The 288,358-nt window shown below is 39.3% G+C and overlaps 6 protein-coding genes across 38 annotated transcripts in view; 4 read left to right on the top strand and 2 right to left on the bottom strand.

Annotated features, from left to right (window-relative positions):
• The window catches only part of hipk2 (homeodomain interacting protein kinase 2), a 62,189-nt gene extending 58,641 nt beyond the window's left edge, over positions 1-3,548 (top strand). For all 5 annotated transcript variants that reach the window (XM_049722278.2, XM_049722277.2, XM_049722276.2 and 2 more), the window contains exon 15: positions 1-3,548. This exon is cut by the window's left edge and continues 1,412 nt beyond it. The gene's annotated coding sequence lies outside the window, so the exon portion shown is untranslated.
• A 1,329-nt stretch (positions 3,549-4,877) lies between these two features.
• Positions 4,878-28,382, top strand: si:ch211-1e14.1 (UPF0606 protein KIAA1549). Of its 4 annotated transcripts, none has more exons than XM_049723154.1 (24): positions 4,878-5,086; positions 5,850-5,975; positions 12,187-14,148; positions 14,326-14,414; positions 15,020-15,179; positions 15,262-15,392; positions 16,159-16,345; positions 16,475-16,534; positions 16,647-16,792; positions 17,824-18,001; positions 18,883-19,067; positions 19,584-19,712; positions 19,892-20,149; positions 20,630-20,853; positions 21,606-21,715; positions 22,525-22,539; positions 22,822-23,027; positions 23,119-23,342; positions 23,460-23,604; positions 23,712-24,038; positions 24,487-24,539; positions 25,002-25,150; positions 26,034-26,200; positions 26,468-28,382. In XM_049723154.1, the coding sequence occupies exons 2-24, from the start codon at positions 5,879-5,881 to the stop codon at positions 26,648-26,650; spliced, it is 5,385 nt and encodes a 1,794-aa protein (XP_049579111.1). In that variant the 5' UTR covers positions 4,878-5,086; positions 5,850-5,878; the 3' UTR covers positions 26,651-28,382. The 4 variants fall into 4 exon arrangements, with proteins under 4 accessions (XP_049579111.1, XP_049579108.1, XP_049579110.1 ...); XM_049723151.1 differs by having other exon boundaries at positions 5,718-5,975; XM_049723153.1 differs by lacking the exon at positions 22,525-22,539 and having other exon boundaries at positions 5,718-5,975.
• Positions 28,383-29,151: 769 nt separating this feature from the next.
• Positions 29,152-88,973, top strand: mical3a (microtubule associated monooxygenase, calponin and LIM domain containing 3a). 24 transcript variants are annotated; one of them, XM_049724453.2, is made up of 50 exons: positions 29,152-29,273; positions 35,702-36,008; positions 45,789-46,199; positions 46,634-46,841; positions 46,964-47,080; positions 47,177-47,278; positions 47,823-47,978; positions 48,276-48,376; positions 49,836-50,093; positions 50,168-50,283; positions 50,617-50,743; positions 51,143-51,236; positions 51,353-51,382; positions 52,362-52,509; positions 53,746-53,942; positions 54,074-54,192; positions 54,273-54,335; positions 54,685-54,861; positions 55,476-55,571; positions 55,806-55,889; positions 57,066-57,176; positions 57,512-57,574; positions 57,716-57,829; positions 58,008-58,112; positions 58,286-58,399; positions 58,813-58,905; positions 60,352-60,459; positions 60,782-60,968; positions 61,405-61,505; positions 61,634-61,727; positions 63,706-63,901; positions 64,569-64,795; positions 65,023-65,112; positions 65,633-65,785; positions 66,217-66,279; positions 68,024-68,098; positions 68,191-68,304; positions 68,401-68,483; positions 68,577-70,581; positions 70,676-70,770; positions 71,044-71,217; positions 72,965-73,015; positions 74,071-74,178; positions 75,251-75,344; positions 76,504-76,554; positions 77,596-77,646; positions 81,721-81,819; positions 84,250-84,349; positions 85,219-85,292; positions 85,725-88,973. In XM_049724453.2, the coding sequence occupies exons 3-50, from the start codon at positions 45,921-45,923 to the stop codon at positions 85,907-85,909; spliced, it is 7,650 nt and encodes a 2,549-aa protein (XP_049580410.1). In that variant the 5' UTR covers positions 29,152-29,273; positions 35,702-36,008; positions 45,789-45,920; the 3' UTR covers positions 85,910-88,973. The 24 variants fall into 24 exon arrangements, with proteins under 24 accessions (XP_049580410.1, XP_049580412.1, XP_049580409.1 ...); XM_049724455.2 differs by lacking the exons at positions 29,152-29,273; positions 35,702-36,008 and adding exons at positions 38,321-38,693; positions 41,402-41,546; XM_049724452.2 differs by lacking the exons at positions 29,152-29,273; positions 35,702-36,008 and adding an exon at positions 38,321-38,693.
• Positions 88,974-97,519: 8,546 nt separating this feature from the next.
• Positions 97,520-110,880, top strand: ttc38 (tetratricopeptide repeat domain 38). Its single transcript, XM_049724406.2, has 14 exons — positions 97,520-97,652; positions 99,099-99,176; positions 99,313-99,394; positions 101,100-101,271; positions 102,269-102,442; positions 103,819-103,894; positions 104,813-104,932; positions 105,064-105,123; positions 105,361-105,399; positions 105,987-106,068; positions 106,915-107,080; positions 109,653-109,812; positions 110,211-110,284; positions 110,567-110,880. The coding sequence occupies exons 1-14, from the start codon at positions 97,623-97,625 to the stop codon at positions 110,649-110,651; spliced, it is 1,398 nt and encodes a 465-aa protein (XP_049580363.1). The 5' UTR covers positions 97,520-97,622; the 3' UTR covers positions 110,652-110,880.
• A 402-nt stretch (positions 110,881-111,282) lies between these two features.
• On the bottom strand, positions 111,283-126,440 carry tspan33b (tetraspanin 33b). 2 transcript variants are annotated; one of them, XM_049724413.2, is made up of 8 exons: positions 125,796-126,440; positions 121,626-121,683; positions 121,132-121,259; positions 120,903-120,977; positions 117,249-117,344; positions 115,685-115,813; positions 112,538-112,699; positions 111,283-111,428 (listed from the first exon to the last, which is right to left on the bottom strand). In XM_049724413.2, exons 1-8 carry the CDS (start codon positions 125,889-125,891, stop codon positions 111,360-111,362), a joined length of 813 nt encoding a protein of 270 aa, XP_049580370.1. In that variant the 5' UTR covers positions 125,892-126,440; the 3' UTR covers positions 111,283-111,359. The 2 variants fall into 2 exon arrangements, with proteins under 2 accessions (XP_049580370.1, XP_049580369.1); XM_049724412.2 differs by lacking the exon at positions 111,283-111,428 and adding an exon at positions 111,890-112,315 and having other exon boundaries at positions 125,796-126,151.
• Positions 126,441-131,779: 5,339 nt separating this feature from the next.
• tspan9a (tetraspanin 9a) lies at positions 131,780-270,325 on the bottom strand. 2 transcript variants are annotated; one of them, XM_049724411.2, is made up of 9 exons: positions 270,110-270,325; positions 252,674-252,732; positions 192,463-192,542; positions 148,166-148,357; positions 145,992-146,066; positions 136,855-136,956; positions 136,477-136,608; positions 135,198-135,281; positions 131,780-132,801 (listed from the first exon to the last, which is right to left on the bottom strand). In XM_049724411.2, exons 3-9 carry the CDS (start codon positions 192,523-192,525, stop codon positions 132,730-132,732), a joined length of 720 nt encoding a protein of 239 aa, XP_049580368.1. In that variant the 5' UTR covers positions 192,526-192,542; positions 252,674-252,732; positions 270,110-270,325; the 3' UTR covers positions 131,780-132,729. The 2 variants fall into 2 exon arrangements, with proteins under 2 accessions (XP_049580368.1, XP_049580367.1); XM_049724410.2 differs by lacking the exons at positions 252,674-252,732; positions 270,110-270,325 and having other exon boundaries at positions 192,463-193,467.
• Positions 270,326-288,358: the final 18,033 nt, after the last annotated feature.

Raw genomic sequence — 288,358 nt, 5'->3', positions numbered from 1 at the left:
AGTCCACCTCCTTTAGGTTTTGTTCCCTCGTAGTGCCTTACAGATACAACAACACGATTTACTCCACTTGGAAAGTCACGCAAGTTGTGTTGTCCTGCTTTGATAGGCTTGTGATGGGACACATTAAGCCTCTTCCAGGTGTACGCTTTGCTCCCACTGCTTCTGTGTGGTCCTTAAAGACAGCGTACTTCAGATGAGGGTGATTCATGTCATTTCATTGGTTTGATGGAGCTGAGCTCTTTTCTCATGTGTGCATGAGATAACTTGCCAGGGGTATTTACCAAAGTTATTAATATTCATGATAGTTCTTCTAGTGTCGTTCTGAATTCAAATGCAAATAACGTATGTGGTGTAGCTGTAATAGCATGTTCTCAAAATAATTTAGTTGATTGTTTATAATCAAACATCACTGAAAAGTAGTTAATTGGAATAGAAAAAATAAACACTGATAGATTTATTGTATTTGCTACTCGCCTGGCCAAATTTGCGTTGAAATAATTTTATTTTCTGTCGAATGAGTATCTATTAGAATGACACAAGACAGTGGCAAAGGGAAAAAACACATCCATCATTCTAAATATTCTCTATTTGTACATTTTGAGTTGTTCCGAAATATTCTGAGCAAACACAACTTTTGCATCATTTCATACGATCTTGGCATATCTACAATATAATAATTCTAATCAACTATCAATTTCAAATGATTAAATATGGTTTGTGTTCTTGTTTTTCCCTGGTTCTATTTTTTTAATTTATTTATTACGAATTGGGGGGCTTGACAGAAAGTGATTGTGCCATGGTTGTGGGACGGAATTATGCAGGCGGAGAGATACAGAGGTCTCACCTGCAGCCAAGAGATGAAGTATGGAAGGGTACTGCATAGACACAAGTGAAGGGTTGGGGTGGGGCGGGGGTCGTTGGTTTTTAAGCACTGGTTTGTTTAGATAGAGAGTGAAGGAAACTCTATCTTTGGAATTGTACAATGGTAACAAGTTGGCACTGAGCAGGTTGATAGTAACACTGAGGCCGATTGGTTGGCAGGAGCCTGTACCTGATTGGCCATTTTTAACGCGACATGAACCCTTTTATTGCTGTCAGTGACATTATCCGACGGGATCTTACTGTAGGATATTGTGACTAGAAGGGTTGCATACACCTGGAAGGGCAAAGTTGAAACAAGTTCAGCGCAAAGCAGGTACACCACCTAGCCGATTGGGATAAACGCATTGAGAATCAACAAACAGGGCTGTCGCTTGTATTTGCTGCTTAATTTAACTTAAATTTCTTATTGCTGACGATACATACAGTCCACAGTGTCCGCATGAGAACACGTGCTGGTTTAGTGAAAGCTTTCCCTTCTTTATCCTACACACCATAGTACTTGCATTTGATGTGATTCTTTTATTATTATTTAACAATATTTGAACTTTTTTACATGGCTGTACATGTGTTTGTTTTGGTTAGAGATTGTTGCAATAATTCTTGTGGATGTTTCATCTGAGTGTGTGTTTCAATTCTGTCTCGCTCATTTCTACTATATTTACTATTCAGTGGAGGCGAGAAAAATTATGTCAATCATCAAATGGGACTTCATATGGGACGTTTATAATTTGAGGACCACTCTTTGGGTCAAAGGTAAACCATTGTTTCAAGAAAATTTCGTCCTCGTACTTTCTTCCTCAACACTCTCCTCAGACCCCACTTGTTCCAGCATGCAAACTACGTTGCTGGTTAACCATTTGTTAAGAATATATTACGCTATTCTCTTTTGGTTCCTTTTATAGCATCTGCCATCCTAAAGGCCATGAGCACACATACAAAAGGGAGATCCATTGAAATTGTTATCAAACAGACTACTGAAACATTCCACTGCTTGCGGGGATTTGCTATTTGGTATGCTCGACTGCTGTCCCCACCCCTGCCCACCTCTTCTCCGTTGAGTTCTCTGTTAAAATGTTCTGCGTCTCCCACCAAAGAGGTCACCTTGGCAACATGCATGCACAGCCACCGTAAGACACTCTCAGTCTTGCAATAATGCTGATTTCATGTTGAAATGCTTTCAAGTGCTTTTCTGGACATTTCTACAGCACCCCCTCTAAACAGCCATTTTACAGAACATAATCTGAATTTTAGATTTTTGTTTTTCCCTCCCCTTATGTCTCCCAAATATATAAATTAAGTTAATAATTTGACCTACAAATTTGATTGCCATTTATGCGATGTTTTTTGCAAACTAAGTTATGCAGTTCAACGGGGTGAATCAATTTAAAAACAAAGTGACCAACAATACCTTTAAAAGCATGAATACATGCACAATATGTACGTATGTGTCACATTTGACATCCGAAATAGCTTTGGATATTTATATGTCAATTTTGCAATAATTATACACCCAGTCTTCAGAAAAAGCGCATTTGTGAAATATGTACAATATCACTATCCTTGTGATTAGAGGTTCTATATTTTCTCAAGTTCTATAGCCAGCTAAGACATTGTGGAAGATAACTGTGTATGACGCTGTTTGTTGTCCATCATTTTGTTTCACATAACCAATGTTTTGTGTAGTATTATATAAGAAGGTGGGGATGACAAATGTGAGAGCATCGACGTAGGACGAGTGACCTTATGATTACCAAAATGTGCTTAAGTAGTGTGCAAATTATGTTAAATTTAGCATAGTCCTGTTTGGTTAGTACTGCCAAACTCCAAAGTTTTTAAGTGTCATTTAAATTTGAGAAACTTCTGTAAGGCAGTATTTCACTATTTTTTAAAACTTGGCTTACCTCCATTTAATTTGTCAAAATGTTCACGTATAAATGTTTGGTGAAACACTGAGAAACATTCCAATGGGGATGGCATTATATGTCACACAATTAACATGATCATTTAAATTGGAAAAGTTGCGAATACTGCAATTTTAAGTGCTTTAGTGTCTAATATGTTTTCATTTTTCTTCAGACCCTTATTTGTTTTAGATTGAATCTTGTGTGGGTTAGTTATAATCTGTAATCCAGAATTTAAAATTCATGATTCTAATCTACATTTTAAAACCATGTTGACCCCCCCAAAAAAAAAAAAAAAAAAAAAGGCAATGATAGTTGTCATGTTTAAAAAGTCACCAAAGTGAAATTTTAAGTGAAACTAAATACTTATATACAAATGGAAGACAAATTAGGGTGCTGTTATGAGACAAAAATGATGACCAACCCCAAGAGCAGTACACGCAATTCAAACTACTTGAGAAACCCATTTTTGTCCAAGAATTGAAATTATTCAGTTTGAAAGTTCATGTGTGTTGCAGTATTTCCTTGTACACTTCTCTTTTTATTGTTTTTTGAATTGTTTATTGGAATATGCTGTCTCATTATTTTTTATTGTCATGATTATTATTATTTGTTGATGTAGTGCTCTGTGTATGCCATGCTCTCTAGCGTGTTCTAATTAAGTATGTGATTAGGATGGATACTTTACTGGCTTTAGAGAGTGTTTAAATGAATATAATGACAATGAGAAGGATTAATTAAAACACCCTAACCAGTTGCTACTAAGCGCTTGTGTTACTATTATGACATTGTGTGCTTCTGTTAATCATTTTCGTTGTAGAAAAATGGAGTGGATTTTTATTAGGCTATGGGAAACTAATTGTATTGGTCCAATAGAAGACTAGTTATTTGAAATGTCCTCTTTACTAACAGTAGGGTAGGGGGGAGGGGGGGGGGGGGGGGGGCACGCAATCTGGTAAACTATGTTATAGCTTGTTATTCACTGTTACTTTTGATCATTTTTTCGGTCTCCGAGGTGAATCGAGTTATTAATGACAATTTGTATGCTCACATATGCATATTGTATATGTGGAGAAATGTAATCACACTTTGTCTTGGATTTACAATAAACTGTTAAGTCACATGAGTTTCTTGCGCGTGCTTTTTATATGTTCCTGGAGTAGATGTTGCTCGTGCTTTCTATATGTTCCAGGGTTTGATAGCTGGCAGATGACCTTGAGCACAGGTAGAATTCCTGTTGCTTTGGTTCTTCCTGTATGATTTCAAAGCATATCACTAAATAAAAATATCACAAAAAGTATTAATTAAAAATGGTGATCTTGTTTTATTCACAATTTCATTTAATCCGTGTAAAATCTCGGATTGTTTGAATAACCATAAAGCTAATGAGAACACAAGAGGCCATGACTTATTCGATTGTATGAATGGCGACAGGTGGACAGGTTTATTGTACCTTTTGACCGCTAATGGAAAAGCATATATAGGTACTTGTGTTTAATTATTATTGGCTCTTTGCTTCTTGTCTATGTGGATTTATACTAATGGTATATATTTGTTTATATATTTATTATTTAATGTGATCACTTTTCATGGTTCATTATCATACTATCATTATTATCTTTAACATTATCTTTACCATGAGCGATAAATAGAGATGTAAGGGGTGGCATTGAAGTCTTGGTCGTTGTGGTGCACTCCCTTGACGCTACCACTAGGTGGATACGTGCACCAATAGGAGACACATGCATACGTCAGACCACTGGTTCGTAATTGATTTTTATTTGAGTTATTATTTATAGACATGGTGACGTCATGTCGCTGATTTGTAAATCTGCGTGTCCCCTTCATAGCTGCATTTCTAGCCTAAGTTTGGTCGACTGTGCCACTAATACAAAAAGTTGTACTTGACTCATGGTTTCAGGCAAGCATTTTGCGCATCATAGCTGTGGACAATGTTGCCGTGGGAGCCGTAGACGCTTGTCGAAAATGACCAACCTCGATTGAAAAAATATTTGACGAACGCGTAGCTCAGCCAATCAAAGCAAGCATTGATGGTCCTATAGACGAATCAGATCAATCAGAAGGCGGGGCCAACACAATCCTTGTCCGAGACTCGAGACGATAACTGCAATCACTAAAGTGTCAAAATGATGCTGGCTGCCAACATGTTTGCTTTTTTACATAATTAACTTTGACATAGGCAGGTTAGCACGCTAATGTTCCCATGGCTACTTTCTGGTTCCTGCATTTGAATATTTCCTAACCCAGACAAAGGATTTCATTGAGCTTTCACCGTGTTTTTGGTAAGTCTGCATGTGCCGCAGCTATGAGCTGCCTAATTAGGGGGGGATCGTTTTTTCTTTGATTTTAAAGAAGGCTTTTGGCTATTGTGGTAACAATAACGATTTTTGCACATTACCGGGTATTTAGTTGTATTGAATGCTGCTAGCCGCTTGCGTCTGCATAGCTTGCGAGTGACGAGAGGGGATGTAGGGCAGAAGATAGAGACGGCTGTCACTGCATGTGTGCAATGGGAGAGACCGATATGGGAGCAAGCAATGTCGCACTTTTGTCATTTTAAGCCTAGCAAAATCAAACTACTGAATTATGTATGCATTTATTTCAACATTAGGTCATTATGAGTGGGCGTAGTGACATCTCAACCTTAAGTCCATAGTGTGTCAACAGGACTTGCTATAGAAAACTATTGGGCACGTGGTGTACTATGTCATGTACACTAAGTTAAACTCAAGAGGTTCAATGCATGCCCTTTAGTAGGTTACATGCGTTGGCAAACTGGCAAATACTGTTTTACAAAGAAAATCTCAATGAAACCCATTGCTCCCAACGCAGTAGCCATTGTTATGAACTTTAAATATGTAGGCAGTGGTCAAACAGAGTTGACCTTTCAATTTTCATATTGTTTGTTTCCAGCAATTCACACACGTTTTGCCAGAGGAAGACTCCTACCTAAAAAAAAAAATCCCACGAGGCCCGTCCCTTTGGATGAAACTTCTCTATACCTGGCTGAAATGCCTTGACCTTAACGCCAACATATAATGGCAGGACTAGTCTCCGTTGTGGGTTTGGTGGTGATGGTCAAGACCTCCATGGACACCCACGCCCCTGGAACAGTGATCCTTGGGATGACCCTGTTGATAAACATGATAGCAGCGGACTCACCTGTTGCAGGTAAGGGAACATCTGTCTCTGGGTTGCATAATGTCACTAAATACTTCTGAAAGGGTGCCCTAGAGCAATGCAATAGTTTCTAACGTCACTTCAAGAAGCACCCCACTTTCACTTAAACATCTCTTCTTGCAAGACTGCATGTGTGTGATCTGCTTCACTATGTTGTGTGCAACACAAAAGATACAGCAGAGTGAGATTAGATTGCAGTGAGTATTCATAATTTAAAAAAATAACTTTTATCTTAGTGGCAATGATCATGACCTTGTAAAAGCAAGAATATCATCTCCTTTCCTCAACATGACACAAAACTCCAATATTTAAATAATTAGAATCATGATGTATGCTTAAATTAGCAACATGTAAAAAAACAAAAGAAAAACATATTTTTGTCTTAACCCGGATGTAAAGTTATTTTGTTTCCATTATTTAGTAAAAGGGTGCACTCTGGGGGTGTTTTCCCCCACTAACTCCCATCCCCGAACACATTGCCTAGTTAAAAGGACCATCCAAAGTTAGTCATAAACCCATTATATTATGTGCTAATAGGATTATTGTGACTGGTTGGCTGTCAGGAAGTGGAGAATTAGTTAATCCAAAACATGTTTATGGAATAACACATTGGTTTGTAGCATTATTTGTTAATCAGAATTTGCACAAAGAGTGGGACCTCACTCTTTTCTGGGATGCTGGCTGGCCTTTGGTTTGGTATACTTTCAAAACAAAATTTCACAGTGAAAAATAATGTACACTGATTAGTTGTCAGGGTCCATAATGTCATCCTTTAGTAACTAAAAAAATCAATGTTTTATGTGAGACATGGGGGGGTTTCTAAAAAACGTATGCACTGAAACACGTGGTAATGCTGTTACTGTGACATAAATCAATGAAGGTCTGTTGACTAAACTTTAGATTACAGTAGTATTATTTATGTATTTTTAAATATGTTGGAACTATTTCTTTTGGGTTTCTGATCTAATTTTGATGTTGTAAGACAAATGTGAAAAAATGTGAATTAATACTTTTCTTGGTATGTACAGAACTTGCTCAAGAGTTTATATTGAATATATGTGTACAGTTTATCGTAAGGTAAAAAAAACCTGCCAATTTCATGTATGTACGAAAGTATTATTCATGCTTTCGGTCCTGAACTTTCATTATTCTGTTTTATTTTGTTTTGGCTCTGAGTGGTCATATACTGAATAATTTCTATATCGTCTTTGAAATCTGTGTAAGATATTTTTGCAGTTAGCGTATTATTTCATAATGACTTTTCTGTTCTTGATTATTGACTTCTGTTTTTGCTCTTATAGCAAAGCATTTGATACATGCTTTTAGTTTCACCAAGATGAAGGCCAATTTTTTCATAGAACATTTTCTCACAGAGAAAAAACACAACCGCATTACTATGGTTTGGACTGGCATCACACAATTTAGAATCAAACAGTGACATTTTAAGAACGCTTTGTTTGAGCTGTACATTATTGTATCATGACAACAGGCAGAACACAATGCATCACAACCAAAATATATTCCACTAAACATCATCCAATTGGTAATTATATAGTATAGAGTGAAAGTTGGTAAAAAAACAACAATGAAAGTACGCTCTCACAGCGTTCTTGGGCAAGACACTGTGAACACTAATTTGCTCCTTATAGATGCCATTAACCTCTTCTTCCAATAGGATACAAATTCTGTATTTTGTGATTCTGTTCGGTGTTTACAATTTGTATCTACTACTGCTGCCTATTGAGGAGGTTTCTTCCCGTTTCCATACAAGTTCACTGTTTAGTTTGTAGGTCAAGCAGGATATGGTGACTTATTTTTAATTGCTCTTCCAGATGGTAAATGGACTGCACTTATACAGAGCTTTTATCTACACCACATGGTGCCCAAAGCGCTTTCCAGTGCCTCATATTCACCAATTCACACACACACACATTCATACACCAGTGGGAGACTGCTGCCATGCAAGGTGCTGCCAGGGAGCAAATTGGGGTTCAGTGTCTTGCTCAAGGACATGTCGACATGGTCACCAGGGTTGATCGACCCCACAGTCTTCAAGTTGAGAAGCTAAAACTCTACCACTGAGCCACGCCGCCCCCTATTTGATCTGCCATGACACAACACTTTCCTTATGTGTGTCACTTGTAATTTTGGGCTTTTGCTTGGACAACATGGCACTTTTCCATTACTTTACAATTCAACTAAAAGACCAGGTTTATTTTAGAACAGTGACTGGCAAGTTCACCCCACAGAGCTGTAGGCCAGGGAAGACTAAGTTGAAATTGGATATGTATGCGATGACAACATGGTCATTCATTATTCATTACAGCAGGGGGCCAATGTCCGATCAATGGCTAGAACCCATCCAAAGCTAAATTCTGGGTGCTCCAGCATTCACAAGGCCACAAAGAAGCAGTGACTAGCAGTCTTTTCCTGACTCGTCATCTCCACAAATTGGTATTTGACTCTGATCATAGCAATGAAGGCTGGGACGGACGGGTCTATAACATCAGCTGCTCTTGATAATCATATTATTATCATTAATAAATAAAAATGTACATTGAATTGTCATGTTGCTTGTGTATGCTGTGTGGAGGCACCCTGGAACTTTATGAATGAATCATGGTGCTTAACCTTTCTTTTCATCTCAGTGGACATGTGCAATGCTGAAGGCATCTTTGAGGATGTACGTCCTGCTCTGAGTTCATCTCAACATGTGCTTTGATGAACTACAACTTATTATTATTAGTCATACAGTATGTTTATCAAAATAGATCGTTCAACCGAACGGTTATTGATTGCAAATCTCAAAAAGTCTGCAGATTTGTGATTATTGTCTGACAAGGTGATTCATATTGACAGTTTCATCTAAAGGGACTCCATAACCTTAGCCAGTGAACAGCACCAGCCGCAGAGTGAATGACAATTGAAGCAGTGTCGAAGGATGCTGCGTGACTGAAATCTTTTGGGCTGCTCATGTTACATGCCTGTATTTCTGGGAGAATCCCGACTCACAAGCTAAGTGGATAGTGGATACCACCAATTTTGCGTGCGGGGGCTTATCACAAAGCAATCGCAAGGGCACGTCACTCCCTTGTCGACTCTCTCCTGTTTGATCTCACATGACAGAACATGGGTTCCACAAAGCAGAGGCTTCAGAAGTCTTAAAAGCGTTGTAGTGTTCATAACAATTTATCTTTAACTCTAACAGTTTCCACCCACATTTCAAACGCATTGATTGTTAGGTTAATTAAAGACTATATTGTCCGTAGGTGTGAACCACTTCTTCCCTGAAGTCAACTGGGGTAGACTCGCTAATGAGGAGAAGATGGATCGATGGATGGATATTTTAATCATACCTTTTGGGGCTCTGACAGCAATAATATGAGCCAAGCATGTCTGACTTTCATTTTTGTATGACAAAAAAAGAACTGGAAAACCTCTCATGGGTTTGTGCTAAAGCAAAAATATCTCTTCTTTCACATTTGTTTCAACCCAATCCCACATTTAAGTTTAGTGTTTATCAACTACAAAACAATGTTGATTTTTATGCTCGTGCTTATGTGAAAACAGAATCTAATGAAACTATGCTGTTAAAAATATTAATGTTATTATTGTTTGAAAAATGTGTGAACGCTCTGCTTTTGCTGGCATGCTTCTTTCTGGCAACGATTTTGGCCACCCATTTTGTCATTTAAGGTCGTTGGAGACAATACAAAAATTTGTTGTCCTTATCACAGTGGCAAAGTATTTCTCTCTGATACTGATGAAGTTTATTCTTTTTCTATACTGGCACTGTCTATCCCTGGAGGACTGAGGGAAGACAGGCAAAACGAGTGGAATATGTTCTATGATTCAATCCTAGGCATCACCAGTACTGCCCAAGCATTATCAGGTTAGCTTTTAGGGTTGGGCTTCCATGAGAGACAAGCAGACCTTTTGTAATATTGATTCGTGGAAATCACTGCTGTATTTCAAATCAATTTTAACAAGACCCCTCAGAGAGCTACATGGGTAGAGCAAGAAAGTAACTACTTAATAATTTTTTAGCCCACTTCTATGTAGACCTCTACCAAGAATTAAGTGTTAATGGATGGATGGATGGATGGATGGATGGATGGACGGACGGACGGACGGACGGACGGACGGACGGACGGACGGACGGACGGATGAGATTGTTGAATTGTTGCTTAGAAAGAGCCTATATACAAAGTAGGAAAAACAGGTCTGAAAGACACATGAAGGATTGTGACCAGATGAACGGAAATGGAATCTCATTACCCTGTGATTTCTCAAACCATGAATAAATTAAATTTCATGGCATCAATTCTTTAGTGTTGTCAAACTAATGAGATGTCCCACATTTTTAGACATGTGCTTCATTATGGGGTCTATGGGAGTGAACAGCAGGTCACAGTTTCAGGCTTCCTGTGTGAGCGCCTGGAAAGCACATAAGCAAATTTAAAATCATAATTAAAGGGAACTAAATTATCATAGTCATCAGTACAATCACAGTATTGTTGAAATACTGACTGATATCCAAAAAATATAAACAAAAAAGGAATAAGAGACAGCACAATTTACACTCAGAGCCATGAAATACAATGTTGATATCCCAAAAATTATATCCCAAAAATATAAACAAAAAACAAAACAAGAGACAGCACAAATTACGTTCAGAGCCATGAAATACAATGTTAGTAATAGAGTAATTATAACATGAAATGGCAAAACTAAGCTTTTAAAATGTTACCATGGTTTATCGGTACAAATTGCTTCAACCTTTTGTTAGATACAACAATGTGCACAAGGTTTTTTAATATTAAAATATTGGTAAAAACACTCAACGTTAGGACTTAAACCTTTAATTTACAACATTTTATTTACAAATCTAAATGATGACAATTATTTCCCCTTTGCTTATTCAAGTGATGATGCATTTAACAAAATGGAACATCACTGTGTCCTTTTTCTTTGACTACCAGACTACCAAAACATGGTGCATCTTTCTGGTGCCAAGCCATTTCCTACATATCTAACTGCCCTCAGATTTTGCATTCTTTCAACAAACAGGATAACCCAAATGATGCACTGCCTTTGATCATGTGTTTGGTCACACTTGGTCCCAAACTAAACATGAATAATATGTCTTCAACGATGTACATATACCACATTCCATTAACTGATTTTTACTTCAAGAAAGAAAAAGGAATAAAGCAATGATAGAATTAAGGGATGTGACAAACCTGAAAGCTTACTGTCAGAATTTGATGGTTGTGTAAAATATACTTGTCGGTGTCCATCTGCACAGGTCTTGGTGGTTTGTTTTACTGACATTATGAAGTCCAACAATGCATGACCAGCCGTGTGTAACACACTCATGTTTCAGAATACCAGCTGGCAGATCTGGCCTTTAAGAACTTTGTCAGGTTTTAACTCTGTGGCCCAATGCATAACTGCTGTCTGTCACATCGAGCTAAGCCTGAATATCATTTCCAAATAGCTGTCAATTAGATTTCTCCTGATTACTGTAATTATTGATAATTACAAGTTAGGCTATATATCAGTTATAGCGATAAAACAAAACAAAACTTTCACGTATAGCATCTTTACACTATGTATAGTCATGATTGTTGTTATTATTATTATTCAAATACTGATACTTTATAGCCTTTCCATTTGAACTGTCACAGGTATTGCAAAAGTCTTACTGTGCCACTCAAATGACATTTCCAGGTCACGTGCCATAGTGTGACCTCAAACAATGACCTATTTCTCAAGCATACATGCAAGCTGCACATTCTATCCCTAAAGTTGTCACTGGAGAAAACTGATGATTACCTGTTTGTTATTTACGAGCGACCAAGTACAATTATGTGTACGTTTTTACACCTTTGGACCACCAACACGCTGGTGGTGGAACAAGTGGCCAACATAAGGACAGTGACTGGTCAAAAACACACAGAGAACACTGCAACATCATAGCAATATCACTGATTGGTCTTGTTTTTTTATTGGTTATTTTTTTACTAAAGAGGAATATTCATATTTTTGTATTTCTGTGCCGAGTTCAATTTTATTTCTGTTCAAAACTTTGTTTCAGCTACAGTTGTTTTCATTGTTAACCTCTGCCCGTTGTTCTTAACTCTGAGTAAGGCTAGCTTCGTAGCCAATGTTAAATTTAATCCTCCTTGCTTCTTCGTAGATGAGTCTCTATCAGTTTCTACACACCACGGCAACGGATTTCTTGGAGATGTTTCGAGTCCAACAAGGCCATCGCTATCACCCTCGCCACCCTTTCTTACTCCAGTCATAGGGAAGGAAAACTCTCCTGGCACTCAACAACTAGTTTCTCAACCCCAACATGAATCCTTCACTCTAAGTGATTTCAATGCAAAAGAATTACAGCCTCTTTATACTCCATCATTGCATCCATCTCAACTTGTTTTGGGATCCTTTTCACAATTAGAGGAATCTAAAGTTTCAAGAGACTGGAAGGTGGCCTGGATAAATTCTGCCAAACAAACTCTTTTGCAAACTCCTTCAGTATCTCTGATGCAAACTCAGTTAATTTCTTCAAGGCCTCCCGCTTTTGAAAAGTCAACAGTAACACAGCGTAGTTTTAGAAAAGAAGAAATCAGTGATCCAAAAAAACCACATACAGCAACGACCTCACTACCTGGTGAACAAAGTGGCACACTAGATTTTAGGAACACTTCATCAGATGAATATTATATTCTAGATCATGTCTTAAGACACCCTACAAAGGGTCCAACAATAAAGCATGAAAACTATCCACGTACAAGTGGTTCCCCAATCCCAGAGAATAAACCAGAGAACATTCGTCCCAAACCATATGAGATTTCATCCCCAAGTGACCATCTGCTTTTCATGGACTCTCAACTTATTTCCCCATCATCTGAGCCAACAGAAGAAGTTCCACCAGATGACTTCTACCCCACCAATAGCATGGACTTCGACTGGGGGAGTGGAGATTATTTGGAGACGATAGCATTCAATCCTGAAGAAGCGGACTACTCTCTGGCCACCAAGGTTCTCGATACGTACGATCAAGAGGACAATAGAGAACATTACAACACAGCCTTTCCGTCCAGGGTGGGCACATCCCTTTCGTCCTTGCATCATCTTCATATCTTGCCGTCTTCAAGCCCAATGACAATGTATTCAACCCACTTACTTCGAACATCAATGGATGCCTCTTATCCTTCTCCATTTCACTTCACTGTAGCTCACACACAAGAGGTTACTGCCACAATTAGCAGTGAGACATTAGAAGCATCAGATGGCATAGATTGGCCAGATACTTACAGTATTCAACCGACCGATGTGCTATTACCTGACATGAACAGCTTAGAGTATTACACCACACAGCTGACTAAGGAGAAGTCTGCTTCCAAGAGTAAAGCTGAACAAAGAGGGAACATCACTGTGCTGCCCATCAGTCCTTCAGACATCACGCCCAGCAGCAGCATTACCACTGATGTAAAATTAATTGAGGATGACTCCTATAGTGGTTTGTCAGAATTTGAACCTCATGGTGAGACAACTGTCACAAGAACAGAGATTTTCAATAGCTCAAAGCTTGATGGCCCCTCCTCCCTCTGGGCAACGCACATGTCAACTGCAGATTGGTCTGCAGGTACTCATACAGTTGGCCTGCACAGCTCTGTTGTTATACTACCCAGTTCTACAGAATTGTTGCCAGATGATGTAATGTCCTCCTTTTCTCTCACTGATGTCCAGTGGTTCGTCACAGAGGTCTTCCCACTAAGTACTACCCTACACCCTACTTCAGTCTTCACTGCAACAATAGCGTTTTCCTCTGGACCTGCTGAGCATCCTTTAACTGAAAAAGCATTCAACATCACCTCAGTTTCATCCAATGAGTCCTTAACCTCTCCTGTGATGTTGGGTGATCAGGGAGTGACTAAAGATGAATTTGACAATCCAGCCACGATGACCTTGATCCCAACCAACAGTGAAGCTAGTACCTTCTCACCCATAGCCGCATCTCCAAATGCCAACACAAGTTCTCATCAAACTGACAACGTTACCCCTGTCATGGGTAATGAGTGGCAGATTACAACTCAGACATCCAGACAGTACCTCTGCAATATTGAGAAGCCCGAGTATTTAATCACAATAGGTAAGTCATTTTGTTCTCCTATAAGTTGCACTTGATCTGTCCTGGTGTGCAATTAAGGACCTTTGAGGATATTTCCAAATTGATTTTTGATGGCTATACTGTAGGTAAATCACCATGCAAGATCTGAAACAATATATATAGTATTTATATATCATTTGACTTTGTTTTACTGTAAAGGTTTGCCATCTGGGACCAAAGTTGAAGAGGCCAAATTTCAAGTCGAAGAGATTCTGAAGCGGGAATTCAACAAATCGTTTGAGTTACAGGTACCTTATTATCATCAGTGGAGTTAGAAATGTTCTTTATTGATTTTGTACTGTAAATACAGTGATACCTTTATCTCAAATCATCATTCCATATTCCGGTGAATGGAAACTGTTCTCTCACCCCTCCAAGTTGCAATAATTTGTTATTTTTCGCAGACGTTAAAGATTCTATACCTGTGAGACTGGTCTATACGTGTGTTGCTCCACGTTAGCTTCAAAATATTCGTTGTCTAAAGAGATAACTACCGAAATGCTACTTTTTTTTTAGTCTGTCTATGATGATTAACGTTGTTTGTGAACATTAACGTTGCGAAACTTTTGTCAGGTAGTGTTTGTACTTTGGTTTAACACTTGTTTCTGTAGTGAATTGTTCATTATCTGCTGCGTCTTTTGTCGTTAGCTTCCACCATTGTGTTTGTAACTCGAATTTTTACTCGTGACTTAAGGAAAAAAAAAGTCTGAGCAACAACTCGTGTCACAAAAAAACTAACCCTCCTAAGTCAAAATACAAATGTATTGTTATATATTTTTACTCACATTGCTTGCGTGTTGTACTGATGAGCAAATGTAACAAAACAGAAAACTTTATTGCTTTGTATTTCAAGGTTATAGAGCCACCACCAAAGTTTGTATTTCGGGTCATGTCCGATCCAGTTGTGTACACAGCCATATCTGTCATCAACGCCTTACAAAGGTCAGGACGCCACTTCCTGTATGTGTCGCCTCACTGGATGACACAAGACAATAAATATCAAGTACACACAGGTGAATTTGCTTTCTAAGAATTCAACATAATATTTTGCTATCATACTCTGCTTAAATTCCTTTATCCTCTCCCAATGTGCAGTGCTTCAGTTTGTTCCAGGTCACATTGATGTACGACTTTGCGACTTCAGTGAGCGCATTGAGCAAGGTTTGACCATGGCCTTTGCAGAAGTGTGTCAGCGCTCCAAGGCGTCAACCAATTTCACAGTGCATGTAAGTGGAGCAAAATGGTGAGAACAAGAAATACAACCTTGCACTTTGATTTAAAAAAATAATAATAATACTAGTAGTAAAAATCAAAGAAACAACACTCGTGTGGGTTTCCCTTCCTATTTGCAAGCAAAATCTGTGTTGTTCAAATCATAATCAATCAATCTTTTAAAAGAGAAGAGAATGATTGCTGAAATTATTTCTGATTGTTGCAGCACGTATACAGAGTGACAGCCTGTTAAAAATCTACTCATAATCATTTTTTCTCAGCATAGTCTCACAAAAACCCATTTTTTGTCAAATCATCTTCTGGGTGCCTGAGGATCTGAACCTCAACATTCAGAGATTCTAATTCAGAAAATTCTGTCGTTTTCTATTCCTGTCTAGTACATAGCAAATATTTGTGAATTACCTATTGTTAGCTAGACCCCAAACATACTCTGTTTCTTCATGCTCTAGTTGTTGAGGATTATAGGAGATTTTTGTTAATAAAGGGTTTATTTGGTTAAGTACAGAGTTGGTTTGTGTAGAATCTTATGTAACCCAATGTTGTGGCTGCTTTAGGATTGTTTAGGAATTTGTTGCAGAACAGATTTGTTTCATGAATAACTAACCAAGAATGCCCTCGGCCAAACTGCCCAATTATATGCCCTACTTTTGGTTAACTAAAGGTTAACGCTTTCAGAGATTGACAATATTTTCTATGAAGTAAAGTATACAGTACATGTAGACCTTATAAAATGAACATGATTGTCAAATTGTGCTACAGATAATGAATATTACCATGGCTGTTCCTAAAAATCTGGAACTGGGGAGGTACCCAGTAGACATCACCTTCACTGTGCAGAGCCCCCAGGGTTATCTAATGGGATCAGAGGTCAGCATTGCTCTAATGAAGCTCACCAAGGTGGAATTCAGCTATTACATGAGCTTCCCTGTCTTGCAGATCGCAGAGCGTAAGTCTTACAGAGATTATTATTATAATAGCATTATTCACTGAATGGTATAGAACTCGGTTATATGACCTGTCTTTCGTTGATGGCTGGAACAATGTTATGATTTTTTTTTTCTCCCAACATCAAAAGCCTTTCATTATCCAAAGTTAAACATGAGCCAGTCCCTTCGCTCCTCCTGGGTGAGAACAGGTAAGATGCTTTCAGTTAGTAATTGTAATCTGCCATGCAGTAAATCATGTTGGGCAACTTTGGTTTGAAATGTAAATTCTGCATAGCTTCATTCTGCTTTTCTTCATTATAGTTCTCTTGGGAGTGCCGGACAGTGAAGTGGGCCAGAGGACCTTTCAAGCCAACATCGAGCGTAGGGTGGCCATGCTACTTGGGGAAGCCATGGGACTAGTCAGACGTGTCAAGAGAGCCACCGACGTTGGCAATAGCAGCGTTCAGGTGTATATACTGTCTTTTTAAATTTTAAAACTTTTATTTTGTCGGTGACCCTTATGTGTCAGAGTGAATACTATCTAAAATGTATTTTTAGTGTTGATTAGTTTCTTAATTTGGCAGACAAAAAGAATCTGTGATGATCTTCAGAACATTATGATGCTACTGAGTTGGCTAGAATGACCCCTTGAGCATTTGTCTGTTTGCAAATTGATGACTTAACATTAAAGATTTCATCCTTGTGCCATTTCCCTAATGCAAGTCCTAACTACCTTGCGACCAAGTGAGTACTGAGGGTTCCTTATTTGAGCTTTTTAGTGTTCATGTCAGCACTGAAAGCCTCACTGCTTTACTAATCAGGCTGGAGCTTTTGTGGGGCTGCCCTGCACCTGCTCATCAGCCTCACATGGAGCGAGATGGGGCCTTGTCCCCATGGCAACAGCATCCCATTCAGCCCCCATTCAGAGACCACAACTGCACAAAGTGTAGTTGCTTTTCTTCCCTGTGACCCTCCTTGATGCTTCCTGCGAGCTGCAAAAATCAGATAAATTATTCATTGTTTCTCTTTCACTGTGCTTGCGTTTTGCGTTTGGCACAATGAAGAGATTTTAGAGGGCAGACAGAGATTGGTGTTTGGTAAAATATTGACCCATCAGAGGAATGAGACATGAATAACAGAAATGTCTTAAACTGGAATGTTGCCAGAGTGATGACTATGAGTAGTAACCTAACTGTGCCAGACCTTTCTAGCTTGCTGTGTCACAAAATCAGAACGCACTTTGGGAGCAGTCGTTAAATGACAGCTCAAAAGTGTTCATGGATGCGCCGTGCTGGCCATTTCATGTTAGCGAGGGTGTGCCCTTGAAGGCATTCAGATTCTCAGCCTGTGTGTGGATGTCATCGTATTTCATTCATAAATATGACAACAGTAGGAATTATTGTAGAAACCAATTCATTGAGCCCGTTATTCCATTATTTAGTGGTTATCATTCTAGGTCGAGGGTCGCACGTTAGCTGATTTTTGTGTCAATTCATAGGTTGTGAGCATGAACCGGCCTGTAGGTGCGGACCATCCCTTGGAAGTTGTGTATTTTGTGGAGCGCCCCGATGGCCAGAGGGTTCCTGCTGTTGAAATGGCCAACATTCTCAACAGCTTGGATGTCCAAAAAGCGGCCATCATCTTGGGGTATCGTGTTGAGGGCATTTTGGCACAACGTGAGTATCTTCATTGTGGCAATTTATTGATAGGGTATCTTGTTTGAAGCCAAAGTGTTTATTCACTTGAATCCAATTATCGAATATCTTATTTATCATTGTTTTATAACAACAAACACACATGGACCAAAATGTTGGTACTTTACCATTAAAGAACCACCCCCCTCCATATGGTAATTAAAATAACTTAAAATCAGCTAGATTGGAATCTGCCAAATGCATGCAGTATTAAGAGACTGAGACTGAAAAAGAACACTATACCCACTGTGAAACATAGAAGAGGCTCTGTTATGTTCTGGGGCTGCTTTGCTACATCTGACACGGTTTCAAATCTGTGGGTACAGTGAACTCTTGATGCTAGAGTGAAAAAAAGCTGTCTCTCAACAACAAGTTAAAGAACAAAACACACAGCTAAAAATACCCAAGAATGGATCTGAACAAAACACAGGATTATTCTGAAGTGGCTTTCTGAGCCCTGAGCTAAATCCTATTGACAAAAATATGGGTCAACAGGTGCCGAAGTTCCACTGAAAGATAAAGAAAATGTTTCAATGCAGTCATATCAGTGATCATTGTGCATTTTACACAAAAACTTGCAGGACTCTTCTAGTTCCATGTGATCCTTCTTGTGAGTTAATTACATTCCCTTGCATGCAATGTACCAGCAGTGTGACGCTAAAGAAGGGACAACGGGCTAAGAGTCCCTCTGCTCTCAGGCTGGCTGTTTTTACTTAATTAACACCCCCAAGGGATAAAGCAAGTTTATTTCAAGGAAGAAATGTTAAAATTACAGCTAAGAGTCAAGAACCAACTCTTAACAACAAATTACATCTCCTTGTGTGTGGCCTAACTGAGTGTAACTTCTGTCTGTTACACTTCAGCTGTGGAGAAGATGCCGTCGTCACCTTCTGACACTGAGAACCCCAACATGTGGATTATCATCGGAGTGGTGATTCCTCTCTTGCTGGTCATGATCATCATTGCCATCCTCTACTGGAAATTGTGTCGGATAGACAAGCTGGAGTTCCAACCAGATGCCATGGCATCCATCCAGCAGAGACAGAAGGTAGATCATGTGTTGCTATGCCACTCAGTGATGGTGTGAATGCAAATGATACTGCTTGTCTGTCTCTATACGAGCACCTGATGGACACAACTTTTGGCCTGAGGTCAGTTTCGATAGTCTCCATCTTCCTGCAAGCCAGTATAGTAAAAGTTGTATAGATAATTACTATCGGACAAAGCTATTTTTTTCTTCCAAGAAAAACATGGCATATAACATAGTAACAGCGCCACAGACAGCAATATTCTTTCTGAGCTCCTCATTCCTCAGGCAAGTCCCGACTCCCGACATCATTAAATAGTACTTAAATGTATTTTTGGGATCCCTGTCTTACCAGGCAATGTTTGATTTGTCTTTGTCTGGTTTCGATCTTCTTCTACCAGTAAATGCTCTGCTTTGAAGCCCACAAACCCATACTGATGTTGATAGTTAAATGTACAAAAGAAACCAATTTAACTTCACAATCTCTCACTTAATACCACTCACCCCTCTGCTCCCTCATAAACTTCCGTTCACCAGGCACTACCTCAACATGAGAGGGCTATTGATTTTAGTAAAGACGAAGAGGAGTGGACATATGAGGAGGAAGAAGCGGAGTATGAAGATGAAGAGAATGAGGAGGAGGAAATCACTGTTAAAAACAGAAAGGTATCGAATAGTAGGTGCAGAGTAGTGTTTGGTAGTTTGTCAAATGACTGTGTGCTTCCTGTCCTGACTGTTGTTGTTGCTACATTTATATTAAGGCAACTACTGTTCCTTTACTATTAAAAAGACTGCGTAGCTACACATGGGAAGAATCTGTCCTGTCAACCGTTGCTTTTGCTCAGGGAACACTCACTCTAAAGAGCAAAGACATTACAAGCAGTGAGGAGGAGGAGGAAGAAGAGGAGGAGGATGAGGAAGACGATGAAGGAGTTTATGATGAGGAGGAGGAAGACGAAGAAACGAAGAAGTCTGAAACAAAACCATTCAAAGCAGAAGCAACGAATGGAGTAAAATACAAGGCAGTACAAAAGAGAAGTGAGAAGATACAGAACGAAGAGAGAATGACAGTCGCCTCCAAAGAGAGGCGGGGCAAGCAGGAGGTACAGGATGTAGTCTAGTAGCCAGACAGATCGATGTGTTTGTAGCTTCACTGGACATTAGGACCATGCTTTGCTGTCTGTAAACTGTGTGTCATGTCAGTATAGCAGTCGTCTGTGGGGTTTTTTTCTGTAGGGGTGTATGTTATCATTTTGTAGAAGTGGTAGATTTATAGATGAGTTTGTTGTTGGTGTGGCTAAAACTTTTAATTTATGAAGGAAATATTACCAGATTAATAGCCCACTGAGTATTTTTTGCTTCAGTGTGGGCTACACAAAGTGGCTCTATGTTTCCTTTGTGTGCATTTGGGATCATTCTTTCAACAAAGTGTCACACATTTTTTTAAGGCAGCCCTGCCAAGGCAGAAACTTGTAACCTTGCTGCTGTAGACTTTCAGCCTTTGGTAGCACTCCCTATTATGTCTTCTTAACCAACCCAAAGTTGTATTGCATTGTATTGTATTGTAAATGTCTCTGTTTCAGTTACAGGCCCCCAGTGTGAAAGGCTTTGACTTTGCTAAGCTGCATCTTGGCCAGCACAACAAAGATGATGTTATGGTGGTCCAGGAATCTGTCCCAGCAGGGCCTCTGCCCATTTCAGATAAGGAAGGCCCTAGTCCTTCCCAGAATGGGGATGTCCCTACCCCCATATCCAAAAACTCTGCTTCCTCAACCAGAGCGTCCCGCAGCTTTCGAAGACGAGAGAGGTCAGTGATCCTGGCAGTGCAGGGGGGTGGGTCGGGGAACCGAAGCAAGAAAAGAATAACATGATATAAACAGCATTAACCTTCTCTCCATTGTTTTAATGTTCCACTGTTAGTGGTTGAATGAAGCCAAAGAAATACACGCAATGTTTAGATCAACTTTCAAAGTACTTTCTTAGTGTATAAATTGGATGTTTTCTGTTATAGGTAGCTAAAGAAAAAAAGTAGGCCTACTCGCTGGATAATCAGCAACATTATATGCCATAGTAAGCCAATGTGATTACACCAATGTAGGGTTCAAGTTAAGGCCTTTGCGTTCTGTTAAAATCTTAACAGAAATTGGCTCTAATAATAATCATTATCATCTTCATAATGATCATAATCTTACCAGTGATACTGCTTGAAGTGTGTATGTTTTGTTCTTGTTGTTCATTTTTGAAACCTCAAGCAATAAAATTATTAAACTCAGTTTACTCAGCCAGCCAGACACAAAGCTTTGACAGATCAATAATTGACTTCCAAGACCATGAGGGCTTCCTTTTGGCCTGGTAGTCTGCCACAGATTTTGTTTTGTTGTTGTTGTTGTTGTTGTTGTCGACCTTGCCATCTGTTTGTATTATCTTACAAATGTCACTCCTTTGACCTTGAAAGAAAACTGATGTGTTTTTTTTTTTTTTTTTTAATGTAGCATATCCCAGCACGCAAGCCCATCCTCAGGCTTCAATTATTCATTTAAGTGTGTGTTTTGTGCTTAGGATCTCACCATCAGACGGTGATTCCGTGGTGAGTGACCGCTCCAGTGGGCGCGAGTCAACTGAGGAGAACCTGAGAGCCCAGGCCACACCCAGTGACAGCAAGCAGACACGTAAGGTCCCCATCAATGTTTTAAATGGCAAGTGGCCCTGGCAACACTCAAGCCTTTTCTCAACACAGCAAAAGAGGGGGAGAGGAATATAAACACTGAAAAGAACAGTGAGATGATTTAATTTTTTGTCTCCCAACAGTATTTTACTGGAAATGTATTATAAAATAGTACACTATACTGTGCTAAAAGGATTAAGTCTAGAAAAGCAAAAGAAGGAAAACAAAAAGAGGAAGTTATTTTGACAGCTTGTCGACAGATTGAAGGTTGCAGTGCCACTCTGAGACGTACTGGAGCCAGCCAGAAGCAGTCAGGCACACTGCAGCCTGTCTGACCTCACCCACACAGGACTGACCTCTGTTTTGTTTTGTTGTTGATTGTTCCACTGATAAATCTTTTCCTGTAGTTCGTTATGGTGTTGAGATACATGCACCCCAATGTGGAGGGACTATTTTTAAAGTATAAGAGGTTTCCGTCACTCGTACTAAATGAACCCATAACCACCTTAGGAAAAGCTGTTATCATTCACACTGTGTCCCTCTTTGTCATGCTGCTTTGTTTGCTTTGGATTTTAACACGTGGGTCCCTATTTTCATCGTTTAACGTAAAGTGCGGTTCACCTGCGTGCATGGGTAGAATTTTCTTTTGTTTGCTATTTTCATAAATGGGCGCAGGACGAAATGGGTGCTTGCGCTGTTATGGGACTGAACACAAGTGACTCGATTGAAGGCCCGAGTCCCCATCGGTTTATCAACTTGACTAAGGATTGATCTTTTCCAATAAACCTGTCTTTTCTTTCTATTGCGTTGCAGGCAAAAATAAAATTGGTAAGACTTTGTTTTCTTTTCGTCTGTCTCAGTGAATGTCCCTTTGTGTTGTTTGTTTCTGTTTTACCCTTGTGCTTATCTTGTTCCCACCATTCATCACTGTCAGCCCAACTGTCAGTCGCACAAAATAAATGTTGCTAGTCAAATTAAAAGGTCAAGTTTTTTTGTATTGACCCTAATTGTACTTTCCACCAGATATCCTAGTTTGACTCAACATGGTCATTTAGACTTTTGAAGACCTATTCAAGACCTTTAAACTGTTCGTCATTTCTGCCTCAACAGGTCCTCCTCCTACAAATGGCCTCAATGAACAGACGTCATCTGCCTCCATATTTGAACATGTTGACCGAATGTCGCGGGCCACAGACGTAAGCCGAAGACTACCCAACAAAGTGCAGCTTATTGCTATGCAACCTATGACGCTCCCACCCCTCAACAGCCACACTGCCACTGGCAAATTGCCTGAGACCAACAAAATCAACAAGGAGGTTTGCCTTTCTCAGTCCTCATATTTATACTTGCATGTTGATAAACCCAAAAGTTCACATTTCCTTTCTACTTGATGTGTCTTCTCATCAGATCCAAGTAGCAATGAGGCAGAAATCAGAGATTGAGCATCATCGAAACAAGATCCGCCTGCGTGCCAAGAGGAAGGGTCACTATGATTTTCCTGCAATGGATGACGTAGACCTTGCGGACACCAAAGACCAGGATCACATTTACCATAAAACACAGATGCAGATGGATAAGATCCTGGATCAAAATGCACAGATTTCCTCCATCTTCAATGAACCGCAAAAAGGGTGGGTGTTGCCTTTTATTCTTAGTTGTAATGTGTGTACGTATGTACACTCATATACATAAACATACATACATAACCTAAATACACACAATTCGATGACCTTTTATTTCATTTCCAGTGCTCGAGGGAGGCGTTCTCCAAAACAGAGGATGAAGGAGCAGTCAAATGGAAGATTGACAGATGCAGACAAAGATCACCTCATCACTGAAGACACTGAAGCTGTTTATAGGAAATATCCTGGGGTGAACAACGTGGCTTATGTAGTAAGTTTTAATATCAGTGCCTGGTCATTAAAACCTTTTCTATGTATAGAATATCCCAACATTTTATTGAGCCTTAACGCCGTCCATTTTTCTTGTGTTCATTTCAGTCGGACCCTGACCAAGCCCCGGGGTTGACCCACAGAAGCCCATCCCCCACAGATGAAGTCTTTGTAGATCCCACTTCCTCACCTCCTGGACATGCACCTCCACCACCACCCTACATGCCTCCCCAGCCCTCCATTGAAGAGGCGCGTCAGCAGATGCATTCGCTGCTGGATGACGCCTTTGCCCTGGTGTCACCCACTTCCCAGGGCAGTTCGGCAGGGGTGACTCTTCCAGGGGTCAATGTCAATACTTCTGATTCCAGCCCTCCAGGCCGTGGCGTCCGACCTTGGGGCACCTCCCATCAACCCCTTGGCCCTTCTTACACTGGTGTAAGTAGCTTATTGTGATGGCAGAGACAAAAATACCACAATATGTCAATTTGTATCCTTTATGTTTTGTGATTTTAAAGCACATAAAGTTTATGTGCTTTAAAATCACAAAACAAGTCTTCCATTTATGTTCCCTTACATTTTTCACTTGAATTAATTTCCAGAATGACGCTTATACAGTAGTTTCAAACTAATCTTTGCAAACGAATCAGCCAAGTATAGATCTTCTGTTAGCCTCCTATATAAACCCGTAAGTTCCCTTTAAAACTAAGGTGCAACATTAATGTTCACTCCATATGCTTGATCTTGAGCTGGTTTTGTAGCAAAAATAAAAAGTAGCGCTGTTTGTAACTTGAGCTTTGGAAGAATTCATCCAAACTTAAAAATTGCTTATAGATACTTCATTTGTTATGTCTGTCATTACTGATCCATTCTCTGTTCCCCTCAGAAATTCAGCGACCTGAGTGTGTCTCCTCCTCTGGTTCAAGGCTTAATACCAAGGTTAGGAAATCATTCAATTGACGTCATTTATTGCGCCTTAGTGGATTTTCATTTTCAAATCCTGTTATTGATCACCGCTGAATAATATCTACTTTGCCTTGTTTCCTCCACCATCCACCACGTCAAATTTATGAATAATTTAAGGGGTCATTTTTATTTTATCGGTTTAATGGAACAGTCCGACGGTCTCTTAGCTATCCCCCGAAACACGAAGGCACTCTAGCATATGAACACACCACATATTCACATGCAATATGGTCTTTTCCTGGAAAGTAGAGCACTGGGCCACAGCCACTTGATATAAATAAGTGAACAAGTCGTCATGTACATTAGACAAAAGTGATGGACTTACCGTAACAAACTCTCCTGCATGTTCTCTTGCATGACTTGAGGTTTGGAGGCTTGATTTCTTTAAAGCGTTAAAAAAATAAAATAAAAAGTAACATTCTGCGTGTTCTCTAGGCAGGACCGTGGTCTGAGTTACCTATCCCCAGTAGAGGCAGCAGGGCCCGGGGAGCATCTCCAGCTCGACAGCCTTTACTCCAGCAGAGGCCTCTATGCCGACGAGCTGCCTACATCGGCTCGGCCGCGGCCAGTAGGAGGCACTACAGGTAAAGCTGGAAACAGTTCTCAAACGGCCCTCTTTCATTATATGTGTATTTTATATAAGAAGTCATAGTATTGTCACTGCTAGAATTGTCTACTGAACTAAAACAAGGTACACACATACAGATTGATTTTAAATGTCTGTTTTTGTTGTTTTTTCATAATGTGAGACCCCACAAATGACAGAGACTTGGCATCTTGGTATACTTAAAATGAACAACAAAGTACACCCCACACTACATTTGTCATCGTAGCAAGACGGATCTCTGTGAGGAAGCATAAGCAGGAAGCATCAAGACTGCCGTTAAATACAAAGAAGAAAATGTTCTCTTATTAGAAGAAGCTATGTTAACTGCTTATTATTTGTGAAAGCACAAAAAAAAACTTCCTTGCCACTGAATTTACAATACCCATTTTGTCAGTTATGACTTGGGAGACACATTATACGTTTAACACAACTAGTCTTGTAACAGTTGGCTATCGCGTCTCTGGTTTGTCAATTATATAGGGGGGAGGGCCATATATATATATATATATATAGGGTCGTGTCAACCTGAAAGACTTAGCTCCTCTTAAATTATTAAAGGCAGTGAAGTGAGGCTTCCACACTAATAGTATTATGCATTGACTGTACAGAGTCAATCTCACACTGACAGAGACAAACACACAATAAAGTTTGCAGCAAAATGAAATTGGTGACAGCAGACTGATGTCATATAAGAAATCCCTTGTGTGTGTGTGTGTGTGTGTGTGTGTGTGTGTGTGTGTGTGTGTGTGTGTGTGTGTGTGTGTGTGTGTGTGTGTGTGTGTGTGTGTGTGTGTGTGTGTGTGTGTGTGTGTGTGTGTGTGTGTGTGTGTGTGTGTGTGTGTGTGTGTGTGTGTGTGCAGGCGCCCAGCTTCATCATCTTACACAGGTTGGTCTGTCCAGCCGTATAAATGGCTATCCCGTCGGGTTCAGGGGTTATCCAGGATGGACAGATAGACAGAATGGAGGCATCAGCTGGAACAACTACCATGAGGACAGTTACTGCAGAGTACTACCAGATAACAGTGCAGTAAGTGCAACCACCTAAATACATTTCTACTCTTATGTATGTTCCATGGATGTATATTATAAAATGTCACTTTTTCACACTGACAGATGCTGGTTTAGTGCACTAAAAGAACATGAACACTATAAGAGTATTTTGTGAATAGTGAGCCACAAGTATGCAGTTTATTACCGTACAGTATATTCATTCTGTGACAAATTATCAGAGAACCGCTCCAGCTTCGCAAGTGACATTTCCTTTTCTGGCCTGACTTCCTTGTTTATCTCGCAGATGGCCAGAAGTGCCCTCAGAGAGCCGTCAGCTACCCCCGCTCACCTCGACGTTGGGGCAGGCTACCTTTCTGCCCCTCTCTCACTGGATGCGACCCCTCCCACGCAGTCTTCCGCCTCCTTAATCAAGGCCATCCGTGAGGAACTTTTACGCCTGTCGCAGAAACAGGGTTACCACAGCTGAGATAGCTCTGACCCCACATTCTAATGTGACCATGCTTCCTGTGGAAGCCCACCAAGAAGCAAAGCAGAGAGATAGTCCTGCGAGATGGCAATATCAAGGTGGCTAATTCATGCCTCTTGATGCTCTTTTGGATTTGGATTCGAAAATAGCCAGGAGTGTTTTGAGAATGAACTAACCTCAAGTACAGTATGTCACTATGGGACAGTGTTATTATAATATTATATAAAAACTATATGAGGTCCAGGATTCACATCCATGAGAGATTTAGATGTTCAGTGTTACCTTAACCTCCATCTAATCTGAGACATGCTTTGTCTTCACACTTCAGAGATGTTCATGTGGCTCCTTCATAGTAAGGTCGCAGTTGACAGCCAGCAAATCAGTCTTGATTCATAGGAGAAGACTAGACAGTATCAAGTCACTATGCTACCTATGTACTTCTTAGCCTATCTAGCGCAGTTAGTTAGAGCTGGTCCTTGGCCTTTTTGGACTATTGGCATTCAAGTCCTTCAAGTTTTGTACGTTGTAATAATTTTTTTTTTTTAGAAATGTTAAGCTTTGAAATGCCTTGAAATCATCCATTTTCAAATATAGATTACACGGAAGAAAATGTATGAACTTGGCAATCATCATAATGTATGTGCTAAGTGCTTGGCTGTGTTTTTCTGCACTGAATGCACTAGTTTCTTAGGCTGTGGTCTGGTGGTTTCATTTAAAAAAAAAGTTGATGAAGAATACACCAACTTGCAATGCATGTATTAAATCACCATCTCTGTTTTATGCAGTATTTGAAGGTTTTTTTAATGCCTTTTAAAGACAGGGTACTGTATTTATAATTCATGTCATGCTCATATGTATTTTTTTTTTAAAATCACCTTGCCTTGTGTTTTGTGCACCATGAACAATTTTGTACCACCCACTGCGTTATCAAAATTACCAGTATGCGGGATGTAAAGTTTTGTTGTTTTGTTTCAATGAAGTCAAACAGTTTATTGTGCAATCGGGGTTTCGAATTATTATTGTGTGTAATGTGGCAGATTACAACAAAACTTTGCTTTTTAGAGACTCATTTGTTGCTTTAACATGTAACAGGCCTTTGGCTTCACCATAACAGACGTTCCCCATCTGTGACAAGGAGAGGATTTAAAAAATACACAATACATTCACACTTACGCATCCTTGGGGAATTTAAAGTGTGCTGTACACATAAGTACTTTTAACATCTTAACTGATTTTTAAATGTGAGCGCCTACACGTAATCTCGTGTTCTGGCTTCATCTGCTGTCTTTTTTTGCAACAGCAAATTTTGCATGTATGTTTCAGCGACTGTTGCATCCATTCCTTTACCGTCTGCCTTGTAGTATATTTTGCCTGTGCGTGAATCTCCAAATGCAACAAAATAAAATAAAAAAGGACCATAAATTGTCTTTTTAAATAATCATCACCATATATAGCCGATACGTCCATTTTCTATACTGCTTATCCACGAGAAACAAAGATAGTTTGAGTCCGTTAAGTAACCTTTCAAAGAAAACATGACGTCACTTGCTGTAATTATCTCAAATGGCCACACTAGGGAAGCAGATCCAAAGAAGAGGGACTGCTCCTTTTCTCTCATGACGTAACACTAGTCAAGGTCACTATATTTCACTGCCTTTATCTATTTAATTTCTTACAGTGTATGCCGATTACATGTTGAAATGTACAAATAAAAAAAAACATGAAATATTGATTTGATAGTCTACTTTTGTGTGAGCTCATACTGTTCACATTTATCGAGTTGTATCTCATCCCATCAGACGCTTCTTCCCTGTAATCCCATCAGAGGATCTCTAAATCCATTGAGTGATGCAGATAAACGCTGCAAATCCCAGCCAACTCCACTCTGCAGGAGGACACGCTGTGAACATCTTGGCAAGCATTTTACAAAGACTTCAATCCTCTTCCCTGATTTCATGATGTACACTTCAAGTAGTGGAAATTAATCCTAATTATCTTTTTAGTCAGAATATGTCGAGTCATTTCTTTGTGACTTCCTGCCTGCCCTCCCTTATTCTAAACTATTTAACCCTGACCTGTCTCCTCTTGAGTCTGTGTCAAACTGGGCCCAGCTTCAAGGGAATTACAGTGGTGACAAAGCCTCCATACTATACGCTATAAATCATCTGTCTTGTGTTTTATCGTAAATATAATCACACCCAAGTATTACACTTGTCTTTTGATTTTAAGTCTTGAGTCTATGACATGCATGTGTGCTTATAGATTTGGATAAAGACTTATTTTGTGGTGGAAGGGTGTTAGAAACCGAGTAACCCCTGACCCCTTGTTTAATCCTGTCTGCGGTCTCCAGTCCTCTCTAGGTGGAGCACAAAAAAAACACCAAGGAGTTAATCTGGCTCATGATGCTCATTACCGCCTGGGTGGCCAGCCAACGAGAGGCGTGGAGGACCAGGACGGTAGTGGTTGTCCACTGAGGGAAGGAGGAGTCCAATAAGCACTTCCAGCCACTGACTGGAGCAGGAAACACTGGGAGGGAGGAAGGAATTTGCATGTTGTGAAGTGGTGCAGAGAGTTCAACAGCTCTTGCTTTGGTCAACAGAAGGGCAACTAAATATCAAGCATTGTAAGTAGAGATTCGTCATGCATGTGTCTGTCATCGGTTACTTATCTCGGGAGTTTATAAATGCTATGGAAGGATTCTGAAGCAGTATAAACATGAATGGGAGGTTCTTTTGACATGCTATGATCTTTTGTGTATTTTTGTCAACATTTCACATTCCTTTGTGTTTATATGTCCTGCCAAGAAACTAAAAGGCTTCAATTTTAAGGATTGTGCATGTCTTTGGACTGCTTGCTGATAGTTCCACTGGCCAACTTGTATTCTTTTCTATAATCTATCGTTGCTGCATTTAGCCTTGAGTTTTTGTGCTGATGAGTCAAATGAGCCACTGCAGCATCTTTGGCCACATTCAGCTGTATCCAGTCGTGGGCCGGCTGCCACTGGATGGTGTCACAGATTCCAGTTTTAGAACTGGAGAAGATGCTCTTCTGGGAAAGCACATCCTGACACTCCTTGTTCTTCCATCATCGGTTAGGCCAGCCAGAGGTTTTCTATGCACTGCACCAATAGAAAGCTTTTAGTACTATGTTCTCCAATAGGCTGTAAAAGGTTTGTTCGCATTGATCTGCATTAAAAACTGAGGCTCGTACCTGTACTTTGAAGGCCTTTCGTCAGTATGTGCGAGATTATTTGAATAGATTTTCATGGGCTGTCGTCACAGAGTGGTTCACTCGCTTTAACTTTGAGCAGGCAATATTGGTACAGTTGCTTCTCCATGACATGAGTCAGTGTAATTCTGCCATTGAGTGCTTGTCTTTTGCTATCTCTTATTCACCGTGGAAAGCACATTGTCATGATTCATGTCACCCAACAGTCACTCTCGTCTTGTGTGTTACACTCGCCATCCTCAAGGTCACGGTGCAAGTTATCTCCATCCCTCCACCCCTCCCCACGCTCTGTGTCAGGGGGCACAGTGTGAGATTGTACTGGGCTCTGCTGAGTAGGAGGCCAAGCTCATGTGATGTTGGAGTGAAAGAAGGGGAGGGGGGGATGAATAGCTGTCATTCACAACAGAGGGCCCGGTTGCTGGGCAGCTGCCCTCTGCTCTGACTTCACTCAATGTCTCCTGACTGTCAGCTGCTGGCAGCCTTCTTCTTGCTGGCCCCTTCCAGAGCCGGTCAACCTGTGCGACAGAAGGGGGATCATATAGATGACCCATGTACACAGATGGTTGTAGTTTATTTGGTGTCAAGTTCTTTTTCTGATGCACGCAGTTCGGATGGCCAAATAATCCTTGGTCAGCAGACTGGCTCCGCAGGGGGCTGTTTTGTCTGATTTGACGACAACATGATTTATCAGGTGGTATTGAGCTTATTTGGTACCTTGCTCAAGTAGCTACGCAAGGACACCTGACATGAAGCGAGTACCGATACCTAGAAATAAGGTCAGGTATTGTTGTCCTGGTACCAACACCAATTGGTACTCACCCATGCTTTGTTTTTAATTTTTAATACGCCATTATCTATTTCTGGAGCTTACCACACACTCCCTCTTTCCAATGGCAGCCAATTACTAGTTAGTACATCTTTGCCTTTTTGGATCTCATCTGTGATAACATTTTCACAATCTACACCTTGATTTTCTTGAACCACTTGAGCTATGGCCAGCCTGACTCTTTGATTGCGGGAATGTCCTTTGCTCTGTTATGTTTAAAGTCTTGGCTGGACATCGGGAATGTGGCAGCCATGTTTGTTTTCTTTTCTTCCTCAACAATTCGCTGATCACTACACTCTACATTTCAAAGTTGCATTGCATCAGTGATAGCAGCCTCCAGTAGACATTGTGGAGCCACGTTTCGGATGAAAACAAGCTGACGTCCACAGTCCACGGTCATCCGTTTAATCACACCCCACTTAAATCCTTACTCACCCATCTTGCTCCACACCCACAGTGGATGATAAATGCATGCTGACACTGATGATGGTGTCATTGCCTTGGTTAACATCCAGATACGTGCACTGCAACGTCTACTGGCAGCAAAATAATTATGGTTATTCTCAAGAAAATGGCATGTGTGCTGACAAGACTCACTATCACACAAACTGCACTAAAAGGACCTAAACAGCAACAATAGACACATTGCAGTCAGTTTCACCTTATTGATAATCAATAATAATAGATTAATTTTTAAAAAAAACACACGTGAAAGTGGGACTGAAATCAAGTTGAATGCAATAAATATACCAACTTTTACTTTTATTCCAATACTGATACTACGTGTGATTTAGCCTACTCCCCCCCCCCCCCCCCTAAAACACATGACATTAACTAAAAATTGTAATACTTGGAATGTGATTTGCCCATAACATATTATTAGGGATAACAAATTAATTTACTCAATCCATTTTTATGAAAGATGTGTAAAAGAGTAAACCTCAGAAGGCACCCTTGAATTTTGCTTGAATTTCAGAAAAGCCACATAAGCAAATATTGGTGTTTAGAAGAGCATATTATACATTCATTCATTCATTCATAGTTACAAAGCCTGGCACTAAGGTGTCCTCTCAACTATGGAAGCGATACCTGCACTTTTTTCATTGATTAATCAGGGTACAATCAGAAATTGAATCTGATGCCCCAAACTCTACTCTGAGAGTGCAAATGTTAATGTTTTTTTTTATATCTGTTCATTGTTTGAATAAGCCCACAACCTTGGTATCCTGCTTGCATAGCTTCCATCTGTCCTGCCTGACGCTCTGATGCGTCTCCAGTCACAGCGTCCTCCAACAAAGCTGAGAGTTTCTAAACGGTTGTCCACATCAGTTAACCAAACACATATTTTTGGAGAATGGGAGGAAACCAAAGTATTCCATGCAGAAATAGGGGAGAACATGAAAAGAAACATACCAGACATGACTCGCACCATACAAGGCCTCTTCACTTCACTTAGGTCATTCTTCCTTGCTAGAATAATTGAAATAACTTAACTCTGACGTGATTTTCACTTCTCTAAGTGAATGGCTACATTCTTGGTTGGTCTGTTTCTTATTCAACAGTGCGTGATGATTTAAATAGTTTTATAACAATGTGTTCTTTTGCTTCTAATCAAGATGAATTATTCTGTAAATCAAACACATGGTTTTCAGCAAAGAAGTATAAAATCTTTATCTTCATACTAAACATGTTTTACTCCCATTGTGCACATAATTTGTGCGCCTGGTTGATTCACATCTTGAGATAGAATTATGGAGGAATTATGGACCCAAATGAAAACAATCAACCAAGTAAGTCTAAATGGGCTGGTCCTTCTTTTGGAACAAGTGCAAAACGAAGATGAAGCAAAAGCAAAACACATTTGATCCTGGTGATGTTTGCTAAAGTGAGGTCTCTTCTATGTTGATGCCATGTGTAACACCGCACCATCAACTACAACTACAAAGTTTTGAATCAAATTTCAAATCCCACAATGTTAAAAGCGTTCCACTGTATTTCAAATCAGTGATGATTAGGAGGCCATTTAGTCAACACACTTAATTTTTATTAAATATTCAAAAAATAGGTCAAGTAGTTGTGACCTGAAGCCCTTTGAGATGTTTCTGTGATTAAGGGCTACATAAATAAACTTGACTTGACAAGAATCCATGTCATTTTACATTTTTCATAATTAATCCAGCTCACCGATTAAGTGTGAAGAATGACTTCAACACATTTTAAGGACATAAAGCAGACCAAGGCAAGACAAATTCAGACTTGTTCTCTCATGAAATAATTCATGTTTTCCTTCCATGCGATTTTGCTGCAACTTGGAAACTCAGTTAAAACATTCATGTTTGTTTCAATCGTGGGAATGTATGCAACTTGAGAGGACTTTATGTGTGTGTTGCTATTTCTTTTTTCCTTTTCACAAAAACTCAAGTTAGCGTATGATAAAATGTGCCATAAATACAAAGAGAGAGAGCAGCACATGTATGTGTGTGTTCAGGATGAGTTTTCGCCGTTCATTACAAGAGCTCTTTGTGCCAGCCAGAGATCACATGTCACAATATTTAAACAGCTGCACATGATAGTCGTGCATTTTGTCAGCACTGCCAAAAGAGGAGATCTATGCTTAATAGGATGCCGTGTGTAAGCATCTGAGGGACAGCTAAGTCTTTGAAAGAGAAGACGAGTGAACATACAAACAAAGCTTTGCTTAGTCTTCTTTGAAGGTGGAAATGATACACTGACGCTATTTTATATGTTCATACTAACTTAAATTATCTATCTTGGACAAAGCACTTAATATGATGTGAGGTGTGTGGCAAGTTAAGTGAAGAATTGCCTCAGGTTTTGCCTTAACTTGAAAGTGGCCAACAGAAGCTGATGATAAATTCTGATGACACCTTCAGTTCTTCCTTGTAGTACTGTATTTTCAAATTGGTGTCCAAGGCAGGTATCTATAAGTCAAGTTGAAGATGATATAAAAGGATAACATTGCCTTACGGCAATCAGGGGTTTCTAAATGCACATTAATTGACCAAAATTTAACATGGATATTCATTATACCAAAAATATTCATAACTCTCAGCAAATCTAATATTACCTCTTATCGTTGTCATTTCATTTTTAGGTTTGTAACGTCTGCACTAGGATTAAATCAGAGGTTATGACTGTGACCTGAGCATTTTTTTTTCTTCTTGGATAGGTTGCCCATTACTTGAAGGATCCAGACAGTGGAACTTTGGTGTGGCCGCACCCTGACCACTCTTACTGTTTCAGTCCTCACACACTCAGGGCCTGAGGTCTTCTAAACACATGCAGTTAAATTTAGCCAGCCAGGCTGCAGATGCAGAAATACCTCCACCAATGAGTAGATAGTCTCTGCTTCTATGTCCTTCCTCACGATCATGTCCTGTTTTGTACCAAATCTGATTTGTCTTTTTTAAAGAGTCTTCAAAATCCCCCTGGCCTATATGCCAATTAATCTGTATCATATATCATGATTCTGTAGTATGTATGTTTACATGTTTATAATGGTCACCGCATGAGATTGTTTACTGGATAAAGCATTTCTGTACCAGTGTGTAAAAGAAATGGATATATTTTTTAAACAGAAAGACACTGTGTTAATCTAAACACATTGTTCCTTTTCAGAACTGTAGATGAGACTAATGCGCATCTCCCAATCAAAATTAACTTTGTACAGGCAGACTTCCCATTCCCAATACTACTACACCTTACATCTCATCCTATAGTGCTAGATGTGTGCGTTCACGAGAATTGATACGACTTTCTGATTAGTTGATGATGTAGTAGAATAGTGAGATGTTTATGGTGCAGTAATGCAAACTGACGCCAGAGTTGCTGCTGTTGCTGTCCTGCACTGCTCTCTGACTCTCCTCTGCGGGACACTGGCCCATAAAAGCTAATGATGGTCAACCATGAACATGATGAGGTCACTTATCGGCACCACTCTACTCCATCATTTCTTAAAGCTTGTGGTGCCTGATGGAAGTAAAAAGCCTTTCGTGTCTGATATGAGCTTCAGTATGTCAAGTGTGGCATGAGCAGTAATGCTGAGTCGGGCTTGTGACTAGAGTGTAGTTTGACCTGTTTCATAACTGAGGCCTTACGGAATTAACTTGTGTGTGTAGGTGAAGGGCAGTTGTTAACATAATACTAATAGGTGATTTAGATGGTGAGCTTACAGTTTTCCAACTGATTGCAAGATTTGAATGTAGCCTTTCTTGACTCCACCCTCCTAAGTCTTTGACCAAAGCCATACCCCTTGTTCAGGATGTGTACTGTAAAAACGTGTAGAGCAAACATTGTTTACACATCAATGAATAATGAAAATTCCATCTGTCTGATCTTTGGATAAAAGTTTGTGGATTTTCAACCCAAAGTATCTTGATGAAAAGGGACTCAAATAAATGAACGGATGGACGGAACGATCACAATCATAACAAAACATACACATGTAAGCACAACCGAGCTATCCAAGACTGAAATGACTTAAGGTCTTTCTAAGATTCTTGACATGTATTTAATGGGAATGTGCCTGTGGGCAATAAAAATGTCTTTCCCTTAAATGACATGTAAAATGCCACACGCAAATAACTTTTATAGCAATGTGGAGAGACATTTTTGTTCACGCACACGCATTGCTGCCATTTTTTGATTGGCATTCCATGCAATCATCTGCTTTCTCTACCACAGTGCAGTTGCAGACCACTGCAAATAAACCGATCGCAATAATTATATTGTGGTTGGCCAGGTTAAAGAGCATCTTCGCGTGGATTTTTACAGCAGTCAGGTTATTTCTGTTTCTGGGTCATAGCAGCGTTGTGGGATTCATGAGTTAAGAGCAAAGAGCAACCCGTGCCACGTGAGATGAGCTATTAGACATGACTCAGAACAGTCAGCATGCCACAAAGTCAGTCAGTCAATTATCCCAGACCATCCAGCTCCACTTGAGTTTTCAAATGTGTCTATTGTGTCTGTTCTTTCAGGCAGACCAAGAAGGATCCCTCCCATATGTGAACTGGTGGGCGTGTGACATCACCATACCCCATCCTCTCCTTGCCTGATGCACTCTTTGCATGTGACCAATCAGCATATAGTGTTACCTAGTCACGTGTTTATCACCCCCCCCACCATTTGGTAACCATGACAACGAGCACTGGTTCAGGCAGCATCTTGCGGTAGGGAGAAGAGGAAGGAAGGAGGAAGAGATCTCCAGAGGAGGGTGAAAAGGAGGAAAACAGAAAGAGGATAAAATCCAACTTGGAAATATTCTTAGCGCTACTCCACAGAACAGTAAGTACTTGGTTTTACGTATTTGTCATTCTCATCTGTCGATATGGATGGATGAAGATGTGTATTTGGTTGTTACGTGTGTTCGGTAACGTGACCTGACAGATGCCGGTGAAGATTTCCGGAATGACATCACGTTGAGTCCTTTGTTGTGTGTTCAGTCAGCCTCACCTTGCCTAGACAAGCTTTTGTCCGCCCGCATGCCTCATTCACCCTCCCCAGATCATCAGATGACAAACGATGAGAGGCATGTACAGTTGTGTTTAGCAGGTTGTGTTTAGTGGGCTGGTTTTATAATGTGGCTCTCGTTGTGAAGTCCTGTTGTCCTCTAATTTAATGTCTTTCCGTTTTTGATGTTTAAGCTATTATCTTTCCTTTGATCAAACAACATGTACCTGTAATGTTTTTTCTACATTGTCTCTGACGTTGTAAAATTTGGCGTAAAGCCCTTTTTAAACTAAGATAAAGTAGTTGTGTTTCTCTCAGAGAGAAACATTTTATAGAAAACTTTATTTTGATTTATTTTGTTTTATGATTTTATGTGGCCAGCAGAACTGGCTCACAATCATGACCTCTGGTATTATATCTCAACTCAAACGTTTCAGTGTTAAGTTTGGATGTTTTATTTACACTACTAGTGTAGCTTTTGTCAGGGTACTCTACTTTCCTCCCACATTTAGGTTAAAAAGTGAAACAGAATTGACTGGAAGCATGGCAGGTGTGAAAGTGAGTGTGAATGGTTGGGCCTACTGCCTGAAGTCACCTGGAATAGGCCCCAGCAACCCTCGTGAGGATAAGCAGTTCAGATAATCAATGGATGGAAGTTATTATTATTATTATTATTATTATTATTATTATTATTATTATTATTATTATTATTATTATAAAGCACTTTGTTATGGTGAAAGCTGTTGTGAAAATGCTGTATAATTAAAGATGTATTATTATTATTATATTATTATTATTATTATTATTACTCAATCTATTTTCTAAAACACTTTCGTCTTCAGGGTTGTCAAAAGCTGGTGCCTATCAGCTGACTTTGGGCAAAAGGTACATAAAAATAAATCATGACTTACAACTGAAGAGGGATCACCTGGAAAAAAACAAAAACAGCACTGACGTTCCTTATTGCGGCGAACGGCTCTCTTTTAAGCTCTGTTTTTACACATCCAGAATCCCCCTGGAATTTGTTTAATCACCCACTAGATTCTAGAACACCTAAGTAGAGCATCAATATGAAAATGTTCCTGAAATAGCCCACTTGGAGTGTGAACATGGTCAAATTAAACAACTGCAATTGTACAATTAAGGAGCATTGGGCAATTTGTGAAAATAAATGTAAATAAAATACCAATATTAAACTACCCAACAATCTAGTTTGAGAGTGGATCTTCTCTGGCAATTATATTACATCATTACTGTAATTGGTGGATTGCCAGTCCACCCCGACCCACATCCTCCATGGTGTGATGCCCCTGAGTGAGGCCACTGACCTTTTCCTCTGAAGCAGTCAGCATGCTTATAAAGATAATCTTTATAGTGTTAATTGTCATCTGAATTTACTGGTTGGATTCTTGCGCTACTGATGTGTGCAATATTTTCTCAGTGATGCATTTCAGTTTGTGTGAAGCTGACTCAAGTTAGTTTTTTTTCCATCATCAGATTGCTATTTGAAAGTGATTGTTTGAAACTTGCAATTATCCCTGGTTGTAATCTGCAGTGTTTTTTTTTTTGTTTTTTTTTTACCTTGGCAACTGCAGCTCTCAACCATTACTGACTGCATCATTAGAAAAACATCACATAGCCTTTGGACTTTTGTCCAAGAATCCATGGGGGAATATAAACTTAAAGACACACATCTGAGAGACACAACTAAGAGATAAGAGACATAGACTTGATTTAAAATTCACTGTTTATCTGCACTGCCCCTAGGAGAGTCCTTACCCCACTTATTATTATTATTATTATTATTATTATTGTTATTATTATTATTATTATTAGTAGTAGTTGTTGTTATTGTTATTAATGTATTAGTATATTATTATCATCGTTTATTTGTGTTACATAATTTACAAGTAATCTGCTTCTAGGATTTCTCTATTTTTGGTCGATTTGTGATTACTACATACAATGTAATGATTTAACAGATTGGCTGGGAGCACGTTTTTTTTTTTTTTTTTTTTAATCGCCAGTTTTCTTTGGGCTGGGCTATTTCTTTAATATGTCACCCTGTTTTTGAGCAATGTTTGCGTCATGTTGCAATAGACCAATTGGATTAGACGGTGCTGTAAGGCGTTGGTTTGCTCCAGTGAAAGAAAGGGTTTTGGATTCTACCTTTAAAATTACAAGGAAAGAATGTGACATTCCTTTCATTTTGATCACTGTGCAACGTCAAATTTTCATCACAGCGAGGTCGAGTACTACTCAATAGGATGTTGACGTGTTGTTATTTATATCCTTAATCCGTCACCCCTCCTTGCTGTTGTGTTGGTTTGTACCGACTCGCCTATGTCTGTTTCAAGTTGCGCCTGGTCCTTTGCCCCTGTTTGGCTGCGTCTCCTGGCCTCCGCCAATCTTACCACTTACACCGTGGCATTTTGCGAGGAAATCTGGCCTAACAAGCAAACATGGCTTTTTTGCCACTACGCGCGATTGGATTATAAAAACTGCACACAAGCGTTGCAGGTAAGGGCGGCTGTTCCTTGGCACAGCCTGTCAGCGTGCGTTCACGACATTCTTCATGGTTCCTTCGGAACAGCAAAATGCACCACTTTACACGATTGCCAACGTCACCCTCTGATTTATTCATAAACCCTACAAACAACATAAGGACACCGGCCCGAGATAAAGTTAACTGCGGTTCAATGGTAGTCACAGAGGTGCACTAAACGTTGCCGCTTATTCTGTCGTTCGATTCGGTCGTTCTGAGACGGGACAGGCACAGCAGAGGCTGCTTGAGCTCATGTAACACATTGGGTGGCCGATGCGTTGTTATTCACGCTAGAACTGTATAATGACAAATGCTCCATTTGTGAAATATTTAATCGCCTCATTATTATTTAGTCAATGACGAGTCGTCGCATGAGTCATTGCTGATTGTTAGTCTTATTGTAGCTACTAGTACACCACTTTTGAATTACTTCCACGCGTAGACATGACTAAATTCATATTTCTGCATCAATAAACCTAAACGTGCAAAGGCATTTATTAAATGTTGTTACATCATGAGAGTATCTAATCTTGGGGTTGTACATTAATTAACACAATAACAAGCGTCATCATTTTTGCTACTTTATTTGTTATGGTATTTGATTCCCAAAACCCAGCCTACTCTCCTCTTGTGTTAGTAAAAGCGTATATTTGATTCAATTTGGTAAACATTGCTATTATAGATTGACATTTAATCTAGAATCCTCTTCAGTTAACTCTTTCTCTGATGCACAGCAACATTTGAGCTCCTTTTATAGTTGTTTGAACCACGTAGTTGTTGTACAACCGGACAGCACTTCCATGGATATGGATTTTGGTCTCGTCTTTTTTACACTACCATAAAAAACAGGAAAATGAAATGAAATTATATAAGGTACCTCAGGCTGATTATGTTTCATGATGACATAAATGTTGAGAAGTTCAAAAACCTGATTAGTAAGCTAAAAATTAGATGATTGATCTTGATTTCCACTCAAATGATCGAATCTGGATAATTGTAGTTATAATGATTTCCTTCAAAGACTTAATGGTCTGAATCAGCAAAAGATGTCTTTTGTGGTACTAATGAGTGCTGAACCTGAGAACTGACCTTTTTAATCATCAAGATTTTTTATGCCACAGTTTGACAGTATTTGAACCAATGACGAATAACAAATGAGGCCGTGTACTCTGCATTGTTACATTGTTTCTAGTTTGAATACGTTTTTAATATCCCCTAAAGGCCGTTTGTGGTTGCTCAGGAATCATAATCCACAGTACTGTAGTTTTAGATATGAAGCGTGTTGTCACAAGGAAGCTTGCCATCGGTTTTCTGAAGATGATCTGTGATTAGTTGTGACCTGAGACCTTGGCAACTGTGATGTGATTGACAGCAAGTGGCAAAATGTCTGCTCCCTTTGGTGGATAATAAAGGATGAATTTAGCTGCTTAGCTCATATTCTACAAACTCGATATTAATCAGAATGCCGTGTTTAGACTCGTGGAGGCACACACAACATATTATTGTAAAGAATATTTGGGGTTGACTTTCTCTTGAATGAAGCTAGATTGTCATTGTAAGTGACCCTTGTATATGCTGTACAGCTTTATTTGTTTCAGAAAGATAAATTCATCAACTTCAAAAGTGTATAATTGTGGCCAACGGAAATGTGCATGGTGCCTGCAAATGTGACATTGTGGAGCCTCCCAGACTATTGTTTATGACACAAGACGTGCTCTGTCATGGTGCTTCCTCTGAGTTATTGTCATATTTAGACCCACAGAACGCTCCTTGAAAATGCATGGGTGGAAAAAACATTTGCAGTGCTTGTGTTTGGTTCACCTTTTCACAGTGTAATCCAAAACTCAGAAGACCCTGATCACTATTTGTAGGCTTCATGTCACATCATGTCATTTTTCATGCCAAAACAAAAGCTACACAGTGTTCTGTGAAAATGACAAGACACGTGCTGCTACTGCATACTCAGCCGAAAAACACATTTTTAATCAGTACATTTATTAAAAAATGCAATAATAATATAATTGATAATAATAACAGCACTGCTAACGGTTTTTGTGGCGGTATCAACAGTTTTTAATTGATCTGTAGCTCTTGCTCTGGATTTACAGCACAGCCATTTCCCATGCATGCCGGTCAAAGGTAGAACATTAAGTTGAACACAATTCTCAGAGTAGACCAATGAGTGTTTACATTTTGCTAGTAAGCTGACCCTTGAACGCTGTAATAGAGCTCTCCAGTTTCACTTTTCCTACTGTGAGTGATGAATGACACTGATTGTCTGGAATTAAGCATGCACTGTTCAGAACGTTGCACTGTATGCACCATTTGGATATGTTATATTATTCCTTGTATAGCTTTAAGAGGCTCTTCTTACCTCTTGTTGCATTTCCAGATCATGCTCTCTTATTTACTGCCCAAAGTGAGTTTCTCTAAATCTGGGGTGTATATATCGGCTACGAAGGGATGACATAAACAATCAATGCAAGCATGTGTAGAATGCCCTTGTGGGATAATGATGCTCTTGGTAAGTTTATACCGCAAGGGTAAGCAGCACTTTATAAGTGCTAATTGAATGTGGAGGTCTTGGAGCAGCTGGTTACTTTGCACGACAGTCTTGCTGATGAAAACAAATCCTGTCAACAGTATTACTGATATTTATATACCTGCCTGTTGTGGTCTTCAGGTTTCACTGATCGTATTAAATATCTGGCCTGGTCCCCTGTTGGCTTAGAATGTAAGATTCTCCAGCCGCCATTTGGCTAAAGAATGTGGCTTGTGACCGAAGGACCGACCTCGTTGCATTTTCCAGGCCTGCATAGATGATGAAGGTATCTTTAACCTGAGTGGACCACCCTCTTTTTTGTATGTTTGGTGCAGACCCTTGCATAAAATTATGGATGCTGTAGCTTTGTTTTACCAATGTGCATTGTTAAACGTCCGAAAGCCCTGTCAAATTGTATTTTAGTTTTTTTTTTTTTTTTTTCTTTTAAATTGTTATGGCCTTTAACTGAAGGCAATTTACACTCAAAATATACACTTTTTTGTTATCAAGTGTAGCATTTCTCCAGCAGAGATAATAAAAATCATCTTTTGTATCTGACAGTCTACAAACGGATGTTGTCATTTGAGCAGCTTGCTTCGCCCACGCACCAGATTAGGGATAGCAATTGGTGATGTGATGGGATTATGGCATCTACCAAGCCATCATTTTTTTGTCCTTTCAAACAAGTTGATTGCATCAGACACATTCACATTTTCAGATATGTACAATGAATATAGTATATTCCCTTCATGTTTTAGAAATGTATCAACTTCATTCATATGTTGATTTAAATCTCCTGTATTGATAAAATGGGTTCTCAGATGATCTGTGACGTGAAACGATTTGGTCTAAATTGCGTTGGTAATCTCAAGCATGTGGCCATTGCAATACATATCTCAATACTAGTGGTGCGCTGACAGTTTAGCCACCAATGATTTTTGTGAAACAGTCTGTGATGGGCAAACGTACACAATGGAAAATATTGCACCTTGATGTGACTGGTGTCTTCGCATGCGCTCATCTGTGTTTACGTGATGCACTGACTTGGTCAACCGCTTTTATGTGGGCATATTCTTTTCAACAAACTGCACTTTTATTTTGTTTTAATCTCAAGATCTTAAAAATTGTAAAGAATGTTCTTGAAATGAAGTCGTCAGTGTGGAAAATTCACTATGTATCTTTGTCCATCTTCAATGAATTTTAAAGGAATAATCTAAACATTGATTCGTTGACTGTAAATGTAAATTCATCTCTAGAATCGACACTGTGTTGCTTGATTGGTAAGCTTTGAATTGTCATTTTATGAATTATATTTAATTTGTGCTAATTTCATTTGAATCTCTCCATATTCACTCTAACTTTGTAGCCTTTTTCATGTTGCTGCTACTTTTTATTTATTTATTTATTTTTTTTTTATTTTTTTTTTTTTTCCAAACACAGACTGAACAAGGATTTGTCTTTGTTGCATATAGTCTTACATTTCACATCCTAGTTCAGTGGTAAGATTGGAGTGTGCGGGTAACCGGATCCATGACATTGTGCCATAGCAGTGTTTGCAGTGAGCTAATGCAAATGAGCAACACAGCAATCCACATGCATGAAAGATAGGGAATAAGCAGTTTGTGCTATTGATAGTAGCAGGCCAGAGCGTCAGTGTTCCAGCATACTTGCTCCATTCCTTTTGTGGTTCAGTCATTTTGGGCTACATAGTTGCCATGCTTGCACTTAAAATTCGAATGAAGGCTGAATACAGCAATTTTCTTGATGGATGGATGGATGGATGGATGGACGGATGGACGGACGGACGGACGGACGGACGGACGGACGGACGGATACTTTATTGATCCCGGGGACGCAACAGGCTTCTAGAAAAGGCTGCCACTCACAACGGCACCACAAAGAAAACCAATAAGTGCAAAAGTTAAAAGTCATTAAAGCAAAGCAACAAAGATAATAACAAAGGAAAAAGTAACAGCAGGCCAGCTGGTGAGAGGCCTAAATATTGTAAATGATCCCGAGGTCCGCCACACAGCCGTCCTCAATACCTAGAAGAACACCCCAAAACACACAAAAGGCCTCCACAGGGTCCTCACAGGGAAGCTGCTGGAAACTGTTGTGACTTGTGATTAGAGATGATGTATTATATTTCATAATGTCCAGAATTATCACTTAACTGTATTGTTGTGATATTGCTGTGCATACTCTCCTAGCGTGTCAACAAATGCTGTTTTTGATTTGAAAAATAATCTAATGCAATTTAACAATTAAAAGGTGATAGGATCTATTTGGAAAATACAGTATAAATACATTTAATAAACTTGCGTACTGGTGCATCAAACCAAATTTTTTTTTGTAAACTGTTTGTTTTCTTGTCCTTAAACTATTTTCATTTATTGGAAAAGTAATTCCTGCAAAATTTTAGCAAAATGTGTTTAGGTTGGCCACAGGGCGTTTGAAATTTGTACCTGCACGGCTGCTGAATCTGTCAGGTTAAAAAATCCAAAGTTTTGATTGGTTTGTTCATTCCTTTTTGCTATAACTTTATTAACATATAAATAAATAATGGCAAGATTTGAGTAGATTTGAGATGAATTTGAAACTTTCCACAATTTTTTCAAGCAAATCTTACTATGTAAACATCACAGTAATAGCTCAACAATGACAATACATCCGCGGTATAAGATGTTTCTTTCCATTCCTTACTGCGTTGGAGTGATATTCATTCTTGTCGCAACATAAACTTCTTTTTGTGATTTGAGAACGTTGTGGGGTGCCATGTATCAGTGGGAGAGTGGTCGTCTTCCAACTAAGAGGTTATTTTTAAGAAGGGAAGAAGTGGAAACAATGAAATGTCCTCAGACGTGTAAGTCATTCTGAGATTGTGGAAGTGGAAAAGAATTCTGATAATGTCCAAAATGACAAAGCTGATAAATGGCTTGTTTGATTTAGTGGGTAGTGTTGTTTAGTAAAATGATTCAACAAAGTGTCGTTAGCTATAACGTCAGATGTTTATGTGACTAAACCCTTGGCATGGGGCGAAGGTGCTGTCTGTTTCGCTGCACTTTGCTTGCATGTACTGCTCATGCGGCCACACGGCGGAGACATTGTTACCCCAATAACACAAAACAACAGCAAGTATTTTTTCCAGGTTGTATGTGTAGCTTGATGAGTAACTGCATATTGCAATGATAGAAATGGGACATATCAATAAGAAAGTAGCCGTCATGGACTATTGATAGGCTGAAAAAAAAAGAGTTTTCTGCTCGAGTTTATTATTATATGACCTCTTGGTCACCATTTGTTCGTCAGACAAGAAAGAAGAAGCCTGTTTTTACCATGGTGACCTACGACAAGTGCTGAATAAATAAACCACTCCCAAACTCTACATTAGTAGTTCAACTATTACTTGAAATAACAACTGGGTGTAGCCTTGCACAAATTTCATGTCCTTAATTGTCTTCTACAAGGTGCCCTTTTGTTAAAGTACCCAGTGTTTAGAGGGAAAGTATTCTTTTTCCTCTTGCAATTCTACCGTTGGATGACTGGCGAAGGAAAAAAGTCACAATAGAACACTTCATCTCCAGGATGCCTGTGGAGCATAGGCCTGGCAGGACACAATGCCATTTAAGGATATGTGCCAATGCGCACAGTAAGCCCAGTCATCCCAGCTATTTTGAAACTGTGGTAGTGGGTAAACCATTTAGTAGTTCAACATTACTTTGTGTTTTTAGAGTGCCATCCCAAACCTTCATTGCGTTCAGGTATTCCTCATATTGATCTCACCTTTATTTGAATTTTTATACCTTAAGGATAATAGGTATTTTGTTAAATATATTTTTTTCTAGCCAGACTAACATGTAATTGTGCAACATGTGCAAGTGGTTTATTGACATTTTATTTTTAGACTAAAGCACCATGTAATCAGGAAAACAAGCCACATTTGTGTTTTCTATTATTTATTTTAATCATCATCTTGCAATTAAAAGTTTAGTATAATTTCAAAACCCTTGTGTGTGGTACGACCATTCCGAGCCAGAGAAGAACGTTTTTGCAAAGTCACGTCTGTATCAGGAGCTTGTTATGTAGCCCAAAATTAACATTGATTGTTTGTCTTGCCAGCTGATTTAGTTGTGAAGGTTCCTTGAGGTTTACACAAAGTAAAGTTCATCAATAATGTCTGATCAGAAATAAGTCTTCCCAGGAGATGTTATAATTGAAGATGGCTTATGTTCTTTAGTTGGTAGATGTACTAATGACCAGATGTCCCATTAACATTTTCCATACCGGGTTTTTTTTCCCACCCAGCTAAATAGAGCGCACAAATTCACCAAATCACACGCAACGCAGCAAGAATACAATGTTTTGTTCCTGTTTGTATTGGATTTACTAATGTTTAATTTATCTGGCTACTGGAAGGTTTACCAAGGCTGTTTCCTTGTTTTTCTTGACTCAAGCATGCGATTTAGGTTCATGCACTCCCACACATTGGAAATTTCATTCAGTTTATTTCTTTTTCTTTTCCTGACAGAATGAGAACGCCTGAGGCTGGGGGTTAGAACCTTCCACTGGAGAGAGAAACTAAAATCATACAGGGCTGAGGTTGGACCCAGAGACCCCTGTTGGGGTGTGAAGGGCCCTATCAGCCTTGTGTGTCTGGACCATGGGGGATGGAGGCATCAATGCAACTGGAAGAGAAGGAGTCAACCAGTCCCATGTCCTGTTTGATAAATTTGTCCAGGCAACCACATGCAAGGGAACACTCAAGGCCTTCCAGGACCTGTGCGATCTCCTGGAAGTCAAGCCCACAGAGTACAGAGTATTTTACCACAGACTCAAATCCAAGCTCAACTACTGGAAGGCCAAAGCACTTTGGGCCAAGTTAGACAAGAGGGCCAGCCAGAAAGAGTATAAGAAAGGCCGTGCCTGTACCAACTCAAAGGTACCGCTCATATTTTAATCATCACTGACTGACGTACTGGTGTTAACAAACCATTGAATGGCATTCTTTTTCAGCATCAGATTTGTCTAGATTTTTTTTTTTTAATTCATCACCTTTCTTATGACTAAAAAACAGCTAAACAATAATTAAGCAATATCACGCAAGTAGGATTGATGGTCATTGTTTTCCAGAGTAAAAGCAGATGTGTACAAATGTCTTCATTTGCTTAAACACAAAAGATAAATCAGTCTGCTTTCATGAAAGACGAGAGAAATGTATTACTTTTAAGAGCCTGAAATCAGAAAGTTTAGGCAATTGTTAGTTAAGAGAGGACTCTATAAGATTACTTGATTATCAAAATATGAGGCAATTAATTTGATAAACAATTTGCTGTCGATTAATGTATTAATTTTGATACTTCTATTTGACACTAGTGTCTCATCATTGGTGCCGGACCATGTGGCTTACGAACAGCCATCGAGCTCGCCTTCCTGGGTGCTAAAGTAGTCCTGTTGGAGAAGAGGGATGCCTTCTCCAGGAACAATGTGCTACACCTTTGGCCCTTTACCATTCAGGACCTCAGGGGCCTTGGGGCCAAGAAGTTCTATGGGAAATTCTGCGCCGGTGCAATTGATCATATCAGTAAGTTGCTTAGAGCACAATGTGACTGGCTGCTCAGGTTTTGAAGTATTTGATGAATTTGCCTTTCATTAATAATTTGTTGACACGTGTCCGTAGGAGTGATTATGTCATTGTTTTTGTAGGTATTCGTCAACTTCAGCTCATGCTGCTCAAAGTGGCTCTCCTCCTGGGCATCGAAATTCATGTCAACGCAGAGTTCAAAGGGCTTATTGAACCTCCTGAGGACCAGGAGAGTGAAAGTGGGTCAAACTTCATACAAATGAAAACTGCTTTGGATGAACAACTTTTCTCTAATCTTGTGTTTCTATGTGATTGCACATTGTGTATGTTCACAGGGATAGGCTGGCGGGCAGAGGTCCACCCCAGGACACACCCTGTCAACGAGTTGGAGTTTGATGTAATCATTGGTGCAGATGGAAGGAGAAACACGCTGCCAGGCAAGTTGTTGTATTCTTTTTCTTCAGCCTTGACCACAGGCATCTTAAACATGTTAGAAAACAAAAATAGCAACATTATTCTTGGTTGTTGCTCATGTTCAAACCTGTTGTGAACACCTCATCTTCATTTCCTACATCCTCTCAATTTGTACATTTTGTTGCTGCATACTGTAATTTGCTGACATCTGGCCATATCATGCTTTCTTCAGATTTGGTCAGTTTCATATTTTTTCACAAATGTCTTTATCAGTCAGTCCCCAAAGTTTGTCTGTTTTTTAAAGTTTTGAAAATCGCTTTGCCGTCATGAAATATCAATGACTCAAGAAACATGCCATTTTGTTGGTTTCCAAAATAGTAATGGTTTTGGAGGGACAACAATTCTGCCATTTTATAGTGCTAATTGAATAATCAAAATAGTATTTTTTTCTTGTTGTTGTTTGTGATTGATAATAAGTGTCTGATAATACGAAATAAGAAAAATTGTACAAATTATATAATAGAATGCTATTTCACCTCTAAGATTCTAATCTGCTTTGTCATCTAGGGTTTCGACGGAAGGAGTTCCGTGGCAAACTTGCAATCGCCATTACGGCAAATTTCATTAATAGGAACACGACAGCGGAGGCTAAGGTTGAAGAAATCAGCGGAGTGGCCTTCATCTTCAATCAGAAGTTTTTTCAAGACCTCAGAGAAGCGACAGGTGTGAACTGCAGAAAATTAGCAATTTTGCAGCGTAGAACACAATAACTTGATATTGATTGTCAGACCTTCAGCTCTCAGTCATCACCCTCCCTAATTTGTCAGTCCAATTATAAAGCTTTGATACCAGTTTTGTCTACATTTTTGCTGACATGGCGATGTTCCCGTAGCTCTGTTATGTGTTCTGTTTCGTATAATTGCCTTTATTGTCCTCCGCCGAAGGCATAGTAGTCTGCTGCTGCAATGGGGAAACACTTTGTGTTTGGTATCTAACACTCCTTTCAATTGGTTATTTTAGGTATTGATCTTGAAAACATTGTCTACTACAAGGATGACACGCACTACTTTGTGATGACTGCCAAAAAACAAAGCCTGCTGGAGAAAGGAGTCATTCTTCATGTGAGTGATCAAAAAGCTGTTTGCGTGTGTGTGCCTGTGTTTGTGTGTTTCTGATGGATAATTGCCGAATATCATTAATGGTCTAGTAGACATTAGCTTCACGCACGTCCAGGCTGACACCGATTTATTGTTTCAGTCCTCTCTGCTTTCCCTAATAGCCTAATGGTCTAAGCAAGCCAACGATGGCCAGGATTCAGACTTAGTCTTTGTTCCCCTTGTGATACAGATGTTTTCTTTCCTCTCCCTGAGTCACTTCCACAGGAAAGCACAAAAAGACTTCATCTGCCTTCCTATACAAACATTACTCAAGGTGTGTCACAGCTATGGTCTGGTGTTTTGGTCATAAACCACCTAAAAGGTGTGTTTGCCATTCTGCTTAAAATCTTTTTTGGGGTAAATACAAGCATGGCAGAGGTAACTGTAAAAATACACAACCACTTAAAAGCAGTGGAAGCATAACTCATTTTCTACAAAGTTAACTATCCTCTGCTTCACGGAAAGGAAGAAAAGGGAAGAGGGAAAATGTTGGCAGGAGAGAAGCGAGGCCACATAATTCCGTCAGACTATATCAACTGACAACCTCGGCTGCTCCCCCCTTCCATCAGTTCCAGCCTGGCATTCGACACCCTGAGAGCTCGAAGCCCAGAGAATGTACCCCTTACCGCCCGGAATGTGAACAGGTCACTCCCAAAGCATGCAGTGATTTGATGCTAGATGTTTGAGAGACTTGTGAAGAGCACTTCATCTAACACACAAACGCTCAAAATGCTGAGTTGCACAGTGATTTATGACAGCCACTGAATTTGTGTGTGTTTGAGAGGTGAGCTGTGATATTCAGGGGTCATTTCCAAATGCCCCATGCAATTTCTTACTCTTTTTCCCTTTTACCATGCAATGCACTTTCCACAATTTCCCCCCAATATTTTGTATGTCTGAATTCATGACCTTTGAAATTGTTCAGTCCACATTGAGATTGACACTCCCGGTAATCCTGACATAACTGGAACTGCAATGTTTTTGTGCAGTAAAGCATCTCAACATACTGATCATGTTACTACTTGCTGTGGTTTTCATTCCATGGTTGGCAGTAAAACCTGCAATATCCACAATATTATGTTGAATCATTGATAGAGACCATTGATACAGTTCAGTAACAACAATTGGTTACATTTTAATCGCTGGCATAGCTAAGTTACATTTGCCAGAACCTCAGCTGAATTCTTGTGTAAAGCATTGCATATCAAAGTATTACTCTGCAGATGATACAGTTTTACGAAATTGTATGTTATGGCATGTGGTAGCATGAGGCGGTATCTGCAGGCCATAGAAGGTGTACCACTAGGAAGTCCCATGTTGCTGTTTTTCAGTTTTTTTTTCTTATCACCCAGGAAGAAAATTCAGAGTTTCTGTTATTTTAAGAGTCATAATTGACTACTTCTTTTTTTCGTTACTCTCGTAGGACTATGCGGACACAGAGCTGCTGCTTTCCAGAGCAAATGTGGATCAGGTAGCCCTCTTGTCTTACGCCCGTGAGGCGGCCGATTTCTCAACCAACCACCAGCTTCCCACTCTGGATTTTGCCATCAACCACTACGGCCAACCCGATGTTGCCATGTTTGACTTTACCTGCATGTATGCATCGGAGAGTGCCGCCATGGTGCGCCAGCGCCATGGCCACAAACTACTGGTGGCGTTAGTAGGAGACAGCTTATTGGAGGTGAGTGCTCTTCACAATGTTGTATTTGCTGTTCTGTGGCCATATTTGGTAGCTAAATGCGCTGCTGTCTCCAGCCCTTTTGGCCAATGGGTACTGGCATTGCCCGAGGTTTCCTGGCAGCGATGGACTCTGGCTGGATGGTGAAGAGTTGGGCTCAGGGAAAACAGCCTTTAGAAGTGCTCTCTGAGAGGTGAGCGTGCAGCAACACCAAACTCAACTCACTCATGCTCTCACGTTCTCACATTCTTCTTTAAACACACCTCTTTAATCTTGAGTGGTTTAGTCCGACATGTGCCCATATGTGATTTGAACCCTCACTCACACCTTTCTTATTGATATTAGTATAAGTGGGTCTAAATGGAATGTGACTCTTCAGTAACTGTGCTGTGTGCGCGCTTATATAACAGGTTTATATGGAGTTAATATGGCCGCTTTTCAAAGTTAGGTCTTACTTGAAATGATCCATGTATTGGATTAGTAATCAAGTTGACCAGTTGTTTTGAAACGTCTGCTCTTTACTCAGGGAGAGTATTTATCGTCTACTGCCCCAGACCACGCCAGAAAATGTCAGCAAGAACTTCAGTCAATACAGCGTGGATCCCACTACACGTTACCCCAATATTAGCCTTAACTTCCTCAAACCTAGCCAGGTGAGTCTCTCAACAAACACATATCTTTACTTTATTGTTTACCAAAAAGACACTATCAACTTATAAAAACACAAGAGTCCACAAAATCTTACTTTACCACTTAGTTAAGACTCAAACTGAGATGTTTCGGATCACAATGTACAAGTCAAAATTTGTATTTTGTGCCTCAAACGAATTAAAACTGTGAATATGGCAAAATGCAGAGCTGCCAAATGTTACCCAAACCCCTAAAGGCTAACTTAGTATGCCCCTAACGCTTCATGATTGTTCTGAATATTATTATTATTTTTTTTTTTATCAAGTGTCGATAGTCAATTTGTTGTGCAATTCACCTTAGTTCTCACGGCTTCTCACTGACTTCCTAATCAATGCAACGTTTGTAAAATTATTCATTTGCAGGTAAGGCACCTCATAGACACAGGAGAGTCGGCAGAGATGCGCATAGAAAGAGAGAATGTGATCAACTCATCAACACCAAAGTTGGCCAGGAATGGTTTGTATTTTCTTCACCTTGTCTCTGCATACAAATACACAATTCAATTTCATAATTCATTAGTAAAGGATTCTTCTGCAAAGTAATTATGTAATGCTGGCCTATTTCCACTGTAGACAATTGTCTGCTTGACAAGCAGTTGCAAGGTAACACAAACCCAAATGCATGGTATTGCTTTTCGGGGATGAATAGTTTTAACAAATTTGTGGTTTTCTACTTTATGCTCAAAGACTAGCAATGTTGTAACTGCTGGAACATGAAAATACTTTTGCGCCATACTAACTAATCATTGACTCATTACAGTACATTCAACTTTCATTCATTCACACATTCAACAAGGATTTGAATTCTGCATCCTCTCCCAACCTTTTCATTTGCATCCCATGTCATCTCTATGGCTGTGAACATTTGACCCCTCACGGTTCATTACGTTTCCTGATGAACTGGTTTATACTGGTACTAACGTGGCTTATAAAGCTATGGATGATGAAGCCTTTACGAGTAATGAGTCTCTGCACAGCCTCAGCCTGACTGATAAGATTTTAGTCCAGCAGGAGATGCATTATATGGTCAAAATTATTTGGACACCTTGTGATGACACTATTGGCACTTTGAAAGAACATGCTGATAGTTTATACCACAAAAAGATGTATCATAGCTTCCACTTAGGGATGGCAGAAGAATGTATCACATTATAAGTATTTCATACCAGTCTATTTATAATTATTGATTTTAATCAAAATAAGACAAATACAGACTGGAAGAAAGCAATTATCCAGAGAAAATATGCCAATCAAAATATCATTTAAAAAAACTCATTTCAAGGAATGTACTATGTACACTGATGTTGTGTAATGTTGCGCAATGTTCACATTCATGCTCCCACAGCACTGCTGTAAATGATGATGTGAAGATGCTACCTGAATGCGTTAGTACAGTTACAAATGCACGTTATTTTTAAAAAAAAAAAGTGATGTAGGCCAAATCCTAATTGTTGTAGTACATGCATTAATCAAGAGGTGTGTCCAATTACATTTTCCATATAGTGTTTGTGCAGTGCTATGCAAAAATGGTTGTCATCCATGTCAAGGGATAATGCAATACTGTATTCGCCTGTCTTTTCAGAATCCATTGCTCGGTCCAGTAAACTTCTCAATTGGTGCCAGAGACAAACAGAAGGATACAAAAATGTTTGCGTCAAAGACCTCACCATGTCATGGAAGAGCGGCCTCGCCTTGTGTGCGCTCATCCACCGATACAGGCCAGATCTCATGTGAGTATCTGAATTGCGCAAATGCCCAAACCAAGTATAGCAACTTGGTACAGCGTGTTTTTTTACCACACTTCCAATTATGTATTCTGCCCAGTTTAGATTGGTTAAATCTTAGTTTTGTTTGGGGTGACCGGCCTGTTGTGTTTATTGCATAATTCTGTTTATTGTCTGGTTTGGACCTGGCCTTTTTTGTTATGCATCAGTAATGAGGTGACAGACACTACTCATAATGGACTTCTTGAGAGTGCATTCCTCCTTAATCGCATTCACACGCACATGCATGCATTTGCACATAGAGCTATGATGTTAGTTCAATGGTCTCTCGAGGCAGCATAGCAGTTAACAAAAGCTTTTAGTGTCGTCACAGCCGCTTTAGGGTTGGGAGTTTGAATGTTACATCTACACTGTGTAAAAGGATGTCAAATGAGGTTTGAGAGGCTGCATTCAGTGCTTGATTGAATGTACTCTTTCTAAATGGTAAAAAATGGAGAGAGCTGTGTGCCACGCAAAACATATGGATTGCATTATCCTCAGCAGAATCTGTATTTTGCATATTTTATTTACAAAAAGAGAGGCCAAGAACAGGAGAGCTTTGACTTGTACCCAAAATCCCAGTTCTGTTATTTTGGGTGCGTTTGGAAATATTCTCAGAATGCGCTGCTTCAGACTGACCTGCCAAGACTCAGCCTTGTTCAAATGTGCCATTTGGTTTTTCAGAAATCCCCAAACAAAGAAGTACCGGAACCCATTGCATTAGGCAGCTGGAAAGAGATCACAAATGAGTTGCTGATTGTTTTATAACATTAAACTGCATTCGTAAATTAATTGGAGGGGAGCACGCTCCTCCTCTCTGAAGACACACTCGCTCTCTGAGTGGTATAAGTGGGTGAGAGTGAATTTCCGAACGCTGCTGTCTTGTCTGCAGCAACTGATGACAAAGCCTCAGCTTCGAAATACTAGTATTTTTCTTTTTAGCTTAAAATTGTTTACCTTAACTAGAATCATACAATGCATTGTGGTCACGAATAGAATACAACTGTTTCGATAAGATTCATCATGTCTCCGTAAAGTCTATAAGGCAGTTCTTTTTGTTCAGGCAAGTAAAAAAATATTTGCTTGTACCTCAAATTATTGCTCACAAAAATTGCCCAAGCAGTGCCTAGTATCTTGACACTGTGTATTTCAGTCTTATCAACTTTGATCATTGTTGTTGTTTTCCCTTTTCACCACCCACAGTGACTTTGACACTCTGGATGAGCGAGACCAGGAAAAGAACAACCAGTTGGGTTTTGACGTGGCCGAGCGAGAGTTTGGCATCTCACCGTGCATGACTGGCAAGGAGATGTCGTCTGTGGTGGAGCCTGACAAACTTTCAATGGTCATGTACCTCAGTCAGTTCTATGAGATGTTTAAGGACACAGTGCCACCTGGAGGTGAGAATGAGATTGTACTAATATGTCAGCATTTAAAACGGAATCATCTATAATCCCACGTGTGTGTCTGTGTGTGTGTGTGTGTGTGTGCGCGCGTCTCAGCATTTTATCATCATTGTCTTATGTTTCAGATAAACAAAATCTGAGTCCAGAAGACAAGGCTGCTCTTATGGCAAGCACCAAATCGCCTATCTCCTTCTTTAGTAAACTTGGACAGAGCATAGCAATCTCAAGGAAACGTAACCCCAAGGTCAGAGTTGCAACCTAAGAATCTGAATATTAAATAGATGTTGTTGCAGCTGGAGTAATAGCATGATATTTCATCAACAGGACAAAAAGGAGAAGGAGGTTGACAGTTTGGGGAAGAGGAGAAAAACCAGCCAGTCTGAAGATGTGAGTTCTTATAAAGCATGTGGATGGATGGATGGATGGATGGATGGATGGATGGATGGATGGATGGATGGATGGATGGATGGATGGATGGATGGATGGAACATTAAAATTGCTCACACTCAATATTCATGCAAATCTTGTAAAAAGGGGAACGAGAAAATTTAAATGTGATATTTAATGGGCCTTGTGGTGAGTTTTTGGTTACTGTGAACTCCAGTGAATTTGGGATGAAAGGAAAATTCTGCAGATGCATGATTTTATTTTATTTTGGAGGGGTCTAAATAAAAAAGAATAACGATACTGTGTAGTTCATGGGAAAAACAAAACTAATGGTTAATTTATTTCCCAGGAGGAAGCATCTAAGGCTAGTCGGGCGGACAGACCGGCTGTTCCTGCACTCCTGTCAGAGAGGAAGACGGACTCTACTGCTGGAGGGAACAACAATAAAGTCAAGGTTATGGCTACCCAGCTGCTTGCCAAATTTGAGGAAAATGCTCCCCCGCAGGGTTTAGGACTGAAAAGACAGGTATGTACACTGCAGTTTGTATAGTTTTGGTTTTCATTCCCATGTCAAATATTTTGCTCAAACAGGGAGACTAGACGTTTGTCTCATGAGGAGGGTGTAGGCGCTTGCTTTAATGAGATGCGGTCCGGAACGGACATTGGTCAGGCAGACTATTGTTCCTGCTCCATGTAGGCGACCTCACCGTGCTGGACTCTTGCTTGAGCCTTGAGCTTTCGTGTGGACGAGTGTTATAGCTACACTGGGCAGCATTGTTGAAGCACAAAGAACGACTCTTAACCCTTCAGGCTCTTTTAGAATAATACATAATGTACAGTACGTCAGAAACTGCCTATTGTACAACATAGCTGCTGTCGCCAATGTCAGTTTATTGAAATTTTCCTTTAACTATTCCACTTGTCAATGTGTATAATGATGGTTATGGCTCTTTTAGCATGGTCCTGCCACAGCTGTTGTTTTCTTAGTTTTGAACACATAATGGATGTTCCATCCATCCATCACTTCTTTGTGTGTTTCTCTTCCCTGTTCACCTTCCATCATGATTTATTCCATGATGGCTTGCATGCCTTTTTACGCCATTGCCGACCACTATTCCTCATCTTTACACAACCACAAAGGGGGACTCTTTGCCCAATCTGGACTGTATCTTGCACCCATCACCACCAAAACCCCTCGAGCCACTCCGCCTAGCACCTGTACCAGCTTGGAGAAAGGTAAAAAAGTGACCTTCCCTTTCCCTGTAGAGATTCCCAGCGACTCATCAACTAACGATGTTCAGCATCATCAAATTAGATTTGAACTTGTGTGTGAGTCCCTAATTAACATTGCAAATCTCTGGTATTATTCACAGAACTACTAAACCAGGTGATATAGGATATTTGCCGTGTGGTGTTTAAAAAAAAATGTGTGAGCATTTTTCCCCCCTTGCTTCTCCTGTCCTGGTTCAGAGACGCACACAGCAGCAGGAGCAGCTGAGCATTCGCTACAAAGAAAAGATCAAGTGTCAGACGCTGCCCAACAGAGGGGAGCAGGTATGATTAGTGATGCTCCCCAAGTAGTACTCCATCATTCCAACCCTTTTTAAATCCCCAAAGGTCCAGTTTCACCATGTCCGAGATATGCTGGGGGGAGGGTATTAATATTTCATTTTTGCTCAAGATTATAAATGTGGTAAACTGATGTAATTTTCCCCTGTTTTCCACACAATAATCAAATGATATATTTTGGTTTAAACATTTTAATCATAACATATGCAACTAATGTACAGTACATGTTCAAATTATCTACCCATCCAATTAAAGTAAATCCAAATATTTTTTAGTGCAGTGAATGGATTTGCAAAACAAAGTAGGAATGTAGTTTGTATAGTTATGCACCGGGCAGTTTATATTTTGCAGCATCTTCCACAAACTAGACTACGGCAATGGAAAACTGATTATGCCATGCCGTTAAGAGCAACTATAAACGTTCCACCTAACTGCAGCACATTATTTATTGAATAAAATCACACTGGCGCCAAAATTCCATGCTGCCCTCGAAGCCCCATTTTCATTCCTTACTTCAAAAGATCCAATAACTAACATCTGTCAACATTTAATGCCAAGAATTTAGTTACCGTTAACGTAAAATGGCACAATAATGGAAAAGAGCAATATGTCTACAATATAGTATCCAGTGGAATCAAACTTTTTGGGGGGATTTTCATTTTTTCATATTGCTGCTGCTGTTAGTGTGTGTGCGTGTGCATGTTATGATTGTGCTGAAACTAATCAATAGCTTTGGTATCCAGCTCCCCACTGAAATAATTTGTTTGTGATGAGTTGTTAGGTGGTGTAATTCATTTTGAAATGGTATTGATGAGAAATAAGAATTTGATTTGGTCCACTAGACTAGTGATGCTCAATACCCCCTTTTTTTTCTCGGACCGATACTGTTTCAAGTATTCACTCTTGATTACTCAATACTGATGTTGAGTACTGATACCACTAGTACCTTACTCAATGTCAGACTGTATTATTTTTTAAAGTAAATTGTTGCTTTTGGTACTTGATTTAAGTGGCTGGTATCGGCATTCTTCATAAGTACCCGATACCTTGAAACAAAAACGCCTGTATCAGGCCTGTTAGCTAGCTGGTATCGGTATTCGCCCATCCCTAATCTAGACGTCATCACCTTGATGCTAAATCTGCTGTTCCTCGTCCCTCAAGGCCAGAAGTGTTGCTGACCAAGCAGCCAGCTCAGGCTCTCGGAGCTGCCCAAAGAAAACCATTCTCCTTTCTTCCTCCTACTCCACTTCTTCGCTCTCTCTCCACACCGAGGTGACACACATTCTGCTGCGTTTGTCCATTTGTACTTGCCTATCTCGGCCCATCTACTTTACCCTGACTCGCTTTCAACCTGTTGATGCCTGTTGTTAGTTTAAACATGACCTCTCTTCCTGTGTAATTCTAGAATAGTGCTCTCATACTTTCTTTCCCGTTATCATACATTATTTTTTTTATAACATTAGCGTTAATGTGTGGGGATTTGGCAGAACCATTCATAATCAAGCACAAGGGTGCCATACACCGAAATAACATGCACAGCTCTTTCTGTTAGACTATTTCTGCTTAATCCAAAATGTTCATCCAGCCAAATTATCTTTGCCTTCAAGCATTTGGGTGTCACTCCAGACGAAGAGGAGCTTGAATACTACGAGAGGCCCGTGAATTGCGGGGTAAAAGGACTGCTTGGATACTCACATTTTCATATTTTCTTTGAACTGTCATGGCACGAATATTATTTGCGTAGTATTGACTAAGCTACATGGCTACTTATATGCCATTGATGTCGAGTTTTAATGGCGTTTCCTGCATAGGAGTGGAAGCCTTTGCATCTAAATGATCCAGGACCTATCCATGTGCCTAGTATACAGGAGAGGGCTGACCGCCTTTTCTCCAAGTTTAAGGGAAAAAATGATAAGCCACCCAAGGTGAACACTTTGCATGGCTGTGCTGTGACTATCAAACGTGGTATTCAAATGTAGGATACCAATTATTCAAGTTGGGAATGCTCATAGATTGTGAAACATTTTTGATACTAATGTCTTACAGTCTAGTAGTTGCACATTCTAATCATCTCATTTCCCCTTTTGAACTTTATCTATGAAGCCCAAGAAAAAGCCGTCCCGTTTCTTTTTAGAGCAGTGGTACTTGACCCGAGGCATCACTGAGCACTCAAGCTCATCCCTCTCCTCTTCTGAAACTTGTAGAAAGGTTAGCTTTTTAGTGTAACCTCATTGAAACGAATATCAAACAATTATATGTATTCTAACACAATCAACATAGTTTTTGCTTTTGTCGCCATTTTCTATAATCACTCAAAATAATTTCAAATGTTCCTGATTTAAAACGTACATTTGGTTATTGGTTAATGTATTCTCCTGCAGAATCCAGCAAAGTCTTTGTGTTCAGCTGTCCCAATGCCCTTATATGTGCTTAGTATTCAGGAAAGGGCCGAGCAACTTGCTTCTCAGTTGGAGGGCAAGTCAACTGGACCCAAGGTGAAACGTCATTATTTACTACTTTGATAATTTTTTATTTTTCAGTTCTTGATGCGCATTGACACATTTTGTGGAATGGTTTCTGGGGGACAATTCCCGTCTTGCTCCTGACTAAATAGACATATCGTGTACCAGGAATGATCTCAAATTGGTTAGACGTGCATGTCATTATTGTTATTGTTGTCTTCTTCTTTTGAAATGTCAGTTTTTCTGTACTGCTGAGAACATAAATGCAGTCTCTTGGTGCTTAAATAATACTACATTATTGAGAAACAAATATTGTTCCAGTTGCAGAGCACGCTATACAAGCTAACAATCTGGGACCTAATCAGGTCCCAGATTAATCTTCACTACTAATTGACTACTTAAACAAAAATGTGTTCATTCTTCCCCCAATTGTCATGGAACCTAAGAAAAAACCCTCAGGTTTTTTCATGGAACAGTGGCACCTGGCCCGAACCCAAAGTGCCTCTGATTCTTCTCTTTCATCTGACACCTTGAGACAGGTAGCGTCTTTTTGGCTTTGAAAAATAAATGCAGTGTATTGACGCTAACACACACTATACCCCGTGTTCATCCAGGAAAGTCTCACTTCTTCAAGTGCTTGTGATATGTAATAACTAATTCATAACATTAGATTTTCACGTTTGCTTCGGTCTATAATTATCTAATATTGTGCAGTTCTGTTGCAGCCATTTTTGTATGCGAGTGTGCGTGTATGTGTGATTTTAACTGAAAAGGTAAAAATAATATTGCTTTAAACTCTGGAAAGTTTCATTTATCCCTTAAAAAATGCCTGGCAGCATCCCAACATGACAAGTGCCACAGACAAGAACATCCACACATTGTACTGATAACATCAATGGTTGAGAAGTGCCTTTTACTGCACGCAAGTCTTCGCCTGCATTTGGTGTGCATCTTCATCAGGGTTCAAAAGCCTCAGTATACTCGCTGTCCCTGGACTGAGATATCATCCCACGTGCAAAACTCTGGGATTTTCCTTCTGAAAGGAGGGGTTTTAGGAGCGAGCAGGTTCAGAGGGATTATTGATCATCCTCATCCTTAGCAGATAGAAAAAAGTTCACACACTATCATTCTCAAGAAGTTCTTCGGACAACTTTACTGAGTGAGCTGTCTCCCCTAGAGGGCTATAATGCCTTTCTTTAAGGACATGCTAACATTGATGAACTGGGAACCTCGTTCCTTTTGCTTGACTTCAAACTAGACCTGAACCTCGATTTTACACCCTTCGGTTTCATGCGACTTTCTGTCCGACCCAATTTTTTTCGTCGTTGCATTTCTTTCATAAAATGTGAACAGACTTTGATGTGTGTGAGAATTCACGGTGACAGACGGCAAAAGGACCCCTTGGGCTGCCTAACAACATTACCGATCTAAATTAATGTAGCAAACCCCTTCAGCTCCCTAAAAACATGCATTTCCAAAAAACAAGACTTTTTATTCAATGTGCTTTTGGGGTTAATGCATATTATTTTCTTACGATACTTAAAATGTTTTTTTCAGTTGAAGTCCTAGACCGAACCTTCTCTTCATCTTAATTTACTTTTTGATTGCTGGTAGTTTAGTCACTGTTAACTTGGGATGGATGATGGTGTCCGTTGGTGTCCGTTGGTGTCCGTTGGTGTCCGTTGGTTAAAGTCAAGTCTGAAACTAATTGTAACATAACTACAGATACCAGCCGTAAGTGGGATTCCACGTGAAAACATTTTGTGATTCATAATCTATTGCTCATCCCCATCCTTAGTGAATTTGTTTTAGTCCTAAATTGCAGCAGTGGCTTTACTTTGTTGGTGACATTTCCCCGAATTACACCATTGCTTGCATGTATCCATTTCTGTGTTCCTTCCTTCTCATCTGCATCCCCTTTTTATGTTGTCTTTTCATTTTCCTGCATCACTTTCTTCTGTTTCTCCCTGTAATACTTTTCATAGCACTATGTAAGGATGTACACAGGGGGAGTTAGCTCATTGGCTGAGCAGTTAGCCAATCAGCTTCAGTCGCAGGATGAGCCCAAACGATTACCTGAGAAAAGAGATTTGGTAAGCAATCAATGGCATGTGACCACATTGATCTGTCTAATGTGTAGTCGTGCTCAGTGGATTGATCTGTCTAATGTGTAGTCATGCTCGGGGGTTGCTGCAATAATAGGAGCGCATATTCAACAAGTATCAGCAGTTTGTGATAGTGCTGTGTTTGTAGCTCCTCTGGATAGTAATGCATAATGAGATTTCACTTTACGCTTTGTATCAGCACATTTCTGAAGCTGCTGCGTGTGTGAGTTTGGGCCTTGATGTTACATATGACCACCCGCTAGTGCTTTTACTTTGCCGGCTGCTGATGTGGTAAAATATCTTTCCACAGGGCTCCCTCAGAAAAGAATTCCCCGTCAATATCGGAGGCAGCGATGTTTGTTTTTTCTGCCGGAAACGAGTGTACGTGATGGAAAGGCTGAGCGCAGAAGGGAAATTCTTTCATCGCAGCTGCTTCAAGTGCGACTACTGTGGGACCACACTCCGACTGTCTTCCTATGCCTTCGATGTGGAGGACGGTAAGGCTAAAGCTATTCTCAATATGTTATTGAGCCCACCTGTGTGAGAAAGATTTTAGCCATGACCACTTGATGATATGAATAAAAAATGAAACATCAAGCGATAATTGCTTTCCACCCAAAGTATGATGCTTAAAGCAACCAGAGGAATACTTCCACTTGCCCTTCGCCATTTGCTCAAATTGTCTCAATCATGCCCATTTTGATAGACACGCTGATGGCTACAATCCTTAGAATGGAAATGAGGCATTTTCAAACGTCCCTCGGTACGAGGTGCAGAAATATAAACACATGGTGATTTGCTTTTTGTATCTGTCTTTTGTAAATATTAGCTCCTGAAGAAATGCAAAAAGCCTATCGGTTATGCTGTAGTATGCTGTAGTGTATGTTTTTATTTATTTATTTTTTAAATATTTCAGTTTATTTTTATCTACAGGTAAATTTTACTGCAAGCCACACTACTGTTATCGTCTGTCTGGCTCTGCTCAAAGAAAGAGACCTGCACCTTCTCCCACCCCAGCTCCAAGCACATCTAAGGTATATATGATTGATGGGAATTGTTGATAAAAAGTGAAGAAAAGTATAAATAGTCTCTTAAATAGTTGAATGGAAAGGTAAGGTCCATCAGCTTGGGGCTGCTACCAACCGTCTTTCAACCTTTGCAGGAGAACCAGGAGCCCACAACTCCTGCGACAATGGTAGATACCCCCGGAAGGGCGACGGCAGTGGCAGGACCCTCAGCCGATATCCGGCCCTCAGGTACCCGACTTTCCTGTATTGCTATGGCTGCTGTGCCGTGCCAAAAGGGCACGGCTGTGGGTTGCGGAGTCTCTCTGCGTTCCGTCTGCCGCGCGCTCTCTTCGACGTGCCACCAGGTGGCACACAACCCCCTTGACTCTCCCTTCCTGTGTAGCTACTGCATCTATCTCTTCTGCTGTTTCACCATCAATGCCCTGCTCAACATCCTTTAGCATGGCCCTCCCGCCCCTCTTTGATTTTTCTTCTCTCCTTGTTTATCTTCTCCTCCTCACTGACTTCTGTTGGACAATATAGTTTTACCTCTCGCACTTTCTCCTGTGATTGATTGTATTGACTCTCTATGCTTGCAGAGTGTTTGTGTAAATAGTGTAATTCATTGTCTCAGTGAATGATTTATTCCTTTAAGATGCATCATTTGTTATGTTAAAGCCTGTAGTCCTCTTTTAAATTTGCACTGGCAGCTGAAGCATCGCTAGCAGTGTTCTTTAAAAAGTGAATGATGCATCTTAAACTATGTAATTTTTCCCCTTGTCTTGGAAATTAAAGAGTTGAATAGAGTTTTCTTAAGTCAGCTTTTGAGGTAGAAATGTTAAATATATGTAAAAATAAATGAATTCACCTGCACCTTGGCAGTAAAGCTAACTCTTTTGGTATGCATGTTTCAGTGAAGAACCTCTTTCCAAATTTTGTTTTTGTGAATGTAACCACTAGTGGCCCGTGTCTGCTCACTTTGCCTCCTCCTCGTGTGCCGTGTTTCTTATAAAGCCTGCTTGTTGATGTTTCTCTGTGAAACAGTAACTCACTTTTGCTACAACCTACTAGACTAGTGGACTTACCACTCTGTGACCAAGTGTCTGCCTCTATCAGTGCTTTTGTGAGCTTTACCTTTACCCTTCCTTTCAGAGCATCTTAAAACTGCCAGCTGAGATTTACTTTATTTAGTGCCTGTGATTGGACCCTCTCTGCTGCCCACTTCTACTGTATCTCCAAGCTCTCTTTTTAAATATTACAGCAGTATTAGCATTGCAATAACGGTGCAAACATAGTTGTTTGATGTTCAATGCAGAATAGAGGCTTTAGACTCATCATAGGGACTTAAGTCGGGCCTGTAACAGTGCAAGTGTAGAGTTCAAGTTGACTGTAGGTTTAAATATGGTATATATATATAAATAAAATGAATATGCGTGGTGTCCCATTAACCAGGTAATATCTCATTCATGGTCACACAACAAACCTTCCATGGTTAGGGATATCTCTGACAACTTGGCATTAGCGGTTTCACTTTCAGCAGACAAATGTAAATAGTTCTGTGGAAATTTCTCGTGGTCTGTCAGGGATGGAGCTAGGAAGCAGTTTTAGGGTCTGGATTTGTTGCGGTGAAAAGATAAACTCAATTGAAGTTCACTAAGAAAATAAGAATGATGAACTACTTCCTTAACACAATCAGTATGACTCCCAAGTAAGAATAATAAAGTTTTAGTATTTGCTTCTCAGGTTGGGAAAAAGGCAAAGCACCTACCATGCACCATGATGTGCTATGCTGTATATGTTTGTTGATATTTGTTTTAAAAGTAAGAGCGAACTCAATAAATTCAGTGATAGATTTAAATATCGCTGTCTTCTTGTCACTTTGTCCTGTGTGCATATATATAAGTTTGTGGAGCAATGGTCGCAATGAATGTTAATAACTTTTCAGACAAACACGCACGCATGCTCACGCACACATGAGCACACACGCACTAAATTATTGAATTGTTCGGGTTAAAAAATATCTAAACACAAATTTCTGTTCTGTAAACCTCTTTGTTATGGTGACAGCTGTTTTAATAAGATGCAAATTTTCGCTTTTCACAAGCCGATCTGAGGGCTATCCTCTGCGTATAGGTGTGGTCAACTGTACTTAGTTGTCAGGCGTGCCCTTCTGAAACACTTATGTTTCACATGGGGTCTCTCTCCACATTCTTCTTCTCAAACTCAGTACCGGAAGCCAATGGCCTGCAGGAGCCAAGCCTCGCAAAGCGGCTTCGTGGAACACCCGAGCGAATTGAGCTGGAGAACTACCGACTGTCCTTGCAAAGGGAGGATGAGTTGGAGGAGGTGCCAGAGGAGACACTGGCAGAGCATAATCTCAGCAGTGTGCTGGATAAACCCACGGACATCGACCTGGGCTCCAGGTAACAGCTGGAATACAAATGTCCTTTTTTTCTTTTTTTTTTTTTTTTAAAGAAACATTCCGATATATGATGATGATAGCAATTATTTATTTATAGCATCTTTAAAAATACATGTGTACAAAGTTGCATGAAACAAAATGAGATTAAATTCCAAGTATATAAATATACAAACACAAACTCGCTGCCATGAGATCTATCAAACAAATGATTGAAGATCCTAGGTATGCAAAAAACAACAATTGGAAATCAGACCAAAAGGGTTGATGGAGGATGAAAAAAAAACTTAACATAATAATTCAAATATTAAATGGATAGTTAATAATTTTTACTTTTAGCACCACATATTTGAGATTGGCGCGACGCAGATGGGAGTTCTTGTTTTGGCAAGAAAACTAATGATATGTAATATAGAACTTGAAGACAAGTTGCAAGCGAATGGTTATGAGGTTTACACTAATTTGATGAATTTGATCTCAGTTACTTCAGCAAAATTGGATAAGCTATTGTTAAAAATAAATTGTGCCTTGATTAAGAGCATCCTTTCCCAAATGTCCTTACTACTTGCTGGATTGAAGGAAAGTGCTCACATAGACACATTTTCTTTATTAATCTGTGTTTGCAAGGAAACAACACTTGCCTGACTTTTGTTTCCTTTTTTTTTTTGCAGTAGCTCAGATTCAGACATGGATGATGATGATGAACAAGATGACCAGGAGGAGGAAGAGGTGGAAATTGAGTTGGTGGAGGAGCAGCAACTTCACAGCCCCTCAGACCTTGGAGGCGTCCCTTGGAAGGAGGCAGTACTGCTCCACGCCCAACTTAGAGGTGGTGATGTAGAGGATGAGGCTCTCGCTGAACAAGATGAGGAAGATGACGATGAAGAGTCAAGCGAAGGTATAGTTGTGACTGTGATTGTAATTTATTTTTCCCCATTGGTCTTTTAACATTTGTTTTGTCAAGTCCGGATCATGTTGAGCTGTACTTTTGTTTGAAGTCAGTTTCATGTGTAATGTCTCAACACCTCTTTTATCTGTCCTACTTTTTCCACCTTTTCCCTTCTGTTAAATTTTGTGTGAATTTTTTTGGGGTGGGCCTTTCCCATTGCCTCCGCCTGCTGGCAGAGGGGGATTACTGCCCCTGGGACAGGGAGCTCCAGTCAGGCCTTTGGCTGGAGTGCCTCACAGATGAAGATGATGTTTGTACTTTTAAAGGTAGCAGCAAAACTGCTTGTGGATTTATTTGCCGTTTCATATGAGTGTGCGAATGCCGGCTGGTTTGGTGTGCTTATTCAAGAATTGCGCCTCTTTGGTTTTTTTTTGGTTGCAATTTCACACATACACTGTAACTGTACAATTGCTATCTAATAAGTCATTCTCATTTGTGTGGCTTTTAAATACTAATCAAATAATGCCAGCCCCCTCCCCCCTTAATCGGCGCTGAAATTATAGGTTAACATTTTAACAGTTACAATTTCTTTTTAACCTTAATTTTTACTGTTTTGGCATTTTTGCCGTCTATTCTAGTGCATGCAGCTGTGCCTCCATTATTCTAGTTGTATCTTTATTCTAACTTCCTCTGTGCCTCTCTCTCTCTTCCTTGTCATTTTGTCCTGTCTTCCCATCCTCCCGTTCTCCCTTTTCTCTACCTTCCCCAACTCTATTGTTGTACTTGTTCTTCATTTGTCCGCCCCAAATTACATCCGTAAAACATACGCATGACACCCTCATTCAGCCAAGAACCTACAAATCCAACAAATCCTGCAGCCTTTGGATCCTCTTGCAATTCCGGATGTGGGGGGAACACACAAAGACTCTGAAACAGATGGAGGTGGCCAACTGGCCTCAGCCTCCCGGCCCGTTGAGCTCACACAGCGTTCCTTTCCAGGTAAAGCACCCAGAGGAGCCAAGTTTGGGGAAAGTTTTGCTGGGCCCACCCTAGACAAGTTGACCTCACTGGAATAAGGATTTAAGTATGTCTAATTATATCAGAGGAGGAGCCACCTTCCCCTGACTAACCTGATGCCATTTTTTCTTACATTTGTGTTACATTGCTTACATTGCTCCTGGAATGTCTAATCATGTGCTTTCTTTTAATTTTCCTTATACAGTCATTGTTGTTCGTCTGGGGTTAAAAAGTTCTTCAACCCCCATCCCAGTATACCACGTAACCCTCTAGTCAATGCTTTTGAATTTTTATTTTTGTAGTTCCACTTTGTCGTTTTATGTTCTGTTTTTTGTCCAATGTCTCCTGTTTCTTTACTGTTACTCCTTTGACACCCATCCCCTATTGAGCTGTATCTTCTGGTTTGAATGTAGCCCCTGCCCACACATCTGCCCGGCACGAAGCAGTGCGAGTCTGGTTGGATTCAATGTCTGGAGGTAGCACAGAATCACAAAGGATTATGACATCCTGTCTAAGACGCTGTCTATCTCTCGCTGTCTTTTGGCTGGCCTGTTGCAGCATGGACAAGCGACACACTCACAAGCATGTTGGAAGGCTGCCATTCTAAAGAGTTAATTTTCCTGTAGTCTCTATTCATGACTTGTGCTTTCGTCTTGTCTTCTCACCCTTTCAAACTCCTGAAATGTCTTTTTTCTCCACTTTTGTTGTCCTTTTAATTGAACACATTGCTGATACAGGTCGCTATCGATTCCTGCAAACTCTATTTCCTGCCCTAATGGGTGAATTATTTGGTTTTTCTTTTAGCTGTTTTGAACACTGCTTTAATTGGTCTATTTACAAAGTAGGCAGTGGTGTTAAACTAAGTGTAAGTTGCATACATTGACGGATACTTTTGGGTTCCAGTGTCCTTTACATGAAGAAGACTCACCTGCCATATAATACACCGCTGCTTATACTCTAACACAGGGATGGGCAACCTAAAAGATGGGGCGGGCTATTATTTTCCATCAGTACTTCTGAAGGTTCACACAGGGCCATGTGCTTCCTAGCCAGATATGACACAATTGCCATTTTAAATAAGGACAAAATGTGTGTGTATATACCATTTTTTTATGTACATAAGAGTAATTAAATAAATGCATTCATGTAAAAGATCCGCTTCTCAACTACAAAGATAAGCAAATGAATTGGAAAGAAAAATCCCTGCGCAATGGGCTCTCTTGTATTACAAATTCCTTTCAAAGATGGTACAAAACTGCTGAACAACAAACAAACTTAAAGTGCAGGAACGTATTCTGTACATTATATTACCATATGTTTTGCCTTCCTAAATTAATAGGCTGACTCACTCATCTGTCTAATAACAGTACAGTATAGGGCAGTAAAGTTCATCCCTTCTGCATTGCAAGTGTACTAACCATCCATCACAGCCTCTTGTCCAATTAAGCCACCATACATGTACCTAAATTTTGCGTGTAGCCATGCTTTTACAAGTCACAAATTTAGTACCTCATTGTGCTCTTCGAACAAACCATTATTGTGAGGAAAAGAACATTTGTAGTGGAAATCTTTCATGACTGATAGAGGCTCTAAGCAAACTAGGCAGATAGAGTTGCGTTTAATTTTGGTGACCATGTAAGCTATTTAATCTGAAAGACAGCATTTTCTTCTCTGATGCACAACCGTTTTTATGTTGGGGGCACTGGCGAGCAATGTCCGTTATTACTAATAGCTTTTAACTGCTTAGGTCTATAGTAAAGGCTAGCACCTTTTTTTATTTTCAAAAATTAATCGAGTGTGGTCCATGGGTCGCCAGTTGCTCATCCCTGCTCTAACTCATGCTATATTTTGGTTGCTTCTGTTTTATTATATATGGAAGATGCATGACTTTCTTTTAAGCTATGCTATAAGTCTGCTTTTTACTTTTTACTATCATTTAGTTTTATTTATTTTATATTGTATAATATATTTTCTTTTGAAACAAGTATTTCTTCTGGGCCATTTTATTATTACTTATTTTCAACAATATTCTTCATCTTGATTAAAGTTTTATCTTTTTTTATCCCCCTGGCTGGATCTTTTTCTAGTCAGCTGTGGTGTCTGACAAATTGAACAGCTTTAAAGATAGCAGATAGATAAAAGCAGTGTTTAATTTGTGTTGTCAAATATTCATGACTAAAACGTTTACGGGCTTATTCTGTATTATTTCTGCCACACCAGAACCTTGTGAGGATGACGATCTGGAAGCAGAAGCAGATAGCCCAGATATGGAACCTGGTACTGAAATAGACCAAGGTGAGTAGATGAACTCATCACCAAATTTCTATCAAAAGTTCTAAACCAGAAATAATTGAAGAACTACTTTATTAATGACATTTTAATTCTAGATGACATCCCCTCCGATGCTGAAGCTGAGGCACGTTTGCACCCGCCGTTGCACAGGGAAACTACTCCAGAGGAAGACAAAACATATGAAACTGTGGGATTGGCGGCAAATATTGGTACATGCCGTTCGTTAGTCATTCAATTAAGCTTATTACTTGGATGTATTTCTCATATGACAAACATACCAACATCTTTCCTATTAATATATTCAGGACAATCTAGCACTGAACCCATATTAAAGGGAGATGATGCCGTTCTATCACCAGTCTTACCTGCAATAGAGCCTGACAGACAGGTCAGACAATCCCAATCCACTTTTTTCAAAAGTGTGTAATATTTCTTGAACTATCTTTATTTATAGTTAATAGAAATATATTTTGACTCTCAGGTGCAGTCTCCAGACACCTGCTTTTTCCCAGAACAGCTACTTTTTGAGGAACCAAAAGTTGAAAAGATAACACCATCACCATCTTCCAGCAGCCCTTTGCCTGTTTTTAACCCTTCCCCCGTTGCCTCTCCAACTGGTGCCTCTGTGAAATCTCCCATCTCGCCTCTCACCAAGTTACCATCTAACTCCGGTGCCAGCTCTCCGGCTAATCCATCTGTGGCGCCTCTTGTCCAATCCCCCGTAAAGTCACGGGAAGCCTCTCCAATCCGTTCCCAGCCTGCTTCACTACCAGAAACATGCCCACCTAAGTCTCCGGTGTACCCTCACAGATCCATTTGCCCTCTCACCGGCAACCCACTCTCCCCAATATGTGCGCAACCTTTGCCCTGCCATGAACCTTCATCACCTCTGGCCTCTGAATCTCCAGTCAGAACACAGCCAATTTCAAACGTCACTTCAACACCATTGGCCAGAACTGACAGAGCCACACCAGATTCTGAGAATTCCTCAGCAGATGAATCTTTGTCTAAAAAGACTGATATTATTGAGGAATTTTGGTTAAAGAGTGCTGAGATCCGAAAAAGTCTTGGTCTTACTCCTTTAGACCGCAGTAGTAAAGTCTTGGAGAAGAGTGTTGTTTCGAGTCCAACACAAGACTCCACTCCTGCGGAGAAACAGGCTCTGGATGTGTTTGAGGACCAAAAGCCTGCGTTGCCTGGACGCACTGTAATTCGCAGACTCAACATCACTCTTGAAGGTCAAGTCATTACACCCATTGCCCCTGTGGAGGGTAAAAGTAATGTTACTGACACAAAAGAATTTAGCAGCAGCTCAGGTCTGGGCCTCAATGGTAGTTTGGCAACAAGCCAAACGGCAAACAGCGACGGCTATATTACCTCCGACTCTATCATGCTCACCCCGCCCTCCAGTCCACCCCCACCTGTGCCTATTAATCAATCCCCTGCGGTACTCAGGCAACAAAAACACCAAGTCCCTTGGAGAAACGGGACAGTAAAACCTCCATGCGAGCTTGCCAAAGAACCACCAGCCCTAAACACTCCTGTTCCTGCACAGAGGACCCAACTAAGTCCTGTATCTGCACCCAAACCTGCACCCAGGAAATTGGCCTCGCCATCAGTAGATCTTGCAGAAACATCCGCAGTTATCATGAGGGAGAAGAAGAAACCTCGGTCAGAGGAGCTGAGAAAGTCCTTTGTGGAGACGGTGGAAGAAATTCCGTTTGCTGACGATGTGGAGGAACATTTTGATGAGCGAACGCCTGAGACGAGCATGAATAAGTTTTATACTCCACCTACCAGCAAAGTCAAAGTAGACAGGCCTCCATTTCACCTGGCTCTTGCAATGGAAAATGGCAAACCCATTATTCCTGTCAGCCCGGTCTCTAAGACGCAGCGGTCCACTCAGTTCTCTCCAGAGGCCAAAGAAATAGCTGAGGAGAGGATAAGGGCAAGAGAAAAGTCCATTAAAAGTCAGGCTCTTAAAGAAGCAATGGCTAAGCAACTAAATAAAATGAAAGAGTCCAACATAGAAGAGGGGGCCTCCCCTAAAGTGGCCTGGAGTGTCACCCCGGAGCTGTCAGGGAAAAGTAACAAGTCTTCAGTATCTCCCACGACGTCCGCCGTAAAAGCTCTGGAATCGAAGAGAGTAGAGACTCTACCCGAGCGTCTCTTCAGCAGCAACAGGAGTCTGGACAGCTCCGTGGCATCCTCTGACAGCTCATCCACGAGTAAGAGCAAGAAACGAAGTTCTCTCTTCTCACCCCGCAAAAACAAAAAGGAGAAGAAGGCAAAGAATGACGCAAGCCGGCTTTCGGGCGCAGAAGAGACACCACCCAAACACAAGTCTTTGTGGAAGACTGTCTTCTCAGGGTACAAAAAGGACAAAAAGAAGAAAGATGACAAGTCGTGTCCCAGTACACCGTCGTCCGGCTCTACCAATCAGGATTCTGGGAAGAAGAGAGCATCCCCTGTTGTAAAGTCGGCAGGTAAAGATTGATGCGTTGAAGTTAAAAAAAAGAAAAAAAAAAGATTTGGGTGCCACTTGGTGCTTAACTCGCTTCTGCTTATTGTGCATGACAGATGGAAAGTCACGTAGAAACATGAGCTTTTCTGAGGATTCAGACCTGTCATGTGACGACGTTCTGGAGAGATCGTCCCAGAAGTCAAAGGCAGATGTGAGTCATTATGAATGTTGCATCTTTCACACCACTGTTCTGTAGTGGCAGAAATCAAATATTTACTGAAGTGATTTTTTTTTTTCATCAACACCTAAAATATTGAGATTGTGTGAATGCATCTGACTTTTATTACCTCATGAGAGTACTGAAGTACACAAAATAGCCTTAAAGCAAAATGTGCTTTCCAAGTGAATTTACATCAGTGATACAGTGAGGGCAATTTTTTTTCTTTTTAAAAACATTGTCTTTGTGAATAATTTTCATTTCTAGCGACACACGGACATCTTTGACCTAGTATCAGGCATGCACAAGGAGGCAATGAAGGAGGAGAGAATGGACAAGGAGATAAGGAGGGAGTTAAAAGAAAGAAAAAAGGGGAAAGAGAGGCTCAAAGAAAGAGACCGGGGGAAAGCGGTTGTTGACAAAAAGGAGAAAGACGATGAGGTATTTTGCAGGAGGTTCAGAAATGAATTTCAGGGAAATAACATGTTTAAAAATTCTGTGTATTTACATTATTTTATGAGCACAGTTTCTATTTCAAATCCTACTTAAATAAAAAAAAAAACATTGTGTATTTAGTACCACTCATTCATTTATGATCATAATTAGATGTGTATTAGATAAATTATTAAATTTGACCAATAAATAATTATTTAAATCCTCTTTTGAAACAGTATGGTTAAAAAAAACATTGTTAAATCTACAGATTGGGCTAATAAAACAGTTGACAACAAAAGAGTTTTGTGATTTCAATACATGTTAATGCCTGAAATTCAAATGTATTGTCTCCCCTGCATAGTGTGTGCTTCTGGTTGTCTAGATAGACCTGTATGGTTTTAGGGCTAGAGATACACACATACTAGGGCTGGGCAATGTATTGAAATTTAATCCTGATTTTGGCGTCTCATGATCATAAAGCATGCTTTAAAATGTTTAGTGACACCGCACTTGGAGTTTGTTGTAAAATTAAACACACAACCAAATGCATTACACATATTGTATATTTAAATGCTGCTAATAAAACTGAGGCTAGCAGTCGGGTAAAATCCTATTGACAGATTTATAAAAAAAAATTGTTCTGGTAAAGATGTTCAGTTATATAATTAATAGTTACAAAAACACTGTTAGAAGACAATATAACAATAGTCAAAGACATGTATTCTTCCTAATTCGCAAAAATGAGTTGTAATTATAACATCATAACGCACAATTTTGTTTTACTTTATTATATTTATTGAAGCGTGTGCTGCACTCATGCAGGGCACAGCATGAACAGACGTTAATTCATTTTTATTTATTGATATTATTATAATGATTTATTATTTTACTATTATGTTACTCATTTATTTTCTGTTTGTTGATCGTTCAATTTATATTTAAAATTGAATTTTCAAAGTTGAACAAATATTATGTTTTGAAATACAAAACTGAATAATCATGTTTCATAGTTGGGACTTCAATATCAAGTATTCCGTAATTGCCCAGCCCTAAGGCATACTGGAAAAAACAAACACTTTTGCTTATGTTGAACATCAGTCAGACTTTGATAGTGAGCTGCAAAACATGTCATACCTGGCCACTTGCCATCAAATCCCTAGCAGCTGTTTACTATCTTGTGTTTCTGTTTTTGTGTTTTAGTGTTTTAGATGAGCCTGTTCTCACAAGAATTCAATACGAGTTTGTGCGAACAGAAATGCTGAACTATTTTCCAACTAATTGTGGCTCATTTTTGGGTCGTTAAAAGAGGCTTAATTAAAATTATGAGCTGCATAATGTTATATATATGTATGTATGTATTTATATATACATACATATACACATACACACGCACACACGCACACACACACACACACACACACACTCACAAACACACACTTATACGAACACGCACACATACATCTCTACTATATATGAATTCATGTATTATTAATTTGTGTTTTTTCAGCATTGCAGCTTAAAATATTCAATCATAAGTGTTTTGAACTAATTAAATTTTTTAACTTATTGACATTTGTCACTGCACTCGGTTTGTTTTTGTTTGTTGGGAAATAGTCTGTGATTTGACCATTCCATTTAGTTTAAATATGACATTTTCCCCCGTATTTTTGAACCAGTTTAACATAACCATTAACCCATTTATTTAATCATGACATGTTTGATTACTCATATTTTTTGTTTTGTCCTCCCCAAGTCTGTTTATGTCCCTCATGCACTGGCGTTCAAGAGATCATATGCCTCAAAGGTAGTATCACATCCATTGCCATCAATAACACCCCCTATATACCTGATTGTGTGCGCATGTTCCAGTTTACTCTGTAAATGCTTTTGAGCATCTGGCCTAGAACTAACCGCCCTTTCTGGATGCATGTCAAGTGGGATCACAGCATCCACCCACTCACTCACGCACACACAGACACCGCTGTCCAAACATGACTTCTCAGCAGCACTTTCAGGCCATAAAGACATCCACTGATGTCAAAGGCTTCCCCTTTCTGACATTAACCTGCCTATCTGTCACTGCAACCTGGTGTTTACTCCAGTGTGGATGCTGGACAAACATTTTCTGTCAACACTATTCGCTCCCTCCTGCCTCATTCAAGCTTTAGCAACCTTCAAAGTCAGTTTGTTTCGGGGTCAACATCCCTATATCTTCAAAATGTATTGCCTATTGTAAAGAGAATTTCCTGGTTTGCAATAATGCTGTAAGAGCTCCAACAAGATGTATGATGCACGTATGTACAGCAATGATTTTTTTATATATATTTTTAAACAGTTGTACTAAGTTCATTTTGTTTTCACTTGTCAATCACTTCACTGGTTCTTTTATCTCAAACCAGATATTTTAGGTTGCATTACCTGACATGTTTCGGCTTGTACTTCCGCCTTCATCAGAGTGACTTCCGCCTTCATCAGAGTGACACTTTGATGAAGGCGGAAGTACAAGCCGAAACATGTCAGGTAATGGAACCTAAAATATCTTGTTTGAGATAAAAGAACCAGTGAAGTGTATATTTTTAAACGTAATACTTGTCCTGTGTCCTTGTTCCATGTGCCCTGTGCGTATTAACTTCAAAAGACACCTTAGTGCATACATTATATTACATAAGATTTAAAGGATATGAGAGATCATTCAATTTATTTTCCAAGCCAGCGCTCACAAGTGCTAGTTTGCGATGATCACCGTGTCGTGAATGGAATTAATTTTCCTGTTGTGAGTTCTTGAGAGCACTTTGCGGGATGCACATTTCTTTTGTTTTAACAAACGTCTAATGTAACGCTTTGTTGTGATTCCACTAGAAAACCTACACCGAAGAGGAGCTCAATGCCAAGTTGACACGTAGAGTCCAGAAAGCTGCTCGACGACAAGCTAAGCAGGAAGAACTCAAGAGATTACACCGGGCCCAGGTTAATAGCCTTATTAAGTTTTATTCCATTTTATTTATTCGTAAGAATGAAATATTTCCTACTCTTTGCGCCATTAAATCCATTTTTATGGCAGAAGCATCTATATTAATATTCTTTTTATAGCTACACTATACTATATAGTGGATTCATGTGGAACTGTGTATTTGCTGGTTTATATGTAACTGTTTTCAGAATTCAGCAAAGGGTCAAACTGAATCCAAATTGTTTATGGTGTGTATGTTAGTGAATTAAAAATTCTCTGTGTTATGCATAACATAAGTCTCTCTTGGTGAAGAAATTCACTTTGGTGGTTTGTGCAACCCATCTGCAATGCTCCTCCTAGGTCGCCGAGTCAGCACTAAACTACACTGACGAATTCTACTCTTGCAGCTCTTAGCAGTGTGCCAAAGGGCCCCTTGTTTTTCTCCAGCTACCACATGACACTGATTAAAGTTGCAGCAATGCAAAAGCATGGGAGAAACTTCCAAAGTAAAGGCTCTCGGTTCTCAAATTGTTGCGTTATGCATTTTCAAACAAATTTATACACTTATTTTAAACTTTGACTATACACATTTAGCTAAACTAGGTTCCATTATTTATATGTATGACAGGTGCAGTATTTAAGATTAATTTATTTCTCATGTTTGTTTGCTTCTTGCTAGTGAAGTTTTGACAGCAATAAATTGGTAAGGGATGGTGAAGCACTTTCCTGTATTTGCTAGTGGGTTTAACACAGTGACCAGTGTTCGCAGGTTCCCTTACATGCATCGCTATTTGAGAGAAAAGGTGATGACTGCACAAGCTGGAATATAAACGTTGTATTTGACATTTCATTATAGTTTTAAACTTTCCAAAAATAGTCTGCACTTGAAATGTGTAATTGTCGATTAATTATTAATCAGATAGATTGTGGTAACCTATAACTATGCTTGGTAAATTGCAAATGAAATGACAGAGGGAATCTTCATGATTGCATATTTGTTTGAACTTTTGAAGGTTTAATTAATTGAATGTTGGCACACTTTGTGGGCATTTTATCAAAAAAATGTCTTCTTTTTTTTTTAATATCTAGATAATCCAGAGACAACTAGAGCAGGTGGAGGAGAAGCAGAGGCAGCTAGAGGAGAGAGGCGTGGCTGTGGAAAAGGCATTGCGAGGAGAAGCAGGTACATAGCCATTCCCCTGCCCTTTCTTTCCTTATATTTTATTAAACTGCAGAAATCTTATTGCTTGAATACAAAATGTATCTTTATGGAATTGCTTGACATTCAAACACTGCAGTATTATAGCTTGTTTTTATTGCAACTGCTTAAAGGCTCCCCTTCACATAATTTGATGCTTATTTGCATCAGACTATTTCTCAACCTATAAAGGCAATAATAAACACAATATTAATGAATACTGTAATGTAAACTAGATTTGAAAAACGAGAGCTGTTTCTGTGAGATAATTCATATCTTGTTCAAACATTTCATTTTTCTGTGCAACAAAGGCAATTAAATGTTGCTTCTCCTAAGTAATAAACATTCTTGAAGGGGCCATTACAGATAGCAAGAACAACATCTTATTTGTGAATCAACTATACTGTTGATTATGTAGTACAGTTTCATGAACATGAAAGAACCGCATATTTACAAGTTACAGGTTATGGGAGTATGTTACGAAGGTCCCCTATTATGGGCTTGTCATGTATATTCCAACCTAATTAAATGGGATGGCCATTGCCGTAAAAGCTTATAAAAAATCTGATACATGCATGTACAATACTGTGCAAAAGTCTTGGGCCATGACAAGCATTTTCTTTTTCCATCATTTTCAAGGCAGTCAATTTGAAATTATAAACTGCAAAAACAAAACTGCTCCTACAAAACCTTATACTGTACGTGGACAGTGCATGGGAGAAGGATGAAAAGAAATTGGCATCAATCTGATCGTAGGTACACATACAGGAATATGTATACATGTTTACAAGTCCCCAGCATTGACGCAACTTGTCCACCTCCCAGAATCGTAATAGCTCCTTCGTCTGTTCATAGTCCTCCGTGAATTAGTAATGAATAGTGAAACGAGCAAACAAAACAATACTCTGCTCAACATATTTTCAGTTTCATTAACAGTTGACAGCTGGTGGAGGTATGTGCATGACATTCTTGACTTATACGGTAATTGTGGGATTACTAAAAATGCAATGTAACGGTCGACTAAAGTTTTTGCACAGAACAGAAGGCGTATTCATTTTTATCTTCAATTAACCAAGTGAATCTACATTCCGCCCAATCAATTATTTTCCTGTTGTAACATGTTTGCCACTCTACTTTCTTAAAGGAATGTACAAAGGTACTTATACATTACCCAAACAGCACAAAAGAAGATCAGGTATTAGATTCACCTCAGTTTCTCTTCATATGAATGACATGTGACACTGTTACTTAGGCTCCATCCGTGGTGACACACTGCCACAATTCTCCATCTTTCAACATTGTTATTTGTCTCTAACGTCCGCCACCTTTAGAAGAGTTGCATGCACTCAGGAGACTGTGTGTCCCAACAAAGATTTGTGTGCGTGCTTGTTTTTGGATGCATGTTGTCTCCACTGTCACCCAGTGAGAACCTTTTCCATTATTTTCATCTCTTCTGATTGTCAACGCTAGATGACAGATATTAAAGTCAGATTGGTTTACAGATCTATATTTCTACAAAGATCTGTTTAGTGAAGCTTAATGCTGCAACAAATATATCTGTTGCGTGACAATGTTTTATTGCTATGTCGGAGAAGTGTAGTAAGTTAGGTTTTCTTTTAAATACAAAATATAAACAGGTGTTTTTGGCCATCTGTTTATGAACTACATCACAGTTAGGCTGGAAGAGAAAAGAGCCTTCCTGACAGTATTCCCCCGAGTGAAATATCTCAAATGAATTTAGAGTCACAGGGAACAAAGATGTTTTTTTTTTCTCAATTGGTCTGTCCCAATACTTCTGTACTGTATCCTGTTGTACTCAAAGATCCCATTTGAAACCCAGATGCTCTCTTGGTGAGAAATAATCATGTGTGCAATCATTACATCATAAAATGCATCTTTTATACTTGGCCGGATAAAATAATCTAATTTGATTGGCTGACACAAAATAGTCCTAAAAGTCCAAATGAAGCCGACTGAGCAAGTTCTCAGCAATATAGCAAATCCATAAAGGTTTTGGATTATGTTGAAAACTGCCATGTGCTCATGTTCACAAGCTGTTTGTACTGGGCACTGTGATGAGTACAGAAGGATAAGTATTTGAGTGTCCCTGCAGGTTGACGTGTACCTGTGTGTTTTTGTGTGTGCATGATCATTCTAGTAGGATTGGTCATGTGCCCAGTGTGGGGCAGTGTGAAATACAGTAACTCATATGTCTAATATATCCCTGTCATTGTAGACTATTGGGGAGATTCTAATTACAGTGAAATCCTGGACTTACATCTGGGCGGTATGTATTTACAATCTGTCGTTTACGGACTAACCTAATGACTGACTGAATCTCTCCCCACCCTACCTTTTGTTTTCGTGGGAGCTTTGTACCCATCTACCTCCATTGAATGGCTGGCTGGCTGATTGGTCTTAGCATCATTATAAAGCCTCCTTCATTCCACTTGTCCGTATCCCCTGGCCTTCTCCACGCCAACAGTAGATCAGACTAAAAAGATCGATTCTGATTTCCATAAACTCATGAAGGATGGATTTTCTTTTGCATTCTGTAGTAATAATGCAGGTTACAATAACTGCTGTGCAGTGGTGCACAGCATAAAGCGCAGAGCTTTTAACTAATATTCTCCTCATGTCATGTGTCTAAATAAGATCCAGTGCAATTCTGCGCCACAGTGAACTACAGTCACAATAAAATACAGAAATTAACAGTATTTAACCCCCAAATTCTAAAACTACTGCTTGATGTACAGTATCAAAGAAACAAACAAAACTCCACTTCTTTGCACATACGGACCAGCACAATGACTGAGATGTGATACAATTTGGATATTGTGGTTATAACCGTCACTTTATAAAATTTTAATCAAGGAAATGACCACTATAAGCAACGTAATGATACATCGACGAATTACCTGTACATATCTACTCTAGAACAAATGATATAGTCCCAGATAATCCCAGGAGTTGTTATTGCTCATTATTTTCATGCTCTCTTTAAGAGTATTTTTTCCTCTTCATGCAAACAAGTCTCTTTGCTTGTGAAATTGTTCACAGCTAAACTTTAATACATACTTTAGTCTGATAAGTGCAAAGTAAAATATACAGAGTATAAAATAGACAGTAAATAAATAGCACATGGTTGTGATATCATTGTGTGCAGGCTTGAGGAAAAATACAGAGCGTAGCTTGCGTCCATTATAATCAAATGTGTTCTTTGTACCATTGACTGTGCCCCCACCCCCACTGTAAATAATCCCTCAGCCTTGTTAATAATATTCTCAATAATCCAATCTTGTCTAACCCGTCGTAGTCGTTGCTTCCCCAGTAGTCGTAATACATAGTATGTGCCAATGTGAAAGCAACCCCTCCACCTCTAAACTTTTCTTAAAGGGACACGAAAGTGAAGATGGTTCTTTTTTCACTAACTAGCCCAGTTTATGTATTTTTTATCTGGAACATATAAAAAATTGGCATTTTCTATTTTCACCCTATCATTTGGGAGAAGTTATGAAACGATTGCCTTTAAAAACGCCAACTTTTAATGAAGTATAGGGCCACACACCCCTCCCCTTCATGACTTGGTTGATGATGTCATGGAAGGATGTTGGGCGCTTCGTTTCGTGACGTAGTCAGGCTTGGATGTTGCGAAAAGTGGGTGTCTTAAGTCCACCGCCACACACACACATTATTTTTTTTAATACAGTGCTATAAAATAAGTGCCAATGTTGGGTTCGCTTTACTGTCCCTTTAAGTGTGATTAGTTGGTAGTTGCCTGGTTTTTGCTTGAATATGAAGCGAGATTTTGGCCCTTGAATCCGCTGTAACATTTTCATTTAGAAAGCCTCTGTGTGAATCTATGTCTGCAGCACCACAACTTTTAAGAGGCTCATGATTCCCTTTTTGCTTGGCCTTGTAGCTTGTTTTTACTCATGCCAGGAATTGCTTGGGGTTTGGACATAACGATAAACTCACTTAACAGAACGACTATCTTCTTAGACTCACTTTCCACAAACACATACATACACTTTCACAATCCAGTACAAAAGCTGTACCAAAAATGTTTTGCCTTTTACAAAGGTAGTAATGCTCAGTTTTGATTCTGCCTTTCAGATAGGCAGTCGCAGAATGTTTGTTGCTGTGTTGGTGGTTTTGGAGTTGTACATTGTTGCCAATGTACCCTCAAGGTCAAATTATCAGAAGATTCTCTCTGTATGATTTCTTAAATGTATTTTTAAAACCTCTTTGACAATTGAGTAAGTTTGATGTGTAACTCTGTATATTGGATTTTATTACTGTGCAGGCGTGCCTATTGTTGTGGCGATGGTTATGAGTGAATTTAATGACTGCTATAGTGTGAGTTACCAACTCATTAATTTTTACAAGTTAGAATGTGCAAGGGTGTTGTTGTTCCACGTGTGTTGTCTGCCTTGTTATTTGGAGAATTCCAGCTCATGATTCTATTTATCAATGTGCTTTTGTATTTTCTTGTCTTGACTCTGGCCTGTACTCTTGTACTTTTCTGGCTAGATTTGAATTAATAATTCAGCACCGAGCCTCATGTCTGTCTTGGTGCAGTTAAGAATTTTATTTTTTTTTTTTAGCCAACAGCCATAAAGTCTATGCTATTATGAACAAGATTAGTTCTGTTATGCAATGCAAATCATAGTGACATCAAATTTGCTTTATAAGGCAATGTATTGTTAATATTTACGGTTGTAATTTGTTAATGACTAAATCTTGAGCTCAGATTTCGGCCCGATCCCATTCCTTCCTCTTAACCCTAAAATTTTGTCTCGCAATTCTTTGGCGAGGCCAAAACAAAAGGTTAAAAAGAAAAGAGAAACGTAAATGGTTGTTATAGGCATTGTGCCTTAAAATAAGCTCAAGGAATCTCTTCTCCATAGCCCTCTTATGTCAACCTGCACCTCGGGAAAAGTAAAGCAAATCTATTTCAAGTAGTGTAGGAGTATAATCTTAGACACTTCATTTGTATTTTATATTAACCTTTGCTTGGAAGGACCACTCCGACACCAAAATTTAATTGGACTTCCCCAAGTCCCCAAGCAAGCATCAAATTAAGACCAGAGTACAAAATACATTCAATTAGTGAATCTTGCGGCATCCTTGGAGAAGAAGCAGTCGTAATCCACAATCAGTAAAAGCTTAAACAATACGGGTGGATCTGCATTATTGACTTTAAGGCTGGACGTATACCGCAGGTCCCAGTGCCCAACTCTGATCTGATGCCAATTTCTGTCTCTTAACATGTTCATTTAAAGTGATACTTATCCAATTTACACCTAAATCTCACTTTTACTCGCTTTGATCCTAATTGACTTTCTGGTTTGGTCATGGACCCCAATTTGTTTTCCGTCATAAAGACATTTTCAAGTCGTACTTTAAATTGATGATAGAAGGACCTTATGAAGCTAAATGACTAGCGCGTAAACCTTAGCACTAGTAATTTGATACATTTCTGTGACCTATATTTATAGCGGTTTGATAAGAAGACGGCTGTTTGATCTTTATGACTACTTTTTTACAGAGTTACGGATAGCTAGGATTGTTTTTGATTCGGAAATGGGGAGGTTTGCGGAAGCACCTCATCCACACAAGTCAAAGAGTGTGCCCGGACACAGTAGTAGAATAAGTGGCTGCTTTATTTTCTCTTCCATCCAATTCACATAGCATCAAAATGACTAATTCAGTCCACCTGATATTGTCATCTGCGTATTGCTTCTCTTTTAATAAAATGTCATTGACAGTTTATATCCGATCTGTGGGTCACAGTGGCATAAAAAATATCTGGTGAAGTGTCCTATTTTTATGGACATTTCAAAGAGGCCTGATTCCAATTTGAGGATATACTACTCCATTTTTTTTCTCTATACGCTGTCAAGACAGTGGAATTGTCACCTGAACCATGTGGTGTAAATTCAACCTATTAGTTTTTTTTTTTTTTTGTATTAAAGTGTACGTTTTTTTATTCCATGGTATCCTCAAATGAAGACTGTGATGGCCTCATGAAAGCATATATATAGCATTGTCAGAAAAGCTTTTTCTTCCAGGTTATTTTCCTATTTTTCCTCCCACTTAATTCATCCCTCATACCACAAAGGCGATCACTCCCACCTTCTCCTCCTAGGTGATTTGTCTTCTTACCATCTCATTGTTCCTGGCCTTCTTTGATTTTCTCTTCCGTGGTTTTCTCTTTCTCATCCCACCGTGTCGCCTCACCCTCCTACACCCCGTGTCCTCGACTGTTTCTTGCTGTAACATCTCTGCTTTTCTTCTTCTTCTCCATCATTTTCACCATCCCTTCTCTATTCTGCATCAATGTCCCTGTCTGTGTCAGTCCCTCGCTCCCTTTCCCCTTGTCTTGTGGAAGTTGAGCCCTTTGTGGGGATGCACCGTCGGAGAACTCTCCCCTTCTGCCTCTGCTGTTCCCCTGAAGGTAACGTAACCTCGCCGCCTCTGCTTGTCGGGTGTGGCAGGTTACCATGGTGACCACAGGGGTTCTCCAGAACTGGCTTGTATACTTGAACCCTCCCTCATCTTCTTGCTCTTTTCCACCTCTTTTTGTTATACCAGCTCAATACTGAGCTGGAAACCAGTCTGCTGTGGTTTTGTTTTGAACCAAGTGCATGTTTTGTTTGCAAATACAACAAGTTGTTTCTGAGTGACTCCCATTGAACATTTAGAGACAATTAAAGAATTCACGATAACTCCAGCTTGTAGCTACCCAAAACGTTTATGATTCAGGAGTGTGAACCTTGCATGGTGTGAACTTGCGTTATAAATATTAAAGTCCTGCACAAAGTAAGTTTTAAAAATTAATGAATCATCTGGTTTGTTCTTGTAGCTACCAACTGCCAATGGAGTTTTTTTCCCCTGGGTTTCAATTTCTGCAGTGTGTGAAGATGCAAGCGTTTGTTTTTGCGTGTGATCTGATTAACTTATGCTTTACGTTTATGTTTCATGAGGGCTCTCCTGTGTTTGGAACCTTGGGTTGAGGGCTGGTGGTGGTGGGGATGGTGGAAAGAAATTCATTGAGAACTCATAATGAGAAGGTCTTAAAAAAAAATTAAGCCTTTTGTCTTTAGTTATCCCTTCTTTAGCTACTGTCCCCACAACACACGCACACATTTTTCATTTAGTTGAAGTACTGTATACCTACATCGTATGCTGTATTTCAGTGTAACTTCTTGGATTGACTACCTGTTGTATAGCAGCAGTTACTTCTTGACATGCTGTGGAGAAAGTCTGAAGTTCAAAGTACACTTGACACGCGTCTTTCTCTCCAGACCTAATAGTGCACTGTGATTCAAGCCAGCAGAGACATCTTGCTTACATTTTTTGATTCATTTGAAACAAAAAAAGCAACACAATCGTTGTATTAATGGTGAGATGAGCATTTATATCAATGTGCCAAAAAAAAGTTCGATTTTTTTTTTTTTTTTTTCCATCTGTAAAAACCAGATGAAATAGCAATTTGAAAGCTAATTGGACATCTCTAAAGAATTTTTATATATTTGGCTTAAATATGAGCTTATGGTAAGAAAAGCAATGATGTATGATTTTTCACCAGTTGAGATTTTCCGTCCTCCCATTTAGCCCAGTTCAGATAAATGACATGACGGTGTAACCAGAAAATCACATTTGCATTGCATATCGTCAATCATAAGCCGCAGGTAGAAGTGGTTATTTAGTGCACAAGCCATTAAGTCAATTTTCTAATTATATTTTATTAATTGAATGATGCATGGTTAGATTATAAGTGTGAGCCAGACTTAGTTGAAATGCCTCAATACACTCACATAGAAGCAAACAACATCCTATGGAAATACAGCAAAAGCACAGAACTTAAAGAGACCAAATTTTTTACCTGTATTTTGAATTTAAGGACAAAACGTCCGTCTAGGCCTAACTGCCGAAACTGTATGTAAGGTACAGTCCACACATTTATTAGACTGCGTCGTAAGATTGAGAAAAGCCATCAAACATCATAAAATTCTTTTAAGAGTACCCTTTCACTTTCAGTAAGATTCAAGAATGTGATTATTTTGACACCAATGATCATTTCAAACTAAACGGTACCCAGATTTGAGCATAGTCACGCATGACATTCTGCTGTTAAAACAATGTTTTCTCTTCAGGGATGCATGACACTAACTGTAATGTGCCATCACAAGATTAAATATGCTAAATTGTAATTTTGGGGATTGATATCTACAGTCTAAATTTCCATACTGCTCACAAACCACATTGGAATATCTGGCTTTGATGTGTTGTCGTAATAGCTAGCTTCAATAGCGTCCCTTAAATTCTATGGAAAGGCCATTTATAGTTCAGAAATCTATTTTCCCATTAGACTGTTCTGTTTTGATTGGATTTGGATCTTTTTAATTTCTGCTGGTGCATCATTAGCTTGGCAAGGAAGGATTAATTAATTTATTTTTTCTCAGCTTTGGTCCAGTGTTTCTGCTACTACACCTACACACACATCCCACTTTCTACTCTATTAAACTAAGCGGTGACTGAATAATATTTACCCCAAAAGAACATCTACCTACAGTCTGATCTGTGTTAAGCAAATGGATCTTGACAATAGATGTTGAGGTCCAACTTTCACTGTGTTTGTATGTGTCTTTGAAAGTTGTTTGTATACACGCCTCCCTAAAGTCAGATCCTCCACACCATGTTTATGACTGGGAAGTATGGACATTGATGTCAAGTCCATCCTTCCACCTCACCATCCCTCAACAAGGACATCCCGCCTTGGCTGTGATTGCATTACCCCAGTGTCCCTCCATGAGTGTCCTTGTGTGTCCTATCTGATGTCTCTCTTCTCTCACAACCATACTCTGCCAACTCTTTTGTCCAGGCATGGGAAAGAAGGACGATCCCAAACTAATGCAAGAATGGTTCAAGCTGGTGCAGGAGAAGAATGCCCTAGTCCGCTATGAATCCGAACTCATGATATTGTAAGTGGTATACTCTCAATCGAATGATGTTAACGCAGATTACTGGATGTCAGTTGACAAGGGCAATGAAATGGTACCATCTTTTAATTGGGCTGTTAAAGTACAATTATTTTATCAAGCCATTCATTAGGGGCACTCAAGGAAGGCTGAAAGTCCATCCATCCATCCATCCATCCATCCATCCATCCATCCATCCATCCATCCATCCATCCATCCATCCATCCATCCATCCATCCATCCATCCATCCATCCATCCATCCATCCATCCATCCATCCATCCATCCATCCATCCATCCATCCATCCATCCATCCATCCATCCATCCATCCATCCATCCATCCATCCATCCATCCATCCATCCATCCATCCATCCATCCATCCATCCATCCATCCATCCATCCATCCATCCATCCATCCATCCATCCATCCATCCATCCATCCATCCATCCATCCATCCATCCATCCATCCATCCATCCATCCATCCATCCATCCATCCATCCATCCATCCATCCATCCATCCATCCATCCATCCATCCATCCATCCATCCATCCATCCATCCATCCATCCATCCATCCATCCTCAACACCGCTTATGCAGTTCAGGGTCGCTGGAGTCTACCCCAGCTGACATTGGGCGAAAGGCACAAGACACCATGAACTAGTCGCCAGCCAGTCACAGTGTATGTGTTGTGAGACGAACAACCAGCCACACCCACATGCACACCGCCACAAGCGGAAATTGATCCCGCACACGTCAAGCCTATATACGTATATGTATATATATATGTACGGCCTACACCATCAGCAACTTCGGCTGAAAGTTCAAAGCTGCCAAATTAATCAGGGTTCATTGTTTGTTTTCTTTTAAGTGCCAGAGAATTGGAGCTCGAGGACCGCCAGAGTCGATTGCAGCAGGAACTAAGGGAGCGAATGGCTGTGGAAGGTGAGTTTATGGCTGTTTGCCCAGTCCTGTAAATCCGAGTGGCCCTCTAATGCAATTATATTCACCTCTTTTTATGAAGTACCGCAAGGCTACAGTAAATTGTATGTTTTAGAATTCATTCATGCTATAATTACAAGCACGTAAGAAAACATTTTAAGCGCGAAAGCATGTTGCGGGTGCACAACAATTGTTTGTCTGCCAACCCCAAGAAGAAGTGGTTGCATGGATGTGGACACTTAACGAAAGTGTGGTATGTTCAAATAAATTATATGCATTTACGGCACTGCAGCAGAAGCTTGGATGTAACATTGCACATTACACTCCATCACAATGTGCTCAAAAACAGCGTACATTCATTCCAATGTATATTTTAGTAACATGTGCCAAAGAGGCCTATTCTAACAATTGTTCATTTACCTTGTTCTTTTTCAGACCACCTGAAAACTGAGAAGGAACTTGCACAGGAGAAGCAGATCTTAAATGAGATGCTCGATGTTGTGGAGCAGCGCGATGCCCTGGTGGCACTCCTGGAGGAGCAGAGGCTTCGAGAGAAAGAGGAAGACAAGGACCTGGAGGCTGTGATGCTCTCAAAAGGCTTCAACCTTAATTGGGTTTAACAAGAGTGAACTAATTGCGCCAACAGGTCTGAGGTTGAAATGACCTAGAGCGTCTCAGACTTCTTTGATCAATCAGCATAGCGCGGCGAACATAAAAAAAGGCAGTTCGTCGGAATCTGTCACACCTACAGCGATGAATGTGTACAGATTCCCAGCAAACATACACTCGCACACAGTAGCCTGCGGTGTTTACACAGCCTCAGCCCACAGGCAGTTCTAGTTAATCACTTTTCAGGTTTGGACTGTCAACGTGGGTAGAAAGACGGTACTTTAGCAATTCATCATTGCAGCCTTGAAATGCTGGCTCTTTTGGAGCATGTTCAAAGACTTGTTGGGTCGGCAATGATCTAAAGGGAATAATGCAGTCTGGTCCTGCTGATGTAAAGGAAACTTAAAGAAATGTGTTTTGTAAATAAGTTGTGTAGATGCAGTAACATTTTACAGCAGATCAAGATCCTCCGCCAAAAAGGAAGGCTTCTGAAATTGCCTTCATTGACTTCTTCCTAATGAACCACAAAGACAAAATAATGTTTCTTTCGTTTTAGCATAGTGTTTTGTGGGGCCATACTAAGAGTCCATCAAACACAGTATTTTAATGTATTTATGATATTTTATCAAACATCATCACTTTGCACTCGCACTGGTCACAATTATTGAGCGGCCGTATACATGTGCCCACCCGCACGCCGACACCAGGCAGGGGAGCTGGATTCGACTGCCGGGGCAACATGTTTCTTCTGCAGAAAGCCTCCAGTGACCGTGACAAACAATGAGAGACCCCCCCCATCAGCACATGACAAGCTAGGAAGGAATGTACTGGCAATTCTGGTAAACCGTGAGCCTAAGGGCAGTGTGCCTTTGAGGCACCAGGACTCCCCCTCAGCCCTTCACAAATAGACCCTAAGAAAACTTGGAGGGAGGGAAACAAATGGCTACAATTTCATGTTCCTGGCAAACAGGGCTGCAGTTGGAAAAGTAGCCTAATTAGTGAACACTGCATCCATAAGAAATACCTTTTATTTTGTCCCTGACTGCAAGGACACAGAATACACACGTAAGCCCATTTGATAAAAGAGTGTAATGGTTCACCATGCTCATATTGACCTTTTCCCTTGTGTCTGCTTTTTATTATCCCTGAAATTTGTTTCTGACCATTCAACCCAATCTGGAGAGGGAGTGGGCAGTCGGGACCGGAGGAAAACTCACAGTAGCAAGGGGGGTACATGCAAACTCTAAAGCCCCAAAGTTGGTTGTTTAATCAACAGGGCTCCATGGTGTTTGGCCCTGGTCCGCCACATCTGTAGAGGTTTATTGTAATTCTGAAGCTCCTCAGATGACTGATCTCTTTTATTTTTGTGATTTTTAATATTGAAGTCTGTATACCATGGGATAAAAATGTGGATGACGTTACAGGGTAGTAAGATATTACTATTTGCAACTGTTTTCCTTAGTTCACGTGATTATACATGGTTGTATGACATTTTATTGATTCAGTGGTCTTCTTGGTTTGCTTGCAAGCTCTTCCAAAAACGGAATTTCAATTTAATGAAATTTTATTTTAAAACAAAATATAGTGTGTCTTGACTTACAAATATTTTGACTCAGAATCGATTGTGTCTGCAAGTTGAGGACTTACCTGTATTTACATCTAGATGTGTTAAACAACTTAGGACAGGGCACCTTTTGTTTAAATCCACACACATTTTAAGTCGGTAAAAGTATTATTAAATTAACTAACAGTAAATAACACGATGGAATGCTGGGTAGCATGTCCATCTCACAGTTCAGAAGTGCAGCCTATGTGGAGTTTGCATGTACGTGGGTTTCCCTCTGGGTGCTCCGGTTTCCTCCCACATCCCAAAGACATGCATGGAATTGTAAATGTATCTTACTTGCAATAACTGCATCAAGTGGGCAACCCATTCATTTCACCAGACTGTTTTCTTCTCGAAATGCTTTTCCAAGCCTTTACTGCATCATCTTAATGTTATTGTTTGTTTCTTCAGGAGGGGAAATACATGCTCCATTGGGCTAAGTTTCTGGTGATTGATTTTTAGTTAGTCTAAGACCTTCAAATTCTCCCCTGATGAAGTACATTGTTGTGTTGGCATTGTGTCTTGCTTCATTATCTTATTGCATGATGAAGCTTCTCCCGATTAGATGAGTTTCTCTGTAAATTTACACAAAATGGTTTTGTAGACTTCACACATCACATATGTATGTATACAGTACACATATATACACAAACTCTAGTTATAGCACACTGCTTTTCTCTCGTAGTCCAAACTGAGACCGAATGATTATTAATAGTCCAGGGTCCAGTCAGCTGGGATAGGATCTAATTTCTCAGAGACTTTGAAAAAGCTATGAACTGTATACAAAATGAATGAAAGGATGATTTCAGGGAAGTTACGGCGTTTGTACATTCACTCATATGTCCCAAATAAAATATAAAGTGAAAACACGAGCGTTTCACGTGATCAACAGTGATGGGCCCACCTCTTGATAGGAAAATCACTATATCACACTGATAGCTAATGTTTACAAATATACATGTTTTTTTTTTTTTTTTTTGTCTCCTACGATGACAAATGAGGAGATTCAGCAAGTGGCAGTGTTCATACAGTACAACAGATGCCTTGTTCTGTTTTTATTCTATCCTTTCGCAAGGGTTAATGTTTCGGTGGACATTTTTTAAGGGTCTGTAAAACAAAATATTTAATTTGAGGTTCCGGAGCAATGCATATGCTGTGAATATTTTGCATCTAATTGAAAATTTGAAATATCCCTGACAGGTTTGGTCATTGTTTTACAGCACATAGAGGACACATTATATAGTATATGTGCAATGAGTTACACAAGCCTTTGCTGTGTAGATTGTGAGTGTGATGTGTGACATGATTGTACTGATATTTATTAATGTGTGAAAACTGTATTATATGTAAAGAATAATTTTTAAACTGTTCTGTTGGCGCACGACTTATGTAAATGCTTTGTGTAGCTGCTTATGGGTGTTGGATGTATGCTGCAAACAGCAATAAAACAATGCAGTTGTCTTTCTAAATTTTTTGAAATAGTCACTTAACTCTCGTGGTTTAGACTTTTCAGGAAAACATTCAGACAAATTGACTGGTTGACATTTTTGTGGGCATGTTGCCTTAAGTTTATGGCAGTGTGTTACGGCACACTTACCCTCTATGAACTAACTCGTTAAAAGTTCATACTGTAGGGACTTTTGACTACGTAGAATAAATTTGTCACAAAATATTATTTTATAAAGGTGTTCCGGGCATGTCCCACCGGTAGGAGACCCCGGGGACGACCCAGGACGCGCTGGAGAGACTATGTCTCTCAGCTGGCCTGGGAACGCCTTGGGATCCCCCGGGATGAGCTGGATGAAGTGGCTGGGGAGAGGGAAGTCTGGGAGTCCCTCCTGAAGCTGTTGCCCCCGCGACCCGACCCCGGATAAGCGGAAGAAGATGGATGGATGGATGGACAAAATATTATTATTGCAAAGTGAAATTAATGACAAATATTTTTTTTTAAAAATGCCAAACATTTTGCATGTAAAATTAAATACGTTTATTTACTAGGTTATTGCTTTGAATATCCAAATTTAAATTAAGAATGTCACCACTGGACAATATTATCTTTGCATAAGACAAGCACATAATCTCTAGCTAGGAGGTTTTTTTTTTTTCAGAGAATGGATAAATGGATAATAAACATTAAATCACAATATCTCTGACTATATTTATTATCCACAGTTTGTAAATTTTAGTTATGGATCTTATAATAGCATCGACAAAGGATTTTTGAGAAATATAGGTACGTTTAAGGCGGACCTTGTTACAGATTTTGTCAATTAATGAAGTGTACCTAATTTCGTGTCCCGTGGGTGGCTATTTTACGAATTGCACTTAGATTGAAAGGTCGCGTTTCCTACAAGTTTTCCGGTGCGTGTCATTTTAACTTGACTCAGGAAAGACTGTAGTGATGTGCATTCCGGTTCTTTTAAGTGAAGTGAATCTTTAGAATCAGTTCATTCAAAAGATTCGTACAAACAAATCGTTCAACAAATCGTCCCCCCCCCCTCCACATACACACTGATCCGTTTTTTTTTTGTTTTTTTTACTTCAATAACAAAACACAAGTAAACACAAGGTAATGTCGACAACGGCAACACACATACCTTTCTCTCTCTCTCTCTCTCTCTCTCTCTCTCTCTCTCTCTCTATATATATATATATATAGAGAGAGAGAGAATATATATATATATATATAGAGAGAGAGAGAGAGAGTCTGTGTGATTCCCTCGTTAAGTGCACCTGCGTGAAAAGTTTTAGCTACTGCAGCACGTGAAAGGAGCTAAAACTTTTCACGCAGGTGCGCTTAACGAGGGTCACTTGGAAAACATATTGGAACGTGGCCCCGAGGACTAGAGCTTGACACCTGTGACCTTTGACCATATTTCCCTAATAAAGTGGCCTGTTATTAGGTACACTTGAAAATGGCGGTGTACCTAATGGAGTGTCTGTGTGATTTCCTCGTTAAGTGCACCTGCTACTGCAGCACGTGAAAGGAGCTAAAACTTTTCATGCAGGTGCGCTTAACGAGGGTAACTTGGAAAACATATTGGAACGCGGCCCCTTGAGGACTGGAGGTCGACACCCCTGGTTTAAGTGAAAAGAGCCACACCCGCCCTCACCCCCACTTTCTGATTGGCTGTTTGATCTGTGACGTCACTCAGACACGCCATTAGGTACACCACCATTTTATACCTAGTGTACCTAATAACTTTATGCATTTTTTGTACGCGTCAAGAATGTGTATTTGACGACTTGCTCTTTATTTTGGGGGACACCAACACATATTACACAACGTAAAACACATATACATATTGTCATATAAAGCAGTTAACCAAATGTCAGATTTTTGTTTTCATGCCCAAGAGAATAAAACACCAGACAAGTTTCAACAGGTTTTAATGTTTATTAAAATAATAATAATAAAAGTACATTTCAAACCAGCAATCTAATGTGAAATTGCAGTAGATATAGTGGATGACAATATTTAGGCGTATATATGCATGTTATTTAAAAACTACTATAAGTGTTACACCAATATTATACAATAGTGTTTACCAGCTCAGTGGCCTTGTGTTAGAGTGTCCGCCCTGAGATTGGGAGGTTGGGGGTTCAAACCCCCAGCCGGGTCATACCAGTGACCATTATAAAAATGGTACCCATTTCTTCCCTGCTTGGCACTCAGTGTAAGGGGTTGAAATGGGGCTCTGCTGCTGCTCACGATCATTGGGACTTTAATTTATAAAATCAAGATTACCCAAAGAGAAGCATAATATCCTTTGGCATAACGGCGCAATAAAGTTAGCCGTTAGCTTGGCGAAAACGCGGATAAAAGAAGTGGTGTTTCAGTGAGTGCTTCTTTTTTTCCTTGGTAAATCGTAAATCGACATTCTGGCTTACATAGTCCACGCCAGGAGGGAGACGCAACACGCTCACTGACTGATCCGTTGATGTACGGGAAGGAAGGCAGTTGACGCATTGACTCGTTCGCGAACGGGAAAGTCAGGAAGTCAGGAAAGTCGTTTCCTCACGGATCCGTTCTAGCGATGAACTGGAAATGCGAATAACTCACTCACACATTCGTTCGTTGGTGTGCGGGAAATGCAATTCACCACTCGTTCGTGAACGGGAAGTGACGTAATTTTCTTCTTCGTTTTGTTTTACTGCGAGGTGGCACCAGCTTCAATAGGTTCAAGTCATATGAACTTTTTAGAACAGTGAACTGCGCGTGCGCCGCGGCCGCGGAGTTCTCGGACAAACACAAGAGCCGCACAGGTAGTGAACAGACCGGGATCATATGAGAGAGTTTTCTTCATATATTTCCCAAAGCCGTGGAAGAACCGAGAGAAATGCTTTCGCTGGGTAGAAGCTTGGAAACGGCAGGGAGTTACAAAACAATGTCACCAAAGACACATAAATACATATATATATATAATTGACAATTATTCTCAAAGCATCCCCTGATCTTAAGCTCCCAAGAGAACAAGGAAAAACTAAAAAAAAAACGTGGCGCAAAAAACGTTGGGGACCACTGATCTATACTATTCGCTTGTCAGCTACTCCATAAAACCATATATTTTCTATGCAATACAAGCGAGGCTTCCATAGTGTAGCGGTTAGTGCTCTGGGCTCTCACCCTAGCGACCCTGGTTCGAATCTCAGTGGGACCCAAAGTTTTTGTCATAGAAAATTTGCAACAATTTGCTGCCCCATATAACCATTAGAGCTAGGTTTAGAGCTACGGTTAGGTTAGAAGTAGGATTAGCGTTAGAGCAAGGTTGTTAGGGTTAGAGCTAAGGTTAGGGTTAGAGCTAGGGTTAGGGTTGTTAGAGCTAGGGTTAGGGTTACGGTTAGAGCTAGGATTAGAGCTAGGGTTTGGGTTAGTGCTAGGGTTAGGGTTAGCGCGAGGGCTAGGGTTAGAGCTAGGGTTAGAACTAGGGTTAGGGTTAGAGCTAAGGTTAGGGTTAGAGCTAGGGTTAGGGTTGTTAGAGCTAGGGTTAGGGTTAGAGCTAGGGTTAGAGCTAGGGTTAGGGTTGTTACAGCTAGGGTTAGGGTTAGAGCTAGGGCTAGGGTTAGAACTAGGGTTAGGGTTAGAGCTAAGGTTAGGGTTGGAGCTAGGGTTAGGGTTAGAGCTAGGGTTAGGGTTGTTAGAGCTAGGGTTAAGGTTAGGGTTAGAGCTAGGGTTACGGTTAGGGTTAGAGCTAGGGTTAGGGTTAGTGCTACAGCTAGAGCTAGGGTTAGGGTTAGAGCTAGGGTTAGGGTTAGAACTAGGGTTAGAGCTAGGGTTAGGGTTAGAGCTAGGGTTAGAACTAGGGTTAGGGTTAGAGCTAAGGTTGGGGTTAGACCTAGGACTAGGGTTGTTAGAGCTAGGGTTAGGGCTAGAGCTAGGGTTAGGGTTAGAGCTAGGGTTAGAGCTAGGGTTAGGGTTGTTAGAGCTAGGGTTAGGGTTGTTTAAGCTAGGGTTAGGGTTAGATAGGCCTAGGGTTAGAGCTAGGAATAGGGTTAGAGCTAGGGTTAGGTTAGAGCTAGGGTTAGGGCTACGATTAGGGTTAAAGTTAGAGCGAGGGTTAGGGTTAGAGCTAGGGTTAGGGTTAGAGCTAGGGTTAGGGTTAGAGTTAGAGTGAGGGTTAGGGTTAGAGCTGGGGTTAGGGTTAGAGCTAGGCTTAGGGTTAGAGTTAGAGCTAGGGTTAGGGTTAGAGCTAGGGTTAGGGTTAGAGCTAGGGTTAGGGTTAGAGTTAGAGCGAGGGTTAGGGTTAGAGCTAGGGTTAGGGTTAGAGCTAGGGTTAGGGTTGGAGCTAGGTGACGGTTAGGGTTAGAGCTGGGGTTAGGGTTAGAGCTAGGCTTAGGGTTAGGGTTAGAGTTAGAGCTAGGGTTAGGGTTAGAGCTAGGGTTAGGGTTTGAGTTAGTGCGAGGGTTAGGGTTAGAGCTAGGCTTAGGGTTAGGGTTAGAGCGAGGGTTAGGGCTAGGGTTAGGGTTAGAATTAGAGTGAGAGTTAGGATTAGAGCTAGGGTTAGGGTTAGAGCTAGGGTTAGGGTTAGAGCTCGTTGTTTTTTTTTTTTCAAAAAAACTACCATACACGGTAGTACCATTTTTTAAAATGGTAACGTTTTTTTTTTAAACTACCATGTATGGTAGTTTCTTTTTTTTTCAAAAATAAAGCGTTTTCATTTTTTTTTTCCAAAAAAAAAAGGGTTAGGGTTAGAGCTAGGGTTAGGGTTCGTTTTATTTTTATTTTATTTTTTTTAAAAAAATTACCATACATGGTAGTTTTAAAAAAAAAACTACCGTGTATGGTAGTTTTTTTTTGAAAAAAAAAAAAAAAAAAAACAACGAGCTCTAACCCTAACCCTGGCTCTAACGGTAGTTTTTTTTTTTTAAACTACCATGTATGGTAGTTTCTTTTTTTTTTTCAAAAATAAAGCGTTTTCAAAAAAAAAGCGTTACCACTTTTTTTTTAAAAAAAACTACCATACATGGTAGTTTTTTTTTTTTAAAAAAACGAACCCTAGCTCTAACCCTAACCCTAACCCCAGCTCTAAACCTAACCCTAGCTCTAACCCTAACCCCAGCTCTAACCCTAACACTAGCTCTAACCCTAGCTCAAACCCTAGCTCTAACCCTAACCCTAGCTCTAACCCTAACACTAGCTCTAACCCTAGCTCAAACCCTAGCTCTAACCCTAACCCTAGCTCAAACCCTAACCCTAGCTCTAACCCTAACCCTAGCTCAAACCCTAACCCTAGCTCTAACCCTAACCCAAGCTCTAACCCTAGCTCTAACCCTAACCCTAGCTCTAACTCTAACCCTAACCCTAGCTCTAACCCTAACCTTAGCTCTAACCCTAACCCTAGCTCTAACCCTAACCCTAGCTTTAACCCTAACCCTAGCTCTAACCCAAACCCTAGCTCTAACCCTAACCCTAGCTCTGACCCTAACCCTAGCTTTAACCCTAGCTCTAACCCTAACCCTAGCCCTAACCCTAGCTCTAACCCTAGCTCCAACCCTAACCCTACCCTAACCCTAGCTCTAACCCTAACCCTAGCTCTAGCTCTAACCCTAACTCTAACCCTAGCTCTAACCCTAAACCTAGCTCTAACCCTAACCTTAGCTCTAACCCTAACCTAAGCTCTAACCCTAGCTCTAACCCTAACCCAAGCTCTAACCCTAACCCTAGCTCTAACCCTAGCTCTAACCCCAACCCAAGCTCTAACCTTAACCCTAGCTCTAACCCTAACCCTAGCTCTAACCCCAACCCTAACCCTAGCTCTAACCCTAGCTCTAAGCCTACCCCTAACCCTAGCTCTAACCCTAGCCCTAACCCTAGCTCTAACCCTAGCCCTAGCTCTAACCCTAGCTTTAACCCTAGCCCTAGCTCTAACCCAAACCAAAGCTCTAACCCTAACTCTAGCTCTGACCCTAACTCTAGCTTTAACCCTAGCTCTAACCCTAACCCTAGCTCTAACCCTAGCTCCAACCCTAACCCTACCCTAACCCTAGCTCTAACCCTAGCTCTAGCTCTAACCCTAACTCTAACCCTAGCTCTAACCCTAACCCTAGCTCTAACCCTAACCTTAGCTCTAACCCTAACCTAAGCTCTAACAATAGCTCTAACCCTAACCCTAGCCCTAACCCTAGCTCTAACTCTAACCCTAACCCTAGCTCTAACCCTAACCCTCGCACTAACTCTAACCCTAGCTCTAACCATAACCCTAGTTCTAACCCTAGCCCTAGCTCTAACCCTAACCCTAGCTCTAACCCTAGCTCTAACCCTAGCTCTAACCCTAGCTCTAACCCTAGCCCTAAACCTAGCTCTAACCCTAGCCCTAGCTCTAACCCTAGCCCTAGCTCTAACCCAAACCCTAGCTCTAACCCTAGCTCTGACCCTAACCCTAGCACTAACCCTAGCCCTAGCTCTAACCCTAGCTCCAACCCTAACCCTACCTCTAACCCTAACCCTAGCTCTAACCCTAACCTTAGCTCTAACCCTAACCTAAGCTCTAACCCTAGCCCAAGCTCTAACCCTAACACTAGCTCTAACTAGCTCTAGCTCTAACTAGCTCTACAAAACGAACCCTGACTTCAAACCTAACCCTAGCGCGAAGGAAGTGTATCGTTATATAGTTACACTAGCAACTATGTTGCAAATTTTCTGTGATAATTTCTTTTTGGTCCCACTGAGATTCGAACCCGAGTCGCTGTGGTGAAAGCCCAGAGCACTAACCACTACCCTATGGAAGCCTTGCTCTTAGGCCATGGAACATGTATGGTTTTATGGAGCAGCTCACCAGAAGACTAGATCAGTGAAAATTTATTGGGTCCCACTGAGATTCGAACCCAGGTCGCTGGGGTGACCACTACCCTATGGAAGCCTTGCTCTCAGGCCGTGGAACATGTATGGTTTTATGGAGAAGCTCACAAGCGACTAGATCAGTGAAAAATTTTTTGGTCCCACTGATATTCGAACCCGGGTCGCTGGGGTGAAAGCCGAGAGCACTAACCACTACCCTATGGAAGCTTTGTTCTCAGTGCAGTGGAACATGTTTCGTTTTATGGAGCAGCTCACAAGCGACTAGCTGAAGACTCCACAGCAGATGTCAGCTATTGTAAACTGCAGGTCGAAATAGCCCACTGGTTAGTGACTCGGGCTCTTGCTCGGCAAGAGCTTGGTTCGATCCCAGGTGCAAGGAAAAGCTTTTGTTGTGCAATTAACCCTTTATTTATTTATTCTCTTTTTTATTTTTAACCTCGTGTAGTGTACATATTGTCATATAAAGCAGTTAACCAAATGTCTGATTTTTATGTTTTAATTGGCGAATATAAAAACAAGGAATAAGACGCCAGACAAGTTTTAACATAAATGTTCATTAAAAATAATAATATTAAAAGCAAAATTCAAACCAGCAAGCTAATGTGAAATTGCAGTAGATATATTGGATAACAATATTTAGGCGTATTTAGGTATACACGTTATTTAAAAACGACTATAAGTGTTATACTACGATACAAGTGTTTACCAGCTCAGTGGCCTGAGAGGAGAGTGTCCGCCCTGAGATTGGGAGGTGGTGGGTTCAAACCCCTGCCGAGTCATACCAGTGACTATAACAATGATACCCATTTCTTCCCTGCTTGGCACTCAGTGTAAGGGGTTGAAATGGGGCCCCCCTGCTGCTCACGATCATTGGGACTTTTGGCACTCAGTGAAGGGCATCGAAAGTAACAAGTAGACTGAGACTCAAACCGCAGCTGTTGTCTTGCCAGGTATAAAAGATGTGGAGCCTCGCAGACAGGGGGGAAGGGGCTGCCAACATCTTTGCTTTTGGGCCACTCGAATATTTGGAGAGACTTCACTCTGACATCGGTTGAATAAAATATTTTCCCAATCAGCCGTGTGTCACTGGAGTGTTCCTTCTCTGGGCCAGCCGTCGTCCACCAAGTGTTTTTTTGAAGACCAGCGAAGCAACAAAGACCATTCACCACAATAACAATATTTAGGCGTATACACGTTATTTAAAAAATACTATAAGTGTTATAAAATCAAGATTACCCAAAGAGAAGCATAATCTCCCCGTTGTTGTATAACGGTGCATCCCTTCATGCAATAAAGTTAGCCGTTAGCTTGGAGAAAACGTGCATAAAAGAAGTGGTGTTTCGGTGAGTGGTTCTTTCTTTCCTTGGCAAATCGTAAATCGACATTCTGGCTTACACAGTTCGCGCTGACTGATCCGTTGATGCAAGGGAATGAAGGCAGTTCACCCATTGACTCGTTCGCGAACGGGAAAGTCAGGATTCGTTCCCTCTCTGATCCGTTCTCACTCACAGACCTATCCGTTCAATTGGTCAACTGTTAATGTAATTCACGACTCGTTCGTGAACGGGAAGTTACGTCATTTTCTTCTTCGTTCTGTTTTACGGCGAGGTGGCACCAGCTTCAATGCGCATTACCGACACCTACTGGTTGAAGTTATATGAACGGAAAAAAGAACGAATCACTTTAGGAAGTGATTCGTTCACTCTCGTCCACTGAAAAGATCCGTCCATTTGAACGAATCGTTCACTCACGAGCCAACACTAGAAGACTGGAGTCAAAAGTTGCAACTTCTGCACATTATAAACAGTATAATCGCAACATGGATCCTTTGAGCTACAGGGACTGTGAGGTAGGTGTTGGAAAAGATGTAAATTTGGGAACGAGTTAGGAGAGGAACTTTTGTTGTTTTTGCACGGGTAGAACAAACGGGATGCGTGCAGCCAGGCGCGTGCCGTCATCTATTTACAAATGAAAATATCGAAAGCTCAAAAATAACAAACAGTAGATGCACGTTTTTCTTGCGACGGATCTGACAAATGTACATGACACCACCATTGGCAGACTCAGACAGATCCCTAAATGATATTTTCAGTGAGGTATTTTCCTGAGACGAACAAAGTTATATTCTTGGAAATGTTGAAAAACAAGAGTTGAGATTTAGGCGTGAACCTTTTTCAGTTTTAGTTTTTCATAACGTTTTTAATACTGATAATTTTTCAAAAGCTTGGTGAGATTGGAAAGGTTAGTAAACACTGAAACAAACAAACAAAAATCATAAACTTATTAAAGGAAAAAAAAAAAACCCAAAAGAGTTTACAAAAATATGCAAAAGGCTCGCCAAGAGCAGATGGTAGAAAGACAATGCGGTGTGGTTTTTATTTGGCGCTCAAACCTGTTCAAATACATTGTAATAAATATAGTACGGTTGCAGTTCTTGCAGTCAACTTTGAACTTTTTTTTTTTTTTTACAGTTTCATTGTTGTTGACACCGGGCGGCTCGGTGGTGCACTGGGTAGCACGTCCGCCTCACAGTTAGGAGGGTGCGGGTTCGATTCCACCTCCGGCCCTCCCTGTGCGGAGTTTGCATGTTCTCCCCGAGCCCGCGTGGGTTTTCTCCGGGCACTCCGGTTTCCTCCCACATCCCAAAAAACATGCTTGGTAGGCCGATTGATCACTCCAAATTGTCCCTAGGTGTGAGTGCGAGTGCGAATGGTTGTTTGTCTCTGTGTGCCCTGCGATTGGCTGGCAACCGGTTCAGGGTGTCCCCCGCCTACTGCCCGATGACGGCTGGGATAGGCTCCAGCACGCCCGCGACCCCCGTGGGGACTAAGCGGTTCAGAAAATGGATGGATGGATGTTGTTGACACAGCCTTCTATTCAAAATCCACATTTTCAAAACAGTTAACGTAGAGCCCTAAACAGTGCCACAACGGGAGTGAGTTCGATTCCCACATATGTGTGAATGTGTGTGATCAAAAAAAGAAAAAAAGTGTCACAATGGTCAAAATGACACATTTTGTTTGCAAAAGGCTCGAGCTGTGCCAAAACATTTCAAATATGAAACAAAAGCAGATTTTGCCTACAAACAACTCAACTTTGACACAAGCGTATGAGCACCTCCAATCAGTCATTACACAATGGGCAGCAAAATCCAGCATTTGTGTGAATCAGTTTACTATTAAATTAGATTAAGTGTTTGGCAGGGAAAATATGAGGACAAAAGGTATTGTCACTAAACTGTGTTTAAAGTTGCACTTCATTGACTGGAGCTGAACTGACGAGACAATTTCCTCAGGCTTGGAGAGCTGAGGGCCTTCCATTGTCCACAAGCAGTAATGAGGCGTGCAAACTTTATGATGCAATGCTCACTCAGGTAAATAAATGATTTACACACAGATAACATTGCACAATGACTGAAGTGAACTCATTTTCACAGCTACCCTATCCTCGATAGGCGAAGTGAGGAAATTGCAGAGTTTTTATTGTGTCTTATTTTGTTTTTCCTTTAGTATGTGACCTGGCGCAACATTGAAAGTATTGGAGGACTTGAGGGATGCATGACTAAAATCAAGGCGGCTGATCCGGATTTTGGTGACTACATATTTGATTAAGTTATTTAAACACACAATCTCCATCAGATATTTGCTGGGATGCTGGAAGAATTTCAGAAGGGAGAATAGTGCTCAATAGGAAAGTTTTTGCAGTTTTCAGGGAGGATTTTAACTGTAAGGGAAAATAAAGGATGAATGGATGGATGGATGGATGGATGGATGGATGGATGGATGGATGGATGGATGGATGGATTTTGTTAGCCAAATATTTTTTAATTACTGTCACACTATCAATAAAAAAACATCTTTACTATATCTGACTGTTTAGCTTTTTTTAGTAGCCTGCAGATACACATATATATATATATATTGTGTTATTAGAAACTACTTGAATGTAAAAAACATTGCTTCTTGAATTTGTTTTTCTAATTACGTTAGTTTGATGAGTGCTGTTATATATATATATATATATATATATATATATATATATATATATATATATATATATATATATATATATATATATATATATATATTGTGTTATTAGAAACTACTTGAATGTAAAAAACATTGCTTCTTGAATTTGTTTTTCTAATTACGTTGGTTTGATGAGTGCTGTACTGGAGAACCTGTCCTCAAAATTGGAACGTGTGTGTGTGTGTGTGTGTGTGTTTGTTTGTGTGTGTGTGTACTGGTTGAAGACAAAAGAAAACAGATATTCATCCACATACCGGCTGCTGCTACACATACAGGGCTATGTGTGGGTGTTATGGAGCATTGAAATGATCGACAAATTGACCTTGGAGATGACAGCCATTTTTCGATTCATAGACTGAGCATGGGGAGCAAAGGAATGAGGTGTTCCAGGCATTTTAGAGACCTTAGGTTATTGACATCAACAAGTGACCTTGATTGGGACTCATTGTTATAAGGACCCCGAGTTAAGTCAAGTTTATTTATATAGTCCAAGATTACAAGCAAGTCTAAAAGGGCTTCACATGTACAAAAATTGACAAATATTCTCAAACATCCCCTGATCTTAAACTCCCAGGAGGGCAAGGAAAAACTCAAAAAAACCCTACTGGGGGAAAAATGAGAACCCTTGAGAAGAGACCACAGATGGGAGGATCCCCCTTCCAGGATGACCAGGCTGCAATGGATGGAGAGAGGGCACATAGAACACATAATGTAAAAAAATCCAAAGAAAAAGTGGCTGTGAAATGCTTTGTGCCAAAGATCAGCTAGTCTAGCGTACGCAAATTGGCCAAGTTACTTGTATCGCTGGTGAACACCAATTAAACACTAGGCTATCTGAACAAACAGAATAGCAGCCGTTGATGGCGGATCCCCTGGTATTGCTCGCTATACGAACCAACCTGAGGTCATTCATTGTTTAAACTTACATGAGCTGAATGAGCATGCAGACTTGTAAAAGCTTGTTAGAACTACATAAATATTAAAATAGTGGTTGACCTCATTACAGTCTTGTTGAAATGTCTCTCTGCTTTTTCAGAGCAGTTTTCCATAATGAAAATTTGGGTTTTTGTTTTGTTCACAATATTGACGTTAATTCATCTCGTAACTGAATATTTCAAGAAAGCATGTTTGTGTGAAAGCTAAGAAGAACAACTTAACACAATACAGTAGCAGCAAAGCAAGAGTTTTGAGAGACCTAGTTTTAATAATAATGTGGCTTCAGCGTGCAGGGAGAAAGTCCAATAACGTGACTGATATAATCCTTGCAGTGATGGGCCATGTGGTGAGCACGGGTTTAGAACTGTTGGGAACAGCGACCTCTCCGCGCCTGAACCAACGACTGGCCAGCGCTGTGAAGAAAACCGTGGAACTGGCCAACAGTCAAAACCTCACCCCAAGAGAGAGGCTCCATGTCAAGGCCTTGGAGTTTTTCTCACATGGGTGAGTTTCAGTCTGGCAGTTCAGAGGAGCATAGCAAAAATGTATTGTGTATGTACGATCTGTGAATTGCTCAGTATTGCTTTATATTAAGGTTCACACAGGTACCCTTAAACATGATCGAATGGAATCGCTAAGGTTGAACCAAGTTCAATATCGGCACAGTACTGTCAAAAATGGGTTTATCATGTTTGCAAACCGGCAGAACAACAAATGACACACAGGAGTGCTTTACTGAAATGGCTTCTGCTGTGGTCTTTCACCTCAACAAGTTGCAATTATGCATGGGCTAAAACTGAAATCAATAAAGAATCAATCAGGAATAAATTAGTGTAATGCTAATGTGTCCCACAACATTTGTCCAGATCATTGAGATCACTTCTGCCCCAAATAAGAGATCAGGTTCACATTTGCGAGAGTGCTTGGCCCTCTTTACTGAATGAACGAGGCCATACAGCATTTTCCTCACTCCTGGTGGACATAGATGGGTAAAAATAGCCTTCACAACTCCTATTGTTCATTCATTTGCTTAAAGATGCCTAGATGTGTCAAATTTTATTATTATTATTTTTTTAAACTTAATAAAGGTGCTGACATGTCTGCATGAAATTGCTTGTAAAAAAAAAACCTCTGATATTTGTTATGTGACTCACAAATGGCTCTTCCCGGCAGATGTTAAAGTGATAAACCAATATTAAACTATCTTCAGCTTTTATCTAAAAGTGCTGCCTAAAGGTGGTAGAATTTTAGATGCATGCAGTTCCCAGTGTGCAGTCTAGCCTTTTGTACCCAGAATAACAAAGCCACTGTATTTGAAGTCGTGGGTACGGTTCTCATACAATACAATATATCGCAAGGCATGCTGGTTCATGTGAAAAGGCTTTGCTGATATTTACATTACTTAAAATTGCCATATTGGTGAAATAAATTGCATCTAATTTTTTGCAAATAAACAATTTGTAAAATAAAACGTTACTTATATGTCTCATGTTTCTTGTAGGAATTTCCCCAAAGCCAGTGACGTTTGGGAAGATATCCTGGTTGATCACCCCACAGACTTGCTTGCCCTCAAGTTTGCCCATGATAGCTATTTCTACACGGGAGCCCAAACCCAGATGAGGGATTCAGTTGCTCGAGTGCTGCCCCACTGGAAGCCTCATTTCCCCTTAGCCAGGTACGGTCGATTACATGCATTTTAAGATCCATTTACCCGTGTTGTCAAGACAAATAGCATAACCTATCAAGGAGATCTTTACAAAATGGTAAACTCTATAGGATTTGAACTCATCATTGGTTATGTTCATAGATGTTTATAAGGTTCCAAGGTTGCAACATTCTTTTAGAGAAATTTCACGGGTTATTTTCTCAATGCTCAAGGAGCAATAGCATTTATTTGGTGCAGATGGACTCTTTTGCTGCATTTTCAAAGATGGGTCAATACGGCTAAGGAAGGGTCGGATCGTTATGCACTCACGATAATATATATTATATATTTTCACAAACTCCAAAATTCTTCAGAAAACACTGATGAACATTTATTCTGTGTTCCCTACAGAGGATGGCGGAAATGTGGAAAAAAATTTGAATTTATACCCAAAATTCCCTGCCACCTGACTCCCTGAAAAAATATTTCAGGGGAAGCCTGTGCCGCCATGGCCACCCCTCTAGCTCCGCCAGTGTGTATAGATCAAAGCAAGAACCCTGATGATTTTGATTATTTTCAATACATGACAGGAAAGGTGGCTAAAGATGAGTTCAAATAATTCCTTAGACTTGTAGTCACAGATTGTCCTAAAACTTTCCTATTTGTATATATTAAAGCAATAACCCACCCATGAACACGAATCCAAGATGGCAGGCAAGGCCAGCTAAATTACCTAAAAAAATCTATTGAGTCCTTAAATTGTAATGATTTTACACCAAACTAAAACAAGAATCATGGTTATTTCTCCCTTCGGATCGTCCGTCTAAAACAGTCAATGTTAAATGTTGTTCATCAATGATGACTTTGTTAAACAAGACAAGTACTAGTTCATTCCTTTTTCTTGCTATTTCTAGACTCACCAAGTAGAAATGTAAAGTGAGTAGTTCATTCTTGGTCACAACAAGGCAAGTGTGTCTTGCAGCCTGGGGAAGTGTTACTCATGACCAGTGGCCACAACTTCAATTAAATGGGTTTTGTAAGAGAACATGAGAAACTTTTACCTTTTGAGGTAGGAACAGAAGTTTGACTGTTGAAGGGCAGAGAAAATGAGGTAGCGAAATTTGTATCCACTGCTTTTAACTCAGTGTGACACTGGCCTGTAGCTATTGTGTTTGAACATAATTTTGTTGTTTCTGGTGATGTCCGTCTCCATTATGAAAGCCGCTATAAGGACAGAGGGTTGCATGAACAACAAAAAGCCAATGCCTGTTTTTCCAGTAGTGTGGTAAAATTAGATTCAGGTATATGTACCTTCAACCCTTAATTACCACTGATGTCATTATTTACTGCACATACGTAATCAAATAATGTAATTATAAATTTAACTCAATAATATATGTTTTCAGCTATCTGAAAGGACTTTATTCTTTTGGTCTGCTGGAGACGCATTTCTATGACCAGGCCGAGAAAGTAGCGATGGAGGTGAGATGATCTTCATGTTTCTTGTGTGATTTAGCTCATTAGTGATGCAGACTCTGTCCGTGTGCAGCGTGTAACTTTGATTCACAATTAATTTATGGTTGATGTCCATTAATGAGCCACTCATATAGGCCTCTGGAGTCTCAATTGTCTCTTTTGAATAATGCATAGCAAGTTCAGGGAAACATAAAAAGTTGAGCACAGTCTGTTCCATGATGCTGATTAACAAAGCATAAAAATAAAAAATATCCATCTGAAATTATGAAAATCATCAAATTCCAGTGTCAAACCGTTTGGGCAATTTGAAGTGCTTTTGTAATTGTAATTCTTAATTTTCTTAAAGGTGTAAAACTAAGTTTACTACTGTTAATATAAAGGAATATATAAGACTGGGAATTGTCTTATACAGGGGCTGCCAACATAGTGCCCATGGGCACCAAGTCGCCCACAAGAACCACATGAGCACACAGGCCCGTTCTACAAATAGCTCACCAATGATGGGAAATTGTGATTCCCTAGGAATATTGTTTTCTATACCGGTTAATAATTTCAAAATGTAAATACTTGTCGATATTTCTAGAAACCAAGTGTCGCTTGATGATATTTATGTTTCCTACTTTGTTAAATCCATCCACCCATCCGTCCATTTTCTGTACCGCTTTGTCCCCACGGGGGTCGCGGGCATGCTAGTCCCTCTATATGTCTAGTCCTGGTTTTGTAATAAGGGTTGCAAAAAAGCTTTTGGAAAAAACACTACATGGTTTCATCTTGTGGGACTTTGATAATGAATTTTACATGGTTTTAATTTTTAACGTTTGACTGTACTTGTAAAGCGCAATACAGTAGATGGTGTCATCTATTCCTCATTAAGGCAAGACATCTGCATTTCTCAGCCTTTGTTCTTATTTTATTCATGTTAAGGGCCTTGCACTGGTTCCTGATGACGCGTGGTCCGTCCACTCTGTTGCCCATGTGTATGAGATGACAGCAGAGGTGGACAAAGGCCTGAAGTTCATGGAAGGCAGAGAGAAAGCCTGGCAGGTATAAACTTTGACTTCCAAGGCAACATGTTCCTTTGATGACTAATTTTCAAAGAAGCTGCTCTCATCAGAATCCACTGAATGAATGATCCTTTGGAAACATTCTCTTCTCTAAGTGTTGTGCCATTGCAGACGTCTGACATGCTGGCCACTCACAACTACTGGCACTGGGCCCTCTACTTCATTGAAAAGGTAAAGATTTAAAGATTACTGTATAATGAGTTTTCTCAGTCAAGCGCAAAGTTGGCTGCCAAATAGTTTCCGGAACTTGTATTTGTGATATGTTTTCTCCGGGGTAATTTGAACTCCACAGTTGATTATATTGCTAGATTAATTTGTGTTTGCATCTGTGCTATGCAATCTTACCAAGCAAGCATATCTCAAGTCTGATGTTATTTCAATTTGTCTTTGTCACCTCCCTCTCCACAGGGGCAATATGAGGCTGCACTGCAAATATTCGATTCTCAGGTTGGTTATTTCAATTCCATTCTTAAACGGATGTGCTGCCGAGAATGCATACTGATTGCAACATTGGATGATCATTTTGCCCCTCCAGTTCAGACAAGTTAGGTAACCAAGATATTAGAAACACCTCTCAGTGTGAAGCAGTGTAGTTCTCTAGTAATTCATAATTCTATTGCTGAGATAATACCTCTCTCGTAGTTTCAATCAATACTTTTTCATTCCTCTGGACGGCTTATAATTGGATACACTGCTTGTATGAAATATCATAAGATTGTGCGACCTAAGTTATGGCTAGAAATGACTGTAGCAGTTAGCGTCATCCCCCCAAGATGATTGGAAATTCAAACTATAGAAGATAAAAATGCTACGCTTTTTTAAATCCTGTCACTGAAAGTAACAAGAACATTTCATTATGTTCATGTTACAATCCGTTTGAAAAGAACAGCAGTTTTTATTGGCTGACATTGTGATACGAAAGACTCCTGCCTTTACGTTTTGCGTCTTTTATCGAATTGCGTATGCCATGGTCCACTTTTCATCTTTGAAAAAAAAAAAAAAGACAGGTAAAGATGTGTTCTTTTTTCTGAAAGATATTGAAACGTTGTAAAGCCAATGGATCCATGTTGGACATAGTAGATGGCAGCTCCCTGCTCAGCAGACTAGAGATGGAGGGTAAGCGACATGAGCTGCTCAATATTCAATATTCTTTTTCAAATACATACATTTTTAAGAAATCCGCAATTTTCTTTTCTCTTTGCAGTTTGCAGTCATAACATACGTACATTCTGTTAAGTTAATGTTTTAAGTAATATTTTAACACAGCTAGAAAGTGTAAAACCAACGTCATGTGATTAAAAAAACATGAAATGTGGATGCAAACACTAACATATTGTATACATATGAATATGTTTACATTTTTTGATTGACTATTATAAATCAATCTTGAACACATCCTAAATTAGCAAATATGGTTCCCTGCTTTATGTATTGTACATAGTACGTATGAGTGCTACATGGTCAAACTTGTGTAGTGATGCCTTGAGTTATGAGTAACATGACTTCTACATATTTCAAATACGAGCCTCCTCTGATTGATTGGGAGAAAGCCGGTTTAGCGGAAGTCACTTCCCACTTTTCCAGAATGCAGTCTAAGTATGAACTGGCCTCAACCCTGTCCCCAGGTGGCCATGGTGCACACACTACAATGTGCATTGAATTGACAAAAACATTTAAATTGTATTTACTGTAATTATGTTATTACTGTAAGCTATTTACAGATTGCTATTCTTCCCATTAAAAGAATGCCCGCAAAAAATTCACTTTATTTTTAAGGAGGGCGGTTGGAATATATTAATAGCATTTCCATTTCAAAGAGAAAAAAGGATTTGAGATACCATTGTTTTGAGTTACAAGGTTGGGCAAGGAACAAATGATACTTGTAACTCAAGGCATCACTGCATTTGTTTTCAAAGATCATACAACCGTAATGCATTGGTGATCAATATTTGCATACATTAGGTGTGTTTGTGAAGGAGCGCTACCAAGAGCTGCTCCAGGTAACGCTGCCTCACACTGATGACCACGTAACCCTTTTTAATGACCTCCACATCCTCATGGTGTCCCTGGGAGCGAGAGAGACTGCCGCTTCTCAGCGTCTGCTGGAAGGCCTCCAGGAATTGGCTAAGTAATTTCCACACCATTTCCTCTCTCTGCCGCTCACCTCGACACCATCATCCTTACATAAGAACCACCGAAGCCTTATGTAAAACTGAGATAGAAGCACTGTTGGACGTTTGCTGACAGAATTGAGAGCAGCAATTCGAGTCCAGCAATCGCTTCTCCTTTGGGGTTTTATGCTTATAATCTCTTTGGGCAGTCTGACCACAGGCAGTCATTTCACATTTTGTTCTGCACTAAAGCCACAAAAAGTTGGAATCTCCAACCACGTCTTGAAACTGTCATGTCGTTTACTGTTACATAAGTCGCAGGAGTTACTTCTGAGAGTTTTGAGTGGGTGGAAGCTCTTGAAAGATTGAAAGTCAATTTAGTCATCGAGTAAGATGTCAGGATATGATTTAAGCTTTGCCACTATTTAGTTATTTCACGTAGTTTTAAATGCTGCAATTTAACACAATTCATATTTGTCATGGTATGCTCCAAGTCAGATAATATGATTTATAAACATAATGCAAGAAAGAAAAGATGGAATCATCTTTGTGGAATCTTGTAACGTGAGTTGAATGCCAGTCTTTTATAACACTGAATAAAAAAATGACATGATTTGGCAATCATTCATTTTCCCAAAAAAGACATGGCTTTGCCTTTGTATAAATGCAATGACATCAAAATACTGTCCTTATGTGCAATAAACAGTACCGTAATTTTCGGACTATATGTCGCACCGGAGTATAAGTCGCACCAGCCATAAAATGCACAATAGAGTGAAAAAAAAACATATATAAGTCACACCGGAGTATAAGTCGCACTTTTGGGGCAAATTTATTTGTCAAAATCCAACACCAAGAACAGACATGAACCAGCAACAATAGGCTAAACGATACGGTATGCTAACGTGACATATACACAAACGAGGAGCTGAAAACGGGCCTGAGTAACATTCAGAGTTATTCAAATAAGTATTACATAAATAACACGTTTATCAAACACTGTTGTGTCACTCCAATTCATTAAATCCATCAATCGTCCTTTATGTAAACAATGCCGTGTATGCGCCACATATGCGCCGCTGACGTCGGACTCGTAAGTTGCATTTCTAATTATTCCACAGACCCATATAACGATATATAAAGGATATTTCAAATAACTATCACATAACAACAATATTATCAAACCATCTGTGTCACTCCTAATCATTAAATCCATCGATCAAATTCCTTGTCCTTTATGTCAACAACGCCGCGTGCGCGCCGCACAGATCTATTATACAACTATATTGTAGCGTTAACAAAGTACCAGGAAACACGTGGGTTTGGTAAACGGCTCTTTATTTAACAAATCAAGAGTTCAACGAGCCAACAACTACTGAACTGTAACGATAAAAACATATACAACTTGCTACACGAAATAAAATATATCAAATAACTGTAACATAAATACGTTTTTCAAACCTTGTGTCACTCCAAATCATTAAATCCTTCAAACGTGGGTCATCTTCGTCATCCCGTGATAGAATCCTTTGTCCTTATGTAAACAACCGCTGCGCTGCTGATGTCACTTGCAGGTCAAATGACAGTAATCCCTTGCTACATCGCGGTTCGTTTATCGCGGTTTCACTAGATCACGGATTTTCGAATTTTGAAAATTTGCGAAAAAATTCACATATAAGTCGCTCCTGAGTATAAGTCGACCCCCCGCCCAAACTATGAAAAGAACCGCGACTTATAGTCCGAAAATTACGGTAAATAACATTAAACAATGCTTCAAAGAAAACAATCAAACGTATATATATATATATATATATATATATATATATATATATATATATATATATATATATGTATATATATGTATATATATGTATATATATGTATATATATGTATATATATATATATATATATATACACGATAGTGAAATAAATTCCCTCCTATTGCTGATAACCACGTTGTTTTGTCAAACAAAATGAAAGATGCTTTTTTTCTTGTCATTCCATCAAAAGCTTAAGATTCTTTCATTGAAGGTGAACATGTTTGTCACATCACTTACATACATATTCTACCTGCCTGCTCACATCGAACAAAATTTAATCTAATGTAAATGTATTTTGCTGTCGGCATGAGTGAATGGCAGACGGCGCAATTATTATGCACTTTCACATCTACTGGTCAGACTCGTAGATGGCTCCATTCTCTTTTTGTGCTTTCCTCTACAGTACCTCTGTGGGCTATTAAATAGTTAACCGCAGCGCTGTCAGTGCTGCAACACATTGACTGTAAAATTCAAATGTCTCGCTTCAGGACTATTACTGACCTTTGGCATAGCAACGTGGTCGCTCATGAAAATGGGCTAGCAGATTATTTACCCAGCTGCCTGTGTTACACTGCTCAGCAGCATTTTAGAAGTTTTAGTGTTGGGCTTTTATCAAGTTAGGAATGTGCCAAATCTAACCTGAAGGCCTTCTGAGCAATAGTTGAGAAATTGATCTCTTGTAATACTTTAACTGGGTCTTGGAAAAAGTGTTAGGTTTTCAAGTTTTGTCTATGAACATTGTCTTTAGCAGTAATCTCCCTTTTTCAGGACACCAGGTGACAACTACCAACATAAAATGGCTACACCCATAGGGTTGCCGATGTGTCAAGCCTTGATGGAATATGACAAAGGAAACTACGATCGAACTGTGGAGTTACTTCATCCTTTGCGCTACAGTATAGTGTCGATAGGGGGCAGCGATGCACAGGTAAGAACACCAGAAACGACGACTTTGCGGGTATTTTCTTCAGAAACGTATTTGGCCTTGAGGCGTCACTGTCTTTGGTTAACATGATCTTGATCATGTTAAATTGTCCCTCCTGTGTAAAAATAAATCCCTGTTGCTATGAAATTCGCCAGAGGTAAAGAATTCCTGACTAAGAGCCGCAGCTTTTCAGCCCATCCATAAACTGCATGGGATAGTGTGAGAATGTTGAGCATGAATAATGAATGTCTGTGATGGATGTTGATGGACTTCATGCACTGTGCCCCAGAGGTGCGACAGTGTACATACAGTGTAACTCCAAACGGTAGAAAGCCAATATGTAATGTAGAAATACACTTGTTCTTTTGTTTACTAATGGCTTTGTCCGCTGCTGTTTGCAGAGAGATGTCTTCAATCAACTGCTTATTCATGCGGCATTGAAATCGAAGAATAAGCACTACCAGAGACTGAGCAGGTAATACATTGCGGGGAGTTCCACTTTCTTATTCTCGCACTGTGCCATGTTTTTTTCCCATGTGACTGCTGAGACATGTAGTAATAATATAAAAGCAAACCATGAACATGACACAGTGGTCTGGTCGCATTATGTTATCTGCTGACTTTCCATGTACATACTGATTAAGATTACGTAACAGATGTGATACACTGTCTTGATTGATTATGTTATCTTGTTTGCTTGTATTCTCTCTGAATTTGCGTTCATCTCTATGTATGATGTTGTTTTGAATTCTGACAGATGTCTTCTGGTGGAGCGTGATGCAGTGAGGCCAAACTCCCCTATGACTGATCGTCTGATGCAAAGAGCCATGGCCCTTCACTAGTAGACTGATTGCAAGTAGCACACAATACTGCGTAATCTGTGCTCCCATGTTTGATTTCAAGGCACCTTGGTCCTTCTGTTAAGGGGCAGACTTATTGGGAGCTAAGTCCTTTTATTCAGCGATCTGTGTCCTGACATTATTATCCAATGGCTGAAAAATATGCATTTTTTTGCAAATGAGTTCACCCGACAATGTAAAATATATTAAAGCATATCTGGGACAAGCGGTACAGATGATGGATGTATGTCAAAGTCTGCTTTATTGTCAATTTCTTCACATTTTTGATTATTGCTGGCACTGGGCAGAAGATTTGTACCTTCAAAATCATCACTTTTTGCTGACCCCCAAAACACCATTACATTTGCATGCATTATATTGGTCAATAGTTTGTCAAATATATGCATAAATGATAAATAGACGTCTTTGAACTGACCAGGAATACAGGTTTGTGAAAAATTAAATTTACCAAACTATGCCATGAGGTTCCAGCCTAGCATCAGCGATGTGTCTTTTTACATGTACATTAAATCACAATGAAATGGCTCACACTTAGACTATGTTCACTGTTCACACACATTAAGACAAAAAAGATACAGAAGGAACATGAGCAGTGAAAAACTCCTTGTGAGTGCATTTTGACTCACAGAGCACTGCAATTGCCTTTTTGCGTCCCTTGCATTCTTTTCCTCTGTCTTTGTTCGCTCGTGCTCACGACACGGAGGTAATCTCTTCTTGGATCTGAGAGATGAGGATCTGGGACAGCACAATTCCTGCAATCTAGAGGACAGCAGCAGCCGCTTTAGATGTCTCAACAGGTGCCTGTAAATGTGCTGCCTGTGCCAACCCTGTCAAGGTGCCTTGGAAGCTTTTCGCAATGCTCATTTGGCATGAGGATGAAATTGTTCAGAATTACTATAGTTGGATTTGGTTTGCTATAACAGCAGTCTCGATTACAGGATTATAACCCTCATAAAGCTGCCTCTACACCCCCCAACACACACACCCACTTTCAAATTGCAAGCTCGTTTGATAACCGTAAAAAGCTATACGGCCAAGACAATAACACCTCATGTGCACTACGGACTTGTTGGCACTTCACAAGCCTCCCACTTAATCATTAGGGACCCAATCAGACGAACACAGAAAGGATATTTATAACAAACTATTGCCATTCAATGATCGTTATGTCAGTCTGTTTTACATTAATTAGCCAAAGGATGTGCAGAGCTCAGGAGGTGTTGATGCAGACTTCAATGTATCTTTATTAAGATGAACATTGTTAAAGTCAGACGTTTTCCTGGGTTGCACATCAAACTTGAAAATTCCTAGCTTGTACGAATATACAAGGTGTGCAACGGATTAGTCGACGTTTGATAGTTGAAGTTGACGAATTGCTAATCACATGTTATTGGCGTGTTGTCTTCCAGTTAGCTCATTTACTGAGAACTTTCAACTCTTCCGTCTGCTGCCAAGTTGTAGATCAGAACCCTCTCAATTTTTTTGTCCAACATCAATTCAGCTCTTTCTATGTAGGCCCCTGTTGAGGCTCAAGGCAAATCTGCAGGGCTAGCAAGAGATTTTGAGTACAGAGAACTCATCTCTATCTTTAGAACCTTGATGAACATTTTGTATTTGTTTAAGTGGCCAGTGATTGTAATTGACCCCTGTCGAAGGACAAAAATAGTAACATTATAGTCATCGTCCTGAATATGAAGTTGTTACACTCATCTTTTGTGAACCGCATTTCAAACAACAACATGTAGTTTGGATCAAAAATCAAATAAAACTACATGAAGAAATAAAAAGGGGCTATTAAAATATTGAAGGCTTGAGGATAGGTAATTACGATGATAAGGGACTATTGACGTTTGTGTCCATGCTGTTACCTGAGGCAAGGCCAAACCCAGTGCAAGAGCTCCCACCAGAAACAAATGGGACTCCATCCATAACACGGCTCTGTCTGCACAGCCTACTGGGAAGATTGACTTGTTTGCCTCCAGCCGGTCCAAGGTTTGAACCCCAAAGCCACACATAGTGTTGATTACTGCCTGTGTGTCAGAAGACAAAGAAGTCATGTAACATGTGAACATTCATGTAAGACTGGTTCTCTGAAGGCAACAATCTCTGTGGGGGGTGGTGTGTCATCCTGCACTGACAAGGATGTTAACTGTTGAGACGGCTATGAGAGAGGTTTGTAGAAGCTTGTTTACTGCAGAGAATTGCGATCAAAAGAGAGAAAGAAAGAAAATGACAGCAGAGAAATGTTAAAAATCCAACAAAAGTCCACTTGATGTGACATGGAAGCTTCAAGAAGTTCCAGAAGCACCATTGCAGTTGCGCGCCCAGGACAGTAGGTTGCAGCACGGCTTCAATTCTTTAAGGGTTTGATTAATTGTCATGTAAAAAAAAAAAAAAAAGGTTACTGCTCTGTTTTCTTGGTAGTATGATATATAATCGATAGCAATGTGATGGATCTACTTTACCCTCTTTAGTTTTCTGTCTTCGTGAAGACAAAAAAGAAAGCTGCCAGGTATAGCGTGTAAGCACAGAATTTTGTCTACTGCTTGGAATATATATTGGTGAATGCAAATATGTGTAAACTATGCATGCATGTATTCATGAGTTTGCATTTACATATATATTATCTGTGTACCTAACTACGTGTTACTTTTACAACCTACATTTACATCACTCTCGTGCACAGGTTTGTGTTTGTACTGTGCTGACAAAATATTGAATACAAGAATAAAGGATTTTACGAAGCAGCCAAAACTGGACCTTTAAAGGCTAATACGAAAGCTGTGGCTTGCAGACCACTGCCAAGATTGAATTGATAAGAAAAATGGAAAGATAAATAAAGAAATAAGCAGCAGCTGCTAGTCCAGTGAGTAGCCTGACTCACACCAGTCAGCTGGGATAGGCTCCAGTACTTCCTAATGAGGACAAACAGTATAGAAAATGGATCGATGGGAGGAGGGGGCGGGGGGTGTCTATAGGGTAACAATAAAAACAAAAGGCAGGCGACTATGTCATGCTAAAAGCCTGCTAACTCCTGGTGCAACTTCAAATCATGTCATGAAACCACAACAGCCTTAATATTACAAATCCTACTGTGATGATGATGCAGGATAATGTGAGATAACAAGGTTGTATCATTTTTGTTTCTGGGCTGCGAGTCAAAATGTTGTAAAACAAAAAAAAAAAACATACAGCAGATATGATGACACCTCTCCTCACTGTTTCATGAATATCAGCTGTGTACTTATTGGACGACCCAGCTAAAGATCTGACAAACTAATAAATTGCTTCCTTCACACTTTCTTCGATGTATTGGATCAAATTAAAACATGCAGGCACATCTAAAGTTGTGTCCATCTGGAACTCATTTAGCCTAAAACTATTGAGACAAACTGAAACAATGAGTTAAAATACATGCATGGCTCAAAGTGGGGGGCTTTTTGCTTCCAAGAGTGACCACTTCAATACAGCCACTCTTACACCAGTTGAACATCAAATGTGTTATCACTCTGGAGGAATAGATTTAGTGGCATTGTCCGAAAGACAGCTGCGATGGGCTCCAGCATGCTTGTGACCTTCATGAAAATAGCAGTTTGGAAGATGAATAAATGAATGAATGTTTTTTTGTGTGTGTGGGGGGTGGGGAGTGGAGGTGGGGGTTTTAAAAGGGTTTTTTGAAAGTTAAATTTTGCAGTGATGACATAGTATTGCCTTAAATGACCATCTTCTTGTTTAATGAATACGAAAAAGGTCTGTCTTGTATTGCATCTCTTTAGATCAGTGTTTCGCAATCTTTATTGAACCCAGGCACATATTTTAGGCAATACACCACAAAAATGTCACAAGTAGTAAATGTACTGAAATAATCATGTCCTTGTGTCAATTTACTTACGCACTTGAATATATATATACTTAGTCTGAAATCTGGGTCTGTTTAGCTGAATATATTTACTATAACAGAGGGCCACACGGGATAGGAACTGACCCAGCCCGTGCATAGCAAAAATGTCCATTATAATTGCATTGGCTGGCCAACAAATACATTTGTTAGCAAGTTATTTCATCACACTACATTTGTTAATATTGTATAAAAAATAACATCCAAAGTGGGGACAGAGCAAAGTATTGATTTGCGAAATTATCTGAAGTTGACTTTTTGGATTTACAGAATTTGCCTACAACAACAAAAATGAAAATTTAAAATATCTGCTGTCTCTAGTGGGCAAATAGCTTAAAAAATAATTAGCTAGATCTAGAGGCAAAAGATATTATAGACATATTCAAATCTATTTATTTATTACCATGAAAAAATAGACAAAACCCAAAAATATACAGTTTAAAAAAATATTATAAAATCACACCCTAAATGATAGTTGTTTTTAGATGTAGAGGGGGCTGAGCAGATTTAGAAGCAATACAGAATATGCTTGACCGGTACGTTTATGACCTCTTTTTGATTTTTAAGTGATTTGCATTCCCCCAAAAATCAAACCAATCAGTTACAATGTTAAATGTAGAAGTTGTCGAAGTAATTTTGTTTATACTGGAATTCTAGCTTAGTATTGGTATTTTATTGAATCTCAACATGCATTCTCTATGACTATTGATCATGATTAGTACACACTTTCATAATCACATGCTGTTATGAATCCTTTGATAATCATGCTTGTGCACATTGGCAAGGAGTGTGGCTCCAGGATTGGTCAAAGATTCAAGGAGAGGGCTGAATTAGTGAAGTGAGGATACATTTTGAACTACCCCATTAAATGCATCTCACAGGTTTGCTGATGGTGGAATGAAACGCTCATGTTGTGCAGACTCATTATTATCCGAGAAAGACGAATCACCTTGAAACTCTATTAGCTGTTTCATTACTTTCGGGCAATCAGTCAGCCAATTATGAGTCTTGGAGGATGTCGTGTTTGTTTAGCAACTTTAATTTTCACTTCACCCTACGATGCTTAATTTGACTGCTGGGTATTCATTTATTGGGAAAAAAAAAAGAAAATACTCACCTCTCCAAGAACAGGAGTGCAGCAAGAAGATGGAACAGCACAGCGTTCTGAGCTTGGGTTTTCTTTGGTGCAGTTAAAGTACAAGTTCCATGACCAGTCCGTGTAGTTGTTCCATCCACAACACTGGAACTACATTTAGTATAAACACACGGGAATGTGTGTTTGGTCGATTATTTCTCACTTATAACATTGCCTGCTAGCTAATGAATTATATATGATTAAAAAGCCTGTTTATTTCCCTTATATATGATCCCCATTTGCAGGGGACATTGTTTGAGGGATGAGTAGCACAACTGAGTATATGCTTGCATCCAAGGAAAGTGTGCCAAATGTTCACGGACTACTGTTGCTCTTGACTCGTTTGGTGGTTGAATAATTGCAGTCCTATCTGTAACAAAGCAATTTGGCAACTTTACAGTTCAACAGCCGTAACATCCTGATACCTCCTTCCTAGAGCTGGTCACCAGTCTGCTCATAAACTGTTGCGGGTGTGATGGCATTGTACTTAGTTTTAACTACGTGGTTGTGTGAAAATAAACAGCTCATCCAAGCTGAACCCACAAGTTTTCATTCGGTGTTGAAGTCAGGAGTGTTGGCAAGAAAAATATCTTTGAGGATGGTGTTCTGTCCCAGACAGTGGAATGTCACTGACTACAGAATGTCATCTTTTGAAAATTGGCTTCGGTTATATAAGATAGGTTCATTTTTCAGGTTGTTCTATTGGTGTACGTTTAGCATTGCATCCTCCCCAGCCAGAAAATTGACTCATTGCTAGACATAACTCTAATGCTTCTTGACATGACAATGAGCTGTATGCATGTTATTTTTTTCCTGACACCTGTGCAACACATGAGTGAAAGAACGTCATGACCGTCCTTCTGGCAGACAAATGAGCTGAGAGTCGGGTTGAAATCTATTTGTTGTGGATTGTCTGGGCAGAGAGACCTAAGCATTGTGGTCTCGCAAATCCCTAGAAAAGCTGAAAGGGTAAAGACATTATCTCATGGAATCTCAAAAGAGTCAATCACAACCACATTAACACGATTGTCAAGATTTGGCACAATGCTGCTACAGACAGACTGATACTCAGTTGTGCTGTTTATCCCTCAAATCTATGTTTCTGACATGGGGCAATCCGTCCAACAATATTTGATACGTTGGTAGTATTGTTTGGGCCGTCGTAAATCGAGCTATGTTGACGATGATACTCATCTCGATGTAAATGTCATACAAAAATAAATTAGATTTACAAATCATTGTATTCTGTTTTTATTTGCAATTTATTTGATTGGGAATTGTAGTATGTTTTGAAATAGAAACTCTCTACCAGATAGAGACTGCTTTATGGAAAAACACTGCTCACTCGCGTGCCAATGTGAAGTTAGCCATTATGAGTTGAGGGAACCTCTTAAATCTTGCCTCACGGAGGAGATGACAGTAAACAAAAGTCCAAGAGCCTGTGCTCACAGGTTGGGGTTTCAGAACACTGATGTCAATAAAACTGGTATGATTATTGTGAAGTCATACACTAACTACTAAGCAGGGTCGGAGTAGAGCAGGGCACCTCTTTCTGAATGTAATCCATCACGTTCTGCAGATCCAGGTCATCCCTATAGTGCACAATACCTTTCTTCACGAACCTACCCAAGGTGTCGCGAGCCTTAAAAGAGGAAACAGGAGAGTTTATTTACGGGTGTGTTATTCGCAGCATCTTGTGAGATGCATATCTTCACAAGTCAACATGTGCGGCAGTATAACCAGAGCAGAGCAGCATTTAACAACAACTTTATTACCTGTGAGATCCATACTCCCAGTGCATATAAAATACAATATTTACAGACAGACAGACAGACAGACAGACAGACAGACAGACAGACAGACAGACAGACAGACAGACAGACAGACAGACAGACACTTACGCACTTATGCACGCACGCACACGTACACACACACACACACACACACACACACACACACACGCACACATATACATACGTACGTACATACATACATACATACATACATACATACATACATACAGGCTAAACAACCATTTTGGTGTGCTAATTTTCACCATTCTCCGCTTGAGTTAATGTAAGCAAGTCCCAAATGAATTATAAATGAAATGCCCTAATTTTATTGATTCATGAGCAGAACTGGCTCCATTTAGGAATTAAACCCTGCTGCTTAATTTGTTCCTCTTAAGACTACTTTGTTTTCCCCTTTTGAATGGGCCTTCAATCCAAGTTCTCCGCCTTTAAAAATGTCAAAACAAGGTGATACAGATTGAATTTAGATAATATATGATAATGAGAGCACTGTATGCTGATAAACTGCTGAGCTATAAAATTTCATTTGGCTTGAAAAGAACTTCTGTGGGTGTTATGCTGTGGGCTCCTGGAATTACTCTGATTAGATCCCGTGGAAAAGAAAGTTGTGCTGATAAACACAGCTAGCTCTATCAAAGTCTATTTTATCCCGAAATAATTTTGCCAAACACAAGGGCAGGAATGTTCTACGTTGATCTCCCTCCATCACACTTGCTGTGCGTGCTTGTGGACCTTGGGACCTAACATCATCTCCTCATGTCATTAGTTGCAATTTAAGTCTCCTTCAAGGGATCTGTTGAAATGGAACATTTGGATCTGCTTTGAAGATCCAGAGCATTTGAATCATTTAGCGATGCTGGGAGCGTTGTTAAACTGATGTGTTTAGAAGCAGGCAGTCTGAAGACTGACAGCGCATCGTGGAGGGTGGCAAGGTATAATATGGCACAGTTTATATTGTGAAGTTAGCGTTGGAATAACATTTAAAGCTTTCTTTACATGTGGATGCCAGCAGGTACATTTTTCTGTTCAGACAAAGAACTTAACTGGAAGAAAAAAGAAATGTAAAGAAGTTTATAGTGATCCTAGCAGTTGGTGTTTCCATCCTTTGAGACTTTCTTTATGCAGTCAGCTTGACGGTTTTCACACTGACACCCAGCACAGAGCTTCCCTCTACTTTTGTCTGTCACAGAAGACATTTTTCTAAATTGTAGTACATCTTTTTCCCGAATACTTTTTACCCCACCATTTCCCTACCATTTATGCCCTACAAGTGTTTTTCATACAAATGAGGTTGGTGGGAGATGACACATTCCAGCTTACCAAGAAATTTGTCTTTGCTGCTGGAGGAAAGTGCTCCCAGCAGTCCAGTTTTTCAGTTTACACGAGGACAGAGAGACTGGAGGCTCGCCTGTGATTATACCTTTCTTCCGCAGTACCTGACCAGTTTCAATTTGTACTAACGCTCATCAATAGACGAAACTGTTAAATAGGTAAACATCTTAAAATGTTTACTTGTCTTAACAAAATATTCTGCAGTATATAATTATGAAGACATGATGAGTCTCATCGAAATAAAATCATGAGTGTCTTTGACAAGCCTATGTCAGAGTTTTCTGGTCCTCTGGGTTTTTTGCTCAGCCAGCAATCAACTAAGCATCTGAATATACAAACACTACATCATCTGATCAGAGTCTGAAATAAATATTTGTGTTATTTGGGAAAAAAAAAAAAGCTTTTCAAATGCTACTGTTGTTGCCTGTTTAATGTGACTTCTGTGTCTAAAATTTGCTACAGATATACCCTATGTTGGGGCTGTAATTTACTCACTTAAAATTTTTAAATTCGATGGCATCAACTCAAACTCCAAGATAACTGCCCCACAAAATAAACTAATAATATGAATAAAAATGAATTAAGAAATAGCATTTATTTATGTTGGGGCTTTTTCAAGGCCAAAGGGAGCCGCGACAATGAGAGTGAAGAGCCGCAGATTGCAGACCCCTGCCTAATGTCCATTGTTGGACAAATGTATTAACATAAACATCCATTTTGGCAATGGTTCCTTGTACATAAAATGAAACGTTTAAACTTGATTTAGGTTCATAATAATGGCTTGTGTGTTTAAGTTGAGTACATACCTACACAATGAGTGTAGATGTATGAGAATTAATTGGGTGATTTTTTTATTTTTGCTTTTCCATCTGAACCTCACGTGCACATTTACTGGACACAGCATCATCAATAACTGTCATTGTTCAGTATAAATGGCATCCATAATAATTACAGCAGAATAATAGAAGCCTTCAATGAGGTTAATGTTCAGTTTTTATGGCGTCTGAGAGACTCCACTGTCATGTGTTTTTTGGTTAATACTGATGAATGTCTGTGTTTTGACAAAGGGATGAAAATATCACTGATACTATTATGACATTGTTTTATTTGATTTCAAACTAAGCAACCATGGATATACTACACAGGCTGATCTCATCAATTATATTTAATTGAAAACATGGGAGTTCAGAATTCAGTTTCAACATCTTCCCATGCTTCATGTTAGCAGCAAAAGAATCAAACGAGAATGACCCTTGGTAAGGTCATTTGTGCCCACTGAGACATTTTTATTTCGGTTTCACATTCCACCCACAATACAATGAAACTTTCCTACCATATATCACTGATGTTGTATTTTATTTGTATTTTTTCATGCATTCATTTGAATGGCATCTATTTTGCATGCTTTATAGTTGAGGAAGCTTAAGGTCAATCCCACAATGTAGTATTAATGGGCTAACAGCAAAGCCACAAGAAAATTTGCAGAATAGTTGCATGACACCGCACAATAATTTTTAATGCGAATCAGATTTATAAACTTTACATTCTGAGTATGTTATTGAAAAACACTGCTTACTGCCTGCAGTGTATCAAAGTGTTTTAGAATAGTCCATTGTTACAAAGCACGCTCATGGATTTATATGTTCGATTCACGGATAGTTTGGACAGCGAACATATATGCACCTGTCTCCAAAAATAGAGGACTTGTCTCTTTCATGTATAATGATGCATCATGAAGCAATGCAGTTCTACACTACTGTCAAACATGATTGTTTAGTAATTATGATGTCTCTCACAGTGTCAATCAAAACTGAGCGCAATTACCTGTGTAAAGGTTGGTTGACATCTATGCCTAGATATTTTATATGGGCTTTCAGGATTGTTTCCAAAGTTGTGTCTGGTGTGAACCCAGCACACTTACTGTAAAATAGCAATCTGCTGGTGAAGCTGCTGCTGTAGAATTAAATCATATACTCAATGATGAGGCCCAAGAGGGGCTTGCTCTATTGATTTTATGATGTAAAATGATTAAGCGAGTTGTCACAAAAGGCTCATACCTGGTCTGAGTAGAAGAAGCCCAGAATTGCTATGACCAGCTGGGTTAGGAAGACCAATGATAGACTCAAAGAGAACTGCAAGCACAAAAGACAAATGTGACTCATTTTTGCCAGACAGATTTGTCAATATAGATAAAATAAACGTCTTTTCAGATTGGATTGAACTTGTTGCTATATGGGAAAGCAGCTGTTGGGTCAATATTTGTGATATGTCTGTTATGAATGTTACGGTTTTGAGGAGGCGAAGGTTTTCTCTGAGGGCTCCAATACATCCACAGAAAGTGACGAAGAACATGACCACCCCCACTACAATTAGGATGACAGCTGGGTCGATCAGGAACGTGCCCCGCACAGTGTCTGGCAAAAAGACAGAAATGGGATAGGCTCTGCTTAGAGAGCAACCGTCTGTTATTTTCCACCCCATTCCCAATGCATTTCTGTCATATACAACATCCACACCCCTTCTAAAAGCCAGCTTAAGTCTTTGAGATAAGTTAAAACTGCGTGACTGGGAAAGCGATGACAAGGACACGGATGGCCATATGTGGATGTTTGGTAAATTGAACAATATCTTAATAGCCCATAAATCTGAATGCTTTTAACTGTGTCAATCAAGGCTATTCACTAAAGACAATCCTTTTGAGGTAAGCAACAATAACTCATCACATTGAGTACAAAAAAGTGAATAACAGCTGAATTAAAAAATAAAAAAAAATACTGTACCTGTGGCTTTCTGGACTTTAGCATATACACCAATTGCAACAATCAACAAGGAGAAAACCTGTGGGGGGAGAGGGGGGACATTTTTTTAATACATATACATATTGTAAAAATCAACAGGATGGCTGGACAAATATTTTTGAAAGTCATACAGGGAGAAATGAAAGAAAATATAGAGCAGCCACTGTCCATTCATCCAGAAGAACATTGGTGAGGTCAGAGGCCAAACCAATTCAAGCATGCTGTTATGCTGGAACAAAAAAAGTCCCATGAAACTTGAAGGGTATGACTGTCCATAATCTAATTACAATTATAGTATTACTTGATATGTAAAATGTAATTTACTTGTTTTGTTTTATGTATGTTACCCATTATTATGGAGACACTTGACAATAACATGTTCCTTCTCAGTACTGCTGGCATTCTTTGAAATCTATTTTTGTTAAGTTTGAACCAGGACAAATTTCACAGAAGCTCATGAAATGGTGATAGAAACTACTTTTTTCTGACATAGCCGCTCTCTTTGCCTCTGGCATTTTGCTGACCTTAGCTATTTGTCACCAGTGTGGTTTTGATCAAAATGTCTAGAACTGTTTTCTGACATTTGAAAGGATTTATTTCAGGTACCGTGAAGAAACAAAAATGCACAGAAGGATGGGATCACAATCGCTCTATTACATTTGCATGAAAAAAAAAGACTCTAAATGTGTTATTCATGTGACAAAACAAGAACGGTAATTTTCCAGCACATGTGCTTTTAAATGTATCATAGGAGATTTAGAATGAAATAGAAGAGGCTTTTATTCTTAGTAGATAATCGTAGCACATAAGGAAAATTGAAAGGTGGTCAAAAAGAAACACTTTTCTTTGCATATGTTTCAAAATGAATCTGCATTAAAGACATCTCAATATTTATAGTGCTCAATTAATTCAATTGTTTGTATCTAACAGCTTTTGGGATGCAAGTATGGCTGTTTTGGGGGGATTTTTTTTCCCCCTCCTATCACTATTGGGGGCTTTAATGAGCTCACTTAAATGCCAGTTGGTATGATTCACGTTTTAAAAGAATTAAAGTGTTCTGTGCTCCAGTACTTTCACCATCAATGTTGACAAATCTGAAGTTTGAATTACAAAATAAAATGTGTTTTTAGGATAAAAAGGGTAAGCTTCTCTCCATATGTGATTTAATTAGATTATGAAAGTGTACTATTCAATCACTACAAAAGGAACATTCTCTGCAAAGCTAGCTTTTTCTTCTTTTAAAATGTCACCTGACCTTGGTCAGAAAAAAAACACCTCTCATCTGACTTTGTTTTTTTTCTTTTTTTCTTCACCCCAATTTGAAATATTCCCATTGTCTGGAAACAGTTGGCAAATGTGTTTTTCATTCAGCTATAATGATCAACAATTGCAGGGATGAAAAGCAGGTACTTGAAAGCATGGCTGCAACCAGCTCCTGTTCGGATCTTGGCATTCACCCTAAAGCTAAAAGCCAAACACAAGAAAACCTTACACTTGAACGAAAAAAAACTAAGTGCAGAGAAGGAATTGCCAATGGCTGCCCACATTGTGGCCCAAAACAATGAAAGCTGCAAACTGAACGATGGGTGTGTTATCGTTGCTCAGGGGGCCATTTCCACTAAATTGCCCACCATTCAAAACATTAGAACAAAACATATATAATAAAGCTTTCTATAGAGTTTTTAAGATACATTTATCTCCTCTTCTTAACTGTGTGGGCAATCCATTGTGTTTAAGTGTAAAGAAAATTTCTTTTGTTTACATTTTGTAGCTACACCGACTTGTTTGATTTAAAGAAAGGCTTTTATTTAATCAATTTTACAACCCACATAAATGTTTCAAACGTGTGCCAGGAATTTCAAATGTTTGTATTTTGTACACTGTGGTGTTTTAAAGAATTTTCAAGTCTCTTCTCTTCTTGTTGCTTTAAGGATATTGTCGCTTGTGTAGGAGTGAGGCCACCGGCAGTCCCGTTTTCCACTCTTCCACAGCGTTTTTGAGTATTTATCACATGCATGCTGAATAGAAGCCTGCTTCGTTTTTCAGGCTTGTGAAAGAGATGAATCAGGTGGATTGCGCGGGGGAGGTAAAAGCCAGCCATACAGAGCCACGGGGAACATGAAGACAAAGGCCTGATGGATTAAAGCCACAGTGTTCACTTCCGAGCTCATGTCCCAAAAACAAAGTCAACAGCCAGGCCTTTTGCCTGCCAGTGTTGAAGTAAGTAATGTGAAGGGTGTGGTTATTTAGAAGGATTCACGTGCACCCTAGTTCTGCAAAATTTGACTGATCTTGAAGCGAAGCAAAGGAGCCGCGGGCAAAACGGAATTCATTTAAATTAACACCCAATTTAGTTGTGAATCAACACGTTTGTGTCATGGATCGGAATGGAGCAGGGCGAGCGAATGCAGCTTCGACCAGGGTTTATTGAAGGGAAAAGGTAGTTGGAAGAGAGGATAAGGGGAACAAACTAACAGAACCGGCAAACTGACATAACTTACCGGACCGACCGACAGACAGACTGGCTAACCGAAACAAAACTGACAAAGACAGGAACCAAAAGAAACAAGAAATACACCAAACCTGAAGACATCAAGTCAACAACTATCCAACAAGAAGTGACACGCAGACAGGACTTAAATAAGAGACAGGTAACGAGAGGTAGGTGACTGTGATTACATTGATTGTGAGGTAACACAGGAAGCGAGGGGAGACGCGAACAGAAACCATGGTAACAAATATAATAAAGCAACCGGGGACGAGTCGTGACAGTTTGCTGCGTCAGTGGCCTGCAGGAGAACTAAAAGAATAAAGGATGAAAAGAACAGAGTTTGGCTCAGCAATATTTGGAATTAAAAAAGAAAAGAGTTTGTTGTAAATGATACTTTGCCACCCCAGACAAAGGTGAAAATGGCTACTTGTGCCTGATTAGATGCAATTAAGTCAGTTTCTTGGCATCTTGACATCACTTCTTGCACGTGTGATATATGGTTTGTGATGATATTATGTGATAATGTTTTGAGGGTTGTGCTGCTTGATGTTTTCAGCCAGGCTTACTGTTACTCATTTGTTGGACTTTCTCAGCATCGGAAGGCTAATTTTGGTCAATGTAATCGCAGTTGGCATGTGCTTTTCAATGGGAAGGCATTTTGCACACAACCCTTATTCAAGCTCTTTCATTCAGTTCATTCTTTACTTTCAGAAGTTTGAGGGAATTTAATCTTTGGGATGTGGAGAGCCATGAAACTTGGGTATTTGTGTGTAGTTGTTGTTTTTCTGACATGAATACAAACTGGGGAGATAACAAGCTTGTCATCATTTCAACCAAATAGCGATGCTGGGTAATGTCTTTGAAGCCTTTGGTTTCTTTCACAGAAAGCCAAACAATCTGAGCTGTGATAATGAGGAATGCTCAGACAAAATCACTCAGAATATAGTTAGAAAAACATGCAACAATGTAAAGGTTCAGCTCAGGGACATGTTCTTTGTATTATTGTAACAGTGACTTGATTAAAAAAATGAAAATAAATCACTCAACATTTCCTACTGTGATCGATGACCAAACAAAAAATGAGAAAATGTTCCACCAGGGTAGGTGAGGCGCCCCTGCCAATTGCTACCGCAGACACAATCTAAATTATACGTCTTCATTTATTATTAAGAGAATTTGCTCCATAGATTTATTAATTTAATATTTTCTTTTGTCTTGAACTGCCTATTGTTTAAAGCCCTAGCTCACAGGTGTCAAACTCAAGGGCCGGGGGGCAGATTCTGACGGCCACATCATTTTATGTGGCCCGCAAAATTAAAATCATGAGTGTCAACTCAATGTTGCTTGTTAAAATACCAAAACTCTAAATTGTCTTTTATTTAAATAACAATGAGATATTGCAATTTTTTTATAATCTCAATTTCAAAATAAATTGGAAAATTCTGTTGTGCGTATGTGATAATATCTACACACATTCATTTCTATTTAAGTAAATAATGGCCCCACGAGGGAATCCATAACTCTGATGTGGCCCGCAACATAAAATAAATTTGACACCTTTGCCCTAGCTGATGATGTCAGGCATATGTGCTGTCATTTTACAAAACCTGCCTGTTCCTTTCTTTACTGACATGCCACAGTAGGCCTCCATCTTTACTCACCCAAAATAAGAAGCTGAAAAAGAAGAGAAAATATCGAATCCAGGGATTGATGAAAGAGAACGTCTCTGCTCGATCCAGATAATGTTTTCTGTCCATTGTTTATTTCCCCTCTTCCAGTCTGACACATAGAAGCACGACAACTTGCGCTCAAAAAGAGCAATCAGATCTGCTATGCAGATACTCGACCGCCATGCGAGTCTGTGAGGAGGGGGTTACAGTCTGGTTACAGATTGTCGAAAAAAAGGTGTGTGTGTGTGTGTGTGTGTTGTCAGTGGAAGGACCACGTCATACTAGTGTGGCCCAGAAACATCTATACAGACCTGAAGGTCAGAATAAACAAACAGATTTGTGAGTGCTTGCAGTGCGGAACCTTTTGTCCACAAATTCTAGTTTCCCGTTTGATGTTAAATCCTTTAGTATTATTGTTTTGGAAATTTTGGTCTAGAATAGAAAATATGTACCTTCAGCTGCAACATTGATGCAGTGTGTTGGGTTCTTATTTTCATTCTCTCTTGTTTTGCAATGCTGCTCAGCTAACAAGTATTCATCGAAGAGCAATGTCAGGACAAAGAATCTGCTTGCAGATTTGTATCCATCAAACCATCCTAACACTGAAAATAGCAAAGGACGTTCAAGTATGATTCCATTAATTGTATGTATACGACACATTTTTAGGACTGACTACAATGACGATGGTTGCCATTGTTCCCACATTTAGATGTGCTGAAATAGCAGTCCAGGAAGGATGGAAAAAGGAAGTAAAAACAGAGACTTTTGCTGCTGACTCTACAAGAAGTACAATAGAGCGTACCTCAACAAGATGTATATTTCATTTTTGCAAAAGAAAGGCATGGCATGCTCATTTTAAGGAGGTGGAGAAGATGAGAAGCAGAAAAGGGAATGGGTGCATCTTTTACCAATATTCCAATATTTATTAATACAACTACTTACGCTCTCTCTCTCTCTCTCTCTCTCTCTCTCTCTCTCTCTCTCTCTCTCTCTCTCTCTCTCTCTCTCTCTCTCTCTTTCTCCCTCTGCTGATTCCATGCTATAGAAACACCTCATTCATCATGTTTTTTTAAATTATATTCCCTAAGCTGCACTATGAACTCCTACTGTACTTTAATTAATGGTAATTACATTACAGGCTTCTCATGAAATCCGCTTTCCGCATTGGCTACACTACACAACTTAGAGTGATCATGTCTCAGTAAAAATAAGAATAAGTGGGATGCAATGAGGAATTTTTTTGGACACGCTGTCTTTTATTTAAAAAATAGTTGATTTTAAGAAGAAAGCCATGGTAAGTGCACCGCTTGTTCAGAGTGCTTTCTCATGTAGCAGAAAAAACAACTCCACATGACAAACACTGCTGGCAATCAGATAGTGCCATCCAACAGAACACAACATGAAACACACCATTTTTAGAGCACACATCTCAGATATTCATCTTAAGCACAGGCGGGTCGGGAAAATTAGGAGATCAAAGAAATAATATGTCAAATGTGGCAAAAACAAACACACAAAAAACGATAACTGAATTTATATTATCCACAGCAGACAAAAGCCAATTACTGCTTGTGCATTCTTGCTCCATTTCTGTGGCTTAGTGGATGTTTCCACAGATTCCTGTCATCTGTGAGAGGAATTATTTCCACGTCCAAGAAAAGATACATGATTCAAATGCAGTGAAATATGATGCTCAAGAACATAGCAACAAACACATTTACAGAAATGTACACGATTCCTATTCTTAAAAATAACTGTTATGCATGAAGAAATGAAGAAGTGGATTGTTTTGCATTTTAAAATGAAGAAACTCAGGCATCGTTACAAGATCGCTTTCATCATCTTCAAAGAAACAATGTGCAACCGGAAATGGACAATGTCAGAAATCATGTTTTTGCCATAACAACCTTTTGTCACCTTCTTGAGTGTTCTGTAATTTGTAAACCCTCACACTCTCAGTCTTAATGTGGTGATTGACACGCACTCATGCCAATGTCACGATTCAGTGTTGTGTGTAATAATTAATAATTATCATAATAATCATAGTTTGTAGCACCATAAGACCACAAGTAGTGTTAGAAATGAGAACGAAAGACATTCACCACTTCTGTTTACATTCTTTAATTCCTGATCTTATTACATACTGTTAAGAAAAAAAAATTCCGAGGCATTCGGATAGATTTTGGTATTTCCGAGGTAATTTCTAACATGGAAATTGTCAAAATATCAACTTTTGTTTTTTTCTTATTCCAATCTTCACACCCTAGAGTCTTTTGCCACTTTGTTGTACCCTTTACAGTTAAAAAATACCGACCCACAAATGAAAATTTGTATTTTCCAGATTAACTTTATATTTGTATGATTTTTTTATTTATGGCTTTCTACGTTAACTAGGAAATGCGGCCGTGCAATTAAACATGACTTTAGTGTGGATTGGCGATACAACAGCGATGAAATGCTTGTGTGCATATATGGTTTGAGTGAATTTTCCAGTATATTAGTAGAAATTTTATTTCTAAAATGGAAGCAAAAAAAAAAAGTACTGTGGCTTCCTCACATCCACTTCAGAGTTGGCAATCATCTTTACTAGTAGGGCTAATGTAAAAAGCTGATTTAATGAATGAATGAATTGTTCGTAACAGGGCTTCACGCGCTTAAAATGCAGAAATTGATCATTCCGTCTCATTCAAATTCAATTAAACCAGATCCTTATTAAGAAGGAGTAAGATGACAAGTGTGAACTACTGAAAACCCTTTTTGGCATTCAAGGAGTGCTTCATGACACATTTCCTCCGCTATCAACTCATACTTAATTGCCTTTAGTGCTTGTAGCTGTGTTAAGACGAAGCAACATTTTTATACCTTGTAGAGACTAGCAGAGTGTTTGCTGAGTCATTTAGCAAACTTAATGATGTCATGGTCTCACAGCGGATCTTCTTTGTTGTGTGTCTGTTTGTGTGTGTTGTCGGGGGGGGGGGGCGACAACAAGGTAAACACACTAAAGAAACAAATACTCAAACAGCAAAAGCCAGTGTACCAAAATAACAGTACTAAACATCTTTTGTTCATCCTCGTATTGACATCTACAAAGCCATGACGATATGAAGGGTTGAGACGTAGTTCATGCTGAGATGAGCATTTCTGATTTCCAGTATTTGAGAGTTTTTAGGTCATGTATCAAATGTGTGACACTCAGTGCCTTTTATTTTTGCTAGAAACAAGATCATTGAAGACTATCCATAGGTGTGAATGGGAGACTGGATGATAGTCTGCCCTTCAACCTGCTGGAGGTCAACCCAAGGTATATCTCACCACAAGTCAGCAAGATAGGCTCCAGCTCACCCACAAAGATGAGCCTGTATAGAAAATGGAAAGTTGGCATCACAGTAATATGAATTCAACATCTTGTGACTGCCTGAACTGTCACAGCTGTTTCCTCTCCAGGGTTTGGTCTTCCTGCTGTGTATAGTGTTCCTCATCTGCAAAGTGCAGCTGTAAATAAGGGATGCGCCGAGAGTTTGCGCAAGTGGAAGAGCTGTGCCCACTCTTGCCTGCACTGTACATCAGCAGCTGTCATGTTCCACCCCATGGACACGACCAGTCGCGTTGGAGCATATGGACCACCAAGTGAATGAGTGCCAACAGGGTCACTCCATGCAAGTGTAATTCTTTTGCTTCCTGTCATCTGGCCTTTCTCTTTGGGAAAAAAAAATCTGTACCTCAAAAACAAAGGTCATGTCCTGTACATAAGATGATTGGGGGAAAAAAAGGAAGGATGCATCTATACGTCTGATATGTTCCGTCTTAAGGTCAATTTCTAATATGAAAAAAACAATGCAATATTAAACTGTAAAAAGTTATACCAGCCGTCTTGTATCAGAGGTCCAAAGATGCACTTGGAATAACAATGCAGTTTTTTTTTTCTACCAGCACCAGGAAAGAAATGCTATGGCTTGGATGATATTTGAACATAATCCCCCTTGCTAAAATAAAAATAAATACAAAAAAAACAAGGAAACCAGCGTTAATTCGTCCAATAAAATGATTCTTGAATTCAAAATGTCGTAACCTTTGATCCAAGTAATAGCTCTCAATCCGATGAAATGGATTGATAGCAGTGCACCTGTACTGTACTAATTTATTCTACCAAATTATTCAAATAATGACAAAAAGCATGTGTGTGTGTGTGTACGTATGCGTGTGTGTGTGTGTGTTGGCGGGGAGGACCATCTGTACAAACTGTTCTTCATTAAATTTCAATTTATGAATGGTCCAATCGTACTATTCCGAATTATAACCGAATTATTCAACTAATATAAAACGTGATCCAATATTGTTCTGATAAGGGCCAAGTTTGTACATTTGTCATATAAAATACATTTGCATGTAATTCATTCCTAATTAGTTTCAAACGTGCATGTTCTTGAGAAAATGGGCTCTCAACGTGATTAAGGACATCATACAACAGGGAGTTCTGCTAAACTCGGTTGAAATGTGCGAGAGGTAACATTTCAACACTGAAAAATCAAATGTTCAACAGTAAAAATAATAGCGAGGTTTGTATTTGAAATCCAATAACATATTGGAACTGCAGAATGACACAAGCAAAGACAAATTTTGCTGATTGAGGTACAGTATATTGAGCTACTGAGTGTCAGTAGGAGTTGTACTTGGCTAAGAACAACTTAAGAAATTGGTAACAAAATATCATAGCAAAGGGGGATAAGTAAGATTAAGAACATCCATCTTAAGTAAACAAAAACACCCACAATTTTCTCTGCTGGCTATTCAAACCAATACAAATGGGAAACATAAACTCAGGAATTTGATCAGGGAGTCCTAAGAAAATCTTTAGATGCTGCTATAGCTAAACTCTCCATCTCTAAAGAGTAGAAATTATGCAGTATTTGTCATCTTGAGGGAAAAAAATGTAACTACCATTTATTATTTAAGATGTCTGCCCATGTTTGAACACATGCACAATAATAAATGCCAGCCCTCAAATTAGTGCCGTTTATATCTCCCCTGTAAATGAGTTACTGTAGGTTCACTGCAACCGGATCCTCAATGGGTGATTGCTTACTTGCTGTTTGACAATGGAAATGTGGGTGGGGTTCCATACCAAACTGAAATAAAGTGAGCTGTACTGATGGAATGATGTTTCATGTGCCTCCCACCTGCGGCCATTTCCCTTGAAGTCACCGCATCAGATATAGAGAACCAACCCAAGTATTTTCAGTGTTTAAGGTGGCAGATTGATTCTCAAGCTTCTTGGGTACATGCGATAAAGAGTCCCAAATAGATGTTTCCTTTAAGGCATGTTGCCATAGCTATATGTCTCAGCTTTGATCGACCTACCCGCCCCATCATCCAGTTCTCTGGTGGCCAGGAAGCACAAGGCACGGGAATAGGAGTGGTGACAAAAATACAGCGGCGTGACCTGAGTGGGAACATCATCTGGGATGCTATCTGAAAGTAGGGACTCATTTAGGTATGGGAGATGTGGGAGGATCTTCACTCTTTTGGTGGGTTCTTAAATTGTATTATGTGATGAAAATATGGCAGTGGCTGCTGGAATCATTTAGGGATTTTGACATTCACTCACACAACATTACAATGCTATACTACAGCTTGTTTCTGGAAGAAAAAAAAAATAAAGTTATAAGAGCACTGCAGTGTTTTTTTTTTTCTTCTCGTGGAGTTAAAATTTATTTTGCACCCCAATGCTCCTTTGTAATTCAAAGATAAAGGGGAAGAGTTTACCCCAAGACTCCAGAGACTGATGAGGGGAGGACAAATGTGTGACGGAGGATTATGAAAGAAGAAACCTTTCGCTGCTCCCAATAACACAATTTATGATATCAGAATAAATACTGTTTTTGCCTCTAGTGCCCATAATTCTGTGTTTTTACGCCCTTATTTTTCTAACCTTTGCCGTGTGGAACAATGTGATAAAACACAAGCATAGACCACAATTTAGTTTGTACTCTCAAAGGGGGAATTCCATCACCAGGGATCCTTTTCTTGACAGTCCTGGTGGAGCTTTAATAAACAACCATTTTACACAATTTATATTGTCTCTGTGGGAATTGTGTTGTGGCAGCACACAGTGTGTTTTTACCCAGGTGGATTTGTACCGTTATCCAAAGAATAAAGCGGAATTTATTTCAAAATAATTTCTCTCCCTTTAATAAATTCCTTCAATCCCATTCACTTTACCCAAAATGCTAGTCAAAGGGAAAATATATGACCCTTGGATCATAATAAACACCATCCTGACATGTCTATGCTGCTCACATCAAATGCAACACACACTACATTGTAGGTTACTTACATTCCAAAGGGGCATCACGCACATATCAAAGGTTTTGGGAAAAATAAATGAGCGATAGCGGCTTTGAAGGTAAGTCGGTGATGTAAAAAACTAGCATGCCGTTTTGGACTTTTTTTTCATATACAACGAAAATGGGGGATGATTTTTTTATAAGCCTAAAGACAAATACATACTCCACAAGAAATACATAGGTAGGGAGGAGTTCTATGTTCTTTTCTCCAATGAGTGGGAAGTGTTAGCAAAAGTCTTAAATGTCTTGGTGTCTGTGTGTGGTTCTCTCCAGCAAATTGTTATTCCAGGCAAACAAAGATTTTATTTTTTTTTTTTTTTAAAAGGGAGGAGTGACAACCAACAGGATTCTCTTCAATGCCAAATTATTTATCCCTTCTCTTCCAGTTGTGTTACTCTTTGGCAAAAATGAATGGCGAAAGGAGAGAGCCCAGAGCGGCGACACATGGAATCTGCACACAGAGTCTAGGAACAGAGTCAAAGGATGGTTGTAAAGTAGTGGCAGCAGTGGTGCGGGAGGAGGGGGGTACATTTAATCAGAGTTCCATCCCTTTAGGCATTGACAGGCCTCTTCTCCTGAGGCTAGGCATCGTACTTCTTCCCTGTTCTGTGGATGTGATGAAAGAGCGTCATGGAGAATGCCATGCCCAGAAGCTGTGGACAAAAAGAGAAGGACACAATATGTCAAAACAGGTTTGTGTGTGATATACCTGAGCACATAAGGGCCATTAGTTTGCTTTTTGATGTAAAACTCCCACTGTGAAACACCAGCACGTCTTCATTCACACGCCTGCTAAAATGAAAGGTAAAGATTCTGAGAGAAAATGGTGGGCACAAGCATTAAGTCACAAAAGTAAATGGAGATGCCTTAGTAGGCAGGGTAGAGTCTCTTTCAAGTTGCCATTACGTGTCCTATTTGTACATCAAAGACAGTCGCAAGGCTCATCCTAACACCTTTATCTACTAAAACAGCGAGCACATCTTAGTACACCTCACCGTGAAGTAAAACTGAATAATATTTCAACCGCTAAGGAAAATGACACCCTGTCGATGAAAGACCGCTGAATAAAGTGCATTTTTATATCGGTCATTTTACACCAAGTATATTTAGCTCCAGCAAGAGTACCTGATAGTACTAAAACTTTTTACTTGAGTAGAAGTACAGATACTGGTGTAAAAATTACTGATGTACCACCTAAAAAGTGCAGCAAAAAGAATAAAAATTTGTTGATAACCATTTTGATAACTTGGGCCAAAAGGAAAAACAAACGAAAATCTCGATTTACAATATGTTTCCTCTTCTTTGAACACACATTTGATCTTGTCACCAACAACATGATGCAACTCTCTTAAACAAATTGCTTGTGTTATCTTTAATGTTCTAGAGTTCAAATTCATTTTTCTTGCAGCTGTTTATTCTTTTCCCAAGATGCCAATCATTAAATCAACCAAATTTGGCTTTACTATTTACCTATACCTTTTCACATTGGGCCATTCGCTGTGGAGGTTACAAAAAAAGTCAAGTAAAGAGTGGACAAAAAGTACAAACATGTACAGATAACCTGAGAAATCCACTTCAGTACAGTAAGGAAATAGTTGTACTTTATTAATTTGCACCATTGTTTTGATCTCACGTGATAGGATTTATGACAGGAATGAAATGTAATACGTATATTTTGCATTACTCAATGTATTATTTTCTACATTAAACATAAAACCAGTTTTTGATAAAACAGATGGCTCCAATGTACAATATAGTACATTAAACCTGAACCTTGAGCCACCGTGACTAAATTTTTCTTCAGTGCCGTACTTGACAGCGGTTATTTAAAAAAAAAAAAAAAAGAAAAAGAAAAATAGAGAGATTATTTCTCTCTATTTTTCTGTATTTTTTTCTGTATTTACTCAAAGTTAAAGTCGTACCTGTCAGTTTCTCTCCCAAGGTAACATTTTGTTTGCACTTTTATACTGACAATTAGAGTTGTTGAGAAAAAGTTACCATACTTTGAAGAAAATACCACTGGGCTAAGTTGTTGTCAAAAGCGTTTGTCAGTAAACATCTAGCTGATAAGAAAGTCTCTTCATAGCTGACCAGTGCAGCTGTGATACAAACGATTTTGGCAGATTGAGTATGACAGGTACTTATCTATCAATGAAGCAGAACGCTGAAAACTGTAGAGATTTAGGAACCACCAAGGAAGAACTTCCAAGACTTATTGTTCTATTAAATGTGTATCATGAAATGTAGGAGACTTGTGATGTACTTTATAAAACTTTGCAAAGTGAACAACCTAGCACAGGCTGTGCTTTATTATTGAGTCTTTAGATCACTGACCATTCCTGGTATCGCAGTTACGTACTATCTAGAATGTTAAAAGTTTACTAATTCTTTCTCATTAGCTTTGGTGACCTATTGAAGTGCAAAACTTGCATTCTCTGAAAACAGGATCTCCGGGAAAGTCCAAGAGTATTTGAGTAATGACATTGTTTTATTAATTAATTTGAGGCTCTTAGCATCTTTATCAGTGGAGGCTGTTGTACGTAAGGAAAGGGAACCTTTTCAAAAACACAAAAGATAAAAGTTTTTACTTGAATGTCCTTTGCACAATTATACCGTAAGGACATCAGTCAAAGTTTACTGGTTGCAAAGTAAATTTCGACAAACTATTTGTTCAACCAACTCCAATTATCCAGTCTCCTGGTTGCATTTTTATCATATGTATATGTTTGTAGCGTTTTTAACATGCACACCAGAGCTTTTTTTAGTATCCACGTTGTTTGTTTTCTGATTGATTCTCACTGTCTGCTTGGAGCAAAGCCACTGTGCTTTGAGTCTCTCAGACAGGACCAGTGTGGAGAAAAAAAATAGAGGCTTCAGTGTTTTATAAGATATGGCTGCCCTGGACGCCCACTCAGGACAAACCCTATAACTCACCCGGCAGTACATGGAGGCGCAATGGATTGAAGGGCAATTGATGCAGACATGTCACAATGTAGGCAGACAAATACAGCACCCAAAAAGAAAAAAAACACATTAATACACCTCCTACCTGCACTACTAAGATGACCATGCCTATGGTTCCCAGCATGTGCTTGTTGTCATCAAGCCATTCCTCTACTTTCTCAAAGCAGCCCTATATGGAAGAACATAAAAGTGAAAAAATATCAACCAGGCACCCACAGTATATATTCCTGAAAGCTGTGTGAATTATACAAAGGATGAGAAAATACCGACCTCGTATGTGAGGTGTAAAACAAGTGAATTATGAATTTTATATTAAGACTTAGAGGTGAAAAACTGATGCAGGTATTAAACTTGCAACGTTCCTGAGATATAAAATGTGCATTCGGGTTCATTCGGAGGTCTACTAATATTGAGGGGATGTTGCTTTCAGCTGCAGAGTGGTTATCCCTTTCTGTGGCAGCAGTTGGACATGACAATGCAGTGTGGCCATTTTCTAGGGGCAGGATTTCAGGAATTTAGAGATGCGCCACCCCAGTGGGCCAGCTCAGTGTCTACTTATTCTCAGTTTGGCAAATGTGTAATTCCCTTCTTTGGACTGGACTACCCACATAACACAGCGATTAGTCTTGTAATAGGAGGAAATTGGGAAGAATACTTTTGCACAGCTTTAAACAAAATGGCTGTTGCCACATAATCGAAAAAATCTGTAAAGCAAAATAAATAAAAGTTAATAGCAGTTCTATTTCCACTGATTAGACACAGTAGGTTGTTAAAGAAAATAAGGACCAGATGGACTTCTGATTAGAGTTGTATGTACCGTATAAATCGGGCACGTCGAGAATCTATCCACAGGGGAGCTCAGCCCCGTATCAGAACATCAAGCATACATTGTATTGTAATAACAGCAATCTTTTTTGTTTGAATTTGTTTCAGAAAAGGAATAGTGGAATATACTGCCTGCTAAAAAAAAAATAAAAATACTCATATGGTGCACTGTAAGGTGAAGTTGTACATACAAAGAGTGTGAAAATGCATCAGAGGTGTTGAGTACAATTTCATTTTCTTGCTCGAACAATGTGAATAGTTTAGGCTGAACTTTTTTTCTTAAGATTATAAAAATCTGTAGTTTGGAGCATTGGACAAAAGCCCCCCACCCACCCCAGCCCCAAATACTGACTGATTTAAACTATTTATCTTATTGTTTTATTGCTCATACAATCAAAACATCACAAAATAATAAGAAAAAAAATGATTAAGTTCAGTGCAGTTTAAAGGTTCAAACAACTTAGGTTTCATATCATTATTCAAAACTCAATTAAGAAAGACATATGCCCCATACTTTAAATACATTAGCAAGTGCTTACCCGATTCCAGAACATGTTGGTGGAGTTACGCCCACAGTTCTGGTAATGCTCCTGGCAGCAGCGGTCTGGAACGACTTTCTCTTGCAGGGCCTCATGCCAGTCGGTGTAAGCTATAACGCCGCAGCACTTCCACTGTGGAGCCCACACAAAACATAATGCAAATGCAGTCAGACAGGCAGATGGTCAGGTTCTTGAAACTTAACTTTGAAGTGACTTCATTCTATTACACCGTAATGGAATGTACTCAGACAGACAGCCGTGAAATTCAATGTTGCATTAATACTAAGGCTAGACGCCATGAGACACATTATCAGAATTATCTTAGTAGTAGTTCTGCTAATGCATAGCGTATTTGATGAAACTGGGAGGGCCGCATACCTCTGCCTGAATGATGTTCCAGGCATTTCTCAGGCCAATGTTGTTTTCAGAGTTGTATAGAGCCAAGCCATCCTTCAGATCTTGTTTAGCATTTTCACTCACCTGCAGATGGGAGAGATATCAGCCATGGTTACAATGGCTTAGAATAGAACAGCATCCCTGTGGTGTGATCACTGAACAACAGCAGGGAAATACAGTGAGAAATTGAAACCTGGAGAGAGCTGTCAAAAAACATGAACCATTGTGCGAGTTGATCTCAGATAGTTCAAGCATGTTTAATACGATACCATCCAAAATCAGAAATGTTTTTGGTGTGTCATTGAGCAGAAATTGTTACAGGTTGAAAACAAATGTGATGAATTCATGTACTTGTGTCTGAATTTATAATGATTCAAAAGATCCTTTTGACAATCAACGAGAATAACAGTTGTGGAGGTTGGACTGAGTTGAGACAGTGGATATGAGTAATTATTTTCTCCGGCTAGTACTTTGATTATTCCGGATGATTCTGGAATAGTCGCAACAATAAAACAATAGGCCAATACCCCCCATTTCACATCAGGAAATTGTCAGAAAACACCATAGAAAAAATATTTCAAAAAATATAAATGACTGATTATGTAATATGAATAGCAGCAAGTGGCTGCACATTATTTTGGTTAATTTATTTCAGGCAAAAGATAAGCAATTACACAGCTTACTTCATATACTGCGATTGGTTAGCGACCAGTTCAGCGTGTACCTGCTGCTGGGATGGGCTCCAGCACGCCCGCCAAGCTTGTGAGTGCAAGCGGTTTGGAAGATAAATGTATGAATGAATGAATTATTTCAAATAATCACTTATCAATAGAATAAAATAAAGGAGTGTGAAGAAAAAAATCATAATGAATCCAACCCCTCTTTCGACCTCTACATTACTCAAACAAACAGACAGAAAAACAAACAAACTGTCCAAATGTGCTATGATTACGTAGAAAAACAGCAATTCCACCAACGGTTAAACCCGGGACACCAGACAACAAGGTAGAAAGGAAGAAATAGAAGGGAAATTCAAATCCACATATCAGAAATGGCAGTAGACAATGCAAAAAAAAAAAAAAAAGCCCACATATAAACAAATAAATAAACAAAATTATTTTACATGGAACCACTGACTGCCAAGGCACCGTGGCTGGAAATCACAAATCCAATAAAGCAGCAGGCCAATGTCGAAACAAATCAGTTTTGTACAGATATCTGTCAAATCACATCCCAATTATAACATAATGTGCTTACTCAGGAACGATCTACAGCATGTTATTATAAAACATCTGAAATCATTTAACCATTTGTTATCACTACTGGATAATTACAATTAATACATTCATCTATCTAGCTTTCTAAGTGACAAAATCAGGCTCAACTTTGTGTTATGACTTAAGAAGGGGAAGACTATGTGGCCCTCGCCCACATGCAGCTTTGATGTACCCTGAAGCGAAGTGTGTTAATCTGTTTCCATGTGATTGAACTTCAAAAATGTGCTCAGGGTTGTGTCATGTCTGTGAGAGATTAATATCTTATTGGATGTATAAATGAGAAGTCTGATATAGCTCTCCAGCAGTTTGGTTTGCCCATGGGGAGATTTCACTAACAGCCACAACAGATTGTGTGGCACTTCAGATATGTGGTAATTATTACAGAGAAAATAGGCGCGTAGTCCCCGAACCGCACAGGAAATGTTCTCAGGCACTGTTAATCACACCACAACAAAAATATATTTACAAGCTAAAGCATAATGCCTCAGCTCACCAACATCGGACCACTAATAAGGTCAGAAAATATTGACCTTGTCAACAACAATTTGATGACTAGTTTAATTTTAATCAACAGTTAGCAAAAATAGTGAGTGTTTTGACCAAAACCAGAGACGTGAGTTAGATCACGGAGCGCAAACAGTTTTGTCTAATCGTGGCCTGTTTTTGTTTTCACATATGAGTGCCAATGTTTTTCTTTACTAGAGTACGCATCTTTGATTTCCTAATCATTACAAGTGCCAAAGCCATGGTCAGAGGCTGAAGAAGCCAATCCAATGAATATAGTCACTAATGACATCTGGATTTAAAATAAGCATTAATCATTTTTCGTGTGCACAAAGTTTTTTTTACTAAAAACTGCACCCAATTCTGAACAGTAATATTTGCATTTGCTGGTGTGATGGGACGACACCCAGAAATATAACAGATGGAATATTAGAAGCCTCATGATGAATCTGAAAAGCTCTGACGGGAATCAATACTGCCACAGTCATAAAGTTGGCCGGATGTTATTTATTAACCAGATGTATTTGTTTGCAGCCACTTCCCACTGCCTGGTAACCACATGGTTGTGAGGCGTAACGTCATGCAACTGCAATTATTCTTCAAAGTTTGAATATCACTAAGTTTTATACCAATCTCAAACGGCCACACAGGGAGAGCCGGAGGTGGAATCGGACCTACATCCTCCTCACTGTGAGGCGGACGTGCTAACCAGTGCGTCACCAAGCCGCTACCTTGAACTCTAAAATTTTAAATAACATTAGACTCACTTCCGGTCATATTTTTTCGTATGGTTCTGTAACTTTGCTGACGCAGAGAAGCTCTTTGAATGCCTCCCCGGGCTGCAGGCTCCAACATCCTCTGCATCTGTCCATGTATGAGAAAATGAGATGAGGATTTTTATCTTCAATCGCTGCCTCTTTGTTTTTGTCTTCTGCTTTCAATCTCAGCTTTATGTGATACTGCTCGCTCATTACACACTCCTTGCAATCACTGGAGAGCAAGCTCCTTCTACTCTCCACCCCAACCCACGCACACAAAACACACACAAATGCACACAAACACGCACACACACGCATAAGTGTGCAGTCTTGGTCTCCGATGGCTCTATGTGCATCTTTCACTTTAAGTGTGAAAGACTTTTTTAGCACCACACCTGAGGGCCACCTTAAAGAAAATATACCACACAATCTCGATTCAAGGCTAATGAAAGACATACAAATGACTGCAGAGCAAATGTGAATTTAGTTGTGCAATGACCCATTTTTTTCCTCTTTTCAGGAATACAATATTGCTGCAGAAGCCTATTTTTAAATATAATTGACTGTTTTCACTCTTTGTTGCACCATTATGTTGCACAGTATGTAAAGCACTCTGTTAGAGCTGCAGTTGTGAAATGGTAAATATAAAGTTTTATTGAATTGTATTGCATTGCATTTTTTGACAAAAACTCAACTCTCTGAATTAAACTTCAATTTCAGAAGAGGCGATAAACCAATATCTGTTGCCTGACACGTGTTTTTCCTTGACACAAACACCAGCAGTTTTTCACTGCTCACACTGCTCTCTTTAGCCTTACATATTTCAATAGAGATTGTGCACTTGAACCACAGATAGAAGTCCCTGAATAAAAAAACACCTAATTTTAACCTATTAAATTGGATTTGTATGCGGCACTAACTGGCGTGATGTATACTCATAAAGCAATGTTGTTTTCAGGAGGAGTGACTTTCAAGCGTAAAACAAAATGTCATTGACAAGTTGTGCTGGCTTTCTCTTTTACACGAGAGCATCATTACAGCTCTGATAAGGCTGGTGCATCAACAAACACGTGTAAAGCTATAAAGGCATACTGTACTGCAAATTGGTAACCGATAAAAACATGGTCAGAAGCTTGTGGCCAAACCAAGAGCTTGCTCAACAATATGTCGCTAGTGTGTAAACCGGTACTATAAGTGGGCCGGTATGCAGCGCTACCAGCACTTCCAGCCTTTAGCGTACCGGGACGTTTTACGGTGTACCAAGACTTCACATTATTTTATTTTATTTTATTTCTTTCTTGCACAATGTGATACTAATACATTTCCTTTAGGCCCTTAAAATAAAAAGATATATATATTTTTTGCCTCCGGTAACAATTTAGTGTGTGCTGCAATTGGATGGCGACCAGTTCAGGGTGTACCCTGTCTAATGCTACTGGGAAAGGCTCCAGCACGCCCACAACCCTCGTGAGTAGAAGCATTTCGGAAGATGAATGAATGGATTAATTGTGAGCACACGCATGCACACACGCACGTACGCACGCACGCACGCACACGCACACACGCACACATACACACACACACACACACACACCAAAAAGAAATTATATTTTGATTACAATTGATTATACAAAGACTAAGACTAAGCTACTCAAGACCATAGAACTTAGAAGGCAGAAATAATTGTTTTAACGTGTCCAGTTATGGTAATAAGGAATAATGCTCAAATCATAATTGCAGAATTAAAATGAACAGCAATTGGTTTTGTTTTGCGTGGTACACTTTTTTTTCTGATCTAAATTACGAGTATTGTGCATTTGATTCTCTCTGAAGCTGCGGCACTAAGAAGGAATGTCTACTCACTGAAATTGCCAATCGCTGCTCTAGTTGAACAGTTCTCCATATTTAAAGTAGGGAGTGGAATTCGTGTGAGAATATTACTTTTAATCCTTTGCTTTGAGCAATTAAAATATTCAATTATGAAATCTCTCCAGCACACCCTCTATATGTGTGCAACGTGTGTGGTTCAGGAAACATATGACTGTTGTATTTCCACACACCCATGCCCTGCATTTGTACACATCACGGTTGCAGATACAGTACTAATTTCATGTGAAATTGGTTCCACTCACTGTGTACTGTCTAGAAGATTTGAGATAACTGTTTCAAAAGCCTAATAAATGATTTGGAGGGTATGAGCAACAAAGCCAAAGGTCCCCAACAACACATTATTAAAGGATATTGAATTCCCTTGGATGCGCTGTAAGGCTTGCCTGATTCGCCCAAGGCCAGAATGTTCAATAGTATGAGAGAAACACCCCTCCTTGCTCACTATTTGGTTTCAAATAATAAATCACGGCCAGGAATTGAACATGTATGCTGATAGCTTGCTGCTTGGTTGTGTGTTTGATGCAATAATCAGTCAGCAAACGCGGCACGATATTAGATTACCGTCTTAGCTGGATTCTCCCCCCCCCCTTTTTAATTACTTCCAAAAAATTCATGCTCAAAGTCCAGAAAATAAGATTTATAAATGGCAAACATTCCTTGCTTTGACAGTATGTGTTCAGTGTATATTCACCACACAATTTGTATGCCGTCTTTGAATTATCACAATTATCAAATTTTAAAATATATGTTGGCTGGTTTGCTAATTATTAAAAGAGATGACTAATTCAAACCTACTCAGTGATTTGCGTGAGACTTTGTGGCATTTGTGACAGGGACAATCCATTCAATATGTATGAATATATCATATATATCATATATCATCAATATATCACATTTATGGCATTATCCTGCCATAGCAGCGTTCTGGCTCCAAAAATATAGGTATTGCATATCTTCTGTTATGCTGTGATGCTGCTTTTTTGTAGCAATGAAAGATCTGCTCAATGTGAATTGCGATTGACTGGCAAGCATTCAAGTGTGTAGTCCATCTTACAGCCAAATGCACTGGGATGCACGCCATCTCACCCGTAACCCAATGAACAGAACGACTAGTGGGTGTCGCTTTTGCTGTTTGAGTTATGATAGAAGCATCTTCCCCACCCCAAATTCAAAAGCGGTACAATCTTATCTCATCCTTTGTGAACTAGGAAGTAGCCTGTACCACAAATCCTTTTATCCATGACTGAGGTCTGCGCTCTACTGAAAGCTCTAGCTTTCTGTATCAACTACAGACATTTTCCTTCTGTTACTCCACCAGTCTAATTTTTATTCATGTCTTCATTATCTAGCTTCCCTCTCTCCTGAGTCCAACTGTTGTCTCTTGCTACCTTCCCCCTCCTGCAATGTCGTTCTTTTTTTTCCTTCCGCCCTACATCCTGCTGCACACGCTCTGCTGCTCCCCTTGTCTTTTTGCCAGGTTGTGCTTTGACAATGTGAGCTAATAAACCTTTACCGCTGTTTGGGTTGGCATGTTGAGTTGACAGAGAAACAATGAGGTCACGGCGTTAAAGACGAATGGCAATAATCTGGTTTGTGGCCTGGCCATCTGCTATAGTCAGCTGCTTGCTAACTGCAGGGCCTGATTTAATTATAGTAGAGATTCTGTATGGAGTTTGATCAGCCAACTGAAGAACATTGGGCTTCAGAGGGAAATGACATACAGCAAAGTCACATACATAAGCCCCTCTTTCACTAATCAGCACAGTTTGGTAGGGCAATTTCTTTGTGTTTCCATTGTCAAAACATGCATTTAAGGATGTGAGGCATCCCTGCATTGGGGAGGAGGCAGTCTTTCTTATTTTCCTCATAGTATTTTATACTTTAAAAAGACTCATAGAGAAAGAGCACGCGTGTTACACATTCCTTATAGTCAAATGTGCACATTAGGGCACCATCGTTTTAGAAACACGAGAGATGTGATATGGCAATTGAATATAGCAATATCGATAACATTGCAATATTTAACATGTACCTTAAGAAATGCAATTTTTCATCGATTGAAAGAATTACTTTTTTATGTGGCAAAATAAGAAATATTGTCTGACATGTAACCGGTCCGTGGCACAAAAAGGTTGGGGACCGCTGGCTTAGAGCATTGCCACCATTTGAAACGTGTATACAAAAATCAGATGATAATAGGAGCAGTTGTTTTTGAATGAGGAAACCAAGAAGAACGAATTTTTTTTCACCTATAGGGCAGCAAGAAGTTGTAGTCCATTATAGTCCATTGACTAGCTGACATAGGACAATGGGAATGGAAAGGTCAAAACATTCAAGATTCCATTTGGTGTCTTCTTCATTTAATAGTTCCAAGCCAAAAACTAAATACTTGATGTTCATTCTCGGTTATTCACCTTGGTTTACAGGGTTTTGCTTTTCTGCTTATGGGCATTTTGGCTCTATGATGTTGCACTGTCTCCACCTAAAACTATTATTACTATTCCACACAAGCAAGATGACAGTTTACCATTGTAAATGCTACAGTCCAAATCTGAACAGTAATATTTGATGAACCACAGAGACGACTTTTTTTTCTGAGATTTTGAAGGGAATTGCATCGCTTTATCTCATTTTAAAAACTAAAAAAGCCACAATTATCAGTCAATAAAAATTTAAAAGTGGCCAGCTATCGTACATATTTCAGGCTTGTTAATAAATGCCTTGTGATCAGAAGATCAAGTAGCAGACGTGGATTAATGATTCCTCTGATCACAGCCTGGAGCGAAGGATGCCTGATACGGCATACCAGATTCCATTAGAGCAGTGAATGAATATCAACTGGCGGACCGCGACCCAAATCTGGCACACCCAACCGTCCAATCCGGCCCACAACTGCATTCCATAATTATGGAATCAAAGAGAAAATATTAAAGCAACTGAAAACAGCAAAAACTGACACTAAAGGTGAAAAATGCCTTCAGTTTTGTAATAAAATAGAAAAAAATGTAAAAACAATAAACATTAAACAATAATGTTAATCCAAAATTTTATTTTTATTTGAAGGTCTGGCCCCTAAGGTGACTGTCTAGTAAAATTCTGGCTCTGACAAATATAGTTGGTGACGGCTTCACGAGAGGGAACAAGGTCGCTGAGTGATCATTACTTTTGCATAAAGTGTAGTCTGAGTAATCCAATATCATCAAAGCTGCAGGACGACAGGCTAAAATAATAAGCAATTTCCTTAAATGTAAAGGATTTCCTTTCTAACGAAGTTTGAAGATCAATGAATAAAATACGGTGGTGATCGATATAATCGTGGCTGTGCATCATTTGGTGTAAAACAGTCTCCACACTGTGTGATTTTACTTAACGGAGGGAACATAAAACACTGTTAATGTTCACTGGAAGTGATGTAAATGAGACACTTATTCCTGAGCATAATAAGTCAGAATGTGAAAAATCTGAACTCTAGTTAAGTTTAACTCCTCAACATCACATGGAACAGGAATCAAAGTACAGCAAAGAGACTATTTGAGCTCCATAGAAGGAATCAAGCTGAGGTGACTCTACATCACAAAGTTCAGCCAGTAATATTAGTAAGATAAGGCAGCAGTCATATTTGCTCCTGGGGTGTGCGCTTGGAGGCCTGATCCAAATTTAAAGATGGATTGGCTGCTAAATGAATGGCTTTATCTGCTTGGAAGGCTAAATTTGAATAAACATCATTCAAAAGAGGAGGGCCTAAACTAAATAGTCAAACATTTACCCCATGAAAGTGTATCTAATTGGTATTCTAATGCACAATTATTTGTCCTGGTTAAAATACAAAATGCTTGACAGAATCCAGTAGAATATTGATGCAGCTTTGATAAGAAATTGTTCCATACTGGTGTCCTCCATGTGAGAGGAGACTGTCATGTCTGTGGCTATGGCTAGACAGCTGCACTGTACACTTATAATTTCAGTTATGTTAGACTTTATGTTATCAAGTTACGGACATAAATCATAGAAACCAGAGAGTTGATCTGTACACGGTTGAGAATATCTGATATTGCATTTTATATAGTTGAGACCCTGGTGAGAATATGCTCCTAAAATAACCTGCAACAATATACAATATAGTTTATGACAATATAGTTCATGTATTATTTCACTTTTATCATGCATAAATACAATAATTTGACTTTAGTGCTTATATTATATATAAGTATATGTAATATGTCTTGTCACTGTGGGATAGTAGGAAACGCAATTTTGATCTCTTTGTGTGTCTTGACATGTGAAGAAATTGACAATAAAGCTGACTTTGACTTTATTTGTGGAAAAATAAATGATGAAGGGTGGACTCCAGATTGCACAATGATGTCAGAAATGTCACAATCTTTAAATATTGTCACTCATTTCCCCCAAACACACACACGTGGACACCTAACTTGAACATGGGAGGTCATGGGAAAAGTACACCATTTGTAGGAAGCCAACTGGTGGGGATTAGTCTGCATTTTGAGGTCTAACCTTTGACACCAGACTACATTTTTTTTTTAGAATGGTAGGATGGACCTAGTCACGCATTTCTTTGCTTTCTCTGTTGAATGTCCTCTGGATGTTTGAGAAATGTCAGTTTTTGACTGACGAGGCCCAACAAAGGAAAATGAAACAAACTTCATTTTAGTAGTCAAATTAAACCTACCTTATCTGAATACACAAAGAAGAGGATGAGTAATATCAGCTCTGTCAAGAGAATTATCAGCAGGACGATGAAAAACTGTCAGAGAAAAGGGAGAAACAAAATTTAGAAGCCAATGAAAACAGATAAAAATGAAAAACCATGTTAGCTGACATACAAAAGGCCTGTTGAAAGTATCGCAATTATGTGTATCATGTGGAAAAACATCAACCATTCGACTTTACTAGTTTAACTGCCACATGGTGATTACATTTAGTAAAAATGAGAAAATGGGAAAGCAGCACATGTGAATTCTCGACTTCAGCAAACAGATTACAAAATATAGTAGCACACTTTTTATAACCTTTAAGCAGAAAAGACTTCAACTGAGGGATGAAAGAAGAGCTGGAAAGAAAGCCAGAGTGTGTGTGTGGGGGGGAGAAGAATCAAAGCGGCGGAGTGCTCATAATGATGGGAGTAAAAGGAAAATGGTTTTAATACCTAAGATTAATTTCCAACACAGGCTGGGCTCATGTACTATTCTTCTCTCCTTGCCTTCCCCTGAGCCAAATATTTACCAAGCACTTTCCATAGAATACATGTGAACCAAAATCCCAGACAAATGAAAGACAAAGATCACTTGTAGGGACGTTTGTGTTGAGGCCCAAAAGGAAAAGGTACAACATACGGTTGGATATAAAGTACAGGTAGTAATCATTGGTGTATCTTTAGTGGTGGTTCAACCAGATGGTTAACTAGTTGACGAGCCGACTCCACTACTCCTACTGCTAAAGGAAATAAACCAATTATCGGAATCATTGATGCTCTTGTCACAAACGTGTCTTTGGAATATGCAATGACACGTGAGGATGTCTTCTCAAGGTTTGCATCAACACAAATGTATTTTGTGAATAAACGTAAAGCCACATCTAAATGGTGAATGGGTCTTTGTGGGTTGAGTAGATTTTTGTATTCTCCTAAAATAACTACAACTTACCACAGCGTTCATTATTTTAAGAGATTGAAGAGTCCCCAAACCATCAATAATGGAGCTAGTAGACAATGTTTGGATGAACTAAATGCTGGCAACCCTAACATGATAAACATAATAATAATGTTTATGATAATGTTTTGAGATGATGATTGGTAATAAAATCGAATTTTGTTGGACAGCTTCTGGGAAGTCAATTTTCTATGTACATGGAAGTAATGGAGGTTATGATAACATCCGGCAGTTTAATGTTGTGTGCCATTTTTAAGTACGTGGCCTAAAGGTGTATGGCAATTATTTATGTATGTCCAATCAAAGCAGACTGTTTCAGCCTGTTTTTGCTTCTGCGGTTACATTAAGTAGATCTATCTCCCTGCGTGTCAAGACGAACCGGACTATATCTAGTTGTAGCTGAGCTAATGCTTAGGCTCTTTTGCTACCAAAATGGCCCCATTTTACAGCCAGCCAAATCCCAGGTCACACTGCACCTACCCCCTTGGTGACACCATGGGAAGGGAGACCCACATTAGTTTTTTTCGGCTGAGCCACGGCCACCAGGCGCTCGCAAGCCAGGCCCACCTGGCCTGGCTCTGGAGGGGCGTCCCGGTGTCCCACGTGAGTGAAATTGATGTCCAAAGTTTTTATTCATTATAAAGGGGCTTGGACTGATCCCTTACCAAGGACTCGGTTGCTATTAGGACCCTGCCTGGGGCATAAAGCCCCAGACAACTTAGCTTCTTGAATCACTGGGACTCACAAGCCCCTCTACCATGATAAGGTGATGGCTTAGGGAGGGGTTGTATTACAACACATTTGGTATACAGTAAATTACAGTATTTGTCATGTGATTCTCCTGTAGACATAACAATAATTTAGAGGAAAAAATCTCAATAAGAAATGATCAGTAACAGTATTGCTAATGAAATCGCAAGAAAAGGTATAGGGATCACAAGAAAAGGTACATAGGGATTAAAAAGTGTTTTATCTCCACTAAACAAACCCGGATTTCACACTAAGTAACTTTGTGAATAAATTAAGACATTATTTCAGCATGTAGCTCTACTTCTGTGATATTTCTGTTTGGTGGTGAGATAGTCAGTGAAAAATGTGAAACATGCTCCTTGGCTGAAATAAAAACTGTCCTACATGTGGTAACAAGAAACACCTATTCATAAGAAGTATAACATTTGCAATTAAAAAAACTCACACTCAGCAGCAGGCACTTGTTCTCTTTGATGGCACCCAGGCAACCAAGAAAGCCTGTTACCATGACAATAGCGCCAATGGCGATGACCATGTTGGCAGCTGACAGTGAGGGGAACGAGGGCGAGAAGGTGGCGAAACTGCCCTGAGACACAGAGAGCCAGATGCCCACGCCGAGCAGCCCGCAGCCACACAACTGTAAAACAAAAAGAGACAGGTGAGAAAGTAAACATCATTCCAGGGTCTCTTCAAGCTCTTCCATGACCTGTTCTTCTCAGACATTGACAGTGCATTTATCTACAGAGAATGGTCAGCTGTGAAAACAAATCGCTGCACAAACAACTCAATTTGTCTGACACTTTCAGCCATCCATCACTGAGCACTATTTTAAATTCAGGGGAGCTTACCATAATTACAGGCATGCTAAACCAATAAAAACTGCAAGAGATTAGGACTAAACATTGGCCGTAAACTATGCCAATTTAAATATTTGAGCTGATCGCATTAAAACCAAGAGCAAACAGACATGTCATTACAGTACCACCACCCTATGCTAAATAGCAGTTCAAAACATCCCTGAATAATATGCACCGTAATTTCTGGACTATAAGCCGCACTTGATTATAAGGCAAAATTTAGGGGAAAATTGCATTTTTTTCTTAAATAAGCCGCATCATAATAAATGCCGCATGTGCACGCGAGTTATTTACAAAAAAAGACGGTACACAGAAAGTTTTAATAACATAACTTAACATTTCTTTCCAAACACTGCCTGTGACGTGGCAATAATACCGCAGCAACAAGGAAGTAACACAGCACTAATAGGGCTGGATAAAAAAAAAAAAAACATACCGGTAAAAGTCACTGAGATGCGGCGGTAACAAAGCAGCAACACGGTAGCACAGCACTAACAGGGCTGGTTAAAAAAAAATATCAGTAAAAGTCACTGAGAGCCATCTTCATCTTCCTCCTGTGCACTGAAACCATCGAAGTCTTCCTCAGTGTCAGATTGGAATAGCGTCAGATATACTTTGCCATACACTTTCTCAGTCTCTCTTTCGTTGTCGCTTTTATGCATTTCTTCTAGCATTTTCCATGATGAGGGTCTGTTCACGCTAATTTTATTCATGCACAAAGCGCTAAGTTACATTAAATTAGTGAGCTACACATATAGCTACAGAGTGGACGTGACTGGGAAATAAATAAAGAAAACGGTGACGCAACAAGATATCAACAATCGCCCAGTGACCCCTAGTGACCGAAAGAAACCTCTACAATGCATGAGCAGCTGTAGTTCCTACGTTAAGAGCTAAATCGACTGCCTTTAACTTAAAAGCGGCATCATATGCATTTCTTTTGTCCCCCATAATGAGGGTTTGTGTATAAAAGCTTCGTTTCTTCAGTAATGTCCTTCTTGATCTCGTTCTGTCTCTTCTTTGTGTCAATTATACGGCACTATTTGCCTGGCGGATGGACATGCAATTAACACACCACTCTTCTTCCCAGTGACCGTGTCACATATCCCTCCGCCCAGCAAAGAGGTGCCCCACAAGAGCTTTCCACAGCCTTTTTACGAGCGTATAAGTGATCAAGTGATCACAAAAATTACAAAAAATCCATAGATACGCTGCACCGGATGACAAGCCGCAGGGTTCAAAACTTGAGCAAAAAGTAGCGGCTTATAGTCCGGAAATTACGGTAGTTGATTTGAAGTCCACCTAGGGCGAGCGCTTCAAGCAGTGCGTGTCAAGTCTGCTGTCGAAAGGATTTAAGAGCAGGCTTTTGATTGACAGAGTGGAGCGTCCCGTCCATTGCCCACCAATGAAGTGGCCCCATCCATCACAGAAAAGTAGGCACAAATGTACCCACCGCACTGTGAAATATGGCGCTGGAGAAAAGTGTTGGCATATTTTTGTCTGCACCAAATGGAATAAAATACCTAGGGCCATGTCAAAATGAATAAAACAAAAATCTCAAATGAGGTGAAATATGGGAAGGTGCCACGGTAAATCATCACGCAGCTACCTCTCCGTGATCCCTTTTCACGCCCACCTTCCATTTTCATCTTTGCAAAACAGCTCGAGCACCTTTTAGCACCTGTCAGCAATATAAAGGGAACCTGCTGTGCACTCAATCAAACACTTGCCAGATTTTATTTTTTAAATACGTCTGCGATGTCTTATAGTACATGCAAAAATCAAAGGCGTGGTATACAGTATACTATACTTATCTAATAATATCACAAAACTTAAAATATATGCATATTTTGGTTCAGTTCGATACAAAGAGTTCTGTAAAAAGTGAAAGAATAAACATATGAAGGATTCACACACAATTATTAATAAACATTATTATTTCTTGTCATTTATTTCACAAATCAAAAATCGTTCAACGTGTATCCATGCCAGATGCATATAGTGTTGGTAGAAAAAATAAATGTTCCTTCACTGGATGGCAAAAGGTACAATCTGCGTACCCACCAGAAGTGGGAGCAAGTCATATACATGCAAGTCAAGTCATAGCCTTCAAGCAAGCCCCAATTAAGTTACAGTAGGAAAAATAAAAACGCAAGTCCAGACATTACTCTGTTCAAGCAAGTGAAAAGTCTTACTCGGCACAACATATTGTATATTGAAATTGAATGATGGTCATTTTTTTTTTTTTTTTTTTTGCTGTTCAAGAAATAAAACTTGCACTAGATTCCTCACCTCAAATAAAAACCCACTCGATTGTAACAAATCCCTTTTTGGCTCTTTGTGCATCCTTAAAATCTGTTAAAATTCCATGAAGAGAGCAAATCCCTATGTTGTACCTGTAATAAACCCAATTACATCCAAAAGTCCTCAGGAAGTCCGATTATATAGACAATGAGGGTTTGAGGACACAAGGGATGAATAGGTCATTAAGGAGGCCAGAGAGATGGAGTGGATTTACAGCCTAGTGAGGGGAGCACAAGGAGCTTTAAGAGTCCAGGTGGGCAGGGATGCACTGCCATCACTTAATTGTATTTAATACCCAGTAAGGGGAGCTTGTCCAAGTGTGTCGCACTCTTAAGTGAGTGCGAAACTAGCCTGCCCCCACTCAATCTGTCCAGTCTTCCATTCTTTTGCCACTTGTACTACTCCGATTACTGACCACAGCACAATGTCAACAGACCTCTGTGCCAACACCATGAGGGATCTTTTCAGTATAAGCTCTGATCATGAAGGTTATCTGACCTTGGCATGGGTTCAAGAATCACCTTGAGCCATTCTTTTGAGCTCTTTATCTTCTTTCAGTTGTTGAACACTGTTGATATCCCATTTGCAGGGAAGGATTGATGACTCCTCTATATACTGTTAACTGCAGTAAACATGAATCAGCTATGCAGCTGTACACCTTGCATTGATGTCACATCAATCAAAACTTGTGAGCGAAACACAGGTTGATAGGGAGAAATTGGCCAGTTAACAAGGTTGTATGGAAAAAGGAATGCAATTACGTCGCAATGCATCATCTAGGTATGTCATTTGTATCAGTTTATGCAAGTAACCATGTTTTTTGTCTTTTTTAATCAGACACTAAGCATGGAGATAGAAGCGCTGTGTATGCAACTTTACAAAGTATAGGTATGTCCCTAAATAGTTGAGACCTGGAGTGTATTCCTGCTTTATGGAATGCACTTCCAAAAATGGAATGTTTTATTTATTTATTTTTGTTTGATTTTTTTATGTTTGCTATTTATGTATAACCCTTCTTTACAGTTATATTTTTTCAAGATCACTGCAAATCGAGTATTGTTGAGATGTTATCATCAAGCATTTTTCCAAAGCTTTCTTTTCTAAAGCATTATAATATCTTTGCTACGTAATGTGATTTTTAAATCTTCTACATCAAGAAAGCAACTTCAAGTTGACTGAGTTGTGTGACCTTTCCACAAGTGTTTGGCAGTATTTGGAATGCCAAAATGGAACATAATGTTTGAATGCCATTTGTGATGGAGCCACGGAGAGAGTGGATAATATAAGGTAAATGCAGGAAATGAGAGGGCATGCGCTGTCATTCTTTCCTTTTAGATAAATGGGGTCCTGTTATTTAGGGGGGTCTCTCTACAAACGAGGGGACTGCAGTAAACAGTGAGTGGCGACTGTGAAGTATACTGTATGGCCAATGGAGGAAAGAATATGGTTAAGGGAATCAATATTTAGGAAGAGAAAAGAGGACTAGAAAGGAAGGACGAAGGACAAGTGAGATGTGCAGGAGTGGAAGACAGATTGCCCTAAGAGAGAAGTAGGAAGAGGAAAATTGAGATTGACTCTTCATCCAAGTGGCCAACAGCGAGAATAATCAGTGCCTGCAGTGTCACAAGTTCTCCCACACAAACCTTACTTTTATCCACCCCATAAGGGGACGTTGTCTGCTGGACATATATGTCTATGAGCAACTTTGACCTTTTACCATCCTGGACAGTCACTTAGAGAGTACTGTGTCAAGTCGAAAGGAATGACAGCTTTTGTTTAATTATTGATGTCATCTAAGGCAGCCTCCACAAGAAGTTAACATAATTGGGAATGAGTTTTTTACGTCGTGGGTATGTGCATGTATGTGTCGCTACAGTTTATGGTCTGTTTTCAATAAATACAGACCAGGTAAGAGTGTGGAAAATGAAAATGACAGTTTTCCATAAAAAAAACAAAAAAAAAAAAAAACAACACTTGGTAATGGTCTTTTAGACAGCGTTTTTACCACGAGTAGTGTAAAAATTTAAACTGTGGAAAATGCTGCATGCATTACTGAGTAGAGGCCCCTCTTATCACTTGTGTTTTGTTTTCCGTCCGTCCGTCCGTCCGTCCATCCATCCATCCATCCATCCATCCATCCATCCATCCATCCATTCATCCATCCATCCATCCATCCATCCATCCACATATCCACACATCCATTCACATCAAGACTATTTTTTTAATAGTACCTTATATACAATTATTCAAAAATCTCTACCGTGAAGAATCTGATCTTAAACAAAATGGCTGATTTTATATAGTGATAAAGATTAATTGTTCTAGAGAATAAAACCCATTTTCAGATTGAACACACACATATCCACAGTTGAAATAATTGCAGCCTGCCCTACTAAAGGGTAATTAACAAAAGGCATCCCAGACCCATATCCAAGCAACTTTTACATTCAGTGAAATCATTATTTTTAAGTCTCTTAAAGCTCAGAAATCGAATATTGATCCTCGCCAAGCAGAAAATAAATACAACTTTGGATTCAATTTAAAGATTTCCCTGCCAGGCTCCCCTGGCTTGCCAGCATCCTGGTCATTCCTCTGTGAATAATATAAAGCCAATGTAAATTGTATAACCAGTAAATTATTCACAGGGTCCGCACTGGTGGCTTAGGAAAACAGTGCTTTCAAACTTGGAATAAACACTGCATGATTTCAAAGACAGGGTGTAAGATAAAAAAGCTATATCGGTCTAGTTAAAGTTTCATTCACCCTCTGGATTCCTGACAGAATCGCAAAACATGCTACTTTCTATGAAGATGTACACTCTGTGGACAATTAAGATTTTATGGGGTCAAGTGAATCATGTCTATATTCATCTCTAACTTCCACAAACACATTACGACAGACAAGGTCTCTGGACAAGGATTACGCTGATGCTTTCATAGTGAAATTTCCCAGCGTCCCACATGCTTAACCAAGAATCTTTATTGATGCCCTACTTTTGGTTATGGTTGATTTACTTAACTGGGCAGAACCTACATGACATTTTTAGAAGGTATTTGCTGATGAAGCTACTACTTCTATTGGAGGGCCTGCCTCCCTTTCTCTTTCTCCTTGGAAGAGTTGAAATTCCTGTCCATGGCAGTGTAACCAGAAATCAATCATAGCAGGAAGGTTTAGACGAGCAAGCTGTTCTCTACCTGTACTTAACTATCTCTGCTGTCTGGCGTGACACATGCACACTCTAACACCTGAAAGCATGAGACACAAAAAGAAACTATGGAAATGGCAGATTAAGCAAGATTGGTCACCAATACTCACCAATAGATCTTAGTTATCCCAATAAAGTCTTGTTGTTCTTCAATCAGAAGAACCCCCCCCCCCACACACACACACACGCGCGCGCACACACACACACACGCACACGCACGCGCACGCGCACGCACACGCACGCGCACGCGCACACGCACGCGCACGCGCACACACACACACACACACGCACGCACACGCACACGCGCACACACATGCACACGCACACGCATACACGCACACGCACGCACATATATATATATATATATATATATGAATAAACTTATTGCTGGTGTCTGCTCAGGTGCTATGACTTGTGTTAATGTAGGCTATACACATGTGTATGTGTATAAAGCCCAAAGTCTGGTTATGAATAAATAAATGCTGATTCTCGCAAGACATATCCCTAGCACAAGGTTATATGTGAATATTAATGCCACTTGCTGTATTGTAAAATGGCCAATTTTACGATGGCTCACAAGTCACACAGTAAAGAGTTCATGTGTAAAAAAATAAATAAAAATAAAGTACAACAATTAATGTGCAGGCAGTGCCCTTTTATGACTTTTTTCTCCACATAAACTCCCTCGTCTGTGGCGGCACACAGACATTTGGTTGGAATAAATATCTCACCCTGTCTGCTCGTGCAGCCAAGCTGGAAATTCTCAGAGGCAGGCAGACTCTTGGACAGTCTCCCATTGAGGTTGACTCGTCAAAGAGCTTAATGAGCATGCTGGCTTAGCAGAGGCGGAGTAAGGCCAGAAACTCAAGTATTGGACAGGTTAGACACTTAACCTGTTCCCAGCACTCTACCAGGACCTGAGGCACAGAAGGCTCAGGAAATGGGAAATCCCCGGTGGGCTACATGGCAGCTATTGTGAATTGTAAGTAAAGGGAAAGCTATCGTCTCAGCACCTTTTCCCTGTTTCTTTTTCATTGCTCTCAATATCAAAATAGGTTCAAGATTTAAAAAATCAGTGTAGAAGGCAGCAGCTAAATGGGCTCATAAAATATCTTCTTGCACCTCAGTCAGTGTGAGTTCTACACCCATATTTCCCAACAAAAACTGCCAAGAAGTGAAAAACTAACCTCAACTAGAAACATCTTCAATTCCTTTATAATTTACGATTCCAACCATGCACAGGGACTTGGTGGAATGAACTGAAGTGACATAGGTTGGAAGGTTGCCTGAAAAGTAAAACACTGTGTTACAAATGTATGAGTGTTTGAGGCTTAGAAAGAGGTGAAAAGCTGTCTTTGGATTTTTTTTTTTTTTTTTTTTGAATTGAGCAAAAGTAGTGCTGTTCTGTTTTTATTTACGCTGGCAGCCTTTGTGACCTTGTACGGTCAGACTGCAGTAGTTGGTTTCAGCTATGAGACAGACAGAGGTAATGAGAGGTAATACTGTGTAGTTCGTGCATGCACTTGTGTGCTATCCTTAACTTGGAATAAAACAGCATGGCCTTACTTCAGGGATGCTCAACGAACTGCACAGCCTGCCAAGACCTAACCCCTATGCTGCTAAAACAACCATCAAGATGATGAACATGAACATTTCTATTGGCTAATACATGTACTTGATTGAAAGCCCAAATATTACTGGGGTTAGGGTTGTGTGAGCTTAACTGAGTGCAAAGCAGACCAAGTCTGTTTCATATTTGTACTTTCATATGGGTTGCAAGGGAGTGGAACTAATTTCTATCAAATACAGAACAGAAGAATAGTGAACATCTTAGCATATGTTTATTCCTGGAGCTGTGACTGTGTGAATGAAAACAGTGCTGTTATGCAAGATGCTACATTATGCATCCCTGGAAGGACTGGAAGGAGATAAAGACAGAGAATATGCACATCCTCTTAAGTGAAAACCAGAGCATGAGGAAGATACCTCGCAAAGAGGATTTTCAGATTTAAAGACATATAATCAATAGTCTATCTGCATGGCATGCTAGTGGGAGAGTGACTATTTCTCTTCACTTAAAAGGCTTTTGGAATACATTTCTCTTCATACTATAAATTATTCACCACACTTTTAAAGACAAAGATAAAAAGAAGAGGTACGTTTGCAAATGGTATCGCGCATGTTATTTGGAAGTGATGAAGGAGCTTGATGGTGTCCTATTGAGTATTTCATTGTTGGCTGTATTTACTGCCCCTCACTTCACCTTTATCCTCATATTGATGCTTTTCCTAATTGAAGGGAACCTTCTTTCGTGCCATAGCCATGGTGGAGGTTTGCCATTTACCCTTTAATTCATTCCACAATGCATAATGCATCACATCCCCATTGAAAATAATGAGATGCTAAACAAAAAAAAAAAACAACCTTTAGCCTTTATTCTCATTGTTTTAATTTCACTGTCACAGATACAGAAAAACTGACCTCATTTGGGCCTGTGTGCCACAGTTGACTTCATTTTGGAGACAATGAACTTAGAGTGGGCGACAGTGTGGAAAATAATACAACTGAGATAGGTAGAGACATCAGTATTCATGAAGGCGCAGTGTGTCTGTGCCATGTGAATGTTGATGACACTATGTCTACGACTGCTCCCCATCCAAAGGGGAAGCAGAGGGAAGAGATTCTATTTCACCTTTGTCATGACAGCTTCGGCACTTAAAGCCAAAAAGCCTACTCATCCATCAATATGAAAATCTCCTCATGTACTATACGAGACTGAAAGGCAAAAACAGGAATTGATGCAATTTAGACTTGACACTTGTAAAATCAAAGAAAAAAATTGCTGATATACTACACTTGCATCTTAAAGATTTCTTTTTGTTCGTCTAAAGCGGGTCCGGGATACTCATATTTTTGCACAACTGAGAAGATGTTTGTCATAACAGCTTCTGAGCCAGCATACTGTACGCAAAGAGCATTTTGGTCCAACACAAAAATATTCAATAGAAATTTCAAAAGAAAATTCTGCGGATTCATTTTGCCTTGAAACATTTTAGGCAAGATGAAGACCGACAGTGGCACGGATGATTCAATTTTTACTAGTTTGACGTCTAAAGAAGTAAACAGTATGAAGTTAGTTCAGGGATGCAGCTCTTTCCTTAGCCTCTCAAAGCAGAGCAAGATCCCACATTATTGTTGCAAGCAGCCTCTCAAGTCTAAAAATTTTTCACATCTCTTTCAAACCACTGCTCTGACATGTCCAGAATTTGGACATTGTTGGCCCTTAAAAGTCCCTTATTTTTGCGACACAAATACACACTGACTCGAGACCTGATGAGACTGCCCTCTTAGGTTGTCTTGTGTTTGTTCAGGGATTGCTTTGTCTCTCCAATCTAGAGGTCACTGGCCCATACTGCATAAACAGCATTGCTGATTTTGCTTCATGATTTTGCACTTGGGATGAACCAGCATTAGTCTGAGAGTGTTTCTGGTTTTAAGGTGTATCGGTTTGTTTTGTTGACTTTTTGTCTCAACTGCCATTTCGCACGCAAGTTGACAGATGACGAGCGTTGCGAAGAGTAATCATGTAAACAAAATGGCAGTTCCTGTGACGTCACACATCCATCACTCCAGTCTACAAAACTGTATGAATCGATTTGTTAACAAGCTATGCCCAATCGAATGAGTGAACGAATTACGACTCGTTCATGCACCGTACTCCACGCTTTTAATGTGAGTTTGCCCCCATAAAAACAATTCTCAACCCAAGCTTTCGATACCAAACTAATGTCAAACACCACCAAGCCGTGCACATTAGTTTAAATAGTAAATCTGGCAGTCAGATTTTAATGTAATTTTGAAAAGCTTCCTTTGCCCTTCCCATAAATGGCTCATTGGCTGCGCCTTTACAGTTGACATGCTAATCAGCACAGGAGGAAATGGACTGTATAACTGCTCTCATTCTGGTCAGCCAACCTTTAAGTCCTCTTATCTCCTTATCTCATTGCACTGGACCGCATAAAGCGACAAATCACTAAATAATAGTAGCACATCAATCCCCATATTAATGTTGCAATACAATCCACCCATGTTATTCAGCGAGAACACCTCAGGGCATACGAAAGGGTGAGACAGAGAAAAGGAGAAGAATGAATACGTGAATGAGGCTTCTCTCAGGCCGAAGTGCTGCACTGAGGATGCTTCAACAAAGCACCTTAAATGAGCTCTGTTGGACATTGCACTCTCATCAATTCCACTACAGGCAAAGTGTGCTTACCCCGGTTTACAAAGGAATTACTTAGAAGAAACATATGAAAATACGCATGTTCAGAACGAACTGCATGAAACCGTAACTGACATGTCTGTCCTTGGTGTTAGAGTTTATCATATAAATTTCCCCCCAAAATGCGACTTATACTGCACTGCAATATATATGCCTTTACCTTCTTTATTATGCATTTTATGGCTGATGCGACTTGTACTCGGGAGCGATTTATAGTCCGGAAAATACGGTAATCTATATTAAGTAGCCTTAGTTAATTAAAACAAAAAAAACCTGTTTGTAGAATTTATGCCTTTGTTTTTTGGGGGTTGTGGGGCTAGAACGAATGACACTTCATTCAGGAAGGGAGGCAGCTTCAATAAAGCTCTTTCAGTGAGCTGTGCTTGACACTCCACTCACATAATCTCCACAAGAGGCAAAGTGTGCTTGGTTGGTAATAACATTGGTTTATTTAACGTAAAGCCTATGAGGCATCTATTGAAAAAAAACAAAACGAAACAAAAAAAAAAAAAAACAGCATTCAGTCGAGCTGTATAGAATAAAACAGTCCCTTCCAAATTTTATTGAGCAGAGGCTCTTATTTTACATGGCAACCTCAACAGGCAGCAGGAAACTTCCAGAACATTGCCACAATATTTCAAATCCGCAAAAAAAGAAACTTGCAATACAAAAATACCGTAGACATGTTATTATTTACAGCACTCAATTATTTTTAGGTATTTCAAAATATCTTTAAAACAATACAAACATATTTAATCAATAATATATTAAGACAGAGCAAAATCATTGAATAACAAAATTATAGAAACAATGCTCACTGATGACGACTCACAACAATGATGCGATACAGTAAATTTCCCGTTTCAATGCTGAAATAAAGGTATCTTCTTTCTAAAATAAAATAAATAACTTGTGTTGACGTTGAGTTGCTGGCAGGCTGTTTTTTTTGTATACCTGATTGGCTCCACCACTACCATGCTGTTTTGAATTGCAGTGCAGACCAATGTCAGGATGCCATTTCGCTAACATTATATTCCGTACAGAAAGGGAAAATGTGGCCATGAGCAGCAAGGCAAGCAGCACACTGTGTCAGTATAGACAGAACACAGCTGCCAATCAGCATGTGACAAAATCACTCTCTGATCGATTGAATCAGTTCATACATGTATTTTCTTTGATGTGCAGAATTAAAATTCAAAACAAACGGCAAAATAGAGGCAACCGGCGAATATATATATATATATATATATATATATAATTTCCGGACTATAAACCCCGACTTTTTTCCAAAATTTTGAACCCTGCGGCTTATAGTCAGGTGCGGCTTATACAAGATTTTTTTCGTGATTTTTGTGATGACTTGATCACTTTTATACACTCGTTAAAAGGCTGTGGACCACTGTTGTGTGGTATCTTGAAGAAAAAACAACAACAACAAAAATACTATTTTGAAACACTACTATGGCTGCTGCTTATTCTGGCTGCGTTGCTTGTGACTATTATGAGCTTTAGTAGGAATGCACGCTAGGTGACCTGCGTCAAAGGGCTCTATACCCTTTCTCTTACTCTGCCATGTGACTCAGAGATTACACAAAGCAGTGCACACTTCCGTGTTGCTGCAGTACTACTGCTGCGTCGCAGGCAATGTTTAGAAAGACATTTTAAATTATGTTATTAAAACTTTAAAAAGGCTTTCTGTGTACTGTCTTTCTTTGTAAAAAACTCATGTGCACGTGCGGTTTATAGTCCGGTGCGGCTTATGTAAGAAAAAAAACTAAAATATCCCAGAATTTTAGCTGGTGCGGCTTATAGTCCGGTGCGGCTTATAGTCCGGAAATTACGGTAATTAATAACACTTACAAAAACTTATGGTAACTAACGCAGAACCCGCGATGGAAAGAGTTTTTACTGTACAGTACTGAAAAATGGATGATCATGTTTAGTACTTAAAATGTACTTATGAGGCCTGTTTAATTTAATGTAAAACTGGTATATTGCAGGAAGTCATGACTTACTCTGTTGTGTAAATGGCAGCAATTTCTTTTTAATATTTCAAAACATTTTATTTTTCTTTGATTCACCATTTTGTCACCGTCTTTTTGCATATTGAGTGGTTATCAGCGAGCGTTGGAAAATAAATGCGCTCTCCCAATAGCTCTTGCATTAAAATGTTAAGAGAATGCATTACAGAGGGAAAGAGCAGGGACTATACCTTATTCATTCAGTCATAATATTCCTGTTCAGCACAGTGATAAGGGAACAGGTTTATCAAAGTAATGCAAGTAGACTAGACAACTGGCACAGGGGGGGCTTATTTCAGAGAATGTTTTGAATCACATTCCCATTCAGGATGAGAACATACAGCCATGCATTTTCACACTTTACAGCCCATCAAAAATGCTCTCCAGAATTTCTGTGCGACTATAGTCAATGAGTTTCTTTTAACAAAATAAAGTATCTAATTTTAACAGTAAAAAATAATGGTGTTGTATATTTCTGAAATGGCTGGCGATTTAGATATGACAAAGAAAAAAAAAAACTATATAGTATAAAAGATACGCATATTCAATGTGAAACATATTCCGAACATGCCTGTGCTGTTAAAAACATTGAACGGCAAGATCACAGATCATCAGCACAAACTGTGGAAGGATTACTGAAAAGATAAAGCTTAAAGCCATGTGTGTGTTGATGTCACATGCGTACAGTATTTGTACATATGACTATTTTAGTCTTAAGTTGCCATTTGATGAATGTAACATTGCAGTGGAGATTTGTAATCAGACACACGTTCAAAGACATCAGGAGTAAATTAATGTTGCTATTTGGTGTACTGTCATTTCTGTACACAAGCAACCACACTTGGCTGCTCATTTGGCTAAAAGCCAAGGAATGAATCCTTCAGACACACAAGTGAGTACCACATGAGGTCAAGAGTCCTCAAATATTAATTATGTTAAGCCTGCAATACTTAAACCGTTCTTTTTTTTCCAGTTATTTGATATGAGTACACACAGTGCCATCTTGCTCCAAATAACTTGCATGATGAGTGATTCACTTTAAAGCGAGACTATTTAGAATGGAGCCAGCCAAATGGAGATAGTGGCAAGTGGGACGACGGCATAACATCAAAGTAATCAAATGTGTAGCAAACTCCAATATAATCCTAATTTATTCAACCAATGGCCAAACAATTTACTTTCATTCATTAATACACACCCGCTTATTCTTTCCAATGACCTTTTTCTCCATACAAAATAAGTTTGGATGAGGGATAAAAAGGTCCTTGTTTACTCAGCCCTGAAATTTTGTAACGATCTGGTGGTTATGATGCAGCAGAAGTCTAACCTAGTGAGATAAAAAATCATTACAAATGCCCACAAGTGCAGCATCTTCATCAATTTACCAATTCCTGGTATTCCTATAATAAGTAGGTCTGAAGTTATAATAGAATTTTCCACAGCAATTTTAACATTACAAAAGATTCATCTCTGAATTCCTCCGAATCCAAACAAATCTTCAAAGGCTTTCTAACGTTTTCAACTTCTCTGTTTGTTTTTCTGACACAATATGCAGATTCTGAAAAATATCCACATCACAACTGTGAAACTTGGTCCAGCAAAGGCAGTTTATTAGCACAAAGATCAGGGGATGCTTTGAGAATAATTGTCAATTTTTGTCTATGTGAAGCCCTTTGAGACTGTTTGTGATTTAGGGCTGTACAAATAAACTTGACTTGACTTAATTCTGTGCGCATATTCAACTGTGCGTATATACACATCATTCCACAGTCAGGCATTTAGCAGTGCGATGCTGTCAGCGCCACCGACTGGTGAGACATAGACCATAATGTATTGAGTAAGTGAGCGACGATGAAATGTCATACCTCCACTCTCCTTTTTGTTATTCCCTTTAACACAGACAGCATCACAAGGTTCAATGTGCGAGAGACAACTTTTAGTATCAATGCTATTTACACTGAAGAGCAGCCAAGAAGCGGAAGGCGTACAAGGGCTTAAATTAACAGGCCTGGTGTGCAACATGCAAGGTAGAATGTTGGTTAACAGCAGAACTGGAGGATAGATCACACTGTAACCTGACCTCATGTAGAGTAGCAACCCAGATCACCATCAGGTTCATATTTAGTGTTTATTATTGATTCATGTGTGTGTGTGTGTGTGTATGTGTGCCTTGTATGTAAAACTCTCGCTTAGTCCTTCCTGCTTCCTAGAATAGTGTGATATTTTTGGCTATGAATCATGCCTTTGCTGTTGGTTTTGTTAACAGTGTCCTCGTGGGAATATTTTGACCCCTGGCTGCTAAGCATGCCTGTGGTCCAGGTCAAAGGCAGTGGGATAACTAAGGTCATTTCCCCAGAAGCAAACACACACAAAAAATTACACAAGTAATCTGAAAATTTCCATGTGACATTCGCAATGAGCTTCTTTCAAAAGGACAGTGAGTCATTTAAGTGCAAACTGGGATGATGAGAAGCCGCCGGTTGTCCCTACATGGTCGCTGACAGATAATGATCACATCATTTTTTTTTAAAGTCCCATCAGACTAACCGTTATGACTACTGAGAGTTGTGTTCCTGTGGTGGCGACGCAACGCAAATTAGAAAACTGCCGTACTAATTTCAGTCAAATCACGTATGTTGGAACATTTGCAAACCGATCATTTTCCGTAAATACCTAGAGGAAGGTTGGAAGGTAAACATTTTCAATGGGAGAGTGAGAAAAAGCGAGAGAGAACATTATGCCGCGTCGCCTAGTAAGTAGTAGAAGGAGAAAGAGAAGAAGATATGTCAGACCTAAAATAGCAGTGACGATTTAAGTGATGAGGGAAGCGCAGTGAAAATAATAATGACTGTGATGAACTGTAATTTAGTAATGACGGAAGCATGGTCAAATAAGATGGCGGCCTGATGGAATGACGATTACAGTTTTGTCAGGCTTGAAATAATGATGGATGGGGACGGATGACCCAGGCCGCTGACGAATTTTTGTAAGATTTTGTCAATTGCTCACCTCTGTGCTTTCCTATACACACAACAGGACCATTTGTTATGATTTGACCAAGCTTTTGATCCACTTCTTGCAGACATACTGTTGTGGTCGCTGTAAAGATTTTCTGAAATCACTTTGAAACGATGCTTCTTCTGTGTGGGTACATTTATAGTGGGAAAATCTCATCCATTCATTTGCTTTATTTACACAATATATTGCAAACCCAAATCATGTAGCAGAGTCAATAAAAGTAATTCTGACAGCTCATTGACTGACGTTACATGAATAAGCATGCAAGGGTGCTACCTACAAACTGAGTCAGTTAGACCCTGAATATTTCTCGCTCCAAAAAATGCAGTAAGGTCAGCTGAAGTCCAAGCCTGTGAGCTGACTGAGGTAGTTATATATAGAAGCTTGGCTACTGGCAAGTCAACGAGTGCAGGGTACCCGGTTGGGGCTCACTCACAAGGCCTGGTTGATTCAGTGCAAAATCTTTCATTCAAAATCAGACAGTGGGTAATGGAACATTTTCCATAAAACAAAAAAAAACATAACCATATTTCCCTTGTGGCCTCAGAAGATAAAGTGAATCAATCCAACATAAATGGAAGATCATGAGACAGTAATTGGATGTGCACAAGGAATGTTTCAAAAGCAGGGCGGCGGGGGACATGGTCAAAGGGGTTAAGCCATTTACCTCTTACATTGCATGCCTGTGGGATTCATGGAACATGGCTGGAATATTGCTGTAGTATTTTGGAAGATGTGAGTGAGGCTGTGCAGTGTATGTGAGCACAAAGTTTTAGGGCAAACTGCAGAGCGGCCATCTTTTCAATGTCACAGGCAAATGTGACTCAAAGATAAATTTGATCCACAGAAGCAGGCACATGCAAGAGCACAGTCCACACACACTTCACATGACACAGATATTTATCCTTAACTTAGGTTGAGGTTTAAAGGAGCTGTGTCATGCTATTTTAAGATTTCCATGGTTAATTACAGGCATATATGTGATGTAATGGCACAATGGAAATTCTAATTTCTCATGAAATATGAGTTAATTTTCTAACCTGGAAGTAACCAGCCTGGTTCACTAAAAGCCCTCTGCATGTTATATTGTTTTGAGTCAGACAATTTAATGGATTGCTGTCAAGAGAATACATTCATAGAATATTGTTTGAATGCACTCAAGTACCAAATGCATTTCTTCCTTCCAATTTGAATAAAAATGGGAATATTTGATTGATGACCTGTCTTAAAATATAAAACCAAAAAAGTGTGTAAAGTGTATTAATTGAACTTGATTCTAAGGCTCTAGACACACATTCACTGAAGGACACCTTTAAATTAGAATGAAAGCAAGCAATCAATACGGTAATATGAAGACATGCCTTTGCACATTACACGTCACGTAACCCATTAAGTGGACTGCACCCCGAGATTGCCCATATGTACTAGCATTTGTAAGTTGTCGGACTCAAACACTTTTTAATCAATCAAGTTTGTGTCTTGTTTTCTTCTTCTGTGGACTTGAAAGCAGCAGAGCAAGTGAAGTGAACGTGTACTTGTCTACTTGTCAGCCATGATTCATTATCTTAAAACAAATCTGCCATCCATTCTGCTCATGGTAACGTGTGAGTTGTTAATCCCTTTTAGCTGAGAACAAACACGAAAACTAAAGAAATAAAGACATTCTTGGCAGCAAGCCATTAAATTGAAGTTGACTTGGCAGAAGAGATTGAAAAGCCTTCTTGCCCTTTAATAACACTTATTAAGTGTAGCAAATTAAGACCATCTTCTTATGGGATCATAACAACTGTAATGCAAGTACATTTTTAGTATCATTTAAACGTAGTGCCACTACTTGTATGGACACTCATTGAGCCTCGCTGTATGTGTAAGTATAATGTTTTGATTAAAATGGCCATGTCTGAAGCAGGATCAGGTCACCCCAGCGGACCTACACTTTGGTCTCATTAACTAAATTATCAAAAAACAACAGCAAAACGTCATACTGCTTTATATGATGTATTTGCTAGTTGTATGCTTAAACTCACTCCTGTTACTTTCAGACCTGTTACTCAAATGAAGAGGTTCATTCATTTGTCTGTCTCTATGATGCATCCTAAATATAAATCAGAGCAACCTCAACTTGCTCATCTTGATGCGGGGGAGCAGAGATTGTAGTCTGATTCGCTCATGTATAACCAAGCCTCTCGCCCTCTCTCTCATGGAAAACCCTGACAGCTGGCGAAGGAAACTACCAACAACTTGCTCTGTGAGAGTGGAAACCTATAAATCAACCTCTACATTGAGAACTGAGCCACCAGGCTATGACAAACATCACTGCAGATAGTGCATCAATACGTGACAAGACCTCTCTTGGGGCAGGGTCTCATTTCACTTGTTTTCATTGTCTTCTGTTAGCATGCCAGGTATGTCTCACCTAAACACTCTCAATTTCTAGTAAACAAGCTAATTGGCCAAAATCAAAAGCTTGTGTATTTCGACACTGCCTGTTTTCTCTAACCTTTGCTACTTTTTCAACATCCAAAATGGCAACGTAAACGTCATTTTTTTCTTTTTTCCAAGAAACTTTCTCTCGTTGACTTTCAGACTTATGAGTCATCGATCACACACAACCCTGTGCAGACTATGCAATCATATTTCTGCTGCTTTTGGCTCTAATTTCCAATTAGACACTCTATAACTGTCTCTCGACAATTAAACCACAAGAGGGAATGAGGAAACGGCAGCTTTGACCTTATAATTCAAATAAAGTTCAATGGTTAAACCTCCCTTTGCCCAGCAGTCTCACCTTAGCTTCCTACTCACTCCTACACCACAGACTCACACTATCCAGAGGTATAAATGTCTTTATTTTACAGTGCCCTTCATTATTATTCCTCCTTGGAAAGTACAATCATGTCTCCTGTATCACCTCATGAGCTGCTGTTATCAAGATGAAGCTGGACCCTGAGTACTAAGTAAGGACATTACCAATGAACTTTTTCCATCTTAAAATCACAGCGGTCTTTAAATGGCTAAGTGAAAATCAAATTATTGTCTACATTACTCTAGCCACTGTTTTATTTACAATTACAAGGGGAATTCCAAGAAGAAAAAAAAAATCGGAATAGTGCACGCCAAACTTGGTTCATAAGTAATATTGAATGGTTGTTACATTACCATTAAATTAAATCAATATCAATATGCATTCAAGCAGATCCAGATGATTGATCAAATGTTGCCTTGTGAGACTTTTGGCTGCAAGGAAATCATTCACTGAGAAGTGTGTTTTCTGAGCAACAGTAGTCCATTATTGCTTAATTATCTTAGAAACTCATTTATGGAGCATGACTTTGATCACAATGAGGTGGTTTAATTGGCTCTGGCTATATATATATGTACATATATATATATATATATAAATACAAAAGACATTTCACATTCTTACCCTACTAAAGTCAATGACATTCATGAAAGAATGCAGGCCTCTTTTGGGGATGTTTTTGCCCACTACTGCAGTGACAGAAGCACTTTTTATTCAATTCTATTAAAATGAAAATTTCCTGAGGCACACTCTGTGTCTCTACTCTATGTTGGCCCGGCAAAGGTGAATTAATCTAAAGGCTCTTAGGGCAAATATACTGACATAGAGGCAGAATCTGAAGAGCACTCCAGTGATGTATCCAGCTCTTTTGAATATCAACGTTTCCCGTGTACACATTCTCATAGAACTTTGGGGGCAGAAAAAAAAAAAGCCATAAACGCATTACCATTGTAAAGGAGTCGAAAAATGTAGCGCTATACTGAATATTTACTTTTCTTTTCGGAAAAAAATGAAATCCTCTTTCATGAATGCATCATGAATGGTGCATCTGTATGGAGAAAACAGCACACAAGGTAAAAATGATTGGTAATAGTTAATCTCTGCGTTTGCCTCAATGCCATTGTGTAAAAGTGATAAAAGCAAAGGTCTTAGCTGATAAAGCTGCTATTTCCTGACAGCTTGGTTGGTAACGTAGAGCTAACTGTTTGGATTTTAAACAGGAAGTGTCAGAAAAATAACCACAAGGGTAATTGGCTTTTGGCGGCCGTATTTATAGCAACATCACTTTTTTAATGATTGCCGATGTCAAGTCTTACTATCGTTGAGAAGCAGAACTCATCAAATGTTAGATGGATGACCCACTTGGGATACGTGAGCTGTTTACGTAACTAATGATGTGTTGTCGCAATAGTAATTTTGTAAACAAAGTGACATCACTGACTGTGATTGTTGGTCTGCCAATCAACTGGGAAACACTAAAAGGTTAATTATATAATATTAAAAAGTATATATTATATGCCACACACATTAATAACTGTAAAATAGGGCTATCAAATGTATTCAGACCTTTTACTGACATACCTCAAAATAGAAAATCAGTTATGAGCAACATACTCTGTTTTTGTTACATTCATACTGTTTGTTGTTTTTTTGTTTTCTGTGACTTAAATATGGCAATTTATTTATTGTATTTCATTTTATTTGATTTTTTCCTCCTTTCTTGTTTTAAATAAGCTCGAAATAAAGACATAGCAAATCAAATCAAAACGCGAGGAAAATCATCTTTTGACTGCTTTGTTACTATTAAAGTGCACTTAGCTATTTATTTGTGAAAACCATAACTACAGTTTCATTCGCTACTCCATATACCAAGCTGTCTTGCCAGACAGAGCAACAGACCCATCAACTGATGAACAGAAATGGACGAAAGGGTGATGGTGTGAAAACATCCCATTAAGACAGCAGACACTGTAATAATCTTTAAGTAACAGGTTAATTTTGTGCCCCAGTGTCAAAGGTTTGTGATGATTTATCTCATCTGCATGCCAATATGCATGCAATTCCATTAATACTGCAGTCTTTTGAAGATAATTAATGTAATAATATATGCACATGATATTTTCATGGTCGCACAGATGGAGAGAGGTAGCCATTGGTCCTACCATCTTTCCATTGTACTTCTTGCTTTTGATTTTTTCTGTGGACATGCAGGCAAATGAGAGAAGATTCCACTTGATCTTTAAGAGGAAATAAGAGCTGTTGTGATTGACGACTTGTGTGAAGTCATCCATCATGCCTGGCATACAGTGGGCTGACACCGCCATATCCATCCCGTGTGGTCTGGAGCAGTCCAACTCTTGAGCTATATTTGTTAGCTGACATTAATGCCTTGCTCCTGCTTGACTCTCTAAGCCTCCCCCTCACTCATTTTTCATGACATTGCAAATCTATGCCTACCCTATTCTGTGCTGCAGTACAGCATTTGATAACATACCTTTAGCAGGTGAGGAATACAATGTCTCTTCAAATATAAAGTAAAAGAAATAACCTGCTACATGTGCGCATATAATATTTTGTGTTATGTAATACTACGGGAGGAGCACCCCTCAATATGATGTTGGGCAGAGCTGCAACCACCCCCAATTTTCATAAGAAATCCATTGTTAATTGGAAATTTTGTCTTGATATAATAAATTTCTCACGTTGAACTGAATCACAGAGACATGACATGATGTACAATGATTATATGTGCAAACTAAAAACACAGGGATGTTTGTTTCTTCTGTTTTCACGGAACTGCAGTGTCTTATCATTTTATAGGCAACTATGTTTTAAGTTTACTTGAATCGTATCAGCTGTGAAAAGGATGTTATAGCAGTAAATTGAAAACGCATTTCAAAGTAGGGAGTCGGGAATAATAAAAATATAAAAGCATGAACAGTAGAATGTGTTTTTTTTAATCTAAATACATTCAGGTTAGGAATGGTGAAAAAAAAACTAAAAATCAGTGTGCTGCTGGCACTACCATAAATGAATAAACATGGTAATATATGTATAACTGATTGTATGCATGATTGGACTTTACATGCAATCGTTAACCTAAAAGTCTTTGCTTGTTAAATGCCCTCTCTTTAGCTAGTGCAAGTTATTTTGGAAAAAAAAGATAATGATTCTGATGAATCTCATCAAGATGCCTCCTGGACGCCTCCCTGGGGAGGTGTTCCGGGCATGCCCCACCAGTAGGAGACCCTGTGGACGACCCAGGATGCGCTAGAGAGACTATGTCGCTCAGCTGGCCTGGGAACGCCTTGGGATCCCCCAGGACGAGCTGGACGAAGTGGCTGGGGAGAGGGAAGTCTGGGCGTCCTTCCTAAAGCTGCTGCCCCCGCGACCCCGGATAAGCGGAAGAAGATGGATGGCTGGATAGACTTGTTAGGGACTTGACATTTGGCAAATTACACCTCAAGTTTAATTTAAAAGTGACAGCTTTCCCTCATACTGCTTCTATCGATTTTCCCATATTAGCTGCAAATACGTGAAACATTGCCTTATTTAGAATAAAGGCAAAAGCTAAACTATTGCTGTCTGTGTAAACGTTGACTCTAACTCAAAATTCTTATTGCTTTCCTTGTATTTATTCAGTTAAATACTGGTTCAAATATGTTATGAGCACAAGATAAAAACAGCACAAGGAAACGAACACGGACAAACTAGCAGTTTCCGCCTTGAAATGCAATGGGGAGATAGAACATAATCTAATTCTCAGTGAAAATAATATTGGAATAGCTAGTCAAATAGGTTATCCTTTCATCTCAACTTATCGTTCTTGTCTTTTGGTTTGAATGTGGTACCACTTGATGTGTCCTGCGATTGGCTGGTGACCAGTCCAGGGTGTATCCCACCTCTTGCCCAAAGTCACTAAGATAGGGTCTAGCAGATCCGTGACCTGAGTGAGGATAAGCTGCATTGAAGATGGATGAATGGATGGATGAAACACACCATTGGGCTTTGTTATGACCTCTTTAATTTTCCTCTTGATTGAGCCAGCCTATTAGTGCTTTCCAACCTCAGAGAGACACACCAGGGACATGGAATTGCTGAGGAAAACACACAAACAATAGGGTCATGTGCTCGAGCCAGTCATGCCACAGGGGCTGACTTCAACTTAATTAATAGAATGCTGAAACTGGTCATGACTTGTATTTTTGGAGCCTCAGCAGAAAATAAACTTTGTGCTTATGAATTAAAGATGCAGTGCAATACCTCCGCCCCATAACTGAATGAGGGCTGACAATTTGAGAGACAGAAGAGAAATAAGACTGTACAAGGCTACTTTTATTGCTTGTTTTCTGCAGTTGTATGCCTATTATGATTTTCCAGGATAGGATTCAGAAACAATATCTGTGCAGCTAAACACTAAATAGGCAATGTGACATGAGTCACCTTATGTAACGTCCAAGCCTTCCCAATCCATGGTCCACCACCTCAATACTGGAAGCAAGACTCTCTTTCACAGTCATAAAATGATACCAAAACTTCATCTTTGGGTGCTTATTTCCCACCACAGATACAATTTTACTATCTCTTCATTCTGGGATGTAGGTGCCTAAAAAAACTAGAACAACTAAATGTGAGACAAAAGGCTTTTACAGGAACTTACAACCTTCCCAAATTCTTCAAAAACGTTGATCAAGATGGCCGGGTAGGATTGTGGAAACATAAAATTCAGGAAAAATTGGTTCATACCCAAAAATCAGTTATCTGGCATGGCACCTGGGGTAGGGGTGTCCAAAACATATTTCAGAGGGGGCCAGGTGTGTTGCAACAGGGAGACATAGAAAACATGCAGGAGAGCAGCCCTCGAGGACTGGAGTTGCCAACCTATGCTGTGGACGCTCACTAATCTCAAGTGTCCTGAAATATGCTGAAGTGAAATACACATACTCAAGCTTTGCCAGACACATTTATTCACCTCCAGGATTCTGTGAAACTTCAGAAAATGGCTTTTGACTATTTCGAGCCAGAGTTGCAGATTGTTGGTGTAAGCCTAGTGGGAGGCAGTCTTTTGCTGGAGTGAGATTCTCTGTAATTAAAAGCAAATCAAGTCTTTTGGGGCACAACAATGAGACTCAAGTTGTTTGACTAATGATGGAGGCCAAAAATGGAAACCCACTTGAAACCAAAGGTAGCCAGCTTTCAGAAGACACGTTTACAATTAAGACACACACGCATCCTTGACTCTGGTGATAGTAGTGCGTGATCAGACATAGGAATGCTGCAACTACATAAATTACAGGAAATAGAGTTGCACATGAAAGAAGCACAGACAGCATGTGTCAGCCTGTCATCTCTATTTTCTTCCATAATCACAACTGAACACTATAGTAAATTTGACTTTAATCAAATAAGAACATTACTTGGTTTCGTCTATATTGGTCCTGAAAACCGAAAGAAAACCTCCAACTGAGACTTTTCTGCATGGCTGCATCTCAAAAATAGCTTTTGCAGATACACCAAAAACATACACGGATGTGCGTCTTCCTTCACACAATTATTCTCTTAGTGAACTGTTTGAAGAGCTCAGTATAACACATCACTGCATTTCATTTCCAGACGCTGGCCTGAGAGAGGTGGTGCTTGGCTTTGCTTCTCCCTTGAAATATTGAGGCCAAAACACATTGCATGATGTATGTGGACGGAAAAGGCAATTGAAAGAATTATGTCTGCCTTCTTTTTTCCTTATGCAGTATGATTCCATAGTTACTACTCTACTGAAAAAAACAATACAAGATATTTTCCATCGCCGCCAAACTGGCATTCAAATGCATGCAATAATCTTAAAAGAATGTCCCAGGGTGAAGTGTGAAGTCTTAAGAATTCAAACGTGCTGCCAGGCTGGAGTTTTGTCCATTTGAATGGATGAATGACATCAGCCTGCTCGTGGAAAGAAAGCATCGTAAATCAGTAGTGTCAAGCCGCACATTTACTTTTCATGTAGATGCGACCTGCACTTACAGTATCCTCACTTCATCTCCATCTCCTTGCATGACCATCAATAAATAATGACACAGGCTCAGCCCCCGCTAAGTTATATTTCCATGCTGAATGATAACCCAATATGACCTCCTGCCAAAAAAAGCTCTGAGCTACTTTGTTTTTGAAACTGCAGTTGGCCTAGCATCTGATCTCATTACTTTGTTTAGCCACCTGAAAATGTTTGCATTTCAAAGGCAATCACGGATTCCAGAAAAGGATAGGTTATAAAACCTCCATGAGCTTTCAGACAAAGATGACTAAAGGCTATGTCTGAGAACATGGGCAACATGGGTGAACTGGTGAGATCAGAGGCTCCTCTATGAGAAGAATGATCGATATCCTCCCATCTTTGCTTTCTTTTTTTCTCAGAGCAAAGATAGAAACCACTATCCATACAGAATAAGAAATAGGAATGATACTGTTCCAAGCCAAGGTGGAAAGCAGTGGGTGGTGAAGATGGCCAGTTCAATTATTTCGCCGTCAGTGCACACTTTGTATTCTAGACAGACACCTGGCGACATAACATTCCAAGAGGGAATGTATTGTATTGGATTATTGCATTGGAAAATTGTCCTTCCTTCCTTCCTTCCTTCCTTCCTTCCTTCCTTCCTTCCTTCCTTCCTTCCTTCCTTCCTTCCTTCCTTCCTTCCTTCCTTCCTTCCTTCCTTCCTTCCTTCCTTCCTTCCTCATCCTTTCGAGGGTGAATTCCAGCCGACATTGCATGGAAAGCTGGGTACATCCGAGAAAGCTCTCATGCACGTCACATTTAGCGAGACAAACATTAAACCTCACCTTGATAGAAGCCCCGGATAGGTTGTTAGATAAATACCAGTTACTCATTTCCTGAGCTCTGCCAAGAGAGGATTCTGCCAGACATGCAATCTCCAAATTGCTCCAGGGAATTTGACACTTGGACATGTCTTCCTTGAGGCATGCTGTTTCTGCATATGTGAGTGAAGTGGACTCAATGTAAAATCGATGCAATGTATTTTCAAGAGAAAAAAATGCAAACAAAGTGGCTCCAAGGAGAAATAATAGAGGATTATATGTGTTTCAAGTTTCAAGATTATATTTTGTCACAAAAAGTTTTTATTTGTTAATTTTAGGAAGTTGACTGCACAGTGCTTTTAGAGAATGAACACACCCCTTTTAAAGTACCATCTTTTACCTGAAGTAAAATATTCAGACTACGGTCAATTATTTAAAAAAAAAAAATCCAAGAACATGACCCAGGTTATGTTATGTTCTTGGATTTTTCAAGTGGGGGTAGGTAGGAAAATGTCTTGGGTTGTGACGTAGATGCTATTGTTATTCCAAGGCATGCAGCTACAGAGACAGCTACACTATAGTGTTTTACGTCAATTAATTGCACCGATCTGAGTGTGTAAAAGCAAAGTGTGGAAAAAACATCAAGAACATCCATAAAGATGATGAAGACTACTGCTGGTTGGGTTACCAACAGACTTCCTGAAGTTGTCACATCTTGCAATAAATGGCTCCTGGTACCACATTGAACCAGTCTCAGGGAATTCAAGTTTATTGGTTCCCACAGGCTCCAAATGTCACATGAAAAAAATGAGGCATTTCGTGGAAACTCTTCTCTGGTGGCTAGACTGGCATGGAGATTTCTCATGATAAACTGCATGAGATCCTCACTCCATCTGTATGATAATCCATTCATAATGCATCCCACCAACATTAATTTTCTTACTTTTCCTTTCTGCAGTTTTTTTAGCCATGGTGTTGCAAAGTTTCACTGTCTGAGTATAACCACCATATGCCAAACAGCAAAGGCAGATGGCCACCCACGACAGGCCTGGTTTTGCTTCAATACATTAAATAAATCAATAAAAGAATCAACAACAACAAAAGCTATCTTGTGTGAAATTATGCATACATTTATGATACTAAACTTGTTAAGAGGCAGCACTTGGTCCAATTTCCAAGCCGGAGTACCGGGGAAAAACCAATGCAGACAAGCGGAGTACGTGCAAACTCTACAAAGAGAAAGTAAGAACCAAGATCTGAAAGCACAACCTCTTAAATGTGAGGCGAACATGCAAACAATTTCTACACAACACTCACAAGTGGCTCCAGTAAGCCAAAACGCATATCTAGATGCTCACGTGAAGATTAACCATCCTGAGTTCAAATAAGTTCTTTTATCAAAAGTATATTATAAAAATGTATTATCATAAGCAGTTCACAAACTATTAAGAGCCCACATTTTGCATCTAAGAAAATATTTTGTTCATATTCAAAATATAATTTTGCTTATGAACCTGGTTTAGAAGTGTGTGGTCCTATATACTTCCAGCATTACACATGTAGGGGTGCAGTCAAGAAGACACGGCAGAGTCAAGGGGTGCACAAACAGGGTTGCACCCCTGATGATTCCATGTGGAAGGAGTGAGGAGTGTGCCTTGTTCAGGGGCACCTCAACAGTAGTCAAGATGTAGCAGAGTAGCATCTCTCCAACACCCAGTTTAACCACAATTATCCATTCGCAAAGTATGCCCCAATGGAGGCTGTAATACTCGATGTATTCCTATGTCAAAGAAACGGCACTGATTTTGTAAATATTCCAAAAAGGCTGTAATACTCTATGTATTCCTATGTCAAAGAAACAGCACTGATTTTGTAAATGTTCCAAAAAGAATTTCAGGCACTTTGCGTTTGACACATTGACAACGCATATGGCGGTTCTCAAATTAATATGTTATTTTACAATTATGTCAAAAACAGTATGATGATGTTTGTCTCTTTTTATCCTGATTGTAATGCAGTCCAGATTCTCTGCACTCAGGAGACTTGAAGTGTTTACCCTATGTATTAGATGGATACGTTCAATTAGGTCATTAATAAGGCCATAATTTGCTAGATTTGTACATCGACGGAACAGTTGTTTCACCTCTCTCTCTCTCTCTCTCTCTCTCTCTCTCTCTCTCTCTCTCTCTCTCTCTCTCTCTCTCTCGCTCTCCTATTTACAGAAATATTCCTTCCGTCATAGATGCTTCACTCCAGTAGCTATCAGTTGAATTCATGTGGATCGGGGAAACCATCTGGCAACATTTCTCATCCCAAAGGATGACAAAAGACATTAAGATTAATACTTTGTCAAACAGAGCTTGCTGTATTCAACGAGCCTTGATTAAATGTGCTAAAAAAAAAAAACATGAAATATGAGACTGTAAGTCATATTGTAGCGAGACCAGCAGGTATTCAGGTAAATATTCATAAGAGACAAATTATAGTCCCAGATGATGATAATGGTGCTCGAATGAAATTCTGGAAAACACCCTGATTAGGATTCATTGTCTGATTTACATGAATATTTATATACAATCAAATAAGCAAGCCATTTAGTGATTAGATTCTGACCCTAATATTAACAATAAAAGCTGGAAAAAATTTGTTGCCTCAGAGGGTTTATCGATTATTTACATTCATTTGTATAAATTATCCATTCCTTAATTCACATCTCATGCGAGTTACTTGTTTTTGCGATTTAATTCATTCTTAAGGCTTTTTTTTTTTTTTTTTTGGCAGTGATTTAGCATCAGCTTAGATCAGGGCTTGGCAAATTTGGATATACAAAGAGCTATTTGAACCATTTCCTGCAAAAAACAAACAAAAAACAACGGGCCACAAAACATCTTGACATCTAAAGAGAGGATAACAATGAAGGGGTCATTTTTCTTATTACCGTAATGTATACCAAAAACATGTTTTGCATTCATGAAATTAGTTGACCGCTCCAGAGAACACATAATTTTATTCATACATATAAGCAAAATTCAGCCAAAAAAAAGACGCTTGGTCGACTTTTACTTTCAAATGGTTAATTAATATTGGAGTTATCTTTGTATTTCTGGGAAAAAAAAAAGAAAAAAAGAAAAATCCAACTTATATGATTTGGTGCACATCAAGCAGTGTTGTGTGTTATCTTGTCCTTTTCAAAATTGTAGCTACAAGTACTCAAAAAATGGAATGTAAAAGAGCATTTTGATCTGTTATAGACTCTTAATAGTCGTTTACTACATTCACAATGTATAGAGTGTATTCCTGATTGGTTTAATGTTATTCTCATTGAACAATAGGTATTTTATTTTAAAAATAAAGACATTTCTAAGTGACCCTAAACTTTTGGATGATCGTGTAAGAATAATAATCAATACAATCACAGGGGGAAGATTGTAATACTGAGGATGAGTTGATTGACAGACCAGTTAGGCACAGAATTCTGTATCAACTAAATATGTATTTTGAAGCAGTATTGTGTAGTTAAGAAAATAAGGTTCAATATATGCTACTCACTGCTAAGACTTTATTTTAAACTGCAGGCAGCAGTTAATTGAGAAACAAAACCCGGGGTAAACCAATCTCGCAGGTCCACAGATTCATAATGAAATTCTCCATGGAAAATTGTTTATTTATTATCTCCGCCCCTTCGTCACTCACTCGCTCACTCACTCTTCATTTGTAGTGAAAAGGGTCACGCTCAAGGTGCTATGATTGTGCAGAGATGTGAATAATATAAAATGATTTAGCATGGCACTCGCTTCTGATTCCTCTCGTTACTATTCAGGCACAGCCATGAAGCAGCACTTCATTCAAGTTTGAATGATTGACAAATAGTCTATTTAAAGTCACCGCTGGACACAGTGCTAAAACACAAGGAAATAAACCTAATATGCCTTATCTTAGTCAGGTTAGGAATGGACAGCAGAGTCTACAATCTATGGGTAACTGAAGGCACTAAGGTCTGAATTGTTCTTTGCCTTTATTGTAGGTGTTTTATTAGGGTGCAGTCTGAGAAGTGCTGTCATCCTGGACAACAGTATAGATTTCCTTGCAACCCCCAATGTCCTCCCCACCCAAGAATCTGCAACTCACTGTTTTGTTGCACTGTCTATATCAAACTAAAGTGAAAGTCAAGGCAAGAAGACTAATCTTTTGAAATTTGTAAAAAAAAAAAAAAAAACTGTCTCAGGAGGAGAATGGAGATGCTGAGTCAAGATGCTTCCCCTCTCTAATCAAAGAACATCCTTTGTACACTAGACACTTTCAACAAGTAGATTGTTTCTTCCTCTTTGCGCCTCGCTATCCTTGCTTTTGCATGTACATAACCATTCAGACTATCAGCTTGTTTACCTGGGAACGTCTCTAAATTACACACAAGTGCATTTCTGATATCCTCTTAAGAATACCACCTGACTGATCAAAAAATGCTTTTGTTTGCACACTGTAAATCTGAAGATGGCAAGGCAATCTTCCAGTCTGCTTGTCAAACTACAGCAACAAACTGATTTATTTGATTCTCGGCTCCCCACCTTCTTGACGTGCTTCTGGCACGTCCATCCATCCTGCATGTGCCGTTCTCTGATTGGCCTCCATCCTTGGAGGTTAAGACCGCATCAGGATGGATAATAGTGGTGTGACAACTATAGGGTGTCAGTCAGGCAATGACTCTGAAGAGTCTATCGTATTGTTAGCATGTTGCTGCAGGACACCTGCCAGCAGATAGTGGGCCTATCTCGTTTAGACAGGAACAAATGAGACAGAAGATAGAGCTCATCCACGCCATCATGACTTATCACTGTGGCCACAGGCCATTACCAACTGAAGCTTGAGAATGATACTAGCTTCTGTTGTCACGAGATTTGCATCTGATGAACATGTGTCAAAATGGCCCCACCTCCATTTAATGCTTTAAACTAGGCAAAGTCATTGGCCACATGACTAACAATAAAATTTTATAACAGACAAACCACAATTAAACATCACCATCTCCGCCGAAGACTTCAACCACAACACGCTGTTATAATCTGTTTCTTTCCTTTTGTGATTTACAACCAGAAAAGATGCATTAAGTGTAATAACTGATAATTAAAGAATATGTTCCACTTGAACTGTTTACGATGCCCCCTGTATGCACTGTACGGCCCACATGTGATGGAGTGTGACCTCCATAATGAGCTCTACAGAAGAGACACGCTCAGTAGGTACTATGTAAGTCATAGCTGCCATAACCTAAATCTAAATTGTGTAGGCATTGGTGTGCCAAATAAAATGACACAAGGACAGTATATAAAGAATACATCAATAGGTGACAGAGTCCAATATTGATCTCCTACGAGAAAATACGATGCTTTGCAGCGGTCATGCACATATTTGAGTGACCAAGTTCAATCATTCTCTCCCCTTGTGTATTTCGATACCTTTTTCCAATGTTTTAGTGTTTTTTTTTTTTTCAGTTGGATTCCTTTCTTTGCTGGAGTGCTTGCCAGCAGAATCCTAAAGGGAAGTGAAATAAATGAGTAATTCATTAAGTTTTTTAAGAGACAGTGCCTTCAAGACACAAAACATTCCATGCACCTTTTCAGTGTCAAGGCATAGTGTAGTACAAATTGTAATGGCAGCACAACAGTAAATCTGCCTTTGTTTATAGGCTATAAAATCTTATTTGGTGACCTGTACTCCTGAGAAAATCGATACAATATCATTTTTTATTAATAATGGTACATATCTAAGTATCAATATTTTAAGCACACCCCCAATGGATAGATGGACGGATGGCAAGATGAAAGCGGTGCACGAATCTATTTCTACTGTCACGTTAAAAGGAGGAGCATAAAACATGTAGACAACAACTTGGAGAATATAACCAGAATAATGGAAATTTTACGTAGTGTACTGCCGAAGGTATAGCACTTTCCAACAGGTGAAGTAAGAAGGACTAACACTTGATTTTATGCATGACAAATTGCTGTTACTGTGCCGCACTTACTAAAAAACAAAATTTGTTACATTAGCAGAATGGTAGTCATCTAACAGTCAGGTGGGCGGGCAGGTGTTTGACAGTGTTTGCGGCAGTGGCCAAGTAAAAGCCATTAACAAGGTGCTAATTTTCATGCAGGCAGCAACAAACAGCAACTGGGGGATCAGAAATGAATGCCAAAAGATTGCAATGAATATAAATGTGTTACATTTTTATGACCTTGGCAGACATCTCATGTAAATGAACCGGATATATTAAATGAGACTACAAAATTATAGGGGCCTCTGCTGGTCAAAACTCCAGGCTCAGTATGTGTGCCATACTGCCAGCATCATGAACTGCTATGGACAATCAAATATATTCATAAGTGTGATGCAATGAAGATCCCCACTGCTCCAGTCTCCATCTATCTTACCAGCATGCAAGCAAAGATGTCTGCGTGCATATTCATGCATTGACTTTGCCAGCATACATCTGCCACAAAAAAAAATACACATTTTTCAGCCACCACATGTTTACACGTAATACTAGATAGCAGTTCCTCAAGGATAATAAAGCATTTCTGATATAAAAAAGTGAAATGAGAAATGTGATTGCGCTTAGGAATACTCAACTTTGTTTTAAACTGAATCCGAATGATGACAAAAATGTCCACATGTAAACCTAAAAATGACAACCAAGACAATGCGGGGTCTTATCACTTCTTCTCATTTAAAACCATGACTGAATAGAAACGATGACTGTTTAATTGCCTCTTTGTCATGAGTCAAGTCTGTATGCAAAAATTGTGTCGACCACATCTTTATTTTGTACCAAAAATTAAATATTGAAATAAGATAAAGGCAGCCAGTGCCGGGTACATTTGTCATTCTGACGCACTCTGGTGAACAGACTAATCTGCCTGAGTTCAATTGGGTTGTCACGATGCCCATCTTTGTCATTAGGGTATTGCTCGATCATCAAAGTGGTTCAACCTTTTTTCTTTCAAACCTTTGTAATGGGATTCGGTACTATAACAGAGCTGCAACACACAAAATAACCAACAGTAGAGCACTGTGTTGTACAGGCATAATTCAAAACATGCTGATGGATTCTATTATTAATAAATAATGATGGTACTTTAGTTATTTTGTGATGGGTTAACAAGGCTTACTTGCTGTAGAAATTCTTGGAAAATGATCTCCAACCCAACTGCACACCAACTTTTCATTTTTAGTTAAAAACAGAGTAGCTAACATTACTGAAATGACACAGTAATGCCCCGGGGGTATTCCTATAATGGCTGCTACTCTACTGTGGAGCCGATTTCAAAACGCAACTAACAGCATGTTCAGAACGGTGGTTTGCACTGTAATGCAATATTTAATGTGTTATATCACTAAAATGTGGCCCTCTTACATATAGCTGATTAAATTACAAAAATAACTAAAACATGATATTTCATTTTAAGTCAAACACTTGATTGGCCATCACACCTTTATATTACTGCTTTTGAGCCCACAAGGCCAGTACAACATAATCACTTCTTCAAAGAAAGATTTATGGCAGCGATATTTTTCAAATCAGTGAAGGCAAGTGTTAATGGTAGCTGCACTTGGGGTTATCCATTAGCTCTGGACAGCCTCTGTGAGTCTTGTTGTTTCCATGCATTTTAAACCTTGTAAAGGACAAAAAAGCAAAGTGTAATGTTGCCAAGCTTAACCATATCAAGTGAAAGAGAGAGCGGGACTATGAGTGTGAGTCACCGCTCAGGAGCTGTCACCAAAGATCAGTGTGCTGTTCACCTCTCTTCCTCCTTAGGATATGTCCTTTTCCTCTTTCCCTCCCAACCTCCCTTCCTTATTCCTTTCCTCCATCCTTTCTACCCTCTGTGCTTTCATACTTCACTTCTTCCAACACAAGAAACAGAGAGCATGTGTTGTATGCCAGTCTGTCTTCTCAGAAAGTCTAGGGAGAAAAATCTGTCCATATCAATCTGTTCAAATTTTCTTGTGGACTGCACTCGAGCAACACTATGAAACCAGTGCATACATAAGACGTAGGACTTGTTAGGACATCTAAAACATCCAGAATCGATGGCATGAATGAAAAAGAGTGTTAAGGGGCTAACCTGCAATATGTTGGCAGGCGCTGCAACTTTTCTTGTACAAAGCACAGATAGGAGTGGCCTTGCCACAGTGTACTGTACTGATAAGTGCATTCATAGGCAAAAAGGTCCATGTTAATATTTACTGTTGTGCTCTCGATGGATGAGAGTGTTCAATGAGGCTAATAATGTGTATCCTGCAAGATAAATGTGAAAAACACAGAGCACATCTCAGACTGCCTTTTGGCATACTACTACAGTCTGAATTCAGCCATTTAGTGTGTGTGCCCTAATAAACAAGAACTCTGACATTCCGGCTGAATTACAAACTTGTGACAGCTGCTGGCCGAACCTTTTGCATTTTGTATGGCAGCATGCATAAGTCGGATGAAATTTAATTGAATGTACTGCAATGGAATGCAAGTGAGATTATATCATGTGGTATAATATTTGCAATTCAGCATGCCTTCTTACATTTACATAATTAGATGACTAAAGGTTATGGATTTTATCTACTTTGAAGGGTTTGCAGGTGAACATTAATTTTTAATATGCTTGAAACATCAGCTGATCAAAAAAAAAACATTGTCTAGTCAATCGAGTATAAAGGGTACGTTTTTTGTCAACAAATTGTATTTGTCATCAATCATTGATGAGTACTGGTCAATAACCATCATTATTACAATTTAATCATGTGGCCTTCACCTTGAATGACACTGTCCTAGTAACACTTTGTATGTCTCTTATTAAATGTGACTGACATGTCGCAGGCAATCACAGAACTATGCAGAAACCACTTTAGAAAACATACAAGCACCAAGACTTGACTACTAAAGCATATACAAGTCTCCTTCGCATTTGTGAGTTCAAGCAGTAATTGCAAATTGGTGTAAAACAAACAAGAGGAACAATTTGCTTCAGCAGGGTGATAAGAGGCGGGCAATGTCAAGGGGACAGATTATGACTGTGGTGATAAGATGCAGAATGAATTTGCATGTGGTATGGCTGCCAATAACCTGGGCTTGCTTTACAGTGCCAGTCCCTCATCTTGTGGTGTAGCCAAGTGCCTTGATTAGTGGTTGCATTGGAGTCTTCAGCAGAAATATCACAGCTTCTTGTTTGCATCATCTTGCACACACAAAGTCAAATTGGATCGGACATAACCAGAGCAATACAACGACCTGCTCTAATAGAAACCTGGGCTTCCAAATTAGAACGCAGATGAGCTGCAGTAAACAAAGCAACATCTCAGAGGACAGGTTGAATTGCATAGCCCACCGCATAATTCACATGAAATGGCCCCATGAAAAAATAACGATAGAACCATGTTTGACATTTGAAGACAATTTTGTCCAGCAGTGTAGTTCTACAACGTAACCTTGCAAGCTACATTATGCTTTATTTTATGGCCGATTTATAACATAGCACTAATCTGTGGCAGTTTGGCTAAATAAATCAATACATGCGCTCTAATGGTTAAGGCATAAATCTGTCTCATTTGTTACAGCTAACATCACGAATGAGTGTGTGTGCCACATTGCGTGTTGGAGCCTACTTCGTCATGTGGGCTCATTACCATTCAGGCACTGAGCGCCTCAGTCCCTGACCCAAATTCAAGATGACACATGTAAAATAAACAGATTCAAAGTCAATCTTCTACGAATATTTACAGCTTATTGTGGCACATACTACATTCAGTGTTTCCCGTTTTTTCCCGTATTGTTTTGGAAAGACGAAGGGGGTGTGAGCAAACCACACTTAGTGGCTGGAGTGGCTCTTTCCAGCTGCTTCTTTCGGGGGGGACTGACATGTTTTTTTTTGTTTTTTTTTTATCTTTACATGCTTACTCTGCAGATGAAATTTATACCATATATAAAATAAATTGATACGCCCAAGAAAAACATCTACACTGAAATTACTGTAATATGCATGCCGGGCCAGAAGTTGGCACTACTATAATAATAGACTACGAGCATTTGCACCAACTTCCTGTTTGCCAGGTCTTACTCGAAAATGGTATCGCAAACGAACATTGGAGAAAACACACAAATGCGACAGCAGCACTAGGCCATTGTTGCTTTGCTTGTGATATACATATGTGTGCATTCCTGTACTAATTCACAGTAAACCTGATATTAAAATGCAATGCGTGATCTTAAGGATTTGCAGAACTATCCACTTCATACACACTTAATTAAACACGAGTCAGGAAGGAATGTGTTTGCTCTCAGAAGACATTAAATGATATTCTTCAGCCTCCACAGCAGCTGAGGCGTCTGACCGTAAAACATTGATCTCACTGTGATTTGCCTTGGGGTGCCCTAAAAAATGCTGAGTAGCTCAACTAGCAAGCAGGAACATTCCCATTAATTCACTGCTTAGGTCGAGATTAGCATTGATTGGTGTGAAAAGACAAGGTAATGATGAACTACTGCCACTTGTGCACGCGGGATACACTTGATTTGTTTGGTTGGTGGTAAACATCATAGTTAGCAGCACCAGTATTAAATGAAAGTTTCACGAAATAACAGAAGTGGTAACGGATGTAAGTGACTGCATGTCACGGACATAATTTTGTAGCACTGCGGCCATAGCACCAAGTCTGGCAGGAGGTTTTAACTGGGTCACTGTTATATCAAGGCCACATGACAGAGCACAACTTAAATCGTTGTTCTAATTTTATTCACAGCCAGAATCCTACAAATCTTTCTAACAGTGGTATTACTCACCCCAAACCACACACAAGTTTCAAATACCTTTTTCTTTTTTCTTTTTTAGTAAAGACATTCAAGTCAACAGCCTTTACAGAGAAATCCTTGCCTGGACCATTTTCAAAGTATAGTATAAAAAAATAAAAATAAAAAAAAGCAGGATCAATATTTCTTGACATGTGACCTTCAGGTATATTTATGGTTTCTCAGTTGGGTAAAATATAAAACAATTGTGCGCTCCTTGGAGCTGCAAGAGCACGGTTTGGCACCATGTCATGGTAAAAGATGAAGTGGACAATACACGTGTGAACAAATTAACACATGTAGTTAAACAGATTGTTGAGGTTTTTTCCCCTCCAAATATTTGACCAATATTACATAATCCCATATTAATAAAGTCACTTCTGGGACAATGTGTGCTAGACATAGATATACACAATGGAGAGCAGATAGTAGTTCCAATGCATTCCAATTCTCATGGGAAAGGCACTCGTGTGTGATGTGTATCACAAAGGAGCATTCACAGAATGCAGAGTAATGTCACTTGCTTTTATGTGATTATTTAGTTTCTCTCCTCATAATTTTGGAGTGTTCATGCATTTGTTTCGTCATTCATCACCTATCTAGTCATAACAATGATGACACACATCTGCTCTATATTCAGGCAACAATGTGCTTATTTGGTCTAAATATTGCCGCTAACAAAGTTGTTTGTTTGTCAATATTTTTTAAGGGAAACAAAGCTGCCTAAAATATCTGGCAGGGATTCACAAGAAGCCATGCTCCTTTTTTTTGCCTTGTGAAAAACTTTAAAGATACACACATACATAGACAGCAGCAAAAATACTCATTATCATTTATCTACGTGCAGTGTTCTGCTTTTACAGTTTGAAACAACCATCTTTTTGTTTACACTTGTTTCAAAGCAATGCTAAAATATTCCCTCATGTGGTGCATCTATTACTAAGCCAATCAGCTTTACTAGATGTCTTTATTATGCTTCATTAACTTTAGGACTATTTTATTGTTTTTATGGTCAACAATTTACGGGGGTAAACACATTTTTAACGCCTATATGACAGCAAAGACATGTTATGTTACTATATAATAGCTTTATGGTAGCAACTATATTACTCTGGAATGGACTATTTCGAACAATGCAACAATTGCAAGTCAAACCATCATGAATGGCTTTAGGCAAAAATGTCCTCTCTAAATGCCATCACGACTCACCTATAAGATATGTCAGAAAAGGCCTGCCATCAAAACCGAAACACATACTGTTCCCCCCCTGCTTAGTAATTCCGCTGGAGTCTGATGCAGTTTGTCAGTTGTCGTTTCCATGCTTTCATGCACACCTGGTAGCAACATTTTCATGGGAAAAGCAGCCGTACTTTGTTCTGCAATATCTCTGTTCAAACACTGAACAAAGCAAATACATAGACACATGCTACTTGATTGTCTGGGCCTAGTTTATATCTTGGGTCTGAAACATGTGACACCAGCGCTATGACACACCTTTTATAATTGGGATAAAAATACTGGCTGACCCGCGTGGAGACCATGTTAGATAAACACATGCTAATTAAGTCTGGTATTTTGATGACTAGAAGTTGCTCCAGAATGTGAGTCGCACCAGTGTTAAATGTTCCAGTTGGACAAAACTTTTTTTTCTAGCTAATGATTTATTTATTTTTTTTGGTCAAATTTGAAATACTTTATCTTCACTAGAATCCCACATCACATGGCGGACAAAGGTAGAATCCTGGCTGGTTTTTGCTACTTCTGACGCTGTAAATCCTGTCACGTCACATATTTGTTGCCATGACTACTGATTCAACTACTGTGCTTTTTATTCTGCTTGCATTTTTTCTTCAAATTTTGGTGCATTTCTACAACGTTCTGGGCACAAGCGATAACACACCAAAAGTATTTGCAAACCACCAAAAGAAAGTCAACTCAATTATGCAACAGGGATTTTGAGTGCCAGTCTGAGTCGCACTTGAGGATAAGTCACAGGACCAGCAAAATTCTTAAAAAAATTTAAAGTCCAACTTGTACTTGAAAAATATGTTGTATGCTAATTTTACTGAATTGTGTTTACTTGAACTCAGAGTTTGATTGGATTGTAAATCAATGAATAATTTATGCTTCTGTGAGTATTGTTCATTGGGTGTTTATTGCTCTAATATATATTCTTTCAATATACAAATCTTACATATGATATAAACAAAATGGAACGGTCAAATTGTAAATTTTATGCAGTTGTGTTGAAATTTCTAAGGTCTAGTATTGTGTCATCCTGATGACACAAAAAAAAAAGTATGAATGCTGATGACCTTGTCTCAATATACTCCTATACTGACTTATTCGTTATATAAAACGGAGCCTATTTAATTCAACACGATGTTGATGTACACGCAGGAAGCCATGACTGTCATTCTGTTATATGAATGCCAAATGATGGCTAAGCTGGTTAATCACAATTTATGGAAGAACATTCAATTGTTGTGCCTTTCGGTCTATGTTGCTGCTATAGCCAGATTTACACTTACAAGTTTGTGATCATTTTTAGATAAATGAAAGGAAACTGGAGAACTTTCCATGACACCCCAGATGATCTCTCACAGCACTCTAGTGTGCCAAGACACCTTTGTTGGCAATCATTGTTTTAATCAACAGCCAGTTAATGTAGGCAAGAATCTGAGAGGGAATTCCTCACCAGTTCCACCTACTGACTGTGCGCCAGTAAAATCAAGCTACACTAATCCTCCTGTGTTACCTCTGCCCCCACACACAGATAAGTTGATCTGCAACGCGTGCTAATGGCCTCAGCGTCTCAACACAGACAAGAAATCGAAGGATCTGTACAGATGTGTAAATTAGAGTGAACTCCCTTGATGATGCGAAGGGACAAAGCAAGTGTAGAGATATTTGCCAAGGAGGCCAGTCAATCTGAATCAAGGTCTAACAATCTATATAGAATGCTAATTAGACCAAAATCAAATGCAAGTAAATAGCATAAAGATGTCTTCATAAATGATAGCTTGTTATTGACGAGTGAAAACATAGTAGTGCCCTCCAAGTCGGCTTCTTATGGGTCCTTATGCGCATACGAAGCAGGCTTGCTAAGGTTGCCTTTGGCAAGTTCAAAATTCAATCAAAGAAAATTGATGTTGGTTTGAGTGTGTCCAATACATGTGGCAGGACAGCACATAACGTACATATGCCTCACCATAGTCTTGCTGGGCGTCATCCACTTTTATCTTCCTTGATCCTTGTTTCAACTGGCAGTGACTGATCGATGCAGTTCAGTTGTACTTTATGTGGAAATGTGTTTGTGTGTATGTGGGGGCGGGGGGTGTAGTAGTTTGTTACAATGCAACCTTTTGAGTCATGAAAGATGACTGAACACGCTGATCCTTAAGTGCTGATATGGAAATGAAAACCAGATAAATTGCTTTGACACAATATATTAGGATCCCATGTGGGAAAAGAACAGCTTGCGCGAAGCCGTTTGTGAAATTCCATCAAACCAGATGTGCGGTGATGATTTTTCACAACGGGGTCTGTCAGTGTTTCCACATTTGAATCGTCACATGATAGATTTAGAGGTTGATTCAGTTTGTTTTCTGATCTTATATTGCCTTTGACAAAATGATATCACCGCAAATTGCAACAGCAGCCTCCAGAGTATGTATAAGAATTCAGGAAAGTTTATCACGGTTGTTTTATCTCCTCATAGAAAGGAGAGCTTTGATACTGCTACCTTGGCGTTCATGCGAGGACAAGCCTGCTGAGCTGACAATTTTCTTTTAGACATGAATATAAGATGAGGCTTTAGACTCTGATAACACAGTGTAATGGCCCCACCAGGCAGAATCTATATCACTACAACCGCAATTAAAGAAAATGGTGCTTATGCACTTTAGCATGTGAGATGCCAAAGTAGATACAGTAAATGCTAAAGCACACTTAATTCATTAATACTGGATACTGGAGGCACTAGTTACATCCAGACAAGCTAATTCAACACGGGACCTGTACTCAAAACACAAATACATACGTTAAACACGGAACCTGTACTCGAAACACAAATACATTATATACATCAGATTTCATAGACACTTTCATATATATATATATATATATATATATTATATATCGGTCAAGGAGGTCATACTTTTGTCATACCGTAATGTCAATCCTTTCATGCAGCATTGCTAACATCGGTGCACTCAGTGGAATTCTCATGTATCACTCGACATTGGTTGATTGTCAAGGTCATGTTATTTACTACTCATATTTTTGCATATATTTATTAATACATCTATCAAGGAGGTCACACTTTCATTATGTTGTACTTATGTCAATCCATTCATGCAGCATTGCAAACATTGGTGCACTCGGTTGAATTCCAAGGTAACCCTCCACACTTGGTTTGATGATTGAACATTGATTTAAGGTCATGTTATTGATTACTCACACATTTGTTTATTCTTTTTCCAGGAAATCTGCTCTGTATTACAGTGTGGGCTAGTCTTACGTTGTTTCTATTTCCGCGCTTGTATCAATGTTAGTGTAGGATGTTGCACCTTTAATTATGTGAAGCACATTGAGTTACTTTATGTATTTATTTTTAAATAAAGATGCCTTTGCCTTGCCTTGTCTATCCGAAAAAATTCAAATTTGCGACAGCTCTTGTATGGGTTTTCAAGCAGTGTCTAGCGTGAAAGCGAACCACAAATGGAGGAGATTATGGGGGCAGTCGTGGAATATGTTGCAGGTGAAGAGGTCAGAAAATCTCACGGCAGCATGCATGTCATCAGTGATACGTTCATCCTCTCCTGCCATTCGAACAGCAAATGATGGATCCCACTCACCCCACACCGTTTGCTTTGAGGATAGTTGGCTTCAAGCATGGATCTCGGTGAAGAAACCCTAGTCTCAGACCCAACAATAATGCTTTAATCTGCCTGAAACTCCCCCTACAGATCAGACTCCTATAATCCCTTATAAGAAAGACGAGCCAGATGGTCATGAACAACTGCCGAGGGGGTCTAAGAATGAGCACATAGATGGGGATGCCTGGAGTTCCTGCCGCTGTTTACCTTGTGCTTCAAGTTACCACAGCAAGCCTGCTGAAGTGGATTGTGTATAGATGATGAGAGTACATTGCAAGAAGGTTGTTTGTGTGTGAGCGTGTGCATGTGTGTGCAAGTGTGTTTGTGTCCAACAAGATGCAGAAAAAGTCCAGAAAAAGAGACCCTTGTGTTTGTTTAACACAGTGCAATACTCTCTTTACAGAGTTGAGATACGGATTCAGAACTTCAGAGGCCAACTGGTTTACAGGCTGCAGCAGTCTTGTGACTGTGAGAGCGCCAATGGTACAGCAGAGTCTTATGAGCGTCGCCATACCTCTCTCCCTCCCTCTTGACAGCGAATGCTTAAGAATCCCGTTAAGTGACTTGTAGCAACCCACAGGCCCACTAACCTTCTACTGGGCACGGCACTAAACCGCATTCCAAAATGCCAGTCTTCTTGTCGCTAACAAAGGAGACATAACCACAAGCTGCAGTCAGACCCAGCATCACCTAATTAGTTTCCCTCAGGACACTGATTAAACTACAGTTAAAATGGACCCAGAGTGGAACGAAAGCATTAACATCAATTTATGAAGTAGTAAGTAAATACTGTATGAGTAGTGTGTGCTCATTAAAGGAAAATTACAATAGTATGAATTCAGGTATCGCACCACGGGATTTGTGAGGGGCAGTGGACAGCACATAGCTTCTATATTTGTGTGCTGAAGCTAAAACAAAAGAGAAACTTTGCATTTGAAGGCAACAAGATAGTTTGCCCAAAATACTGAAATTCTAAGCTGATTTTCCAGCTATTATGATACACTGTGTGCAGCAGTACTGAGATTTTGCCACAGAAAGGGGGTTAAGCTCAAATGGAGCTTTCAAGAGACCCAGGGGAGTAAATGCCATCAAGCAAATCCCCTGAGACTGCCCCTGGAGAAAGCTGCTAAAGGTTGACTTAATAGTCGTACCTCCTGGCGGCTTCTGATCTGTTAAATGTGCACAATGGGCCACAACGGACATACAGGAAACTGAACTATAATATCTAAGTGCAAGGTCTTTGCTCTGATCACATGCACTTTAAAATTCAAATGGTAAATTCTTAATCACAATAAATTAAGGATATATTAATGACAAAACGGATGACAATGCAGGAGAAAGTTGAGACTTGTGGACTAATTTCAAGTTGCTTTCAACTGAAACGTTAAGAATGCAATGTGGCTAGAGACTCCACTTCCTCTCTAATATATCAAGTCCGTTCCCTGTCAGCCTTAACAGCCTGTGTCACTGTGGTCAATATTTTAGTACGAAGGACTACTGAGTTCTGCTGCTTTCCCAGAAACGTGGCCAAAGACAAGAGAGACACATCGACATGATTTAACTCGGCTCTAAGTTCATCAGGGGAGACCTAATTGCTTATTTGGAATGGTGAAAATACTCCATAAAAGAGGAGTTTTGCTGCCTATCTTTCTTGAAATATTACTTGTACAGTAGTACAGTTTCACACCTAACTCTAACTCAGGGAAGAATGACAATTTACTATCTTACCGTTCCATTCAAACCATCATTACACACTTTCCACATTTACATTACACATATTTCACACTAATCTGTCAAATAAATTAGCTGCACATGTTAGAATTGCACTGCAGCTTCTGAGCATGCAGACGTCTGTTTTTTTATGGTAGTGAACAGACCAGTGAGGTGAATGTTATTGATCACAATTAATGATTTGCTGGAGTTGTCCTCTTCTATGTGGCTTCTGTGGTCACTTTTACTACTTGCATCAGTCACTTGAACTATTACATGGCTTGACCCACTTGGTGTTATTGATTTATTTCTGTTCAACAGACACAGTTTTTTAAAACTGTACTTATGTAATGGTGTAAAGAGAGAAATAATGTGCAAACTACAGAATTAAGTTCCACTATCATTTCCCAAAAAGTTTTGATGGGATAAGGGGGATGTGTACCATTTCATTACTGATGTCACGATTGCCATCTTGCTCTTCTTCACATGGTCGATTAGTCTTAATTGAGTCAAGAGTGTCTCTGCTGGTTTAAGGGCAATGATGAACTTCATTTCACCTATGCACTTAATTCCTTTCAGCCAATGTATTGATTATTTAGGCCAACATTATTTTAAAAGAATTCGAGTCTGATTCCTCCAGTACTCCTATTGTTGATGTGCATAATGGGGACGTTAAATTCCTAGCCCTACACATGTCAAAGCCTGGGAACTTGTAAAACACCTATACAGAGTTCACAAGAGATGCTGTATCAAGGTAAATCAATGTCAGATTTAAAGAATCCCCCATCCGCTAAGCCTTTCAGAGCCTTCTCATTCTCCTGCACCAACATTTACATCAAGTGTGCAGTGAAGAACACCCCCCAAGGCATTTTGCTCGTCTCTGCCAATTACTTGGTTCTTCTCTCTGTGAAATGAGTAATGATAAGAGGGTGATATAGATACTGCATCTCGCCCTGAAGCAGCACACAGCAGTGCTCTTTGCAGCCCCGAGTCTATCAATGTGCAGCTCTGTACTTTTTTTTGTATAGCGAGCAGGCCAAGAGATAGTTGCTGGTTTGTGTGATGAATGTGTACGTGTGTGATTTTTCAATGCTGACCTGTTCACAGCTGGGCTCAAGGCTAATGATTTCGATAGCCTCCAGTGTGTCCCAGTTAGAATCGGCTCATAAGCCAGTGGCATGGTGGGCAGCACTTGATATGGATATGGGGTGTTTTTATGTTTCAAGCTTGGCTGGATTCACACAAAAGCCTGGCCCCATAACCCATAAGCCTTATAATCCACTCTGTAAACATTTCAAGGGATTCCCACTTTCACAAAAGATGCCCATGCTTGGCCACCCAGTGGAGCCCGCCACACATTTGTTTTGGTTTTTCAGTCACTCAGCATGTTTGGTTATGAAAGCTCTATTAGATCATGAGTTTTTCTTTAATAGCAAACACATTTAAGAATGGAGTCATGACAAGATGCACAAATTACCACAGTAAAACAATAAATTCCAAGTGTTGGGTTCATCCTCTGGTGTTATGTAACTTAAAATAAATAAAAACAAAAATAAAGTAAAAATAAATAAATAAAATAAATAAATAAGTAAAATAAATTAAAAACAAATAATATTTATATACATTATATATGTAGTATATTTCAACATAAAATTGAACTACTATCCTGACCCCACTGAACTCTTATTCTCGATGCCACCATAATCTATCCCACTCCCCATCCCTTCCCTCCTCTGGCCACACACAAAAGAGCTGGTGCAATAGCACTGCCTGTGTCCTGACATCCAGGAATAGAAACTTACACGCCAAAAAACAGGCACAGACCCTCTGATGTAATAATTAGAAACGCATGACTGCACTGACTACACGACTGTGTTGAGCCTTCAAGATTTTCACATATTGTTCATAAATAGCAAGATGGACTGCGCTTTACTCAGTCAACTTTTGATCACATTTGTTATTCCACATTTGCATCAAAAACATCTACTTGACAGTGTGATGTGATGAAGTAATAAGGCACTTACCCAGAAGATGAGATTGAAGATGAACATCAAGTATTTCAAGCAGCAAAGGCAGCCTCTTGCCATGTTAAACTTCTTGAATTCTAAAAGGAACACAAATGATAGATCCAGGTAAAAGACCACGTATTTGCTCCCTTTGGGTGAGCTGTACTTGTTGTTGCTCTTGTCTCCCGTGCTGGCCTCAGCTGCTGCCGTTGCAGCCTGACCCTGCTGAGTATTTTTACGTGGCCCCGTGGAGCCGTAGAAAGCGCCGGCCGTGAAGCCGCGGCCACCAAATGGGCGGCCAGACGTGGAGGCTTGAGGAAAATCAGAGTCACAGCTTTCGACTGAAGGGCTACGATGAATGGCTGATTCCTCACTGCTGGACTTCTCCATGCTCTAGCGCTACTGCTGCTGATGATGAAGAGCTCCCTGACTCACAGTCTAACATAGTCTCAGAGGTGACAGGACAGAACAACGTGCCCTCCAAGTCTGCACTGTTTCCCAACCAGATAAAAAAAAAGATGAAAAACGTACAGATGAAAATCAAATTACATCCACGCCAAGTCAAACAGCTGAGCCGAGTAATTTGAGTCTGAAAGAGTCCAGTGAAAAAGTGAGTGGAGCTGTGCTGCTTAAGCTTGCTGCTGCTGTCTTGCTTTCAGTGTCCTGAAGTAGCTGTGCAGGATGCTCCTAGTTACAGTCTTACTCATCTCGAGACAAGGTAACTTTCCCAATTGCAAGTGGGAACCCGGTCGGTCTCAACTGCTCCACGCTTCCTCTCCTGCTGACCCGGTAACCTTTCTCACCCCGACACTCAGCTTCTCTTCTGCAAAGTGTGCAATTTGTTTTCCCACCGTTGCACGCTTGTCTGCTCAAGTGTAGTGTGCTGTGATCAGCAGCCCTGTCCCCCGCACTGCCTGTGCCCGGCTCTCCCGGTAGCTGCAGCCCGACTGATGTGCCGCTCAGTAGAGATGTTGGGTATTGCCTGTTCCCCACTGTGCTCACTACCCTTCTCTTACTCTCTCCCTCTCTCTCCCTCTAGCAACTCCTCCCCACTGCTGAGCAGACAGCCAATGTAGCAGCTGAAGGAAGATCCAAGCTCCACCTCTCCACTCCCAGTGTCTTTAATAAGCTCATCGCTGTGTTTGCTTTGACTATACATGTTCAGCAATTCGTACAGTCAGGGGACATGAAAAGTCGGAGATGAATTCAACACTGATTAAAGACTAAGAGAGGACATGACGTGCGTCACAGCTATATGGCTTCTCTCTGCTGCTTTAGAGTTGGGGGCAGAGGAGAGTGCGTGACATTTTGCAAGTGCAAACGTCCAAGCACAATTCCTCATGATTTGTGTTCTCAGTCTTAACAGTCTAAACTTCGGCTGTTATAAATTTACCACAATTCGTTTGGCAGATGGTAATTTATTTGCCATTTTATAAAACGGGCTGAAATATTGGGCAGCTCTCTGATGTGGCTTGGGGATGAAGAACTGCAGCTGCAATTTGCAGTGAGTCTGTGTTCTTCATCATAACACTGCCCACATCCATGTAAGAGGATATAATTTACTGGCAATGAGCTGGCTTCGGAATTGTCACCAAACGAATCAAAAGGGACTGGGGACTTTAAGATGCTCAGCACGCTCCAAGGCATAGTCAGGGTCAAATACCAAATAGTGCCGGTGAGTCACACACTAAACTGACAAGTTAATACAGGGCTTTGATTTAAACTGGATCTCATGCTCTAACCTATGGTGTCAGGTCTGCCTAACCAGAACCAGTGGAGAATTGCGGAATAAAATAAGGAGTGGCAAGGTAATTACTCCACTGCTTATTATAACATTTAAGTTGTTCCTCTATGCCTAATTTTGATTTCATCCTGAATGGACTGCAACTAATTGTAATAACATTGTAATTGCCCTCACTGACTCGCAAGAGAGCCGTTTCTTCACCACTATCTTGAGATTGCTTACACGGTAATTGTGTATGGTATTGGTCCGCAATGAGTAGGTTTCCAGCTTGGTCTCCAGTCACGAGGATGAAGAATTTCAACGACCGAGTATTTCTTTACAGAACTGAAAGGTAAAGCCGTGTGCCTGGTTTGTGGCACACAGGTCGCTGTGTTTAAATAATATAATTTGAGTCGCCACTACACGACCAAGCATGAGGAAAAATACAGAAATCTGTCTAATAAAGAGCGCGCAACAGAGGCTGATGCATTGCTAGCAAAACTGCAAGCCCAACAAGGACTTTTTATCAAACTTCACACCCAGAGATGCAGCAGTCAGGACAAGTTTTGTCATTTCCCACAAAATTGCCAGAAAAAGTAAGCCGTTTACTGACGGAGAGTTTATTAAGGAGTGCTTATTGGACTCTGTTGCACTGATATGCCCGGAGAAAAAGAGCGCATTTGAGAATGTGTCACTCTCAACACAAAAATAGAGATTAAAATTATATTAAATTTAGTGAAAGACAAGGCAGATTGCAAAAAAGTAGAAAACAGAGTGTTTGGGAGGCTATACATTTTGTTCAGTTTATCATTGAATTAGCTTTCCGTGTTCAGAACAAAATCAAGGCACTTGGCGGGTCACGCTAACATTTTCTCAAAGTTTTTAGCAGATGGTGAAATATTTGTGACAGATTGTTCCAATAACCTTTGATTGAAACATTATGCCTTTGGCCCTTTGAGTTGAATATGTTATTGACAAAACCTAATCAATCAGTGTTGGAATCTTTAATTCTCACTGAATCTTTTTAGTTTTATTCATTCGACCTTAACGTTTTGACAACTGATTAAAAACTGCACAAGCTAAACAACCACAAAAAACAACACGATTAAGATGAAATATAACAATTTACAATTTAAATAAAAATGATACTCTCCAATTTTGTGTGAATCTACAACCAGATATTTTACATGAGAGCTTCCACTGTCATTGAATATGTCGTGAATGGACTGTACATGTGCGGCGCTCTCTGGTTCGACACATCTATCAGACCTCAGTGGGGCTCTAAGTATGCATGTTGCAGTCTTTACGAGCAGCCTAAAGGATACTTCTGGAATAATTTCCCTCCTGAACCTTGCACGGAATCACAAATCTACTCCAATCAATAATATGTTCTGCGCTGCTGCTTCAGGTATACAGCATAGCGAGATGAGAGAATAGTACAGTTCAACTCAGGTGTAACAATTGTCTGCAGAATGACACAAAGCAAATGAGGCCACACAAGGGAAGAAAAGAAAATGAAAGAAAAATAAGTGAAGACTGGAACAAAACACAGGATAATGTTTCTATTAAAAAAAAGAAAAGAAAGAAAACAAGTCAATTTTCTGCATTCCCTTAAATACTGCTGTTGTCCTGTCTCTGTTAAGGCTGGCGGACTCTCCCAATCGCTAACTTGACCCTTCTTCAACCTCTTTTAAAAGGAGTCTGAGGATAAAAAAACAGGTGGAAAACGCCAGCTTTTACAGGCAGTGTAACAGAGGACAGGTACTCTTGTTGAAGCCAATCAAAAGAAAAGTGTAAAAGCTTCTTTTATCTAGAATATTTTAATGAAAATTGTTGGATGTATCCACAGTAATCTCATCAGGAGACCTATTTTCTAAAACTTCCACTTTTACAACATAAAACACTTTTTCTTCAAAGACCCTAATTCCACTGTCAAGGTTATACTGTGAGTAAATACTCAGACCAAAGTTGTGAGAGGACAAACTGTATCGCCAATATTAAAAAATCAAAGTGTCTACAGGTAAACAAAATACAGCCCAACTTCAGTCAAAGACAACAAAAATAACCTCATTGACGGGGTGACAAAGATTTTTAGTTTATTGTTACACTGTTCAGTTACAGATTTGGATTATGGCTAAAAATGATTAGACCTTATTAAGGTGGCAAGCGCTGCAGTCTATAATTCATCAGCACTTAATGAAAAATGCAATTTTGCACATGACTAACTCCCAACTTTAATAGTCACGCCGCTACACTTGCCATTGCATTATGCAGCAGGGAACAGGAACCAAAAGAATAAACTTGATGAGTAAAACCTACTGGGCCAGTTTGTATTACGAAGCCAAGCATCAGAGTGGAAGAAAGCACTCTTAAAATATCCCACAACATGGAGTATCTCACGAGAGCAGTGACAAAAAAATGAACACTATCAGTGGAGCAGGAATGGAGTAGTTTAATTTTGAAAACAAAACATTATTCCGTCCATTTCTACTTTTACTACTTTTTTCTTGATTGTGCTGTAACGTTGAGTTAACACTTACTAATGGAACTGCAGCTTCGGGTAATAACAGAAACGTGTGCGGTAAAGGCAGCTTGCTCCAAAATATCAGCATAAGTGTTTTTGCCGATTGCCGACATAAACCAAACCTCTCATTCAAAATGAAATCTTTATCAAAATGGGCTTGATCTGATCAGAATATTCTGAATGGGCTGTGTACATGAAGTATTTTTTATTCAGATCAGCCTTTAATCAGAATAAATGTGTCCATAGCTAGTGGCAGTGTGGCTGTCCATGTCACTCACTCGATGAACTCTGTGATTGACTGGCGATCAGTCCAGACCTTTCACCCAAAGTTAGCTGGGATAGACTCCAGTTGTGACCCTGGACATTATGTTTCCAGGCAAGCACTGTTGCCTGAAAAACAACAGGACATGGTGTCTTGACAAGCAAGTCTGGACAGGCAATTTTACCCCTTTGTATTAAAGTTTTGTAGAAAGCCCTAAAACACTGATTACAGGGAACTGCCCCACAAGTGTGACAGTTTAGGGGCCGGGCATTTTACGGCAAATAGCGTGACCAGTCTGCCAATGGCCACGGTGGCCCTATTTGTTCATGTCGAGCACTGTGGAATTTTTTGGTCAGAGTCATCCAGAGATTTTCACGGTCTATCCATGATGAGTCTTGGGGCAAAGGCGCAGCTGAGTCCCAGAAACTGAAAGTGTGGCATAGTTTGGTTGCTCGTCTTTTTTATTTTGGGCTTGTCACATTCTGATGGGGCCAATCACATTTCTCATATTATAACAGGTGTGATACATTTTTCACATTCTTTGGCTGCTTTTCTATAGATGGCATATTGACACCAGACAGCTTTGGAACAAATTTGTGGTTGTGATTGCCTCAATTCTCCATTTCCCAGACCGCGAGCAATGTATCAGACTAGGCTGAAGGGAATGCAGAGTACCGCCCCAGGCCTGTAAATCATCACAACCTGGGAGGCGGCATGATTGAATGTGATAAAATGGCCATCATACACACTAACTTTTTGTGAGGGCTGTGAAAAAACATGGTATAATTCGACAAAATGAGCACCAAATGACTCAGAACGTGAAAACATTCAAATGTGTGAAATGCTTGGGAAAATAAAGTCCTCTCGTCCCACTACCGATTAGTTCCAAATTTGTTATGGCTTGTTACGTATTGCACATTTTATTGCATTCACCCTGTTTTACTATAGACAACTTGGTTTCTCGACTGCACCGAGACTGCCATGGTAATTTTTTACAGTTTAAAAATCTGTGCTAGTATCCACACCTCAATGTCTCATTCCGGATGCGTTGTTTCTCTCAGTCACTATATTCTGTTTTAGGTATTCTGATTACCTTCATTTTTTTTTAAATTTCATACAGATTAAAAAAAAACACGTGATCCCCGTAATATATTTTCATATTTTAAGTGTGTTATATTTTACAGTTGGATTTCAATGACATTTTTATTTATGAAAACTCCATGCACCATAATTTGCAGCCAGCCTCAGAGTTCACTAAGAGCGAGTCCTGTCCTTCTTCTGCCCATGACCGGCTCACTGACCTCAGTCGTATCTTAAAGGTTGTCTCCTTGCCTGCAGCTTAACGTGATGATGCATTAGTTTAGTTTTTTGGGGATCTGAAATGTACATCTCACGCATGAGAAACTGCTGTACAGTGATTTTACTGTCTCAAACTTAATTTATATCCTGCCAAAGGCAGATGCAGCTGACGCAAACCTCAAAGGATTATATTGACCTTCACTCATACAATCTTGTTACAATATGCAACACTGTTAATCAAGTTTCTCATTTTATGCTTATCTGGTCACAATCACAGCATACACCGGGAATCTTTACCAAAACACGCAAAGAGGGTTTGATTGTGCGTCACATACTTTTATATTTTATACTATTTATTATTCCACCCATATATTTTTTTTTCCCCAGACAAAATTTGTTGGATTGGATAGCTAGCATTTCTTATTCCACAATTAGGATTTGTAGCTGAATGACATCAAATGTGTCTTCCAGGTAGAATTTATCACTTTTTATGCCTTTTATACTGTGACGATAAATATCTATGATTTAAAGTCTGGACAAGGTCAGCAACTCAGCCCTTAAAGTATTGTTCAGTTCGAGAGAATCACACTGAAACTCACCTAAGCACAAAAAGCTCGAGCATCTAACATAAATTCTTCCCAAAACCCAAATGCCATCAATATGTTAAATGATGCTACATAAATAAATAAATGAATGAATAAATGTGTCACGGTGTGAAGGAATCTAACGATGTCCTCTGCAGTGATAATTAGCTGCTTCTCATATGGTCTTTGCTCAGCTTACAAAAGGAATTTCTGCTGTATCACTTTACAAAGTCATTGTGAGAGCTGCAGACATAGAAATGACATTTAAGAGCATGTGATCCTGAGATGGATATATGATCAAGGAGGATGTAAGGAAGGGATTAAAACTACAAAGGGTTTCTACACACTATTAATTTTAGCAGGAAAAATAAAACAGACATTCCACCAGCTATCATAAATGGGGTCTGCGTGGAGAGGGTGTCCTCCTTCCGCTACCTGGGAGTCCACATTGAGGAGGATTTCACCTGGAGCGTAAACACCTCTGAGCTGCCCAGCGAAGACTCTACTTCCTAAGGGTGCTTAGGAGGTACAACATTACGCAAAGACTGCTGGTGTCTTTCTATCGCTGTTCCATAGAAAGCACTTTAACGTATTGTATATGTGTTTGGTACTCTAGCTGCACTGCAGCTCAGAGGAAAAAGCTCCAAGGGGTCATCAACACAGCACAGAAGATCGTTGGCTGCCCTCTCCCCACACTGGAAAACCTACACAGAACCCGCTGTCTCAAAAAAACACAGAACCTTCTGAAGGACATTTCCCACACTGGCCACTCCCTTTTCGAACTGTCGCCATCAGGCAGACGCTACAGATCGATTAGGTTAAGGACGAGCAGATTTGCAAACAGTTTTTACCCCACAGCGGTAGTCACGTTAAATGCCGCTAAAAAAAATGATTGTCGGTGTATGTCTGTGTATGTTCTTCTGTAGGTCTTTTAGATTGTACTTTTTTAATCTTTTTATTCTATTTATTTATTTTATTTTATGCACTGATCAGCTGGCACTTTTACATTTCGTTGTACAAATGAGACAATGACAATAAAGATCTATTCTATTCTATTCTATTCTATTCTATTCTATTCTATTCTATTCTATTCTATTCTACTCAATGTCCCGCTACTGGGTGTCTTTGGATCCTACAGACTGTTAGGCAGCGTGCAAGAGGACCACATTTGTTGAGTTTAGAAAGAAACAAGAATCCACAAGAAAATTAAAACACACCCAAGTCCTCTATTTGATCAAATTTCACCAGAAAATAATCATACTTTGATTGGTTTGATATTTATGTCTCTATTGTGCCCTTCCATAGCACACAATGAGATGATTTTGGTTTGAAAGTCCTGCTTTTCGTCAAATCATTGTGAGGTTAGTCACAACAAAAACGTCAATAACATTGGATGTAAAGGGTGCTAATCAAGAATTTATTACCATGATTTAAGAAGCCAACAATGGAGGCATAAAAGAGCCTATGTTTGAATTTGTTCCCTGCAGGAAAGCAGAGCAGGAGGGGGATGTCACAATGACAGCAGCTAGAGGATTTTATATTCCACAAAGATCAAGTGGCAAATATTACGGGTTAAGTGGTCTTTCGAGGAACTAAAACGAAACGTTTAGTGCTTAGCAATGAGATGTTTTACATGTTGGATCCTGACATTTGTAAAACGGTACTTGTTTCCATTGTAAGTCACGGGTCCATAACTATGAGGTTCTAAATGGACGGATAAAATAAAAATGGAAGAACTTTATAAAGACCAGACACAACATGCTTTGGGATACACCTGCTAATAACTCACAGATCTCATCTGCACATGTGGGAGAATCAGGTGTAAAAACAGGGCTAAAATACAACAAGCACTTTTGTATGATAGTGTGCACCTTAATGCTTGAGGCCATGATTAAGTCTGCATGCCTTAAGTGACAAAACGACAAGTGCACTTTGTGCCATGTTCTACAAATGTCCTACTTGTGTCACCCTCACATCCCGGTGTTTATCCTGGGTTTCTCGCTGCACACATCCACTCAAATATAAATTAAATCTTAACTAAGCTTAACTGTCATGTCCTCACAGAGGCCTGTCAGTGTAAGGAGAAACATCAACTCTCTCGTGGTTGCTATGATCCAAATCACAGCTTTCTCCTGGTTTTGAATATGAAGTTGGTAGCCCAAAAAACCTATCTTACCCATAATGCACTGTGTGACCCAGAGATCTGCAAGTGGCTTACTAGTTGATTAATCACTCACTAAACCGCTTATTTTTCCTTGAATATTAATTTCCCATTTTAGCATGCCATTTTGGACAATTGTAAGCCTCATATCAGAGCAATCTAATTATATCTTAAATTGGACTTTTGTGTTAGTCATATTTTTCTATTTAGCGGTTCTTTTCTTTTCACACGTTCCATTCACAAAACCCTGGGGACGTGCCTCAATCTAAACTTAATTCCATTAAACACGTCCAGAGTTGTGTGACACAAAGTGGGACACACAAGAGATTGTACAAGTGTGCTTACTTAAGACATCAATAAAAAGGAGGATAGTCAGTTGCGATTGTAATGCAGCGCAGTATCAGTAATGTGTGGGTCAACCCATGCTGTCTGTCGCAAAGAGGTCAAATGGTGGTGACGTGTTTCACTGAACCATACATGAATCCCAGAGTAGGCTTAAGCATAAATCAAGGGTGACATAGTGCTCCTGATGCTAATCAAAGGCGTGAGCGGCTTAAACTCAATGCAATAACTGAGTATAAAATGGAGCAACAGCGATACAAATCTAGGGTGAGCCTCTGAATTCAAACTTTGACTATGACTTTTCTGGCCTTGCGCCTTTGAAAGCTGGCATATAGGCGCCCTTGAAAAATATGCAGACTTCTTCCACTGCTACATTATAGATTCCCTTGATACTCCATGTGTATGTTATTCAAAAGAGATTTGCAATGATTGCATGTTGAGTGTAAGGAAAAGGTGGCCAATTACTTGTCATTAAAATCATTTAGGGTTGACAAAATATTCAAGAGAGAGATTAAAGCTTTCAGCTATAGTTCAAACAAATCAAAACATCACGTCAATGATTTTTAACAATGGTCCTCATTACTAAAAAAAATCAACTCTTTTTAATACTATATTTTTACCCATTGTTGATTAATCAATTATTCTTGACATATTGAGAACTTTGCACACTCATTAGGCTATGAAACAAAACAGGTACTTGCAGAGTCGTCATAACCTTTATAACTTAAAACTTGTGAAGTTATTAATTTAAGATTCTCTTCTTCCGTAAAACAACTTCAGTTAGTGAGCTAAAAATTGGGAGGGGAAATGAGGCGTCTTTTTTTGCACACTAGGAAGTGAAAGATTACTTGAAGGCCGTGTCATATGGATAGAATGGCAACCGCAACGGAAGCGATGCCACTCAAGAGCTCAAATTTCCAGAACCTGCTACTAATGTGGGTGTAACATTAAAACTATTTACGGCTGCGGAGGTACAGTATTATATACGTTCGTAGGATTTTGATTTGCTCTGGATCATCAAAGCCCAGAGGGTGAGATGGGTCCATGTGGCGCCTCATAAGCAATGCGACACATTGCTTAAATATCCTCCTGTGCTGCAGGGAAATGGGTTATAGGGCACACAGGAGCGCTCACAGATAAAAATGTCTTCTCAGTACAACAGCAGATGGAAAGGGTCAGGGAGGGTTTATGGATCTTTACAGACAATCAGTGAGATGTACAAAAGGGTCAGTTTACACAGCCAACAAGGTCACCATTTTCTTTTTTTTTTCATTCTCTGGTTTCTAAGCAAAACCTAAAAAAAAAAAAAAAAAAAAACATCGCCTTTATATTGTAAAATGAAAATGAGTGATGGAGTTGATGTATATTAAATCTACCTGGGATAAGGTGCTTGGCTGTGTTCATCACTACTTTGGCTGCCATCCATCCATCCATCCATCCATCCATCCATCCATCCATCCATCCATCCATCCATCCATCCATCCATCCATCCATCCATCCATCCATCCATCCATCCATCCATCCATCCATCCATCCATCCATCCATCCATCCATCCATCCATCCATCCATCTTCTGTACATATATACCATGTGGAGCTGCTAAACTAATTTTCACAGTTAACATTGCGATAACGTGACAATAAAGGAATTCAATTTAATTAAATTCAATTCAATTCTATCTGCGCCACTCTACGAATACACCAAAAGAAAAAAGACTCCACCCATGGGCACAGTTAGACTGCACTTTGCCCTAGACTTGCACCGGACGTGAAAATTAGGCCCAAAGAGTTTTTATCATACTATGGTTGTGGTATACTATAGATCATCTGTACTGCACAAAGTTCCTTCTTGAACTTTCCCAACAATGCAAGTGTTCATTCCTTGTATTGTTTCTTCTGCCAGATAATGGCTGGTTATTTAAGCTTCGTTTTATTCTTCCCATCTGGGTAGCTGTTCTCTCCCCTCACTTCCGAGCAGGCAGTTTAGGGTTCTGTTCCGACTCACTGAGCGTGTGAATCAGAATGTGCAAGGTTGTCTGCCTCGATATGTACCCTGTGATTGACTGGCAACAAGTCCAGTGTGCAGTCCACCTTTTACACAGTCAGCTGCCATAGACTTGACCCTAAACAGGAATAACGGTATAGAAAATGGGTGGCTCAGAGATGGATAATTTTTCAAAAATGGCCCTGTAAAGCACAATAATGAAATAACTAAAAGGTATCAAACCTCACTGACAAAGCTTAAATCTGTCATAAAAGACAGTTGGCCTACAAATGTCTCAACCATGGTGTGTATCACAGCTTCTCTAATACTTCCCCAATATGACTGACGAGAAAGAGAGGATTGAAGTACTGCATAAAACATCAAGTTTTCAGAAAGTGTCTCACCGTGATCTTTTTAATGCCACTTGGATGCTTGCTTATCATAAGAGTATGGTAATATGTTATGTTTACAGCTTCTGCTGACAACATAAGGTATATCTGCATAACCTTGTATGTATATATTATTCATGTTTATACAAGATGCATACATTTACGGTACATCATTAATAATGCTCAGTTTTTCATGATCCTGTCAGAGAGATATTTTATTCACAATAGTTTATTACGCTTGCTCTGCTTTGTGGCAGTGCAGGATGAACAGATTGGAATGGTGTTTTCATACATTTGACATATCATTTTGCAAAGAGAGAAAGGAGAGAATATAAAACATACCACTGAAACAAATAAATGATTGGAAAAACACCACTTTGACAAAGTCAATAAATACTGAGCGTTGCAATTTTTGTAACGGCAGCAAGTTGCAAATATTTTGCATTGGATGATTTTTTTTTTTTTTAAACTTTGCACCGAATGATGATTCTTGATGACTGTAAACAAAACACAACATTGTAAGTAAAGTTTTTTATGAGCCTGGGGTGTCATTAAAACATGCAAAAGAAAGCTGGTAAGCACACTGAACAAATGGAATAATATACTGTATGTGCAAAACAAGACGTTTTGCTGCATTTCAAGCAAAAACACACAAACAAGCACACGCATGCCTGCCCCCCTCCCCCCCCCCCCACACACACACACACACATGCACACACACACACGCACAGACACAATTATGTAATCATAATTAAAGCTAACCCAGCCTGATGTAATCATCTCTCCGAAGCACCTACCATTCCTGCTTGTTAAGGCAAACCTAAAAAAAAAAAAATCCCTTTAGAGACACTAAGGTAGAAAACCAATATTTTTGACAACAGACCTTCTGGAACTACCCCATTACTCTAAAACACACAAATCTAGTGTAGAAAGATCAGAGGAGATCTGTCATTACTTGTTCCACCATGAAGCAAAACAAAGTGGCACCCGACCTGTATTTTAAGGCACTTTGGCTTATCTTACCTGAAGGTTTTACTCTATGCACCTCGTGTATCTTTTGGTCACACATCCATTACACTTATACTCTCTGCTATGATATTCTCTTTGCACACAATAACCTTCAACTGAGCAAAACCTTGTCTAAATGTGTTACTTCAGGGATTCTCATTCACACATACTATAGAAGCTTAATGACCCTTTCAGGGAGAGTGCATTACGTGTACAACAATAATATCAAGTGAATAATGCAGACACAACAAATGTGTTATGACTCACATCTTTTATATGAACAGGCTTTTGAAATGAAAGATTTTGCAGCATCCACTGTTGATGCACTGGACTAGCGTCATGCTAGGACAGAAAATAGCAATAACTGTGCCCATAAAAGTTGATGCTGGTCTTGAACATTGTTCAAAATACTTTTTGATCCTCGATGAACTCAAGGTTCTTGACCAACCCTGGTTGTGTTCATTAAAAAAACACCCAATGTTGTCCATAAAGTGGATCTTTAAACCTTCAACACAGAATACAAACTAAGATAATGGTGAAGATCTATGTGAAAGAGAATTTGTCAGACTTTAAGGTGTCAGACAAGCAATTCAAATGCAGGGTCAATGATTAATATTTGTAACTTGCCTCTAATTCAGGGGAACTTGATCAGATTTGATGACACTTAACCTTTTACAGCATTAACGCGACATCTTTTTGTAATTCCTACACAAAAGGATACCAATGAAGGCAAACCGGATGAAGAGTAAAATTGGAAATGGATGTGTGATGTGGAAAGAAGTGTGCATGTCGCCACGACAACTTTGACTTTGGCTGTATCACCGAATTACATGTGATTAGCCACTTATCAAATATATTTAGCCATTGCACTCTGAATTGATTTCACATCTTTTTGTGCTTGTACTGACATTCTGGCATCTTTTACGTTTTGTTTCTAGGGGCAACAGCAATCTTACTTGCCCAGAACATAATGCACCCTCCATAATTAAGTTTTCTCACGACATTTCATGGTACCCCTTAAGGGAAAAAGACCGTCCAGTCTCCAAGGCTCAAATTCTCACAATGGGTTTTTATTGGTCTTTATTTTAGACACGTTTTTAGTCATTGTCAGCATATATGCAATTTTAGACTTCAAATATTGAAAACATCATTTTTCATTCATGATGATACATTTATATGCACATCAGCCAAAATTTCATATGGCAGAGTCGCTATACTACCACGATTTGTAAGACAAGGTGACTGCAAAGGACATATTTAAGATCGCTGAAGTAAATGTGGACAGTATGTTACATCCCAGTACAAGCTAAAATTAAAAGGCAATATAAAATGCATATGCTGTAACAGCTCACACTTGTGAACAAAGTAACTTTGGCTTTATGCTGCAGCAAATATCTCACCAAGAGATCTAGCAAATGAAAATGCATAAAATGGTACCACAATTGCATTATTCTGACTGAAATTGTTTCCCTCAGTAGTTGACATATTTGGAGATGCTAGTTTTGCTTCCAGACATAAAACAATTTCCAAATACATAGAGAAACCTTTAGCAAATGTGACTGTCTCTGTCGCATTGCTAACACTTTTGTTGCTATGTAATACAAATTGTATTAATAAAAGTCTCTAGGCATAAGCTGTCTAGCACAAACTACAAAACTGGTCTCATATGGCGAATTGGGTCACATGACCACATCAGGTTAGAGATCTTTAATACCTCAATGACATGTGAGACATGTTTCTCTGCGGATCTCCATGTAAGCTCAAGGCGAGGTAGAGTGACATCTGGGGTTTGAACGTCAGCAATACAATGACGAGCTGAATCCGCAGGGTGTCAACATTTATGACAGCCTGAAAATAGCTGTTTGAGGTCTGATCCACAACAGCCTACAGCTTTACACCCTGCACCCCATCTTTACGTCCTACTCCACCATCTCCCGACTCTTGAAAATCACCACCGTATTTCTGCTTGCAAATTCTTGCATTACAATGGAGGCTGTAGAAGAGTAACTGTTTTGACAAGTAGTCAGTTCACTGTAGCCTTTATCCATATAAGACTTGACAAACTGCTCTACAAAAAATGAATAACGGTAAAGCAGAAAAGGAAACACAGAAACAGCAGCCTAATAACAGTTGGCAGAATTTTACACGGGAATGAGAAATGTGTCATCGACGATAAAACTGTGCTACGTCATCTCTTCAAATATAACTACTTCAATAAATGCCTGATGAGTCATGGTTAATGAGAAAGTATTCTTCATACATAAAGTTTTTTTTACTTTGCCCATGAGTTTCATATTAACCTTGGAACTGACAGGGCAAACCTATTACCGTATTTTCCGGACTATAAGTCGCTCCGGAGTATAAGTCGCACCAGCCATAAAATGCCCCAAAAAGTGAAAAAAAACATATATAAGTCGCTCCGGAGTATAAGTCGCATTTTGGGGGCAATTTATTCGACAAAATCCCACACCAAAAACAGTCATGAACGAGCAACAACAGGCTAAACGATAGCAACAACAGGCTAAACGATAGGTATGCTAACGTGACAAACACAAACAAAGAGCTGAGAACGGGCCTGACGTAACATATAGAGTGATTAAGGACAACTATTACATGAATAACATGTTTATAAAACCATCAGTGTCACTCCAATTCATTAAATAGCAACAACAGGCTAAACGATAGGTATGCTAACGTGACAAACTCAAAGAAAGAGCTGAGAACGGGCCTGACGTAACATATAGAGTGATTAAGGACAACTATTACATGAATAACATGTTTATAAAACCATCAGTGTCACTCCAATTCATTAAATAGCAACAACAGGCTAAACGATAGGTATGCTAACGTGACAAACTCAAAGAAAGAGCTGAGAACGGGCCTGACGTAACATATAGAGTGATTAAGGACAACTATTACATGAATAACATGTTTATAAAACCATCGGTGTCACTCCAATTCATTAAATAGCAACAACAGGCTAAACGATAGGTATGCTAACTTGACAAACACAAACAAAGAGCTGAGAACGGGCCTGACGTAACATATAGAGTGATTAAGGACAACTATTACATGAATAACATGTTTATAAAACCATCGGTGTCACTCCAATTCATTAAATCCATCGATCGATCTTTGTCAACAATGGGTGCGCACGGCTGAGGGCGCTTGCGCTTCAAAATATTCCACAGGCTCATATAACGATAGATAAACTATATTTTAAATAACTATAATACAAGCCAATAATATTATCAAACCATCCGTGCACTTTAATTCCATTAAATCCATCGATCAAATTCCTCGTCCTTTGTCAACATCGCCGCGCGTGCGCCCTGACGTCACCCTCGTCTTTATTCCACAGATCTACTATATAACTATATTGTAGCATTAACAAAGTACAAGGATAGACGTAGGTTTGGTAAACGGCTCTTTATTAAACAAAACAAACTTCCAAGCGTGTGGCGGCGTGGACTTCCAGACAGACCGGGCGTGCGTAATGGCCATGTCCGAGCCCCGCGCACCGTTCGCGGACAACCACTCGGCCGATCGTCGGCCCCCGACTCAGTAGAGACCGGGCGTGCGTAAAAGCCATAATAGTTTTTCAAACCTTCTATGTCACTCCAAATCCTTAATTCCTTCAAACTCTTTGTCCTCCGTGTCACTTAGAAATGATCACCGCTAATGATGCCGGTCGTCCTTGTGTGGGCACGTTTGTATGTAAACAACCGGCGCGCCGCGCTACTGACGTCACTTGAAATAGTAATCCATTGGTACATCACGGTTCTCCAAACTTTCTTTCTGCTGCTCGATTACTGTTTTCAGCTGCATATTTTACAACTTGAAGTTTGTAACCTGCAAAATATGAGTTTCTTTTTGGTGCCATTTTTCTTAAGCCCACCCAGTTGATGAGTCACGGCCAACGGTAAAATTTAGAGCGCCCTCATCCAGTTTCGTCTGAAAATATAATTTTTTTTGGTTGTTTTATCAAAGTCAAAGTCTGCTTTATCGTCGATATATTTTTTTTATATACTAAGACACACAAAGAGATTGAAATTACATTTCCTCTATCCCTCGGTGAGATAGTACACATATGCATACAAGCAACACAAAAAAAACCAAGAAGGCACTAACAATGAATAAATAAGAGTATTGAATAAATGATAAATAAACAAATAATAATAAATAATAATAATAAATATAAGAGGAGCAAAAATGGAGCAAGTGTACATACAGCAGACAGTGGACTTGGATATGGTGCTTTAAAGTGTTAATTGCTTTATTTGATGTTTTCTCTATTTTTTATGTTTTGAATATGTTCAAGATAAAGAAATAAAAGCATGTGAAGTGATCAACTATACTAAAAATAACATGGGAAGTGGTCAACTATACTTGTAAGTGATGTCTTAATGATCAAGTAAAAATTTGTGAAAAAAAAACATATATAAGTCGCTCTTGAGTATAAGTCGCCCCCCCATCCAAACTATGAAAAAAACCGCGACTTATAGTCCGGAAATTACGGTATGTGTGGAATTTGTTATTTTTGCTGAGTTAAACAAATGTAGATGATATTGACTGTGGCATGACTTTGATGCACCTCACACTGTGAAGTGAATACTCAATCCTTGTAAGAAATGAATATCTAATATAGTATGATGTAGTGGAGGGGAAATTATTTTAAATGAAATTACCCGATCCAAGACGCTCGGTTTCATTCCCCGGGGTCTATTTTGTGGTTTGTGAGCACTGTATTATTATTATTATTATTATTATTATTATTATTATTATTATTATTATTGTTGTTGTTGTTGTTAGCCATCTATCCATCCATCGATTTTTTACCGCTTATCCGAGGTCAGATTGTGGGGGCAGCAGCTTTTGCAGGGAAGCCGCGACTTCCCTCTCCCCAGCCACTTCGTCCAGCTCATCCCAGGGGGTCCCAAGGCGTTCCCAGGCCAGCTGAGAGACATACCGTATTTTCCGTACTATAAGTCGTAGTTTTTTTCATAGTTTGGCCAGGAGTGCGACTTATACTCAGGAGCGACTTATGTGTGAAATTATTAACACAGTATTATATCATTTCACATGGTAATGTTCACACAAACAGCATGAGGGCGCTCTAGGCCTGTGGAATAATTGGAACTGCAACTGATGATGAGTCTGACGTAGAAGAGGAAACGCTGCATCTTCAGAGTTAGCGGAGTTGTTTAAAAGTGACAGAGGAAGAAGATTTCATTGGCTTTAGTGATTTGGAGTGACGCAGATGGTTTGGTAAACTTGTTAGCATGTTATTTATGCTATAGTCATCTGAATAACTCTTCATACGTTACGTCAGTTCGTTGTTTATGTGTCATGTAACGTTTTGTTTCTGCCCTTCAATGAATGGGCCCACCAGAAAGCCGCTCAGAATATTGCCATATTGTGATGTATGGCCACACGAGTTGTTCTATTAATGACTTGGCAGCTCAGCCAGACAAAGATCAGTTTTTGTCAATGGCTTGGAGTCCCTCTTGCTTCGCTCCCCGTCGTCATGGCAGCTCAAACACTACTTGAAATTGTACAGGAGGGAGGGGGAGCAGTGACTCATTTTCTCTGTTTGCTTTAAACTGCAGGTGTTTTTAACTGGACTGCAAAAGTTAAAATCAAATGGACGGGTGTCAACACTTTAATCTGTAAATGCTTTGAATGTTGTGCAAATAGTGGACTAGTATTGAAGAATCGTTTGTGTGATGGATTTGGCATGGGAATTCAAAGTGCAGACATTGACCATAAATTCATTTTTGAGGAATAGAGGCAATAAAAACTGCTAGTGTTGCTATAGGGGTTTACAAGGGGTTACCGGCCAGGTCACAGTGGAAAAAACAAAGAAAGGAAAACACTGACAAACAATAATCCCCCCTGCGCCACCTCTTCACCACATCCACTTTCATAGATTCAGCCCCTCATCAATATAAAGGTATGTCGATCTTAAATTGACTGTTTTAATGATGTGTTTATTTTTTAATTTATATTGCATATTCAACTTTGCTCTGTGATTGTCGTCTAAAAAAGACAACATTAGGGTAAAAACATGCTGGCTCAGAATGAATGGATTATTGTGATTTCAGTTATTTCTAATGGGGAAAATTGCTTCGGAATTTAACGGTTTCGATTCTCAACGCTCTTTCTGGAACGAATTAGCGTTGAGATCTGAGGTTTCACTGTATAGCAACATGACCACGGCAAAGCAAGCTGTATCACAGTGTTCAAGTTTCTCACTAGAGATTGATCCTTGGTGCACCTGTGAGGATTAATGGATGGGATTGAGCAGCCGAGCCCCATGTACGATGTGCCTTCCCTGATAAGAGAAATCCCAGCTCAGCACATCGCACATTCTGAGCCAGGCAGAGCTGTGATTACAGTGTGGATGGGGGCTTTGTGCCAGGACCTCCATTAGCCGAAACTCCCAATCCAAGCGTCTACACTTTATGCAGCCGTGAGAGCAGACTATGGTGCAGACCTCAGGGATACTCATTACAAGGCTGGCCCACAGGTTGCAGGAATTAAGAACTTCAGAGTGCAATAATACTCCGACATCCCATCACCAGCCCCTTGTGCGCCATGAAATCAGAGAGTTGGTTTCAATAAAGTTTCTTTTGCTTTTACTCACAATTATTCCAAGAACTATTAATAAAGGAGAAGAAATGAAGTGGCAAAATTACACAGTATATCATTCCACAATGTCAAGGGCATTAACTACAATCTACACACTATGATGGGCCTCTGAAGGCTGTTTTTAATTATTTAATTATTTAATTTTAATTATTATTATTTTTTATTTCCCTATGGGTGAAAACCCTTTGTCAGTTGGTCACAAGGTGGATTATTGTATTCCCATTTTAGGTTTGACATTTTCCACTTGTACATGCTCACCCTTGACAATGTCATCTGGAAATATGGGATATGATCTGATAGTTTTCTGTAGTTGAGTTATCCTGATGATAATTTGACAATAACATTTGTCCCAAGGACCAAACGGCAACTGATACTCTCTAAAATATTTGTTAAACAAATAATGGCAGAGCATATGCTACAGGATGAAAGTCATGTTTTAGTTATTGGTCCTGAAGCTCAGAGAGAAAAAAACGTACATAAAAATTCACACATTCTCTAATTGCACATTTACTTTTGAATCACGTGTTACAGGGTACCTTGCCTGAGTCATGTTATGTATTTTAATAATTTCACGGGGTCAAAAATTGAAGGGGGAATGTTTTTTTTTTTTTCTTTTAAGACCGGTTTGTTTTCTACTATATGTTGCTATTTAAGTATAAAAGATACAATGTAAATAAAACTTTGCTTGATCAAGTTTTCCTTTTGTTATTTCCATTATGTTAGGTATCATTTCATCGTGCCTTAATACAAAAGCCTGGCTGGGGACACATATAGGATTCTCTTGCTGCCACAGCCTACAAATCAGTTGGATTGGCAGGATTCCTTGGGCTAAAAGACTAAATACGCACTTCCTGAGGATATTAAGGGGAACGGAGCAGCTGTCAGGTCATGCCAAGGAGGATGACTTGCCTACCGTCCATAGTCGGTGGAGGGGGAGTCCGTGTTCACGGATTCCTTCATGGCTCAAACCAGCTCTCTCTTCAATCTCATTTTCCCTTGAAAACTTGCATTTATGTACAGTTGCTTGAAAGTCACCACTTGAGTTGTTTACGGGTGCAGGTGGATTAGTGCGTGTCAGAGCTTTACAATAGTACTTAGCATTAGTCAACGCAGACTTGACTTCCGTCTGTAACAAACCTGAAATTTACTTTCGGGTCTGTCATGGGAATGTGTACGATTTGCTTGTTGTTTCTCTAATTATGTTCATAAAACAACCAAATGTTTCCAAATAAGTCGTGGTTTAGTAGTGATTGTGTCATTATTGTTTTCTATTATAATAAAGGAGTAATGCTTTATGAGTTCATCTATTCATCCATCCATTTTGTGAATTGCTTCTCCTCACGAGAGTCCCAGCGGACTTCAGGCAGGAGGTGGGGGACACCCTAAACTAGTTGCTGCGAATCGCAGGACACACAGACAAACAACCACATACTCACACCTTCCGGGCGATTTCGAGAGGTCAGCAATGCATAAATACATTCTGTTTAAGAATTTTGTCTTTAATTACCTTTAATTATAAGTATGACAAATTGAACTAACAGTATTAATAATTAATACAATTCACACTGTAAATACTTTATTTAGCAATACACAAACATTGTAGTCTCTATGATTATTTAGTATTAATCAATAAAACGACATAAATGTAATTCCTTGGAGGGAATTGGCCTTTTATTCTTGTCATTAACTGTCAACATTTCACAATTTTTGGACAGGAATAAAGGACTTGAAATGGACTTTACCCTTTTACATGCAAATTTAAGCCAGGCAACATGTCTTTTCTGAACTCAACCATTACATTCAAATTTCTTTATGTTAAGGAGGGCAAGTACATAATTATAAATTGACATTTTAATTAATCACTATTGTATTTTATTTGTAAAATGGAAATGAGTGGGCAAAAGTAATGTCATTTATAAATTATAAATATCAAATTACCAAAACAGATGCTGTAAATAAACGTGAATTGATGTGTAACCTTTACAATGGGCGGTGGTCTAATATGTTAAGAATGACAACTGCAATTTACTGCCGACCTATCTGAGTGAACCCCACCATTTGCAGCACCACTAGCAGCTGGGAGCTCACCCATGAGCCTAAAGAGGACAAGGGCATGGATGGATGATTACATATTGAGAGTTGTTTTCCCTCATTTTTTTCTCAAATGCGGCTAAAACCATGTTACTATGTGCAGAACCTTCTCATGCACACAAGGGTAAGGACTTTGCCGTCCGTGAAAGCACCAGGGTGAAGATGCTTTGCTCCACTTCCGTTTTAACAGTGAGCTTTTGCGAAAGCTACTCTAATAGCCTCATAAAGTATTCATTGTTATGTAGCAGCTCTCAAGGCTTGCTCCAAGCCAGAAATCCTGCAGAGAGACAGCCGGCGTGTAAATGAAAGCGGAGGTGGTCAGTGTCCAAAACACTGTCCGTCCTTGATTAACTTCCGTCCTTTGCACTAAGTTGACATTTCAAATTGATCTGAAATGTACAGTACAGAATGTTGACACAGTGGCTCAGTCCAATGTTAACAGACAGTAAATATTGTATAATTAAGGCAGGAAGCAATTATTGCAACAAACTTAAGCTTAATGTAGTACCCATTACTCAAAGATCATGTGCTGAATAGACTGCCTGTTAAGTGGGAACCTTTTAAAAGGTCTCTATAGTTTACATCTTTCTACTTGACTGTGTCATTTAACTCGTGGTACTCCTAGAAATAAGCTCGCATGCCCTCCCAGTGAAATACCACACCATCAGAGAAATTTGTCAACACTACTACAATAAGATTGTGCGATATTTTCTGAGATATACTGATATTTTGACGACTAGTTCTGGTTTTCTCACTTGCCAAATTATTAATGGCTTTAGCGACGTGCAGTACAGCTTGAAGTTCATTCAAGGTACCCCATTATATGCGCTTCAAAAATGTCTGATATCTTGGATGAGATACAGAGGAAGAGGAAATAGAAATTTTCACAAGCTTTCACAAGATTTCTCTGCTGATCGAATAAAATGCTCAACAGCTGCTCTGTAGGCAGTGTATACTTATGACTTAAACTAGTATTAGCTTTGGCAAGGATATCATGTTTTTGATAGCATATTGCCGTATGTTCCAGTGTGTATCTATGGTTAGTACACAAAAAAAAAAAAAAAAAAAACAGCTTGATGAAAAGCCATGAACTTTACCAGAGAGCTGAAGTACGAGTCATGAAAAACCCTTTACATTTTGCTGATGTATTTCATTGGCAATTTTTGAAGCTTTGATTCTGGTGTATAAGGTGGAATTGTTTTTTGTCTATAATTTTCACCATCATTTTTTTTTTCATTGTATTTGTATTTCAAAAACGGTGACGTTTCAGTTGTATGACCTCTGACTGAACTAACTGAAATAAAATGATAAGATAGTGATATATACTGCACATGTCACAAAATAATGTAAGTTTATATAATGAGAAAATCTTTGTAAATAACAATGTAAGCAGCAATATGCATATGTATACTCATAAAACAACAACACACGATATTAGTAACACACCATCCAACCATATTGTTGGCTTTAAAATATCCTGTTGACGAAACGGAAGAATTCAATATTTTAAACGGATGAATACATTTGGAGAGGAACAAATCAAGGTAACAGTTGTAATAGTAGCCATTTGTTTCTTTTGTCCAGATAATGCCGCTGAATATAAAAGGCAACCCGGCTGATAACTGATTAGAGCATTATATATACATACAACTATGCCCTCATGTATTGACACAAGTCAGTGAGTTAAGTGGATGCTTCTCCAAATTTCTCACACAGGCATAAATAGGAGCCACCATCACTTGCATCCAGTTGACAGGCTGAACACGTTCTAATTCTCTCAATTCCTTTTCCCTTCAGTGTCAAAGCCGGGTCCAAGTCTCCTAATTCCCTTTTCCCCTTTGTCTTCTCTATAACACACACAAAAGAAAAGTAAGGCATCAAGCCTGTTTCTCATCTCCTTTGAATGCTTTCACCTGTCTGCTTGCCTTGGTGCTAAAAGATGCTCTTCCTGCTGCCTTGTGGCTTAGAAGAGACTGCAGAACTTTAAAAGCACATCCTTTAAAAGAACAAGTCATTGAGTCAGATGCCTACGGAATCATTATGCCGCCTTTTAACACCTTTGACTTTAATTGCCCTATTGTGAATCACTTGTTAAATAAAAATGTCCCATTCACATGAGTAACATTGGGAGGGAAGAAAAAAACAAAAAAATGTGTCTCCTTTTAAGTCATCGTGTCTACTTGTGCTTGGGTGTACGCATGCATCATACGGATTTTCCCTTTCTGTCTGTGTGTCTGGAGGGTCCCACACTGTCACATTTTGACGCCACACTTTCCCTGCCTGCTGGGTATTCTGCAAACACAAACTCTTACTCGGAAACACACAGCAAGTGACACACGCATTTTCAGGTATCCCCGCAGACACAGAATAACACACTAAACTCAGAAGCGAGACAATGTTTGTATGTCACACTGACAAACCTTTGAACAATAACCTGAGAGCAACAGAGGCCCGAGTCTTTGAGGGATGACAGCGAGCTCTCAGCCAAACTGTGATTTTGTAGCTATTACTTTTAAGTGATGATGGCCCTACTTGCTCTGCTTCAAAGTCAAATGTTAGTGTTGCGCTGCACAGCAAAATTGACTCACTAGCTACAGTTTAATTTCATGCAGTAAAGGAGATGGATGAAAATATTTTCTTTTATAGCGTAGCTATTTTCCAGTTTTGATTGATATGTACATTATTTTGGTTGGGACATGCATATAAAACCCTCAGACTGATGAGATCCAGTGAGCGACAAGCACATACATACTACATTAATCATATTAAATATTACATATTCCATAAATACAATCCTGTGCCATTGTGAGGTGGTAGCATGCACAGTGCACCGCACACTGAAAATGTTTTCAGCAGTTTGCTGAAGTGAAGAAGTAATCAGTCAAAGCAGACTGATTTTTTTTTTTTTTTTTAAGTTTTATGCTCCATGTTCTTGGCATCACTCAACAAAAAGATTTTTTCTCTAACAAACCAGCACCAAACACAGTGTAACGAAAAGTTTTATAGTATAATTATATAGCACAAAAAAGTTCAGAAATTTTGAGTGGAGGCGTTTTATTTATCAAAGAAAAACATGAGGAATGAATGAAAAGAAAAGATACACAGTGTGCTGTATGGTGGTGAAAAATAAACCATGCCTTAATAATGTGGTCATACTTTGAACAGCTGTTCTCTGGCTGGAATATGCCCATTTATGTAAAACAAAAAAAGAAAAAAAAAATACATTAGTTCTTGGAAAGAGGAACAGACTGCATTTTTTAAAGAAATGCCTGTCGATCAACTTTTATACCGTAGACATGAACTAAAATTGTCGCACCTTTTGATACCACGTTACCTTAAGGGATACAGAAATTCTGTATTATCTGACCAAGGTACAAAGAACAAAATAGATTCTTCAATAAGATCCGAAAATATTTTGAGAGTGGCGGAGTTTATAGAATGTTGCAGTGTATGCAAACAACAGAGTTGAAACAAAAGGTTTTAAATATTCATTTGGAGTCAATAATTGTCAATTTATTGTTCCTTATCTTTTAATTCACTCACTTTTCCGGTAATATAGTTTAATGTCTCAAAATGTTTAGGTACGGGTAGTGCATAAGATGTGAGATCAATTACGATTTAGACTCTTTAGCATTGGACTGCAGTTCAGAGAATCTGGTCTGACATCATAGTTAGAAAAATACAACTGCCAAACCACACAATTGCACTTTACATAGGCACCTTAACAGTTACCTTTCATTTACTTTACTTGGATGAGGCAGATAAGAGGTGGATATGTGATATTTCCAGAACATCTTAACGTTAGTTGGATCACATTACTGACATGATATCACAACAAAATCTAACAGCACCATCTCCTAATGTTACATTTAGATACTTTCACACATACATTGAAGGGTATAAAAGATACTGGTGGCTAGATGGTACCTACTAAATAGGGTATTTAAAGTCAAATTGGAAGAGAATAAAGGCTTTTTAAGTGGTGAATGAAGAGCGACAGTAGTCTTTAGTGGCTCCGTGATCCTAATGTAGAGTTAGTGACTAAACGTGTGGGTACATAGACTTATCAGCTGGAGAGGTTACCTCCTCACAAATAGATAAATGCAGCACAAGTTTAAATATGCGTGTGGTAGCAGGAACATTCAGTTAGACAGTGACTGGTAGCAAAGTGGTTTTACATAACAAAAAGTTTGAGATTTGAGACATATTAAGTGGCTCTGTAATTACGACATTTTGTATCTAAAGTGCCAATGTGGTTATCTTAGAAACCACAAAAGCAAACCTAAATGAATTAGAATGGAGCTTTTAAGAAAAGAGATGCACTTGAGCCACTTAAAAAAAAAAAAAAAAAAAAAAAAAAAAACACTGCACCACTTGGCCTCTGCAGTTCTTCATGCTCCAGAGGACATGGATTCACTACCTTTCTGTCAAACTGCCAAGTCTCATTTACAGGTCCGTTACCCTTAATTATGTATGTGAGCTGTAATGTAAAAGAAGTCCTTTACAAGAATACATCATGTGGACAAAAGTGTTGGGGCACTTGCAGCCTTTACAAGGGGGACAATGAAAAGAAAATATTAAAGGTCCCATGACCTATTTTTGCTCATTTTCTTTTTAGAAAGCCTCATGTCCTTTTATTTGGTTAGCAAAGTAATTTGGGTTCGAAATGGACAAGATGCACTTATTCAACCACTTTTCTTTGGTCAGAAATGACTGTGCTTCTCATTAAAATAATTAAAAAATAAATAAAAAATAAAAACTACTTTCACTTCACTCCGACTGGGTTGCTGCTCTCCTTAATTTGATACGGAAACATATTTTCTCTGTTGAGTATCTTCTGATATGTGTGCGTCTTGTGGCCACCATGCCTCTTCATTATTTTGATTCCATTAAAACTGGTTCAAGTGCACTCCGAGGCGATCACAGCAGCGTATCTGCGACCTCACAGTTGCCTACCGAGCAACCAAAGGCAAACTGACCAGCAGAAACCTTCTCAAAATGTACCTGACCACAGCATACTTATGATTCCAAAATTCTTAGGCGTTATGCCAGAGACTAAATTAGATGTCTCATTAGATCTCTCTCAAGATCATTTCTAATCCTACCAAATCTGGTCACTCCTAAAGAAAACCCGCAGCTCTGCTTCCTGTTGTCTCTTGAGTGCCACTGTTTCAAAGCCTGTTTTGTACCCTTTCCAATTTGTCCTACCAGAGAGTCCTATCAGAAAACACACCTGGCACTTTCTACTCATTTCAGCCTGCTTTGATATGTTTTATTTTTCCACCTCCTTACCAGTCTCCATTGCTGTTGACCCTAAGAATTTATATTTTTTTCCAAATCGCCTCACCCTTTCTGCGTGGGTTACCACCTTGTTTCCTCAATAGTTCCCACAACTCTTCACATCGTCTTTGTTCTCTCCAGCACACTACTGGCACAAGTAAACACATTTCCATCACTATCTTCCATCACTACACCGAACCCACTGCACTTCTTTCCATCACACCTCTCTGCATGGCCAACCTGTAAAGAGCTTTAGTTCCGTCATTACTCTCCAACCTGACAGATTTATCATCTTATGCCCTCTTTTTGGCATTTACTAGCACCCTCAAATCCCCTATGTTGAATCTCTGTGTATTCTTGTCTCCCCTCCTCAGTGTCCCACTTGTATATATGCTTCTACCACTTTCTCATTCCACCCCACTGTCTTTTTCTCTTCCTTCCAGCCAGAAGACACTCCAAGCACTCTCCTGTCTGTCCCGCTGATCACTCTGGGTGCAGCGGCCCAGTCTTCTGGAAGCTCCTCCTGCCGACCTGCTTGTCTCACCTATTCATGGAAAGCCACATGACACTTTTTCTTTCTCAGCTTTGACCGCATTGATCTCTGGTCTGCCTTCGTCTTTTTAATCTTCCTCATCACCACCAGGGTTATCTTATACATTCTTATGCTGTCTTGTTACACTCTCCCCTCATAGTCAGTAACCTCTTTAGATGACAACACAAGCACCAAATATAATCCACCCGAGTGGTTCTACCTCCGCTCTTACAGCTACTTCTGGAAGAAAGTGTTTGCTGCATCTCTATCAAACCTTTTGGCAAAGCCCACCACCATTTGTTCCTTCAAGTTCCTTTCCTGCATATCATATTTACGCATATATTTTCCATCACCAACATGTTTCCGTTAAAATGTTTGGTAAAAAGGTTTGATGACTTTGATGCCTTAATTAGGACGGTTGACTTTTAGGTGAGACACCTTATTATCGCACTCCAGCCTCAACCATTTTTGGGACTACGATTTGTGCTGAGTGTTACATGTTATAGCTGCAATGTTGGAATCAACTCTATTTTCTTACATGTTCACTTTTTGGCGCTATGATCACGCATGCACGTTTCAGGACATAATGTGTTTGAACTTAAAGCAATGTAATTATCAGCAATTATTTTAAGTCCGGAAAAAAAAGGTTTGGACTCAGCCAAGTGCATAACGCAGTCAAGAGATTTCATGATACTCTATTTGACTTTGTTTTCATGCTCGCAATCTATAATGGCCCTCAAGCAAGTGAGTCCTCTGTACGGTAATTCATGCATTAACTCAAGCAAATCATTTGAAATGACACTGAACGGGTATCAAACAAACTGGAAAAAACAACAATGCTTGACAAAACTGAGAAGCAAATAAACAAACAAACACACAGTAATAAAGGTAAAGTGGATTGATTTAAACAAAGCAAAAATTAGGCTAAATGAACTTGGTTAAAACACAATTAATTCACCGTTTCTGCATAATGGCATTCATACACTGAAACACAATGTTGACAGTTATATATGATGACAACAAATTAACAGGAACCAGCCTGCTTCTGCTTTAAAAAAGTAAATAAGCAAAACATTCAACCTCTATTCTGTTAATTACAGTGAGCTAATCTTCCAAGAAGTTGTTTTCCTTGTTGTTTTTTTTAAACAAATTATATTGTGTCTAATTGTGCAACCAAATTAGTACGGCATGTTACTGTGACGTTTAATCGGATGGAGGATGACAAATTAAATATAAACACCTGCAACACATTGAGGTGAAACTGTGGAGTTTTGCTGTCACTAAATGCGAGCAGCATTAGCACTGAAAATAATGTGTGTACTACTTTTCGTGTTATTTGGATTGACGCAGGGATGCATTTTAAACTGATGCACACATGGAGTTGCTTTTAGAATTAAAGACCTTCATAACATTCAGAGACATATTTTTAGTTTCTCCATTGTAGTGTGAATTCAAACTAATGTGCTCATATGAACCTCACAGGATGCACTCAAATATTGTCTCCCTAATGTTGAAAATTATGCCCTTCGGGAGTGATTTGCTGTGTGTATGTTCTTGGTTGTTTTTTACCTGTTCAGAATAAATACTAAACCCAGAATGTGACGGATGGAAATAGTTCCACACTGAAAATGCTGACCTCTGGCCAGCACCATTTTGGCTAGTCGGTCAATCTTAAAAATCACAGGTTGCCTTTTCCTTGCAGAGTGCTTAGTCCCTGCATGCATTTCTGACAGGTGCTTCGTCTCACATTCCAAAAACATGCACATTTTCCATACATGTACTGTAAATGTCAGTGGTTCTTTGTATGTGCCCTGTGATTGGGGATCAGTAAAATGTGCAGACTGCCTCCTACCCACAGTCAGTTGCAATGTTAGAAAATTGCAAACAGTTGGAAAACGAATGAACGCACGTACTCTTCTCTGTCTTTCAAATCTATCAGTCTTTGGGTGTAGGTGGATAAACAATAGGCACGTTCTGTTTTTTGACAAATTGTGGTGGAAACAATGTAGCTTTATTTATATTTGACTAAGTTTTGACCTCGGTGCCGTTTCTCAGATCGGAACAGTCTTAAATCAGTGAATGCAGTCTGCTTGCGATCTGTTACCTAACAGCCAATAGGGGATGACGTGTCTTCCAGGAAAACATTCACAGACAAACCATTCAATATTAGTGCTTTCTTTATCGGTTGTTGTGGAGTAGGTTTTCTGCTTCATAAAAACTACTTTAAAACAATGGAATCTGTGAAGTTTCCATGGAACATCTGCCAAAGGTGTCCTGAGTGCTGTAAGGTTATGTGATTTTCTAAGTCTGTGGATTTTGACTGCACTGTGGTGGGTCCTTTATACTTAATAGGCACCATATGACTTTAATCTACTTTTGTGCAAATATTGTAATACTCCTCAGGGCTGTAGCCGATAACATCTATTAACTAGCATCTGGTATTGTAACACAAAGATTAATATATATAGCATATTGTAATTTACATTGCTATATTTTATGGCCTTAGCAGCAATGCGCATGCTGATATAGTGCTTGTAGGAAGGAGATTAAAATGGCATTATAACTCTTCACTGTATTAAAGTCCACTACAGTGCATTTAATTTCTTATGGAGCACTGGCTTACAATCAGAATATGCAACAATTAGAGTAGAGTGCTGACGACCAGTTCAAAGATGGATTGTGCTACAACCCACATCAACATTAATGCAATTGGAGACCTTTGGATAATAGGCATTGGGAGTAGGGTGCACAAATTATGCTGGGTTTTTGAGTGAGTTAATGGAACCCCCTAAAAAGAAAAAAAAAAGGCTAAATGCAGCAACACACTTCACCACAAAACAAAAACAACAGCCTGTTCAACCTGTATGCCTTTAAATTCACAAGGGAATGACCGTTTGTCGACTTTTTTGTAATTTCATTCAACATTAATGAAAGTAAAAATCAAACACTGAGACCTTCTTAAAGCTTTAACGAGCAAAACCAGTCTGTTTATTCTGGGATTGAGTTTGTAAGTGTTCAATATGTGCACTGCCTGTGGCACAGCCCACGTCAAGTGGGTAGTTATGCGCTCGTTACCTTGGTAACATAATCCAGTACGGAAGTGATTCTCTACACTAGTTAATCAATGCAAGCAACAAGAGGAGAGGTATAGACCCGTTGAAATAAAATATTAAAATGTAACATTTTGGTCTGTCCCTACATATTCTGTCAAAAATTGGCGGTTATTTCAACAAGATTTGTCTAAATGATTAGCCTGCTGAATGATGTCAACTTTTTGGGGCACTTTGCATATAATATTTGGCAGTTAACCCGATTTGGTGGCTGCTGAGGTAACGTCTGAGACTGTGGCTTCCCAATAGATTTGGTGATGAAAAACAGGCACTCGTATTTGGAGTTAAATCTAAATGAGTTTGAGCGGTCACTCTGGGGTCTATCAAGTTTAACACCTGGGCCGAGGAAATGTAACTGACTTGGCGGGTCTTGAACAGCTCCCTGTTTGACCATAAAAGTTCCCTTTAGCTCTATGACCTGCAAGTTGATATTTTAATGAGGGTTGAGGAATAACCCCCCCCACTCGCCCTCCAAATATGACCGCAACTTTAAGCAATGACAACGCAGAAAGCATTTCAATTAAATAGTCATTGTCTGAGGAAATGTAACATTCCCTGAGCTGTGCTTATGTTTGAAAAGCGAGATCTAATCTCATAACCACAATCTGTGAAATGCCAACAGCTCCCAAACCAGAAGAGAAAGCATATTACTTATTTATCACTCTCTCCTTTTGCAAATGCAGTCATATGGGGGCAAGAATTCAATTAATATGCAAATTGAACATAGTGTTTCTTTTTTATGTAGTTGACTTGGTTGTTAATGTTGCTGTTCCATAAAAATGCTTAAAACACAAAATGGTATTCGCTCACGTGCACTAAATACTTGAGATGACAAATGAATATATTTGTCATCTGCGACAGCAAAGAGTAACACATTTGTCATAGCAGTACTTAATACCTATTATTGAATCTGATATCAGATTTAAAATACATATATACATACATATGCACCAGTAAAGCAAAAGATCCATTTTTAAAAAGCATTGGGGGAGAAGCTGCATATTACATTATGAAATCATCATGCTATTTCATCTATTTGACTCATGCTCGTGTCCAGGATGAGGCTGCACCAAAGATGTGCAGATCGAGAGAAGTAAGGTCAGAAGTTAAAGAGTACCTGAGGGCTCTATAACAGCAAAGAAATGCCCTGACCCAAGTGAACCTTTTACAATATTGCAGACTTTTTTTGGGGTCGACGATATTGGCAAAACTCCAGTGAGAGGTAGACAAAGTCCCTCCAATACACTCTGTGTAATTGTGTGTTGAAATTTAAATTTAAAGATACTGCAGCCGAGATAAAACATCTGTGTTAGCTTTGAACAGTTTCGATTTTTCAACTCCTGTGAGAAACACTGTGGGCAAATTGTGGCTTCATCCCGTGACTTGACTGCGGCAGTGGGAATCAATGAGAAAACAGTCAAGAAAAAAAACACTTAAAAGATGTAGTGTGTGGAATGCAAAGTGAACTAAGATGAAGGACAAAAAAATATAAGGAAGAAAAATTGTGGCTTGAGCGAGTGAGATGTTGAAAATTCCCACGGGTTAATCATTTTGGTGGACAAGAGAGTTCTCCCTATGAGAATGAAATCTGATTTGGCTGATTTGATTAGAAAATATAGGCTATATGTATCTAAAGCATTAATCTAATGAATCAGACCCTGCTCTCAATACAGGATGTCAGCTTCTGAAGCAAAACAATAGTGATCGGGTCAGCCAAAACGGTACTGTGAGCCCTGCTGTTCGCTCCAGACGTCGCCAATGAGGAGAGCGCTTTCTGGGGTTAACAACTAAGCTAAGTGACTGATTGGTTGGCTGCTGATCAGATGGGCAATGGACCAGCTGAGAGGACTCAATGGAGCAGGTGTGCACGCCGCATGTGTGAGTAGGTGGTTCAGTTGAAGAAAACATGGCGTCAAATGATGACGGCAAACCTCCCACTACAGCAGTTTTTCATTTAGGTAGGACTCATACATTGGACAGAATGCAATTGAAAGACCTCCCTGCCCTGTGGTCCAATCTGGATTGCAAATGCCCAGCAGGTTTTTCGAGTTGGTTCAAAAAGTATATCCCATCAATATTCACAATATAAGCAAGATTTGCTCTGATTATATTACTATTCTCCTTAATTTTGAAAAGTTATAGTAGTAGGAGTAGAGGAAACCATCTGCATAGACTCCAGCTCACCTGATGTCACCAGCTGTTTTTGTTCATATCTGCATTACAATATGCACAGTACAATATATAAGATTCATGTGCAGTAAAATTATTTCAATCAATTCCATTGTAGACTATTTATTAAAAGCCCTGCAAAGTTATTTTCAAAAATTATTTCTAAATATGTTACATATGTTGGAAAATAAGTGCGGAAAACATGTAGACTGAGAACAATTTATCTTTGAATTGCTGAGATACGTATAGCGCTTTAGTTTCTTCATCTCTCTTGTGGCAAAAGGAGGGGTTAGTGATGCACTTGGGCCATTGGTATGAATCGGCCTTCTCCCACTATGCAATTGCCAAGCAGTGTCATTTGAGCAGTAGATATGCACTGCAATTGGGAGTTAGTTTGTAATAATAACTTGGCCTATTTGTACCGCTACAGCATCCAATTTGTTATAAAGCTATGCTAAAATATGCATCTTCCCTGAAGTGTTTTTTGTCATTTGGACAGCAGAGTCTCTGTTGTGTGGACCCACGCATGGTGCACTGAAGCAAGGTAGTCATGAATTTGACATTCCCGTAATCTCGGAGCCAGACAGCTCATTACTGGAATCTAGCACCTAGATGGTGGGCTTGCTTGTCTAGCTTACTTGTGTTTCGGACCAGTGGAAGAACATTGTTAAAAGCATTATATTATACACACACATACATATATATACATATATATATATATCCCTATCCCAGCGGTCATCGAGGAGTAGGCGGGGGACACCTTGAAATTGTATAATTACGAAAAATAGCTCCAATATGTAGTATAACAATGCCAACGTGTTATTTACTTTTATTATTGCAGTTATTGATTATTGACAATGCCAATGTGGTATTTACTTTAATTATTGCCGTTATTGATGGTAGGTTTCAGTAGTATGGAACATCTACATTATTTGAGTAACTTTATGCGGACGGCATCTCACTCTATTAATCATATTACCCAACACCTGATTTGTTAATACGTTTCTCACAAACACATTTTGACAAACTCAAAGACACTGTTCATCCGAATCCATTCATTTCCTGTAATCGGCAAACTTCCCATCTTCTCATCAACACGTGCATTGTCTATGGAAGCTAACAAAAGCTAAAAGCCTCCTTTTCTAAACAAGGTCTGTTGACCTCCCCTGTCAGAGACCTAGTCTATAAGGGTCTCCTATCCATAGTCTCATATCATAGTCAGCAAAGAGGCTATATAGTAATTTCTATATTTGTTTTTAGCCTCCTGACACAGTTGTTGAATCTTTTAATTCTTTGAGAGAGAAACATCTTAACGGCAAATCCAATTTGAGGAGATGAGAACAAAGTGCACACTGCAGTCAAAAAGCCGTATATATGGAAAGCAGCACAAACCTTAGATCCGCGCCTGAGCTGCTAAGCCAATATGAGAGTCTAACATGTTAACTGCTTTCTCTTCATTCTCTGAAATGTCCCTGAAGCCAAGGACCATATTCCCGTCAGCTGCTTTCAAAATACATTTTGCACACGTCTGTCTCTATGCTTGTTTTAAATACACTATTGTTGTGGAGGTATGATTCTCATCAATATGTCTGTCTGTGAAATGAGGAGACCACACCAAAACCTACACCAAAGTCATTGTGAGTTACAGGCTATATATCAATGTTAATAAGGCCTCAGTTTACATTGGCCACAACTCCCTTTGCAGCTGCCTGAAGCATGAAAAGTACGTGAACACGAACACTGGATATAGGCAACCAGGTCCTCACAAAGGCATAGGTCTGGAAAAGTGCTTTGGCTGCCTCAAGCACATTATATACAGATTAATAGTGTTTAGTGCTGGAAATGGATGTTGACTTCTGACGGTACAGGTGCTTAACCTCGAGGCTACTGAAGCCACAGAGGAAAATATGACAACCGGAAATAATCAGAAGAAGATGAATGGGCATGTGGCACATTAGGAACAAATAATAGTAGACCCATCCAGAAGAGAGGATATTTCAAAAAGGTTCGAGAACAAGAGGGGGAAAAAAGCAATACATGAAGCCTCGTAAATTACGTGGGAGCCCAGGCTCATCCAAGTATGCACACTTCAACGTAAGAACGGAAAGTCAGCAAATTGGCATTTGTGATCCTGTCCACTTCACTTTGTATGCTGCCTTATTGCTTGGCTTATTCTTGTTTCATCTCTGCTCTTGAAATCTGAACGCTATTGTACGCAAGTATGAAAGCGCTGGAAGAATCTGGATCTGTCTTCAAGAAGAAAGATGGAAGATGCACATCATAAATCTGACTAAAATAATTTAAAAACTCACAGTATACTTCTAGTGATGGTAACCGACCCGCGGTACTAAACTGGTTCCAGGGCTGAATTATTGAGTGTTAGCTCAATGAAGGTTATTTTTACAGATATTTGATAGCCCTTTTTTTCAAACCAATAGCAGCATGAGCATCCAAGTACCGATACCACTTTTGATACATAACATTTTTATCAAACCAATGACAAACACATACAGTATGGTTAAGTTATAGTAAATAGTATGTGTGAACACTGTCTTCTTGTGCTGTATGGCCTCAGTAATGCCTCGCCTCTTGCAGTCCCGCTCATGTGGTGGCATTAAATAAGGCACAACGTCACAATAATACTATGATAATGTGCTTTCAGTGCAATGTCATAACATTAGGCAATCCTCTTAAGGCCGGGATAGTAGATGATCTCTACACAAAGGTGGTCTCACAAGCGGGCAGGCCAAGTCCCCCATATCGTATCCTTGTCTGTCATCATCTTACCTCCTGGGTTGAGGGGGAGGGGCAACTGATCCTCCCAATATAACAATAGACCATGTAAACCATGGGCTTATGTATGAACGTCCACAGAATACCTACAGAACTGGAGACATGAGGGCAAATCTAATGGACCTTTTAAAGCATAAACAATTTGAAAGCTTTAGGAAAGAGTTGGTTGCGAGGGCTTCCTTCGGGAAAGAGCGCTTTGGGAGCATGAATGACATCTGGTGCCTCAGCGAGATCTAACTTTGAGTGTGTGTTTCCATGCCAGCCTCTCAAATGTTGTCTACCTCAATGACGATGTTTAAATTATGAGATCATCCAACAGCTGATCACTAGATCTTGTTTCATTACTAAAGCGGGAAGCAGTCTCATAAGCATATTGAATAATTCAAGTGCGTACATTTTGTCACAAAGATGTTTCTTCTTTAGGGTGCAGTGGAACCAGTAAAATACAATTTCAAGTTGAATATTGTAGAACAATTTTCAGAATGCAAGTAGCATATGAATGAATATAAATCTAATAAGAAGCATGAGTTTAGGTCTTAGCTTTTTATTTGGTGGTTTTTAATGACATTAAAAGGCCAGCTTTACCTTGTGGTGTGATAGAAAGAATTTGGAAAGAGAAGTCAAAGAAAATACTTTCTGTTAACACGGTAAAACAGTAAAGATTCAAATCTCTAAAGCTTTATGTCGGAGCAGATGATAACATTGCAAATAAAAGTAATTTACTCAAATACTCTGCTCATGACTGAACATATTTGAAAAGTAAGTCAGTGCTAATCAGAATCTTGACCGGCATAGGACAAATATTTATTTGTGATCTCTGGACACTTTTAAACTCCAAGCCCCCACCCACAGCATGCAGAAGTGTTCCTTGCTTGTGAAAAAAAGTCCCATGACAATGGGCTCTTCTTTTTTCATCAATTAATATGATATAATGTACAAGTTATATAGAAGGGACACATTATGGCCATGAGCATCTGATTGGCCAGTAACAGCTGTCATGATCAATGGGAGAACATCTGAAATGGCTCCTGACTTGCAATATGATGTTTCATATTTATGGGGTGCTGGATTTACTACAGCCTCCAGAGCACACAAGGGAAAAGGTGTGTAAGTCTGGAAGAATAAAGTCCTGGTGAGGTATCAACAGGGAACACATTGCCTTTCATGCGGCCAGAGCAGGTTTCTATCCAGGCCAGTGCACTAACACCTACGAATTGGAGCTATCCAGTGCAACTGGAGGATTGCATGACTACATTAAGGCAGAAAATTACACCTCACATAAAGTTCACAGGTCAAGCCATGATCCCCGTGCACATCAGCGTAAAATCCAACCAGGTCACGATACTTTGTCAGATCTCTGAGGAGAAAGGATGGCACTGATCTCCTAGGATACATCGCATTAACATCCATTTGCAGCACCCCCCCCCCCCCCCCCTTAAAAAAAACATCTGTCTGTCTACATGTGCTGGCCCTGTAAAATAATTTCATTGATCACTTCATCTTCATTAGCCCCCGATTCTTTTTTGATAGAACAGGGAAAATATTAAAGCAGTCGCAGACCTATTTTATGAAATAATCCTTTGTATAGAGGACATTCTGCATTTAAAATTGCAATTGTGTCAACATTCTATTCACAATTGGGTTTTCATTAAAAGAATCCAAGAGATTATATCTCTGCAACAAAGAGTATTACTTTTGGATAAGCAATACTGATGCAGAGAAGTGTGCGCCAGAAAAAACTCAGCAGTACAGTTATAATGAAGGTAAGTATTCGCAAATATAGACAAAGTACAGCATGGGGTAAAGAATACAGGGAGGAAAAAAAGCAACACAAGCTCAGACATACTTTCCTTAGTCATACCAGATAATATACAACACTAAAAAGTAGCCCTTTATTGAACCCAATACACAATAGATGGGGCACAATTTAAGTGTCACATTATTCTGTCTAATAGCAGGGAGGGGTGCACACGGGCACAAGTACAAAAGTGCTATTAAAAACACCCCGGATCACTGAGGTTTGAAATCTCCCATTAATCCCGGCTCACAGTTCCAGCACTGTACATTAAACACCACTCTGCTCCAGACACACAGCGACTCGATGGCGACAGCCCTATTACCTCACTGTGGCGACATACAAATCTGTTTGGATGCCATACAAAAGCCCATTTCTGCTTTTCCCAACACACACATGCATGCACGTACTGACGGACAGACAGACAGACACAGTATTGGTTTGATAAATCATAACTATTTGGCCATTATCCAAACTTAAAAAAAAAAACTAATTATTGACTCAACAGCACACAGGAATATGCATACGATTGTACACACAACGTGGTATGCATACGTTATATGCGCATCAGATGGTAGAGAGCGTTTAATGAGAAAATTGATTGCACGACTGTACAATCACATCGATCATTGAAAACACACCAAATAAATCATTTAGGTGAAAAATGTAAGCCTCTGAGTCAGCAATTTCGGGCAACACTGAAGTAAAGATCCCATTTAATATTCTCATGGCATATCATTATCATTGTATAGCCTTGCAGTCTAGTATCAAGGTGATGAAATAATTAGTAACAAGAGATGGGGATATAAAAAATAATAAAATGAACATATATTTTACTAAAAATGCAGCACTAAATTACTGCTATTCAATATATGCTTTACAAGAAATTGAAAATAAAATAATGTCAGTTGAGGCAGCCATTCATTTATTCATTCATCATCTTACCCTCACGATTATTGAACGGTGGTTAATAAATCTGTCTCACGGTCAAGAGGTATTGGCGGCTCAAGCCTTCTTCAGTGAAGTTCCCATGCTTTCCCCATGCTTGTGTCGGTTTTGCCAGGGAACTGCTCAGGCTTTAGCCCCTTTTCTTTCAAAAATGTCAGGTAAGTTACTTGAATATAATATCGGGCTTTTGAGAGTTCACTATTTTTCTCCAAGGTACATATTCGTGGAATACTTTATCCAGTGTGTCCAATTTAGAGCTTCACCTTTTAAGCTCTTTAACATGACAGACTGACACAAAGTCGGCTGTTTTGATTTTCACTCCTACATAAGTCTCAGTTGCTCACACTTTCTGAAGCAGAGATCATGACACATTCAAGCTAAGGTCGCACAGTGATCTATCAGTTTATACGATGCATGGTGGAAAGTGATTTGGAATTTTTTTTTTATTAACCACCATGAAGAAGCTCCGAACAGGGAAGTCGTTCAAGACAAACTCATTCAAGACAAAATCGATCAAATCCATCACAAGCAAAATGCACAGCTTATAGCCATTAAGACACTTTAAAAAAAAATAATGATCTAGTTGATTGAATAAAACCCGTGAGAGGAGACGATAAAGACTGAATATCAGGAAAACCAAAATAGCGTTTCACTGGAAACTAATTTGTTCTTTGAGTGGGTTCCAAATGAGTTTTCCATGAACGAGCCGCAGAAAAAGCTGGTCGGCATCAGCAGGGGCAGAGTGCCTGGGTGGTCTGGGGTTGAAAGATCATTTCTAAATTTTGTCTTCAACCAAACATTATATTTATATTAATCAATCAACACACACACGCGCGTGCGCAGTCACACACGCACACAGTCAACAACGTATCTACTTCTTGAATTTCTCCTTGCACATTGAGAATGATTGGTGATCTGGGACCAGTGTAGCTGTAAAGTCTATTCTGACAGAGCCTGCCCTTTGGTCTTTAGACAGAGCAGCTACAAATCCATACCGCAGCCGACTGCCTGTCACCATTGACAACAATGTCCTCTTGCCCACCCTCACACATATAGACAGAGAGCTATTCACGTGCAAGTCTCGCATCAAAGTCCATCTGAGCTGGTTGGAATTTAGCTGAACAGGACCCGTAACTGTGTAACACAGCGGGAGGGCACGTTGCTGGTATATTTCCAGTCCCGCGGCAGGCGTAAATGGATGATGAAGTATCTGTGAGGATTTGAACTTACAGACTTCCATGGCTCCGCCGACTGGTTAAATTAAGCAGTTTGGATGGAAGATCTGACAGACAGACTGAAGCAGCAGGTTAGGAAGCAATTGCAAACCATCTGCATGGTTTGTTGTAAGTGTGCGTCCATGAATGCGTGTGTGCGCCAGTGGCCTTTTAACCTCCGGCAACTGTGGGTGGTCATTTATGACACCGATCTCAGCGTGTGTAGTTGAAAATAAAGTGGACCCCCGCTAATCATGGATAGGGACAGTGTCGGCCCGCTAATAGCAAAAAATATTATATAATGCATATATTCCCAAGACAAAATAAATGCACATTGACAATATTTGTGCAAATAGAACCAATGTACACTGGCCTATGGAAATAAACAAGTTCCATTAGCATCAACGTATTCCCAGGATTCCACAGTGCATTCTTCGCGACTCCTCACCCCATGTGCAAAAACACAACATATGCATATATGTTAGCACATGATCAACTTAGCGTCACACTGGTACCCCCGCGCTCAACTTGTCAGCCACCACCTTTTCAAGTAGGCAGTAATTTATTGTCTCACACTGCCATAGCCGAGAGTCAATCAATAGCCAATTAAAGACACATAGTCTCTGGTGGTCAGTGGTGCGTTTGGTTCTCTTTAGCCAGGGAAATAAATATGTAGATTGATTATGAGAGGAACAGCATCAGGTCAGATGACACCCTTGTCAACAATGCCCCTCCACATACTGAAGTGCATCACAGTCAATCTGTGCTACAAGACGACAATAGACCAGGGAGGCCCCACGGTGCAATTACCACATTAGGACCAAGGCATGCTTCCCTGCTTGCAAGCGAAACACAACAATATGCTAAATAAGCCATTGTCAAGGCATACAAAAACACAGCATTTTCCCTTTGCACTACATGGCCATTGTCTAATTGTCTATATAGTATTGTACTATCTCTATGGGTTACAAGAATAAACAATAAAGGAGTGAGAAACCACATCCTGAGCATAAAAATAATTAACTGGAATAACTCCAAGATCAGGATGAAGAGACAGCTCCTTTTAGTAAATGTAACAGACTCATTAACTCTTAATTAAAATGTTGTTTAAGTGCTATAACAAACAAGTCCAATTAGTTTCCTGGATAGGCTTCACTTAAAGAAAGAAACAACATTGTTAATTGGATGTTGGATTGAAAAGGATTATACTTCCCAAATATTAGGCATTTAAATGAGTAAATGATGGTGAAGCAAGTTTCCCTGCAGATAGGACCTGATATGTAATCAAAAATGTCAATACATACCATTTCTACAGTCACTTTTATATCTTCATTTAGTACATTTCAGTTAAATTAATGTTCAAGGCTGTGTCATAAGCATAAAACAACGCATTAAAGCATTCAATTGAATTATGATTGCTGGCAGTGTGTCTCACTCCAATTGATGCTTCTTTTTGTAGTAGTGTAAAATCTTTGTTCTCTTCACGATAAAACCAGAGTATATTATTAACAAAAAGTTTGACATATTGGGCTTCCGAGAGAATGTTCAGAAATAACCTAAAATCTACTCTGATCTTTATAGGTAATTTGATGGTTTGTTAAATTTTACATGCACGTGTTCGGTCTGCAGAGAGTATTTCGCCCAACTCTCATCCAAAGTCAGCAGAGATTAAACTCCAACACACATGAAAGTCTAATGAGAATAAGCTGTATAGAAAATGGATGGATGTTCATTAATCCACCAAAACGTCAATTATAATTTCCTGGTCTACTACAATTGGTATTAAAACAACCATCTTCATCATACTGGTAGCAGAGTGGTATCTACTGCAGTGTCAAAACTGTGCCAAAGAAATTATGCAAGTGACTCGCTGTGGCGGCTGATGTGACAAGCCAAATGTCACACATACACCTCCTTGATCAAGCTGCTCATATTTTGCACGACGAAGCTTCACAATTGATGAATAGTACATTTTAATTGCTGTTACAAGCTAAGTTCTACATGTTTCGGTATATTGTAAATTGCCACTATCACTAGAGGTGTGGAAATTAACATTTATGCCACCACTATTCTCCGTGCGAGATTTCCTTGAATCTCCTAAATATGCATGTGGAAGTTCAAGACAAGTGATCAAAGATCCTTTCAAATATAAATTATACTGTGAGGTTGTTAATTTTTATTCTTTAGGAAATGTTTGACAACGAGGTGTCACCTTAATTTGCACAAGTGGTACTTTCCTCTCCTGTCCTACATTTCTCCTTCACGAGGCTCGAACGGCACCGCCTCCCACAGACGCCATTGCACAGGCCGGCAGTGACCAACTTTAAGCTTAAGGCATGGGCTATCTGTTGCAACGCTAATTTTAACTTACCCCTTGTATGCTGGTAGAGAGAATCAGCGGTATTTATCAGTGTGACACCCTAAAGGATTCACATTTGTCACATCTATAAAATTGAACTCTCATGATCAGCCCTGTGGGATGAAGTTATGTTAAGATGTGACATTGGATTTTGTTAACATCAGCCAAAGTTGATGGGTTATTACATCATGAATGTTAGCTCTTGATGACAAGACCAAGAAGGCATCAAGGCTTGGATTCTTTATACATGATGTTTTCGTGATCCTAAGAGGACAACACATTTTAGGACATAGAGAGTAGCTTAAGTCTTCTTATTACTAAGCACTTTTTAAATAATTTACCTTACACATTGCTTAGATCAGTGGTCATCCCAGGCCTCGAGAACCGGTATAAAAACCATACGTCACTGAGTGTTTACACATGTAGATAATGTTTTTATATTGTCATGGTGCCTTAAGGCGGATTAACCACTCCCAATGGTCCATAGGTATGACTGTGAGTGTGAATGGTTTGTCTATGTGTGCCCTGCGATCTGCTGGTGACTAGTTCAGGGTGTCTTAGGTGTCTGCCCTAAGATAGCTGGGATAGGCTCCTGCATGCCCGCGACCTGCAAGGAGAAGTGGTTTGGAAGATGAATGAATGAATGCTAGACCAACTAGAAGCTTGTGACTCCAGTTATGATACCAACATGGCACAATGTAATAAGGTCCAAATCAAGCCCTGGAAACATGTGTTTCATGGCCCAGCATGCAACACGTGTTAAACATTTCAAATGAGGGTAAACACAAACACGAACATATAAACAAGAAAGAGATGATGTAGAGACACATTGCACCACTTCGTCATGGTAGAAGACACGAAATACCAAAAGCCCTGCTCTTGCTCTCAAGCATGAGTAATGGTTCTCCAAGATCACCTTAAGACTGGGGTAGCAGGAGGTGCCTGCAGGCTGATTTAGCACCTCAATCTCAAACAAAAGGGGTCACTTTTCTCCCCACTGGATGACTTACGTGAGTGCACTCACAGATTTCATTCCCATTTTATTGTGACATATGGGGGCAAAAAGTTGCCTTACTCTGTTGCAGGTTCTTTGGAAAGGACACTGATCATCACACATGGCTTAAGACAGGCTGCACGCACGCACAGACACACACACGGCTTTAATAATGGATAATGAAAATAGATTCCTGGATCTGGATGTTGGTAGGTTTCTTTCTCCTCTCCACTTTTTTAAAGTTTTGTTGTTTGCTATGAATGTGTTTTAAACCAATTAAGTGACAGAAAAACTGCCAGCAAAACATTACACAATACAGTGAGGTTAATTACCTTCAGCATTTTTTCATTTCTATTAAAACCCATGAGTAAATGGCTAAAGCTTGTATAACACTGATACACACGGTTTTGCTTCCTGTCCTCTTTCACCTACCAATGCAGCATCAAGAGCAGAGGAAGGTTCAATACCATGCTCAAGGACACTTGAACGTGGTCGCAGATGCTTGGGATCAAACCTTCAAATTGAGAGAAGGTCGTGTTGCCACATAAACAAGGACTATCATGTGAAGAGGCATGAATGTGGAATAAGAGAATAAGTGCTTGGTTTACTTTTGAGGACTGATCAATTAGAGAGAGGAGAAAGAAAGCAGAAGCAAAAACAAAATGAGACAAAATGAGTAATCAATAGAAAGAATAGCAATCACTGCACTAGATGAAAGCAAATCAAACAAAATATTTACACAGACTGTTCAATTAGTGTACAATTAATTAAGAATCAACACATTGCGCAACAAGACAAATATGATTATGCTCCATAATTATTTCTCATCATTATGAGCTGTTTCTTATTCCCTGGAGGCACGCAGCCCTCCGAAATGGACAAATAACTCTAAACAGTGGCAATGTAACAAAAGCAAGATGTCTGTCACCATCCAGTTTGCAGAATACTGGAACACATCAAATCATGCCAGGCGAATAACTGTTTGGTTTCTTGTCATCAGGCTTTGTTTAGTGCAGTAGAGATCCAGCCATGTGTAAGTCTATCCAGCAAGCTGTTACTCCAGCTATAAACAGAAATAATTTAACTTGTATGTGATCACTCAACCCTGTGAACTACATTTGCCATCTGTGGCCTTCTACTCACATAGAGCATGTGTGAATGTGAGAATGTACTTCAGCGTGTGCCCCCAGTACATTACTGAAGCCTCCACAATGATGGCTCACTAGCTCGTGGAACACATTACACTGTTTTACAGAGTAAACCTGAAAAAGTCCCTCACAGCATTCTGGGTACCCACATAATATCATTCAAACACAATTCCATAAGGTCCGATGCAGACAAGCAGTTGACCTTCAAATCCCAACATACATACGCTACTGTACAGATTTAAAGACTCTCAGATTCATGGCTTGCAGCAAAGAGAGAAAAATGAGACCTTGGAAGAATTATGTGTGGTCCTCAAAAGATTGGTTAGCAGCTATACTTATCATGAAATGATAGTACAAGTACAGTAGAGTGTGAGTGTGAGGCAGGCAAGGGAAACCATGCTAACATCTGGCACAGCTCAGTGGGAATTGGAATAAATAAAAATGCCTGGATGGAGATTTATGGATAAAATATGACTGTATTATATTTTATTCATTTATCTTCCAGACAGCTTATCCTCACAAGGGTCGCGGGCATGCTGGAGCCTATCCCAGCCGTCTTAGGTGGGGTTCAACTTGAAATGGTTGTCAGCCAATAGCAGGCACAGTATATTCATGAAAATATCTTCAGTTTATTTTATGTCAATATTATTTTTCAGTGGGTTAGAGCTCAGAATTGAAAAATAGACTTTGAATAGTTTCTTAGAAATACACAGTAGACTTTCATGTTAGATCCCTGACACGCTCAGAAAATATAGATTTTTAAATCGGAGTGTGATTTTGCTGCTCTGGGACAATAATCACCGTGTTGTTATGACAGCAAAGCAGAGGATGAGGTGCTTAGCCAGCCACTGCTGTGTTGATGGCTTACTATTTGTTTCATGGGACAACAACTGTGGTGGATACAGAGCTAACACAGCTGTAGAGAAGGCAGTATCAGTCAGTGTAAAAACAACAGTTCAGGGACGTTAATCTTCACCGTGGAAGCTCAGTGCTTACAAATGCAGCACTATCTCTGGAGGTCAAATTTCCGTGCACAAAGGCTGTGGACAATCACATTCGGGTTAGCGTGTTCTTGCAATAAGACTGCAAATGAATTTGTACAGATAAAAAAAAGACCACAATGGGCAACGGAGAGAAAAGCTGAAGACTCGAATGAGTCAATCGATTTCAACAATTATTTTTGGGAGTGACCCTATTGAAACCTTTTGTTGTTGTCGGTGTTGTGCAGTGAATCATGTCAGCCACAGAGTTAAGATTCTATAGGGATTATCGTTAATATGCAGAGTGCACAATCCATCCTGCAGTGAAGCTGCTTTTGGTGCACATGAGCCACATTATACATGCACTTGCGTTACAGTAAAATTGGTAGGATTGCAGAGGGTGAAAATGAGACTGCATGTGAATTTGTTTTTGTCCTTCTTCCATTTGATGTAGCGGTAATTAAAAGCAAGATGTGATGATAATGGCCATTTTTAAGGTCCTGCTTGTGCATGTAAGAGTGAGAGAGCAGCTTTCCAGGAAATGTAGCACGAGATGGTGAGGCTGTAATGCTGACACTGCAATGTGAACACACAAGGTAATCAAAAAAGACACCATCCAATCACAGATATGCACATCCACCTCTCTCCTCTCTGCAGCAAGGTAGTATTGTAAGTGTTTTACTGACAAATATATTGATCAATTAATAAGTGTTAATCATAATTTCTCATTTTACAAAGTCATACCGATGCTTCCAGTGCTGTAGAAACCATTTGAGAAAAGGAGATTGAAGTCGTCCACTGCACAAAGCAAGGTCAATAAAGGTATCCTACTCGGTTGACTTTGGTCTGGAAGAACTTGAGAGCCCTTACTGCAACCCCATCAAAAAACACTATGGATTATGAGCAAGGCTTTTAACACCATTCTAGCTGAATGGGCAAGTTCCAATAAAAAACCTGGGAAGTCTTCCCAGATGAGTGGAAGCTGTTGCACCTTCAAAGGGAACAACGGATTCCATATTTTCTTTCATTTTCAGTTCCTCTATGTGTGCGTGAGCTTGTGTGGTAATAATTGGACTATCCACTATCATTTCAACACAGGAAATGACAGGATTTCTTGAGCCAAACGCCTCTCTCAAGATTAAGTTAATTAATCCTGTTATTTTGCACTTAAGGAAAGAAAAGTTTATGTTTAGGGACGATAGACTCTCCAGCTGTAATCACTTTGGATCATCGTGTTTCTTGGCTCTACACCGGTATTTCCTCCAGGCCATTTCTTATAGCAGGGTAAAAATGGGGGTCACATGGACCCTGGTATGCCGAAAAGGAGCCAGAACAAATCCCCTTGCGAAGAGTCTAGAGGTGAATGCTTGAGCAAATAAAAGCAGCTAACACACACACGCACACACAAAAACTGACACTGCGAGGAGGCAGAAATATAAAGATGTCAAAAGTGGCTCATGGTAGATTTCTTTGTTTTACCAAACTCTGCTTGCTGGTTTTGCCAAAACTACTTGCACTAAATTGCTCTGTAATTTAAGATAGTAATGCACTTGGGCAAGTGACGACCCGCTGATGTGAGTGGATGTTCAGCCTGTGGGGGCGGGCTACTGTGTCCAGCAGGGGTCCAGTCATGGTTGACATTGCTAAGTCAAGAGATAAATGCCTGAGGTTTTCACAGAGTGACTTCTAAGAGTTACAATTCTATAGCTGAATTCAACCAACCCTCTACTTGAACATAGAGAATGGGAAAACAGCTGCTACCGTGGCAATACAGCACAGAGCTTCAATTTGACACAAAGCAGAGAGGAAATTGAGGTTTAGGTGGTCAAGGTTAACACTGTACACTTGCATCAGACTGGAATCTTCTAAAATTAAAGAAAGCATCACAAATTCAGCAAGTCAGTATTTATAACTGGCATCATAATTCATCAGCTGACAAGTTTGGAAAGTGCAGCCCTCGTGTTTGTGATGTTGCCTGCATGAAACTGACACACTAAGAAACACATAGACAGACTTTGAGCCGCCACTGTAAGAAGGTTTCAGGGATCGGCCCTATGCCAAGGCCAGTGATACTCCGGGGAGGGGGGGGCAGATTCATGACACCTTTGCACCATCTCATCAGACATGCTGTCATAGCACACGCTATCATTAATCTGCGGCACTTTAGAGTTCAACACTCAACTTCATCGGTGGGGAACTGCGATACTTTACTCTTAACTTGAAGATATGACTGTTTAATTGGCATATACTGTATACATTTAGATAATGTATACACAGGAATAATAATTTACTGTCATAACAACAATAATGACACACTCAATGAAAGAAACTACTAAACCAAACTGTAACCATAAGAATGCAATAACTAATGTGATTTAGTTATTACAGGGTCACCCAAAATAATCTTAATCCTGGCAAGTGCCTGTCATTCCACAATTTATCATGGAGCTATTTTATTTGTTACACTAATGAATTTGACAGTAATTCACTTCAGTTCAATTCAATTTAAGTTCTTCAGTGCCAGAGAAACTCAGTGCAAAGTTGTCAATAACCCTGAAAATACAGTTTTTGCGGAAATGGTAAACAAATTGTAAACCTAAACTCTTTCTGAAGTGAAGCAATACATTGATCACATGGATACAAACAAGACTCATGAATGACACGTGCAGAAAGTTAACAGTCCCATAGAGTGGATTGAAAATGTTATTGAATTGCCATTTTTATTTCACATTTTTCTTATTCCAGAGTGGTCATGCAGATTTCCTGCAGAAGGAGCAACGGGTGCCTGTTGAACAGATGGCTATCATGCTGCAAAACGTGTGGCACACAATAAACAAGACAACTAGGAGACTCTGTACACATGCCCTAAGGCTGGTTGGTTGTGTTATCAATGATTATAGCCTCTCATTGGACAAAGAAGGGGAAAACAAATTGCATTAAATTTAAGAGTAGAGTGTGCACCCTGCAGCAAGGCTCTGATTTGCAATTAAGCAGGTAAAAAGCTGACTAAATGCAAAATGATTTCCATCAAGGGTTCTCAAGTCTTCTTGAGGACTAAATATTTTGTGGTCTAGTTCAATTAACCCCCGACTATAGTGGCTTTTAAAGCTTATAACCAGAATCAGTCTGTTGCCAGTAGTTGGGGTCACTTTAGTACTACAGCCCCCCCAAAAAATAGACACTAAACCAACAATATAACCTTGATTTAATGGACCCAGATCAAAAGATTGTCCCCCGTCTACGGGGATAGGCTCCAGCACGCTTGCAACCCTTATCAGGAAAAGTGGCTCGCAAAATGGACGGAATACAGTTAAATTTTTTTGTGTTCTCAATACATAATGCCGGAACATGTATTCCGTTACTCCCCAAGCCTGAAAAACATATATAAAATCTGTATGTTTACAATAAAGCCATTGTTTAAGACAAATACTGTTTTGAGGCTGTTGTCATTTTACTAACTCCTCATGGTCTCAGTGCTTGAGATGAGCTTATGTATGTGTGGGAGGAAAATAAACAGATGGACTCAGACAAGGACGAAAGAATGCAAACGGAATCCAAAGTAAACTACTGAAAATGCTGGGGGGGAAATGTAATAATAATGTATTTTTATATTAATAACATTTAAAATTCAAAAACGGTATGTAATACATAATTAGGATATCTGGTTATTGCAGACGATGCATAGCTCATCAATAATGCAGCATTTTGTGCAGTGGTAACCTTAAAAAAAACTATGCGACAGTTGATACAATTATAAAAACGGTGTATGATCATTGCAATCACAGTCGCTGCCAGTTTCCATCTCACAAACTGTAACCATTAAATCTTTGTAGCTTACATTAACATCTACACCCTTCTCAAAGCTACAACAGTGAGCTTTTTTTTTTGTTTTACTGTGGAACTACCAGGAACTTCAAACATATAGGACCAGTACCATTGTTACAGTGTCATCATTAGTCTCACGTTTTCCTGGAAGAATTGGATTGTTTGTATGCTCAATAAACAGCACAATATAAAAGAAAAAAAGAAAATGCATTTTTTCTTCTCCATCTGCTGTAGCTGTTTACCTCCCACTGTACTTTAGACAACAGATGTCTCAGTCACGAGAAAAATTCAAATGGTACTTAATCACCCTATAACTAATTTCTGAGTTTCCTATACCTCAGTAACTTCGATTTCCAGTAGCCCTGACCCGCTGAGACAAAGCTGAGCCACAGGAGAAAATTCACAATTTTGGAAAAGTCATAAGAGCAGTTTATCACCTCAGTCACAAGATAAACTGCTGTCATCATCTGTCAATGCGTGTATGGCATGCATGTTTATGTGCATATGGACGTTTTGCCTTTGACACTCTTTCAAGTTGGTATGAGAGGCACAACTAGCTGTTGATCTTCTGTCTTCATCTTGAAGGACTTTTTAATCTTGATCCAGAATGCAAGAAGAAGCAGCTGTGCGGTCCACTTAGTAAGGGCACAAACCATGCTGAATACACACTGTGACATCTGTGAATACACACTCCTGCAAGGGGGCATATTTGGCAGAAATGGACACACATCTGACAGGACACTGCACACGAGGGGTTATAAAGAGAACAATGGTTTCGATGCTTGTCGACCAAACCTATCGTCATCACCACTTGGCAAAGTTCACAGCCTTCTGTTTGGTTTTGCACAGCACAAAACCTTAAATATTGACCAATATTTCAAAAATGTCAGCCTGGAATTGAGAGTCTTCACGCCAAAGTGTGTCTTAAAGCTGATTTCCTTCACTAAAGATAATTTGCTGAGTGGCCACAACAACAGTCTGGGACAATTAGGAATTCATGAAACAGAACACACAACTGTTTTACTTTACTGTTTTGTTTTTTCCCTAATGTTAAAAGTAGATTTTTTTGAGGTTATACAAAGTTTATGTAAAATTCAACTTGTCATCCTAAAATGTGTTATTCTCTCCTATTCTAGTTTTTTTTTTTTTCTTTTCTATCCCACTGATGGGTGGACATCAAAGATGGTGCTACACTAAGGCTCATACCTACAGAGAAGCGATGCGGAAGAGAGTAGAACTCTTTCGGGAGAAAATGAGGTGACACTTTTCTTTGTCTTTCTTTCATAAAGGCTTCGACTGACATCACATATTGTTGTCTACAAAAAATGACGGCACGTCATTGTTGCGCGTAATAAGAAAGCTGTCTCCATTGCATAAAGCAAATGTTATTGAATTGTAAAACTGACTTGTCTGTCAATGAAAAACATAATACATTAAAAAATAAACTTTCTGCGTTGCTGAATCACAACTACTTATCACACTTTGTGCTGTATGTTTACATATCATTTCCTCTGCCTCAAGCCCATAGTTTGGTAAAATGGTTTACAAGTAATGCAAATCTACACAAGAGGGACAAATTGATGTTGATAATTTTATAACCACAGTGTTTTGGTTTTGCGAATAATTTCCAAAGATTCAAGTCATTCCGGGTTATTTTTTTAACACCCGTGGAAAAATCAACTTTCTAGCTGCAGAATCACAATGTTCTCCCACAACATTTTTGGGGGGCTAGCTACGGTGTCCAACGTTCACTACTCAATGGGGTACAGGCATAACAAAGCCAAAAATAAGCAAACAGTAAATTGAAACTCATCTGTGTGCATGGCTCATGTCACTAAAATGTCTTTGTGTTTAGTAATGCCACATTGGATTCATAGACTATAATTAAAAATACTGATAATTAAAACAAATTATCACTATTATTTCATTTGTCTCCCATGAGTTTCATTTTAAGGCAATTGACTTGCTGGTAGTTCCAACAGAGAAATTTAAAGTGTGGTTAAGGGTGTCTAAATGAAAGCAGGGACAAGCAAGGGGTGTAAGTGGGAGCCGTGTGGAGCCAATGAAATACAATTGCATGCGAGTGGTAAACATCATTAGCAACATGGCTGCAATAACCTCATATCTCACTTGAATACAGAAGACGATTTTCTCGTCTTGATGTGTTACAATACTTGAGAATGAGCTGTGTGCTCTGCAAGAGGCACTATATAAAAAAAAAGACTATTCAAACAGTGTTGCAATACTGCTAGAGTTTCTTTGCAAAGAGGACATGCACATCCATCTAACACACATTGTGTTAGTCGTCTGAGTATAGGTCTATCAAAGTATGAATAAAAAAAACTGATGGTCACAGCGAATTCCAATGTTTTTTAATGTACAACACAGTACACCAATTGACAGCAAATGTTGACAGATTCGGCAAGTGGTCGGTCTGAAATGAGGTGCATCTTTGCGCACATTTATGTGAGCATGTGCCGAACTACAGATCCAAAGGAAGACCAATGTCTAACAACGCCACACTGGGCCCCTATCCACCTTGTTTGGGAGTGTTTGCAGGCATGCGGCCATCTTGGCAATGGTAGAGCTCCACATTTTCGTTCCAGCTGAGGTGTATAAAAGCTCAACCTCACCTCCCAATTTGTCTGCCTCTCCTTGCCATGCCATTGGATACTGGCAAGAGGGAACACTGCCTACATCAAGGTGGCAGGCATCCTTGCCTGGACTGTATTTAAATAGGGCAGTTTTCAAACATGCTAATCACTGTTGGGACCCCTTGTAAAACCTAACGAGAGTCAAAACAATAGCTGTATAAAGTATTTGAAAAAAAAAAAGCGTGGTTAGGTTGATACTGTTATGAATTAGGAAACAAATATTTTTAAATGAAACGATTTTAGGTGCGAGTCCAACCTCTTCAGTTCTTGGTCTCGGCTTCTGCAATTTAGACTTCGGAGTTACCTATAGTCTAAAAAAATACGGTAGCTTTATAAGTATAATCGTGCATCTTTATTTCGTAGGTTTAGGCAATTGAGAAAACCATAGTCTGATCGTGATTGTTGAACGGACAGGCTGGAGAACACGTGACAGTTTCGCCCACTCCGGCAACTAGACATACCCACACCTGTTCCCCACTCTGCCGCTCATCTTTTTACTGTCCATGAGGAACAAGTAGAAAAATGTGGAATAGGAAAAGACATTTCTGCAGTGATTGCATTTTTCTAAACTCCCCCATTGCTGCTGCTGCTGCGGCTCTAATTTATCTGTAGTTTGTCAGACGTGTTAATAACGAGACGTCTGGATGTGACTTTTCAAATGGCTCAATCATACCCTTGACAAGACTGCTGGGGCTCTGATTGTCCCTTGACGATGAGCGACTAGTAAACCAATATCAGTCGAGGTGCCTCTTCATCTCCATTAAAGAAAAGGTTTAGGGCCAAAAAGCAGGTCAATGACATATAGGGGACTGCCGCAATGAAACGATAAACCCCGGTAAGCTTTTTTTCATTTGGCAAAGCGGAGGTGGCTTGCGGCAGATGATTTTTAATGACACGCTTCATGGTTGTGATTTTAATATGCCCCGCTAATTATAACACTGCTTTGTTAGTCTTTTCAAAGTTACCCTTTCTAATTAGAGAGAACGATTCAAGTCGGAGGCAGGAGTCTTGAGGGAGAGACAAGGTAGTGGTACCACACAGTATGATACTTCAGCAAAGAGGTGTGATCAATTAGCTTCCACGCTGTCTTCCTGACGTCAGGCCAATGTTTACCCACTCTGTATCTTGGTGACCACGCTCAGTGGCTTTTGAGAGAGATCCAATGCAATGCAATGAAACACCTACCCTCAACCCAGATGTGTACAAGTACATTTCTTCTAAGTTAGCATAAATCTCACTGTCATAATGACGTCATGTATCGTGCAAAGGCCAGCTTTAACAAATAATTTGTTCCTCTGGAAAATATGACTGTGAAAGAAAGTAAATAAATGTATGGATGACTCATGAAGGTTATGACTTTTACTTGGATGCCCAGGGAATGGTGGAGAAGGCATTCGAAACACCCTGGTTGCCAATTCGATACAAAACAAATCACAAATCATCAATAATAGTGACTCCAGATGGAATGTAGCGAAAGGTGTAGAAAGACAACCGTGTGTACAAGGTGCAAAATCAGGAGGTACAACTGGTTGGGCGCATTTGCAGCGACAAAGTCCTGCCAAACACATGTGACACAAATAAAAGGCGAAAGATGACATCGAGTGCACGCTGAATGAATAGTGAGGCACACTGTCAGGAGCGCTCCTGCCCGCTATCACTCACAGGTCTTCAACGTCGCTGCACAACACAATATGGCAGATCTCGTCTTCCTCCACACATATTCTTTCAGTCCATATTGACTCAATGTTTGCCAAAGCCAAACAATCTACAGCAAGTTTCATTTAATCCCTATGTACTATGTGGATTGTCTGACTAGCTCTGGGACTAATGTCACAAAAGATATATTTCAAACCCCAAATATGAGTTTTCCCCTTCAGCATGGACCTTATTATCAACCAGCATGTCTGCAAAGAGATTTTGCGACATTTATATTCAGTATGCAAGATCAGGTGAGAGTTGTGGTAAACTTGTAGTAAGGACGTGCGGTCAGGGTAGGCAAGGTATGCCATTGATGTCACAAATGTTTTTCATTATTATTTTCATAAAGGGATCAGCAACAACTCAACAATAATAATTTGCCATATATCAAATATTGTTTTAGCTTTTTGTTATCACAATGTTGAACAGTGTGGACATGATTGAAGTATGATCAAAAGCTTTGAAAATAATTAATTCAGAAATTCAATTTTGACTTTATATGACATTATTTTTCTGTGATCAAAACTGAAAATGGGCTAATCTATTTTGGGTTCATAGTTTTATGTCGAATATTTTTATATGCACACACTGTCTCGTACAAAAGTATTCAATCTGATTGTTGGTTTAGCACAGCAATGGGCCCACCCATGAGCTGAACAAGAGATTTGCAGAGTCATTACAACAATTCAGAGCGCTAAAGACATCAAAACAAACACACCTGTGGTGCAAGTGGCACAAGGGCCCAAATTCACAAAGACGGAGACACTTAGTCTAGACAAAAAGTTATTTCAGGAATTAGTCACGGTCCGTTGTTGTAGTTGCGTTTAACAGCTGATAATAAGCAAGAGAATCAAAGCTTTGAATGTGTGTCGTCTCTAATTAGTGAGTCTATTTAAACGGAATCTGTGTGCTGCATGTCAAATATGAAGCCACTCTTTAAATAATGCAAACAAACTAGAATGGTAATAAAACTCTGGGTTCTCTTACAAATTACAGAAGAATATCCAAAAGATCGAGAATCCTGTTTAAAGCATTTTCCATAATAATTTTGCCAGTAACTCATTCATCCTTTTTGTCTCTCACTTGTCCTCATTTGTGCATCAGGTAAGAAGTGGTTACATCGTTGGTAGGCTGCCAGTCAGTCACAGTAATGTTCAAAAGGGAGATTTAAAACAGGATCAGAACAGGATCTGTGAGGCATATGTGCTGACCATGTTTCACAGTGCTGCTTCGCTAATAACTAACATCAACAACTAAAAGAACAGCCAAAGTCCTTTTGAAAAGTTTGGTTATAGAAAGCCGGTCACCACATTTTATGCGACAGTGTGAAAGAAAGATCTTGTTAAAAAAATAAAGAAGAAAATCTTGCTGAGCTAAAATTGAGGTAAAACGAAGACTAGAACCTTTCTTAAAAGCCTTTGGCCAGTGCACATTTTCAGTCTGTCTTTGAAATCCCTGAAAACCTTTATTTTAAAAGCATGTGTTGTTGAGTGAGACTCGTACAGCAGCTTATTTGAATTTGAATGATGTCAAGATGCCCTATGCATGTGCCAGCCCACAAGCACTCTCGCACACAAACACAAATAAAAATGAATGTCATTTAGCCTGGCTGTGACTAAAGATGGAAAATGTATTTTGATGCCACATTCACTTTGACACTGACGGGAGTCCACTGCAGGAACTGAAGAACATCTGTAATGCAATGGTTTTTTTTTTGGTTTTTTTTTTAACCAAGTCAAGATTATTTATGTAGCTCTTACTCCCAAATACCGATCAAAGTCCAAAAGCCAACAGTTCACAAAAATAGGGTTACATAAAGGTATTGGAATTTGTAAACAGTAAAGCATTTTTTTAACTTAAATCTCTTTTTTTAAACTAATAAATTGTTCTTTTGGGGCAGAACCGGTGCCCTGTTAGCACTGTTGCAAACATTGCTTTATTGTATTATGTCTTGGGAAGGAAAATATATAGTCCCCTTGATGTCATACAATGACAGTGAAAATTGGACTCACTGCCAGACTCAGTCATTGTTTATGACTCTTAGGAAATACAAAATAATCGTCGAGACCACAGAGATAAAAAAAAAAAGCCATGACAAAGACAAATTAGAAACAAACGTAAAAATTAAGCTAATTGTTAAGAATGCACTCACACGTCTCGCACACATAAAGCGTTTAAACCACACAGCATTTATTCAGTTGCTCATTTAACCCACAAATAAGTATGAGACATTGAATAATTTATTTCTCTTTTTTGATTGCCAATGCACAATCCGCTTCGAACGGTTGAATTCCAAGTGCCACAACAAACTGCACAGATGGGCAATCTGTGTGATGCAGAGCTCTCATCCTCTTTTGCAAAAATACGGCTACATACAACCATAAACCTGCAATTATGAACAGACTGCCAGAGATTTTAGTGAAAGAAACAGCACGAGGAACATTATCCACGAGTGAAACCAACAGTCTCCAGTCTCTCCTGGAGAACATACACCAAGTAATTGGCTCAAATACTTTACTCTGGGTTATTTAAACAATTTTAGTGTTTGTAAATACATATTTAAAGATTTATGTTAAAGTATCTCTAATAAATGCTATCTAATGAAACAACAGCAATATGTTGTTTAATTTATTTATTTATAATTATTGCTATTATTAAAACCAATTATCTTCTGTCGAGCTTTAATCAAACAGTTAGATCTTAGTCAATATTTGTGGTAAAATGATGGCAATATTTCAAATGTGAGCCTTTGTACTTTTATGATGAATATTTTTCAATTTAAATGGGGGTGTCTTAGTCAACATTTGTGGTAAAATTATAGCAATACCGTAAATTCCGGACTATAAGCCGCACCGGACTATAAGCCGCACCAGTTAAATTCAGGGATATTTTAGTTTTTTTCTTACATAAACCGCACCGGACTATAAGCCGCACGTGCACATGAGTTTTTTATAAAGAAAGACAGGACACAGAAAGCCGTAAAAATCCATAAATACGCCGTGCCGCCATTTAAGCCTCAGGGTTCAAAGTAACCTTCTGAATAAAATACTTTAAAAGTTCACATTCATTACAACTTGTTTTTGGTGAGCAAAATGTCAGAAGAATTGAATTTAAATGCTGATTGATTGGGTTTTAATACAATTCAGATGGTCCAAACAGCGCTACTGCTTTGTGTAATCTCTGAGTCACATGGCAGAGTAAGAGAAAGGGTTTAGAGCCCTTTAACGCAGGTCACCTAGCGTGCATTCCTACTAAAGCTCATAATAGTCACAAGCAACACAGCCAGAATAAGCAGCAGCCATAGTAGTGTTTCAAAATAGTATTTTTGTTGTTTTTTCTTCAAGATACCGCACAACAGTGGTCCACAGCCTTTTTACGAGTGTATAAAAGTGATCAAGTCATCACAAAAATTATGAAAAAAAATCTTATATAAGCCGCACCTGACTATAAGCCGCAGGGTTCAAAATTTTGAAAAAAGTCGCGGTTTATAGTCCGGAAATTACGGTAATTCAAATGTGAGCTTTCTACTTTTATGATGAATATTTTCCAATTAAATGACTTCACAATATTTTATTGACAAGAACGAAAAGAAAAATAACAGTTTTGATCCTGAATCAACTGAAGCAGCATAATAAAATCATGATTAGCAGCTCTAGGTCACACTTGAGAGGTTGTGGGCTCAAATCTTGACTGATGTCTGTTTCCATGTTCTCCCTGTGCTTGTACAGGTTTTCTTGAGGTAATTGGGCTTCCCCCCCAAATTGTAAAAACATGCTTCTATGGTTACCTGAAAGCTCTAAAATGCCTAGAGGTGCAAATTAAACTGTTTTTCTATAACAAACATCAGAAATGTGTTCCAAATGTATGCAAAATGTGTCATATGTCATGTGTCATAAGCTCAGGTTTCAAAAATATATTTGAAATAATTTAGTAAAATCTAATTAAAGTCATTCTTTACTTTTATTTTCAAGCATAATAGCTAATGCGTCTCAATAATTTAGTCAACTCGTGGTGTTTGTTGTATGGATCGGCCTATCTGAGGCCATTGCTAAATTTGTCCCATGCACAAGCATTCACATGCATCATGGTGGGATAAAATTACCCTCATACTTCCCTGTGTACAGATAGTCATGTGAAGTTTGACCACAAAGCATCTGCGGCTGTCACCACACTTCCTGCCCAAGCATTCCATATTCCGTCCTCCTAATGCCAAGAGTGTTCGACGACCAAGCCAGTCTTGCACTTCCTCTTTTAACACTTCCATGTTAATTCTGACCCCAAAGTGCAGAGCTCATTAGCAGCCGGGCTGAGGACTGAGACCGATCATGATCATTACACAGAGGGTGGGTAAAGAAGAGCCTTGGCCAAATGTGGATCGATACAGAGCGTTAAAGAATTGCTCCCGCTGTGGGAAGAGACCAGGAGACAGGGTTGACGAATCGCTGCTACATTAGGTCAGATCACGTCACGTGGCTGACTGACAGCATTTGGACAAGGTTTTCTGATTAGCATACATGAGAATTGTCATCGTTGAGCCTGAAATAGACTGGGAGCATAAATGTAGTCATTCACTATCCCTTTTGAAAAGGCAACTCACTGTGCAAGACGCAGGGGCAAGCACAGATTTGTGAAGTCGGCTTATGCAAATGACATAAACAGGTTGAAGTCATCACAGAGCGAAAAGCACTGGAAAGCAAAGAAAGCACACCATGAGTATTCCTGCAGGGATAAGCGTGAATAAAACACCACATTCATAAAGGAGACGAGCTGAAGTCTTCAACCAGTTATTCAAAAAGAAAGAAGACAGACAGACAGTTGGATCTTAATAATATATACAGCACCAGCAATATGCCTGGATGTTTGACATAACTAATACACATGACATGCTCAACCCTCAAAGTATGCAGTATGCTATTTCCCCCCCATGCGGTGTCTCTCAAATGTCACTAGGTGGCATACAAGGCAAGGTTAAGTTCAGAACGTTTGCTGTTTAAATTACAATGCCCGTGAAATACTAAGACCAAACCATAACCTCTGAGCACTTTTGTCAGACAAGTGTCACACGATGCCAAATTAAATCATGTATACAATGGTAATCTACAAGGAGTTATATAATACTTGATTATGTGAGTTTCAAAGTATTTATATAGAGACCAAATAAAACTTGTGTATGTACTATGTATGTATGTATGTATGTATGTATGTATGTATGTATGTATGTATGTATGTATGTATGTATGTATGTATGTATGTATGTATGTATGTATGTATGTGGGGGGTGCATGTGTGTGTGTACGCCCGCGTGTGTGTGTGTGTGTTTGGTGGGGGGGCTGAGCACATCACGATGCCGTGTCCTTAGCTTTTTAAAGGCCAGGGTCTTCAGTGAACCCATTTGGCCCCACCAAACAAAGGATGTTGTTTTGTGGTGTGCTGACACAGCCATCAAACACAGAGGCAGGGGAGATCTGTGGCGACGAGGAGCAATGAAGCCAAGCTTTGATGTTTTTTCACTCAAGAACATAAATTGGGCCTGTGAAATACTGTGACTTTTTTTTCAGGTCCCGTCCCGTCCTGCCCCCTTCATCCTCAGTGTACTAATTGGCGTCACACTCCTCATTTTACTATCGTCTCAAACTGGAACATCCAAAATGGCCTCAAACTGTGTCATAGCCACAAATATTATTGAAACTGTATTTATGCATTCGAAGAATATCGTCACTCCCTTTACTGTTGCTATGCTTACAAAGCATGTTCTCTGCTGGAATTTTGGCCCAACTCATTGTGAACTACAAAATCTTCTAAAATCTCAGTAACAGTCTTAAAATAAAGAATATATCACTAAGCTGACTTAAGACCAAGTAACATGAATACAAGTGGTATATAAAAAATTCTGCTCCCATAAGGCCACTAATGTTGTCCGCCAGTCAGAGCGGAATTAATTTAACAATTTGGTTATTGTTGTGGTTGCAGTGTATTCATGTTTGCAATACTTTGGTTACATTACTATTAATCATTTGCACAATAGAACTAAGTGATAATAATGCATAATGGAGGGAGCAGACTACAACTCATGTCACGAGTTTTGACTTTAAAGGGGAAGTCATCCCCAAAATGTTCTTTACAATATGTTGTATGTACTCCTGCTAGTCTAAAAATGGCATTCTGATTAATATTACATTTGGGGAATATGTGCTAAGCAGCAAAATTCATAATTTTTTATCCATCTCAGTGGGCTGCCATTGACTGAAACTAATAAGAACATCTTTGTTATTACAGTATCTGTAGTCATGTTGCTGCTAATTATAATTGTATTAGCCTACTCCACCGCTCGCCCAAAATCAGCTAAGATATACTCCTGCTCACCTGCAGGAGGATAACCGCAAGGGTAAAATGGATAGGAGGATCATATTGTTTTGTTTTGCTTCTCTGAATTGATTACATTGAACGGCGGGTGTAGTCACATGCCCAAAAAAACAATTATTATTTGCTGGTGATTTAATGTCATGACGATTTGGTAAAAGACCCCACATCTGTCCAATATAATGTTTACAAGGTTTCATGTAGAGAGGGCGGGCTGCTGTCCAGGATGTATGATTTGCAGCATTCTTACACATGCATACCATATCAATCAATGGTGCTGAAATATGAATTGTGTGCAACTTTGGTTGTTGACAGTTTCAAAGAAATATATATATATTAAGGGCCAGTACTGAAACTTTTCTCTAACTACTCTTGACTTCGACACTGGATTTTTTTTCATTTTTACTTACCCTGCAATGTGTGAAAAAAGGCATTTGATAACCGTAATTAATTACAATACATAAACTAGAGACTTTCAATTGTACTACGGCTCCAAAAAATGCCTGAACAGAAAATCTACAGGACAGGAGTGTTTATGCACAAGTTAAGTAAGTTCTTGAGTAAGGAGACAGTTCCAAAAAAATAAACTCAGCCCTCTTTGGGTTTCAAGAATATACTTCCAAAGTTTGTTAAATATAAAACACTGAAGAGCAACATGGAAACATCCACAACCACAGTAAAACATTATATTGTGTTTGTATTATTTTTGGAAGTTTCATATTTGTTTAACTCAGTTATTAGACCACTTGTCATAAACTCGAGAAGAGGTCATGTATCAACATCGGGTACAGTTTTGAGCAGGAATGAGAAATTTCATACTGAATTCAACTTTTTCTACCCAAATTTCAGCTGGTAGAAAAAGTTGAAAAAACATGTGGTTCGATGTTTTGCTTCATTTCATTTTTCTGTCAAAATGTGAAATGAAGCAAAACATCAAACCATGTGTTTTTTCTGTTTGTGAATGCAAGTAAATTTCTTTAATTTTATATCTTTCTCTTTATCTATATCTATATCATATCATAGATTCTAAGAAAAATAATATCTTTTTAGCATGAAAATATATTCAAACAGTTTATTAAATATTAAAGATAATTTTAAACATAACAAAAAAAGATGTGGGTACTTACCATTGCTGTTAATTTAGGGCTGCGGTGGCCTACGCCTTATATCGGGTGGTGGTTAATTGAATATGTCAAAAACTCTATGTTTTCAACTGTATTCATTCCCCCCCAAAGTTACTTTGCATCTTCAAACTGATTATTTTCAACATTTTAAGTAGCAAAACAAGAATCGGGAGCCATCGTTGCATTAATGGGTTGAAAAGGCACAGTGGAAGCTAGCGTCATTCCTCACCTGCTCAGGACGCGGTTGGAAACAAGGGGAATGATTCCACCGGGCTCGCCTGGGATGGCCTGTCAAATAGAGGAAGAAAAACAGATTCTAAGACCAGTTCCTCATTTTAACTCTACCGCTAATTCAAAAAAGGGTTACAGAACAATGATGTCATACACTTCTTAAAGTAGATGGAATGGAAATGACAGCATTGGAGTAAGAAAACCAAAATGAAAGCAAGTCATGAAAACTTTAATATGCCACTGGACATATACACAGATGTACTGCTACTCAACATATGTTTGCCTGCTGTCCGTACATCTCAAACTCAACTATTAGGTAAGACAAAATTAGTCTGTCACACAAATTTGGTGACTATGAGTAGAGCAGAATACTAACATGGATATTATTGGCTTACTACAGCTTTTGAAGCAATTGCAGATCCAGAACATTGTAAATACCTGAAAAATCTTCCGAGCGATAAAAAGTCATTACTGTGTGGTTTCCTATTGCTGTGTTCCGTTAAAACATGAATTATGTGTATATTGGTCTGTTTAAACATTTGGTTTTGTTTCGGTGGAAAGTAAATTTGCAAACATGTTTTATGCCGCCCCCAGTATTTCATGGTTACAATTACCACACTGAATTAAATTCCTGGCTCCTTATTTGGGTAAGCATACGTCATTACATATGTATTACAGTGAAATCACCATAGTGCAAAGCTTCAAGTTTTACCACATATATTTGAAAAACTTTAAACATTACCTAAATATACTATACGAGTATGCATGTATTTCTAGTAATAGTAGTAGTTGTTGTTATTGTTGTAGTAGTTGTAGTAGTTGTAGTCGTCGTCGTAGCAGTATCATCATTATCATTTTAATTATACATAGTATATGTTAACTACAACAAATGAAAATTAAGAAGTATTTTAACAAGTGCTCACGAAAGGGTTCAATTGAAGCAAGTTAACAATCTACATGAGACCAAAACCACGGTCTATGAGCTCATACTTAACAACAGACATATGGGCAATGTGAAAGGACACACCAGACCTACATGAAACAAATGCGTACTAAAGTATTAACTCTGACTCTGGAAAAAAACAGATAGAAATATGATGACCGCTCTTTGATGAAGCCAGAAGCATGAGAAATTATTTCTGTGTGTTTTTAGTACTGTCTCTTCCCCATTTGCCTTTCCTTTTTTTCCTTTCCTCTACACCCGGAGGGCTAGACTCTTTTAGGTTTTACCTCTTCAATATTTTACTTTTCAATTTCTGTATAAAATGAGAATCTGTCGAGCAAAGATAAGAGCATCCAAAGAAAACGCATCTTCTCTTAGACTTAGCCACGGATACAAGAAAAGCATTTTCCTTTTTTTTTTTTGATCTTCAAGTACAGAAATGGAAAAGAAAATATGAGTCAGCCATGTTAAAATCTTGATAATTGAATGTCTGGTGCCACTAAAAGTATATCAAGTGACTAAGTGACACAAAAGGAAACATGGAATGCCTAAAAGCATTGTTTTGGGCTGTACACTGTCACAGCTATTGATGTAAGAAGTTTGAAAGTTATTTTAATTCTCGAGAAAACCTTTGGAAAGTGTCTTGATCAGTGCTTGAATTAAACTCCAATGAGCAATATTTGTTGTTATTAATAATGGTCCAAACAAATGTACCCTTAGTTGCCATTTAAAATGAAAAGTAAATTGAAGAAAGAAGGGCTGTCTCATGTTTTCTCTATGGCTGTATTTGGAACTATTACACTGAAAATTTGATTGCAGTTGTAAACCAAGAACAGGGACAATTTTGACAGATCCATCATATGAATTTGCCTTACCTTTGAAAGGTTCTTAACATAGATAAATGGATGTAGTATATAGTCGTACTAAAACAAATGTCTTACAACCTTCACAAAATAGACCAGCTTCTCTTTTCTATATTAATTTCCTTTCCAATCTATAGCAGACTGTTTAGTGTGTTTTTTTTATTATTTTGTGGTCGCAAAAGATTTTGTTGGAAGTAATGTGACACCCTGCATGCTCCTCCTTTTACCCGCTATTTGGTTAGCATCTCTCTTTATCATCCAATGAATTATCAGCATCTGCTTAAATCCTTCCATGAGCGAGTGCCTCCCGTGTGCATGACTAATGATGTTAGGATTCAAGTATCACCTTGAGAAAGACCAGCAACAAATCTACAAAGAATGGAATCCAGTTGTATTTTTTTTTATTTTTCCCAGTCAACCATATAGTATGTGAATTATGACAGAATCGGGATTAAATAGTCTTATGAGCCAAGATTCCTTCCACATTTGCCTGAAGCTTTTACAAATATGTGTGAGGTGTTATGTCTCTATCATTTTTGTTTTCCTGCATCGCATCATTTTTGGCAACACAGAGATTGAAAAATACTCATGCAACATCAAAATAGATAGCAGAAGACAAAGCTTTTGTTCAAATGACTATTTTGTCATGCCTCTATTTATGTTTGTCCTCTACACTGACTTTCACGCGTAGGGAAAATGTCAAACTTGTATAGATAAACAGGGTGGTCACCTGTGGTCAACTGCATCTATCAATCAGTTCTTTCATCCAACTACTTGCCCCTTACATTGGCCAAAAGGAGAAAATGAGGCACTTACACTCAGAAGCAGTGAGCACTGAGCTCTTTTCCGAGTTGGGTAACATTTCACTTTAAACACACCATAAATAACAATGAGATTCTTGTTGCATGGACATTAACACATTGTTGCGGGTGATCAATCATTGCAAGTGCAGGCACTATGAGCATCTGTATCATCTTTCTCTTCAGGCCATGTGAAGGGAATATTTCTTCACGGATCCTTGTGACTCACAATAAACTGTGTTTTAAAATTATTACTACTGCCAGATGTTTTCTTGAACAGCTTGATATTTGTTTGTACTCCCTGATGTTTTTTTACAATTAACAAAGAATGTTGGATGGCATTTTGAAGTTGGATAGAGAAACTAAATAAGTATGTGTAGAATATGAGAAAGTTAACTTTGGCATGGAAGGATAGCAAGAACATTAGCAACAAAACATAATAGTCCGCCAGAATTGGCACAAAAAGATAAAAAGACCTGATGTTGGGAAGAATCAATGGGGAAAGTTTGTGAGTATCATATTTGCAAGGAGGGGGCGGCTCGGTGGTGCACTGGGTAGCACGTCCGCCTCACAGTTAGGAGGGTGCGGGTTCGATTCCACCTCCGGCCCTCCCTGTGTGGAGTTTGCATGTTCTCCCCGGGCCCGCGTGGGTTTTCTCCGGGCACTCCGGTTTCCTCCCACATTCCAAAAACATGCTTGGTAGGCCAATTGAAGACTCCAAATTGTCCCTAGGTGTGAGTGTGAGTGCGATTGGTTGTCTGTCTCTGTGTGCCCTGCGATTGGCTGGCAACCAGTTCAGGGTGTCCCCCGCCTACTGCCCGATGACGGCTGGGATAGGCTCCAGCACGCCCGCGACCCCCTTGGGGACTAAGCGGTTCAGAAAATGGATGGATGGATGGATATTTGCAAGGACCGGTGCCATCTGGAGAACAAACCAAGGAGCAGGGAGAAGAACAAGGTGAAAGTACAACCACGAGGGCCGCCAAGGACGAGATGAGATGTCAAGGAAGGGCTATGGAAGACAGATTGCCCCCCCACCTTCGTGGGCGACGCCGCTCGACTTAATACAAGCACTCTGAAGAACTTCTTTAACTGCTTTTTATCCTGATCCATTGGGGCATTGTCAGAGAGAAAAGCCCAGCGCTGACTTGTAAACCATTTCCTGAACGCAAACTTAATATAATCGGCTGAAATCTAACTAACCTGGTGTGAGTTTGATTTGTGTGAATATGTTTGTCCTTAGAGGAAAATGAACACACGTTGAAGAAGTTGGACACAGGTAATGGTTGCTACGAGGTGGAGGGCAATTGAGGTGCCCTCGCCCCCATACGATAAAATTTTCAAAGTTTCAAAAGAGCATATTTAGATGGTTTGGACACATCCAGAGGAGAGATAACAAGCAAACTGGTTGAAGGGTGATTTAGATGGAGCCGTCATGCAAGAGAGCTGAAGGATGACCTATGTGAAGGCGGATGAATGTTGTGATGCGTTCAAAACATATTAGTGTTGGAGAGGAAGATGCCAAAGCTTTCCTGGTATTTTTTGAAGGTGCATAAGAGAAAACTACTGAGAATAATTGTATTTATTCAACCTTGTTTTTCTTTTATTTTTATTAGGCATTTAAAACTGCTATTCATGGTCCTTTCTTTCATCTACACGTCAGCAGGTAAACACGGTGATGCAAACTTGGAGTACAATTTTGATATACCTCTATCTTAACTTTAATATACGGAGAGCATTGTTCTAAAATGACACAGCAAACAGATTATTGTACTTACATAACCGTGTAAGTAGCAGTATAGAAATTTGGTTTGGACATGAGAAAGGAGTTAGAATGTGACTAAACCCAATTTACTGTCACATCCATTACAGTCCACTTAAATCAAGGCAGGCAGGTACACCCGCCAAAAATCTAAGCAGCTTGCAAACCTCTCCAAACTATTTGAGAGAAATCTTATCTCTTACAAAATATTTTATAAGTTTTATTTCTGTACATGTGACTATGATGACCGATTCCTGCTCTCTCTGAAACTCAAAGTTAAAACAGAACCTATCTCACTCATATCATACACCAAACAGTATATGATACAAACAAGCCAAGACAAAGACAGGCATAACCGTAAAGGCAATAATTTGAGCCATGAACTGATTTGTACTACATGCAACCCGTTCCACTGTTATACGCAGGAGTCCGCAGCTGAAGCTGCAAATCATAAATCTAAGCCCAAGCAATATGGAAGAGCGGGTCACAGTGCTTGTAGATCTACTGGGCTAAGATCATATATGTATGTAAGATCATATATATACAACCTTTCGCCGGTGGAGCAAGATGCTCACAGGACCTCAACCCTAAGTGAGGACACAGAAGCAAAGGAAACTGCCATGGCACCTAGCCGCTGGAGCACGGTTTGAGAAGGCCCAAAAGAATCAACAGACACAGCCAGCACGTACCCCACACCAGGCATTCAAGCTCCACAGCAGCCACTGCCTACAGCAAAGGTAGTTCTGATAAAAATAGCTGCTCAGCTATGACAACAAAATCCAGCTAATATTAAAAAGAAAAAAAAGATTAAATTTTAATTTGTGTAATTTTCCTGACTAAAAGCCGCACCTGAAGATAAGCTGCATCAGCCAAAATTGGGGAAAAATCCTGTTTTGTTCGTAAATAAGCCACATTGGTCTATAAGCTGCATTGTTCAAAGCTTGTGCAAAAAGTAGCAGCTCATAGTCCAGAAACTACAGTAAAAGGTGTCTCTGGCGCACTTCAATAAGGCCATTACCGTATTTGCCGGTGTATTGGTCGACCTTTTTCGATCCAAAATCGACCGAAAAAAATGGACCTCGACTTATACACCGAGTCATAAAATTTAACTTCGTATTCATCGCTTCAAATGTGATGGTAACCAAGGCCGTTTCTCATGCATCTCATTGTGCGTTGCACTTAGAAAATTTGAACCGTGCGGCGTGCGCGAGTGCGCGGCCCGCTGGAAGTCCAATGAGGCGCCGCGATCTCCTGCGCGGTGCTTATAAAGTGCCGATCCGCTCGGCTTGGAGCTATTTCCGACCTCCCGTTGGTGCCGGGCGGCGTGCGCGAGCTCGCCGGCCGCGATCTCCTCCGCGGTGCTTATAAAGTGCCGATCCGCTCGGCTTGGAGCTATTTCCGACCTCCCGTTGGTGCCGGGCGGCGTGCGCGAGCTCGCCGGCCGCGATCTCCTGCGCGGTGCTTATAAAGTGCCGATCCGCTCGGCTTGGAGCTATTTCCGACCTCCCGTTGGTGCCGGGCGGCGTGCGCGAGCTCGCCGGCCGCGATCTCCTGCGCGGTGCTTATAAAGTGCCGATCCGCTCGGCTTGGAGCTATTTCCGACCTCCCGTTGGTGCCGGGCGGCGTGCGCGAGCTCGCCGGCCGCGATCTCCTCCGCGGTGCTTATAAAGTGCCGATCCGCTCGGCTTGGAGCTATTTCCGACCTCCCGTTGGTGCCGGGCGGCGTGCGCGAGCTCGCCGGCCGCGATCTCCTCCGCGGTGCTTATAAACAGCCGCATCCGCACGGCCTCCCGGAATTTGAACACATTTCGTCAATAAATTTCGCATATTGAATTTTGAAGTTTAATATAATGCAACAATTGAGCTCGACTTATACAAAGGATATATCATAAAATCGTAAATTTCCGTCGAATTTTAGGGGGTCGACTTATACACCGAGTCGACCTGTACACCGGCAAATACGGTAGTTTGTTGTTACAGTATAGCACCAAAAATCCATACAGACCCATAAGAAGAGAACCTTTATCCGGCCCTTTCCTTCACTAGGTCAGCATGGACAAGCTTTGCACAGACACGTCAGCAATTAGGTCTGCAGTAACTTACAAAGCTGAACCATAGCACGACACTACGCACGGTGCTAGTGCATTATAGTTTCAGTTGTTTCTACCATCGTACTGGATATTTGCCATTTGTGGTGTAGTGCTATGGGATCAATTACCGCAAAGTCCCATTCACACTGTTCCGTAATTGACTGAAGACAAGTCAACAATGGAGTCAGCTGGAAGCAACTCCAGCTTCCCTGCTGTAACTTTAAATGCGATATGTGGGATTGAAATTGGATGGTGGTGCAGACAACTCAGGTGGAATCATGGCAGACTTGAACAAGAGCAAGGTTGGGTGTCGCGTTAACAAATCTGGTATGGCGTTTCAGATTAAACTAATTACCACATCCTCTCATCAGAAAAAAAATGAGTGCAGCTACTGAGTGCAGATTGCAGAAACATTCTACCATCACTAAATCCTAAACGGAAACCGCAAATGAGTCTACTCAACCTACAGTTGATTTTTTTTTACACTCAATTTCACATTATGGCCATTATTAGGACCCCAGGTGAAATTGTTTTCACTATGGAATACTGATTATTCACAAATTTTGTGAATACATTTAACGCATTACCTGATGAGAGAGGATGAGCGCTAAATACCATGTAAGCCCTTCACAGCAAGATTGGATATCAAGTGGCCCTGATATGATAAACAATTAGATAGGGCTGCTAGCCAAAGGCCCAATTTTATGAAGGCTGGCAGTCAGTCTTGATTGTGATTAAATGCTGATAGCTGCATCAGTGCTTTATTCCCTAAATAATGCAGCAATCCTCTTCCTTTGCCATAAAGATTTAATAGAAAACTTGCACATGCCCTAAACGGAAAAGAGCAAACGTATAACTCAGCTCAAATAAAGATGAATACCAGTCACACTTTCTTCTGTCCTGAATAAAAAAGTCATCTCTCAACAATGCATGGTGTCCTCACTTTCACACTGAGTTTAGTGCAGCACCAGTATTATGGTTTTCATCTTGAGCCCAAGGCACTGAGCTGAGCTGACATTCACCGTCTGGTTCCATTTCATTTGTCAAAGGGGATCTCGAAGAGTGCGAGAATGCACGCATTACACAAAATGAGTGTCCAGTAACCGCCACTCAGTCACTACGTTTAATGCAGTCCATATCCGGGTTAAGGTAAAGATTTCGGTTTGTGAAACATTCTGAATAACCCGTTTACACGCCTGAATGGAGAGACCAAGATTTCCTGCCGATAGAGCAAGAGCCAGCGGAGAACACGAACAATACCGCTAACTCACCTATAATTTGAAAGCATATACACGCTTAAATATTTAGGTTACAAAAGAGGTAACCTGGTAGTCTTATTCAGAATATTAAAAACCCAAACAAGAAGCGTATATACGGGCTTTTGCGTGCATTTAAAAACCTGAATAATTCCAATATTCAGGTTGTAAACAGTCAGTTGGTGTGTGGAGCCATGGCAAAGAAAGGATCAGGGACAAGTGGCATGCATAAATCACTTGAACCAAAGGCAAACAGTGGGCCGGAATTTCCTTCCTTCCTATTTCCTTAAATCTTTGAAAAATCTGCACAATTTCTTTTACTTCACTGTTAGAAAAATTTGGTTTCACTGACATTTTCATCTTATATTCTTTCAATCCTCTTGTGGATCATCCGTATGCTTTCTGGCAAAGATTTGATTTTTTGACGGTGTAATGTGTTCACGATGGTAACCTTCATTACTTTGCTGCCGGCTTTCTGGAAAACATTCACCAGAAGTCACTTACAGTTAAAAATGTACCTAAGATGATGAGAGAGAGAGAGGCAGTGGCTGTCTCAGCTTTCATATGATGCCTTGTTCACTTTTTAGTTGAGCGGCGTAGTCCTGACTTTAGTGCAGATTGTCATGTTCAAAATTGGATTCAATCGCTCAAATCATAGTTCCATATTCGGTGTGTTTGAGCACAGCCAGATGGGCTAACACAAAAACGAGCCAAAGGTAAATGTCAGTGAGAATACGAAAGAGTATGAGAGAGAGCTTGAGCGCACGAGAGAGTACGAAACAGAGATTGTGAGAGCGTGTGAGTGAGTGAGTGAGTGAGTGAGTGAGTGAGTGAGTGAGTGAGTGAGTGAGTGAGTGAGTGAGTGAGTGAGTGAGTGAGTGAGTGAGTGAGTGAGTGAGTGAGTGAGTGAGTGAGTGAGTGAGCGAGCGAGCGAGCGAGCGAGCGAGCGAGCGAGCGAGTGAGTGAGTGAGTGAGTGAGTGAGCGAGCGAGCGAGCGAGTGAGTGAAAAAAATATTGTAACTTTCCATTCAGATTTGTTGTATCTGGTAGCAGAAGTAGCATTTGGCTGAGCGGTCAGAGAGAGGTCAGTCATATCGATCGATAGCTAGATAAAATGTATACTATATTTAAAAAAAAAACACTCAAAAAAGTGTACAAGGCTAGAAATAGCCAATGTCCCTCTCTTTCACATGACACTGCAACTTGTGTGGTATGAAATTTGGTGTAGGAGCTGCGGTGTCCTTGCTTGGCTGAAGAATCTCATTTCGTGACAATGAAAGACAGCGCCTGTTGTCCAAGACAATAATATGGGTCATTGCCCTCGAATGAAAATGCCACATTTAACATCTCGAGTGCATCTCGAGGCATGAAAGACATCTCTTTCTATATAGGGCACCTATGGAAATAAACAACTCTGTAAAAAACGTTTAATGCTTGGACACGCTAGTCAGTCAGGAACACCTGTGATCACAATAAATTTTTCCTGTATATTAATATGGTAAAACTAATTAACAGTATGATTGTAATGATGTTATGGTTTATAATGGTGTCAACATGAAATGTCAGTTCTGTCCATCATAATGAGAACAGTTGCGAACATTCTAGTTTTTTTAGTATTTTAGTTAGTTTTTTTTAGTCCCGCATCTTATTACGGGAGGATTTGGCTTGGAGTTGTCAAAGGTCTAAATAATGCTATGAAACTAAAATATTGATTCTTCTGACTGATTATTCTTGAGCGCAGTCAATGGGCTCCTAAGCAAAACACCTGACAAAGCCATGTGACTGAAATAAATAAAGGGATGGAACTGATGTCTGGCATCAATTATTCATTCTCTATTGGCGCTTGATGTGAAAACAGCATGACTAATGACAGGCTGGAAATACCACATTTTCAAATATTCATATTAAAATAACAGTTTAGATTTTTAAAAGGTTAGATGAACAATCGTAGGAAATGAGTATTTGCATCCGGAGGCATTCTGGCAACCCTGCTAAGGTAAGAAAACACATCAGTCATCACACATTTCCTCACACTGTTGAAGTCCTCATCTTTTAATCTAAATGAAAAACATATGCATACAAAAAGGGAAAAGGCATGTGTTCCATGAGAAGAGGCGCCTCTGTAAAAAGAAACACATGCACGCATGCACACGCACACTTACACACATGCACATTTGGTGATAAAGGGAGATTCTTTGACGTTTTCAAGTGTGGGAGCTCCAACCACAAATTGGCACAAAATGCTGCACATTTGAAATATTTTATATATGAACTATTGTGATGAAATGATCTCACCATCAAAATGATGCACTGCAGCTGCATAGCTCGTTGCCGCATATAATTTATTCATAATAGCAACTACCAGATTACCTGCAACTGTCATGATTTGTGTTTTGGCTGTATTATGTTTAGGTTTATTTGTTGTAATGTTGTTTTTTTTGTCCTGTCTTTCTTGTTAGGGCTTTTATCTCCACCTATGCTAGTCAACCTGGTCCCGTTGTGTCAACCAAATCTATAAATCACTGCATGGCTTTGCGCCTTCATATCTCGTGGACCTAGTCGTTCCTTATGTTCCGTCTCGTAACCTTCGTTCGCAAAACGCTAGTCTTTTAGTTACACTGAGGGCCAAGAAAATGTCTGCAGGTTCTAGAGCTTTCTCTATTCGGGCTCCAGAGCTTTGGAATGCCCTACCAATGGATATTAGAACTACTACCTCAGTAGAAACATTTAAGACACGTTTAAAGACACATTTCTATGAGATGGCCTTTAACTAACTTGTAGTGGCCGATTCGGCCGGAGTTTGTTTTGTTCTCTCTGCCCACCCCCTCCCTGGCTGGGGAGGGGGTTAGGTGGCGCGAAAGCTGATAGCGGCTAGCTGGATTCTCGGGGACCAATTCAAGATGAGGAAACTGCAGCTCAACCTCCTTGAAGACACTGCCAGGACAATCGAGGGCACCTCCGACATCCATTTTTTCATTGATTTTCATATAATGTATTACTTGTGCCCTCTCTGCATCCATTACAACCTGGTGATCCTGAAAGGGGGATCCTTCCATCTGTGGTCCCTTCTCAAGGTTTCTCATTTTCCCCTGGCAGGGTTTTTTTGAGTTTTTCCTTGCCCTTTTGGGAGCTTAAGATCAGGGGATGCTTTGAGAATAATTGTCAATTTTTGGCTATGTCAAGCCCTTTGAGACTGTTTGTGATTTAGGGCTATACAAATAAACTTGACTTGACTTAACCAATCAACTCCATCCAAACCTTTGTGTCTTGTCAAGTTATCTGTTTTTAGTTCCCTGCAATTTTTTCATGCCACTCACCAGGCCCCGTCTCTTAAAAGCAAATTCATGTACAAAAATACCACAATGAATTTAACATTTTCTATACATTCTAATCATTGCAATTAATTTGTTTGTAAATGGTCTTCCGTCTTTTGCATTAGAGGAAAAAGCCAGTCTAATGCCTTTTTTTTTTTTTTTTTTTTTTTTCCTAAGTGGGGGTATCTTGACTTCTTCCCTCATTTATATAAAAGGTGAGGAAAGAATTATCCATGTTGAAACAACATATGTAAACCGTTAAGAGAGAGCGTAATAATGTAAAACAGGAAAGATCACGTTTCAAAAGTTCACTTGAGGACTCAGGCCAAGGGCTCATTTCACAAAGGTGCTTTTGACTAGCATGTTGGCATGGCGCTGGTGGAGCGCGAGCTCTGCCTGCCCAATGAGGCTTCCTTAGGACCAGTTCATAGCAGCAGGTTCAAGGCTGGTTACAAATTACTTTTTTTTTAATCTTACACACTTGAAGATAATCTGTGACAAATCTCTTACAGCCAGGTCAGGTGCCAGAATAAGAAATGTGACCTTCCTTTAATTCACAGGCACTGTGGCTACCAGGGATACTGCAGTGGTCTCTTTTACTGTTTTTTTTTTTTTTTACGGTTTTGTTTTGTTTGTTGTGAAATTTTTCTTCCAGTGTCAAGGTTGTAAATTGCACAGAGAACAAAACTGATTCATGAGTCAGGACAGCAACACTTATTCATCAATTTACCACTGAAACCGCACTTTAGCTATCTTGCAGATGAAGAATTGCTCTGATCCCTTTGCTTTCTCTGCAAGGATTGTTGAGTTCACTCTTAACTGTTGGACATGGATATCGCTACACCGGGGCTAGAGAATGCTATAGTACCATCAAAAGTCTGTGTAGCCACAGTGAATCCCCTCCAGCATTTTATTTGAGATTCTAAAATATATTGATGAATTTTCATCATGCTCAATAGTACATGGAACCACGAATTGCAAATAGAATCAATCACACTGATCAAACGGAATAAAAATGCTCCATATCAATGCCTCAATAAAAAAAAAAAAAAAGTTAAAATCCGAATAGAATTTCATTTGGATTCACAAGGTGGTATATATACAGTATTCCGTTTGCCAATCAGGACGAAAGTCACCCAAGCTACATCTGTGCATACTTTGTCTTGACATAATGCATAGTGGCGTTGCCAGAAACGCACTTTAAAATGGCAGCGTCTGCAAATAAACGACAGATCAGAATGGATTACGTGACATGTAAATAAATACACGACCAGAAACCTTTAGTCCGACAGCTTTACATTAAAGGGGAAATCAGAATGAGTCTCCATGTATGTAAAACTGGACACTTGTACTAGACATCGGTTCTAAACAATACACAGTAAAAGGACCAAGAACTCTCAAATGACTGTCCAATCGTACCCAGCAGGAAACCAAAATAAACAAATATAAAGTCAAACACAAAAGCTCATGTATCACTGTCATTGACAGACCAGCCGGCAATGCATCGAAGAAGCTCAGTTGCAGCCGTGGCAGGAAATGTCGACAGCCGACCTGTGTGCCTCAATTACGGATAAATAATTGTGACATAACTCCCGGAGGTCAGCTTGTCGAAATTTAAAATTAGCAGCTGAAAATATTCGGAGCACCGGACTTCCAGCAGTGATGCCCACTTTAGCCGAGTGTGGCCGCTTTCGGCAAGGCGGTGGAAGGGTGTACCCCATACGTGAACTTCAGAGGAAATAGAAAACAGACAGACGTGACAGAAATGGCACTTTAGCTGGCAATTTAACAGTTTTAACAGGCAACATTTAGCAGTGCATGACTGTGAGAGGCTAGGAGGTGATATAATTTGATTTAAATTAGGTTTTGGCACCAAAACCACAACAAGAAGACTTGTTTTTCTGCATGAAAGTAGTTTACTGCTGGCTTCCCTTCTCTTGCCTCCAGCTAACACCATGAAGTCTTTGCGACGTAGGCTTTGAATGGGTTCATACAGACATTTCCGTAATGCTCGTGGTCCAGAATTCAGTTGTTCTGTTTGTGGTAGTGTTAAATATTTGTTTCTGTTGGCTCTTTGTATTCTATATTTATTTTAGTCATGTATCATCTTTTACTTTGACTGCATATATTGCATATATATATATATATATATATATATATATATATATATATATATATATATATATATATATATATATATATATATATATATATATTATATATATATATATATTATATATTATATATATATATATATATATATATATATATATATATATATATATATATATATATATATATATATATATATATATATATATAATCCGTGTGTGTGTGCGTGTGTGTGTGTTTAAAAGCAGCCTGCATGCATTAGGCTGAGGAAGACTTGCAGAGCATGCATGGGAATTGTAAGTTAAGCTTTTCAGAAGTAAAATTTAACACCTACTTGAAATGAAATATGACAAAATATGGAGACCCACTGCTGCTTCCACAACCCCCAAAATTGCTATATTAATGTTTTGACTTCTTTGTCGCCATGTGGTCTCCCAGTGATATGCATGAAGGAAATGCTTGAAAAGCAAGAGAGGTCATGCCACCGCTATAATCATTAATAATAATTCTGGCCGGTAACCATGGATCAAATGGTTGTCATTTCTCTTTTGTTGAGTGAAAAACAAAGTTGCATTTTCAGGCTCCACGGGTATGTTCGCAGTGAAGCAACAAACTATACACACACACACACTACAAGGAGTATTTTTTATTCACACAGTCTTATGGCTCACTAGTTGTAGTATAATTATCATACCATTAGTGAGATAGCTGGCAAAAATAACGAGATGTGAAATTTAGCCCACATCGCACAGTCCTATTTGTAAAGATAATAATAAATTTATATAGTGCTTTTCTTTGCACTCCAAGATGGTTCACAATGGCTACATTATTCATGTACTCACACATTCACACTCGGGTGGTTTTGATGATAAATTCACCTATTCTAAATTGAAAGTTACACCTCTGCATACGTGTAAGATCACGCCACACACATCCAGCATTGACAAACGATCTCACGGTGACACCGAAAGGAAAAAATTACTGCATTACACAAAGACAAAAACTAATCCCAAAAATTATGAACGTGACAATATTACTTGGGGAAAATTTTATAAGCAACCCTTGACCCATAGCAACTAGTTGATCATAAGTTGATCTAACATCTTATTATAACTACTACAAATATTGCCAAAATATTGTGAGATGAGAGACATTTCAACAGAAACCCTTTGTAATAAATTTTGCTCAACATGACATAATCAGGGGGCGCAAAGGCACACTTGGTTAGCACGTCGGTGTCACAGTTCAGAGGTGCAGGGTTCAATTTGGCCTTCATATGAGGAGTTTGCATGTGCTCCCCGTGCCGGTGTTGGTCTCCTCCAGTTTCCGCCCACATTCCAACAAGTCATTCGAGCATGGTAGGCCGATTGACCTTTGCATCGATGCTGGAGCTAATCCCAACAGTCTTTGGGCAGAAGGCATGGTACACCCTGAACTGATCACCAGCCAATCGCAGGGCACACAACAATTCATGCTCACAATCACATCTACGGGCAATTTGAACCGAACTCTGCACCATTGAGTTGTGAGGCGAGCGTGCTAACCAGTGTGGTTGATTTCTTAAGATGTCAAAATAATTATTCTTGAACCACACACGAAAAATGTTTTTAACTGAAACTTTTGGGTCAAATAAGTTGCAAAAATCTTTAATTTGATGCCAAAAGACCAAAATAACAGCCGGGACAGAATGTTCTCATGTCGCAAGCAAAAACATCCCTTGCTGCAGCAGCTTGCCATTAACTCGGGGCAAGATGGCTGCCAGGCCACCAAGGACTGCCTCTCAGGTAACCACAGAAATGGGAGAGAACACTTTCTTCCAGAAGCAGCCAGAACGCACGGTGGCCTACAATAGCGAAGGTAGAAGCATGCAAGTGGATTACATCTTGTCATCTGAATGAGGTTACGGACTGTAAAGTAGTGGAATGGGAGAGTCTCGTTAGGCAGCATTGGATGGTGGTATGTAAAATAATTCTGTTGGGGGGTAGGGACGAATAAGACAAAGGCAGAGAAGGAAACCACATAGCAAAAGATGAGAGTGAAAGCATATATCAAACAATATAGCTGGGAGGGGCTCCAGCATGCCAGAGAATGGATGGATGCATTTACCTAATTTACTTTCCCAATATATTGAGTGATGCACAACCAAGGCAGCTACTATTTCCTTTTGTGGGCTATGTAGCCTATTTGAAACAAATAATACTGCAACAATACCACTTGCTTTTGTGTAAATGTTATTGCAGGCAACTGCCATACAGCATAACACTACCAGCATACACAAACAGCCTCTTCCTGTAACTGATTGGCCCGCAAATATGTGATTAAATCTTTTGGGTGGGGACAAGTGAGGAGTAAATGTTGATACAGCAGCACAGCTCATCTATTGTGAGGCCCTGCAGAATGAGCGGTGCGGATGTTGGTGCACCGGGATCCCAGAGAATGGGAACTTTCAGGAAGGGCCAGAACACAGAGCCGAGCTCTCCAGTGTGTGACAGCAACACATTGCTGCTTTTGTTTCCCGCTACGGAGAATCAGCCTGTGCTTCCCACAGGAAAAACTCTCTCCAAACAAAACTTACAATTGTTATGGAATCAAAGTAGTTCAGTACACATAATTAGTAATGGTGGGTCATGTTTGATACGAGTGATCTTTTACTGTTTTATTTTACAAACCAAAACTGTTCTGAGGAAACCGAGGGCAAGCATCTCCAGGCTTGGACCGTGATTATTGCTGCACATCAAGTACAAGGCAAATGCAAAATGATGCCCAACAGCACAAAGTCAGCATAAAACAAATCCTCTACTCAAAATGTGGCCGTACACCGTGTCTCTCTCCTCCATGAAGATACAGCAGAAGGGGAGGAGTAAAGACGCACAAATTAATTGAGAGTCTAACAACATGCAGGAGTGATACACGCGGAAATATATCTTGTACATTTAGGAAAACACAAAGTATTATTTAAATGTGCTTATTTTGTGTAATAATAAGACAAAAAAAATCACCAAGTCACCAAGGCCAGACAACTGTCACCAGTTAATGATACTATCTGCAAAGTCCTGAAGGATGCTAATATCTAAATGGAGGTAGGGGCTCAGCAATTTACACATTTGTAAGATTTCTTGATCAGTGACCACAAAATAAAGTAGTGTCCTTCCAAAGCACTGACCTTGCTTTATATAGTATGCATCAAGACAAGGTAGATTTTAATTTAAGCGACAAATTCAAATTGCTTGCAAATGTGTTGTCTAATCTACATACTTGCACTGACACAACAGACTCTGTTGTGCTTACACATGAGAAATTATGTAAAAATTTCAACTCACAAGTTCTTGGCAACTATTTATTTTACCATCTGTGTCATAATTCAGTTGGTACAACTCTGAAAAAATCCTTCGCCGTCATAAAAACATAATCCCGAAATCTCTAAAACTGCAGACACAAAGTTGAATGCAAACAAACAATAATGTTTGTGAGCCAAGACTTCTGTCAGGTCCAAAATTAACATCACAGATGTTCTCCTGGATGGATGAATACACATTTTCTCTAATATATTCCTTTATATTCCTACTAGAGTGTAAACAGCAGCTCTTTCTATGCACAAAGAAAAGGCATACTGACTACCTCTGCCAAGAAAATACGCATATATTGCTTATGAGGAAATCACAACTGTTCATCACTGTTTATTTGTTGAGGTGCGGGGCGGAAAGGGGTAATCCAACAATAAACTGGCTTTATTTTAACATAGTGCACTGTCCTTGGAAGAACCCAGAAAAATAGGTCATTTAATTATTTCTCTGTGAATAAGGCATTGTTTGTCTGGACAACTACTCAAAATAATAATTAAAAAAAAGTGTTAATTTTCCCCCACAGAAATGTGTTTTTGGAAAAGAAATCACTGAATGGGACATAAAATATCTGACAATAGCTTGTCGCTCACTGGAGCCAGCTCAGAGGAAATTAAGTAACTGCTATTGATCAACTATTTGTTCAGAAATCATTCAAATTTAAACACTGTGATTGATGTCAAATCACAAACACCACAGGGGGCAGTGAATAGAAATTCACTGCATCCTACTTAGACAGCTCTCATTTTAAAGCGGTGTGTATGCGTTGCAAAGTGCAATCATCATAATCCTTAGCATGACAGCCTGTTATTTATTTTTATATTTTTTTTTAACCTGATACGTGGTGGAAAGCTTATAAAAATTAGAAATAAAACGCTCACCGATTAAAAAAAAAAAAAGTATTAGTGCCAAAACTGTGTGCGACTCTAAACCAAAAAGCAGTCTGCACTCACCTTCCACAAGTTAGTAGTCACAACAACCTGTCAGACGGCTCAACCTCGCAGCGCAAACACAAACTTTCTCTTAATCCAGGCAGTCCCAGTTATTGTTGGGATGACACTTCTTTTTACGGCTGGCAGTTTGGGGTGTCTTCTTTACTTTCGGGATGCACTCTGTGCGTCTCTGATGATGATGAAAGTTGCTCTACATTGAGCGCTTGGACGAGCAGGAAATGAAGTGGAGGAACATTAATCTCTTACTGACTCCTAGAGGCGTGCTCGGGCGCTGAGGGGGATTTTATTGCTGCAAGGGAAAAACTGACGGATATATATATATATTTTTAGATGTAAATAGACATTTTTTGATAGAATTAATATAGACATGATATATGTAGGATGAAAAATACAACCCTCAATAATACTTTTTATGAAATACACAATAAAATGTAACGCGTACGTGGCCTTGTTATGCAAATGATGGATTTTCTTGGTTTTATGAAATGCATATTTTTAAACGTGATTAGATTTTGTTTGAATTTAACTTTACAATGAATACAATTTAGTTACAAAATTAGGGCCAGCTATAATTTGGACACTATATGCTAAATTTGATATTGCTCCATTTTTGAATATTTTCATTCATTCAATTTATCTTCCAAACCGTGTGTCTGCACCAGGGTCGTGGGTGTACAGGAGCCTATGCCATCAGTCTTTGGGCAGTGGGCGGGGTACACCCTGAACTGGTCGCCAGCGAATCGCAGTGTTGAGTGTGATGTAATCAAAAAATGTAATCAGACATCTATCCATTTTCTGTAATCTTTGCCTTGGAACCTATCCCACGACCCACATGCTTTGGGTAAGAGGCGCAGTACACCCTGGACTGGTCACCATTCAGTTGTAGGGCATACACAGACAACCATTCACATTCACGCCAAATGGACAATACGATTACTGTGCATGTTTTTGGAATGCGGTACAACCTCAAACAAACAAAAGTAGAGTTTTTCCACAATGCTGCTCACATTATCAAATTTAATTTAGAAAAGATGTTTGTTTCACAAGTTGAGAGGTTCAAGAGCCACGATGTAAAGTTTACATGTTCTCTCCATTTGGCTACTATAAAATATATTTAAGGTAAGTGTGAATATGATTGCTTGTTTATCAATATGTGCCCAGCAATTAGCTATAGTGACTACTCCAGATTTCATCCAGCCTCTTGGCCAAAGCCAGCTGTGACGAGCTCCAGTCGGCCCCATGAATCTCGTGATCTATTATAATTGGTGCAACAGAAAATAAATAGCTGGATTTGGTAAATTTGTCTATATAGTTGGACTTGTGTTTATGTCGTTAATAATGTCATTATGCATTCAGTAACATTTATAGGCTGCATTAACTTTAACGCCTGCTTATTTTGTAATTAAGTAAATATGGCTGTCCACTGAAAACTAATGGTGATGCTGGTGGTAAACCGTATTTAATTCAAAAGATCTGGGTGTTGCGTTATGATCTCTGTTAAAAGTAATTGAGAGTTCATATTGTTTGATTGATAATAATAAAAGCATTCAGTGGCAGCGTCACATTAATCATGCTGCAGCCCATATAATTAACGAAATGTGTTTTTAGTGAAACCATCAATGCAATTACACACAAAATCATTGTTGTTAGTGAGTTCTTTGTCTTTAAATTATGTATTCCCCTTAGATTATAGCTACCCCCACTTTCCGAAAACATATTTCCATGTGTTAAGCACATAAATAGGGGGTTTAAACAATGAAATAAATAAGAATGCTGGTCCCCTGCCTGTCATTTGTCATACAAACCAGAAGCAGAAATTAAGCAAATATAAGAAATTCTTCTGTTACTGTTCATGTAATACATTCTCTCTGTATGAATTAAATACGGAAAAACTGAATTTACTGTTTTATGTTTATGCAGATTTCATCCATTGCATGGATCTCCTTTTACCATATGATTTTACTTTGTGAATTTATCTTCAGCCTCACAACATTTCTAACCATTATTTGGTCCGGCAGCTTTTCGCTGCGGAAATGACAATTCTCAGGCATAGTGAAAAGGATACATGACCTCTAAATTTGTGACAGCAGGGGCAATAATCAGATTGTGATTTTGCCATTACTCTTTTAGGAGTGGCATGAACATGATGAGGGAGTCACCATGGAAGAGCATAAGGATGCTAATGACTTAATAGCCAGTCTGGAATGAACCTGGATGGCTGCCAGATAGACCCGCATTAATTACAGAAAATGTATGTCTTAAAAAATGGCACTGGTCATGCTCCTGTGCACAGAGATTGCTTCATCTGAGCTAAACTCAGTCATCTTTCAAAGTGAAGGTTAAATTTCTATGTCAGTATCTCTGATCATCTATAGTTACTTATAATAATTGACCAATTCATTGTTATTAATCAGGTTAATGGTGTGGGATTGATGTTTGATTGACTGCATGTAGATGAGCTAATTTACTGTTTAAAGATGGACAAAGGCCAGACGGACCGGCCGACGAATGGATGGATGTTAGATATGCGATTATAATCAACGATATTCATCTATGTAAAGACTGATCATATTAGAGTTCTCACAATGATTTAACAAGGTGTTAACAAGATGTGTCAATATGCACTTTTTTTTTTTTTAAACATAAATCTATGCAAGTGCTTACATTTTCAAATGATCATTTAACATTCCTAAGAAATCACAATGTCCTATCACTGGTGAACTATATATTTAAAACCGGTGGTTTGGAGCATTCACAAAAATCCCCCCCATCCCATAAATATGTAATCTAATTCCAAACATGAGAATCTTCTTATTCTTTGAATGGATTTTTCCACAGTTGAGGACATTTAGTCTAACTTTCATTTCGGATTGATATTGTGCCATCTGTGTACGATTGTGGTTTTCTGGCTGAGAATTACAGCTTCCAGATTTGGAGGCGGTGCATTTTACCAAAGTAGCATTACATCAGCTGTCTTTTGCGACACAACATTAACCATGAAAAACATAAATTAAATTCTCTTACTTTGGACATCATCTACATCTAGAAATGATGTCCATGATGTTAATAAAAATCAAAACATCTGCTATTTTGATGAATACAAATGCTCGTTTGTAATTCAAGGAGCTGCTTGCATGTAGACTGAATTTGGTCAACAGTCTACCTTTGCCTCTATACACTAAATTGCAACAATTGCTTTAAAGACATGTAACATGAGCAAATCAAATACACATCACATGATTTATCAAGGTTGAGGTCAGATGTCTATTTAGTGTAGTAGTTGTGTTTTACACTTTTATTAAAGAAATGGCCTGATAAAAACATGTTACCATAGGTCAAATCAAGCTCTCCTGTCACTCTGGTTGTAAGCCACAATTTGTAGATGTTCACGATAATAATTGGGTTAGCCATTTGGCACATTTTTAATTTTTTTTAGCAATATATAGATCAAGATTTAGGGTTCCAATGGTGAGGAGCACTCAGATGCACATACAGGAGACAAATAGTAGGTTATGATACAGAAATTGTACTATCGATTTAAATTGTACTATTGATTTAAATTGTACAGTGGACAAGGCTGCGGCTTCTCCTCTTTGGAGAGGCTCGGACGATTGTGCAAGAAAGGATTATCAGAAGGCAGGGAAAAGAACATGGCAGAAGTGTAAAAGACTCAATATACTGTGTAATAACAGTGTTGAGGATATGGCAGAATAATGAAGTCCAAGACTGGCTTAAAAACAGGCAGCTGCTGATTTGTTGGATAAGATACAGATGTTGGCTTGCAACAGGCCAATGGCCAAACCTACAATTGCACATACGCACTCACAAGGGAATGGGGTGGGACTTAGAATGCTGAGACAGCAGACCTGACAACGAGCACACTATGTACTATAAGGTTATGCATTGCTGTGCATTGTAAAATAATGCCCTGATCCATAAGAGATGTTTTCCAAGTATCTGTTGTGTGGTTTGAACAACTCCACACAATGACCATTGGGAGTCACAGAATTGCAGCAGACCAGAGACATGGTGTTGACAGAAACTGTATGGAAACAACAATGCTATCAGGGTCATTGTTAACTAGCCATGCAAAATTAAATGACCATGCAAATTGTCAGGATTTCTATAATTTCCTTTGAGGCGTGTTTCATAATGTTTGGAGCTGCAAAGGTCCTGCAGGGCTTTTCCTCGATCATTAAACTGTCATATAGCTGGTAATTACAGGGTAGAAAATGTTTTTAGTTTCATAATACAAAATCTCAAAAGGCATCTCACCAATGGTGCGAATTTTGTGAATGGTGGGGAGGGGGGGGGGGGGAACAAATACTCCCCTGTGGTGTATTCCTTGGCATTCTTTTTCATTTTAATTGCATCAATCTGGTGTATTTTGATGGTCTCATGAGGAAAACATTTGCATAAAACAATCACCTAAGACAATAGTTCTCAAAGTGCCTTATGACTTTTCATGGTCACCTTAGCATTTTATTTACGTATCTATTGTACGGTAGTGCCAGGACAACAATTCCATTTGAGGTCAGAAGTAATTGAAAAACGTGTCACCCAATTGAGTAAACAAGTATTTTGAACGTTTAAAGTAATATGGTGAAAAAAGTAACAGCTCTTAAAAGCTAAGAAAAAAATGCATGACAAGAAAAAACTGTGATGCACATTAATATTAAATGTATGTTTTAGGAATAACAATTTTCCATAGTTTTACTTAACACCGGAACTTATGCTACTCTAATTTAATGTTATGTCATCACAGTGGTACTTGGGTTGCCAAATGTAAAAGGTTTGAAAAACACTGGACTCTTTGTCGGATGCCCATTCAAACATGCACATCCATCTTTTGTGGTCATGGTGGGTGATTATGTGGATCCACACAAATATTCCTCCGCCTGAGGCAGCAACAGAACGGTGCAATCCACCTCTCAGACAGAACACCAGGGCCTCCAAAATCGGACTAACTAAATTTCATCCCACCATATTCAACACCACGCAAACCGCAAATGACCGAGTTGAAATACTCAGGCCACACTCAGTAGCTTAGCGGCTTCTAGAAATTCTGTCCATGAAATTCAACTTATGGCATCACGAAGAATGCTCCAATTCAATTGTTCAGTGGCACAGACTGACCATAGTAGTAGGCTCAGATCTCTATACACTGAACACCCCCCACAAATCCCCCGGAGAGCTGTACTGCAATGCTTTATCCACACTTACATGTGGAATTGTTAGGCCCATTCACCCTGGAGTGGGGATTAAAACCTTTGAGCAAACAATAAATCAAATAAAAATAACAAACACAATAATAGAGCAAAGATATTTTCAGTGTCCCGACTTTTGGAATGGCAACATATAAAAGTCAAGTTTTTTTTCCTTGTCATTTTCAGTGTATCAATTTCATGGATTATTTGTTTGTGCGCTGACATACGGTAGCGTGAGATTAATAGCGGGAAGTACGACAACCATTCACAAACAAAAGCCCACTGAGTGTAAAAAAGGCCTGTGGTGCAATCAAAGCCATTGCTATAAATTTGACCCCTCTCTGAATGATGAAAAACGACTTTATTAAATCCTGAAGACCTAAATCTAAGACCTAATTTAAACGATGTAGGGGGCTACAATTTTTTTTGCCAGCACCACTGGGGAGCCACATACTTCGCACAACAAAAATGCCATTTTAAAAAAGGTCGAAATACTTGCATGCCTGAGGGATATGTTTAATTTAATCTTATTGATTTCATCATAACCAGCCCATAAATATTGTCAACAGATTAAGAAAATCTGGTGAAAATGTCAGTGGCAGGGCTGAAAACCAACATTTGACTGTGTGTCTTGAACCCGCTGACTGCACTGCATTAAAACCAGCACCACTGTGAAAATGATACTGCCACATAGGCTCAGGAACACTTCAGAAAACCAGTGTCAGTTCAAACAGTTGATCTCCACAAATCAAAACGGTACGATGCAAAGCAAAAGCCATAGCTGGAAATCAAAAACACCCCAAAACGTTTCTCTGGGCACAAAGTCTTCAGAGATGGACTGACACAAATTGTTGAATGTTGTATCCGGAAGGCCAAAGAGGAAAAAGATTGTCTAGAGAGTTATCAGCACAAAATTCATAATGATTAACAATTAGCATAATTGGTTTTGGATAATTTTGCAACAAGTGACTCTCATTCAAGCGCTTGGTTGCAACAAGAGCTGCTGAGGTCAAAGGTCAATACAGCATTTGAGTGCTTGTGTTTTTATAAAATAGTTTCCTCTCTGCTAATCAGTGACCAACGCAAAATCATGATTTACTGTCCCAAAGCACTCTCAGGTTGCACTGCACATTAAATCATCGTGTGTCCAAGCGGGCTCTGGTTGCCATCGGTAAGGCAACACTGAGTCCTGGCCTCTAAGAAACGAGCCTTGGTGATGAAGAGCGTCTGCAGGATTAGCCATGCGAAACATATGGGTTGGCAGCTACTATGTATACATAAATCACCCTCTGTAAACATACAGTAGTGTGTGTTGCATATATGGAACACATTAGACTCACGACAGCCAGAGGATGGCAGTGTACATTGTTCCTGTCTGTGGTACAGATGTTCAAGGCTTGATAATCGCTGACAGCAACAGTCTGGGGGGTCTTCAATGTTAAAATTCATGGTCTCTCCTAGCCACACACTTTGAGAGTGTCCTCGTGGAACTTTAACTCATCAGCAATTTTTTTTTTCTTTTTAAATGAGTGTTATCCTCAGGCATTGAATAGACTTCATTAAAACGCACATGATACAAATGCCAGGATCTGTTTGTGAAAGTTGGACATATGGCTTGACGAAAAGCAAAAGCTTTCTAACCGTTGAATTGTATCCGAGAATGGCATTCTAATAGTAGAGATGCATTATGGTGCTTAGCAGAACACTGCAGGCTGCTCTATTGCAAAGCATTGATATCGATTTGGTACAAAGCAATATTATTGTGGGTTACATAAACGCAAACAAAATTTAATGATATGAGATGAACCATAGTGGAATAAACATCAAGCTGTAGCTTTTATTTTCACCTTTTTCATTGGCAAAAGCGGGGAGCACTATATTTGTAGCACGCGGCCTACTTGGATTCAAACAATTGAGAATAAAACAAAAAAACACTTGTGCCTTAGTTCTGGACTTTTCCATATTATAATTCACTGTCTCTGCTTTGCTGCATCGATCCACATTTTTGCTGGGCTTGACGTCTCCTCTCAAGCTGCCCACATTGTGGAAAAGCAACGTACATACTTACATAACAACATGTGTCATGGAATAGCGTGGTGCTGTGATCGTTGTTCAATTTATAATAAGCAATGAATAGACAGTGACACAAATTTTGCTGTCATTCACCACTAGTCAATATCATTTAAAAATCCTCTTTGATAAAATATCATTTAAAACACATTTAGCTCTTAGCTGGGCACGCAGTAAATGTAAATATCATTCCAATGAAAGTGATGATATCTTCATGTACTGTACATTTCATAATACTTTGACAATAAAACTACAACAGTTCAAGGTTGTCATCACCAGTTTAGAATTAAGATAAACACAGTGCTTGCAAGAAATATCCACTTGCATTTTGTCACTGTCTTTTTATCTGATGAAATGGTTTGTAAACTATGAAACAAAATACTATAGTAGGGTAATTATGTTTCCGTGGCAGGAGACCATCTAATAATCCAGAGAAAACTCTGTCAGGATTTTTGGCATCCCTCATATTGCTCAGGATCACCCCAGAGTAATTCATTGCAGACAAATACAGATTTTTGATTTGTGTATTTTGGCACATACATCGTCATACTTCATCACAATTTTTATTGCATGCACCAAACAAACAGAACTGGCGTAAATGGGATGAAGAAACCTTGTTTATTGTACCCCCCCCCCCCAATTCCAACCAAAGATTTTGCTTACGTAACACATTAAGATATACTTTCATTTCATTCATATTTGTTCGCAAAAACCATGAGTGACTGATTCAATGTGCAAGCAGCAGAATGACATTTCAATTTTTAGTACTATGTTAATCATTTTTTGATTCAATTTGTTTTACATCACCTAAAAGCTATTATTTATAATCCTTAAATCACATTCATTTTCATTAATTTCATTTTACAGTGTCGTTTGTACTTCTTTTTCAAGTGTCTAAATGTCCAGAATTTTTGAGAGTCGCAGCCTACCAGACCGCGGAAACCGAATGTGCAGCACAAGAGAAGCCGCCACACCTTTGCACAATTTTTCATTAGTTCCAATGTCCCAAACTTTGGTCAAATAGAGTGCCACAGCTCTGAACTTAGTTAGAAAATGTTTTCAACTGTCAAATGTGAACTGTTCATTTATTTATTCTGCTATTTTGTCACAGTTTCTTCAAGATGTCAACACTGGAATTATCAAGTAATCATTTATTTGAGAAGTGGCAATTGATGCTGTCATCATATTTCTCTCAAAACGTATAAAAGGTGACAGAAAGGAAGTTTGTATGAAAGGACATCTGCCTAGATGTCACTCAAGTGTGCAAATATTGACAAAACCATCCAAGTGCCCGCCGCGCAATTTTTTTTCATCGGCTTCCTCAAATTGTTCAGTCATGTGTATTACTACCTCACTTGGTTTTCATCTGTCATGTATTAATTATGCCCACATTAGTCTTTCCTCGCTGTTAATTAGTGCAGAAAAGTTGATAACGCACGTACATGTACGAATTCATTAATTAACCATTTTCTCTTCCAGACATAGCAGATGTCAGCTGGACTAAATTCAAACTCTTCTGCAGCTCACAAACCTGTGAACAGTCTTAGATCATTTATCATACGCTGTACGCCGACTGCACTAAATAAATGAGAAAAAAGTTTTAATCAGCAAAAACAAAATGGAAGACATTAAAGAGCAGCTTTAGATCTCAGACGCATGAATGAAATTGTTGGTAAACTTATGTTAATGAAATGTAAGGTTATGGAGGGATTGACAAACTGGAGTGAAAAGATATAGTTCTAGCACATTATATTTGTTGTTGAGTATTTAAATGGACTGACGCAAGATTAGGTGGTATCTTAATATGAATGTAATAATGTTTTCTATAATGTTAAGGTTCTCATTACTATATAGCCTGTGATCTTCCAGTTGTGGTTATTGATTGAGGGGACATATGACAAAAGGGCATTAGACTAAAAAGGTTGTATGTCCATTTGAAATGTATTCGTAATGAGACAAGTACTCTGCTAAATAGAATACACTTGTTTTTGTGTTTCCAAGAGCTGATTCCAATTACTTGTAAAGTTCAGACTATTTAGCAGCTATGAAGTATGACAGAGCATCAACAACGCTCTCACGCTCTGGTGGTAAATGTGGAAGTGATCAACAAGCTCCATTCCAGCAGGATGAGTTCTTCACTTTCTTTGTATGACTGAGATTAGAAAAAGGGACGCTTCATCTCGCCTGATTCCGACAACAAAATGTTATTTATTAACATCCTTCATTTCTACTTAAGGTGTGTGATTATTTGCTCCACCGGCAGGACGATTAATGGAGCTGCTCAACCCACATCTGTTGGTGACTATACGCTTTCTGCATGCACTGATGGAGCCTACTATATCTTTCCATTCTCAAAAACGAGCGAGCCAGCGTGTTGTGTTCAATAACAAATATTTCCTTCATATTGAAGCCATAAACAGAACCGTACAGACTCCAATGACTTAAATCGCTGTTGCATTAATATTATCAATGAGAAAGCTGCAAACACTTAAAACCAAAGAATAAATAAAAATATTTGTGAAAGTGAAATTATAACCAGAGACAGGGATTTGAAAAAAAAGCCAAAAAAACACAAACAAGTTTGACAAAAATACAGAGTTCTTCAACAGTAATTAAGAAAAGACTGAAACAATAAAAAGATGATTAAATCTTCTGTTATCATTTCATTCCAATTCGTCAGCTAAATTGTTTCAGATCAGATTATATTTATTTGTTAGTTCACGCCTTAAATATGGAGTTCATTCACTCCAAAATAATTACTTTTGTTTTGCTCAAAAATTTACGTAAACACAAACAAAAAATATTATTTATTATACATTATTTTGACTCATTTGTTCTGTTCCTTTTTTCCCCTAGTCTTTCTTCCTTTCTTTTCTCCTCTGTTTCTTTCTTTCTATGCCAGAATTTGAATCCAGAACTGTGAGGCAGACATGTTAACCACTCATGCATCGTGCAGGCCCAGTTTTCTTCACTGTACGTATATGCTTTACGTAATCCTTCCGAATTTCCTCAGTCCATTTCCTGACTCATGATATTGTCCTGATATTTCCTTCTTTTCATTCACAGTTCTTTTTTGTGTTCAAGTTTTATTTGTGCTTCCTCTCTGTGTCCTTAAAAAAAAAAACAAAAGCAGTCTATAGTAACTAGAGTTTACATCATATACATTTCCCACTTAAAAAAAAAAAGTTGTTTATTTTTCTTTAATAAAAACTCCATGTCCAAGATATTACTTGAGCCTTTTTTTCGGCAAAGAGATACACATTCACCAGATAAAAAATCTTTTGGGGTATGGAACGGCCTGAAAAAAAAGTAATTCCTGAGAATTACAGTTTTATTTTCTCACTCTTTAGAGTGCTTGTTGGTCTGGCGCACACACTCACGCACGCACGCACGCACGCACGCTCTCACTCACTCACTCACTCACTCACTCACTCACTCACTCACTCACTCACTCACTCACTCACTCACTCACTCACTCACTCACTCACTCACTCACTCACTCACTCACTGACACACTGGTCCTAAATACGCTTAAGACAACAAATAGTATAATAATGTGGAATTAATCTAAATTTACTCAAGAACAATAAAAAAACATTCTCAAAAACATGAAACAAAAAACAAAGTTCTCTTTTGTGACATCCTGTTTGTTACTATTCAGCTGTGACGTGCGGTACACTGCACACATCATATTTCACTATAACAAGACAGTCCATGGACAAAATTGTAGGTGGTCCTAAATCCGCCTCATAGTTTTAAGATGACAAATAGTATGGAGAAAAGGAATGTATCTAATTTGACTCAAGATGAATGAAAAACATTCTCGAAAACACAAAAAGTTCTCTTTTGTGACATCCTATTCAGCTATGACGTGCGGTACATTGCACACATTACATTTCAGTATAACGAGACAGTCCACGGCTTAGAGCTCAAGACCATACGGTCAAAGGTGTTGAGAATTTTTAATGGTATGCTCTTAAGGAGCAAATTATGTGAAGTCAAATTTATGATTCTTAGTTTCCCAGAAATCATTATTGAAGCAAAAGTCACTACAATAAAATAAATATCATATAGTCACGGGGTTATTTCGGATTTGACCATGATTGCAGTCTTGTAAGTAAATATAGTACTAACATTTGGACATTACAGTTGCTATCATCATTCATCTGGCGTGTTTATTTTAAAATGCGTTTTTGAGGAAGGTCTGCATTGTGTCACTGATCGTACGAGGGATCAACCATATGCTTTGCCCACAAATGATAATCACTTGGCAAACAAATGTACAGAAAACTTTCAAACATCAATTATGACGGTTAATGGACATACTAGATATCTTGTGGCACAACAAATTCACGGCCTTCTTAATTTCACTAAAATCACTAAAACTGTTGGCAAATTTGCATTGGCTCCAAGTCCACTTAAGATGTTTTCTTACTAACCTATAAAACATTGCACAGCTTAGCACCCTCCTATCTTGTCGACCTAGTTGTACCTTACATTCCGTCCCAAAACCTTTGTTCGCAAAACGCTGGTCTTTTAATGATCCCAAAGGCCAAAAAGAAGTTTGCAGGATCAAGAACATTCTCTATTCGGGCTCCAGCGCTTCAGAATGCTCTACCGATAGATATCAGAGCTGCTACCTCAGTAGAAACATATGACAAGATTAAAAACACAATTTTATGCTATGGCCTGTAATTAACCTGTGTTGGCCGATTCGGCTGCAGTTTGTGCTCTGCTCTCTTTCTCCCAGTATAGGCATGGCTGTGAGTATGGTCAACCTGTGTGCCACCCAGCCCCCCCGACGAACCGAGGCTCTCTGGCCCTCTGGGAACAAAGATTTGTGAACACAAAGCTATCTTGGTTGTTGATGCTTTTTGTTTTAGATCTTTGTGTTATCTTTCCAACATAATCCCAAATCTTTCTTCCTAAGTCTGAGCAATCAGATGCTTGCTCTCGGTCTTTTTTCCCTCAACTTTCTGCAACAATAAAGCTGCTTAACCATAAAATGAAATGGGTTGTTCCTGTGTCATAATGGTGAGTAGTTTTCTCCAGGGTTCCTGACATGAATGCTGATGACTTTTGTGAGCAAGCCCCTCTTCAGACAGCAGCTTTGAGACGGAGCATGCAAAAGGAGATCACAAACCCTTTTCTCAAAATTTGACAGCCTGTCATGGGAGAAGACGTGGAAAGCACAAGGTAAGTGCTCAGACGATTGAACAGTTCTGTTGAACTGTTAACAGTCACAGCTTAGCTAGCATTACAAACATTGGTTTGGGACCTGTCTCTCCGAACTGGTTTGACGATTGCAATTCGGTTTTCGTAGTATTCCAAAACTAACTGTACTGGTAGACTACATTTTCCATCAATAACATCATATAATCAACTTTATTCTGGATTAAAATGATTGTGACGTTGTTGTTGTGATGTTTAACACGCATATTTGAAAATGTGGCTGTAACATAACACAATGTGGAAAAAGTGAAGTGCTGGAAATAACTTCCAGATGCACTCAATGTGCAGTGCTTTGGGGTGGCTTCACAACACCCCTTGATTTTGATCAGATAAGATATAATTTAACTTTCATCGTCATTCACATTATGAGATACAGATGCCCAATTAAATTCAGTCCCAAGTGGTACACGACAGCATTACTGCACAGACACTCAATTTGCACCCTTCAGGTTACTCTGCACACATTGATGGTCTCTTAATAAAAAAGACACAAGCAGAATTAGGCCCCCGCATGTTGCAGACCACTTGCACAACACCCAATTGTCTTATCCAGCATCAATCACCAATATGAAGTCCCTCAACAGACAAGCTTAGCAGTGCAACATATTAATAAAAAAACAAAACAAAAACACATTCACTGCCACCAGTGGATAGTTTTGGAAACGTCCAATTGATCAGCTTTTCCATGTGACTTTGACCAGGCACAGTTCATCCCTCAAAGCCTACAAAAATATATCATTACAAATTAACAATAACAAATATAGCAAGTGACAGTAATCATGTTAGCTTATGTTCATTGCCACAGTTTTCCTGTGCGTTGAAGAAAAATGGGAACATTTAGCGGGATTTGATACACTACTAACTAATATAATTTTTGAACAAAATGCCTAAATTCTTGTAGAACATGAAGGCATGATGCTTTCATGTGATTACCTCAGGATTTTTTTTTTAGTTTTTGCTGTCTGCTGCAGACGCTTTGAATGCATGCCCACTCTAGTTTATGATTCATGTGTTTATGTCGCACCAATGAATAGGTCTATTGCCTAACTCAGCAACACATATTTTCTTAAAACTGTCACAAGATATATTTTCAAGATGACTAATTGGTTTCCATTGTGTGCTATAAAACCGAGAATACTTTGGAGAAGACTTTTGGCCTCATCCATGGTTTCCAGATGACCTCAACAAACATATACATTTGGCTTTGAGTGGCTTTACAGTTCTAACATATGATGTGCACATGCTAACTGTATTAACCAGTGACAATGCAGAGATGAAAACACAAAAGCAAAAACATATGTCACCATATGAGATCTACCAAATGAATAACTAACTCCTTGACGGTGGGCCACAGCATACAAATTAGAGATATTTAATGAATTGACTCAGTTTTAGCCATGGTTTTTAAACAGGGATAGGCTACACTGGTTTCAGTAGCAATGTGTTGTGGTCCTATTTCTACAATGTATTAGATTCATATTTTCTCTTTGGCTCCCATATGACTTCCTATCCACACACTTGCACATGCTAAAGTCTGTGGTGTAATTCCAACATAATTTATCGTACATCCATTTTATTATTATTATTAACATTTCTATAGATGCGGACAAATTACAAATGGCAGACTTGAACTTTACACACCACTATATTGTGCGGTGTGTGGTCTTAAAATGTGGAAAAGCATTTTGCTTTAACAAATTATAGTCAACATGTTTAAATGTAGTCAAAGCCTATTGTAGATTGCCAGCTGTAAAATTATTTGCAACCTCTGCCAAGGAAATTGTGTTTTAATCTGTACGGGTTTGTTCGTTGGTCTATGTACAACCTCAGCAGTTTTATTTCCAAAGTATGTTACCATTTAGATATTTTTTAATAGAGACAATACACATGTTAACAATATCGTAAAATCACTTTTGTGAACTCCAAATCATTTCAGATTAACATTTTTAATGTCATGCTATTTTCTTCAAGGTCAAGACATGATCTAATCCAGGTTTATATAAAAAAATGAGTGAGCTCTGTTTGAATTTTAGATGTATCATTCAACAATTAGAGCCTTGAGCACCTTCCTATCCAACATTTCTATTACGATTTCAAATTGTTATCATTCAATCCATTATTTAACAGTAGCCAAATGTTTAAACCTGGGTGGAGGTCTGCATTTATTTTGGTACTGCAGTACATATGTTAATCTGTGGGATTATCACAGGAACCTCAGGGGTCATATTCTGAAATAATTTTGCCCTATCAAAATAGTGATAGATGGATGTTTGGATCATCGGTGTGGAGGGAATGCATTACAAAATCTCTGAAAATTGAGGTACACACAAACAAAAAATACCATGGGAACAATCTGAAATATTCTAGTTGTGTATCTGAATAAAGCCACATCCACGTCTTGAAACAATTTTTGCCTATTAATTGCCACAGCAGAAACACTAACACATTTATTTGTCACATTATCAGATGAATCATCTGACCTCTCCCTATCACGACATGCATTTAAAATAGAGAACAAAAATGTGTGTTTGGAGCGATGAACATGATCTCCTTATTTAGCAAATTAAAGAATTTATGTTTAACATAATAAATGAAAATACTATATAGTACTCTATTTTGATTTATAGAAGCAAATTTGCTGACAATCTGGCTCTCAGGAAACATTACTTGCAAAAGGCAGGCGACGTCTTCTGACTATTAGAGTGCAACACTTTTCTTCAGCTTTTTAGAACTTGTCACTTCGTCACGTTAAAAGGCATCCAAGTTTGACAACTTAGCCATTGAAGTTGCAGCTGCTGCTGCATTGGCTGTCCGTGACACTGCATTAAACTCACTGATGAAGTTTTTTCTACTGTCTACAGCAGCCGCAGTGTGCTTATTTGCCTTCATGCATCTTAAGCACCTATCCCACAGAGGCACGAACATTTCATAGAAATGCCGTCCGTCAAAGGTAGCAAAACGCACACGCATATCATAGTTTGTCACCATTTGTTCGCGGTCGCAAAACATTTAGTGATTTTAGTGAAATTAAGAAGGCAGTGAATTTGTTGTGCCACAAGGTGTCTAGTATGTGCATAAACAAAAACATGGCGGCACAGATTTAGACGAAAGGATTTGAATTACATCGTGTGTGCCGGATGACAAAACTCTCGTAAAGGAAGGAGGAACAGGAAGGAAAAGGTTAGGAAACCAAAGCGGAAACACAAGGATAGATCTAATCACGTCTTTTTCCATTTGGCTCCCAGATGGTACTAAAGAGAATGAAGATGTGTCAGCAACAGGCCTCGATGTGGCTGCAAGGGAGAATGAGTGTCAAGATTTTCTTGCCTTGGATTAGAGTTTGCTGTAAATGAAACATCATAAAAAATATAAAAAATAACAATAACTATAACAATAATGATAATAATAATAATGACAATATGATAATAATAACAACAGTAATAATAATGACAGTAATGCTAATAATAATAATTATAATATTAATGACGATGATAATAATATTAATGACAATAATATTAATAATAATAATTTGTGTTGTTGGATCGCAGATTGGGTTTGTCAAAGCAAGTTTGTGTCGTTCTTATTATTTTCCCTAATATTATTGTAATAATATTCTACTGTCAGGTCATACAAACATCTTGTTTTTACATATCTTTGTTCATCCACCCAAGGCAAATGACAACATTTTCTCGTATTCATCGACTACCAGAATTATCTCAGAAAAGGTGCAGATTTCTTGTTGACTGGGATAATGGTGAAGCATTTGAAGAGGATTGAAATGGGTATATCAGTTTGAAAGATCTGTTGATGATTTGAGTGAAGACTGGGGCCAGACGGTGAAGAATTTTGTGCAGGAGGGGTGTCATCTAGGCTAGAGACCATCTTGATATTTAATGGCTTGAAGAACTGACTCAAATCATCCTCTTGAATGGTCAAGTAAGAGAGACAGTCAAAGGTGTCTTGGTGGCCATGATGACAGATTGATAGCAGAGATAAGGCGGGGGTGGATGGGAGCTGTCAGAAATGTGTCGAAAGTGAATATGCTCTTATTTGGTCTCAAGTAAAAAAAAATCTGGTCGTCAACCAGACAGTTATTGGATGATATCTTATAGGTCTTGCTGCTATAAGTCTTCATAGAAATTTAGTTTATCATCCTATCTGCATAGCCTTTCTTGCCAATATTATCTTCCTTTATTATCATCTTTCTCATCAGCCATAGGCAAACCAACAAAATTAACAAACATCGACTTTTTCACCAAACATTCAATTTTTCAATCATCATCTGTGTATACAGCAACACTGAGACTATTTGGTTTTGGCATGCGAGTAGTATGCCTGTTTTAAAGTATAGTCACTATTTTTACTTTTGTAACAACTGTGGAAAAGAATCTTCTGGTGAATTTGTTGGGGTTTGCTGATACTAAAACTTTCCACTACATGCCCTCTAAATCAACTTAATGGAGAGAAATGGGGAAAAGGCTACTGAGCGTAAATGAATGTTTTCACTGAGGCATGATCGAGGAGATAATCTTCTATTAACTCACACTTTACAATTGGTTTGAAAAATCAACAAACCTCCATGTACCCTTGACAGGGTACTTCTCAAACATTGCAGTCCTGTTTTTGTGATAGTGTTGTCCCTTCAAAGTTATTTCTTTGTCTTCATGTATTATGTTATTTTATACAATTGCCAATCACAATGTTAGGACCACTTGCACAAAGTAAATATTTCCAGTATAAGAGCTGTATCAAATACTCCACCTTTACAAATAGAACTAGACTTAGACTTAGACTTAGACTTAGACTCAACTTTATTAATCCCTTGGGATTACTCCTTCAGGGAAATTCTGTGTCCAGTAGCAGTAAAATACAAAATACACAAGAAAAACACAAGAGATCAAGATATACAGAAGATGCAGAAATACACACAGTGCAAGAGATAGCAATGAAATGTAAAAGAGGCCAAAAGATAAACTAGGCAAGAAAATTGAGGGAGGTAAAAACACTACACAGTAGTTGCCATAATATTGCACATTGTATATTGACGTGAAGAATGTGTACAGTTATTACAAGCAACTCCATGTCCCTGTTCATGAGTACCTATTGAGGACAACCTATTCATTTAACATTGTTTTATTATTTAGTTGTAGTGTGCAATTTATACTGTGCAGCAAGATTATGAGAGCTGTGTCTAAATTGTGGCTACCTTACGAGATAGCGTCAAAAGACTATATGATGAAACCACGGCTGAAGTGAAGCTGGCAGCAAATAATGTATGTTTATCCAATTCCGCGTCACCATTAAAGAACAAAATAATTGCAAGATGGTTCGTGTTGTGGGGAGTGCAGAGGGAAAGCGATAAGAGTATCTGTCAACAAATCCTCCCACCATTTATTGGAAGGCAGCCTTTCTTTGAGTTGTGTTAAAAGCCACTCTGATAACAGAGTAAATTACGCTAAAGTAGTGGCCTTTTTATTTGACACACGAGTTCTTGAATGAGTACCATCTTGCTTTCGATCCATCACTTGTACTGCTGAGGGTAGCGGCACATTATCCCAGCAGACTAAATACCATCTTAAAATTGATTGACACAACCATGCTGACTGCCTAAAATGGTTCAAACCAAATGTTTGCTTGCTTTAAAAACTGGAGTGGTTTTTAAATCTCATTATCATTGTCGTACTCTTCAAATAAGTGATTTCTAACCCATTGTTGTGCACAATAGAATATAATCAGGTGT

This window comes from Syngnathus scovelli, chromosome 6 (assembly GCF_024217435.2).
Source record: "Syngnathus scovelli strain Florida chromosome 6, RoL_Ssco_1.2, whole genome shotgun sequence".
Lineage (NCBI taxonomy): Eukaryota > Metazoa > Chordata > Actinopteri > Syngnathiformes > Syngnathidae > Syngnathus > Syngnathus scovelli.
This window is presented reverse-complemented; position numbering and strand designations above follow the sequence as displayed.

Bases quoted from the DNA above. Each gene is read 5' to 3' on its own strand.
- ttc38 (XM_049724406.2), top strand. From the start codon at position 97,623: ATGGATCCTTTGAGCTACAGGGACTGTGAG. The intron at 102,443-103,818 runs GTACGGTCGATT...ATATGTTTTCAG, and splicing joins CCTCATTTCCCCTTAGCCAG to CTATCTGAAAGGACTTTATT. The intron at 110,285-110,566 runs GTAATACATTGC...GAATTCTGACAG, and splicing joins CACTACCAGAGACTGAGCAG to ATGTCTTCTGGTGGAGCGTG.
- tspan9a (XM_049724410.2), bottom strand. From the start codon at position 192,834: ATGGAGAAGTCCAGCAGTGAGGAATCAGCCATTCATCGTAGCCCTTCA. The intron at 146,067-148,165 runs GTGAGTTTTTTT...TTTCTCTGACAG, and splicing joins ACAAGTGCCTGCTGCTGAGT to TTTTTCATCGTCCTGCTGAT. The intron at 132,802-135,197 runs GTAGGAGGTGTA...TTTTGTCCACAG, and splicing joins TGGTCATCTTAGTAGTGCAG to CTTCTGGGCATGGCATTCTC.
- si:ch211-1e14.1 (XM_049723151.1), top strand. From the start codon at position 5,843: ATGGCAGGACTAGTCTCCGTTGTGGGTTTGGTGGTGATGGTCAAGACC. The intron at 16,535-16,646 runs GTAAGATGCTTT...TCTTCATTATAG, and splicing joins CTCCTCCTGGGTGAGAACAG to TTCTCTTGGGAGTGCCGGAC. The intron at 20,854-21,605 runs GTCAGTGATCCT...TTTTGTGCTTAG, and splicing joins AGCTTTCGAAGACGAGAGAG to GATCTCACCATCAGACGGTG.
- tspan33b (XM_049724412.2), bottom strand. From the start codon at position 125,891: ATGGACAGAAAACATTATCTGGATCGAGCAGAGACGTTCTCTTTCATC. The intron at 115,814-117,248 runs GTGCCCTGCTCT...TACTAAATGTAG, and splicing joins TGGATTACATTCAGAAAGAG to TTCCAGTGTTGTGGATGGAA. The intron at 112,700-115,684 runs GTGAGTATTTTC...TCTGACACACAG, and splicing joins GCACTCCTGTTCTTGGAGAG to GCAGTAATCAACACTATGTG.
- mical3a (XM_049724453.2), top strand. From the start codon at position 45,921: ATGGGGGATGGAGGCATCAATGCAACTGGAAGAGAAGGAGTCAACCAG. The intron at 50,284-50,616 runs GTGAGCGTGCAG...CTCTTTACTCAG, and splicing joins TTAGAAGTGCTCTCTGAGAG to GGAGAGTATTTATCGTCTAC. The intron at 84,350-85,218 runs GTAAGTGGTATA...TTTTCTTTTAAG, and splicing joins GAATCCGAACTCATGATATT to TGCCAGAGAATTGGAGCTCG.